At 47.1% G+C, this 288,358-nt stretch overlaps 2 protein-coding genes across 5 annotated transcripts; one reads left to right on the top strand and one right to left on the bottom strand.

The window, feature by feature from the left end:
- Positions 1-126,440: 126,440 nt before the first annotated feature.
- On the bottom strand, positions 126,441-146,763 carry HSP90B1 (heat shock protein 90 beta family member 1). Its single transcript, XM_075344724.1, has 18 exons — positions 146,604-146,763; positions 142,507-142,615; positions 142,202-142,343; positions 142,004-142,120; positions 140,170-140,501; positions 139,355-139,466; positions 132,327-132,449; positions 131,846-131,962; positions 131,604-131,741; positions 131,442-131,519; positions 131,125-131,190; positions 130,638-130,907; positions 130,312-130,557; positions 130,068-130,204; positions 129,798-129,876; positions 129,487-129,642; positions 128,036-128,164; positions 126,441-126,967 (listed from the first exon to the last, which is right to left on the bottom strand). The coding sequence occupies exons 1-18, from the start codon at positions 146,650-146,652 to the stop codon at positions 126,938-126,940; spliced, it is 2,430 nt and encodes an 809-aa protein (XP_075200839.1). The 5' UTR covers positions 146,653-146,763; the 3' UTR covers positions 126,441-126,937.
- Positions 146,764-146,995: 232 nt separating this feature from the next.
- On the top strand, positions 146,996-265,555 carry LOC142303401 (putative tetratricopeptide repeat protein 41). 4 transcript variants are annotated; one of them, XM_075344720.1, is made up of 16 exons: positions 146,996-147,186; positions 164,166-165,038; positions 178,409-178,592; positions 190,568-190,773; positions 197,188-197,351; positions 207,456-207,906; positions 209,758-209,988; positions 215,350-215,548; positions 217,583-217,719; positions 222,729-222,865; positions 230,873-231,056; positions 238,305-238,455; positions 243,254-243,403; positions 247,600-247,733; positions 250,825-250,948; positions 264,660-265,555. In XM_075344720.1, exons 2-16 carry the CDS (start codon positions 164,255-164,257, stop codon positions 265,225-265,227), a joined length of 3,804 nt encoding a protein of 1,267 aa, XP_075200835.1. In that variant the 5' UTR covers positions 146,996-147,186; positions 164,166-164,254; the 3' UTR covers positions 265,228-265,555. The 4 variants fall into 4 exon arrangements, with proteins under 4 accessions (XP_075200835.1, XP_075200836.1, XP_075200837.1 ...); XM_075344721.1 differs by having other exon boundaries at positions 146,996-147,249; positions 222,747-222,865; XM_075344722.1 differs by having other exon boundaries at positions 146,996-147,249; positions 250,852-250,948.
- The last annotated feature ends 22,803 nt before the right edge of the window (positions 265,556-288,358 follow it).

Below are 288,358 nucleotides of genomic sequence, written 5' to 3'. Positions count from 1 at the left end.
TATTTTCTTCCAAATTTGGTCCTTTTTGTCACACACCCTCCATACATTAAATAGCCCTCTGTACCTGCACTTATCCTGGCTTGTGACCGGTTCATGCAGCGATATGTGCCCTACTTATTTATTATATCAATGGCACTTTTTACCATTCACCTTTTGTGCTGCCCCTTTTTCCTTACAGAGTGTAAGCTTGTGAGCAGGACCCTCACTCCTCTTGGTTTCAGTTGAATTGAGTTATTCTGTAATGTTTGATATTATCTGTACATGTCCTCTTCGAATCGTAAAGTGCTGCGGAATATGTTGGCACTATATGAATAAAAATTATTTTTCAACAGTGAAGTGATTTTCCAGTAGGAGCACTCAGAAAGACGCCCAGGCATCTTATGAGCCTTACAATTAACTTGTATTGTAAACTACAGAGCATCTTCAGAACAGAAACGCCTGAAGAATAATCACATCACTTCCTTTAACCACTTGGTGTCTTTGTTAGCAAAGTGACAAACCCTTAAAGGGAACCAAACATCAGGATTTTCGTGTATAAGCTGCAGCCAGTGCAGTGCTGGCACTATCAGGCACATTGTGTACATACCATCAGGGGGCAGCTCGGGTGTTTAGTCAGTGAAATCCAACTTTATAAAGTTTGAAAATTCGTGCACTTTTTGATTGACGTGTGCACCTCTCTCCTAATGTCCATGCGTGTTATGGACGTTTATCCCCGCCCTCTCCCCCCGCCTGTTCCTCCCTCTGACTGGCCGTATGTAAATTTCTCTCTTCAGAAACATGGCGCCGGAGTTGGCACTTGCGCATAGCGCTTATCTCCGGCGCCATGTTTCTGAAGCCCGCTGTACTTAGTATTTTGTAGGAGAGGGCGGCGCATGCACCCTCGCTTCTTCAGATCCTGTTGTGACCGCGGGAGCGCGCGTGGTCACAACAGGACTGCAGAACAGCTGATGAGAGGACGCGATTACCTGCAGTAATCTACAGACATGCGCAGTAGCGTCATGTCCGGGGAACACGGGATATCATCTCCCAGGTAACTGGGATGCGATCCGGTGATTGGCCGCCGGGGACGCATCACAGACATGCGCAATAGCGTCCCCTCCGGGGATCATCCTGTTAGTAACGGCGACGCAATCGGCTGATTGATGTTTCAGCCCTAGCGACCAGAGACATGCGCAGCAACGTCCTGCAGGAGTTTTGAGCGCTCTAGTGTTGGAAATGAATTGACATGCGTAGTAACAACTTGGGGACTGTAGCCTGCATTGTTTGTCCACTATGATGGACTTCTAGATCTTGGTCTGGCTTATTTAAACCATAGATTCAATGGCGCCGGCCACTACCACACATGATGATGCTGGAATCTTCCTTCTGCTATCAATCCCCTTGGGCTTCCTGATGATCCGATGACGGGCGGGGAAACGCGTCGAGGCCATATACATAGCATCAACCTGAGGGAAGTACATCTATCCTCATTTGCTCTTTGATTGACATACTGTGAGATTACTGTGGCAGCAGATGTCATTTGTTCTGTACCTGGATTACTGACATAGAGGTATTAATCCTCCAAGTAAAAATAGAATATGATGTATCATACTGTGTTGTAATCAAGTGTAACAGGTACAGAAGTTATCATTATATTGGTAGGGCTCTTTAGGGAGAGTGAGGGTCAGCCGTCGAGGAACGGGGGCGCACAGCTACGTTAGGGCGTCATACCCTCCGTTGATAGGCAGAGCCAGACATAGTGACATATTAGGGTCACTGGAGTGCAGAGAGGCTTATTTTGGCTTGCCATCTAATTATGGTCATATCTGCCTATATAACGTGAAAATTTTGGGCTGTACCTGATTTATAGTAGCTCCCCTTTTTATCAAATAAGTATTTGAGCTATCTTTTGAGTTTTTGGCTTAATTCACCTGGGCAATTTTAAAATTATTTAATAAAGATTGATTTTTAAAGGGATTGTCTTTTATTTTTCAGTCAATATGGTCATGTGAGGGCTTGTTTTTTGCGGAATGATCTGTACTTTTAAATGAAACCATACGTTTTACCATATAGTGTACTGGAAAACGGCAAAAAATTCCAAATGCAGAAAAATTGCAAAAATAGTGCGATAGCACTATTGTTTTTGAGATATTTTATTCACTGTGTTCACTATATGGTAAAATTGATGTGTGGGTGTGATGCCTCAGTTCGTAGACACCAAACATGTATAGGTTTACTTTTATATAAGGGGTTAAAAAAATTGGAAGTTTGTCCAAAAAACGTGGCGCACGTTTTACGCCATATTCCGTGACCCGTAGCGCTCTAATTTTTCGTGATCTATGGCTCAGTGACGGCTTGTTTTTTGCATCTCGAGCTGACGTTTTTAACGGTACCACTTTTGCGCAGAGGCTACGTTTTGATCGCCTGTTATTGCATTTTGCGCAAAATTTGTGGTGAACAAAAAACGTAATTTTGGCGTTTGAAATTTTTTTCCCGCTACGCCATTTACTGATCAGATTAATTGATTTTATATTTTGATAGATCGGGCGTTTCTGAACTCGGCGATACCAAATGTGTTTATATTTTTTATTTTTTTTAACTCTTTCATTTTCAATGGGGCGAAAGGGGGGTGATTTGAACTTTTAGGGTTTTTTTAAAACTTTTTTTTTACATTTTTTTTTTTTACTAGTCCCCCTAGGGGGCTATATAGAATAACAATCCGATCACTCTGCACTATCTGCTGATCACAGCTATACAACTGTAAACAGCAGATATGCTCACTTTCTGCTTCATTCGGCTCCGGGCCGGGGGAAATTGAAAAGTAGTTCATGAGCAGTACAGGAGTCATCACATGACCCTGTGCTACCATGACAACCACCGGAAGTCACATGATCACGTCACGTGACTTCCGGTATCGGACGGTAAGTAAATGTATACCGCAGATGTCGTTTTAATGGCGCTGTCACATATTGACAGCGCCATTTCAGGGGTTAATCGGCACGAGCACATAGCGATTCTGCTCGTGCCTGTCAGGCACACATCTCAGCTGTGAAAATCAGCTGAGATGTGCACCGATCGCGGCATGCTGCCGGCGGCAGACCGCGGGCAGTAATACTATGACCACTAGGACATAATATTACTACCCGCGGTCGTTAAGGGGTTAATAGAAACAATTCATAGTGTAATCACAAATATGAAAATTGCAATAAGTTAGGTACTCCGACATACATTATATCAAAAGACTAAGATATCAAACCATGTCATCCTGCCATTCTACCCTTCCTTGAGGTGAAATAAAGTGCAAATTTGTCCCTCATTCTTGAAACTGCCACAGGACTTCGAAAACTAATATTTTGATAATCATACAAGGAGGTTTGTACAAAATTGTCATCCATGGCAATCTGTTCCTTGCATATCAGGAAATTATGCAGGACCACACAAGCTTTCACCATCATATCCACAGTGTGATTCGTCAGGTTAATAGTGGTCAAGAAAACTTGCCATTTGGATGTGAGAATGCCAAAAGCACACTCAACCATTCTTTGCGCTCGTGATAAGCGATAATTAAACACTTTTTCATTGGTGTCAAGCCACTAATTGCGTATGGCTTGAGCAGGTGTTGAGAAGGTTGGAACGCTTCATCCCCAACACATGCAAACGGCATTGGTGGCCTAGAGGTTTCAGGAAGCAGTCTTGGTGGTGAATATTGGAAGCTGTTTCCATAAAAATGACGCCCCATTGCAGACAATTTAAATACTTGAAAGTCATTGGAGCAGCCAAAGGCACCAATATCGACCGCTATGAACTTGTATTGTGCGTCTGCAATGGCCATAAGCACGATGGAGAAATATTTCTTATAATTAAAATATTCAGAGCCAGATGCAGCTGGTTTGACGATCTGAATATGTTTACCATCCACTGCACCCAAGCAATTGGGAAACTGACAAATCTTTTGAAAGTTTTCAGCAATGTCCAGCTAACTCTCCGTTGTAGGATGTGGGATATATTCCTCATGTAAATCCCCGATATGGTGGAAATCCGAGTCGGAATTGGAAGTGAAGTGAGGAAAGGGATTTGTCAGTTGTAAGGAATCTGTTAAGGCAAGACAATAATTGCTACAAACTACCAGCAACAACATTACAGTTACGTCTGCTTTAACAGGAGGAGATACAATAAAAATGACTTACTGAAGAGTGAAGGCCCTGTCACACACAGACATAAATCTTTGGCAGATCTGTGGTTGCAGTGAAATCATGGACATATTGCTCCATTTGTACACAGCCACACACCTGGCACTGATTGTCCACAATTTCACTGCAACCACAGATCTGCTGCAGATTTATCTCTGTGTGTGACAGGGCCTTAACCATCAAACGCTCCGCCAGTGAAATTGAGAAGCGGCAATAGGTGTCATTTCTACGGATGATGTCTCCAACACGTGCAACCAAAATATCAAAGTTTTCCCACTTTCATCTGAACATACTGTAGCTAAAACAAAATTCTTAGGGGTTCCTCTCAACTCCATATATGACACAGAATACACCCCACGTGTCATTCTCAGTGCTGTGATTGGGTGGATCCAAAAACGACGCCAGCGCAAATTTATAAGGCGCTGTCTTTCTCGCTCCTTTACAAGAACGATCGCTTCCAAACAATTCGCCTCAAAAGTAAAATCCACATAGATCTTCACAATGTTCGCAATCACACCTTCCATTTTTGCCACTTGCTCTACAACCTGTCAAAGATGGGGTGTAAAAACACTGTATATATAGGTTTTCAGTAGCCCCCAACGTTTGGGAGCCTCCCATTGGGCGTTTTAAAAATGAATCCGTCTAAAAATGGAAGAAACGCATGAACAAACGGATGCGACGGATCCCTTTTTTCACCGGATCCGCTAGTCGGATCCATCAAAAAACGCATCCGTCGCATCAGTTTTTCCACAATCTGCGACGGATCCGTCGATTAGTTGAGCCAATGGATTGTGACTGATGGCAAAAAACTGATGTGTGAAAGGGGCCTAAGGCCCTGTGCCCACACTGCGGATTTTGACGCAGATTTTCAGAAATCTTCAGCAAAATCTGCATGTCCATTGTGAAGCCAGCAAAGTGTATGAGAATTCAGAAGTGCTGTGCCCACGTTTGAGTATTTTTTCCTTGCGTATTGTCAGGGCCGGGCGGTCGGGCAGACCCAGGAGGTGGATCCACTGGACCGAACTCTAAGATGGTGGTAGGGAGTCCGGTAGCTGAAGCACTGATGGGCAGCAGAACAGTCCGTGCAAGTGAAGGTAGCGAAGGAGTCCCTGGGACCACGGAGTCACAGATGGTAGTCCGGGTGACGTAGCTCAGGTTCGGAGGCCGAGATGATGTCAGGCGGGGTCCGGAACCTTGGGAGCGAGATGACAGGTCACCGCAGGGATCCAAGATGGTACGGACTGTCAGATGGCAGACGGACAGCGTGCGGGGCTCGGGATTCAGCAGGACTGGATGGCGAGGCGGGATCAGCTCTAGAAGAGAGATACGTAAGTATGGCAGGAAAACACAAGGAGACCTGACTCCTAGCTCAGAAAACACGAAGATCAGGCCCCGCCCCCTTGGACAAGAACCCCCTTTATACCCCGTACCTGTCTAACCTCATTTCCTGTTAATGGGCGCTGGCCCTTTAAGAAAGGGTCAGTGACCGCGCGCGCGCGCCCTAATGCGCGTGCGCGCGGCCCGGGTGCCAGAAGCCAGGGAAGGAGGCTGAGAGGAGGACGCAGGGGAGCCGAGCAGGGCCTGGGAGGCCGTCGGGCGCCGGGATCGGCGGCCAGGAAGCCCAGGAAGGACGGGCACAAGGGACTGGGACGCGGGGAGCGTGGCAGGTGAGCCGGGGAGCGGGGCAGGGGACCCGGGAAGGGGAGCCGAGGACCCGGGGAGCGTGACAGTACCCCCCCCCCCACGCCCCCCTCCCCGCAACCGAGACATGAAGGCACGGATCAGAGGAGTGCCCACATTCTCCCTGGGTTCCCAGGATCTATCCTCAGGACCATACCCCTCCCAGTCCACCAGGAAGAACTGCCGGCCACGAACAGTCTTCATGGCCACGATATCTCTTACCGCGTAGATGTCGTCCTCAGCAATAGGAGGAGGAGCCGGGCTGGCAGCAGCGGAGAAGGGACCAAGGAACACCGGCTTGAGGAGAGAGACGTGGAAGGAGTTGGGTATTCTCATCGTGGCCGGAAGCTTCAGTTTGTAGGAGACCTCATTGATCTTGCTGAGGACCTTAAACGGCCCGATGTAGCGAGGACCCAGCTTGTAGGAAGGAATCTTCAGTCGGATGTACTGGGAAGCAAGCCAGACCAGGTCACCAGGAGAGAAACACGGAGGGTCTAGACGCCTTTTGTCAGCGTGTTTCTTCATCCGCTGGGAAGCGCGCCCAAGGGACGCCTTGACAGAGTCCCAAATGGTAGCGAAGTCACGGGCTACAGTATCAGCAGCAGGGACATCCGAAGAAGGGGATATAGGCAACGGGACGGAAGGCTGTAGTCCGTAAACGACATGGAAGGGAGATTTGGAGGACGACTCACTGACGTGGTGGTTATGGGAGAACTCAGCCCAAGGCAGAAGCGTGGACCAGTCGTCGTGATGGGCGTTGACATAGTGACGTAAGAAGGATGTCAAGATTTGATTGACCCTCTCCACTTGGCCATTAGACTGAGGATGGTAAGCGGAAGAAAAGTCCAGAGTCACTCCCAGATGTTTGCAGAGAGCCCTCCAGAAGCGGGAGGTGAACTGAGTTCCTCTGTCGGACACGATGTGGGAAGGAAAGCCATGTAAGCGAAAGATGTGTTGTATATAGGCTTCCGCGAGTTCCTGAGCAGAGGGCAGTCCGGGCATAGGGACGAAGTGAGCCATTTTGGAGAACCGATCCACCACGACCCATATGACTGTGTGTCCGGAGGATACTGGCAAGTCCGTAATAAAGTCCATCGCTATGTGTTGCCATGGAACTGAGGGTATCGGCAGAGGCAGAAGACGGCCATAGGGCAGGTGTTTGGGCGTCTTGTTCCTGGCACAAGAGGGGCAGGCAGAGACAAAGGCGGCAACGTCCGTGCGAAGGGATGGCCACCAGTAATGGCGTACAATCGCACCCCATGTTCTCTTCTGGCCTGCATGGCCGGCTGTTTTCGAGGCATGACCCCAGTGTAACACTTTTTCCCTGTCGGTCTCAGAGACATAGGTCTTCCCGGGTGGTATCTGGGCCAGAGTGACAGGAGCCACCGGAACAATCTTGTTAGGAGAGATGATAGGTTGGATAGTCTCTTCCTCCTGCTCCAGGGGCATGAGAGACCTAGACAAGGCATCAGCGCGTATATTCTTGTCCGCGGGTCGGAAATGAAGCTGGAAGTCAAACCTGGCAAAGAATAAGGACCACCTGGCTTGCCGTGGGTTCAGTCGCTGAGCGGACCGCAGGTATTCCAGGTTCTTGTGGTCCGTGTAGATAATCACGGGGTACACTGCTCCTTCCAGGAGGTAGCGCCACTCCTCCAGAGCCAGTTTGACCGCTAATAGCTCTCGGTCACCGATGGTGTAATTACGTTCAGGTGCTGAGAAGCTTTTAGAGAAGAAACCGCAAGTCACCATCTTCCCGGAGGAGGATTTTTGCATGAGCACTGCTCCGGCTCCTGAGGAGGAAGCATCCACCTCTAAGGTGAACTGGCGGTTTAACTCTGGTCGGTGGAGTACAGGAGAGGAGGCGAATGCTCGCTTCAGGGAGCAAAATGCGGCGTCGGCCGCAGGTGACCAGTCCTTTGGATTAGCCTCCTTTTTGGTCAGAGCGGAGAGAGGAGCAGTCAGGGCGGAGAAGTGAGGAATAAACTGGCGGTAGTAGTTGGCAAATCCCAGGAACCGTTGGATTGCCTTCAGTCCAGAAGGGGGAGGCCAGTTGAGAATGGCGGAGACCTTCTTGGGATCCATCTGCAGCCCAGTCCCCGAGATGATGTATCCCAGGAAAGGAAGAGAAGACTGCTCAAAGACGCACTTCTCATATTTGGCGTAGAGACGATTCTCTCTCAGTCTTTGTAGAACCAGCTTTACGTTCTCTCTGTGGGTCTGGAGGTCCGGAGAGAAAACAAGAATGTCATCCAGATAAACTACTACACATACGTAGAGGAGGTCCCGGAAAATGTCGTTCACCAGTTCTTGGAATACGGCAGGAGCGTTACACAGACCGAAGGGCATCACACAGTATTCATAGTGCCCATCGCGAGTATTAAACGCGGTCTTCCATTCGTCCCCAGAGCGGATACGAACTAGGTTGTAGGCACCCCGAAGATCCAGTTTGGTGAACACACGGGCTCCTCTGAGCCGATCGAACAGTTCGGGGATGAGCGGTAGGGGGTACTTGTTTTTTATAGTAATCTGATTCAAGCCCCGGTAGTCAATGCATGGGCGAAGGTCACCCTCTTTCTTCTTAACGAAGAAGAAGCCTGCTCCCGCAGGAGAGGAGGATCTCCGGATGAATCCCTTTGCCAGGCTTTCCATGATGTAGGTGGACATGGCCCTGGTTTCGGCTGGAGACAACGGATATATCCGTCCTCGAGGTGGTGTTGTTCCTGGGAGCAGGTCGATGGCGCAATCGTAGGGACGGTGTGGCGGAAGTACCTCAGACTCCTTCTTGTCAAAAACGTCCGTGAAGGACCAATAGGCCGAGGGCAGACCCGGTAGGTTCTCAGGAACCGGAGGTCGTCGGACTGGTTGTATAGACTTTAGACATCTCTCATGACAGGCAGAGCCCCAACGGGTGATTTCGCCAGTACCCCAGTTGACTGAGGGTTCGTGTGTTCGCAACCAAGGAAGTCCCAGCAGGACTTGGTGGGACATGTGTGGAAGGACGTAGAGAGCGATGTTCTCGGTGTGCAGAGCACCGATACGCAGTTCCACCGGCTTCGTGATCCAGGAGATGGTATCAGAGAGGGGTCTCCCATCCACCGAGGCAATCAGTAGGGGCTTCTCGAGTAGAGTAACAGGCAGCTGGTATTTGTCCACCGTGGCCTGCTGGATAAAATTGCCTGCTGCTCCGGAGTCGAGGTATGCCTCAGCCGTGAAGCGCGTCTCTCCTGTTGATACTTGTACCGTCCACATAACTGGGTCGGAGAGAGTCCCAGCACCTAGGGTGGCCTCTCCTACCAACCCTAGGCTTTGGAGTTTCCCGGCCTTTCCGGACAGGAGCGTAGGAGATGTGTGTCCCCTCCGCAGTAAAAGCAGAGGCCCTTGGCGAGCCGCTCTGCTCGACGTTGGTCAGACTGTCGTACTCGATCAACCTGCATGGGTTCGTGGACAGGAATCCCAGCTGTAGATGACTGTGGCACAGAGGACTTCTGTGGCGGAGAGGAGTGCCGTACCGCACGTCGCTCACGAACCAGCTCTTTGGAGCGCTCCTGAAAACGAATGTCCACTCGCGTGGCTAGGGCAATCAGGGCATCTAGGGTGGAGGGCATGTCACGACCCGCCAACTCATCTTTCATGCGACTTGACAGTCCTTCCCAGAAGGCGGCTGTCAGGGCCTCATTATTCCACCCGAGTTCAGAAGCCAAAGTGCGGAAACGGATGGCGTATTGGCCCACCGTCAGTGTTCCTTGACGTAGGCGGAGAAGTGATGAAGCAGACGCAGAGGCGCGTCCCGGCTCGTCAAAGGTACTGCGAAAGGCCTGCAGGAACTCTTGAAGATCCTTGGTCATGGGGTCCTCCTTCTCCCACAAGGGGTTCATCCACGCCAGTGCCTCGCCCTCCAGGTGAGACATTATAAAGGCGACCTTGGCTTGGTCGGAGGCGAACAGATGGGGCAGCTGCGTGAAGTGAAGGGAGCATTGGTTTATGAAGCCCCTGCAGGTCTTGGGATCTCCAGCATAACGAGGAGGTGACGCCAAACGGAGTCGGGAAGCATCCGACGCGGCTGCCACTGGTGCGGGAGCCGTGGATTGCCTAGTGGGAGACCTGGGTGCTGCAGGCGTCATTGATGCTTGTAATGTGTACAGGCGAGTGTCCACGGAGGTCATAAATTGCAGCATGCGGGTCTGGACTTCACGCTGGCGTTGGAGTTCCTCTTGCAGGGCCAATAGTGCTGCAGCGGGATCCATGGCCTGATCTTACTGTCAGGGCCGGGCGGTCGGGCAGACCCAGGAGGTGGATCCACTGGACCGAACTCTAAGATGGTGGTAGGGAGTCCGGTAGCTGAAGCACTGATGGGCAGCAGAACAGTCCGTGCAAGTGAAGGTAGCGAAGGAGTCCCTGGGACCACGGAGTCACAGATGGTAGTCCGGGTGACGTAGCTCAGGTTCGGAGGCCGAGATGATGTCAGGCGGGGTCCGGAACCTTGGGAGCGAGATGACAGGTCACCGCAGGGATCCGAGATGGTACGGACTGTCAGATGGCAGACGGACAGCGTGCGGGGCTCGGGATTCAGCAGGACTGGATGGCGAGGCGGGATCAGCTCTAGAAGAGAGATACGTAAGTATGGCAGGAAAACACAAGGAGACCTGACTCCTAGCTCAGAAAACACGAAGATCAGGCCCCGCCCCCTTGGACAAGAACCCCCTTTATACCCCGTACCTGTCTAACCTCATTTCCTGTTAATGGGCGCTGGCCCTTTAAGAAAGGGTCAGTGACCGCGCGCGCGCGCCCTAATGCGCGTGCGCGCGGCCCGGGTGCCAGAAGCCAGGGAAGGAGGCTGAGAGGAGGACGCAGGGGAGCCGAGCAGGGCCTGGGAGGCCGTCGGGCGCCGGGATCGGCGGCCAGGAAGCCCAGGAAGGACGGGCACAAGGGACTGGGACGCGGGGAGCGTGGCAGGTGAGCCGGGGAGCGGGGCAGGGGACCCGGGAAGGGGAGCCGAGGACCCGGGGAGCGTGACACGTATTTGGTGCATTTTTCTTTTTTTCTGCACCAAATACACAAGGGAAAAATAAGCAACGTGGGTACAGCACTTCTGAATTCTCATAGACTTTGCTGATTTTACAATGGACATGCAGATTTTGCTGCAGATTTCTGAAAATACACGTCAAAACTACAGCGTGGGCACTGGGCCTAATACTTATAAAGACCAGGTGTACACTGCCCGGGACCGAGTACCCCATAGCCCTGAGCGACACACAGGCTGGTTAACAGTGAGCTCTTTGAAAGTCTACAGATTATATCAGTGTTTTGATGCCACTTAGAGGCAGCAAAAGAAATTGCAGTTGACTACTATAAAGGTATGTAATCATCTTTACTCATCTCCCACAACTAAATTAGGAGGTAGTCTAAGAATAAGAGATGAACTGAGAACTCCTCATATCTGGCAACCCAGCATGCTTAGAACCAACCCTGCACTAGATCCGATGGGGAACAAGATTACAGGGAGAAAAGCTGGTTCCATACAGTCTTCATCAACTGGCTTTAAGACATTTGACAGTTTCTTTCTGAGCCCTGATGCCCCTCAAAAAGGAGATCTGTTCGCTCGAAGATGCACATCCTCAAGGACTACCCTGTCTATCTGTAAGGGTATCGCCCTTACGATATGGTTGAAGGTACTACTACATAGGGCTTAGAAAGATTCAGCTAGTTTTTAATCACGTGTCATAGGCCTTATGGAAAATAGAAGAATTAACTGGATAGAAGGGCTAAATGAGAAATTGTAAGTACACAGTGCTATATAATATAACTGCAATATATAAAAAGAAGATAAAAATTTAGATGGGAGTGCTTCTTTAACATCCCCATCCATAAGGCTATAAGAGTGGTGGACTGTTTCTGTCGCATTCCTGCCCCTGAAGACATCATGTTGTGTATTGTAATCTGAACAATGTCCTGTATCTTTTCTAAATAATAGGTAATGTGAACTGTGATAAGGTGTATTGTATTGTATTGTAATATGTGATGATAATGATATGTATTGTGATATGTTCCTGTCTAATGTATAGCAGTGGATGTTTGGTAGTGTAACATGTTATAATTTATGATGTTGTGCATTGTTCTATTGGGCTGAGTTCTGCCCAGCTACAGACAGTGTAAAAAGCAGTTAAGTGTTTGGAGTAGCCCTCAATGGGAGGGGTTATTTGATAGAGAAAGAGACAGTTCCTTCTAGAACATTAGTGAAGATCCACTGTTGGGTCTTCACTAATGTTCACTATACATCCGAGATGGATGTATAGTCTGCAGACTGTCGAAGCCGTATGCAGGGGGTGACTTGTGGCAGGAGGAGGAAGGAGACCAGAACGGAGATAGTGCGATCCTGGAGTGTTGGCTGGAACATCGAGTAGAAACACAGTGAGGCTAGAGATCGACCCTCGAACGGAGCGGCCCAAGACTGAAGATGTGAAAGGACAGGACTACAGTGGCAAGGCTCCTAACTATCAAGGTAACAGGTTAATCCCAACTGGTGTTTGAGTGTAGTCAATTTACCCTGGCAAAATCTCCCTCAAGTGTCTGAAGAGCCTAGTTCCTGCTCCGCCATAGTGGCAAAACCCCCTCTCTCACTCCTCTACAAGTAGAAGAGACTTGGAGTCGTAAAAAAGGGAAGAAACTATCGTGAACGCTACTGTTGTGGTGGACTTTGTTGTGCTGGGACTTACAGGAACAGTAGGAATGGAAGCAACATAGTGGAACCTGAGACTGTGTTTGAGAGTGCTTGATACTGAAGAAACAATCTGGAAGTTATGTTCCCACTATCTTATGTGTGAATTTGTTGCTGAGGAACTGTTAAGTAAAGAGTTGTTTAAAATTAACTAGTGGTCTCCTGAGTCGTTATCTAGTCTTGTCCACCCGAAATCAGTGACAGCATGCTGCTTACATGGGCTAACAGCACACACAACACAAGTCCATACACCCAGCCAGGACCTTATATGTCATGTAGCGTTACAGTACGTCCGGACTCAATCCTACGCCCACAAATATCCCCTTATGACATCCTACAAGGCCATAGCTTTTTATGAAATGCCTCACTGTTAGTGGTGGGGAAAGAAAACCTTTAGTCAGTCTGGGATAATAGAAAGCATGAGACTGAGTAAGACTGGGATGATACAGTGGTGGAGGCACTGTTGGGCAAGGGTGATAAAGACGTAGGGGGCTAAGTTAGTGAAATGTGATACAGAGGGAGACGGCTTAGTCCGTCATGACATATGAGGGCCAGACTGTGACAGAGGGGTGTTAAGGGTGTGTAGTACATGGGGTTTCAGTGTGTTTGAGAGAGGGGTAATTTGGGGTACAGCCAGTCTGTCTGAGATATGCAGGGCATGAGGGTGCAGGGTGTGTGTGATTTGGGGGTGCAGGGTGTATGTGATTTGGGAGGTGCTGGGTGTGTGTGATTTGGGGGTGCAGGGTGTGTGCACCAGTCCCTGCTGCATGACATGAGTGAAGTCCAAACAGTAACCATATATCAGTAGGGATTAAGGAAAGAGGGATAGCAGCAGTCAGAGCATGGGATGGAATTGGGAAAGCTGGGTGCTGAGCTGAGAGAGGGAGGCTCTTTTCCTAATCACCCAGCCTTTCCATGTTCTAATATCTATCTTGTCCCTAGTTCCCAGCTTTCCCACTCTCTGATATCATGGAAACGCTGGGTGCTGGGCTAAGAGAAAGAGGCTCCCTTCCTCATCACCGAGCTTTTCTATGTTCTGATATCCATCTTGTCCTACGCTCCCCAGCTTTCCCATTCTCTGATATCATGGGAAAGCTGGATGCTGAAGACAAGATGGCTATCAGAACATAGAAAAGCTGGGTGGTGAGGAAAAATAACGAGAGTAATTATCCTGTACCCCAAGAGTCTTATCCTTTACCAAGAATCAAGCGTCAGTATCCTGTACCCCCAGTGTCAGTGTCATTATCATGTGCCCCGAGTGTCAGTGTCATTATCCTGTACCCCATTGTTAGTGTCATTATCCTGTACCCCAAGTGTCAGCATCATTATCCTGTGCCCCAGTGTCAGTGTCATTATCCTGTACCCCCAGTGTCAGCGTCATTATCCTGTACCTCCAGTGTCAGTGTCATTATCCTGTACCCCCAGTGTCATTATCCTGTACCCCCAGTGTCATTATCCTGTACCCCAGTGTCATTATCCTGTACCCCCAGAGTCAGCATCATTATCCTATACCCCAGTGTCAGTGTCATTATCCTGTACCCCCAGTGTCATTATCCTATACCCCCAGTGTCAGCGTCATTATCCTGTACCCCCAGTGTCAGCGTCATTATCCTGTACCCCCAGTGTCAGTGTCATTATCCTGTACCCCCAGTGTCATTATCTTGTACCCCTAGTGTCAGTGTCATTATCCTGTACCCCCAGTGTCAGTATCCTGTACCCGCAGTGTCAGTGTAATTATCCTGTACCCCCAGTGTCAGTGTCATTATCCTGTACCCCTAGTGTCATTATCCTGTACCCCCAGTGTCATTATCCTGTACCCCCAGTGTCATTATCCTGTACCCCCAATGTCAGTGTCATTATCCTGTACCCCCAGTGTCATTATCCTGTACCCCCAGTGTCATTATCTTGTACCCCTAGTGTCAGTGTCATTATCCTGTACCCCCAGTGTCAGTGTCATTATCCTGTACCTCCAGTGTCATTATCCTGTACCCCCAGTGTCATTATCCTGTACCCCCAGTGTCATTATCCTGTACCCCCAGTGTCAGTGTCATTATCCTGTACCTCCAGTGTCATTATCTTGTACCCCTAGTGTCAGTGTCATTATCTTGTACCCCTAGTGTCAGTGTCATTATCCTGTACCCCCAGTGTCAGTGTCATTATCCTGTACCCCCAGTGTCATTATCCTGTACCCCCAGTGTCATTATCCTGTACCCCCAGTGTCATTATCCTGTACCCCCAGTGTCAGTGTCATTATCCTGTACCTCCAGTGTCATTATCCTGTACCTCCAGTGTCATTATCCTGTACCCCCAGTGTCATTATCCTGTACCCCCAGTGTCATTATCCTGTACCCCCAGTGTCAGTGTCATTATCCTGTACCCCCAGTGTCAGTATCCTGTATGACCAATGTCAGTGTCCTGTACCCCCAGTTTCAGTGCTATTATCTTAGGCTATATGTAATTACTCTTCAGGGGGCCTCTATATGTGATGATAGTACAGGGGGGCCTTAGTATAAATACTGTATAGGTAAAAAAAAAAGAAAGCAAAAAAAAAAAAGCATGTTCTGCCCATAGAGCAGTATTGTCAGAATACACAGGATTGGTAAAGGGTGTATCCAACATGTAAAACTAATTTGGAAACCATAGTGAAGACAAATATTCACCAAACTCTCCAAATGGAAAAGTGTATTGGGTGATTATGCTTCACACCTCCACATACTGACTTTTTTTTTTTTTGTTTTAAAATATTTTTATTAGGGATTATATAACATATATGGGAATCATGTAAAAACATCATATTAATTTGTAATAAGTCAAATGATTTCTTACAAGTAATAAACAATTGTTGATGGATAGGGAAGGAGGAAGAAAAGGGGAAGTTAGGATGAAGGATTGCAAAAGTTTAATAGGGAAACAGGCTAAAAAAAAAAAAAAAAAGGGGGGGTGAAGGGGAATGGGGAGGAACAAGGGAGTAGGAGAACCATATATCATGAATCCTTAAAAAGAAAGGAAAATATCATAGCTATTTATAAAGAATACAATTACACACTAAAAAAAAACACAACTATGTACAAAATTTCTGAAACCACTTTGGCAAATAAAGACCAAAAGTTTGAAGCAATCAAATGAAGGAGGAGATTTCTTTCAGGCATGGGGAGCAAGCTGACCAAAATACATGAAAAACAAACTGGTAAGAAATTACGATAGACCTTGCTGGTAGCTGTTCCAAAGATGCCATTGTTTGTGGTATCTAGAAAACGACTTATTGAAAGTAGCATATCTTTCTTCAAATTTATTATGTAAGTTTAATGAGTTAGTTAAAATGGTAAGGGTTGGGGGTAGGGGATTCTTCCATGAGGCCGCTATCAAAGATTTAGCGGTTAGGAAAATATGGATAACCAAGTGCCTATAAACTGGGTCCAAAGAATCAGAATCCAGAGAAAGAAGGACCAATTGTGGAGTTAATATTAGATTTGAATGGGTGACATTATTAACCAAGTTAGAGACCTCTTTCCAAAAATTCTGCAGCTCCGGACAGTCCCAAAAAATATGTAATAAAGTGCATGGACTACCACAGTTCCTCCAACACAAAGAAGAACTATTGTGATTGAATTGATGAATTCTACAGGGAGTGAAATACCATCTGGATAATAACTTAATATGTGTTTCCAAAAGCGAGGCGCAAATAGAGGATGCATTAGTTGCTTTTATGGAGGTCTGCCAATTGTCTTCTGGAAACTGTTGCTGAAGGTCATTCTCCCAATCTATCATGTATTTTAATTTTTCAATGTTATAATCATCAATCAAATGACGGTATATGTTTTTTGTACTCCAAAGTACTGCACAATCGGGAGAGCAAAGCAAAGGATTAGTAAGCTCATGTATGGGATTTCTTGACATCAAAAGCTTCCGAAGCATAGTTCTTAAAGTCATAAGAGTTCTAAAATCTGAGTCAGGGATTTTGTGAAGAATCTTAATGTCGAGAAAGGATATAAAATCTTTGCCGTTATGGATGTTACTTATTGTTTTTAAGTTTGTGGAATGCCAGTTACTAGGAAGATCAACATCAGCCAATAATGCTAAAAATTTTAACGAAAAGTTTTTTATTTGAGAAAATTTATCATTTTTGGGACAGTGATTTGACAGAGATTTCCAGGCCTTAATGGTAGCTAGAAGGGTAGGAGCTTCGGGTAAAGAGGGAGAGGGATCACCTAAATGGGCAAGTAGAAGGTTTTTGAAAGAAATATATTTGTTTGCATATAACTTAAGATCTATCCATGGAAGATTGTGACAATTTTTGAACCAATGTTGGCTACCTTTAATTATGCAGGTCGTATAATATTTGGTAAGATCAGGAACACTTAAGCCCCCCTGTTTTTTATGTTTTGTTAATATAAACTTGGATACCCTAGCCCTCTTAGAATTCCAAATATAGCTGTACATAAGCTTTTGAAGTTTTAATAAAAGCCTCATAGGGGCCAGTAAAGGAACTGATTGAAAAATATAAATAATTTTAGGCAAGGTCATCATTTTAAAAGCAATAAGCCTTCCCATCCATGACAATTCTATGTTTGAGAACCGTAAAATGTCTTTTTTGGTTTTATTAGTCAGTTGTTCTAAATTGATCTCCATCATTTTAGAAAGATCTTTTGTTAAGGAAATACCTAGATAAGATATAAAAACTGGTTCCTCTGAAAAAGAGGTCAAAGCTTTGATTATGTCAATAGAGTTAGTATCGAGATTAAAGGACAAGAATTTAGACTTACGTGGATTCAATTTATAATAGGATGCGTTTGAAATTTTTTCGAGGGATATAAGTAATTCCGGGATGGAAATCAAGGGATTGGAGAGTGAAAGAATTATGTCATCTGCGTAAAGACCAATCTTGTGTTGTTTAATGCGAGTTGGAATACCTGTAATGTTTATATTGGACCTAATATATTCTGCTAAAGGTTCAATGGTTAAATTAAAAAGAAGGGGGGAAAGTGGGCAACCTTGTCTAGTACTATTGGTTATGTTGAAGGAAGATGAAAGATGATTATTTGCATATACTCTCGCAGAAGGCATAGAATATAATGCCATAATCGTTTTTGATAAAACTGTCATTAAAGCCGAATTTTGACAGAGTCGCCCTCAGATATTGCCAGTTTACTCGGTCAAAAGCTTTTTCGGCGTCCAATGCTAGCAATACGGATGGTGTCTTACTTTTGCCCATCTGATGAACAAGGTTAATTGCTCTCCTTGTACCATCAGAGGTCTTCCTCCCTTCAACAAAACCAAGTTGATCTATGTTAATGATATTGGGGATAATTTTTTTCAGCCTGTTTGCTAATAATTTAGAATAAATTTTGGTGTCGGTATTTATTAATGAAATGGGTCTATAATTTTCAACTCTTTCCTTATCCCCATCTGGTTTGGGGATTAAAGATATAGTTGCATTAAGCATTTCTGCAGGAAAAGAATCACTTATGGAAATTTCATTAAATGATCTGGTTAAGGAGGGAACTAAGAGGGGACAAAATAATTTATAATATTCACTGGTATAACCATCCGGGCCTGGAGATTTGCCAGATTTTAGTGAGTTGATAGTTGCTGTAACTTCTAATTCTGTAAAGGGAAGATTGAGAGATGACAAATTATCTGGGGATAGTGTACGGAGGTTTAAGTTAGATAAAAAATTATTAATCAAAGTTGGAGAAGGTTGGGAGGTAGATGGATCGTTTTTAAGATTATAAAGTTTTTCATAGTAGCTCGCAAAAGTGTCAACAATTTCTTTTGGGTGGTGTAAAATATTACCGTTTGGGGATCGAATTGAAATAATTCTCCTTCTTCTTATTCTTACATTTTTAACTTTTCGGGCCATTAATCTAGTCGGTTTGTTGATGGAAGAATAAAAGGTTCTTTTCCAGTAAAAATTAAACTTTTCGTAATCCTCAAGAAGAGCTGATCGTAGTTGAGCTCTGAGAGCAAGCAAATCCCTATGTATATCAGGTGATGGAGTGAGAAGGCTTTGCTGCAGTTTCTCAGCATCATTGATTTTAGTCTGAATGTTCTCAACTTTTTCTCTTTTTGATTTTTTATAATGTGCTGAAATTCCAAAAAGTTCCCCTCTTACCACTGCTTTGTGGGCATTCCAGATCGTTGTTGTACAGACCAAATCATTATTATTGTCTTTAAAATAATTTTTGATTACTTGTTCTAATTGGGGCTTGTAAAGGGGGAGAATTAATCAAAAAGGGGCTGCATTTCCATAGAAGATTTCTCTGGGCATGAGAGTTCAAAATAAATTCACCTAAAACTGGGGAGTGATCTGAAAAAGTTTTTGGAAGAATAGAAATTTGTTTAAATTTAGAAATAGATAGAGAAGTGGAAAGAATTAAAACAATACGAGAAAAGGTATGGTATACGTCTGAATAAAAAGTAAATTCTTTGGAAAGGGCATTAAAACATCTAAAAGGTGTCTAAAAACTCATTTTTAATCAACCAATTTTTAAGAGAGGGGGAACAATTCCTTGTATAAGAAGTTGAGTCAAGGGTGCAGTATGGTACTAAGTTAAAGTCTCCTACAATTAAAACATCACCCAGTTTAATTTCGTTAAGCATATCTAAAACCTTATTTAAGAAACCAATTTGGCCTTGGCTAGGGGCGTAAATATTGACAATTGTACAAGGACTGTTGTTGATTCTACATGACATCATATGAATTCTTCCTTGGTCATCATGAATTTCATTAATCAATTCAAAAGAGACGGTATTTCTGATCAATGTACAAATGCCCGCTTTCTTTTTTTCATGTAGGGAATAAAAAATATGAGAAAAATTTTTGTTTTGAAATTTAGGGTGCTTATCTCTTCCAAATTTTATTTCCTGAAGGCAAACTATATCAGCAGAGGCATGTTGAACATCTCTCCAAACCTGAAATCTCTTCCGGGGACTGTTTAGGCCTTTCACATTATAAGACAATATCTTCGTGGTCATTACTAAAACTAGATAACAAACAAGAAAAGCAACAATACAACAATATACAAACTATATAAGTAAATGATAGTATTATATATATTCAAAGTAAGAGAGAAGAAAAAAAAAAACAAAAAAACACCTGAACTCCTACAGGGATTTTCACCTACCCAAAATCCCTGGAGAGGATAAGTTCACAGGACAAGAGAAGATGACTCTTAAAAGAAAAAAAAGAGTCTCCACTCTTGAAAAGCAATGACGAGATAAAAATCAGGAACTAAGAAAAGAAAAATAAAGAAAAGCCAAATGCCATCTTCAATTTGATCAATAACTAAATTGAAAAAGTAACTTGAATTCCATTTTCGGTCAAAAGTTATGTTCAATCTATTTTTATTGGAAGTTATCAGGATTACAAAAAAAACCAACATAAAGTCATATAACAAGTTATGCAATGAAAACAATCTGCAGAGAGCAGCCTGCCGGTGTCCCGTACATTCGGTCAAAAGTTACAGTAAAATTTAGAATGTATTTTATATGTTGGAGTTTCAGGTAGGATCTCGATGAGTTGTATAGTTGAGGTCTTTACGTGTAGCTAAGGAAGCAAGAAAGTCAAGACCATCCTCAGGTGTTAATAAGGGAGTTATTTTTCCATTGATCCAGAGTAGCAATTTAGTTGGAAAACCCCATCGATATTGGATCCCTTTTTCTCGCAAGATTTTGGTAGTAGCTGAAAAGGATCTCCTCAGATCCATTGTCTCTTTAGATAGATCAGCGAATACCTGAATGTGATGAAAGGGGTCAGGTAATGATCTATTGTCTTTGATGTATTTTAAAAAATTTTCTTTAGGGTTAAAGAAATGAAGACGCAGTATGACATTCCTTGGAACATCCGATCCAACTGACCTTGGTTTAGGAAGTCTATGTATTCTGTCTATTTCGACATCCAATTTCGAAAGTGATGGTAATATTTTTCGAATAAGGCGTTTAGCATACCCCTCTAAGTCAGATTTAGAAACAGATTCAGGTACACCACGAAATTTTAAATTATTGCGCCTGGATCTGTCCTCAATGTCAGCTACCTTACTTCTGAGGAAGCGAATTTGAGAGCGCAATTCATCATGGCTTTTACTAAGATCTTCCGTCTTTTCTTCTATTTTGGAGATTTTTTTCTCCATAAATGTCAAGTCTGTTATTAATGGCAGATAAGTCTTCTTTTAAAGTCTTTGTTTGACTAGCCAGAGCAACATTAATGTTGGTGTTTAAGGATGATATCAAGCCAATCATAAGAGATTCCAAATTCACATTAGTAGGATTTTGAATATTTTTCAAGTGAGACAAGTCTAATGTAGGAATCTGTATTGAATCACAGGAATATTGGTCGAGTCTAGGTCTTTGTTTGTCAGGTGATTTAGAATTAGACTGATCGCTAGAATCTGTGAGTACAGTGGTGTTATAGGATCTATATTTTTCAAAAGACTCATCCATTTCTTTCCTTTTATTGCTAGCAGCAAATAAGTCCATGCTTTCATGTATTGTAGAAGATGACCTGTTGCTCTCATATAGATCAAAAGACGAGGGTGGTATATAATTGATTTGTCCTCCTGGAGTAGGATGGTTGTCTCCTAATGAATTTTTGTCAATATGATCATCTTTGTTTAGGCATCCTTTATGAAAAGAATCAGGCAATTTAAAACTTTCCTTTGTATTGTTGGTTGTTAGAGGTGTTTGTTTATCTTTGTCCTTTCGTATTTTAGAGTCTTTAATTTTATTATTTTTGCTAAAAGCGTTTGAGTTTTAGAGAGTAAATTTGCCTGTTGTTGAAGGAGTTATAATAACTTTCGGGACCGCTCCTTTATTCATCTCTGAATTAATTTTATGTGTGATGCAATTATTTAGGTAGATCTGATAAAACGGTATATTTATTGCACCGTTAAGAGAAAAACGTCCCAGAACACAGCTTTAAATCTGTAGAGTAGATGTTGCAGACTATAATCCAAAGATTGTGGTTTAACCCTTTAAGAGCGTGATACTCCACACAGGACCAATGACAACAAATCCCTTTAATTTATGAAGTTATGAGCTGAAAAAATATTGTGAACTATTAATGAAGGACAGGAAATTCCACAAAAATAAAAAAATTTATGCCAGTTTTATTAGGGACACTTCCCCTTTAGAGATTGTCATGTAATTAATGCTGCAACTCTGCACTGAGTATTGCTCGCGCCCCCTAGTAACCGTTACTAGGGAGTACAGATTATATATGATGTTAGTGTAGATCTGTAGATTCATGCAGTTTATATCCAGACTTGATCCTGTTTTATTAATAGTGCGAGGATAAAGCGTTTTTAATAGACAAGCAGCTGACTAAAGCTGGACAAGGTGTTAGTGATTTATATACAACAGTAGTGACGTTATCATGGCTCCCAAAATGGCCGCTGCGCAAGACAAAACAGTTTATAGAGGAGGAAGCTGAGGTAAAAAAGTTGAATGGCTGTATGTACTGACTTTTAGTTACCAAACTGACATAGTAAAGAATCTTTTAATAAGGATTGAGGATGTGCACAAGCTGGATAAGCCGCTATTAATTTATATGCAGCAGCGATGATTCAATTACAGCACTTAAAATGGCGGCAGCACATGCACGTTATTTTGACAGGATTTAGGCTGCCAAAATATGAGTTGTGAGTAGCTGTAGAAGCTTATCTCATGAGGTTATGATGATGAAAGGATGTATAGAAAAAAAAAAATTATCCAAGGAGGATATAAGTATTCACAGAGCAGAGCGCAGATTTGATGTATCTATGAGTGACTTCAGTTACTCACTGTTATGGCGTTTCTTTCTGTTTTAATTAATAACTTCACGGTGCCTTCATCAAATTTCTCGGGAAATGTCTCAAAACATTCTAGAGACCTTCCTAAATATAATTCCAGAGGTTATTGACCGAAAAATTTCCTCAAAATTTCTGAAATTAGTTGCTTTATCCTATGGCAGTAGGAGCCCTCCTCAGAGTGTTATGACGTCATTGCTAGCCCCGCCCACTCTCCCACATACTGACTTTTAAGGCCCCGTTAAATGCAACGACGTATCTAATGATATTTCGCCGGGGTCACGGATTCCGTGACGCACATCCGGCATCGATAGCGACGTCGTTGCGTGTGACACCAACGAGCGGCCGTTAACAATGGAAAATACTCACCAAATTGTTAATCATTGACAAGTCGTTCATTTTCAAAAATTGTTGATTGTTGAGGACGCAGGTTGTTCGTCGTTCCCGAGGCAGCACACATCGCTACGTGTGACACCTCGGGAACGATGAACTACAGCTTACCTGCGGCTGTCGGCAATGAGGAAGGAAAGAGGTGGGCGGGATGTTACGGCCGCTCATCTCCGCCCCTCCGCTTCTATTAGGCGGCCACTTAGTGACGCAGCTGTGACGCCGCACAAACCGCCCCCTTAGAAAGGAGGCGGTCCTCCGGCCACAGCGACGTTGCTAGGCAGGTAAGTCCGTGTGACGGCCCCTAACGATATTGTATGCCACGGGCAGCAATTTGCCCGTAACGCACAAACGACGGGGGCGGGTACGCTCGCTAGCGATATCGCTGCGTGTAAAGCCCCCTTTAGGGTATGTGCCCACGATCAGGACTCACTGTGTCCTGGATGCAGCGGATTCAGACCTACGGGGCCGTGAGTCTCCTCTGCAGGAGACGGCAGCTGCCTGTGCCCACGATCAGGGTTCAGTGTGCTGTGATCTCCTGCTTGTGTTCTCCCTATGGAGGAACATGTGATTACACAGAAAATAATTGACATGCTGCGGTCTGGAAAGACGCACCGCAGGTCAGTGTTTGCTGCACGGAATTTCTAGAAATCCGTCCACTGTGCTTGTACTTACAACGCAGCGTTTTGGACGCAGCTGAATAATGCTACATCCAATATGCTGCAAATACTTGACATCTCTATGAGGGATACTTCTGTCTTCATAAATTATACCCACTTAATCACTATATCTATAAATAATGACAAGACAACTTCCATTGGACGAATGGCCACAGCTTTATTTAGGTGTGAGAGGTATTAACGTTCCATCGTGAAATACCCCTCCCCCGAACCTGCAGGACCTACGCCCACAAGTTCCCAATTTCTTACGAAGCCACTACCCCTGAGTGACTTCGTTCCACCAACCAAGTATCGGTACTCCCAGCCTCTGACAACGGACCTATCCCCCCGCCACCGACCGGCCACGTGACCCCTTACATAGCCCGGGCCCTCCACACCCCCACTGCGTGCTCCAAACCTTCCCGCAAACCGAGCATCCACAGATCCAAACCAATATCAGTGAGATGAACTCCATTCTGCTGCAAATATTGATCCGACGACTCCTCTAAGGCTGTGTGCACACGTTGCGTTTTTTACCGCGGAAACGCTGCGTTTAGAACCGCAGCGTTTCAGTGGCAAATTGCATGCGTTCAGCTTTCCCAGCAAAGTGTATGAGAAAGCCGAAAAATCAGTGCACACGCTGCGTTTCTAAACGCAGCGTTTTGGATGCCAAAAATCGGTGCGGAGAGAAAAGCAGCATGTCACTACTTTTGTGCGGTGTAGCTGCGTTCTCTCCCCCATTGAATCAATGATGCGGGTCAGAACGCAGCTACACCGCAGGGAGCTGCTTTTTTGTTGCGGTCCGCGGGCTTTATCGGCATGCCAGAACGCAGGCATTTACCTGGAAGTGAGGTCAAGAGGTTTCCTGTTGACCTCACTTCCTGGCAAAGTCCAGTAAAGCCCCCGGTGTCTCCAAAGTGCCCGCCCCGACCCCCCCCCCCCCCCTCCCGAAAATCCAACATGGCCGCGCGCACAGTAGCGCACCGGCCGCCCTGCTCCTATGATTTCTGTCGCATGTGCAATAACACATGCGACAGAAAAATGCCCCCCAGGCCCTGCTATTCCCCCCGGTATTCCCCCTCACCTGTCCGGTTGCAGCGCTGATCCCCCGCGGCCCCCTCCTCCTTCACAGCAGACGCCGGCCGGTCACATGAGCAGAGCAGCTGACAGCCAGCACAGTGTTCAGAGAGCTGTGCTGGCTGCTCGCACTCTGCAGCTGTGACCCGGGGAAAGTGGGTGCAGATTTTTGGCACCCACTCTCCTCAAATGGAGGGTCTGCCCTCCTAGAAAATGGGGGGTACGTTCCCTGAACGTGCCCCCATATTCTAGAAGGTCCAGAGGCGACGTGGGACATCCATATGGATTTCTGCTGACCCATTTTTTTCAAATTTTTTGATTAAATTGGAGAACAAGGGAATGATTTGGGGAGTGTTTTTTCTAATAAAAAATTTTTTGTCTTTTTTTTTGCTTTTGTTTACTGTCAATTAGTTATGTCGGGTATCTAATAGACGCCGTGACATCACTAATTGCTGGGCTTGATGCCAGGTGACATTACACATCTGGTATCAACCCCATTTATTACCCCGTTTGCCAACGCACCAGGGCGCGGGATGAGTTGGGGCGAAGCGCCAGGATTGGCGCATCTAATGGATGCGCCACTTCTGGGGCGGCTGCGGCCTGCTATTTTTAGGCTGGGAAGAGTCCAATAACCATGGCTCTTCCCACCCTGAGAATACCAGACCCCAGCTGTCAGCTTCACCTTGGCTGGTGATCTAATTTGGGGGGACCCCACGTTATTTTTTTTTTAATTCTTTATTTATAAATAAAAAAAAAAAAACATGGGGAGCCCTCCAAATTGATCACCAGCCAAGATGAAGCTGCCAGCTGTGGTTTGCAGGCTACAGCTGCCTGCTTTACCCTGACTGGCTATCAAAAATAGGGGGGACCCCACGCCATTTTTTTCATTTTTTTTTTTCCTTATTGGATAAATACTAAGCTAGGCACCCTTTAGTGCCACATGAAAGGTACTAAAGGTGCCAGCTTAGAATATGCAGGCGGGGGTGGGACGTTATATATATTTGACATCCATTCATCCATTGACGCTTTTTAGGTTGTGTGCCCACAATCAGGGTTTGCAGCGTTATGGGCGCTGAGTGTTTTCCCTGCATCCATAACGCTGCGTTGTGCAGTAGAAGCACAGTGGAAGGATTTTTGGAGATCCCATGCCCACTGTGCTTCTTTTCTCCGCAGCATAAACTGACCGGTGGCGCAGCTTCCCGAGCCTCAGCATGTCAATTTATGCTGCGGAGACGAGAGTGTTCTCTGCAGGTAGCATAGAGCTCCACAGCAGCCTGAACCCAAATCGTGGGCATGGGCAGCTGCAGGAAGGCTGGCACTCTGTACTAGACGCCGTGTCGCTGGATTATGGCCACATAGCCTTAGGCCCCTTTCACACGTCAGTGATTCTGGTACGTTTGTGCTTTTTTTTAAACGTACCAGAATCACTGACATACGCAGACCCATTGTAATGAATGGGTCTGCTCACACGTCAGAGATTTTTCACTGCACGTGTCTCCGTGTGTGTGATTGCCGCACGGAGACATGTCCATTTTTTTCTGGCATCACTGATGTCCCACGGACCACGCCGTGGTGTGGTCCGTGAAACACGTGCCAGAAAAAAACGTGCTTTTAAAATAAAAATCATTTTAACTCACCCGGCGTCCAGCGATGTCCTCTGCAGCCCGTTCTCCCTGCTGCTTCTGAGCCGGCTCATTATTGTCGCGCATATTCATGATGCACGACACAGCCGACCCGGAAGCAGCTGCTGCGGGGGTCAGCGCCGGCCGGATGCTGCACCGCGGGAGCGATCAGCACCATGGAGAGCGGGAGCGGGCACAGGTGAGTTAATCTCTAAGTGCAATCACGGGCCACGGAGAACGGAGCCCGGATTGCACTTAGACAACCCATGTGTGCCGTGATTCACGTCAGTGTTTTTCACTGACGTGTGAAACGGGCCTAAAAGTGAGAATATTGTTGCTACAGCAACATTTTGGGTGAAGTAGCTGTGGATTCAAAATGCTTAATATACTCCTGAATAAAATCCTTGAGGGGTGCAGATTCCAAAATGGGGTCACTTGCGGGGGTTTTCTGACGTATAGGTACCTAAGGGGCTCGGTGCGCGAAGTTTATTTCAACTTTTCCAAAATTCAAATGGTGCTCCTTCCATTCCAAGCCCTCCCATTTATCCAAACAGAATGTGGAGAAGGAAATGACATCACAGGTTTTTTTTTTCCAAAGGTCTGTGTTCAACCAACTTTATTAACACTGACAAGTCTTAAAAAACGCACCTAAAAAACGCATGAAAAACGCATGAAAAACGCATGAAAAACGCATGCGTTTTCGATGCGTTGTTTCTCAAAAAGCATTGTTTACAATTCTCCCCTCTGCCAGAGGGTGCGCTTTTTTCCGCGCGGAAACAAAAGCAACGTGTGCACATACCCTAAGTCCCTGTGCCGCACGACAAAGCCTCCATTCCACACCACAAACTGGCCACTCGCCCTGTTCAACTTGCTACGTGGCCTGTTAATCCGCTAGACTGACCTGGCAAAACGCCAACTCATCCGAGCCACGATATCTGATCAGACGATAACGATACCCAGAAACTCTCACCACACTAGCCAAAGGTCCAACTTAATTTTCCGCTTCAAATCTCTGGCTGCCCGCACTCCCAAATCATTTCCTCCCGCATGTAAATTAAAACATTAGGATCCTGGTCAACCCTAGCATAATATGCCACCTCAGCGCATACTCTCCCCCACATCAAACCACGAATCCCAATCTATTTTACTCGCGCCTCCTCTCTCGCCATTCCGAGTTGTCGACCGTCCGTATGCACGTCCGCCCGCAACGCCCCCCAGTACGCGTAGGAGTGCCCGAGTACACAGACAAGACACACACCTATAAGCTTATAAACACCATTAAGAACAGAAAAAACCCACATGCCGCACAGCCATTAAACATCCCCTATTAACTTCCAAACTGAATCGATCGCCCTCACTCGATTCTTTGGCACTGCTCCCACCCGTGCCAAACAAGACTTCAATATTGCTACAAATTGAAATTTGAACAACGATGACCCGTCCTCATGCCTCAGGAAGGAGCCAGGGTAACCCCCGCGCATCCTTAAAACCTGCCACCTGTCCAACCGGACACCAGTGGTGTCCTGGAATGCCATACAACACCGTGAAATGTCCACGACCCATCTGATCCGTTTTGGAACGGTGAAAAGTACATTCAACTCGACCGTCCCCCAGCCCCACATCCCCTATTAAAAGGCCTCCTGCCACCTGCTTTGCAGGACTAATCAATTCACTAATGCAAAAAGCACCAAAAAATGACAAAACAAACGCCACCGCAAACAATGCCTGCTCATACTGTGAACTGTGATGAACACACCTCGCCCAAACAACGCACCATAAGTGCCAACAAGTGAATAGAAATTGGTCTTCTTGTGTCCCGAGCCCTCGGCCCTTTCCTAAAGCCTTCCATGGCTTGCCGCACCAGAAAATCTTTTGTAGCATCTGTAACCACGTGCAATTTAGACAAAAACGCTATTGTCGCCAACCTGTGTCCCATCACCGACACTGATCGGCCCGCCAAAAATTCTCAGCTAACAAACGTCAAAACCCCCAACACCCGTCCATTGTAACCAGGCCCCATTAAACCCTCTCGTTCCAATTCTTCCCATTTCTTCCACACCGACTGATATCGGCACCAAGTGACCTCGGTCACCAATCTCCTAATCCGTTCGAAAGGGACACCGATGCCAGATCACACAGCCAGCCTGGACATTGTTCTCCATCCTCGTCCACCCCCGGCACCAGTCTCCTGAACCTGCGACACTGAAATCATAACAGTGTGTCAGCCACCCCAATTTTGTACCCCCAGCACATGCCTTGCCACCACACAAATGTTGAAATCCAAGCAACGCAGCACCAAATGCCTTAAATACCCCACTACTGGGGGTGATTTTGCTGACAAAGTGTTAATAGCATGCACCACCGCCATATTATCGCAGTGCAAGCAAACCTTTTTTTTCCCAACAAATTCTGAACCCCACAACTTGATTGCCACTACAATCGGAAAGGGTTCGAGCAACGCCAGATTTTTTACCAACCCCTTCTCCTTCCACAGCCGTGGCCACTCCCCAACACCCCATTGAGTCTGAAAATCGCTCCAAAACCCACCGCTCCTGCCGCATCCGTAAACAGTTCCAGCTGACTATAGGACATTGTTATACTCATCCACAACGTCTTCCCATTGTACTTGTCAAAAAAGGAGTCCCAAACCAGCAAGTCCCCTTTCATCACCTTTTCCACTCTAACAAAGTGATTTGGCGATACGACACCTGAGGTCGCACTTGCCCATCTTCTATTGAATATCCGCCCCATCGGCATAATGCGACATGCGAAATTCAATTTACTGAACACCGGTTGCAAAACCCTCAACCTTACCTTTCTTGCCTGATACAACGCTCTAACAGACGCTTTAAATCCACCAACTTCTCTTCTGGCAGCCGGCACTCCATGGCAACCGTATCGATTTCGATGCCCCAGAAACATAAAAACCGTCGCTGGTCCTTCCGTTTTTTTCTTTGCCAACGACATACCAAAACTCAGCGCAATCCGCTCCAAAGTAAACAATAACAAGGAACAAACCGAGGAACCCGCCGACCCAACGCACAAAAAATCATCCAGATAGTAAATTACTGAATGAACCCCTGCCACGTCCCGCCCCACCCATTCCAGAAAGGAACTAAATGCTTCAAAATAAGCACATGAAATAGAACAACCCATGGATAGGCAGAGATCACCTAATAGTCTCCATTCCACATGCACCGCAACAAATGATGGCTATCTGGATTGACCGGAAGCAAGCGAAAAGCCGCTTCCACATCTGATTTTGCCATCAACACCCCCTGTCCTGCCGCTCGCACTAATTCAAACGCCCTAGCAAATAAAATGCAAGAAACTGCGGACAGATCCGGTGAGATCCCATCATTAATCGACAACCCGGCCGGGTAAGATTACTGATGTAAGAGCCTGAATTTCATCGGCTCTTTCTTGGGCACAACCCCCCAATGGCGAAATCCTGAGGTTAGGGAATGGAGGGTCCTTACACGGACCCGCCATCCGACCTAGCTCCACCTCCTTAGTTAGCTTGTCCCTCCCAACTTCCGGGTGTTCCGTTGCAGACCTCAAATTACCTGGGCGAAAAACTTGGGCCCTAGAAACAAACGGGAACCTGCAACCGTCAACCAAAACCGTGCCGCAATAACCCTGCCGCCTGCACATCCGTATACCTATTTAGATAGGGAAGCATCTCTCTACTTTCACTGGCATCCTCCCTCTTTCCAGCCTCTTCCCCTGACTTCCCCTTTTCTTTTTAAAACACCTGACCAACGGGTGGGCACCTCAGCAACCGGAACTCTCGTGCTTGAACCGACACGAGGCCCCAAACTTGCAGTGCCCCTCATTACACTGTCAATATGCCCCCTTTCTTTTGCCAGCCGGCGACCCGTTGCTCATACCCGGGATCCCGGCACCCCCACGAAAGGGCTGAGCCGGAGCCGTCATCAACCGCATCCACAAGGATATATCCTTGTGGTTCCATCTAAGGCCAGGACGCAGAGCCTTCCATTGCCGGAACTGCTCATCATATCTTAACCACCCCAAACCTCCGTACACTCGATATGCCTCCCCACTGGAATCCATATAGCCTAAAAGGGGCAGAGCAATGCTCCGGCTCCCTCTCCCTGATGATACTAGCTAGTATGGCAAACGTTTTCAGCCAATTAGTAAAGGTTCTGGGGATGAACCTATATCTCCTCTTCTCTTCATCCTCTTTTTCCTTCTTTGAATCGCTTAGTTTAACTTTAATCGAGACTAAACTTCTCCAGGGGGAGCAGGGAAAATATTTCCCCATACTCCCCCTTCCAAATTGTTTCCCTCACCTCCTTCAAATGGACCCCCAGCGGACTCTCAAAGCACACATACACTTCGCTCCGCGCCCTGTCACCTAAACGAACTACCTCATCCTCTTTCTCCTTGTCTGCATCCTTCTCCTTCGCCGTCTCAACCCCAGCCGCAACCCCGGCCACTTGTGCTACCACCGCAACCGCAACTCCAGCTCCCTGCACCCCTTCCTCCTGTACCGCTGCAACCGATTGCCCAGCCCCAGTGGGGCCCACTCATGCACCCGCCAGAAACACGGACCCGCTTGCTCCCGATCACTTTGCCACCAACCCCTGAAACATGTACTTACAGCCGCAACCGACCCCCCACCCCCAGAACCCACAACATTATGCACAATCGATGATCTCTCACCGGGCTGCCTCTGGTCCGATCCTGGAGCAGCCGTGACAAGATATTCCTGCTGTCGCTCCTCTCCTCCAGATGCGTCCATTCGACGTTCCTCATCGGCGGAATCCGTGGTGCTGCTGGCGTCCTCAGGGGGGACCCTCGGAGGGAGAAACCGCTCCCGGCGGCCATCAACCCCCCACGGTCATCGCCCCTGCTCCGCCAACTGTCTCCTGCTGGTCGTCCGCCTTTTTAACGGATGCGGCGTCCTGCCGCCATCAGCCCTCGCCGGATCACTGCCCATCTGTGAAGCCACCGCTCCATCGGCCGTCCTCAGGAAGACTGTATCCAGTCCGCCGTCTGCCGGGTCCGCCCTCCAGCCAGATCCCCGCTGGAGGGGACCGTCACCATTGATCGCAGTCTGTGGCCCTGCCGACTGCAGGAGCCACATCCCCTCCTCCCTGGCTGCCGTCCTCTGGCTTCTCGCTCTCTCCAGCCCGCTGCCGATTCCGCCGCGGCGGCTCCCCTGCGGCCTGCAGGGAGTCTCCACTGCTGCCACCTCAAGCTGGGCCCTGCCCCCCGGCCCGCACATCACCGGGGGCTGCCGTACGGCTGGTCCGGGTCCTTGCAGGCCGCGAACCGGAAGTAGGCCTCAGTGTAGCTCCGCACACTTCCGGCTCGCGGTGTCACAGACGTGGATTCCTCCCGGTGACCGGAGGGGAACCAGGGAACATCCGCGGGCTCCCCTGTCCCGGAGGGTCCCCGAGGAGGCTCTGTAACTGTATTCTAATTCCCCCAGCCGGGGAGTAGCGCTCCGGTGGCCGCGAGCCTGAGCGCGCAGCTCAGGCCGAGGTGAAGGATCAGGCACCGCCGGACCGGCAGCGCACACTGCAGCCAGCTGCTCACGCAGTGCCTCGACTCCCAGCACTCCAGAGGCTCCCCGGACCATCTCCATCAGGGGCTCCAAGTCAGAAATCCTACAGCTCTCCCGATGATGATGATGATGACCACTAGCACTTCCAGCAGCATGTGGCCACGCTGATCTTCCTGCAGCAAGAGGAGGTAACCACTGCCTCACCCCACCTATATACCCCCCTGACCAGCCAGCCTCCTACCCTATCCCCCAATCACAACTGCCCCCCTTTCCACCAATCCCATAACCCCATAGAATGCACACTTCTGCATTCCAAACATTACCCCTTCAGACCCTAGCCCCCTCCAGATTGTCATGGGCTTATTTGCCCTTATAGGGCTCACTTGCCCTCTGATCGTGGGCACACAGCCTTATAGGGGATTTCCCTATATGGTGGATAGATGGTGGCAGAGGTGGATTAATGTTAGTAATCTTTTCCATCTGAAGATGCTGGATAACATTCTGCTTCTCTTTGATTATTGTTTGGCTGATGGACTCGGACAAGGAATGTCCGTGTGTAAGAAAAACTGAGACTGACTGTAATAACAGATTCCATTATTAACAACAATAAATAAGATACTACAAGAAATCCTGCGCTATCTGCAGGGTACAATACATGTCTCTTCAGCGCACTGTAGAGTTTCCTAAGAGGGCTCAGGTTATACTGAGAGAAGCCGAAAATGATCAAGTAATAAAAACGTTTGATACCTATAGTGCGGGCCCCTAGAGGCAATTTCCCTGGTAGGCCCCTCACACCCAGTCCGACCCTGGTCATAGGTGATACAGGGGGAGGGGGCTCAGTCATGTGAAAAGGGGTACACATAATAGGGACAAGTATATAATCAAACAATACAAGGCACAGACAGGTACAGCAGGTGAGAGGACCCTGCGCACAAGGGCTCACAGTCTACAAGATACAGGGGAGGAGGTTTAAATCAGTCAGGGATGATTTCATGAGGGGGCTCAGTCAGTTGGGAGATACAAGCAAGGAGCTCTGTCATTTTACACTCATTCACTGTTAGGGTTGGCAGAGGGCACTCAGTTAGCTACAGTACATACTTTACCTCCTCTGGCATATTACAGAGAGTACGTGTCATTGGTAAACATGTGGGGTGAGTGGCACTTACTTTACTTGCTGGCCGCAATATTCCGCTTCCATCCATCTTGGGGAGTCTGTAAATAAAAAAATCAGGTGATAACACGCTGCTTTATAAAATGGAACTTTTACTTGATAATGCTTTTTTATTCACTGATCACACTTTACAACAGGCACATTCACTTCTATGGGCCTACTTATGACTGTTGTACTTCAATGCTGATCTTTCCTTCTTCCTAGATTGCCGCAGAGTTTACTGCTTTCTTCAGTTCCCAGGGTCCTCCAATCTAGGGTACCAGTATCTGAAGAGTTTTTGCTCTCTCAGTCCCGCAGCCAAACATTTGTGATGTCCTCACTTGCACTCCTCAGCCTTCACTCACTTCCCACTTTCTGTCTCCGGAATCTCACTTCTCTAACTGCTCCTGTAGCTAGACTTGTGCTTCACTCCTGGTGCCCCATACTATGCTGCAGACTGAGCTACCCAGACAAGCATCCTACATAACAGTATTTTCTTATCCTATTTACATAACATAACGGACTCTGCTACATCTATATCTAATTAGCACTTCTACCTTATTACTATACAGCAAGACTTCATGTAGCACCCCTGAAACCATTAGGGTGCTACAAGGTTCTGCATCCCCACAAGGATGCAGGGCTTACCCCCTAGGGCCCCGGGAGACCAATGCCGGTAACACTGGAAAACCCAGGTAATCCCAGTTTTTCCCCAACAATCCCCCATACAATGGTGCCAAGCTAGGGTCGGACCAATGGATGGCTGCCTAGAGGTGGAGCCAGTCCAGTCCACTAGTTGACAGGTGGGAGGAGCAGACTGTGGAGTAGTCAGTCAGAGTAAGAGAGTGAAGGTGGACGTGAAGGGACGTGCTGACTCAGGTTAACGGTAACCTGGTACCCAGGAGAGTAGTTGCTGGTGGAGTATGGTGAAATTCTTTCGGAACTACGCACCGACGGGGTACAGGACCCTAGGACAGGAAAGTGCTCCAAGCCGACCTGTTAACACCTGCACAGCGAGGGAACCATCAAGGACCTCGCTGACCCTAAAAATCCGAAGACTCAGTAGCAAAGGGAGAACCAGGGAAGGACCGAGAATCTCCAACCCCACAGTGTTCACGCTACCGTCAGGTGGACAGAAGTGGACAAACCACCGGACGGGGACCCCAGTTGCTCTACGCCACTAGTTGCACTAAACCTCTGTGGACTACCTTCTTGCGACGCCGGTCACATCACCCATCCTCTGGGGCCCGGCCCTGCTTGCTGAGGGCCTACCATCCAGGCTGCAATTAACATCAGCCCCAGTAGTGACATTCTGCAGCGGCGGCTCCACATATATAGCCACAACATCGTAAGTGGCGTCACGTATGAACACTAACCTAAATTCCCTGTAAATACACCCCATTACAAAAAGGGCCCAAGGCACGGAACCGGGCAACGGCCAACACAGTGACATTCTCAAGATACATACTGCCTGGGACTGAGTACCCCATATCCCTGGGCATTTACATTACATGTTACATAATGACATTACATTTAGACTATATACCATATTTTACATTTTATAAGACGCACCGGATTATAAGACGCACCCCAAATTTAGAGATAAAAAAAAGGTAAAAAAAAAAATGGGGTCTGTCTTATACTCTGGTGTTGTATTACCGGAGGGGGGCGGCAGTGGTGGTTGAGTGGGGACACAGGAGGCAGAGGCTGTGCTTGCAGCGGCCACGGGTCAGTGGCGGCAGGTCAGTGGTGGCAGCAGCAGGTCCATGGTGGCAGCGGCGGGTCAGTGGTGGCAGCGGCAGATCAGTGGTGGCAGCCGCGGGTCAGTGGTGGCAGCGGCAGATCAGTGGTGGCAGCGGCGGGTCAGTGGTGGCAGCGGAAGCTGCAGTGGTTGTGTGGTGGAGCAGGTCGGTGCGGTGAGTGTCCTAGTCTGTCCATGGTCTGAGCTTCAAAGACATGGCGCCCGGAAGGGTGTACGCACAGATTGAGCTCTCATCCAACCCGCACAGAGAGGCAGCCGGCCGCCAAGACAGAGAGGCAGCCGGACGCCGGCACGCACTGCTACACAGACAGCCCCCTGCCAGTTCACCTCCCGGTAAGCTATATTCGGATTTTAAGACACACGTCTCATTTTCCTCCCAAATTTTTCAGAGCAAAGGTGCGTCTTATAATACGAAAAATACTGTAATCGACGTCTTCAGGGGTAGGAGTTCCCGAGGACTGAAAACCCTCTTATATGACAACAATGAATTCTAATAACGAACTATTTGTTAATTTCTAGTTATAATGTATAAGATTTATCACAGCGGCTCGTGCTATTTGATAAATCTGGTGCATCTTACTACTGTCAGGTGTAAGATTGGACCTCTTATTTGGTAGCTTATTTTGTGTAAAAAATGTGAACTAAAATGTTGCACTTTAGGCAATGCTCCTTCCCAATAAACCATGGCCATCTAATAGCTATATCAACTGAAACATTTATTGTCAAAATAGCTATGTTACTTATTATTGAAGTACAGTTTATATCTATGCTTATTGTCTCATAATCTCAGAAGTGACATTGAGCAGTGTGGAGGGATAGAAACACGTGCGCGGATTTTCTGTTACCCTCAGAAATATTTGAATGGTGAAAAGAAGCATTGGAGAACGAATACGAGAGGAACCGCGTCACATAAGGGAAGAGATCGGGAAGACTGGCGTGCGTCATCACAAGTGGAAGAGGAGATGAGCCGATGGGAGGCTGAAGGGTAAGTTATGTTATTTATAGTTTGGATTCTGGAATTATCTGCTATAATTTATTTCAATGCTCCAAATATTATATAGTACAGTATATCACATTCTGGTTATAATATACTTTTCTTCAACATTTACCTGGAACATTACAGAGCTTTTCCCAGTAATATATATTGATGCCCTATCCATCAATGGGTGGTCAGTGGTTGTCTGATCTACAGAACCCTATCTGATCAGCAGAACAGAAAAAAGAATTGCAGTACTAAGCGCAGACGCTGTTTAAGGATAAAAAGGTGAAAAATATTATAAATGATGTCCGTTACAGTCGCCATTTCATCTTAGTAAAAAAAATATAACACATGGCAATTTGGTAGCCAGTTCAGAGCACAAGCAGTTTGGGGCCGTACATATAACACAGATATCTTGTGAGTGGCGATCATCTCACGTCACACGTCTGGTTATATTGAGACAGGAGCAAAATTTAAGGAAGGACACATCTGTATTTTCAGTGGGGCAGACACTCAGTTTGGGACCCGGTGCACGAAATGTGTTGGGCCCCTCTCCTTTTATAGCGACAAATATGTGTATATATTTTTCAAGTATTACATAGTCTACACTTATAGTGTCCTCTCTTGTTAGATATAAACTAAAATGATGGAAACATGGTAAAACATTTTTTTACTGGATGAGGCTGGTAGGTGGTCTTCTAGTCAAATAATGTTACATCAGCAGCCCTTTTATTTTATATCTAACAAGAAAGGATGCTATGTAATAAATAAAGGGTGCAATAAATAACAAAAATAATAGTCTGTGTAAGTGATGGTGTTATAACAAGAGATGATACTATGTAAAAAAGGGATAGCACTATACTATATATACAATATATACATTACATTATACAATAAGGGCTGGCACCATACATAACTAGAGAGGATGCTGTGTAATAAGGGACAGTTTTATATATCACAAAAGATGATATTATGTAATAAAGGGAGGGCACTATACATAATATCAAAGGACGTTATATAATAAGAATAATAAGAATATAATATTTATTCACTTATATAGCGCTATTAATTCCACAGCATTTTACATGCATTGACAGATAAGCACAAAATCCTTAATATAGCAAATTTCAGAATAGCCTATAAACTCAATTACGTGGAATAACACACATAGAAACCTAGATATTTCGCTAAAAATAATTTTTATTAGAAAAAACTAAAAATAGTGTTCAATACAAAAAGCTGCTGATAAAAAGCCATGATCTGGTGGGAATTATTCAAATAGATTACATATTTATATTTTAGACACCATCCAGTATATATAAAGTACAGTACTGGTGTAGAAAAATATACATATATAATTTAGTTTCAATTCCTAAAAAGTAATTATATATAAATACATAATAAATATATAAGTAAAAATTGCAGTGAAAAATCAAAGCTTAAAGTGCAAAGTGCAAATTAATCTTGGGAAGAAAAATAACCAGTGCTACATTAATGGTAATTGAAACCAATTCAAAAGTGCATAGTGCATGCTTGAAATGAAACAAAGTAACACTTAAGGGTACTTTACACGCTGCGACATCGCTACTGATATATCGTCGGGGTCACGTCGTTAGTGACGCACATCCGGCGCCGGTAGCGACATCGCAGCGTGTAACACTAATGAGCGACAATCAACGATCACAAAATCGTTCCAAAACGGTGATCATTGACACGTCGTTCCTTTCCTTAATATCGCTGTTGCCACTGGTACGATGTTGTTCGTCGTTCCTGCGGCATCTCACATCGCTATGTGTGACACCACGGGAGCGACGAACATCTCCTTACCTGCGTCCACCGGCAATGCAGAAGGAAGGAGGTGGGCGGGATGTTGGCCGGCTGCTTCATGACGTCGCAGTGACATCACTATGACACCGAACGCACCTCCCCCTTGAGGGAGGTATTGTTCGGCGGTCATAGCGACGTCGCTGACAAGGTATGTGCGTGTGACACTGCCGTAGCGCTAATGTTCGCTACGGCAGCGAGCACCAAATGTTGCACGAGCGACGGGGGTGGGAGCTATCGCGCTCGACATCGCTAGCAATCGCTAGCGATGTCGCAGCGTGTAAAGCCCCCTTTACTTCATAGGAATAAACTGACCACCAGACCCGGCCACCCCAACATATGTTTCAAAAGCGTCTTCTTCAAGAGTGGTGTCTTACAAAAGTGCGGGATACTCTTAAATATATGTAAAGGGCTAATCATGTGTCTGGGTTTACTCACATGTCATGCATTAGAATATATGATCCAATCATTATATACTTTCTTAACGTGCGTTCCAGATGTAGGAAGGTGATAATCATATGAAGCGCACGATTTGCATAAACAGGAAGCGACACGCGCGACACACTGCCCAATGATAACAGTTACAAAGTTGTCCGTTCAAAAGTTACGGCACAGTGAACCGCACACGTCACTTCCGATCAAGAAATCTCCCGGTCAGATAAGATCACGTGCTGGCGTAGCCGCAATGGATTGTGTTCCATAGTAACGGGAAGTGCAACGATCCAGACGTAGAAGTAACAGCGTCGCCCGTCGCTAGGCGATGAAGGGGCGTGCACCTCAGTATTGCCGGAGCGTTAACACTTCATGGATAACAAGCAAGAGGGATGCGCACCAGATCAATCCGAATGGGGATATATTTAGACAGATATCCACCCAGTTTCTATGAATTATAAAGTGAGAAAATTAAAAATAAATATTAAATACATAATGTAGATGTGCATTATGATTAATTAATGAGATCTAAAGAAATTTGTAATAATTAATTATATAAATAAATTGCATAATATATACAGGTAAATACATCTCTAATAAACATAAACATATAAAAAAATATATATGGTGAGTACGAAAAATATGTGTAAAACTAATTATTAATAGATGTGTAAATAAAGAATAATAATAATGATAATAAAAAAATAAAAAAAATACAGGAAATACAAAAAAAGGGAGAGGAAAAAGAGGACCAATAATATTAGTGAAAGACAAAACAAGGTATCATGCCAAAAAGCAATATAATATATTCTGGAACAAATAAATGTTGATAGAAGCATCTAGCGGAAAAATTCTTGCGGTAAGAGTCGCATTAAAAAAACCCAGGTATTCAGATCAATGGAGAAACACTATATAAAATTAAAAAGAAAAACAATTAATACCCAAAATAAGATTAAAACAGATTAAAATCCCAAATATTAAAACCAAATGGAAGCCAAAAAAATATACACATATACATATGTGGACTAAAGAAAAGAAGCAAAGCAAAAATTTTCATTTAGCCCTTTAGGGCTAACAGTATCCAATCTATATATCCAACAGCTTTCTTCCTGTGACAATGCTTTAAATATATCGCCCCCTCTAATTCCCAAGGAGACCTGATCAATAGCTCTTACTTTAAGTTTTCTAGAGTCAGTCATGATACACCTTGAAGTGTTTTGCGAGGGTTTTTAATTGTTCAAGGGTATCCGCTGTTTTAGCTCTGTCAATGTCTTGTACATGTTCATTTACTCTTAATTTGAGCTCTCGAGTAGTCATGACCACATAAATTTTCTCGCAAGGGAAAACTGTATAGTAAACCACTCCTATTGATGTACAAGTCAGATGCTGCAAAATTCGATAAGTACGAGTAGAGTCAGAAGTAGTAAAATCTTTACTTTTTATCAAATTTTCGCAAGCCTTACAAGTTTTACAGGGAAAGAAACCCTGATTTAATGTTGGGATTGGTTTGGTAGAAGTAGCTTGATAATCTGGCTTCCGACCCCATCATTCCACTGAAACTGCCCTAACCAAAGTCACTAACTACCGACTAACCGCAAAAGCCAAGCGACACTACTCTGTCCTCCTCCTCTGCCTTTGACACAGTAGACCACTCCCTTCTACTACAAATTCTCTCGTCTCTGGGCATCACAGACTTGGCGCTATCTTGGATCTCCTCATACTTAACCAACCGAACTTTCAGAGTCTCCCACTCGCACACCACTTCCTCATTTCACCCCCTATCTGTCGGTGTCCCCCAAGGTTCAGTTCTTGGACCCCTGCTGTTCTCCATCTACACCTTCAGCCTGGGACAGCTCACAGTCCCATACCTTTCAGTATCATCTCTACGCTGATGATACGCAGATCTACCTTTCTGGACCTGACATCACCTTCCTACTAACCAGAATCCCACAATGTCTGTCTGCTATTTCATCCTTTTTCTCTGCTCGATTCCTAAAACTGAACATGGGCAAAACAGAATTCATCATCTTTCCTCCTCCTCACTCAACCCCCCCCCCCACCTGACATATCCATCAATGTCAATGGCTGCTCACTTTCCCCAGTCCCACGTGCTCGCTGCCTGGGAGTAACTATAGACTCTAATCTCTCTTTCAAGCCACACATCCAAGCCCTCTTCACCTCCTGCCGCCGCCAACTCAAAAATATTTCCCAGATTCATACAGTCCTTTCCCAAGAAGCTGCAAAAACCCTAGTACAAGCCCTTATTATCTCACGCCTAGATTATTGCAACCTCCTGCTCTGTGGCCTCCCTTCTAACAGTCTCGCACCCCTACAATGTATTCTAAACTATGCTGCCCGGCTAATCCACTTGTCCCCCCGCTACTCCCCGACCTTTCCTTTCTGCCAATCCCTTCACTAGCTTCCCATTGCCCAACAACTTTAGTTCAAAACCCTAACCGTGACATACAAAGCCATTCACAACCTGTCTCCTCCCTAGATCTGTGACCTAGTCTCCCGGTACTTACCTGCACGTAACTGTCGATCCTCACACGATCTCCTTTTCTGTTCCCCTCTCATCTCCTCTTCCCACCATTGCATCGAAGATTTCTCCCGTGCATCCCCCCATACTATGGAATGCTCTGCCACAACATATCAGACTCTCGCCAACCTTGACAAGCTTCAAAAGGAACCTGAAGACCCACCTCTCCCGACAAGCCTACAACCTGACGTAACCCTCAGTCTGATATAACTCCGCACAACCAGCTCTACCCTAACCTACTGTATCCTCACCTATACCTTGTTGACTGTGAACCCTCGCGGTCAGGGACCTCTATCCTCCTGTACCAGTCTGTGCCTTGTATTGTTTAGGATTATTGTACTTGTCTCTATTATGTATACCCCTTTCACATGTAAAGCGCCATGGAATAAATCATTCATGTTACCATATAACAGTCATGGCGAACCTTTTACAGGCCGAGTGCCCAAACTGTAGTCCTAAACCCAATTTTTTTTCCGAAGTGCCAACCAATCCTATTATATAAAGAATTGATTTTAATCTTACCTTTGCCGTCTTCTCTTCAGCAGGGGGCATCACGCTCATTCATGCTTACCACACATTGGAGCTGAGCCCCTGCCCTTTCCAGACACAGCAGTTGGATTGATCTTTCTGGAAAAAAATTGCAGCATATTAGACAGAGATTTTAGCATGGAATGCAATCAGATGTCACCCTGTAATCCACATCTACATTTCAAAGTCTGAACATCTTGAAATCCCATAAAGACGTACGAGTGGCTCCCCTCCCCTTTCATTGTGTAGTTCTGTCCCCCTTCCTGGCCACTTCCTGGTAAACATGTCCCCCATCCTGATATATATTTCCTACATTCTGGTATATTTGTCCCCATCACGGCCCCATCCTGGTAAATGTCCTCCATCCTGGTAAATGTTACCCATTCTGGCATGTTCCCCCGTGCTGGTAAATGTACCCCATGCTGACATATTGCCCATCCTTGTAAATGTTCCCCCATCCCGGCATGTACCCCATTCCTGGTAAATGTTCCCAATCCTGGTTAATTTACCCCATCCAGGTAAATGTACCCCATCCAGGTAAATGTACCCCTTCCTGGTAAATGTACCCTATCGTGGCATGTTTCCTCCATCCTGGCATGCATGTTTCCTCCATCCTGGCATGCATGTTTCCTCCATCCTGGCATGCATGTTTCCTCCATCCTGGCATGTATGTTTTCCCTATCCTGGGATGCATGTTTCCCCATCCTGCCATGTATGTTTCCTCCATCCTGGCATGTATGTTTCCCCCATCCTGGCATGTATGTTTCCCCCATCCTGGCATGTATGTTTCCCCCATCCTGGCATGTATGTTTCCCCCATCCTGGCATGTATGTTTCCCCCATCCTGGCATGCATGTTTCCCCCATCCTGGCATGCATGTTTCCCCCATCCTGGCATGTATGTTTCCCCCATCCTGGCATGCATGTTTCCTCCATCCTGGCATGCATGTTTCCTCCATCCTGGCATGCATTTTTCCCCATCCTGCCATGCATGTTTCCCCATCCTGCCATGCATGTTTCCTCCATCCTGCCTTGCATGTTTCCCCATCCTGCCATGCATGTTTCCCCATCCTGCCATGCATGTTTCCCCCCCATCCTGGCATGCATGTTCCCCCCCCCACGCTGGCATGTGCGTTCTCCCACCCCATGCTGGCATGTGCGTTCCCCCACCCCACGCTGGCATGTGCGTTCCCCCACCCCACGCTGGCATGTGCGCTCCCCCACCCCACGCTGCCATGTGCGTTCCCCCACCCCACGCTGCCTTGTGCGTTCCCCCACCCCACGCTGCCATGTGCGTTCCCCCACCCCACGCTGCCATGTGCGTTCCCCCACCCCACGCTGCCATGTGCGTTCCCCCACCCCACGCTGCCATGTGCGTTCCCCCACCCCACCCCACGCTGCCATGTGCGTTCCCCCAACCCCACCCCACGCTGCCATGTGCGTTCCCCCACCCCACGATGCCATGTGCGTTCCCCCACCCCACGCTGCCATGTGCGTTCCCCCTCTCCCACCCCACGCTGCCATGTGCGTTTCCCCACCCCAAGCTGCCATGTGCATTCTCCCACCCCACGCTGCCATGTGCGTTCCCTCACCCCCACCCCACGCTGTCATGTGCGTTCCTCCACCTCCACCCCACGCTGCCATGTGCGTTCCCCCACCCCCACCCCACGCTGCCATGTGCGTTCCCCCACCCCCACCCCACGCTGCCATGTGCGTTCCCCCTCTCCCACCCCACGCTGCCATGTGCGTTCCCCCTCTCCCACCCCACGCTGCCATGTGCGTTCCCCCTTTCCCACCCTGCCATGTGCGTTCCCCCTCTCCCACCCCACGCTGCCATGTGTGTTCCCCCACCCCCACCCCACGCTGCCATGTGCGTTCCCCCTCTCCCACCCCACGCTGCCATGTGCGTTCCCCCACCCCCACCCCACGCTGCCATGTGCGTTCCCCCTCTCCCACCCCACGCTGCCATGTGCGTTCCCCCTCTCCCACCCCACGCTGCCATGTGCGTTCCCCCTCTCCCACCCCACGCTGCCATGTGCGTTCCCCCTCTCCCACCCCACGCTGCCATGTGCGTTCCCCCTCTCCCACCCCACGCTGCCATGTGCGTTCCCCCTCTCCCACCCCACGCTGCCATGTGCGTTCCCCCTCTCCCACCCCACGCTGCCATGTGCGTTCCCCCACCCCACGCTGCCATGTGCGTTCCCCCACCCCACGCTGCCATGTGCGTTCCCCCTCTCCCACCCCACGCTGCCATGTGCGTTCCCACTCTCCCACCCCACGCTGCCATGTGCGTTCCCCCACCCCACGCTGCCATGTGCGTTCCCCCACCCCACGCTGCCATGTGCATTCCCCCACCCCACGCTGCCATGTGCGTTCCCCCTCTCCCACCCCACACTGCCATGTGCGTTCCCCCACCCCACGCTGCCATGTGCATTCCCCCATCCCACGCTGCCATGTGCGTTCCCCCTCCCCCACCCCACGCTGCCATGTGCGTTCCCCCACCCCACGCTGCCATGTGCGTTCCCCCACCCCACGCTGCCATGTGCGTTCCCCCACCCCCACCCCACGCTGCCATGTGCGTTCCCCCTCTCCCACCCCACGCTGCCATGTGCGTTCCCCCTCTCCCACCCCACGCTGCCATGTGCGTTCCCCCTCTCCCACCCCACGCTGCCATGTGCGTTCCCCCTCTCCCACCCCACGCTGCCATGTGCGTTCCCCCTCTCCCACCCCACGCTGCCATGTGCGTTCCCACTCTCCCACCCCACGCTGCCATGTGCGTTCCCCCACCCCATGCTGGCGCTGCCGCACACGAGTTATATATATATATATATAAAAAAAAAAAAAAAAAGCAACACACAACTTACCTTCCTGCACCCGCTCCACCGCTGCACGCTGCTCAGTTCCCACGCGGCCAGCAGACGGCGCTGGCGCCGCTCTCTGACGCTCCTCCGTCTCCTAGGCAACACACCTGCAGCCTGGGGGAGGAGGAGTGTCAGAGCGGAGGAGAAATGTCTCCTCCGCTCCAACACAGATTTGATCTGCCGGCGCGACTGCACTAGCAGACCAAAACTGCAGGATCAGGCGACAGCACGCGTGCCAACAGAATGGGCTCAGTGTGCCCCTGGTGGCACGCGTGCCATAGGTTCGCCATCACTGCCATATAATGTACCGAAAAATGGGAAACAATTCCAAGTAAGGTGAAATTGCAAAAAAAATAAAACACAATTCCAGATTTTTTTTTGGGCATCCCAGGGGTCCACACTGGCTATTAAGGACGGGTTCACTTCTGATCTTGTACTCAGCACATACATCATTATTAAGTATAGATTACCAAAGTAAAAGGTGGGGGTAAACGTCTGCGGAACTCAAGGGTCCTGTTGTGGTTGAACGCCATTATTATTTCAGATCCTGGTCCCAGTGGAGGGTCCTGTGCTCTCTGGTGGTCTGGTCAGCTACGTATTCTGATCTGATCCCTTATGTGTAGTCTTATTAGCTCTCTACACTCCATGTTTATAGACCCCTCTCTAGTATGGACCTGCACACTGACATGTCTGATGTGAACTGTATAAAAATAATTTTCTCTCTTCCATATTTCTGTACAGATAATTTTCCATGTGATGGTGAGGAAAGTTATGCTGCAGAGCATAGGTGAGTTATTCTGGACACATCTATCTCTATATAGTAAGAAACGTTTCCTTCGGATTTATAGATGATTCCTTTTCTTTCCAGGACACCGCTGTGTAACATCCCCTGCTGCTTCCTGGAGGATATTATATCTCATAATTCCATCTACGTTACTGACTTTGAGGTAACACGGGAAGAGCTGGTGGAGCGGCTATACCACCATTATAACAGCACCGTCTTCGGTTATCAGGTATCTTATTTATATATGGGGGATATATGACTTCTCCATTATCTCCATCTCCAGACAATCATGGGCCCCTTAGCACAATGTCACTGTTCTGAAATGTAGTTATTGATTATCTCAGGTAAAACTCGTTTATTTTGGCAAATACTTGATATCTGGACATTTTAGAATAAGTTTATTTGTGTTCTCACTTTTCAGAAGACCTCACGCCCCATGTAATGAGCCCAGTAGTGTAAATCACACATGAGAGTGGGGTACTTTGTTACATTGGGGTGACAGAATTTCCAATACTTAATGTATTTGTTTCCTCTAGCTCCCTAAGAAAATGGATTTCATGTGGAACAAGAGGCTAAAGACAACATCTGCCGAATGACTCCACAAGATGAAGGATAACTAACGTTTATCAGTAAGGCTCCTTTCACATTGCGTTTTACCTTCCGCTCACAGGTCCCGTCGGAGCATCCGTCCGAATCGCCCCTCCCCCACTCTGCCAAGCGTGTTCCAGATGCATGCGTCCGGCAGGGCCATTCACTGTTATAGAGCGCACTGTGTTAGCGTGTGCTCTGTTTTGTGCCATTTTGTGCACATATACGTTTCTGCATATACGTTTCTGCAGACGGACACCCGAACGTAGGTGGACTACGTTCGGGTGTCCGTCTGCAGAAACATATATGTGCACAAAATGGCACAAAACAGAGCACAGTGAATGGCCCTGCCGGGCGCATGCGTCTGGAACACGCTTGGCAGAGTGGGGGAGGGGCGATTCGGACGGATGCTCCGACGGGACCTGTGAGCGGAAGGTAAAACGCAATGTGAAAGGGGCCTAATTCAGCTATCCAATAGAGTTCTGGATTCTGCCGGTAGGTGACACATCACTTCCATCCTGCAGCTTCATAAGAGACCCTGTATACAGGGCAGAAGCTGCTACTTAGGATGTAACACATCTTATATACTCATCCTACATACTATTCTAAGAAAAACTGAGTACACCCTCTTTGAATTTTAAAGTTTTACATGTCAATATAAAATAAAATCGCATCAGGTCCTTAGAAGGTCTGAAAAGTAGGGAATGCAATCTCAGAAAAAAACATGGCAGCAAATACCGTGTCATTATTTATTTAACAAAAAGTAGGGCGAAACGCAAGAACAGTTTGTAAAAAAGTAAGTACACCCCTGCTGCTTCTTCAAGTTATTGCTGGTAAAGATTATACTAAAAGCTAGTTGGGTGTACTTAATTTTTCACTCATTGCCTCTGAATTTTGGAGTAGTTTTTTGGTAAATAAATAATGACATGTTGTGACTTGCCATATGTTGTTCATCTCAGGATGTTTTTACTTAATTTGAAGACCTCTTAAGGAACATATATTTTAGATTATGCCATGATATGTAAAGAGTTCCAGTAGGGTGTACTTAGATTTCTCATCATGTATAATCTCTTTTATTTTAGAGTGACTACGATCCACAGTCGCACACGAAATGTGTCACGCGGCTTGTTGGATCATCGATATTGAAGAGCGTGACAACCATGGCCCACTATGGCAGGAGTATGCAAAAAGGATAAATGAGATCGATGATGAGCTGCCAGAGGTGACAAGATGTCACAATTACACCATAAACTATGACTACAACTACCAATGTACTCTATGTGATAACAAGTAAATAGATTTTTTGCTTCTTGAGACAATCACTGTGGAGAGACGTCAGTGCGGTCCTGTTGGTATAACGCTTTTATACTTATATCAGAGCGGACTGACATCTGGTAGCTGTAGGGTTAAGGATGCTGCACATTATATTTTCTGTACTGGGACCAGTTCTTAATGGTTTTCAATTTGTTCTTTTACATATAATCCTTGGTACTAACCAACATTAATTCTAGTCTGATAACCAATATTTCTTCTCTCTTTGCAGATTTGGACGTTACCAAAAAATAGCGGAGTCTAAATGCTATTGCTGCCGCTGTGGAGGACGATTGCTCCATCTGTCCTCCAGCGAAACACGTAATGTGTAATTTGTTGTGCCAGGAATAAATACAAACATTAAAATTGATGTTATATATTGTTGTCTATGCTTTCTCTGTGTAGATACCTATATAATCTCCCATTACCACCTACCAGAAATCTCATGTCTTCACAAGATCTCCTCTCTTGCCCTCCTCTTGTCTGCCCCTAACACTTCATCTTCAAGATGGTACAAAGAGTCAGGCCCTATAGACTTGGTGACAGGAATGATCATTTCTCCTTGTATGGTTCACTCATATAGTGTTGGGCTGTCCGCCTGTTGGAATAGTATGGATGTAACTAATAGACTGTAATCTGGCATGGTGTACTACACGTATCTGTGTGACCGGCTCCATTCACTAAAGTGGTAAATCTTGCTGCTAATATATACAGTTAGGTCCAGAAATATTTGGACAGTGACACAATTTTCGCGAGTTGGGCTCTGCATGCCACCACATTGGATTTGAAATGAAACCTCTACAACAGAATTCAAGTGCAGATTGTAACGTTTAATTTGAAGGTTTGAACAAAAATATCTGATAGAAATTGTAGGAATTGTACACATTTCTTTACAAACACTCCACATTTTAGGAGGTCAAAAGTAATTGGACAAATAAACCAAACCCAAACAAAATATTTTTATTTTCAATATTTTGTTGCGAATCCTTTGGAGGCAATCACTGCCTTAAGTCTGGAACCCATGAACATCACCAAACGTTGGGTTTCCTCCTTCTTAATGCTTTGCCAGGCCTTTACAGCCGCAGCTTTCAGGTCTTGCTTGTTTGTGGGTCTTTCCGTCTTAAGTCTGGATTTGAGCAAGTGAAATGCATGCTCAATTGGGTTAAGATCTGGTGATTGACTTGGCCATTGCAGAATGTTCCACTTTTTTGCACTCATGAACTCCTGGGTAGCTATGCTTGGGGTCATTGTCCATCTGTACTATGAAGTGCCGTCCGATCAATTTTGCGGCATTTGGCTGAATCTGGGCTGAAAGTATATCCCGGTACACTTCAGAATTCATCCGGCTACTCTTGTCTGCTGTTATGTCATCAATAAACACAAGTGACCCAGTGCCATTGAAAGCCATGCATGCCCATGCCATCACGTTGCCTCCACCATGTTTTAGAGAGGATGTGGTGTGCCTTGGATCATGTGCCGTTCCCTTTCTTCTCCAAACTTTTTTCTTCCCATCATTCTGGTACAGGTTGATCTTTGTCTCATCTGTCCATAGAATACTTTTCCAGAACTGAGCTGGCTTCATGAGGTGTTTTTCAGCAAATTTAACTCTGGCCTGTCTATTTTTGGAATTGATGAATGGTTTGCATCTAGATGTGAACCCTTTGTATTTACTTTCCTGGAGTCTTCTCTTTACTGTTGACTTAGAGACAGATACACCTACTTCACTGAGAGTGTTCTGGACTTCAGTTGATGTTGTGAACGGGTTCTTCTTCACCAAAGAAAGTATGCGGCGATCATCTAGCACTGTTGTCATCCGTGGACGCCCAGGCCTTTTTGAGTTCCCAAGCTCACCAGTCAATTCCTTTTTTCTCAGAATGTACCCGACTGTTGATTTTGCTACTCCAAGCATGTCTGCTATCTCTCTGATGGATTTTGTCTTTTTTTTCAGCCTCAGGATGTTCTGCTTCACCTCAATTGAGAGTTCCTTAGACCGCATGTTGTCTGGTCACAGCAACAGCTTCCAAATGCAAAACCACACACCTGTAATCAACCCCAGACCTTTTAACTACTTCATTGATTACAGGTTAACGAGGGAGACGCCTTCAGAGTTAATTGCAGCCCTTAGAGTCCCTTGTCCAATTACTTTTGGTCCCTTGAAAAAGAGGAGGCTATGCATTACAGAGCTATGATTCCTAAACCCTTTCTCCGATTTGGATGTGAAAACTCTCATATTGCAGCTGGGAGTGTGCACTTTCAGCCCATATTATATATAATTGTATTTCTGAACATGTTTTTGTAAACAGCTAAAATAACAAAACTTGTGTCACTGTCCAAATATTTCTGGACCTAACTGTATTTTACTAAAGATGTTGGAGGGACATCTTTAGTACATCACAAATGGTTTAAGCAACCATTAATCATTATCTTCTGTACATCACCCTGTTCACATCCATCCGGTCTGATCCATTTGTCTATGAGCTTTTATTTCTTTGGTTGTTTTGTATTTTTGTGTTCATTGAATTTTGGTAGCTTATTGGATCATATATAGGCCCCTTTACACACTGAGACTTTCAGCGATCCCACCAGCGATCCCAACCTGGCCGGGATCACTACAAAGTCTCTGGTGAGTCTCTGGTGAGCTGTCAAACAGGCAAACCTGGCCAACGACGCAACAGCGATCCGGACCTGCAGAACGACCTAGCTAGTCAAACACTGGAAACGAGTGGTGTCACAATATCTGTCAATCACTATTCTCTGTCAGTCGGTCTCTCCCTCTCGGTCTCTATTCTCTCTCTGTCAGTCCGTCACTATCTCTGTCCCTCTCTCACAGTCTGTCGGTCATTTTCCCCTCCTCTCTCATACTCACCGATCCGCAATCTCCGGCGCGGCACTGCACGGCATTCACACTGCTGCGGCGGCTTTTACTATTTTGAGGCCGCTCATTAAACAATTTCGTATTCCCTACTTTCCCCGCCCACAGGCGGGGAAAAATGATTGGTTGCAGTGAGACACGCCCCCACGCTGAGTGACAGATGTCTCACTGCACCCAATCACAGCAGCCGGTGGGTGTGTCTATACTGTGCAGTGAAATAAATAATTAAAAAAACCGGCGTGCGGTCCCCCCCCCAATTTTAATACCAGCCAGATAAAGCCATACGGCTGAAGGCTGGTATTCTCAGGATGGGGAGCCCCCCAGCCTAACAATATCAGTCAGCAGCCGCCCAGAATTGCCGCATACATTATATGCGACAGTTCTGGGACTGTACCCGGCTCTTCCCGATTTGCCCTGGTGCGTTGGCAAATCGGGGTAATAAGGAGTTATTGGCAGCCCATAGCCAGCGGGTAACCTCAGTGACAGCTCAGCTGATCGCGCTACTCACCTCATTTGCTGCGTGGAGGTGACAGGAGCGGCGATGTCTTCTGCTGCTCCTGTCACCTCCATGCAGCACAGCTGGAAGCGACGCTGGAGGTCCGTGGATTACGCCGGACATGGAGGGCTTTTTGGGGCTGATTAAATTGGTGATGAGGGAATTTGTTTGTGTTTTTTATTTCTAATAAAGGATTTTTTCAGGTGTGTGTGTTTATTTACTGTAATTTACAGATTAATCATGGAAGGTTTCTCAGGGAGACGCCTGCCTTGATTAATCTAGGACTTATTGGCAGCTATGGGCTGCCAATAACTCCTTATTACCCCGATTTACCAACGCACCAGGGCAAATCGGGAAGAGCCGGGTACAGTCCCAGAACTGTCGCATATAATGTATGCGGCAATTCTGGGCGGCTGCTGGCTGATATTGTTAGGCTGGGGGGCTCCCCATAACGTGGGGCTCCCCATCCTGAGAATACCAGCCTTCAGCCGTATGGCTGTATCTGGCTGGTATTAAATTGGGAGGGACCGCACGCCGTTTTTTTTAATTATTTAATTATTTATTTCACTGCACAGTATAGACCCGCCCACCGGCTGCTGTGATTGGGTGCAGTGAGACACCTGTCACTCAGCGTGGGGGCGTGTCTCACTGCAACCAATCATAGGCGCCTGTGGGCGGGGAAAGTAGGGAATACGAAATTGTTTAATGAGCGGACGGCTTTTTCAAAATAGTAAAAGCCGCAATGTGAATGCCGTGCAGTGCCGCGCCGGGGATCGGGGATCGGTGAGTATGAGAGAGGAGGGGAAAATGACCGACAGACTGTGAGAGAGGGACAGAGATAGTGACGGACCGACAGAGAGAGAATAGAGACCGAGAGGGAGAGACCGACTGACAGAGAATAGTGATTGACAGATATTGTGACACATCACTCATTTCCAGTGTTTTAAGTCCTCTTTACACACTGAGACTTTGCTGCACAGCGGGAAACAAAGGACCAAAGAATGGTCCTGAACGATTTGTAGCGATCAGCAACTTCACAGCAGGGGCCAGGTTGCTGATGTGTTTCACACACTGCAATGTCCCTGGGGAGGTCTCTATTACGTCACAAAACCGGTGACGTTACAGCGATGTCATTTGCGATGTTGCAGTGTGTAAAGCCACCTTATAGTGTCCTATTGTTTCTGTCCTTGTCTGTTGTGAGGAACTGACTTAATCCAATTAGCGTGTTTTCTGTGGAATAGGGCATCTCCCACCTTTAGGACAATCAAATATATCAGCATTGAGTCATCCTTCCTTAAAGGGTATGCTATAATCCTTTATTTTGGCATTTGTGAATTATTGTTATTTGTGATTTAGAACACCCCCTACAATGGCTGAGTATATGAGATATGGGCAATTTGTCATCTCAGCAGTGGAGGCCTGTTTAAACTGTTGCCTTATGATAATTGCGTCTAGGATCAAACTGGATCGCAGGCTTGCTTTCCATAAGATATCGCAATAACAGAATCTAATTAGCGATGCCTTTTGTAGTCGGTCTGCGATCTGTAACAGAGTCTAATTAGCGATGCCCTTTTAGTTCCGTCCGGGATGTGCAATCTGGAGCTCAGACTTGGACTCTGATGTAACTTCCTGTTACATAATTGTTTACCCTCCCCTTATCACATGATCGCTCCGAGCCTCCTCGGGTTTGTTGCATGGAGAGCGGTCACCTGACTTGGGAGTGATGTCACAGTTGGCAGAGCCTATATCAGCCCTCATGACATTTAAGGGCGGCAAATTCAAAACCCCATGCGCTATGTTATGCCCGGACATACTATGGTGGAGGTCCGTACTACTCTGAAGGTAGGATTTGGCTCTTTACATGCTGAGTTTGTGCATGCTTTGCTAAATTAATTTGATAGAAAATACCTTGACCATGTTGCTCTTCTTGCAGCTTTCGCTTTCTTGGCCAGTATCCCCTGATGAGTAAGCTATTTACGAAACGCGTCGGGAGTCCCAGGAGCTTATAAGGTCACATTGTTGCCTTTGAGGGGTATTGTGAGGCTGTTGTTTCCCCCCCCCCCTCTACTAGACAACACCTCTTATTTTGATTTGTAGTACCTCAGTGCTTTATGACGATATGCATGTCTTGATGACATTTCCCAACACTATTAGGTGTTTTAACAGTGTGTCCCTCCCCACCTTTTCTCATGGTGTAATAGTCTGTCTCTCCTTGACTGTCCTGTATGTACTACTGGTGGGGGATTGTTTGTTCTTCTCAGCATGGGACTTCTCCAATCCACAACTTGGTAAACAAGAAAGAGCCAGGACTTCTAAAGTCCATTCAAGTATCAAGTGTCCAGGCGGAGTTAGACTCTTCTGCCCACCTAAGGGGCTGATCCCAGGAGAGAAGAACAATGAGACCCATGTTAGTTGAGTAAAGGCCCAGTCACACTAAACAACTTACCAGCGATCCCAACAACGATCAAACCTGATAGGGATCGCTAGTAAGTTGCTAGGAGGTTGCTGGTGAGATGTCACACTGCGACGCTCCAGCGATCCCACCAGCAACCTGACCTGGCAGGGATCGCTGGAGCGTGGCTACACGAGTTGCTGGTGAGCTCACCAGCAACCAGTGTCCCAGCCCCCAGCCAGCAGCGCCTCGTGGAAGATGCTGCGCTTGGTAACTAAGGTAAATATCGGGTAACCAACCCGATATTTACCTTGGTTACCAGCGCACGCAGCTACAAGTGCAGAGAGCAGGGAGCAGCGCACACCACTTAGCGCTGGCTCCCTGCTCTCCTAGTTACAGCACACATCGGGTTAATTACCCGATGTGTGCTGCAGCTACATGTGCACAGAGCAGGGAGCAGCGCACAATGCTTAGCGCTGGCTCCCTGCTCTCCTAGTTACAGCACACATCGGGTTAATTACCCGATGTGTGCTGTAGCTACATGTGCAAGAAGCAGGAGCCGGCACTAGCAGCAAGAGCGGAGGAGGCTGGTAACGAAGATAAATATCGGGTAACCAAGGACAGGGCTTCTTGGTTACCTGATGTTTACCGTGGTTACCAGTGTCTGCAGAAGCCGGCTCCTGCTGCCTGCACATTTAGTTGTTGCTGTCTCGCTGTCACACACAGCGATCTGTGCTTCACAGCGGGACAGCAACAACTAAAAAATGGCCCAGGACATTCAGCAACAACCAACAACCTCACAGCAGGGGCCGGGTTGTTGCTGGATGTCACACTAAGCAACATCACTAGCAACATTGCTGCTACGTCACAAAAGTTGTTTGTTAGCAGCGATGTTGCTAGCGATGTTGCTTAGTGTGACGGGGCCTTTAGTTAGATCTCGGCTGGAGAAGGACTAGGATCTATAGCGGAGGCTGGATCCTAGGGCCTGTGTATGGACTATTACAGACTGGAGGTCAGTGGCCACGTGGGATTGTGTTTTGTTGTTCACCCTGTTGGACTTAAGAAACTCATATAAGGACCATTGCCATATTTTCCCTGGCGTTGGAATACCGGGAGAGGCCCCTGGATCTTTTGTTTTGTTGTGGACTCCTTGCAGACTTTAAGGATCTATATTTATGTTTGGTGCTTTATCTTTGTGGTTCCAATAAAGCCCTTTGGATTGTTCTTTGGCCTGGCGTCCCTTACTGCTCTGCCGCATACCCCGTCACAGGTTTGTAAGTTTATGATTATCACTCATAGACATCGGTTGGATACAATTGAGGTTATGTTGGGTAAATCATACTTGTGTACACAGTGAGAGAATTCTTTGGCACCAGGTTTTCTTAGGCTATGTGCGCACTAGGCGTTTTTGCCGCGTTTTTAGCGGCGTTTTTTACCGCGTTTTTGTGCTGAAAACGCAGTGACATTGCTTCCCCAGCAATGTCAATGGGTTTTCATAAGTGCTGTCCTCACACAGCGTTTTTTTTTAGCTGCGTTTTTGTGGTGACCACAAAAACGCAGCATGTCAATTATTTCTGCGTTTTCCACTGCGTTTTTCACTCATTGAATTCAATGAGATGTTAAAAACGCAATGAATAACGCATATAGCCGCGTTTCTATGACTAAAAACGCAGCTATAAACGCAAGGGGTGGGTACTACAGTGACGTGTACAGGAAGAGGATTCCTTCTGTTGGTAAACACAGAAGCATGAATCCTCCCGGTACCGTCACTGCTGCTTCCACCTCCCGTCCTGTGCATGTCAGCTCCGTGCGGCGCCATGTCTGGGCGGGAGGTGGAGGCAGCGGCGAAAACCAAAGTGAACAGTAGAAAAAAAAAAATGTCATATACTCACCTGTCCGCAGGGTCCCGGTGCCATGCCCGCTCCCATCTCCTCCCGGTACCGCCGCTCTGGCTGTGTGCAGTCTCCCCGGGGCAGGACCTTGCTTGCAGGACCTGGCGGTGGATCACCTGATGCAGTCACCTGACGCATCAGCTGATCGCGGTGTCGCCGGCTTTTTCGCGCCCGGCCGGCTATCAGCTGATCCTGCCGTCAGGGGACTTCATCAGCTGATTACCGGCAGCTCCGGCAGCGATCGTATAGGATCAGACTCCTGTCCAATCGATCGCTCCAGGAGCTGCCGGTAATCACCACAGCACATAAGTGAGTATTATTTTTTTTTTTTTTTTTTCTACTGATGCATCAGCTGATTGTATAATCGGCTTTTATACAATCAGCTGATGTGTGATGTGATTCACGTAGTTTAACCTGACACATCATCTGATCGCTTTGCCTTCCAGCAAACCGATCAGATGATATTGGATCCTGATTGGACGGCGCGGGACCCTAACCCAGGATTACTGCGGAGGGGGGTTTATTTCAATAAAGATGGAGTCACTAATTGTGTTGTGTTTTATTTCTAATAAAAATATTTTTCTCTGTGTTGTGTTTTTTTTTTATCATTACTAGAAATTCATGGTGGCCATGTCTAATATTGGCGTGACACCATGAATTTCGGGCTTAGGGCCAGCTATACAGCTAGCCCTAACCCCATTATTACCTAGCTAGCCACCCGGCTTCAGGGCAGCTGGAAGAGTTGGATACAGCGCCAGAAGATGGCGCTTCTATGAAAGCGCCATTTTCTGGGGTGGCTGCGGACTGCAATTCGCAGTGGGGGTGCCCAGAAAGCATGGGCACCCTGCACTGTGGATTCCAATCCCCAGCTGCCTAGTTGTACCCGGCTGGACTCAAAAATTAGGCGAAGCCCACGTCATTTTTTTTTTTAATTATTTCATGAAATAATTAAAAAAAAGGGCTTCTCTATATTTTTGGTTCCCAGCCGGGTACAAATAGGCAGCTGGGGGTTGGGGGCAGCCCGTACCTGCCTGCTGTACCCGGCTAGCATACAAAAATATGGCGAAGCCCACGTCATTTTTTTTTCTTTTTGGGCAAAAAACTGCATACAGTCCTGGATGGAGGATGCTGAGACTTGTAGTTCTGCAGCTGCTGTCTGCTCTCCTGCATACACTAGTGAATGGAGGATGCTGAGACTTGTAGTTCTGCAGCTGCTGTCTGCTCTCCTGCATACACTAGTGAATGGAGGATGCTGAGACTTGTAGTTCTGCAGCTGCTGTCTGCTCTCCTGCATACACTAGTGAATGGAGGATGCTGAGACTTGTAGTTCTGCAGCTGCTGTCTGCTCTCCTGCATACACTAGTGAATGGAGGATGCTGAGACTTGTAGTTCTGCAGCTGCTGTCTGCTCTCCTCCATACACTAGTGAATGGAGGATGCTCTGACTTGTAGTTCTGCAGCTGCTGTCTGCTCTCCTGCATACACTAGTGAATGGAGGATGCTGAGACTTGTAGTTCTGCAGCTGCTGTCTGCTCTCCTGCATACACTAGTGAATGGAGGATGCTGAGACTTGTAGTTCTGCAGCTGCTGTCTGCTCTCCTCCATACACTAGTGAATGGAGGATGCTGAGACTTGTAGTTCTGCAGCTGCTGTCTGCTCTCCTGCATACACTAGTTCTGCAGCTGTTTGCTCTCCTGCATACAATGAACATTTTGAAGAAGGAAATGACATCAGACCTTTTTTTTTCATCAACAATCTTTAATGGCATTGTGCACTGATTAAAAACGCAGTGAGCAAAAACGCAGCAAAAAACGCACCAAATCGCGGCAAAAACGCATGCGTTTTGCCGCGTTTTTTTAGCCGCGGGTGCGTTTTTTAGACAAAAACGCACATAAAAACGCAGCGTGAAAAAAACGCCTAGTGCGCACATACCCTTACTGTTATTGTCCTCTGTGTATACAGTGGGAGCTTTGCATGACATCAGCTCCTTGTGCTGTAATTATTGGTTGGTTTTACAACCATTTATGTCGTGTGTGTAAAATATTTTAATCAGTGATTATTAAAAGTTATATTTTATTATTTATCTTTACACATTTTGGTTACACCACTTGCTTGGCTTTTTTCATATGACCGTGGTGAGCAACAACACACGATTTCTAATATATATTTTATTTGGATCTGGCATTAAATGGAAAGACAGTTATTGGCCAACATTTCCACCAATAGATGTTCTTTATTAAGGACCTCTGTGCTGATTACAGCCGGACATGGGGAAGGTGGAGCATAAGAGAGGGGCTTTATGTCATTAGGCTCCTCACCTATACACCATCTTCCTCATATTCTGGACTAAATATATATTTGCAGCAAGATTTACCGTATTTTTTTTCTTCATTGCTGATGTCTTCCATACAGTATTATAGGACTATGGTCCCTTCCTCAAGCACGACTACCTCCATAGCGGTGTTTCCAGTTATTCTCTACTTGGCACCTAATACTAGCCTTACCCATGTACATGCAGCCATACCCCACCTTACTGTTCATCAGTATTTCTCACCTGTGCGGCCCCAGTCTTTCATCATGGGGGTCTGCTGCATCCTGCAGTGCATTGGTAATGTGACTAGGTATTAGTAAGTATGGCTGTTTTTTTTTCTGTGTACACAATTCTTCTTAGTATTAAGCAATACATTTAATATTAAAAGGGGTGGTCCACTCATTTTGTATCTTTTCCTACCAATTTAGCTTGCTATTTCAATTCTCTTTTTAATTACCTTGGGTTTTCAGTTGTGGCACTGAGCGGCGCTATCCCCCCCACTCAATATTGATCATATGATCCCGGGTGCTGTGGCCGCTGGCATCCGCTGATGTCACGTCAACTTCCGGGCTCTGAAAGTTGATGTTACCTCAGCAGCTCCAGCGGCCACTCATCCTGAGTGACTGAGCTGTGGGCGGTTTCACCGCACGTCACAGCCCAGTATCAAGAGGATGGTTCACTTACCCATCCTGCAGCTGTGTGCGGTGCGGGCCTACGCCAGAGAGGAGAAGGATGAGCCTAGAATGCATGGGCTCCTTCCAGGTAAGTGGGCGTGACCAGCTGGCTGGAAACGGGCTGCATTCAGAACATGCCCTTATCATGTGATAGAGGTGTGTTGAAATGATGTCATATCTGGAAGTAGCCCATACACTCTAGCATCTACCGAGAAGAGGGTTTCTTCGGCTAAAGTCGGGTGAATATCGGATTGCGCTGCCTGACAGGAGAGAAATCTGCCATTCCGTCCAGTGCAGTCCGGCACCACAGGGGAATTCGGAGCACACGCAACACAAGGCCAAGCAGCGGAACGTGGGGCTGGTCAGAGTGACACAGGCAGGGCCGGACTGGGACTAAAATTCAGCCCTGGCATTTGGAGGTGCACAGGCCGACTTGTCACATGGTGAATGTGTAATATCTTTCTACACTTGTAGGTTGTGTAACACGACCATATAACACAGTCACGGCTGCGTCCAGTATTACTGCTCAGTCCTATTTATTGCTCTTAGTTCCAGGACCTGGTGAAACCGCTATTTTCCCTACAGAGCTGGGTCTCATAAATAATGCAGAGAATGCTGCGCTCTACTTACTCGTCATATAGCTGATTGGCAGGGATGCAAAATCAGATCCCCCTGAACTAATATTGATGACATATTCAACAGATAGGTGATTGGGGAAGCTGTTGTCACTGGTGATAATTTGGATACATGCCACTTAGGGTATATGCAATGACATTTTTGGGGGCAGATCCCACCATGGAAACTACTATATAAAATACTCAAATGACCATATGCATCTCTTCGTTGTGCTCAGGTTCAGGCTTTTGAGAATCTTTCAACCACTTCAGGTTTCTAAAACCACCAAGAGGTTAAGAGAAGTGACCGCTCTATTCTTCCGGTATTGTCCACTCAGAAAACGCTCTGTATTTTACAATGCAGATCAATGGGAAGGCTCGGAAAATGCCCAGAATCTACAACTCCCAGCTTATCCTTAACAATGGTAAGGAGATGCTCGGAGTTGTTGTTATCAGACTCTGGACCATACAGGAACCACAATACTGATAAGACGCAGGCAATATCACAAATAATCATTTACATCCAGGTAACTTATAGATGACATCTTCTGAGTTGTTCCCGTCCCTTTTCCTTTTGTCTCCGCCACGCAGTACAGACGCCATGATAAGATTTCATGCCCACTGCTCGTCTCTGAAGCCCTCCCTCTTTATTCTTCAGCAGCACTTCCCCACACAGCACCTTTACAAATAACAGTATCATTATTCTGATCTATGAAAATAACTATCTCCCATGCTACGCCCCCACATCTTCTCTTCATAATGTCCCCTCCACACTGCTCTCTTTATACCATACCCCCATGCTGCCTCTTTCTATAATATCCTCCCTATATTATTATTATTATTATTTATTATTATAGCGCCATTTATTCCATGGCGCTTTACAAGTGAAAGAGGGTATACGTACAACAATCATTAACAGTACAAGACTGACTGGTACAGGAGGAGAGAGGACCCTGCCCGCGAGGGCTCACAGTCTACAGGGAATGGGTGATGGTACAATAGGTGAGGACAGAGCTGGTTGTGCAGTGGTCTACTGGACTGAGGGCTATTGTAGGTTGTAGGCTTGTTGGAAGAGGTGGGTCTTGAGGTTCCTCTTGAAGCTTTCCATGGTAGTGGAGAGTCTGATGTGCTGAGGTAGAGCGTTCCAGAGTATGGGGGATGCGCGGGAGAAATCTTGTACACGATTGTGGGAAGAGGAGATAAGAGAGGAGCAGAGAAGGAGATCTTGTGAGGATCTAAGGTTGCGTGCAGGTAGGTACCGGGAGACTAGGTCACAGATGTAGGGAGGAGACAGGTTGTGCATGGCTTTGTATGTCATGGTTAATGTTTTAAACTGGAGTCGTTGGGCGATGGGAAGCCAGTGAAGGGATTGGCAGAGTGGCAAGGCTGGGGAGTAGCGAGGGGAGAGGTGGATTAAGATATTGCCCCTTTCCAAAATATTCCCCCCAAACTGCTGTTTTATAACCACACACACTGCCCCTCGGAATAAAGTACTCCCCCACTGTGTCACAATGCTTTGTTTCTGTCACAAATGTTCCCCCATTATATGCCCTTGTTAGGGCCAGGTGGACGGGCAGACCCAGGAGGTGGATCCACTGGGCCGAACTCCTTGATGAAGGCAAGGGGTCCGGTAGCCGGAGCACTACGGGTAGCAGGACAGTCCGTGTACAAGAGTAGAACGGTGAAGTCCCTGGGACCACGGAGTCAGAGATGGTAGTCCGGGTGACGGAGCTCAGGTTCGGAGGCCGAGATGTTGTCAGGCGGAGTCCGGAACCGATGGAGCGAGAGGACGGGTCACCGCAGGGATCAGAGGTGGTACGGACTGACAGGATGGCAGATAATCAGCGTTCGGGGTTCTGGATTCGGCAGGACTGGATGGCGAGGCAGGAACGGCTCTAGAAGAGAGAGAGGTGAGTATCTCACAGGAACACAAGGAGACCTGACTCCTAGCTTGGGAAACACGAAGAACAGGCCCCGCCCACTTGGACACTAATCCCCTTTATACCCTGTACCTGTGTGCTTAATTTCCTGTCAGTGGACGCTGGCCCTTTAAGAAAGGGTCAATGACCGCGCGCGCGCCCTAATGCGCATGCGCGCGGCCCGGGTGCCAGAAGCCAGGGCAGGGAGCGGTGAGAAAGAAGCAGGAGAGCCGAGCTGGGGCTGTGTAACCGACGAACGCCGGGAGCGGGGACCGGGGCGCCTGGAGACCGCGGGCAATGGAGGCTGGAGACCGGGGAGAGAAGCAGAGACGCCGGGGAGCGTGGCAGGTGAGCCGGGGAGCAGGGCAGGGGACCCGGGGAGCGTGACAGCCCTCAGCCCCTCCTACACATCCACAGTGATTAAACCTTTAATCCTCAGTTCCTCCATGGGCTTAGACTTAGAAAGAGAGAAAGAGAAAGAAAAAGAAAGAGAAAGAAAGGGAAAGAAAGAGAAAGAAAGAGAAACACTTTTTTCAGCCCAACAGTGATTTTACACCCCATCTAAGCATGCTCAGTTAAAAAAAAATGATCCGAATACAACGAATCCTGCGCTTATAGGCTTCCATTCTACCAAACGACGGACGGCGACTAATCCTTCGCTGCCCGTTTTTTCGACGTACACAAAAAAACGTTAAATTGGACGTAGTCTCCGTCGACGGATCCATAAAACGACGGATGACACGTGAGGCCATCCGTCACAATCCGTCACTAAGGGTATGTGCGCACGTTGCTTTTTACCTGCTTTTTACCTGCTTTTTTGCTGCTTTTTCTTCTGCGCTGTTTAATGCCAAAATGGATGTGTTCTTCTATTCAAGCAAAGTCTATGGGAATTTGGGTTTCTTGTTCACACTATGTTGTTCAAAATGCTGCCTTTTTGAGGCAGAACTTTGGTCAAAAACTCAGCTTTTCAAAGAAGCAACATGTCAATTGTTTTTGCCATTTGGGTTTTGCACTGCAAAGCTGAGTTTTTGACCAAAGTTCTGCCACAAAAAGGCAGCATTTTGAACAACATAGTGTGAACAAGAAACCCAAATTCCCATAGACTTTGCTTGAATAGAAGAACACATCCATTTTGGCATTAAACAGCGCAGAAGAAAAAGCAGCAAAAAAGCAGGTAAAAAGCAGGTAAAAAGCAACGTGCGCACATACCCTAATACAAATCAATAAGAAAAAAACAGATCCAGCGGCATCGGTCGCTATATCTGTTTTTTTTCAAAATTTGACGGATTGTGACTGATGGCAAAAAAAACTCATGTGTGAAAGGGGCTTTACCGCTGCCCAATGTGTCTCTGTAGTGCCAGGCGCAAGGTGCCGACCTCATCATGTTGCTGCACATCGGGGGCGGGCCCCAGTCCCGGCGCTACACTGTTCAAATGTATTTACGTCTGAGAGACGCAAACACATTTGAATAGGAAGGGGGAAGCTGCGGTCACCGCCACGCTCCTCAGCAGTGTGCATACCAGGCACACAATCACACAGCAGCGTCAAGATGGCACAGTGCAGTGCAGCGCAGCGCCTCCTGGTCCTGCTGACTTCAGCAGTGCAAGTGTGCGCAAGGCAAATTAATACTGCCAGGCCTGCACACTTCAGCTGTCCACTACATGCCCTTTTGGCATTTGCCAGAATTCCCCTATGGCCAGTCCGGGCCTGGACACAGGGCAGAGTGACACAGGACAGTCACATTGTCCCCATACGCATAGAAAATGGAAATTGTTTTAACCTGACTGAACAGAGAAAAACATTATATAAACTGCTAGAACCCAAGCTCACTTCGTAGTATTGTAAACCTCTGACACCAGACAAGAAAAATTATTTTCGAATGTTTTTAGAATCCTAGTTACAAGATAAGAGGGTGAGAATCTAAGCAGAAAGAAGAAAGCTAGCGTCTCTATGGCAGCCATGTTGGTGAAGTCATTTGCAATATTGTATTGACTGTAGACTCCGGGAAAATGGCGGGTACAGTAAATCTCATACCTTATGTGCGGAGACAGTGTGCCGTGTAGCTCTAGTGACCGAGTCCTTCCGTGCTAGGCAGACGTCCTCACCGTGTATGAGCCTGACTACAGACAAGGTGAGGAGAAATGGAGGCGTGTGAGACGTGATTCCTGCCCTGTGTGTGAGGGCGGTGTGGCGGTACAGCCTGTGGAAGGACATGTGTTTATGCATTTTCCTGGGTTAGATATTCTCATTGAGCCAATGCATGTGTTGCTTGTTAGTTGCTGTGATTGGACAATAAAGTTGCATTATAAGTTTGCAGTGCACCATGTTCGCTATGGAGTTCATGGCAGCCATAGTGACCACATCCCCGTGCTCCAGCTCTGCTGGTCTTTATCAGTCCCAGAAACTTTGCATATGTGACCAGTCTCTATTTAACCCCTTCCCACACTGCCCGGGATAAACATCCTGGGTACAGGCTTTCAAGTGTGAATGGCGCTCTGGAGCTGAACCTGCACCACATGCGGTTGATGTTACATAGTGGGCACCTGAGCCTAGCAGTCGGGGCTGATCTATGACAATGGCTGTAGGCTATGTCCGCACACTGCGTTCTTGGTGTAACAAAAAAACTGCACCCTCTGGCAGACCTGACTACTGTAAACACTGCGTTTGCAAAAAAGGCAGTGAAAACGCATGCGTTATAGATGTGTTTTTGTCAGTGGGTTTTTTAAAGGAGATCTAAAATATAAGATAATTGATAGAATAGAACATGTAGAATAGATAATAAGAAAGGACAGGTAGAATAGATAGAAATAACAGAATAGCTTGATAGAGGGATAGCTAGCTTGGACAGCTGTTTTTTTTTATTGTTTTGAGGTAAACAAAATGATGTGGGGTCCCCCGTTTTTCATATCCAGTACAGGAACAGCAGCTGAAACCATTAGCTGTCTGCTGTACCTTGGCTGGTTATCAAAAATAGAGGGGATCCCACACTTTTTTTTTTAAATTTAAATGATTTATTTAAAAAAAAAAAAATAATTATATATATATATATGATGTGGGGTCCCCCCATTTTTCTAAAGCCATCCAAGGTGCAGCAGACAACGGGGGGGGGGGCTGATGTTATTAGGGTGGGAAGGGCCATTGTTATTTGGCCCTTTCCAGCCTAACAATAGCAGGCCACAGCCGCCCCAGAAGTGGCGCATCCATAAGATGCGCCAATTCTGGAGCTGGACCCAGATCTTCCCGTTACCCTGGTACGGTGGCAATTGGGGTAATAAGGAGTTGATGGCAGCCCACAGCAGCCACTGAGTCCTAGATTAGTGATGTCAGTCATCTATGAGACCCTGTCCCCAACACTAATCTGTAAGTGAAAGTAAATAAACATATACTCCCCCAAAATCCTTTATTTGAAATAAAATACAAAAAGCCCCCTCTTTCACCACTTTATTAACCCCAACACACCCTGCAGGTCCGAAGTAATCCACATGAGGTCCCACGACAATTCAGCTCTCCTACATCCCTGTCCTGTCACAGCGTGCGCCATAGAGCATGACTGCCCGCGACACAGAGCTGCGCGATGAGAATGAACTCAGGCAGCAGTGCGGGGCTCACAGTTGTGACGTCAGAGGTTTACCCAAGTTCATTCTTATCGCTCAGCTCTGTCTATGTGTCGCGGCCTGATTTGGGGTCACAGATGATGGACTCCAGCTGGAAATCGGAAATCACCTGAGTGACACGGTACAGCTGATCGCGCTTCTCACTTCAGCCACTCGGGTGATTTGCTGTCACAGGTGGAGGACTCCAGCTGTGGCTGCGGCTAACCTGAGTGAAGTCACTGCTGATAGCGCGACTCACTTCAGTTGCTGTGTGGAGCTCCAAGCGGGCCGTCTTATTCTATGGTGCTCTCTGTGAGTGAAGGTCGCTTTTTTGTCTTTTTCTTCAAATTAAAAGATTTTTTGGTGTTCATGTTTATTTACTTTAACTTACAGATTAGTCATGAGGGGGTGTCTCTTAAGGCTACTTTACACACTGCGATATCGGTCCCGATATTGCTAGTGTGGGTACCCGCCCCCATCTGTTGCGCGACACGGGCAAATCGCTGCCCATGCCGCACAACAGCCGTCACACATACTTACCTGTCCGGCGACGTCGCTGTGACGGGCAAACCGCCTCCTTTCTGAGGGGGCGGTCCGTGCGGCGTCACAGCGACGTCACTGAAGCGTCACTGAACCGCCGCCCAATAGCAGCGGAGGGGCGGAGATGAGCGGGACGTAACATCCCGCCCACCTCCTTCCTTCTGCATAGCAGCCGGGAGGCAGGTAAGGGGAGCTTCCTCGTTCCTGCGGCGTCACACGCAGCGATGTGTGCTGCCGCAGGAACGAGGAACAACTTCGTTACTGCTGCAGTAACGATTTTTAAGAATGGACCCCCATGTCGCCGATTAGCGATTTTGCACGTTTTTGCAACAATGCAAAATCGCTTATCGGTGTCACACGCAACGGCATCGCTAATGCGGCCGGATGTGCGTCACAAAATCCGTGACCCCAACGACTCCGCATTAGCGATGTCGCAGCGTGTAAAGCCCGCTTTAGACACCTGCCATCACTAAGCTGGGAGATAGTGACAGCTATGGGCTCCCATTAACTCCTTATTATCCCGATTGCCACCGCACCGGGGCAATCAGGATGAGGCAGGTAAAGTCCCGGGTCTGTTGCATCTAATGGATGAGCGGCTGTTGGCTGATATTTTTAGGCTGGGGGGCTCCTAATAACGTGGATCTCCACATCTTGAAAATACCAGCCCTCAGCTGAGGCTTTATCTTGGCTGAGTATCAAAATTGAAGGGGACCGCACGCCTTTTTTTTTAAATTATTTATTTATTTTACTGTATAATATAAATCCGCCCACCGGCAGCTGTGATTGGTTGCAGTCAGACAGCTGTCACTCAGCCTGGGGGCGGGTCTGACTGCAGCCAATCATAGGTGTCGGTGGGCGGAGGAAGCAGTAAATATGAAATGAGCCTAGTGTGCGGGTGCAGTGAATATGAAATGAGCCTAATAAGCAGCCAGCACTTCCAATTGCACATGAATGGTTGTGGAGATGGCACCTACTATAAGGGAAGGCGCTGCAGGTCATGCCGTGCCACAGGGAGTACTCTGCCCAGCTTCAGGAGCTACCCCTTCTATGAGGTTACCACCAGTGATGACTGAGCACTACCATGCTCGGGTGCTCGGTACTCGTAAAGAGCAGTTGGACACTCGGATAGGAGCGACTCACGTACCGACTATAATGGAAGTCAATGAGGAACTTGAGCATTATTCTGGAAGATTTCCTGGAAAAATTCTCAAGTTCCCCATTGACTTCCATTATAGTCCGTACTCGAGTTGCTCCTATCTGAGCATCCAACTGCTAGTGGTAGTGCCAGGCCCGGACTGACAGGCGGGAGGGGCGGGACTTCTCCCGGTGGGCTGGCCGGTGGAGGGGTGGGGGGGGCCGCCCCCGCCTCTCCCGCACTGCCTGCTGTTTAAAATTATTTTGTGGCTGCCGCCACCCGCCGGCCGCCACTATAGCGGCGGGGTCCGGTGAGCGGCCCCCGCCGCCAATTTTCAATGCTGCTGGCCGCCGCCGGTATTATGGTAGAGTCTAGATCCCAGTGGCCAGAAGGACCTCTGCTGACGTCACACCCATGTGACCGGCCTCTTGTGTGGGAGGAGCCTGTAGTTCCCGGCAGTCAGTGCACAGTTTGCCGTACAAGCAGCAGGATGTTTCCCCTCTTCCCTGTTTCTGCTGTTTTTCTACCCCGACGTTTGTGATATAACAGGAGGTAATATCTGATGGAGCTTATCATATATGAGCCTCAGGGGGAAATAAAAATGGATTGTAGGTCACCGTCTCTGGGTGCAATAGTGTGCAGCAGTAAGTGCGATGCTCTGACCGTGGGGAGAGAGGGTGCGATGCTCTGCCTGTGGGAAGGGGGAGAGAGAGGGTGCGATGCTCTGCCTGTGGGAAGGGGGAGAGAGAGAGAGGGTGTGATGCTCTGCCTGTGGGAAGGGGGAGAGAGAGGCTGCGATGCTCTGCCTGTGGGAAGGGGGAGAGAGAGGCTGCGATGCTCTGCCTGTGGGAAGGGGGAGAGAGAGGGTGCGATGCTCTGCCTGTGGGAAGGGGGAGAGAGAGGCTACGATGCTCTGCCTGTGGGAAGGGGGAGAGAGAGGGTGCGATGCTCTGCCTGTGGGAAGGGGGAGAGAGAGGGTGCGATGCTCTGCCTGTGGGGAGGGAGAGGGTGCGATGCGCTGCCTGTGGGGAGGGAGAGGGTGCGATGCGCTGCCTGTGGGAAGGGGGGGAGAGAGGGTGCGATGCTCTGCCTGGGGGAAGGGGGGGGGAGAGAGAGGGTGCGATGCTCTGCCTGGGGGAAGGGAGAGAGAGAGAGGGTGCGATGCTCTGCCTGGGGTAAGGGGGGGAGAGAGAGTGAGGGTGCGATGCTCTGCCTGGGGGAAGGGGGGGAGAGAGAGTGAGGGTGCGATGCTCTGCCTGGGGGAAGGGGGGGAGAGAGAGAGAGAGAGAGAGAGAGGGTGCGATGCTCTGCCTGGGGGAAGGGGGGGAGAGAGAGAGAGGGTGTGATGCTCTGCCTGGGGGAAGGGGGGTGAGAGAGAGAGAGGGTGCGATGCTCTGCCTGGGGGAAGGGGGGGGAGAGAGAGAGGGTGCGATGCTCTGCCTGGGGGAAGGGGGGGGAGAGAGAGAAAGGGTGCGATGCTCTGCCTGGGGGAAGGGGGGGGAGAGAGAGAAAGGGTGCGATGCTCTGCCTGGGGGAAGGGGGGGAGAGAGAGAGGGTGCGATGCTCTGCCTGGGGGAAGGGGGGGGAGAGAGAGAAAGGGTGCGATGCTCTGCCTGGGGGAAGGGGGGGAGAGAGAGAGGGTGCGATGCTCTGCCTGGGGGAAGGGGGGGAGAGAGAGGGTGCGATGCTCTGCCTGGGGGAAGGGGGGGAGAGAGAGAGAGGGTGCGATGCTCTGCCTGGGGGAAGGGGGGGGAGAGAGAGGGTGCGATGCTCTGCCTGGGGGAAGGGGGGGAGAGAGAGAGGGTGCGATGCTCTGCCTGGGGGAAGGGGGGGGAGAGAGAGGGTGCGATGCTCTGCCTGGGGGAAGGGGGGGAGAGAGAGAGGGTGCGATGCTCTGCCTGGGGGAAGGGGGGGGGAGAGGGTGCGATGCTCTGCCTGGGGGAAGGGGGGGGAGAGAGAGAGGGTGCGATGCTCTGCCTGGGGGAAGGGGGGGGGGGAGAGAGAGAGGGTGCGATGCTCTGCCTGGGGGAAGGGGGGGGAGAGAGAGAGGGTGCGATGCTCTGCCTGGGGGAAGGGGGGGAGAGAGAGAGAGAGAGAGGGTGCCATGTATTAAAACACTTATTAGGACCTGGTCCTTTAGCCCACTAGGATTTAGATTTCTCGTAGAGAACAGGCTAAATCCCAGTGGGCAGAAGGACCTGGTCCCTCTGCTCACTGGGAAATAGCCGGCTCTGGATAGAGAAAGCTAAATCCCAGTGGAAGGAGGGACCAGGTCCTTTAGCCCACTGGGATTTAGCCTGTTCTACATAAGAAAGCTCAATCCTAGTGGGCTAAAGGACCAGGTCCTTCTAGCCACTGGGATTTAGCCACGACCCCGGTATTATACCGCCAGTGCGCCACCACTGACGTCACTGGTCGCAGTCGCACAACATCACTCACACAGTCTCTCACTCTCTCAGACCTGCTGCTGCGCTGCGGCCCGGCTGTGACGAAATCAGCCGGCGCCCAGCGCGTTCTTTGTAGGCGGAGAGTGAGAGCAGCTGCAGCACACACATCTCTCTCTCTCCCTCCCACGAACCGGCAAAACGCGGGCTTTCCAGGTATTACGGTGTATAAAATTGCAAATCAGTCATAGAATACTGATGCAATTAATCAGTGTTTGGAGATGTTATTTATTTTTGCTTCATAAATAATTTGACTACATACATAAGCTTGAGTGTTTCGATGACTTGGAAGCATTGCACTTTTGTTTTTAAAGGGGCTATCTACTATACAGACAATGCCTTCTCAATTACTATGTTGCCCCTTCTAAATGACAGACTGTTACCAACTCTGGTGGGGCACCTTTCCAGCTACATCGGCGCTGGGTCTCCTAGGGCTTGCATGACATGTCACATGAGCCCTGCAGCCAATCAGCAGCTGCTAATGGACTGCTGAACTCTTATCCAGAGAAAGAGCAGCAGCAGCACATTTGCTTATCAGTTTCCATGGTGGGTGTGAAGCAGCCCATTGGCAACCACTTGTTAGCTGCAGGGCTGATGCAATATATTGTCATTCAAACCCCAGGTTACTCCATACCAAATTTGCTGAAACAGGGCCATCAGCAGAGGCGAGTATAGGTGAATATTATTTTACATGGGGTAATATATTAAGTGAGAATGGGATGTCTTGAGTAGTGGACAATCCTTGTATATTGCACATTTTTATGTCAATTTTTTTCTTTATGACATGCTGCACATATTTAATTGTTTTATTTTGAGAAGGATGATGTTAGTATATTCTATACGTTTAATAAAAAATATTTAAAACCATGACTCTTTTCTGTTATGGTAATTACACATATCTTTATGGCAAGTTCCAGCTACAGTACTGGTGCTGCATGCGTACAAGTATGTATTGCAGTACTAAATTTACCACAATGCTAATGCAAATGGTTATTTCTTCGGCGCTCCATTGGGAGACCCAGACGATTGGGTGTATAGCTACTGCCTCCGGAGGCCACACAAAGCATTACACTAAAAAGTGTAAGGCCCCTCCCCTTCTGGCTATACACCCCCCGTGGGATCACGGACTGCTCAGTTTTCAAGCTTTGTGCGAAGGAGGTCAGACATCCACGCATAGCTCCACTGTTTTAGTCAGCAGTAGTTGCTGACTATATCGGATGGAAGAAAGGAGGGCCCATATAGGGCTCCCAGCATGCTCCCTTCTCACCCCATTCCTTTTGGCGGTGTTTGTTAAGGTTGAGGTACCCATTGTGGGTACGGAGGCTGGAGCCCACATGCTGCTTTCCTTCCCCATCCCCCTGAGGGGCTCTGAGGAAGTGGGATCTTACCGGCCCCCAAGCCCTGAGGCCGGGCTCCATCCACAGACCCATAGAACCTGCTGGATACGGAGCTGGGTACCGTTCAGGGACAAGGCCCTGCAACATTCAGGTACTCTGTGTCCCCGTTCAGACAGGCACAGGCACACTCCAGACTTGCTGGGTGTGCTAGTGCGCCGGGGACAGTAGCGCTGGGGTCATGTCACTGCAGCTTAACTGAGTGACTTTATGGTTGGGAACTACCGCGCCGACCGCCCCTAGAGCGGCGGCGCGGCTGAGACTTGTGGTGCGCCGGGGACTTTTTACGACGGCGGCGCTTATAAATTTAGAGGGGAGAGACGCTGTGCAATAGGCAGCGCCGAGGGCTGGAGCCTTATTTACATGCTCCAGCCCTCTCACTGGGCACAGTGGGACGCATGTTTCCCGCACTTTGTCTGTATACGCCCAGGGCCCGCCCCTCTCCACAGGACGCCGGCAGCCATTCCTGCATGCAGTCTGGCTGGAGAACGGACACAGGCTCTGGGAGACCCAGACAAGGGATTTTGGCGACCACACACCCGCTTTTCAGCGGGCGGTAAGCGGCACATATGTGCTGGCCCCACTAGTGCCACAGTGTTGTTATTGGTGTACTTTTACTGTGCCATATATATATATACATATTGCACTGCGGTCGCTTCTTGGCTTATACCCTATACTGCTCTAAGGAGACAGCAACATGTCATCCGCAAAACGCAAGGGTGCCAAGGCACGGGCTGTATACGAGGCGTGTACCGCATGTGGGGCTGATCTACCGGCAGGTTCCAAGGACCCCCATTGTGTGCAATGTTCGATCCCTGTGCCGCTTCGGCAGCCGGAGTCTATGATAGTAGTGACCCAGGCAGAGACACCGGTGAACCCTGCCCCGGTGACGGGGACAGAGTTTGCAGTTTTCGCTGATAAGATGTCTGTGACTATGACAAAGATACTGGAAACCTTGCAGTCCAGGCCAGTTACCCAGACCATGGACACTGCTGAGTCAATGCTCCCTGGTCCCCCTCAGTTGGAACTTATCCGTGCTCCAAGGGGGTCCCTGGCATCACAGGCTGATGGCTCTGACTCGGATGACAGTCCCAGGCAGCCTAAGCGAGCTCGCTGGGAGAGACCCTCCACGTCATCACGCTGGTCAGGGTCTCAGCGAGAAGAGTCTCTGTATGATGAGACAGAGGGGGGTGATCAGGAATCCAATCCTGAGACCGCACTCAATCTGGATACGCCTGATGGTGACGCCATGGTAAATGACCTTATAGCGGCCATCAATAGGCTGTTGGATATTTCTCCCCCAGCCCCTTCAGCAGAGGAGGCAGCTGCACAGCAGGAGAAATTCCATTTCAGATATCCAAAGCGTAAATTGAGTACTTTTCTGGACCACTCTGACTTCAGAGAATCAGTGCAGAAACACCATACTTATCCAGACAAGCGTTTCTCCAAACGTCTTAAGGATACACGTTATCCCTTTCCCCCTGACGTGGTCAAACGCTGGACCCAGTGTCCAAAGGTGGATCCCCCAATCTCCAGGCTTGCGGCTAGATCCATAGTTGCAGTGGAAGATGGGGCTTCACATAAAGATCCCAATGACAGACAGATGGACCTTTGGTTGAAATCTGTCTATGAAGCTATCGGCGCGTCGTTTGCTCCTGCATTCGCGGCCGTGTGGGCACTCCAAGCTATTTCAGCTGGTCTGGCACAGGTGGACTCTATCTTACGTCCAGCAGTGCCGCAAGTGGTGTCCTTGACGACGCAAATGTCTGCGTTTGCGACCTACGCTATCAATGCAGTCCTGGACTCTACGAGCCGGACCTCAATGGCGTCCGCCAACTCTGTAGTTTTGCGCAGAGCCTTGTGGTTAAAGGAATGGAAAGCAGATTCTGCTTCCAAAAAATGTTTAACCAGCTTGCCATTATCTGGAGACAGACTGTTTGGTGAGCAATTGGCTGAGATCATTAAACAGTCCAAGGGTAAGGACTCTTCCTTACCCCAGCCCAGATCAAGCAAACCTCAACAGAGGAGGGGACAGTCGAGGTTTCGGTCCTTTCGAGGCTCGGGCAGGGCCCAATTCTCCTCGTCCAAAGGGACTCAGAAGGACCAAAGGAACTCAGATTCCTGGCGGGCTCAATCACGCCCAAAGAAAGCAACCGGAGGAACCGCTTCCAAGGCGGCTGCCTCATGACTTTCGGCCTCCTCTCTCCGCATCCTCGGTCGGGGGCAGGCTCTCCCGCTTTTGCGACATTTGGCTGCCACAGGTCAAGGACCGGTGGGTAACAGACATTTTGTCTCACGGGTACAGGATAGAGTTCAGTTCTCGTCCTCCGCCTCGGTTCTTCAGAACTTCCCCACATCCCGACCGAGCAGATGCCCTTCTGCAGGCGGTGGGCTCACTAAGAGCAGAAGGAGTGGTGGTCCCTGTTCCTCTTCAGGAACAAGGGCAAGGTTTTTACTCCAATCTCTTCGTGGTTCCAAAAAAGGACGGCTCTTTCCGTCCTGTTCTGGACCTAAAACTGCTCAACAAGCATGTGAAAACCAGGCGGTTCCGGATGGAATCCCTCCGCTCCGTCATTGCCTCAATGTCCCAAGGAGATTTCCTAGCATCAATAGACATCAAAGATGCTTATCTCCACGTGCCGATTGCTCCAGAGCACCAGCGTTTTCTACGCTTCGTGATAGGAGACGACCATCTTCAGTTCGTAGCGCTGCCATTTGGTCTAGCGACAACCCCACGGGTTTTCACCAAGGTCATGGCGGCACTGGTAGCAGTCTTGCACTCTCAGGGACACTCGGTGATCCCGTACTTAGACGATCTTCTGGTCAAGGCACCTTCTCAAGAGGCATGCCAACTCAGCCTGACTGTTGCGCTGGAGACTCTCCAGACTTTCGGGTGGATCATCAACTTTTCAAAGTCAAATCTGTCACCGACCCAATCACTAACGTATCTTGGCATGGAGTTTCATACTCTCTCAGCGATAGTGAAGCTTCCGCTGGACAAGCAGCGTTCACTACAGACAGGGGTGCAGTCTCTCCTTCACGGTCAGTCGCACTCCTTAAGACGCCTCATGCACTTCCTAGGGAAGATGGTGGCGGCAATGGAGGCAGTCCCGTTTGCACAGTTTCATCTGCGCCCACTTCAATGGGACATTCTCCGCCAATGGGACGGGAAGTCAACGTCCCTGGACAGGAAAGTCTCTCTTTCCCAGTCGGCCAAGGATTCCCTGCAGTGGTGGCTTCTTCCCACCTCATTATCACAGGGAAGGTCCTTCCTACCCCCATCCTGGGCAGTGGTCACGACAGACGCGAGCCTGTCAGGGTGGGGAGCAGTTTTTCTCCACCACAGAGCTCAGGGTACGTGGACTCAGCAGGAGTCCACCCTTCAGATCAATGTTCTGGAAATCAGGGCAGTGTATCTTGCCCTACTAGCCTTCCAGCAGTGGCTGGAAGGAAAGCAGATCCGAATTCAGTCGGACAATTCCACAGCGGTGGCATACATCAACCACCAAGGAGGGACACGCAGTCGCCAAGCCTTCCAGGAAGTCCGGCGGATTCTGATGTGGGTGGAGGAAAGAGCATCCACCATATCCGCAGTTCACATCCCGGGCGTAGAAAACTGGGAAGCAGACTTCCTCAGTCGCCAGGGCATGGACGCAGGGGAATGGTCCCTTCACCCGGACGTGTTTCAGGAAATCTGTCGCCGCTGGGGGGTGCCGGACGTCGACCTAATGGCGTCTCGGCACAACAACAAAGTTCCGGCCTTCATGGCGCGGTCTCGCGATCAAAGAGCTCTAGCGGCAGACGCCCTAGTGCAAGATTGGTCGCAGTTCCGGCTCCCTTATGTGTTTCCACCTCTGGCACTCTTGCCCAGAGTGCTACGCAAGATAAGATCCGATTGCAGCCGCGTCATACTCGTCGCCCCAGACTGGCCGAGGAGGTCGTGGTACCCGGATCTGTGGCATCTCACGGTCGGCCGACCGTGGGCACTACCAGACCGGCCAGACCTACTGTCCCAAGGGCCGTTTTTCCATCTGAATTCTGCGGCCCTGAACCTGACTGTGTGGCCATTGAGTCCTGGATCCTAGCGTCTTCAGGATTATCTCAAGGGGTTGTTGCCACCATGAGACAGGCTAGGAAGCCCACGTCTGCTAAGATCTACCACAGAACGTGGAAGATATTCTTATCCTGGTGTTCGGCTCAGGGAGTGTCTCCCTGGCCATTTGCATTGCCTACTTTTCTTTCTTTCCTGCAATCTGGGTTAGAAAAGGGCTTGTCGCTCGTCTCCCTGAAAGGGCAAGTCTCGGCGCTATCCGTGTTTTTTCAGAAGCGTCTAGCACAACTTCCTAAGGTGCGCACGTTCCTGCAGGGGGTTTGTCATATCGCTCCCCCGTACAAGCGGCCGTTAGATCCATGGGATCTCAACAGGGTACTAGTTGCTCTCCAGAAGCCGCCCTTCGAGCCTCTGAGGGATGTTTCACTTTCTCGACTATCACAGAAAGTGGCCTTTCTGGTAGCGATCACGTCTCTTCGGAGAGTGTCTGAGCTAGCAGCGCTGTCATCTAAGGCTCCCTTCCTGGTATTCCACCAGGACAAGGTAGTGCTGCGCCCCATTCAGGAGTTTCTCCCTAAGGTGGTATCCTCGTTTCATCTTAATCAGGATATCTTCTTACCATCCTTTTGTCCTCATCCGGTTCATCGGTATGAAAGGGATTTACATTTGTTGGATCTGGTGAGAGCACTCAGAATCTACATTTCCCGCACGGCGCCTCTGCGCCGCTCGGATGCACTCTTTGTCCTTGTCGCTGGTAAGCGCAAAGGGTCGCAGGCTTCCAAATCCACCCTGGCTCGATGGATCAAAGAACCAATTCTTGAAGCCTACCGTTCTGCTGGGCTTCCGGTTCCATCAGGGCTGAAGGCCCATTCTACCAGAGCCGTGGGTGCGTCCTGGGCATTACGACACCAGGCCACGGCTCAACAGGTGTGCCAGGCAGCTACCTGGTCGAGTTTGCACACTTTCACCAAACATTATCAGGTGCATACCTATGCTTCGGCGGACGCCAGCCTAGGTAGAAGAGTCCTGCAGGCGGCAGTTGCCTCCCCGTAGGGGAGGGCTGTCTTTGCAGCTCTAACATGAGGTATTTCTTTACCTACCCAGGGACTGCTTTTGGACGTCCCAATCGTCTGGGTCTCCCAATGGAGCGCCGAAGAAGAAGGGAATTTTGTTACTTACCGTAAATTCCTTTTCTTCTAGCTCCTATTGGGAGACCCAGCACCCGCCCTGTTTCCTTCGGGATTTTTGGTTTTTTCGGGTACACATGTTGTTCATGTTGAACGGTTTTCAGTTCTCCGATGTTACTTCGGAGTGAATTTGTTTAAACCAGTTATTGGCTTTCCTCCTTCTTGCTTTAGCACTAAAACTGAGCAGCCCGTGATCCCACGGGGGGTGTATAGCCAGAAGGGGAGGGGCCTTACACTTTTTAGTGTAATGCTTTGTGTGGCCTCCGGAGGCAGTAGCTATACACCCAATCGTCTGGGTCTCCCAATAGGAGCTAGAAGAAAAGGAATTTACGGTAAGTAACAAAATTCCCTTCTTTTTTGGAAAGCGATTTTTGCATGTGGGCTGCTTTGGTTTGAGTTCCAGGGCTAAATTTCAGTCCCAGTCCGGCCCTGGGTAGTGCTCACTCATCACTATAGATTATTAGCCACAGTGGTCGATGACGACATCTGAAAAATATTATAGAAGCAACAGAAATGAAAAGAAGCCAACATTTGAGATTTGGAAGAGGTAGAGGGCATCAATAAGGCCAGAAGGGATTGTCTGACAACCGGGCAGTGTTGCCTCCAGGAGTGTAACACAAAGATGTTGATTTGGTGGGATTCTCCCCCCAAATATGCATTAGCTTTTCTACACGGTCACTGGGGGCTTCAATGATGCAGAGCCCTTATTCTAGAGAAGTTTAACATTTTAGTGAACAGGGCATATTTAATTTTTCCACTTTAGTTTTTCCTCACCTTTTTCATAGAGCTGGTATTTTTTTGTTTGTTTTTTCAGAAAACGATATTCTATCTATCTACAGTGCCTACAAGTAGTATTCAACCCCCTGCAGATTTAGCAGGTTTACACATTCGGAATTAACTTGGCATTGTGACAGTTGGACTGTAGATCAGCCTGGAAGTGTGAAATGCACTGCAGCAAAAAAGAATGTTATTTCTTTTTTTATTTTTTTTTTAAATTGTGAAAAGTTTATTCAGAGGGTCATTTATTATTCAACCCCTCAAACCACCAGAATTCTGTTTGGTTCCCCTAAAGCAGGGGTGGGGAACCTTTTTAATGCCGAGGGCCATTTGGAATTTTCTACCAACCTTCGGGGGCCGCACAAAACTATCAACTTAAAATTACCCTGCTATACTTAGTCAAACAATTAACTCATCGTGGCGGCTGAAGCTTCTTGTTTTTGGTGCGGCTATATTATTCAATATTGATCTTATTGCTTCTCACAACTGTTTTTCCACGTTTGTGTCAGCTGGGACTGCTGTAAATACATCACAGGAGGTGCTGAGGGCATATACATCACAGGAGATGCTGAGGGCATATACATCACAGGAGATGCTGAGGGCATATACATCACAGGAGATGCTGAGGGCATATACATCACAGGAGATGCTGAGGGCATATACATCACAGGAGATGCTGAGGGCATATACATCACAGGAGATGCTGAGGGCATATACATCACAGGAGATGCTGAGGGCATATACATTGCTGGGAGAACTAGACATCACTGGGGAGGGCTGGGAGGACTAGACATCACTGGGGAGGGCTGGGAGGACTAGACATCACTGGGGAGGGCTGGGAGGACTAGACATCACTGGGGAGGGCTGGGAGGACTAGACATCACTGGGGAGGGCTGGGAGGACTAGACATCACTGGGGAGTGCTGGGAGGACTAGACATCACTGGGGAGGGCTGGGAGGACTAGACATCACTGGGGAGGGCTGGGAGGACTAGACATCACTGGGGAAGGCTGGGAGGACTAGACATCACTGGGGAGGGCTGGGAGGACTAGACATCACTGGGGAGGGCTGGGAGGACTGGACATCACTGGGGAGGGCTGGGAGGACTGGACATCACTGGGGAGGGCTGGGAGGACTGGACATCACTGGGGAGGGCTGGGAGGACTGGACATCACTGGGGAGGGCTGGGAGGACTGGACATCACTGGGGAGGGCTGGGAGGACTGGACATCACTGGGGAGGGCTGGGAGGACTAGACATCACTGGGGAGGGCTGGGAGAACTAGACATCACTGGGGAGGGCTGGGAGGACTAGACATCACTGGGGAGGGCTGGGAGGACTAGACATCACTGGGGAGGGCTGGGAGGACTAGACATCACTGGGGAGGGCTGGGAGGACTAGACATCACTGGGGAGGGCTGGGAGGACTAGACATCACTGGGGAGGGCTGGGAGGACTAGACATCACTGGGGAGGGCTGGGAGGACTAGACATCACTGGGGAGGGCTGGGAGGACTAGACATCACTGGGGAGGGCTGGGAGGACTGGACATCACTGGGGAGGGCTGGGAGGACTGGACATCACTGGGGAGGGCTGGGAGGACTGGACATCACTGGGGAGGGCTGGGAGGACTAGACATCACTGGGGAGGGCTGGGAGGACTGGACATCACTGGGGAGGGCTGGGAGGACTAGACATCACTGGGGAGGGCTGGGAGGACTAGACATCACTGGGGAGGGCTGGGAGAACTAGACATCACTGGGGAGGGCTGGGAGAACTAGACATCACTGGGGAGGGCTGGGAGAACTAGACATCACTGGGGAGGGCTGGGAGGACTAGACATCACTGGGGAGGGCTGGGAGGACTAGACATCACTGGGGAGGGCTGGGAGGACTAGACATCACTGGGGAGGGCTGGGAGGACTAGACATCACTGGGGAGGGCTGGGAGGACTAGACATCACTAGGGAGGATTATATATCACTTGGGAGGGCTGGGAGAAATTTAAGGACATTGCTAGGGGTTCTGACATACCAGGGGGGCACAGGCAGCAGTGTGAAGGCCGCAGGGGCATAGGCAGCAGTGTGGAGGCCACAGGGGCACAGGCTGCCGTGGGGAGGCCACAGGGGCACAGGCTGCCGTGGGGAGGCCACAGGGGCACAGGCTGCCGTGGGGAGGCCACAGGGGCACAGGCTGCCGTGGGGAGGCCACAGGGGCACAGGCTGCCGTGGGGAGGCCACAGGGGCACAGGCTGCCGTGGGGAGGCCACAGGGGCACAGGCTGCCGTGGGGAGGCCACAGGGGCACAGACTGCCGTGGGGAGGCCACAGGGGCACAGGCTGCCGTGGGGGAGAGTGAGGAGCACAGGCTGCCGTGGGGGAGAGTGAGGAGCACAGGCTGCCGTGGGGGAGAGTGAGGAGCACAGGCTGCCGTGGGGGAGAGTGAGGAGCACAGGCTGCCGTGGGGGAGAGTTAGGAGCACAGGCTGCCGTGGGGGAGAGTGAGGAGCACAGGCTGCCGTGGGGGAGAGTGAGGAGCACAGGCTGCCGTGGGGGAGAGTGAGGAGCACAGGCTGCCGTGGGGGAGAGTGAGGAGCACAGGCTGCCGTGGGGGAGAGTGAGGAGCACAGGCTGCCGTGGGGGAGAGTGAGGAGCACAGGCTGCCGTGGGGGAGAGTGAGGAGGACGGGACACTGCACGGAGAACAGGCTGCAGTGGGAATGCGCAAGGTGGATGGGACGCTGCACGGAGCACAGGCTGCAGTGGGGATGTGCAGGGGCACACACAGGCATGGGAGCACAAACACACCTGTCGGACGCTGAGGTAGTAGCTTCTCTTCTGTGGAAAAAGAGCGAGTTGAGCGCTAACTCCACCCACAAAGTACGTCCTCACGCTAGCATGAGGACGTAAGCCATACAGGGTTTAAAGGGCCAGCAGCAAGCAAGACGCTGCTGCCTCCCGAGCTCTGTGGACTGTGCAATGTGCCCGGGGGCCGCAGAAAAGGTCATGGCGGGCCGCATACGGCCCGCGGGCCGGAGGTTCCCCACCCCTGCCCTAAAGTATTAAGAAGTATTTCAGGCACAAAGAACAATGAGCTTCACATGTTTGGATTAATTATCTCTTTTTCCAGCCTTTTCTGACTAATTAAGACCCTCCCCAAACTTGTGAACAGCACTCATACATGGTCAACATGGGAAAGACAAAGGAGCATTCCAAGGCCATCAGAGACAAGATCGTGGAGGGTCACAAGGCTGGCAAGGGGTACAAAACCCTTTCCAAGGAGTTGGGCCTACCTGTCTCCACTGTTGGGAGCATCATCCGGAAGTGGAAGGCTTATGGAACTACTGTTAGCCTTCCACGGCCTGGACAGCCTTTGAAAGTTTCCACCCGTGCCGAGGCCAGGCTTGTCCGAAGAGTCAAGGCTAACCCAAGGACAACAAGGAAGGAGCTCCGGGAAGATCTCATGGCAGTGGGGACATTGGTTTCAGTCAATACCATAAGTAACGTACTCCACCGCAATGGTCTCCGTTCCAGACGAGCCCGTAAGGTACCTTTTACTTTCAAAGCGTCATGTCAAGGCTCGTCTACAGTTTTCTCATGATCACTTGGAGGACTCTGAGACAGACTGGTTCAAGGTTCTCTGGTCTGATGAGACCAAGATTGAGATCTTTGGTGCCAACCACACACGTGACGTTTGGAGACTGGATGGCACTGCATACGACCCCAAGAATACCATCCCTACAGTCAAGCATGGTGGTGGCAGCATCATGCTGTGGGGCTGTTTCTCAGCCAAAGGGCCTGGCCATCTGGTCCGCATCCATGGGAAGATGGATAGCACGGCCTACCTGGAGATTTTGGCCAAGAACCTCCGCTCCTCCATCAAGGATCTTAAGATGGGTCATCATTTCATCTTCCAACAAAACAACGACCCAAAGCACACAGCCAAGAAAACCAAAGCCTGGTTCAAGAGGGAAAAAATCAAGGTGTTGCAGTGGCCTAGTCAGTCTCCTCACCTTAACCCAATTGAAAACTTGTGGAAGGAGCTCAAGATTAAAGTCCACATGAGACACCCAAAGAACCTAGATAACTTGGAGAAGATCTGCATGGAGGAGTGGGCCAAGATAACTCCAGAGACCTGTGCCGGCCTGATCAGGTCTTATAAAAGACGATTATTAGCTGTAATTGCAAACAAGGGTTATTCCACAAAATATTAAACCTAGGGGTTGAATAATAATTGACCCACACTTTTATGTTGAAAATGTATTAAAATTTAACTGAGCAACATAACTTGTTGGTTTGTAAGATTTATGCATCTGTTAATAAATCCTGCTCTTGTTTGAAGTTTGCAGGCTCTAACTTATTTGCATCTTATCAAACCTGCTAAATCTGCAGGGGGTTGAATACTACTTGTAGGCATTGTGTCTATCTATCTATCTATCTATCTATCTATCTATCTATCTATCTATCTATCCCTTTTATCTATCTATCTATTATCTATGCCTCTATCTATCCCTCTATCTATCCCTCTATCTATCCCTCTATCTATCCCTCTATCTATCCCTCTATCTATCCCTCTATCTATCCCTCTATCTATCCCTCTATCTATCCCTCTATCTATCCCTCTATCCATCTAAGAAGAAGGAAATGACAACTTTTTTTTTTGTTGTTTTCAACGTGCTTTATTGCATTGAAGGCATAAAAAACATAGGTACCAACCCGCGGAAAAGCCGTAACAAAACCGAGAGTGTATTTTTGCCGCGGGTGTCGAATTCTGCCAGAGGATGCGGATTTTTCTTAAGAAAAATACATTTTCCAGTGCGCACAGGGCCTCAGGCACATATAAATTCCTTTCTCCCATTTCCTAGGGAGATCTCCAGTATTTCCTGGAGGTATAAGGCTATGTGCACACGTTGCTTTTTTTTCAGCGCGGAAAAAAACGCACCCTCTGGCAGAGGGGAGAATTGTAAACAATGCTTTTTGAGAAAAACGCATCGAAAACGCATGCGTTTTTCATGCGGTTTTCATGCGTTTTTCATGCGTTTTTTTAGGTGCGTTTTTTTAAGACTTGTCAGTGTTAATAAAGTTGGTTGAACACAGACCTTTGGAAAAAAAAACCTGTGATGTCATTTCCTTCTCCACTTTGTGTTTGGATAAATGGGAGGGCTTGGAATGGAAGGAGCACCATTTGAATTTTGGAAAAGTTGAAATAAACTTCGCGCACCATGTCACATTAGCAGGGCCCCTTGGGTACCTATACGTCAGAAAACCCCCACAAGTGACCCCATTTTGGAATCTGCACCCCTCAAGGATTTTATTCAGGAGTATATTAAGCATTTTGAATCCACAGCTACTTCCCCCAAAATGTTGCTGTAGCAACAATATTCTCACTTTTAGGCCCGTTTCACACGTCAGTGTAAAACACGCACATGTCCCTCCGTGTGCCGCGAATCACGGCACACGTGGGTTGTCTAAGTGCAATCCGGGCTCCGTTCTCCGTGGCCCGTGATTGCACTCAGTAATCATCTCACCTGCGCCCGCTCCCGCTCTCCATGGTGCTGATCGCTCCCGCGGTGCAGCATCCGGCTGTTGCTGACCCCCGCAGCAGCTGGTTCCGGGTCGGCTGTGTCGTGCATCCTGAATATGCGCGACAATAATGAGCCGGGTCAGAAGCAGCAAGCTGCACGGGCTGCAGAGGACATCACTGGACGCCGGGTGAGTTAAAATGATTTTTATTTTAAAAGCACGTTTTTTCTGGCACGTGTTTCACGGACCACACCACTGCGTGGTCCGTGGGACATCAGTGATGCCAGAAAACAATGGACATGTCTCCGTGCGGCAATCAAGCACACGCGGGTACGCCGCACGGAGACACGTGCAGTGAAAAATCACTGACGTGTGAGCAGACCCATTCATTATAATGGGTCTGCGTATGTCAGTGATTCTGGTACATTTAAAAAAAAGCACAAACGTACCAGAATCACTGATGTGTGAAAGAGGCCTAAGGCTATGTGGCCATGATCCAGCGACACAGCGTCTAGTACACAGTGTCAGCCTTCCTGCAGCTGCCCATGCCCACGATTTGGGTTCAGGCTGCTGTGGAGCTCTATGCTACCTGCAGAGAACACTCACCTCCGCAGCATAAATTGACATGCTGAGGCTCGGGAAGCCACGGTCAGTTTATGCTGCGGAGAAAAGAAGCACAGTGGACATGGGATCTCCAAAAATCCTTCCACTGTGCTTCTACTGCACAACGCAGCGTTATGGACGCAGGGAAAACACTCAGCGCCCATAACGCTGCAAACCCTGATTGTGGGCACACAGCCTAAAAAGCGTCAATGGATGAATGGATGTCAAATATATATAACGTCCCACCCCCGCCTGCATATTCTAAGCTGGCACCTTTAGTACCTTTTATGTGGCACTAAAGGGTGCCTAGCTTAGTATTTATCCAAAAAAAAAAAAACAACAATGAAAAAAATGTCGTGGGGTCCCCCCTATTTTTGATAGCCAGTCAGGGTAAAGTAGACAGCTGTAGCCTGCAAACCACAGCTGGCAGCTTCATCTTGGCTGGTGATCAATTTGGAGGGCTCCCCAGGCTTTTTTTATTTATTTATAAATAAAGAATTAAAAAAAAAATAACGTGGGGTCCCCCCAAATTAGATCACCAGCCAAGGTGAAGCTGACAGCTGGGGTCTGGTATTCTCAGGGTGGGAAGAGCCATGGTTATTGGACTCTTCCCAGCCTAAAAATAGCAGGCCGCAGCCGCCCCAGAAGTGGCGCATCCATTAGATGCGCCAATCCTGGCGCTTCGCCCCAACTCATCCCGCGCCCTGGTGCGTTGGCAAACGGGGTAATAAATGGGGTTGATACCAGATGTGTAATGTCACCTGGCATCAAGCCCAGCAATTAGTGATGTCACGGCGTCTATCAGATACCAGACATAACTAATTGACAGTAAACAAAAGCAAAAAAAAATGACAAAAATTTTTTTATTAGAAAAAACACTCCCCAAATCATTCCCTTGTTCTCCAATTTAATAAAAAAATTTGAAAAAAATGGGTCCGCAGAAATCCATTTAGACGTCCCACGTCGCCTCTGGACCTTCTAGAATATGGGGGCACGTTCAGGGAACGTATCCCCCATTTTCTAGGAGGGCAGACCCTCCATTTGAGGAGAGTGGGTGCCAAAAATCTGCACCCACTCTCCCCGGGTCACAGCTGCAGAGTGCGAGCAGCCAGCACAGCTCTCTGAACACAGGAAACTGTCAGCTGCTCTGCTCATGTGATCGCACTGACCGGCGTCTGCTGTGAAGGAGGAGGGGGCCGCGGGGGATCAGCGCTGCGACCGGACAGGTAAGGGGGAATACCGGGGGAATAGGGGGTGACCTGGCAGGGCCTGGGGGGCATTTTTCTGTCGCATGTCTCAAGGCACATGCGACAGAAATCATAGGAGCAGGGCGGCCGGTGCGCTACTGTGCGCGCGGCCATGTTGGATTTTCGGGAGGGGGGTCGGGGATCGGGGCGGGCACTTTGGCGACATCGGGGGCTTTCCAGGACTTTGCCAGGAAGTGAGGTCAACAGGAAACCTCTTGACCTCACTTCCAGGTAAATGCCTGCGTTCTGGCATGCCGACAAAGCCCGCGGACCGCAACAAAAAAGCAGCTCACTGCGGTGTAGCTGCGTTCTGACCCACATCATTGATTCAATGGGGGAGAGAACGCAGCCACAACGCACAAAAGAAGTGACATGCTGCTTTTCTTTCCGCACCGATTTTTGGCATCCAAAACGCTGCGTTTAGAAACGCAGCGTGTGCACTGATTTTTCGGCTTTCTCATACACTTTGCTGGGAAAGCTGAACGCATGCAATTTGCCACTGAAACGCTGCGGTTCTAAACGCAGCGTTTCCACGGTAAAAAACGCAACGTGTGCACACAGCCCAACACCGTGACAGCTTCTCTTTATAGAGACAAGACCTCATGGGCGAGGTTGTCCATTTATTTATACGTTTCAAAGCTAGCTTGAAATATGAAAAAAGAACTGAATTTTGATAAATGTCAGTGTAGAGGTTTTATCATCTTTATTCAGCTTCATACAATGTGCTGTGATATGACTGAGCAGTGCCTCAGATCAAGTATAACTCCCCATTCTGTTATAATTTACTCTGAATCTGAGCCCCTCCTGGCTGTCAGGAGAGTATTAGAATTGCATTGTTGTGCATTCTTATTGCAAGGTATGACAAAGGCATGATGCAATAAAATGCTGCCTATTACCAAAAGGATGTGCAGATGGGCCGGAGAGGAAAAGCACAATGTACGGAAAACAGGTGCTGGAAAAAGAGGCAACTAGTCTAAACCCGAGATGTGCACAGCACTAGAGTTGAGCAAAAAGACTTGTCCGGTGTTCAGTCCGGCCCTCCGTAGACACTTTTTCTGCCACCATCCTCTTGCTGGGTTCCTTGATGTTCTGACGTCACATGATGCCTGGTTACTAGGCCTAATGCGACCTGATGATGTATGTCGGACCATGACTTTGCTATTAAGGCTGCTTTCACACTACGTTTTTTTAACGTGTCATGAACATTTTTAGAACGCAAAAACGGATCCAGTGCAAATGCGTTTTCATTTCAATGCAGTTGCAATGGACTCGCGTCAACATGCGTTCACCTGCGTTTGTGTGTGTTATAGTGAGGATCCAGCGACTTGCAGTTTTTTAACTTTTTTCAAAAACGTTACTTGTAGCGTTTTTGAGCTGCGTCCAAATACTGCAAATTGCTGGATCCTGACTAAACAGCACGCAAACGCATGTGAACGCTGGCATGCTGATAGACAGGATCCTGCTTGCTCTACTGAGCATGCCCAGAAACCAGCCTGGCATGATCATTCTCTCCCCCTCTCCCCCTCTCTCCCGCCTGAGAGCAGAGGACGCTCGTAACCAAGGTAAATATCGGGTAACCGCGGGCTTAGTTACCCGATGTTTATCTTGGTTACGCGTGCAGGGAGCAGGCAGCCCTGCTCCTAGCAGCTGCAGATGCTCGTAACCAATGTAAATATTGGGTATCTAAGCAAGTTACCCGATGTTTACCTTGGTTACGAGCCTCCGCAGCCGTCATATGTCGGCTCCCAGTCTTTCACATTCAGTTCCCCTCACTCCCGATCACATTACTCCAATGCCCGCCCATAAACTTAAAGTGATAGGATCCTGCAAAATAACACATGCGTTTTTCTTTGCAAAAACAGGATCTGCTTTTGCAGCAAAAAAACGTTCATGATGCATGCTAAAAAAACGTAGTGTGAAAGCAGCCTAAGCAGAAGAGGAGCCTAGGATGTCGGACGCATAAACCAAGAGCCTTCTCGGTGTAACTACAAACTTAGGACTGAGTTGTACTACGGACAGAGCCCAACAGGGCCGCTAGAGACAAAAGGTACTAGATCTAGACAATGATGGAGGTGCTGGGTTGATATGACAATAAATAAAAGGAGCCTTCTTTCCAGATACAGCAACCCTTAGGCTGCTTTCACACCTCCGGTTTCTGCAATGCGGCACAATCCGGCACTTTGCAGGAAAATCGCAACCGTTTTTTTTTGCTGCCGGTTGCGTTTTTTCTGCATAGACTTTAATTAGTGCCGCATTGTGCCGCAAAGCCTTGCGTTCCATCCGTTTTTTGCCTCATGCGGCAGATTTAGCCGATGCGGCGGCCGGATGGAACGTTGCCTGGCACTTTTTTTCGTGCAGCAAAAAAACCCGCATCGCGCCGCATTCGGCCGATGCGGCGCATTTTTCAATGCATGCCTATGGCGGCCGGATGCGGCGCGATGCGGCAATAACCGCATCCGGCCGCCGCATGCGGTTTTTGCCACTGCGCATGCTCAGTAGCATGCCACAAGCGGAAAAAACCGGACTGGCCGCAAAGGAAAAACTTATGCAAAGGATGCGGTGTGTTCACCGCATCCGTTGCATAGGTTTCACAGCCGGATTGAGCCGCAGAGCTCAAGCCGGATGTGTGAAAGCACCCTTACCTATGGCATTTCCCTAACAGACCCTCCATCCGAATATATTAAAACCTTCTTAATCACTCAATCCTTGGCTGTTCTGAATTCTCCACCATCAGATCATATTGATCTCTTAGGACATTGAAACCTTGCAGTTGGTAAAATCCACTAACACGCTTTTGTATTTCTTTTTAAGGAAGCGCCCTATCACTATGCCTGCGGGAGTAACCTGGCCCCAGTACATGAAGATGCTGAGTGCTACCTTTTTATCTATGTTTGCAGGGGCAGAAGTTGTGCACAGATACTACAGGCCAGATCTGGTAAGAGTGCAGCTTCTCTCCGTAATATAGTTCAGTTCATTGCAGTTGATTTCAAAGCAGTTGCATCAGATTTCCTAGGTTGATCTTAAATAGGTGTAAGAGCAATCATTTTAGCATGAAGCTGTTACAATAGCACAACTGACCAGACTGGTGTATGTGTAGCACGTTCTGTGCATATGTTTGGTTGTTTTACATCAAGGGTTTCTGAATAGTCCAGCACTACGCTATACAAGATCTGAAAAAGCAACAGAAAACCTTCATTAAGGGCTCATTCAGACGACCGTTCCGTCTGTCCTGTTCAGTTCCTGTTTTTTTGCGGACCTACTGACAGGACCATCTTTTCAATGTCTTTTGTGTAGGATTGGATGGCACATGGAAGCACTTCTGTGTGCCATCAGTTCCTACAAAAAAAACACATCGGATGCTTCATGTGTGTTCCCTTATTATGGAACATGTCTTGTTCTGTTCAGTAATAACGGACTGTGACTCAATACAAGTCAATGGGTCTGCAAAAGCACTTCTGTGTGACTTCCGTCGGGTGCCCCTGCAGTCTGTGTCCCGCTCCCGCAGCTGCTTACACTGCAGTGTGTCAGTATCTGCCCGCACTGCAGTGTGTCAGCATCTGCCCGCACTGCACACTGTGTTGGGGAGTGTTTTTTCAAATAAAAATTTGTTTGTCTATTTTTTTTTTTTTAAATTACTGACTGGGTTTGTGATGTAGGGTATTTGATAGACACCAATAACCTCTGGGCTTGATGCTAGGGGATATTACACATCTGGTATCAACCCCCTATATTACCCAGTGTGCCACCGCACCAGGGCAACGGGATGAGCCGGGTAAAGTCCCGGGACTATCGCATCTAATGGATGCGGAAATTCCGGCCGACTGCTGGCTGATATTTTTAGGCTGGGGGGGCTCCCAATGACGTGGGTCTCTCCAGTCTGAGAATACCAGCCAGCAGCTTTGAGGCTTTATCTTGGCTGGTATCAAAATTGGGGGGACAGCATGCTGTTTTTTTTAATTATTTATTTTTTGTACTGTACGATATAGACCCACCCACCGGCGGCTGTGATTGGTTGCAGTCAGACAGCTGTCATTCAGCGTGGGGGCGCGTCTGACTGTAACCAATCACAGATGGGGGAAGGAGTGAATATGTATGAGTCTAATGAGCGGCCGACTTGGGAAGAACAAAGAGCTGCAGCAGGAGCAGTGTGGCAGCCGTGCTGGTGATCAGTGAGTATGTAGCACTTGCTCCTACCCCTTTGCCTTAAATTCTGTTCCCCATAGACTGTATATGTGGACCAGCATCTGGCCAGACACCCTGGACTGCATGTAACTCTCCTTCTGTTTTTTTTACGGTCCGCAAAAAAAACGGAAGTCACATGGACCGTATACGGAATGGGACAGATGCGGTTGTGACACAGATGCCACACGGATGCATCCGTGAAAAAAACAGGATCATTTTTTGAAGACCGCAAAAACGGAACGGTCGTGTGAATGTAGCCTAATGTGAACAGAGTCTGCCCTATAAGATAATAGGAAGCAGTAGTTGTTTGCATTTTGCTTACCACTCCTGTAATAGTACATTTCTTTGTCGCTCCATTGGGAGACCCAGACAATTGGGTGTATAGCTTCTGCCTCCGGGGGCCACACAAAGTATTACACTTTAAAAAGTGTAACCCCTCCCCTCTGCCTATACACCGTCCCGTGCATCACGGGCCCATCAGTTTTTATGCTTTGTGTTGAAGGAGGCACACATTCACGCAAGCTCCACATTTTAGTCAGCAGCAGCTGCTGACTTTATCGGATGGAAGAAAAGAGGGCCCCTTACAGGGCCCCCGGCATGCTCCCTTCTCACCCCACTCTGGTCGGCGGTGCTGTTAAGGATGAGGTACCCATTGCGGGTACAAAGGCTGGAGCCACATGCTGATTATCCTTCCCCATCCCTTAGGGGCTCTGGGTGAAGTGGGATCCTATCCGGTCACCAGGCACTGGGACCGGGCTCCCTCCGCAGCCCCTGGGGGAATCTGACGGACAGGAGACCGGGTATCGTCAGGGACAGGCCCTGCTCCTCTGAGGTACTCTGTGTCCCCTTGGGGACGGCGCATAGAGTGCCTGTGTAACGGACGCTGCAGCAGCTGCTGGGTGTTTTGTGTCGCCGGGACTACCGCGCCGACCGCGCTTGTTTGCCGGCCGCGTTAATAAATTTAGTCCCCGGCTTTTGCGGCCTAGTACCGCATACTCCCGCCCCCGGGCCTGCCAGTCAGGGGTAAGGGCGGGACGCTAGACTGGACGTCAGCGGTGAGGGCTGGAGCATACTAAGGTATCCTCCTCCCCCCTCACTGAGCACTGCGGGGCACCAGATTACCGCACTTTCTGAGGCACGCCCACGGCTCCCTCCTCCTCTCAGAACGCTGGCAGCCATTGCTATCAGCACTTCTGCCGCTGGAGAACTTCAGACCGAGCTCCACAGCTCTGGGAGGCCCAGGCAGGGAATCTGGTGGTCACACAACCGCTGAGGGCGGTCGGTAAGCAGCACCTGTTACTAGGTGCTGGCCCCCCTGGGTGCCGAAGTGTATATTTATATACTTATATTGTATACATTTACTCTGTTCGGCCGTACTATTTGCTTTTGGCTATATACCCTCACTGATTGCTCTAAGAGGAGACAACAGCATGTCGTCCGCAAAAAGCAAGGGTACCAAGGCACAGGCTTATTTTGCAACCTGTACCTCTTGTGCGGCTATGTTACCTGCAGGTTCCATCTACCCTCATTGTGTGCAATGCTCGGCCCCTGTGACACTCACTCAGCCGGAGCCTCAGCCACTGGTGGGACCCTCGGCCCAGGTAGAACCACCGGCTACCACTGTCCAGGTGGCAGGGACAGAGTTTGCAGTGTTGGCTGATAAACTTTCTGAGTCACTTTCTCAATCCATGGCTCAGTCTATGGATAGATGGTCTGCTAAGATACTTGAAGCTTTGCAGTCCAGACCGGTAACACAGGCCCCGGGCACTGTTGAATCATTGCCCCCAGACCCGCCTCGGTCGGCGCAGGAAAGTGCTCCTGGGGTGACTCCTAGGTCCCACGGTGAAGACTCCGACACGGACCGCAGTCCCAGACCGGCTAAGCGGGCTCGCTGGGAGCTTCCCTCGACTTCATCCCACTGCTCAGGGTCTCAGCATGAGGACTCTCTGGAGGATGAAGCGGAGGTGGCAGATCAGGGCTCTGATCCTGACGCCGCTCTCAATCTTGATACACCTGAAGGGGACGCCATAGTAAATGACCTTATAGCGTCCATCAATCAGGTGTTAGAACTTTCTCCTCCAACTCCTCCGATTGAGGAGTCAGCTGCTCAGCAGGAGAAATTCCAATTTAGGTTTCCCAAACGTACACGGAGTGCGTTTCTTGATCACTCCAACTTCAGAGATACAGTCCAGAAACACCGAGCTTTTCCGGACAAGCGCTTTACTAAGCGCCTTAATGACACACGTTACCCCTTCCCCACTGACGTAGTTAAGGGTTGGGCTCAGTGTCCTAAGGTGGATCCTCCAGTCTCTAGACTGGCGGCTAGATCCATAGTAGCAGTGGCAGATGGTTCATCGCTCAAGGATGCCACTGACAGGCAAATAGAGCTCCTGATGAAATCCATCTATGAAGCCATAGGCGCGTCTTTTGCTCCGGCATTTGCAGCCGTATGGGCACTCCAAGCTATCTCAGCTTGTCAGTCTGAGATTAATGCAGTCACACGTGCCTCTACTCCGCAGGTTGCGTCTTTAACCTCTCAGGCGTCGGCTTTTGCGTCCTACGCCATGAATGCCGTCCTGGACTCTGCGAGCCGCACAGCGGTAGCATCCGCCAATTCAGTGGCAGTCCGCAGGGCCATGTGGCTACGCGAATGGAAGGCAGACTCTGCTTCCAAGAAGTTCTTAACCGGTTTGCCATTTTCTGGCGACCGTCTGTTTGGCGAGCAATTGGATGAAATCATTAAACAATCCAAGGGAAAGGACTCGTCCTTACCCCAGTCCAAACCAAACAGACCTCAGCAACGGAAGATACAATCGAGGTTTCGGTCCTTTCGGCCCTCAGCCAGGTCTCAATTCTCCACGTCTAACAGGCCACAGAAGGGCCAGAGGAACTCTGATTCATGGCGGTCTAAGTCACGTCCTAAAAAGACCGCCGGAGGAACCGCCCCCAAAGCGGCCTCCTCATGACTTTCGGCCTCCCCAAACCGCATCCTCGGTCGGTGGCAGGCTCTCCCGCTTTTGCGACGCCTGGTTGCCACATGTCCAAGACCGATGGGTGAGAGACATTCTGTCTCACGGTTACAGGATAGAGCTCAGCTCTCGTCCTCCGACTCGTTTCTTCAGAACATCTCCGCCCCCCGAGCGAGCCGATGCTCTTTTTCAGGCGGTGAGCACTCTGAAGGCAGAAGGAGTGGTGATCCCTGTTCCCCTTCAAGAATGGGGTCGCGGTTTTTACTCCAACTTGTTCGTGGTGCCAAAAAAGGACGGATCATTCCGTCCCGTTTTGGACCTCAAACTGCTCAACAAACACGTGAAAACCAGACGGTTCCGGATGGAATCTCTCCGCTCCGTCATCGCCTCGATGTCCCAAGGAGACTTCCTAGCATCAATCGACATCAGGGATGCTTATCTCCACGTGCCGATTGCACCAGAGCATCAGCGCTTCCTGCGTTTCGCCATCGGAGACGAACACCTTCAGTTCGTGGCACTGCCTTTCGGCCTGGCGACAGCCCCACGGGTCTTCACCAAGGTCATGGCAACAGTGGTGGCAGTCCTACACTCTCAGGGACACTCGGTGATCCCTTACTTAGACGATCTTCTAGTCAAGGCACCCTCCCGGGTGGCATGCCAACACAGCCTGAACACTGCTCTGGAGACTCTCCAGAGGTTCGGGTGGATCATCAATTTCCCAAAGTCAAAATTGACACCGACCCAATCACTGACTTACCTCGGGATGGAGTTTCATACTCTCTCAGCGATAGTGAAGCTTCCGCTGGACAAACAGCGTTCACTACAGACAGGGGTGCAATCTCTCCTTCGAGCCCAGTCACACCCCTTGAGGCGCCTCATGCACTTCCTAGGGAAGATGGTGGCAGCAATGGAGGCAGTTCCATTTGCGCAGTTTCATCTGCGTCTACTCCAATGGGACATTCTCTGCAAATGGGACAGGAGGTCGACGTCCCTCGACAGGAACGTCTCCCTTTCTCAGGCAACCAAGGCCTCCCTTCAGTGGTGGCTTCTTCCCACTTCTTTGTCGAAGGGAAAATCCTTCCTGCCCCCATCCTGGGCTGTGGTCACGACGGACGCGAGTCTGTCAGGGTGGGGAGCGGTCTTCCTCCACCACAGGGCTCAGGGAACCTGGACTCCGACAGAGTCATCCCTTCAGATCAATGTTCTGGAGATAAGGGCAGTGTATCTAGCCCTAAAGGCGTTCCAGCCGTGGCTGGAAGGCAAGCAGATCCGAATTCAGTCGGACAACGCCACGGCGGTGGCGTACATCAACCACCAAGGCGGCACACGCAGTCGTCAAGCCTTCCAAGAAGTTCGGTGGATTCTGCTGTGGGTGGAAGCCACAGCCTCCACCATCTCCGCAGTTCACATCCCGGGCGTAGAAAACTGGGAAGCAGACTTTCTCAGTCGCCAGGGCATGGACGCAGGGGAATGGTCTCTTCACCCGGACGTGTTCCAAGAGATCTGTTGCCGCTGGGGAACGCCGGACGTCGACCTAATGGCGTCCCGGCACAACAACAAGGTCCCGGCATTCGTGGCACGGTCTCAAGATCACAGAGCTCTGGCGGCAGACGCATTAGTTCAGGATTGGTCGCAGTTTCGGCTGCCTTATGTATTTCCTCCTCTGGCACTGCTGCCCAGAGTGTTACGCAAAATCAGGTCCGACTGCCGCCGCGCCATCCTCATCGCCCCAGACTGGCCGAGGAGGTCGTGGTACCCGGATCTGTGGCATCTCATGGTGGGTCAACCGTGGGCACTACCAGACCGACCAGACTTGCTGTCTCAAGGGCCATTTTTCCATCTGAATTCTGCGGCCCTCAACCTGACTGTGTGGCCATTGAGTCCTGGATCCTAGCGTCTTCAGGGTTATCTCAAGAGGTCATTGCCACTATGAGACAGGCCAGGAAACCAACGTCCGCCAAGATCTACCACAGGACGTGGAGGATCTTCTTATCCTGGTGCTCTGATCAGGGTTTTACTCCCTGGCCGTTTGCCTTGCCCACTTTTCTGTCCTTCCTTCAATCCGGAATGGAAAAGGGTTTGTCTCTCGGCTCTCTCAAGGGACAAGTCTCGGCGCTTTCCGTGTTTTTTCAAAAGCGCCTAGCCAGGCTTCCGCAGGTACGCACGTTCCTGCAGGGGGTTTGCCACATAGTCCCACCTTACAAGCGTCCGCTAGAACCCTGGGATCTTAACAGGGTGCTAACGGCTCTTCAGAAACCACCTTTCGAGCCGATGAGGGATGTTTCTCTTTCACGCCTTTCGCAGAAGGTGGTCTTCCTAGTGGCAGTCACATCACTTCGGAGAGTGTCTGAGCTAGCTGCACTGTCATGCAAAGCCCCCTTCCTGGTGTTTCACCAGGATAAGGTGGTTCTGCGTCCGGTTCCGGAATTTCTCCCTAAGGTGGTATCCCCTTTTCATCTCAATCAGGATATCTCCTTACCTTCTTTTTGTCCTAATCCAGTTCACCAATGTGAAAAGGATTTGCACTTGTTAGATCTGGTGAGAGCACTCAGACTCTACATTTCTCGTACGGCGCCCCTGCGCCGTTCAGATGCTCTCTTTGTCCTTGTCGCTGGCCAGCGTAAGGGGTCGCAGGCTTCCAAGTCAACCTTGGCTCGGTGGATCAAGGAACCGATTCTTGAAGCCTACCGTTCTTCTGGGCTTCTGGTCCCTTCAGGGCTGAAAGCCCATTCTACCAGAGCCGTGGGTGCGTCCTGGGCATTGCGGCACCAGGCTACGGCTCAGCAGGTGTGTCAGGCGGCTACCTGGTCGAGTCTGCACACTTTCACGAAACACTATCAGGTGCATACCTATGCTTCGGCAGATGCCAGCCTAGGTAGGCGAGTCCTTCAGGCGGCGGTTGCCCACCTGTAGGAAGGGGCCGTTTTACGGCTCTTTTTATCGAGGTATTCTTTTACCCACCCAGGGACTGCTTTTGGATGTCCCACTTGTCTGGGTCTCCCAATGGAGCGACAAAGAAGAAGGGAATTTTGTTTACTTACCGTAAATTCCTTTTCTTCTAGCTCCTATTGGGAGACCCAGCACCCGCCCCTGTTCCCTTCGGGCTGTTGTTCTTTTGTGTACACATGTTGTTCATGTTGAATTGTTCTTTTGGTTCATGGTTCAGTTCTCCGAACATCCTTCGGATTGAATTTACCTTAGACCAATTTATAAGTTTCCTCCTTCCTGCTTTGGCACCAAAACTGATGGGCCCGTGATGCATGGGAGGGTGTATAGGCAGAGGGGAGGGGTTACACTTTTTAAAGTGTAATACTTTGTGTGGCCTCCGGAGGCAGAAGCTATACACCCAATTGTCTGGGTCTCCCAATAGGAGCTAGAAGAAAAGGAATTTACGGTAAGTAAACAAAATTCCCTTCTTCTCTGCTGAAGGTCATTAAAGGGGTTTTGCCATTATCAAATTTAATTTTAAAGTGCATTTTAATCAACAGATCTTGGCATAATAATAATTTCCACAATTGGATGTGTTTTAAAAAAATCTTCCTGTGCTGAGATAATCTTATATATGTGTCCCTGCTATGTACTGTGTAATGGCCGTGTCTGACCGTACAGGGACATGGTCTTTGTTTATGGGAAAACCCCTTTAACAAATTATTCATTTAGAGCATATGTGTTCATGGTGAGGATGGCCAGAGAAAGTACAGTCACTTTCATATAGAGGGTGCAGGTACCACGGCTCCCAAACCTGATCGGGACTCCCTCTGCTGTCATACTATGCTCCATTGGATCACGTATGGGACATGCTTAAAGCTTTTTCCTGATAGATTTCTGCAGAAATCATCAGAAAAGCCACTACCTTATGCTTACATATAAATTCAGAGGCACACTAAAGGCTATGTAAACTTCTATCGGTGCCCAATTAAAGCTGGGCACCAAATGGTGCAATGACATATGTCATCCGTGTGCTGGCCATGATGTTCATGTACCCATAGACTCGTATTGGTAATTTTTATTTATGAATAATAAAGACAGGGGGCACCTTTCCCCTCCTTGGGATCTCCAACAGCAACAAGGAACAACATACAAATGTAAGCGGAAAGAATTGCTGTATAATAGGGATCAACCAAGCAACTCCGTGTATATAGACAAAAAATATAGATTTTATTGGTTCAATAATAAACATACATAAATAGAGGTCACATGAAGAGAAAAAAAGTGAAATATTAAAAACATTTAAAAAAAACGTCACAGATTGACCGTTAACAAACACCCCAGATCTAGTACTATAATAAAATACTATTGTGCTGATAATAAATGGCAAATATGATACAAAAGGCAAACATGCAAGAACGTGCACAATTAAACCTGCATGAATATAACCCATACCATATTAATAGACCACTTTATCTGACACCACCAGCCCTGTCTCAGTGTAGAATAAGCAGTGAGCCTGGGTGGAGTACACTTAAGGGTGCTTTACATGCTGCGACATCACTAGCTTTTGCTAGCGATGTCGAGCGCGATAGCACCCGCCCCCGTCGTACATGCGACATTTGGTGATCGCTGCCATAGCGAACATTATCGCTACGGCAGCGTCACCCGCACATAGCTTGTAAGCAACGTCGCTGTCACCGCCGAACAATCCCTCCCCCAAGGGGGAAGTTCGTTCGGCGTCATAGCGACGCCACTGCTGCGTCACTAAGCGGCCGGCCAATAGAAGCGGAGGGGCGGAGATCAGCAGGTCATAACATCCAACCCACCTCCTTCCTTCCGCATTGCCGGTGGATGCAGGTAAGGAGATGTTTGTTGCTCCTGCAGTGTCACACATAGCGATGTGTACTGCCGCAAGAACGACGAACAACATCGTAGCTGCAGCAGCAACGATATTAAGGAAAGGAGCGACGTGTCAACGATCACCGTTTTTGAACGATTTTGCGATTGTTGATCGTCGCTCCTTGGTGTCACACGCTGCGATGTCGCTACCGGCTCCAGATGTGCGTCACTAACGACGTGACCCCCGACGATATATTGGTAGCGATGTCTCAGCATGTAAAGTACCCTATAGAGTAAAGAACTATGGTGAAAACACCATCGGTATAAATCAGTAAGTCAGAGCAAATAATTCCACCCTAGGTCCAGACCAAAAAAAAAGGCAATTTGTTCTATAATTTAACTACCCACTGCCATGCAGGGAGAGCGGTGCGTGTGGCACACTTTACTTTTGGCCCTTGAAGAAGTCACATCTCTAGTGATGGAACGCAGGTGGAACAAATTGCCATTTTTTTTTTTGTCTGGACCTAGGGTGGAATTATTTGCTCTCACTTACTAATTTATAGCGATGGTGTTTTCATCATAGTTCTTTAGTCTAAGGGTGGCTTTACACGCTGCAACATCGCTAGCCGATGCTAGCGATGGTGAGCGTGATAGCACATGCCCCTATCGTTATGACGATATGTGAAGATCGCTGCCGTAGCGAACATTATCGCTACGACAGCGTTACACGTAATTACCTGCTCGGCGACGTCGCTGTGACCGGCGAACCGCCTCCTTTCTAAGGGGGCGGTTCGCTCGGCGTCACAGCGACGTCACTAAGCGGCCGCCCAATCAAAGCGGAGGGGCGGAGATGAGCGGGACGAACATCCCGCCCACCTTCATCCTTCCTCATTGCTGGTGTGTGGCAGGTAAGGAGAGGTTCCTCGTTCCTGCGGCGTCACACGTAGCGATGTGTGCTGCCGCAGGGACGAGGATGAACTTTGCCCCCGCGACAGCAGCGATAATTGGGAGAGGACCCCCATGTCAACGAGGAGCGATTTTGGACGTTTTTGCAACAATCCAAAATCGCTCCTAGAAGTCACACACAACGAGATCGCTACAGCTGCCGGATGTGCGTCACAAAATCCGTGACCCCAACGAGATCGCTGTAGCGAAATCGTAGCGTGTAAAGCCCGCTTAAGTGTACTCCACTCAGGCTCACTACTTATCCTACACTGAGACAGGGCTGGTGGTGTCAGATAAAGTGGTCTATTAATATGGCATGGGTTATATTCATGCAGGTTTAATTGTGCACGTTCTTGCATGTTTGCCTTTTGTATCAAATTTGCCATTTATTATCAGCACACTAGTATCTTATTATAGTACTAGATCTGGGGTGTTTGTTAACGGTCAATCTGTGACGTTTTTTAAATGTTTTTCATATTGCACTTTTTTCTCTTCATGTGACCTCTATTTATGTATGTTTATTTTTGAACCAATAAAATCTATATTTTTTGTCTATATACACGGAGTTGCTTGATCCCTATTATACAGCAATTCTTTCCTCTTACATTTGTCTGTTAATTTTTATTTATGACGCAGGTGAAACATGGACGTGTCCAGGATGTTGGTTCACAAAAAAAATGGACATTTGAAGAGTTCCTCAGATCATAGCAAATATGTGTTCTGTCCATCAAAACCACGAATAGAACACGTGTGAAAAATGGACGTCTGAATGAGTCCTTAAGGGTGCTTTACACGCAACGATATGTCGTCAGGGTCACGGAATTCGTGATGCACATCTGGTGGGGGCGGGTGCTTTCGCTAGCGATGTCACTGCGAGTAAAGCAGCCTTTAGGCTGCAAATACCTTGCTCTGTTGTGAAATAGCAGTTTCCTTGCAAAATTCAGGGGAGCAGGTAAAACACTGCTGTGATATTAGCCTTTGTGTGAACACAGGCAAGCAATTTTGGAAATGTAATGCAGTGATAACTGCCCCAAAGCACAACATATGGCATTCACCAGGAAGATAAGGTGCTGCACAAAACATTACTACAGCACCAGCTACCTTTATTTGAGAATAACACATACATAGACAATTACAGAAACTTTCAACTTACGCTATACCCCAGCATATCAGACTCTCGTCTACTGTGGAAAGCTTCAAGAGGAACCTCAAGACCCACCTCGTCCAACAAGCCTACAACCTACAATAACCCTCAGTCCAGTACACCACTGCACAACCTGCTCTGTCCTCACCTATTGTACCATCACCCATTCCCTGTAGACTGTGAGCCCTCGCGGGCAGGGTCCTCTCTCCTCCTGTCCCAGTCTGTTTTGTACTGTTAATGATTGTTGTACGTATACCCTCTTTCACTTGTAAAGCGCCATGGAATAAATGGTGCTATAATAATAAATAACTTCATGAAAACCTGGTACAAATACTAGATGCTAAGCAAGTCTAGAATCCAGGCTTTCTAGATGTTATCTGACATCTTCCAGTGTACCAACATATACATACACTGTACGTCAGCACACTGCGATTTAATGAATACATGAACACTATCCCTGAAAACGTAAATTGTGAAATACTTAGTTAAAATTTTTTTATGAAAAAGCCATCCTATTTTGTTGGATGCTCCCTATCTCCTTGTGGCAAGCCAGGCCTCATCTGAACTGGGAATACAAAAAAACAGTTTGCACTCTGATAATGCTAAAGTATGGAAACCATGAATATGTGAACATGGACCTGCATTACTGCTAAGGAAAATCTGAGAAAAATAAGATATTTAGCATATATAAATGGCCATTTGTATATCTGCCCAGTTGCCCCTTCACGGCATATCTTGTAACTGGGTCCCTGACGCTATGCTGAAGCCTCTCTCTAGGTTAAAAACCTCCTGTGTATGGGCAAGTAGGAACCTGCTATATAGGATAAGATTACCTGTGGCAACTGGGGGAAGGGTGCACGGTCAGAAGGTATGACCCTCTTCATATAGACAAAAAAGACTGACTGCACTCCTCGACCTGACGTGTGAACAGGTGCATAACTGAACATGACATAAAATACAAAAAAAACAGTTTGCACTCTGATAATGCTAAAGTATGGAAACCATGAATATGTGAACATGGACCTGCATTACTGCTAAGGAAAATCTGAGAAAAATGAGATATTTAGCATATATAAATGGCCATTTGTATATCTGCCCAGTTGCCCCTTCACGGCATATCTCGTAACTGGGTCCCTGACGCTATGCTGAAGCCTCTATCTAGGTTAAAAACCTCCTGTGTATGGGCAAGTAGGAACCTGCTATATAGGATAAGATTACCTGTGGCAACTGGGGGAAGGGTGCACGGTCAGAAGGACCGTATTTTGTATTTTATGTCATGTTCAGTTATGCACCTGTTCACACGTCAGGTCGAGGAGTGCAGTCAGTCTTTTTTGTTCATCTGAACTGGGAAACTGACAGGCTACGTTGCCAATATACAATTAGTCATGACTACGTCTGGTTTCCTATCGTTCATAATGTATAAAATGTGTGCTGGCCTTTTTTGTGTCTATCTTCACAATAATAAGTTCTTATTGCATAATAATCAGATTGTCTTGTGTTGCAGAGTGTACCTGAGGTTCCCCCAAAACCTGGAGAGCTAAGGACAGAACTACTTGGATTACAGACAAAGAAAGAAAATAACCAGACGAGTTAGCCCTCACGTGCGATTCCTGTCATTTTATAAATGATAATTGTTTATTGTATGTACATCCAGTGAGACTAATTTCACTATGTATAAAGATTGCCCTGACTCATTACATGGACTCAAAATTCCAAAAATAGCTATATGTATAATCTTACTACATAGACGGAGTAATCCTGCCCAAGTACACAATGAGTACTCGAAAATAAGCCAACAAGGTGGCTTTATACTCGCGCACATACAGACTACACAACACTGTATATATGGTATATGTTAATTCTTTGTGAAGCAGGAGGCCCTAATTTGTAGTAATTGGGATAGTCGGGGAAAATATATAAATAAACAGTGTATGGATATTTAGTACAGGGGTGATACTGGTTTCCTTTGTTGGACTCTGTTTTATTCTATGACAAGACATATGCACTGAATGTGAAAATGTTTGTGTAAAGCTGTGCAAGAATTACGACTAGTGATGAGCAAGCACTACCATTCTCGGTTGTTTGTAACAAGCAGTTGGATGCTCGGATGGGCGTCACTCGAGTACCCAAGTATAATGAAAGCCACAGGGGAACTCAAGCAATTTTCTTGGCTTGGGAACTCTTCCAGAAAGATTTTGCGAGTTCCCAATTGACTTCCATTATACTTGGTGCTCAAGTCTCACCCACCCAAGTTTCCAACTGCTCATTATGAGCACTCGAGCATTTTATTGATTGATGATCACTAATTGCAACTTTTAGCATTTTCATGCCCTTTTTTGTCCAACAAAGTGGGCAGAGCTTGGTCATGACGACCCCTACTCATCAAATCGATGACGAGCGATAGTCCACCTTACACCAATAAAATTTATGATGAGGCGCACACCTAAGCACCCGCCAGATTCATTAACAGATGTGTGCCTCTTGATGAATCAGGAGCCTTGGACCCCACCCCACCCATTATTCAAAACAAGAGTGAAAAACAACGGTCTTGATAAATCAGGGCTTTGGTGCATTTTATGACAAATTCAGACCAGCAGAAATTCCATGTGCTAATGTACCGCCCCTGCAGCGGTCGAACCGGGGGTGGTTACTCGTGGCTCGAGGGTCTCCGGACCCGGGGGCTAGGGGCCACTCTCAAATGAAGAAGTGCGCTATTTACAGGGGAATTATAGTTCGTGACACCACCCGTGGTGTGCGGTAACGGGCACTACCTCCTCTGCCGTTGAGAATGCCAGGGCGGAGATGGAAGGGGGCAGCTAGGTGACGTTACCATCCACGGGTAGGGTAGGCCCCGGGATTCTAAATGGTGATGTGCAGGGGAGCGCAGACTTTCTAGAAGCAGGGGATGACCAGGTACTCACTCAGACAGCGTTTGTGATAAAAGCAGACTCTGACAACAAGGTAAACCAAGTCGCTGGGTGCCGCTGTACACTTGGGGGAGCCCGTCCGGGTATCCGTCCCCTGCAGTACTGCCTGATGGTTTGGAACCTGCCTCTGTGAACAATTATATAAGTGTCCAAGTGGCCCGTAAGCATAAAGCTGTCTGGGCTCCGCTCCCTACTATTGATAGAAGAGGAGCTTGCTCTTAAGGACTCACGCTTGGGATTTCAGTGGGCTGCTTAAATTGGAAAGCCCTATTCCCCTCGTTGCGCTAGTGCCCCTGATCTCTGAGCTTCGTGGGGACAGTCCATAAAGTCACTATCCTCCGCAGGTTAATTGCCGGGTTGCCTGAAGCTACTTCCCGACCTAGGGTCCAGTACCCCGCCGTGTTTTCGGTCCCGGACCAGCTATTGTACTCAAGCTGCTGACTGTCCTACAAGACTAGGTCCAGGCACCCAGTCCCAATATCCCGCGACCGGGTCTTCGACTCCTCCGGGCCCAGACCACCGTCTGCAACCCAACCCCTTTACTCCTCGGGAGCCACACGCTCCTCACTGTTCGAGGGCTACTTCTGTCCTCTTTGCTGCCCTGGAGCCGACTACTCTGTCCCCTCCCACCAGTCTGCCTGACCCCCTAGGTGGGCAGCTCTATTCCAGCTCATCTTTTCCATTAGTTTTCAGAAATTGGGCCAATTTTTTTTTCCAATGAAACCACAGTATACCATTCTAGTAGTTTACCTACATGTTACAAACATTTTAGCAGGGATGATGCAAATTTTATTTTAGCAGAAGCCCTGGTAAACGTGGCGTTTGAAATTTGCATTTTAGTAGTACTGAGAAAATCCCCTTCACCCCTGGGGACTTGTAACAGATGGAACAAATTGTAGGCGACTAGGGAAATTCTGCATATGTGCAGTACAACCCTGTGCACTGCAAAACAGAAATTACTGGCTACATTGTGATGGAGAGTCTTACAGTAGACATTTGCATGGTTTATGTCTGACCTTTTATTCACGGGGAAAAAAAAAAAAATATATATCTCTCTCAAGATACTACAGTAAATCAACAGGTCTTTATTTCATCTTGCCTATCGATAACTGCTTTATAAATAAGTGTGTCCATGCAGAGTGGTGGACTACTGCCGAAATCTCAACCTGAAAGGTCAGATCAAACATTTGCTAGAATGCCCTATTTAGTAAAGTGATCCATATGTAGCTACCAAATTTTTCTTTATCGTTCCTTTGGGAGACCCAGACCATGGTGTTTAGCTTCTGCCTCCGGAGGACACACAAAGTACTACACTTAAAAGTGTAGCTCCTCCCTCTGAGCTTATACACCCCCTGGTGAGCAGACCCAGCCAGTTTATCGCTTTGTGTTCAGGAGGCATACATCCACACATGCATTCTCATATGATTTTTTTCCTTTTGGAATGAGTTTGAAGAACTGCGGGTCCACGTCTGGACCCCCGGCATGTCCCTTCTCACCCCACTGTGTCGGCGGTGTTGTAAGGTTGATTCCAAGGCTGGAGCCTTACATGCCGTGCTCCTTCACCATCCCTCCTGGGCTCTGGCTTGAAGTGGGAGCCAGCACGGTCTCCATGCCTGGCAGGAGACCGGTCTCCATCCGCAGCCCTTCAGGACCCTGCTGGACCGGAGCACTCATCCCCAGGACCTGGCCATGCGTCTCAGCAGCTAAGTACCTGAGGCGTTTATATTTGGGGGTCCCTGTGCTGTATTGTTTGGGGAGAGTGTGCTTGTTGTATTTACTGACATTTCCGGCGGGTTCTCTAGCTATTGCCCGAGAACCGCGCCGATGGTGCCTGCTCGTCGGCCTCGCCGCTCAAATTTAGGCCCCGGCTTCGCCGGAGGCCTAGTTTCGTTTTCACTACCCTCACATGTCACTCATGCAGAGGGACAGCGCGGCTCCTCCCGGCGGCCGTTCTGCACAAGGGAGGGACACTCCCCACTGCTGTGCGTGTCTCCTCCCTTGTAGGTCTCTATGGCCCTCCAGATCCCGCTCTTCATGCAAGTCCCGCCCCCTCTCTTCGCTCCGGCGGCCATTTTCTCAGCGTTCACTCAGCGCTGGTCTCTGCATCCCTGCTGAGGTGCTGTGTTTGGGGTCCGGGCTTCAGGATCTGGAGGGCACACAACACCGCTCTGCACAGCACAGCGGTCTGGTAAGCCACAACCGGTTCTGGTTGTGGACCTCTGATATACTCTCTGGGGTTCATTCTCTGGCAGAGCCCTCACTTCAGCAGCATGTCTCACACGAGGAGCAAGGCTCCAAAGCTTTACTCTGTATGCGCTGCATGTAAGCTCCTGCTGCCTGAACCGAGCACCTATCCACATTGTGATGCCTGCTCTACCTTGGCGGTGCCACAGCCTGGAGTCTCACCCCCAGTGGTCTCTCAGGCTGTTCCTGCTCCTGTGGCTGAACCCCCGGCTTGGGTAGAATCCTTTTCTAGGTCTATCTCCCAGTCTTTTGCTGAGTCCATGGGACTTCTGTCCAGGACTTTGCTGAATCTGCATCAGCCCCCCTCACAGGGTGCCTCTGCTGCTAGGTCTCTCTCAGGACCGGAGCTCACAGAGGATTCATCCTCAGGTCCCAGACCCCATCCTCCTGAGAAGAGACTTAGGGTTCCCTCTCCCTCCTCCTCCCGCGGCTCTGATTCAAGAGCGGACTCGCAGGATGAGGAGGATGCCTTTACAGGGGGTTCGGAGGCTAACTCCATGTACCCCATTGATCTGTCCGAAAGTGACTCAGATCTTAGTGACTTGATTGCTTCCATTAACTCTGTACTGGATCTCAATCCGCCAGTATCAGAGGAGCAACCCTCTCTGGCAGAAAAGCACCAGTTTACCTCGCCTAAGAGAGTAAAGAGTGTGTTCTTTAACCACTCCAGTTTTCAGGCCGCTGTGTCCAAGCCCAGGGCCTGTCCTGACAAACGCTTCCCAAAGCATGGTTCTGATGACCGTTTTCCCTTTCCACCTGAGGTGGTCAAGGAGTGGGCTCAGTCCCCAAAGGTAGACCCCCCGGTGTCTAGGCTCTCAGCCCGGACCGTTGTGTCGGTGGCTGATGGCACCTCCCTTAAGGATTCCACTGACCGCCAGATTGACCTTCTGGCCAAATCCGTATATGAAGCGGCGGGGGCCTCCTTTTCCCCGACTTTTGCAGCAGTGTGGGCTCTCAAAGCCATCTCTGGTTCTCTGGAGGAGATGCATTCCCTCACCAGGGAATCTATGCCCGAAATGGTTGCCTTGACTTCCCAAGCTTCAGCTTTTTCATCCTATGCCATGTCTGCCATGCTGGAGGCTTCTCACCGCACTGCGGTGGCTTCGGCTAATTCCCTTGCTATCCGCAGGATCTTGTGGCTTCGAGAGTGGAAGGCAGATGCTTCTTCAAAGAAGTACCTTGCTGGGCTCCCTTTTGCTGGGTCCCGGCTGTTCGGAGAATAGCTGGATGAAATTATTAAGGAAGCTACTGGCGGGAAGAGTACTTCCATGCCACAAACCAAAGCCAGGAAACCTGCCCAGGGTAGGAATCAGTCGAGGTTTCGCTCCTTTCGTTCCTCCAACTGGTTGTCCTCTAAGCCCTCGGCCTCGTCCACTAACTCAGCCAAGGACCAGAAATCCAACTGGCGCCCAAAAGCGCGTCCACAGAAGACCGCAGGAGGTGCTGCCACTAAGGCAGCCTCCTCGTGACTATCTGCCCGCCCCAGCAACGTCCTTAGTCGGTGGCAGGCTCTCCCACTTTGGCGACGCTTGGTTTCAACACGTCTCCGATCAGTGGGTGAGAGATATCTTCTCCCACGGCTACAGGATAGAATTCTCTTCCAGACCGCCAAACAGATTTTTTCTCTCAACTCCCCCCTGCTCCAAGGCCGCTGCCTTCTCACAGGACATGGCATCCTTGCAGGCCAACGGAGTAATTGTACCAGTTCCTGCCCGGGAACGGTTCAGAGGTTTCTACTCAAATCTCTTCCTAGTCCCCAAAAAGGACGGTACATTCCGACCTATCCTGGATCTCAAGCTTCTCAACAAGCATGTTCAGGTGCGGCATTTTCGCATGGAGTCTCTGCGATCAGTCATTGCCTCAATGACCCAAGGGGATTTCCTAGCGTCCATCGACATCAGAGATGCCTATCTGCATGTGCCAATTGCAGTTTCACACCAGCGTTGGCTACGTTTTGCAATCGGAGAAGATCATTTCCAATTTATGGCTCTCCCCTTCGGGTTGGCCACAGCCCCTCGGGTATTCACCAAGGTCATGGCAGCAGTGATTGCGGTTCTGCACGTACAGGGGTTGGCAGTGATTCCTTACCTGGACGACCTTCTAGTCAAGGCTTCATCCAGCGCAGACTGTCAGCGGAGTGTCTCGCTCACTCTCGCCACTCTAGCCCAATTCGGGTGGCTGGTCAATCTACCCAAATCCACTCTGACTCCGACCCAGAGTCTCACGTACCTAGGGATGCAGTTCGAGACTTTACCGGCACTTGTGAAGTTGCCCTTAGTCAAACAGCAGTCCCTCCAACTGGCAGTGCGCTCTCTGCTGAGGCCCCGCCGTTCTTCCCTCAGGCGTCTGATGCAGGTGCTGGGTCAAATGGTGGCGTCAATGGAAGCTGTCCAATTTGCCCAGTTCCATCTGCGTCCCCTGCAGCTGGATATTCTCCGCTGTTGGGACAACCGGCCTTCCTCCTTACACAGGTTAGTGGCTCTGTCGCCACAGACCAGGAGCTCTCTTCAGTGGTGGCTTCGGCCCCTCTCTCTGTCCCAGGGGCGCTCCTTCCTGGCCCCGTCCTGGGTGATCCTCACCACGGATGCCAGTCTATCCGGCTGGGGAGCGGTATGTCTCCACCACAGAGCGCAGGGCACTTGGACTCCGTCCGAGTCAGCCCTTTCAATCAATGTGCTGGAAACCCGAGCTGTGCTTCTAGCTCTCCTAGCTTTTCACCACCTGTTGGCGGGCAGGCACATTCGAGTCCAGTCAGACAACGCGACAGCGGTTGCCTACATCAATCACCAAGGCGGGACACGCAGCCGCCTGGCAATGTTGGAGGTACAACGCATCCTTCAATGGGTGGAGGACTCGGGGTCCACCATATCCGCAGTCCACATCCCAGGCGTGGAAAACTGGGAGGCAGATTATCTCAGCCGTCAAACCGTGGACGGTGGCGAGTGGTCCCTGCACCCGGTAGTGTTTCAGTCAATCTGCCGCAAATGGGGCACTCCGGACGTGGACCTAATGGCATCCCATCACAACAACAAGGTTCCTGTTTACGTGGCTCGCTCCCACGATCCTCAGGCATTCGCCGCGGACGCTCTGGTTCAAGACTGGTCCCAGTTTCGTCTGTCCTACGTGTTTCCCCCTCTAGCGCTCTTGCCCAGAGTCCTGCGCAAGATCAGAATGGAGGGCCGTCGAGTCATCCTCATTGCACCGGACTGGCCCAGGCGAGCTTGGTATCCAGACCTGCTCCATCTGTCCGTAGAGATGCCGTGGCGTCTCCCGGACCGTCCAGACCTTCTCTCGCAAGGTCCGTTTTTCCGTCTGAATTCTGCGGCTCTCAAATTGACGGCGTGGCTCTTGAGTCCTGGATTTTGACGGCTTCTGGTATTCCTCCTGAAGTCATCTCCACTATGACTCGGGCCCGTAAGTCTTCCTCCGCTAAGATCTATCACAGGACTTGGAGAATTTTCCTGTCCTGGTGTCGCTCTACCGACCATCCTCCTTGGCCTTTCTCCTTGCCGACCCTTCTGTCTTTTCTACAGTCCGGTCTGCAGCTGGGACTGTCCCTCAACTCTCTCAAGGGACAAGTCTCAGCTCTGTCAGTCCTGTTCCACCGACGTCTCGCTCGGCTGGCTCAGGTCCGCACCTTCATGCAGGGCGCGTCTCACATCACTCCGCCCTACCGGCGGCCCTTGGATCCCTGGAACCTTAATTTGGTTCTCACGGTTTTGCAGAAACCCCCCTTTGAGCCTCTTAGGGAGGTTTCCTTGTATCGTCTTTCACAGAAAGTGGCCTTTCTGGTGGCCATAACTTCCCTCAGGAGAGTCTCTGATTTGGCTGCGCTCTCTTCGGAGTCACCTTTTTTGGTTTTTCATCAAGACAAGGTGGTTCTCCGTCCGACTCCGGACTTTCTTCCTAAGGTGGTCTCTCCTTTCCACCTTAACCAGGACATTACCCTACCTTCCTTTTGTCCGGCTCCTGTTCATCGCTTTGAAAAAGCGCTGCATACTCTGGATCTGGTGCGTGCTCTCCGGATCTATGTGTCTCGCACCGCTGCACTTAGGCGGTGCGCTTCTCTTTTTGTGCTGACCACAGGTCGGCGCAAGGGCCTCTCTGCTTCTAAGCCGACCTTAGCCCGTTGGATTAGATCGACCATTTCGGACGCCTACCAGAGTACTCAGGTGCCTCCCCCGCCGGGGATCAAGGCACATTCGACCAGAGCTGTCGGTGCCTCTTGGGCTTTTAGGCACCAGACTACGGCTCAACAAGTCTGTCAGGCTGCCACTTGGACTAGCCTACATACCTTTTCGAAGCACTACCAAGTGCATGCTCATGCTTCGGCAGATGCGAGCATGGGCAGACGCATCCTTCAGGCGGCTGTCGCCCATTTGTGAAGTTAGGTTCTGCCTACTTCTTAGTTTATACTGTTTCTTTCCCACCCAGGGACTGCTTTGGAACGTCCCATGGTCTGGGCCTCCCAAAGGAACGATCAAGAAAAAGAGAATTTTGTTTACTTACCGTAAATTCATTTTCTTATAGTTCCGTATTGTGAGACCCAGCACCCTCCCTGTTGCCTGTTGGCAATTTTCTTGTTCCGCGTGTTCTCACCGGCTGTTGTCATGGACAGTCTCCGGTTGTTCTGGCTCTTGCTCTGTTCTACTTGTGGGTGGCTATTCTCCTTCAGCTTTTGCACTAAACTGGCTGGGTCTGCTCACCAGGGGGTGTATAAGCTCAGAGGGAGGAGCTACACTTTGAAGTGCAGTACTTTGTGTGTCCTCCGGAGGCAGAAGCTAAACACCATGGTCTGGGTCTCCCAATACGGAACTATAAGAAAAAGAATTTACAGTAAGTAAACAAAATTCTCTTTTTTTATATATATATATATATATATATATATATATATATATATATATATATATATACTAGAAGGTGGCCCGATTCTACGCATCGGGTATTCTAGAATTTACGTATTGTGTAGTTCATGTATGATTTTTGTTATATATATATATATATATATGTTGTGTGTAGTTACCAAGTGTTTGTGTAGGCGCTGTACGTGTTCTGGGTGTTGTCTGGGTGTGACGGGGGTGAGAGCGGTGTTGTATGTGTGTTGCGTTGTTTGTGGAGCGCTGTGTGTCTGTAGCGTTGTGTGTTGCGCGGTTTGTGTGTGTGTGGTGTGTTTTGGGGGGAGGTATGGTTTGTGCAATGTGTGTATTGTGCGGTATGTGCGTATATTTGTGTGTGCCGCGGTGTTTGTGTGTTGGGTGTTGTGTGTGTGCAGCGTTGTCTGTGTGTGTAGGTGTCTGTGTAGGGCAGTTGTTTGTGGTTCCCAGTGTGTGTGTGTGTGTGTGTGTGTGTGTGGTGTGTTGTGCACTTCCCATTGTGCTCCATCCCCCATGCAGCGCACTCCCCATCGTGCTCCATCCGCCATGCTGCGCACTCCCAAACGTGCACCATCCGCCATGCTGCGCACTCCCAAAACGTGCACCATCCGCCATGCTACGCACTCCCAAACGTGCTCCATCCGCCAGGCTGCGCACTCCCAAACGTGCTCCATCCGCCATGCTGCGCACTCCCAAACGTGCTCCATCCGCCAGGCTGCGCACTCCCAAACGTGCTCCATCCGCCATGCTGCGCACTCCCAAACGTGCTCCATCCGCCATGCTGCGCACTCCCAAACGTGCTCCATCCGCCATGCTGCGCACTCCCAAACGTGCTCCATCCGCCATGCTGCGGACTCCCAAACGTGCTCCATCCGCCATGCTGCGCACTCCCAAACGTGCTCCATCCGCCATGCTGCGCACTCCCAAACGTGCTCCATCCGCCATGCTGCGCACTCCCAAACGTGCTCCATCCGCCATGCTGCGCACTCCCAAACGTGCTCCATCCGCCATGCTGCGCACTCCCAAACGTGCTCCATCCGCCATGCTGCGCACTCCCAAACGTGCTCCATCCGCCATGCTGCGCACTCCCAAACGTGCTCCATTCCCCATGCTGCGCACTCCCAAACGTGCTCCATCCCCCATGCTGCGCACCCCCCATTGTAATCCATCCCCCATGCTGCACCAGCATCAACCTCTCTACCCGCAGCATCAGCCTTCTGTCCCCAGCCTCAGCCCCTCTCTGTCCCCAGCCTCAGCCCCTCTCTGTCCCCAGCCTCAGCCCGTCTCTGTCCCCAGCCTCAGCCCGTCTCTGTCCCCAGCCTCAGCCCGTCTCTGTCCCCAGCCTCAGCCCGTCTCTGTCCCCAGCCTCAGCCCCTCTCTGTCCCCAGCCTCAGCCCCTCTCTGTCCCCAGCCTCAGCCCCTCTCTGTCCCCAGCCTCAGCCCCTCGCATCCACTCACACACACCCGATCGCATCCACTCACACACACCCGATCGCATCCACTCACAGACACTGACGATATCGCACATACGCGCTGATACTCACAACATCCGGACATACCACATGCCTCTGGCCATGTGATCCTCCGTCAGGTCCTGGAAGATCACAACAGCACAGTATCGAGGCCGAGAAGCAAGCGATATCGCCGGATGCTGTGAGTATGTGGATGCGATGTGTGTGTGAGGTGTTTGTGAGAGTGAGTGCGATCTGATGTGTGTGTGTATGCGTGTGTGTGTGCTGTTATGTTTGTGCGTGTGGAAGTCGCGCCGCTGCAGGACCTTGATTTACTGGTAACTATGCAAGCATGGTTACCAGCGCAACACGTCCCCCGCTCACACGGGAGCCCACACCAGCATACGGCGGCAGCATACGGCGGCGGCGTACGCTGATGTGGGCTCCCGTTGGGGAGGGGGGAAAGGGGGGGGGGGGAAGTACAGTACTCACCTGGGATTCGTGGCTCCGTGACCGTGTCAGTTCGGGCAATGCGGGGGGGGGGGGGCGAGAGCTAACGTCTATTGCGTGAGGGGGGCGGGGCGTGGCGTGGGCGAGTTGCCAATGCCTGCAGGGTGCCGGGGCGAGAGGCCAATCTGTGGGGGGGGGCAGAGCCTGGGCGAGCGGCTGGCCAATCCGTGTGGGGGCGCAGCCGGGGCGAGAGGCCAATCCGTGTGGGGGGGCGGGGCCATGGCGAACCCAGCGGCCAATCAGCTTTGTGTCACCGTAAGGACATGTCACGGTGACACTGTCACCGTGACACAATTTTGGAGCATGACAGACAGACAGACAGAATAAGGCAATTATATATATAGATATATACCGGTATATAAAGCTCAGTGTATGTCCGCTAAAGGAATCCGCACAGTCGCATTTACAATCACGAAATTTTGCACAGACACTCCATGTGACTCAGGGAACGTCATAGAGTATGTTTGGCCGGGAAAATGTAACCCCGTGCTTTCCAGTTACGCTACAAAATCCTACAGCCATTAAACTGAATGGAGCTGGGAGCCATAGGCTATAAATAACTGTCAGTGGTTGCTATAGGAACAAAATAAACTGTTAGGATAGACGGATAGAGAGACAGAAAAAGACAGATGCCCGGCAAAAGAGACAGCCCGGCAAAAGAGAGAGAGAGAGACACAGACAGATACAGAGATTGAGACAGATAGACTGATGCAAATACAGAAAGATAGAAACAGACAGACAAGGAAAAAGACAGACAGTGACACACAGACAGAGACTGGGAGAGAGACAGTTACTATCCCGGCAACGCCCAGGTACTACAGCTAGTATATATAATTTAAAAAAAACAAACCAAAAACAGTAAGCTCACAATAGGAGAGAAGTACTCGTCCTACTGCACCACATGAAAGTGTAAGACATCTGCTCAAGACAAACACTGAGTGAGGGCAGCATACACTACATATTTTGCAAGTTTTCCCACCTACAAAGAATAGAGAGGTCTGTAATTGTCATCATATGTATAGTTCAACTGTGACAGGCCCAACAAAATAAAAAAAATATCACATTGTATGATTTTTAAATATTTCCTGCAATAATATGCAAATTAATGATTTGATGACCTACCAGCTATCAAGAATTCTGCCGCTCACAAACCTGTTTCTTTTTCTATAAGAAACCCTCCAGCGCTGCACTCGTTATGTGTATTAATTGCACCAATTTCAATTTGTTAACTATATAAAAGAACCTGTCCACACACTCAATCATACTCCAACCTTTCCACCATGGCCAAGACCAAAAAGCTGTTGAATGACACCAGGAATAAAATTATAGGCCTGCACAAGGCTGGGATGGGCTATAGGACAATAGGCAAGCCGTTTGGTGAGATGGAAACAACTATTGGCACAATTATTAGAAAATGGAAGAAACACATGATGATTGTCAATCTTACTTGATCTGGGGTTCCATGCAAGATCTTGTTGTGTGGGGTAAGGATGATTCTGACAACAGTTGGAAATCAGCACAGAACTATATGGGAGGACCTGGACAATGATCTGAATAGAGCTGGGAATCACAGTATCAAAGATTACTAGTTGGTAACTACACCGTCGTGGATTAATATACTACAGAGAACACCAGTTCCCTTGCTTATAACCAGCACATGTCCAGAACTGTGACGTTCACCAATGACCATCTGGATGATCCAGAGGGGAGACAAGCAAGAAAGTCATGGGGTCAAATGAGACCAAAAGTAGAACTTTTTGGTATCAACTCCACTCGCCCTGTTTGGACAAAGAAAGGACAAGTACAACCCCAAGGACCCCAGCCAAACTGAAGTATGGGTACTTTGAGGTGCTTTTCTGCAAAAGGGAACAGGACAACTGCACCGTATTGAAGAGAGGACAGATGGGGTCATGTATAGCAAGATTTTAGCCAACCTCTTTCCCTTAGGCCCCTTTCACACGTCAGTGATTCTGGTACGTTTGTGCTTTTTTTTTTTAAACGTACCAGAATCACTGACATACGCAGATCCATTATAATCAATGGGTCTGCTCACACGTCAGCACCGCGTGTGCGTGTTTGCCGCACGGAGACATGTCCATTTTTTTTCTGGCATCACTGATGTCCCACGGACCACGCAGTGGTGTGGTCCGTGAAACACGTGCCAGAAAAAAACGTGCTTTTAAAATAAAAAACCTTTTAACTCACCCGGAGTCCAGCGATGTCCTCTGCAGCCCATGCAGCCTGCTGCTTCTGAGCCGGCTCATTATTGTCGCGCATATTCATTATGCGCGACACAGCCGACCCGGAAGCAGCTGCTGCGGGGGTCACCGCCGGCCGGATGCTGCACCGCGGGAGCGATCAGCACCATGGACAGCGGGAGCGCGCACAGGTGAGTAGTTTTCTAAGTGCAATCACGGGCCACGGAGAACGGAGCCCGGATTGCACTTAGACAACCCACGTGTGCAGTGAATCACGGCACACGCAGGGACATGTGCGTGTTTTACACGCCAGTGAAAAACGTCACTGTTTTTCACTGACGTGTGAAACGGGCCTTAGTAAAAGCATTGAAGGTGGGTTGTGGCTGAGTCTTCCAGCATGACAATAACCTGACACACAGCCAGGGCAACTAAGGCATTGTTCTATAAGAAGCATTTTATAAGGTCCTGGAGTGGCTTGGCCAGTCTCCAAACCTGAACCCAATAGAAAATCTTCAGAGGGAGCTGAAACTCATTGTTGCCCAGCAACAGCCCCAAAATGTGAATGATCTGGATAAGATCTGTATGGCCTAAAACACACTTCCACAAAAAAAACGTACGTGTCTTACAGTCCGTTTTTCGGGTCCGTGTTCCGTTTTTTAAGGGCGTTTCTCTGGTACGTATGGCATCCGTGTGATGGCGTATGCGAGCCGTGTGTGCGTGTGGAATGTCCGTATTGACCTAAAATACGTACGTGTGCTGTCCGTTTTTAAAGGCCCGCATTCTTACCCAATTAACGTTTTTAATCATTCATCATGAGATCCTGGTGTTGTTGTTTGCTTTCAATTGACCTGATAGATTGGAAACAAGTGTTTCAGATTTTGTGATGAAAAACGGACACGGATGATACGTGCTGAACACGGACATACTCCGTGTGCGGTCCGTGCAGGCACGGACCCATAGACTAAAGCGGGTCCGTGCTGCCGGCCAAAAACGGACATGTCATCCGTGTAGAAAAGCACACACATTTACTTACTACACGGACACACGTTCCGTGTGATTTTACATGTGTGTGCCATCTATCATTGAATAACATGGGTCTGTGTCTCCGGTACATGCAAATACGTACCGCACACGTACAAAAAAAACGGATGTGTGTTGCGGGTCTATGGAGGAGTGGGCCAAAATCCCTGCTGCAGTGTGTACAAACTTTGTTAGGAATGACAGGAAACATCTGCCCTCTTAAAACAAAAGGTTTCTGTACCAAATATGTTGTGTTTTACTATTACAGCAAATACTTATTTCATCCAATAAAATGCCATTTCAAAATCATGCAATAATTTTCTGGGGGGGGTTTTGTCTGTCAAAGTTGAAGTGTACCTACAATAAAAGAAGGGAATTTTGTTTACTTACCGTAAATTCCTTTTCTTCTAGCTCCAATTGGGAGACCCAGACAGTGGGTGTATAGCTACTGCCTCTGGAGTCCGCACAAAGAACTACACTTAAAAGTGTAAGGCCCCTCCCCTTCTGGCTATACACCCTCCCGTAGGAGTACGGATTCCTCAGTTTTAGTACCAAAGCAAGAAGGAGGAAAGCCAATAACAGTTTCAAAAACAAATTCAATCCGATGACAAGATCGGAGAACTTAAGAAACAACATGAACAACATGTGCACCCGAAAAACGAAACCCTAAGAACAAATAGGGCGGGTGCTGGGTCTCCCAATTGGAGCTAGAAGAAAAGGAATTTACGGTAAGTAAACAAAATTCCCTTCTTCTTTTTCGCTCCTAATTGGGAGACCCAGACAGTGGGACGTCCAAAAGCAGTCCCTGGGTGGGTAAAAAGATACCACATGAACGGGCTGTCAGACAGCCCTTTCCTACAGGTGGGCCACCGCCGCCTGAAGGACCTGTCTACCTAGGCTGGCATCTGCCGAAGCGTAGGTATGCACTTGATAGTGTTTGGTAAACGTGTGCAGACTCGACCAGGTAGCCGCCTGGCACACCTGCTGAGCCGTAGCCTGATGCCGCAATGCCCAGGACGCACCCACGGCTCTGGTAGAATGGGCCTTCAGTCCAGATGGAATCGGAAGCCCAGCAGAACGGTATGTGTGAAGAATTGGTTCCTTGATCCACCGCGCCAGGGTGGATTTGGAAGCTTGCGATCCCTTATGCTGACCAGCGACTAGGACAAAGAGCGCATCAGAACGGCGTAGAGACGCCGTGCGAGAAATGTAAATCCTGAGTGCTCTCACCAGGTCCAACAGATGTAAACCTTTTTCAAATTGGTGAACTGGATGCGGACACAAAGATGGCAAAGTGATATCCTGATTGAGATGAAAGGAAGAAACCACCTTGGGAGAAAACTCTGGAATTGGACGCAGTACTACCTTGTCTTGGTGAAACACCAGGAAGGGAGATTTGCAAGATAACGCCGCTAGCTCGGACACTCTTCGAAGAGACGTGACCGCCACAAGAAAAACTACTTTTTGTGAAAGCCGAGAAAGGGAAACCTCTTTCAAAGGCTCGAAAGGCGGCTTCTGGAGAGCAATGAGAACCTTGTTTAGATCCCAGGGTTCCAATGGCCGTCTGTAAGGAGGAACGATATGACAAACTCCTTGGAGAAACGTGCGTACTTTAGAAAGCCGTGCCAAGCGCTTCTGAAAGAATACGGATAGCGCGGAGACTTGACCCTTAAGAGAGCTAAGCGACAAACCTTTTTCCAACCCAGACTGCAGGAAGGAAAGAAAAATTGGCAATGCAAATGGCCAGGGAGAAAACCCTTGAGCCAAGCACCAAGCTAAGAATATCTTCCACGTCCTGTGATAGATCTTAGCCGAGGATGGTTTTCTAGCCTGTCTCATTGTGGCAACAACTTCATGAGATAAACCTGAGGCCGCTAGGATCCAGGACTCAATGGCCACACAGTCAGGTTCAGGGCCGCAGAATTCAGATGGAAAAACGGCCCTTGAGACAGCAAATCTGGACGGTCTGGTAGTGCCCACGGTTGGCCTACCGTGAGATGCCACAGATCCGGGTACCACGACCTTCTTGGCCAGTCTGGAGCGACGAGAATGGCTCGATGGCAGTCGGACCTGATTTTCCGGAGAACTCTGGGTAACAATGCTAGAGGTGGGAACACATAGGGGAGTCGGAATTGCGACCAATCCTGAACCAAGGCGTCTGCCGCCAGCGCTCGGTGATCGTGAGACCGTGCCATGAAAACTGGGACCTTGTTGTTGTGCCGTGACGCCATCAGATCGACGTCCGGCGTCCCCCAGCGGCAACAGATCTGCTGAAACACGTCCGGGTGAAGGGACCATTCTCCTGCGTCCATGCCCTGGCGACTGAGAAAGTCTGCTTCCCAGTTTTCCACGCCTGGGATGTGAACTGCGGATATGGTGGACGCTTTGCTTTCCACCCACGTCAAAATCCGCCGGACTTCCTGAAAGGCTTGGCGACTGCGTGTTCCCCCTTGGTGGTTGATGTACGCCACCGCCGTGGAATTGTCCGACTGAATCCGAATCTGCTTGCCTTCCAGCCATTGTTGGAAGGCTCGCAGAGCAAGATAGATTGCTCTGATTTCCAGAACATTGATCTGCAGGGTGGACTCTTCCTGAGTCCACGTCCCCTGAGCCCTGTGGTGGAGAAACACCGCTCCCCACCCTGATAGGCTCGCATCCGTCGTGACCACTGCCCAGGACGGGGGAAGGAACGACTTTCCCTGTGACAATGAGGTGGGGAGAAGCCACCAACGCAGAGAGTCCTTGGCAGTCTGAGAGAGGGAGACAGTCCTGTCGAGGGACGTCGATTTCCCATCCCATTGGCGTAGAATGTCCCATTGTAGAGGGCGCAGATGAAACTGCGCGAACGGGACCGCCTCCATTGCTGCTACCATCTTTCCTAGGAAATGCATGAGGCGCCTCAGTGAGTGCGACTGGCTCTGAAGGAGAGATTGCACTCCTGTCCGTAGCGAACACTGCTTGTCCAGTGGAAGCTTCACTATCGCTGAGAGAGTATGAAACTCCATGCCAAGATAAGTCAGAGATTGGGTCGGGGTTAGATGAGACTTTGGAAAGTTGATAATCCACCCGAAACTCTGGAGAGTGTCTAGTGCCACCTTCAGACTGTGTTGGCATGCCTCTTGAGAGGGTGCCTTTATAAGCAGGTCGTCTAGATACGGGATGACCGAGTGACCTTGCGAGTGCAGAACAGCTACTACTGCTGCCATGACCTTGGTGAAGACCCGGGGGGCTGTTGCCAGACCGAAAGGTAACGCTACGAACTGCAGGTGTTCGTCGTGTATGACGAAGCGTAGGAAACGCTGATGCTCTGGCGCAATCGGCACGTGGAGATACGCATCTTTGATATCTATTGATGCTAGAAAATCTCCTTGAGACATTGAGGCTATGACGGAGCGTAGGGATTCCATCCGGAACCTCCTGACTTTTACGTGTCTGTTGAGCAACTTTAGATCCAGGACGGGTCGATACGATCCGTCCTTTTTTGGGACCACAAACAGATTGGAGTAAAAACCGTGACCTTGTTCCTGAAGAGGGACGGAGGTCACCACTCCTTCCGCCTTTAGAGCGGCCACCGCCTGCAACAGAGCATCGGCTCGGTCTGGTGGTGGAGAAGTTCTGAAGAAACGAGTTGGCGGACGAGAACTGAACTCTATCCTGTACCCGTGAGACAGAATATCCCTCACCCAACGGTCTTTGACGCGTGACAGCCAAATGTCGCCAAAGTGGGAAAGCCTCCCACCGACCGAGGGTGTGGGAATCGGAGACTGCAAGTCAGGAGGACGCCGTCTTGGCAACGGTTCCTCCGGCTGTCCTTTTTGGGCGTGACTGAGACCTCCAAGAATCTGAGCGTCTCTGGTCTTTTTGAGTCTTTTTTGACGAGGCGAATTGGGACCTGCCCGGTCCTCGAAAGGACCGATAACCAGACTGACCCTTCCTCTGTTGGGGTTTGTTTTGTCTGTGTTGCGGTAAGGATGAGTCCTTACCCTTGGAGTGTTTGATGATTTCATCCAAACGCTCTCCAAACAATCGGTCACGAGAAAAAGGCAAATTGGTTAAGCACTTCTTGGAATGAGAATCTGCCTTCCAATGTCTCAACCACAGGGCCCTACGCAAAACAACGGAGTTGGCTGACGCCACTGCCGTGCGGCTTGTAGCGTCAAGAACAGCATTAATTGCGTACGACGCGAATGCCGCCATTTGCGAGGTCAATGGTGCTACCTGCGGGGCAAATGCACGTGTGACTGAGTCGACTTGCACAAGCCCGGCTGAGATAGCTTGGAGTGCCCATACGGCAGCAAAAGATGGCGCTAACGACGCTCCAATCGCTTCATAGATGGATTTCAGCCAGAGCTCCATCTGCCTGTCAGTGGCATCTTTAAGTGCCGCTCCATCTTCAACTGCAACCAAGGATCTAGCTGCAAGCCTGGAAATTGGAGGATCCACTTTTGGACACTGGGTCCAACCCTTGACCACCTCAGGGGGAAAAGGATAGCGTGTATCTTTAAGCCGTTTAGAAAAACGCCTTTCCGGATAAGCGTGGGGTTTCTGGATTGCGTCTCTAAAGTCAGCGTGGTCCAGAAAAGTGCTTAATGTACGCTTAGGATATCTGAAATGGATTCTCTCGTGCTGCGAAGCTGACTCCTCTACAAGAGGAGCTGGTGGGGAAATATTTAACATCTTATTGATGGACGCTATAAGATCATTAACTATGGCGTCACCATCTGGTGTATCTAGATTGAGAGCGGTCCCAGGATCAGAATCCTGATCAGTTACGTCCGCCTCATCACCCATAGATTCATCTCGCTGGGATCCTGACCATTGAGATGAATGTGAAGGCCCCTCATAGCGAGCCCGCTTAGGTTGCCTGGGGCCATCGTCCGAGTCAGAGTCTTCACCCTGAGGTGTATGTGCCCGTCCCGGAGCTTGGAGGTAATTCAGCTGAGGGGGACCAGGGGGCAATGATTGCACAGTGTCCGTGGCCTGAAGTACAGGCCTAGCTCGCAATGTGTCAAGAATTTGTGACATAGTGAGAGACATTCTGTCAGCAAAAGCTGTAAACTCAGTTCCTGTCACCTGGACAGCATTCACAGGTGGTACACCCTGGGTCACGTCCAGCAGAGGTCCCGACTGTGCAAGTGCCGCAGGGGCCGAGCACTGCACACAATGGGGGTCAGTGGAGCCTGCCGGTAGAAAAGTCCCACATGCGGTACAGGAAGCATATAATGTCTGTGCCTTGGCACCCTTGCGTTTTGTGGACGACATGCTGTTGGCTCTCTGCAATGTGAGAGAGTCTATAGCCAAAGGGCGACCAGCGCTATGCAGTACAAAGTATTTGCAGGAACAAAATACTAAGATTACTACTGGCACAAGAGGGGGTGAGCCCTGAGGGCTGCTTACCGCCCGCTGAATAGCGGGTAAGAGGCGCAGAATTCCTTGTCTGGGTCTCCCCGGCTCCCCTCTGCAGCTCAGCGTGTCAGCAGGAATGGCTGCCGGCGTCTGTGGAGAGGGGCGGTCCGTGGGAGTTCCCAAACAAAAGTGCGGGAAACAGTGTCCCCTCTGTGCCTATTGTGAGGGCTGGAGTATGTAAAAACGACTCCAGCCCTCAGCGCTGATGCACTGACCAGCGTCCCGCCCCTCTCCTGACTGGCAGGTCTGGGGGCGGGAACGAACGGAACTAGGCCGCAAAAGCCGGGGACTCGAGTTATCAGCGCGGCCGCCGTAAAAGCGCGGCCCGCGCTGAAGTCCCCGGCGCACCACAAGTGCCAGCCGCGCCGCAGTCCCAGCGGCCGGCGCGACCGTTTCCCAAAAGTGTGCCTGCTTCAGCGAAGCTGAATGAGGCCATGGCACAAGCGCCGCAGCGCTGATGTCCCCGGCGCACTACAACACCCAGCATGCTGCGGTGTGAGCGCCAAATGCACGGGGACACAGAGTACCTTGAGGAAGCAGGGCCATGTCCCTGATGTACTCCGCTCCATCCAGCATCTTCTCCAGGGGCTGTAGATGGAGCACGGTCTCAGTGCCTGGAGACCAGTAAATCCCACTTCACCCAGAGCCCTGTAAAAAGGGATGGGGAAGGAATCAGCATGTGGGCTCCAGCCGCCGTACCCGCAATGGGTACCTCAACCTTACAAACACCTCCGACATACAGTGGGGTGAGAAGGGAGCATGCTGGGAGCCCTGTATGGGCCCTCTTTTCTTCCATCCGACAGTCAGCAGCTGCTGCTGACTAAAAACAATGGAGCTATGCGTGCGTGTCTGACCTCCTTCGCACAAAGCTAAAACTGAGGAATCCGTACTCCTACGGGAGGGTGTATAGCCAGAAGGGGAGGGGCCTTACACTTTTAAGTGTAGTTCTTTGTGCGGCCTCCAGAGGCAGTAGCTATACACCCACTGTCTGGGTCTCCCAATTAGGAGCGAAAAAGAAATTACACATTTCTCCATTTTTTGTAGGTGGGAAACTTGCAAAAATCAGCACATACTTATTTTCTCATTGTATATCCTATATATCTCACACAAGCATTTATATTTATTCTAACAGTGTCATACATTCTTAAATCCTTCAAAAAAAAATAATTAAACATTTAAATGTTTCTGTAATAAAACAAAAAGCATAAAAGTGTATGACAATGTTAAAATAAATCAGATAAGACTCACTTTTCCTCCAAAAATTTGGGAGGAAAATGAGGGGTGCATCTTAAAAGCCGAATGTAGCCTACCAGGAGGTGGAAAATTGGCACTGTGCTGGCTGCTGTGGAGCAGGGCAGCGCGGAGGGTGTCCCAGATGCTCTGTTGGCTTCAGAACACGGAGTCAGCACATGTGCAGATGAGGTCTTGCGCAGAGAGCGCTCCATCTACACGTGTCGCCTCTGGCCCATTGATCTCCCAGCAGCAGACCGGAGGAAAATGGCACCCGGAGGTGGTATGTGCGCAGATGACATCTCAGCTTGTCATTGAGCAGAGAGCTCAATCTGCACACACGCCGACTACTGGCACCACTTTGAAGCCCACACCGCCGATAGAACATCTGGGACACCAGTCCTACTCCACACAGCCCCCTGTAACCCCGCTCCACCACTGCTTACCATTTTCATCTCTAAATTTGGTGTGAGTCTTATAAAGATGAAATATGATGTGCAAAATAAATATATATATACATACGATTATTGAGAGCACATATACTATACATTCAGGGTACTGAGTGGATCCTGTCAGATTTCCTGGTAGAGAAATGCCAGCCAGTTGGAGACTGCAACAACTATAGAGTACTTTTTGGCTACATTTTTGCCAAATTGGGTTTCGTAAACGTTTCTAAATATACTATTATTACATTTCTCAGAGTAACCCTTTAACATAATCCAGTTTTTGCATAGAGCATATATGCTAGTGTTATCCCAGCAGAACATGTTGAATTAATTCACTAATGAGTCCCAAAAGGCAGCAAATTAGAACGAGCGAAAACCTTCTTTGCCCCATGGAGCAAGAATCAGTGATAGTAATTTGTCTGTAAAATAATAAGATTCTGCAAATAGAGAAATCCACTGTGTAAATTTAGGCAAAACCCAGACACTACTGATGACATGTAAAGTTCTAGCTTCCACAATACATTTGTCCCTTCCATAAGGACATCCAGCATGAATTAGGCAGCAGCACAGGTCTCCCTTGTGTTTACAGGCCGCACATAGTGGGATCTCCCAGCTCAGAAACGGGAAAGGACAATTTGAAAATCTAGAAAGACTTCTGTCTCGCTTTCATAAAAGACCACAGCTATTACTTAGACTACGCCATCTCCAACTACAATCTGTTTTAAGAGCAAGCCCTTAATTTGATATCTTTGGTGCAGGAATCCAATTTATGGTTCTTTAATCAGCTCATGAAGTTTCTAATATTTGTGCCTCAAGGCAGGGCAGGACTAGGGTTTTCTTTTGCTCCTCCGCTTGCCTCCTGTGTCTACAGGTCACTGAATACAGTGGTTTGCCTCCTTTTTGAAGTCTTGCCCTGCAGTCATTGGCATGACCAGTGCAGTTTGATTCCACCACCAGTCTTCTGGTCTTCAATAAAATAGAGGTGGTGCATGCCAGATCGAAATCTCAGCTTAATGAGATCTTCCATCAAGCAGATCTCACTCCTCATATGTGCAACCTCCATTTTATTAAAGACCAGCCATGGAATCACACTGCCCAAGCCAATGATGGCAGCGCAAAATTTTAAGAAGAAGCAGGTCACTAAATAATCTGTTACCTGTCATAAACAGACAGGAGGCAGGTGAAGGAGTAGAATACCGACAGACCCACCCTGATGCACAGAAATATCATTAAAGAAGTTGTCCAGTTACCAAAACTGATTTTTTTTTTTCTGATAAATCTTGCTAATATGTGCCCCTCAACACATCTATTATGTTTTTTCAGCAAAGTTACCTTTCATTGTGCACTAGCAGCACATGCTCTGATGGGGTTACTCTCTCCTCTGACTTCCTGTGTTCAGTTCCTACAAGTCCCAGAATTCTTTGTGGCTCTAGGGCGGTGTCTAGCTTATCTAACACACCCATTGTGTCTAAAGGCCCCGTCACACTAAGCAACATCGCTAGCAACATCGCTGCTAACGAACAACTTTTGTGACGTTGCTAGCGATGTTGCTGTGTGTGACATCCAGCAACAACCTGGCCCCTGCTGTGAGGTCGTTGGTTGTTGCTGAATGTCCTGGGCCATTTTTTAGTTGTTGCTGTCCTGCTGTGAAGCACAGATCGCTGTGTGTGACAGCGAGACAGCAACAACTAAATGTGCAGGCACCAGGAGCCGGCTTCTGCGGAGGCTGGTAACCACAGTAAACATCGGGTAACCAAGAAGCCCTGTCCTTGGTTACCCGATATTTACCTTTGTTACCAGCCTCCTCCGCTCTCACTGTCAGTGCCTGCTCTGTGCACATGTAGCTGCAGCACACATCGGGTTAATTAACCCGATGTGTGCTGTAACTAGGAGAGCAAGGAGCCAGCGCTAAGCATTGTGCGCTGCTCCCTGCTCTGTGCACATTTAGCTGCAGCACACATCGGGTTAATTAACCCGATGTGTGCTGTAACTAGGAGAGCAAGGAGCCAGCGCTCAGTGTGCGCTGCTCCCTGCTCTCTGCACGTGTAGCTCCATGCGGTGGTAACCAAGGTAAATATCGGGTTGGTTACCCGATATTTACCTTAGTTACCAAGCAGCATCTTCCACGCGGCGCTGGGTGCTTGTCACTGGTTGCTGGTGACAGCTCACCAGCAACTTGTGTAGCCACGCTCCAGCGATCCCTGCCAGGTCAGGTTGCTGGTGGGATCGCTGGAGCGTCGCAGTGTGACATCTCACCAGCAACCTCCTAGCAACTTACCAGCGATCCCTATCGTTGTTGGGATCGCTGGTAAGTTGCTTAGTGTGACTGGACCTTAATACACCCACTCTGCTCTCCGACCAAACCCTCCTCCCTGCCTCTTCCCAGTGGATGCACTGAGATCAATTACACAGAGACAGCAGCAGCTCTACACAGCCAGGGGAAGAAAGTGTGTGTGCGCGTATATACAGTGTATGTGTATGTGTGCGCGTATATACAGTGTATGTGTATGTGTGCGCGTATATACAGTGTATGTGTATGTGTGCGCGTATATACAGTGTATGTGTACGCGTATATACAGTGTGTGTATATACAGTGTGTGCGCGTATATACAGTGTATGTGTGCGCGTATATACAGTGTATGTGTATGTGTGCGCGTATATACAGTGTGTGTGTGCGCGTATATACAGTGTGTGTGTGCGCGTATATACAGTGTGTGTGTACGCGTATATACAGTGTGTGTGTATATACAGTGTGTGCGCGTATATACAGTGTATGTGTGCGCGTATATACAGTGTGTATATATACAGTGTGTGCGCGTATATACAGTGTGTGTATACAGAGTGTGTGTGTGAGTGTGTATGTCATACTCACCTGTCTGCAGGGTCCCGGTGCCATGCCTGCTTCCAGCCCCTGTCTCGGTCCCGCCGCTTCGGCTGTGTGCAGTCTCCCCGGGGCACGCACAAAGCTTGCAGGACCTGGCCGTGGATCACCTGACGCTTCAGCTGATCGTAGTCTCGCCGGCTTTTTCGCGCCCGGTCGGCTATCAGCTGATCCTGCCGTCAGGGGACTTTATCAACTGATTACCGGCAGCTCCTGCAGTGATGGGCCAGGATCAGACTCCGCTGCAGGAGCTGCCGGTAATCAGCACAGACGTGAGTATTTATTTATTTTTTTTTTTTGCACTGATGCATCAGCTGATTGTATAATCGTCTTTTATACAATCAGCTGCTGTGTCATGTGATTCACGTAGTTTAACCTGACACATCATCTGATCGCTTTGCCTTCCAGCAAACCGATCAGATGATATTGGATCCGGATTGGACGGCGCGGGACCCTAACCCAGGATTACTGCGGAGGGGGGTTTATTTCAATAAAGATGGAGTCACTAATTGTGTTGTGTTTTATTTCTAATAAAAATATTTTTCTGTGTGTTTTTTTTTTTTTTTTTTATCATTACTAGAAATTCATGGTGGCCATGTCTAATATTGGCGTGACACCATGAATTTCGGGCTTAGGGCTAGCTGATAATATACAGCTAGCCCCAACTCCATTATTACCCGGCTAGCCACCCGGCATCAGGGCAGCTGGAAGAGTTGGATACAGCGCCAGAAGATGGCGCTTCCATGAAAGCGCCATTTTCTGGGGTGGCTGCGGACTGCAATTCGCAGTGGGAGTGCCCAGAAAGCTTGGGCACCCTTCACTGTGGATTCCAATCCCCAGCTGCCTAGTTGTACCCGGCTGGACACCAAAATTAGGCGAAGCTCACGTCATTTTTTTTTTTTTTAATTATTTCATGAAATAATTAAAAAAAAAAAGGGCTTCTCTATATTTTTGGTTCCCAGCCGGGTACAAATAGGCAGCTGGGGGTTGGGGGCAGCCCGTACCTGCCTGCTGTACCCGGCTAGCATACAAAAATATGGCGAAGCCCATGTCATTTTTTTTCTTTTTGGGTAAAAAACTGCATACAGTCCTGGATGGAAGATGCTGAGCCTTGTAGTTCTGCAGCTTCTGTCTGCTCTCCTGCATACACTAGTGGATGGAGGATGCTGAGCCTTGTAGTCCTGCAGCTGCTGTCTGCTCTCCTGCATACACTAGTGAATGGAGGATGCTGAGCCTTGTAGTCCTGCAGCTGCTGTCTGCTCTCCTGCATACACTAGTGAATGGAGGATGCTGAGCCTTGTAGTCCTGCAGCTGTTGTCTGCTCTCCTGCATACACTAGTGAATGGAGGATGCTGAGCCTTGTAGTCCTGCAGCTGCTGTCTGCTCTCCTCCATTCACTAGTGTATGCAGGAGAGCAGACAGCAGCTGCAGAACTACAAGGCTCGGCATCCTCCATTCACTAGTGTAAGCAGGAGAGAAGACAGCAGCTGCAGAACTACAAGGCTCAGCATACTCCATCCCGGACTGTATGCAGTTTGCCAAAAAAGAAAAAAAATGACGTGGGCTTCGCCATATTTTTGTATGCTAGCCGGGTACAGCAGGCAGGTATGGGCTGCCCCCAACCCCCAGCTGCCTATTTGTACCCGGCTGGGAACCAAAAATATAGAGGAGCCCTTTTTTTTTTTAATTATTTCATGAATTTCATGAAATAATTAAAAAAAAAAATGACGTGAGCTTCGCCTAATTTTGGTGTCCAGCCGGGTACAACTAGGCAGCTGGGGATTGGAATCCACAGTGAAGGGTGCCCAAGCTTTCTAGCTCCCAATAGGAGCTAGAAGAAAAGGAATTTACAGTAAGTAAACAAAATTCCCTTCTTTTTTTCTACTGTTCACTTTGGTTTTCGCCGCTGCCTCCACCTCCCGCCCAGACATGGCGCCGCACGGAGCTGACATGGCACCGGGCGGGTTGTGGACGCAGCTGTGACGGTACCGGGAGGATTCATGCTTCTGTGTTTACCAACAGAAGGAATCCTCTTCCTGTACACGTCACTGTAGTACCCACCCCTTGCGTTTATAGCTGCGTTTTTTGTCATAGAAACGCAGCTATATGTGTTTTTCATTGCGTTGTATAACATCTCATTGAACTCAATGGGTGAAAAACGCAGAAATAATTGACATGCTGCATTTTTGTGGTCAACACAAAAACGCAGCTACAAAAAAACGCTGTCTGCGGACAGCACTTCTGAAAACCCATAGACATTGCTGGGGAAGCAATGTCACTGCGTTTTCAGCACAAAAATGTGGTAAAAAACGCCGCAAAAAACGCCTAGTGCGCACAATGGCATAGACTTTACTCAGGAAGCAAAGTCATGCAGTTTTCTGAGTAAAAACGCACCAGAAAAACTGTGTGAACTTACCCTTAGTTGGTGACATGCAGCATCGCAGGTGACAGAGCAGAGCAAGTTGGTGACATGCTCTGCTCTGACACATAGTGTGCTGCATGTCACTGTATCCACTCTGGGACTTGTTGTGCAGGTGACCGGATGCTACATGTCACTAACTGTCTCCACTGTGGTACTTGTTGTGCAGGTGAGAGTGTATACAGTTGGTACTATGCAGCAGAAATCACAGAGTGGAGACAGATAGTGACATGTAGCATCCGGTCACCTGCACAACAAATCCCAGAGTGGATACAGTTAGTGACATGTAGCATCCGGTCACCTGCACAACAAGTCCCAGAATGGAGACAGTGACATGCAGCACACTATGTGTCAGAGCAGAGCATGTCACTGTCTCCACTCTGGGACTTGTTGTGCAGGTGACAGAGTGGAGCAGATTGGTCCCATGCAGCGTCCGGTCACCTGTGCTGCTGGTGGGAGTATATGATCACACTGCCGACACCGCCCGCTCTCCTGACAACTGAGCACAGCGGGCAGGTGGACAGTGTGATCACATACTTGCGTGACAGGGGGGGATTTCAGTGGAGGAAACCCCCCTGTACTCCACACTGGAGCCCGTACCTCCCACAGCTGAATGCTGGTAAGCGCGCTCTCTGCCTTCACCGCTCCACACTGGCGTCCTCCGGATCCTCCCCTCGATGCTGGGCTGTGACGTCAGGTAGTCACCGCCCACAGCCCAGTCAATCACTGTGAGTGGCGCCGGCATCCTGTGACGTACCCGTCTTGTTTGAGAGCCCGGAAATGCCGGGACGTCAGAGGATGCAGGCGGCCACAGCTCCAGGGGGTCATGTGACTGGCACTGAGCGTGCAGCATAGCGCCGCTCAGTGCCAGAAATGGAAACAGAAGCCAATGCAGAAGATGCAGACAATGGTAAGTGAGAATCATTGGGGGAAGAAAAAAAAAAAAAAAAAATGGGTGAACCACCCTTTTAAAAAAGAAAACTTCAGGCTCAGATTAAAGAATTGCAGATCAGTTTCCTTCAAATGTAACAATCAGTATAAGGCCGGTTTCACACATCCGGCTTTTTGCAGTTTTGCCGGATCTGGCGCGCTCCTGTACAGTTAATACAGTACAATGACAGCGCTGTAACTTCCGGGTCACATGCGCCGGTCACATGACAGCATGTAACTGGCGCTTGTTGCGCTGGCATTGTACTGTATTAACCGTACGGGAGAGCGCCGGATCCAGCAAAAAGCCGGATGTGTGAAACCGGCCTAAGTGAAGTTACCTTATATTGCCAAATCCTGCTGACAAGTTCTCCAAGTTTATGCAACAGGGAGGAGTAACCTGCAGGGTCAATGTAGGCAGCCTCTGGCAGATTCCTGGGTGTCAGCAGTGCTTTGGCCACCAGCCTCATTTTTCTGTCAGTCGGCAGTTAATTTTTCTTTAGGGCGCACACATGCAGCTTTCACTAAACACAATATTTGATTACACTACAATAGCCAGTGCCAGGATATTCTATGGGTGAAGTTAGCAGTGTGGCCCATGTGATGTGTAAACAGCAGACCACCAACCGCTTGAGTTCTATAAACATGCTGTAAGCAATAAGGACTACCATTAACCTCTTCACAACACATGAGGTACTGGGTACGTCCTGGATTGTCAGGTTAATACCTGTCAGCTGCTGCAGGCAGCTGGCAGAGATCTTCGCACGTCAGCTGATTTGAACAGCTGACATGTGCAGCTATCAGACACGAGTGGATCCAGGACCCACTCTTGCCTGTTAACGCCTTGCATCTCGCTGTTAAAAATGTGACAGTGTGATGAAACTGCTTATCGCAGCATGCTGTCACTTACCCGGTGCCAATCAAAGTCAAGTGATGTGATCACGTGGATGCGATAGTTGTCATGGTAGCACAGGGTCATGTGATGACTGCGGTCGCTATCGTGAATCAGTTTGTCTTAGTTGGCAGAGGGCCATGTGAGGAGAGCTGCTTTTCTGCAGATTAGAGCAATGCTGCTCTGATTTACAGAAAGGAATAAGTGATCAGACTGCTAATCCTTATAGTCCACTAAAGGGACTAGATATAAAAAAAAAAAAAAAATATATATATAAATAATCCTAAATAGTTCAAATTACCCCCTCATTGAAAATTGAAGGGTAACAAACAAAACTACACATTTGATATTGCCGTGTTCAGAAATGCCCAATGACAATATATCAATTAATCTGATCAGTAAAACGCCAAAATTACGATTTTTTTTTGTCCGTCAACTTTGCCATATAAGGGCTTATTTTTTGCGGTATGAGTTGTACTTTTGAATGAAACCATTAGTTTTACCATGTAGTGTACTGGAAAACGGCAAAAAAAATTACAAGTGTGAAAAGTGCGACTGCCCGATTGTTTTTGGAATATTGTATTCAGTGTTCAATATATGGTAAAACTGATGTGTCGGTATGATGCCTCAGGTTGGTACGAGTTCATAGACACCAAATATGTACAAGGTTTACTTTTATCAAAAATCAGCCAGGGCTGAAGGGATTAAAGTATGCATTTGTTTGTCGCAGATTACCCTTTGCAATGGCAAGTTATCTGGGCTAACACAAATCTGGAAAAGTATTTGCAAGTATAACCATCATCAATACCACCTAACATCACAATTCTCCAAAGGAAAGTGGTATCCTGCCATCATATTATAACTCTCACTTGTTTGATCAAATATGGCAGGATCATTCTAGTTGAAAATTTTGTAAGCCCCCCACACTGCCTGTTACAGTAATGAGTACACTGACCACTCAGCCCCCAAACAGTTGAATTACAAAGTCACATACAACTTTATTTTTGAAAGGCAAGATTGTTGTGGAAATTGACGGTGACATTGTGACAACAGGTAACTGGAAAAGTGTCTTGGCCTGGAAATTTGGGCTTCTTTTCCCCCCGAATGAAACATTAACAATTTACACACAATTTGTTTTGAACTGTTACGCTGTAAGTTTCACATTTGTTCCGAAGTCCAGTCCTTCAATCAGCATGGTGACCGCAGTGATTAAATATCCAGTCCATATCTGGCAAGTGCAGGTCGTATGAGATATCCCTCCAACATCCAAATAAAGTTATTCCGAGCAGTGCTTTGAGAGTTAGACGGAATTGCCTGAATCTTGTGTTTGAAAGATGTTACAACAGTACACTCATAAATAGTACAAATTTACATTCATGAGGAATGTGGTTTAAAAAAAACAAAACTAAAAAACCCTCCCAACACTGTCAAAAAAACAAAAACCCACCCTAAACAGCTGCAAGATGGCATTTAGAATTCATCTTTTATATGTGTAGATTCCTGAAAAGCAAGAAAAAAAAATAAAAATTAGAACTGATGCAAAATTTCTTAAAAAAATAAAAATAAATAAATTTAAAAGTTTTTTTTATGCCCACCAACATTCACCTGTTGTCAAAATTCTCTGCTAACCAGCCCTGTATAAATTGGCATTTACTAAAATCAATGTTTAAAAAAAAAAAAAAAAAAAATAAAAATTAAAAACTGCTGTTTATATGCCAATAAGGCCTTTGACCAGTCAAGCAGCATTGTTTCCCTGAGACTAGTTGGCCCTCTTTCCATGCCATCACACCTCTGTGGGCATAACATGATCCCCACGAGCCGGTGTCATTACGGCTTCTGGAATTCTTGAGCATACTGCTCATTTTGTCAGTGTGCCTCATAAGCCAGCTCATGGAAATAATGCTATCCCCACAGGAACAACATGCTATAAAATGTTTATATAACTGATTTTACAGGGCTGGTTATGCAGGGAATTTTGGCACATGAATGGTGAGTTGGAGGGCATAAAGGACCTGACAGGTTCCCTTTAAATCATTTATGGTTTACATTGGTACATACACAAACCATTGCTGAGGTCTCCATTTACTGCTAATGTAGCATGAGCAAGAACACAGGAGAAACCACTACTGTCTTGTCCCAAGTGTCCCTCTGCAACTTTACTAACAGCCAAATACAGGTAAACCCGCTTCAGAGCAAGCTGTCCATCATGGTGAAGCGGGAGCGATAACAGCTTGTTCATTGTGTAGCGAGCAGTGACCACTAAGAGCCCCCTGCAATGTCTTAATGGCTGGAAGCAAGCAGCTGCAGGGAGAATAACTTCATTTTCTCTCTGTAATCATTGTTACAGTTAAACATACAATTGAATGCCATTTACCTGCAGATTAGCACTAATTTTGACAGGTTTCTTCAATATTGTGATTTTTAGTCAGTGGTTTTTGGAGCAGACTATCCAGATGAATGTGAGTTTCTCACTGATCATACTCCTAGTATGTGAGATTCTGTTCCTGAGGAACATATGAATGAATCTTAACACTTCCTATGATGAGGTTCTGGAACACAAGCACTTACTGGTTTATCTGTCTGATCCTCCACATCTGGCTTTTCCGTATCTTCCTCTGCATCAACTTCTTCAATGTCTTCTGAATCTTCCTGTTCCGTTTCATCTGCCGTTTCTTCTTCCTCTGGCTCCTCTTCCACCTATTGCAAAGCATACTCATTAAATTACAATGAACAGTATGCATAACCACCAAAGCCCCTAAGCAGTGATACAAGGCTATGCACCAAAGCATAACTGGATACATTAGTAAAGGAAACCTGTCACCAGATTTGGGGCCTATAAGCTGCGGCCAACACTGGTCTTTTGTATACAGCATTCTAACATGCTGTATATAAGATCCCAGGCCACTGTAACACGTAAACACTTTATAATACTCACCTAGAAGGTCGCCCCGATGTAGACTGGTCAGATTGGAGTCTCCATTCTCCGGGACCGGCACCTCCTTTCAGCCATCTTTGTCTTCCTTCTTCTGAAGTCGGTGTGCATGACGTGTCCCATGTCATACACTCAGGCCGGTATTTAGGTCCTGAGCAGGGGCACTTCAATACTTTGATCTGCCCTGAGCAGGGAAGATCAAAGTACGCCTGCACAGGACCTCAGTGCCGGCGAGTGTATATGACGTAGGATGCGTCATGCATGCCAGCTTCAGAAAAAGGAAGACCCAAGATGGCCGAATGAGATAGTGCCGTCCCAGAGAATGAAGGCACCCATCTGACCAGTCTGCACCAGAGCGACCTTCTAGGTGAGTATTATAAAGTGTTTGTGCTACACAGCAGCCTGGGCTCTTATATACAGCATGTTAAAATTCTGTATACAAGAGACCAGTGGTGGTGGCCGCAGCTTATAGGCCCCAAATCTGGTGACCGGTTTCCTTTAATTACTGCAGTTAAATTGGAAATATAATTAATACTTTGCAACATCTTAAGTTCAGTATCATTTTGCCTGTGAAGCCATACTCCATTGTTCCCTTGGTTAGTCTTCACCACATTTGGATACCATCCATGAAGTGCTCGTAGGACAAGGTCATATAAGCTTTTATTCACACTTTAATGTGATTTGGTTTTTTTTTTTGTTTTCTTTTATGTGTCAGAGAGCTGGGTAAATTTGCTTTGGGCACCAAAACACCTTGTCCTGCCCCACTGTTATCCAATGATACTAATCCGCAGAATTTCCATTTGAAAAAAGTGCTATGATACTTATTTTCATGGCATCACCAAATACCTTCTAGGAAAGTTTCTGCGTGTGAACAGTGCTAATAAATTCACATGCATGGACTAGAGTCAGATTTCATCTGTAGTTTATGCAGAATCCATCCTTAAATAGTAGTCACGCCAATATGTGAATGGGATTTTTAGTACTGGGATGAATAATCCCCTCTTCCCCCTTACAAGAACTGATAGTCAAGTCACTATGGTATATAAAATTTCTATAAAAACATTCATGCAAATTCCAGAGCCATTACCTGTGCATCAAGGTTAATATTTAAGCTTAGCCGCAACATCCTTTCAATTCTGTCTCCGTATGCTTTGGTGTCTGGTAATTGATATCCAGATCGCAACGTAGCAGTCTCAAGTAATACAACTGCAAGGTCAGCCACAGTTTGGTCGTCTTCATTCTCCTGTAATTGAAGTACCAGATTTAGTTCCATCATTTCAAACATGAAACTGCCATATAAATGTAATCGCACAATTTTTAGAATGTCTAATCATTCCCCTGTATTCTAAAGGAAAGACCGTCTGAGACAAGAAATGGCTGTTCTAGTGTATTGCTTACCTTTACTCTTCTCAGCATATCTTTAATAAGTGGATGCCTTGGATTAACCTCAAGAGTCTTCTTCTGGCTGGAGTAATAGCTGAAATGAAGATTACATAATTGAGGCAATGGCCAGACAACACCTTCAATGGGCTCGGGTCTGGAAGCTGAAAGGGGCTACTACTGCTATAACATGGATATGCCTTTTAAATATCACATTTGGCAAGTTGTTACATCTAGTCAAAATATGCCCTGCTCAGGAGGCAGAAGGATGAAGAAACCGGGACTAACCTAGTGGAAATGTCTTTTCCAGTCTGATATGCTTGAGCCTTCATTATCCTCTCCATATTGCCAGACCAGCCATACTGACTTGCCACAAGGGCACAGGGAGATTGTGTCAAACGCTGAGATAAGATGGCCTTTTCAATCTTATGGGAATAAAAAAAAAAAAAAAAAAAATATAAAAAAAATTATAAATCTTAGGTTTCCTCCCACAAAGATTAATAAAATGGATGTGCAAAAGTATTAAATCTACCTGATCTTTAAGAGATTTTTCCTTCATCCATGTTAACAGAGGCTCATATTCCTTCTCCAAAGCTTCACGGGCTTCTTTTGCCTTTTCACTCTCATCAAACTTCAGCCCTTCCTTGGCAACATTCTGGAACCTCTTGCCATCAAACTCTGGCAATGCCTGTATGCAGTACTCATCTACAGGCTCAATAAGGAACACCACTTCATAACCCTTCTTCAGAAGACGCTCAACAAATGGAGAAGTCTCCACCTAAGAAATATAACCAGAGTGAGCTCTTACATCCATCCTACAAGGCAATATGAAGGGAAATGCAGAGCTGCACAAGTCACCTCCTTCCTGCTGGTCCCTGCCATAAAGTAGATTTTATCTTGCTTCTCCTTCATTCTTTCCACATAGCTCTCCAAGCTGGTCAACTCTGTCTTGTGGTTAGAAGACTGGAATCTGAGAAGCTTGGCCAACCGGGTTCGGTTAGAATGGTCTTCAATCACGCCAAGTTTAACATTGGTACCAAATTCCTTCCAGAATTTATCATTGAATTTGTCATCTGCGATTTTCTTGATCATGTCTAGGGTTTTACGCACCAGTTTCTTTCGTATAACCTTGAAAAAAGATAAAATTAGAAGAGAGTGTGGATATGCGAAAATTGTCACCAACTTACAAAATGGTACCCCCCCCACAAGTTTAGTGCAAATGTATGCAATGTCTGTAAGGTCACTTTCCCACACTGAATGCAGAGTTACTAAATTACCTAAATATGATTTTCCTTCCTTCCTTAAGCATACATAACGGTAGAGATCTAATGCTATCAATACACACCTTTAGTAGTTTGTGCTGCTGTAGTGTTTCTCTGGATACATTAAGAGGCAAGTCATCAGAATCAACCTGCAGGATTAAAAAAAAAAAAAAAAAATCAGATTTTATTTTAGGAGGCAACAGGAAAAGGGGCGTCCAGTTTCCCACATCCATGAAACATTGATATTGCTCGGATCCGAAGACCCAGCCTGACCGCTAGGTCTCCTTACCTGAGCCAACTGCTTCACCTATGCCAATGAGACAGTTCACTCAGGTCAAGAGATATGGCAGAGTAGCTAAACCAGTCTTTGAGGAGAAATAAAGTAAAAAGGCCAACTTACCACTCCCTTGACAAAGTTCAAGTACTTGGGCATCATGTCATGGAAGTCATCAGTTATAAAGACTCGTCTGACATAAAGCTGGAACAAGAATTTGCCATTTAGAAAACATACCATCTCTTCATGGTGTAAATAAGTGGCACCACTTTAAAAGTGTAAATCTACCTTAATAAAGTCACTCTTTTTAGAGCCATATTCATCAAACAGTCCTCGTGGGGCACTTGAGGGGATAAACAAGATTGACTTGAAAGTGACTTCTCCTTCTGCAGTGAAGTGGATGTGAGCCAAGGGTTCATCACTTTCCTGGAAGAGAAATAGAAATGTTGTATTTCCTTTCAATATTAGGCGTTGAAACACTAAGGCTGAAATTCAAGAGCTGCCAATTTTAACCTGAGAATGTAGCTCACCTTGGAGAATGATTTGTAGAAGGCTTTGTATTCATCCTCCTCAACTTCCTTTGACGGCCTTTGCCAGATTGGCTTGATGTCATTCATGAGCTCCCAGTCCCAGATGGTTTTCTCAACCTGGGTGGAAATACTCATGTTAGATCTTTAGTAAAAAAGTTTTTTGCCCAGCTCACCTGTGCAATGGAAGCCAAAATTCCTGGGCTGTGCACGGAGAAAAGGTTTGGAGAGCCAGTCCATATACATAGAAAGTAACTCTAACATGGGCTTAACCACTATAGCATGGACTTTTTAATGACAAGAAATAAAGAAGTTTTATTTTAAAGAACAAGATGCCTGGAGTTTTGTGCTGGTGAAATCCCTCAATCACTTTCATGTTAGATCTTGTATGCTATGCCAGATTCAGGAAGACATGACTGACATTACTGAATCCCCTGCATATAATAGAAGGTTAAAGGGATATATTGTCTGTGCTAGAGCTGACCTTTTTAGTCTTGGGCTTCTTTTCTTCATCCTCCTCCTCAACAGCAGCTTCTTCATCAGTCTCTTCTTCCTTTTCCTCCTTTGCTGCTTCATCTTCATCAAGTGGCTCTTCGACAGTCTCAGTCTAGAAAAGATCACAAGAAGCACATTGAGTCTTGTATTTTTCAGATAAACAGAATTTTTGCTTCCAAAAAGTTGGTAGGAAAGAAGGGAATTTTGTTTACTTACCGTAAATTCCTTTTCTTCTAGCTCCTATTGGGAGACCCAGACAATTGGGTGTATAGCTTCTGCCTCCGGAGGCCACACAAAGTATTACACTTTAAAAAGTGTAACCCCTCCCCTCTGCCTATACACCCTCCCGTGCATCACGGGCTCCTCAGTTTTGGTGCAAAAGCAGGAAGGAGGAAACTTATAAATTGGTCTAAGGTAAATTCAATCCGAAGGATGTTCGGAGAACTGAAAACCATGAACCAAAAGAACAATTCAACATGAACAACATGTGTACACAAAAGAACAACCAGCCCGAAGGGAACAGGGGCGGGTGCTGGGTCTCCCAATAGGAGCTAGAAGAAAAGGAATTTACGGTAAGTAAACAAAATTCCCTTCTTTGTCGCTCCATTGGGAGACCCAGACAATTGGGACGTCCAAAAGCAGTCCCTGGGTGGGTAAAAGAATACCTCGATAAAAAGAGCCGAAAAACGGCCCCCTCTTACAGGTGGGCAACCGCCGCCTGAAGGACTCGCCTACCTAGGCTGGCATCTGCCGAAGCATAGGCATGCACCTGATAGGGTTTCGTGAAAGTGTGCAGACTAGACCAGGTAGCCGCCTGACACCTGCTGAGCCGTAGCCCTGTGCCGCAATGCCCAGGATGCACCCACGGCTCTGGTAGAATGGGCTTTCAGCCCTGAAGGAATCGGAAGCCCAGAAGAACGGTAGGCTTCAAGAATCGGTTCCTTGATCCACCGAGCCAAGGTTGACTTGGAAGCCTGCGACCCCTTACGCTGGCCAGCGACAAGGACAAAGAGCGCATCAGAACGGCACAGGGGCGCCGTGCGAGACACGTAGAGCCGGAGTGCTCTCACGAGATCTAACAAGTGCAAATCCTTTTCACATTGGTGAACTGGATGAGGGCAAAAAGGTAAGGAGATATCCTGATTGAGATGAAAAGGGGATACCACCTTAGGGAGAAATTCCGGGACCGGACGCAGAACCACCTTATCCTGGTGAAACACCAGGAAGGGGGCTTTGCATGACAGCGCTGCTAGCTCAGACACTCTCCGAAGTGATGTGACTGCCACTAGGAAGGCCACCTTCTGCGAAAGACGTGATAAAGAGACATCCCGCAGCGGCTCGAAAGGTGGTTTCTGAAGAGCCGTTAGCACCCTGTTAAGATCCCAGGGTTCCAGCGGACGCTTGTAAGGTGGGACTATGTGGCAAACTCCCTGCAGGAACGTGCGGACCTGCGGAAGCCTGGCTAGAAGCTTTTGAAAAAACACGGAAAGCGCCGATACTTGGCCCTTGAGAGAGCCGAGAGACAAACCCTTGTCCATTCCGGATTGAAGGAAAGAAAAGTGGGTAAGGCAAACGGCCAGGGGGTAAAACCCCGATCAGCGCACCAGGATAAGAAGATCCTCCAAGCCCTGTGATAGATTTTGGCGGACGTTGGTTTCCTGGCCTGTCTCATAGTGGCAATGACATCTTGAGAAAACCCTGAGGACGCTAGGAGCCAGGACTCAATGGCCACAGTCAGGTTGAGGACTGCAGAATTCAGATGGAAAAATGGCCCTTGAGACAGCAAGTCTGGTCGGTCTGGAAGTGCCCACGGTTGACCCACCGTGAGGTGCCACAGATCCGGGTACCACGACCTCCTCGGCCAGTCTGGAGCGACGAGGATGGCGCGGCGGCAGTCAGACCTGATCTTGCGTAACACTCTGGGCAGCAGTGCCAGAGGAGGAAATACATAGGGCAGTCGAAACTGCGACCAATTCTGAACTAATGCGTCCGCCGCCAGAGCTCTGTGATCTTGAGACCGTGCCATGAATGCCGGGACTTTGTTGTTGTGCAGAGACGCCATGAGGTCGATGTCCGGCGTTCCCCAGCGGCAACAGATCTCTTGGAACACGTCCGGGTGAAGAGACCATTCCCCTGCGTCCATGCCCTGGCGACTGAGAAAGTCTGCTTCCCAGTTTTCTACGCCCGGGATGTGAAATGCGGAGATGGTGGAGGCTGTGGCCTCCGCCCACAGCAGAATCCGCCGAACTTCTTGGAAGGCTTGACGACTGCGTGTGCCGCCCTGGTGGTTGATGTACGCGACCGCTGCGGCGTTGTCCGACTGTATGCGGATCTGCCTGCCCTCCAGCCACCGATGGAACGCCTTTAGGGCTAGATACACTGCCCTTATCTCCAGAACATTGATCTGAAGGGAGGACTCTGGCTGAGTCCAGGTTCCCTGAGCCCTGTGGTGGAGAAAGACCGCTCCCCACCCTGACAGACTCGCGTCCGTCGTGACCACAGCCCAGGATGGGGGCAGGAAGGATTTTCCCTTCGACAAAGAAGTGGGAAGAAGCCACCACTGAAGAGAGGTTTTGGCTGCCAGTGAAAGAGACGTTCCTGTCTAGGGATGTCGACCTCCTGTCCCATTTGCGGAGAATGTCCCATTGAAGTGGACGCAGATGAAACTGCGCAAAGGGAACTGCCTCCATTGCTGCCACCATCTTCCCTAGGAAGTGCATGAGGCGCCTCAAGGGGTGTGACTGGGCCCGAAGAAGAGAGTGCACCCCTGTCTGCAGCGAACGCTGTTTGTCCAGCGGAAGCTTGACTATCGCTGAGAGAGTATGAAACTCCATCCCGAGGTAAGTCAGTGATTGGGTCGGTGTCAATTTTGACTTTGGGAAATTGATGATCCACCCGAACCTCTGGAGAGAGTCTCCAGAGCAATGGTCAGGCTGTGTTGACATGCCACCCAGGAGGGTGCCTTGACTAGGAGATCGTCTAAGTAAGGGATCACCGAGTGGCCCTGAGAGTGTAGGACCGCCACCACTGATGCCATGACCTTGGTGAAGACCCGTGGGGCTGTCGCCAGGCCGAAAGGCAGTGCCACAAACTGAAGGTGTTCGTCCCCGATGGCGAAACGCAGGAAGCGATGGTCTGGTGCAATCGGCACATGGAGATAAGCATCCCTGATGTCGATTGATGCTAGGAAGTCTCCTTGGGACATCGAAGCGATGACAGAGCGGAGAGATTCCATCCGAAACCGTCTGGTTCTCACGTGTCTGTTGAGCAGTTTGAGGTCCAGAACGGGACGGAATGATCCGTCCTTTTTTGGCACCACGAACAAGTTGGAGTAAAAACCGCGACCACGTTCTTGAAGGGGAACGGGGGTCACAACTCCTTCTGCCTTCAGAGTGTTCAGCGCCTGAAAAAGTGCATCAGCTCGCTCGGGGGGAGGAGATGTTCTGAAGAAACGAGTCGGAGGACGAGAGCTGAGCTCTATCCTGTAACCGTGAGACAGAATGTCTCTCACCCATCGGTCTTGGACATGTGGCCACCAGGCGTCGCAAAAGCGGGAGAGCCTGCCACCGACCGAGGATGCGGTTTGGGGAGGCCGAAAGTCATGAGGAGGCCGCCTTGGAGACGGTTCCTCCGGCGGTCTTTGGAGGACGTGACTTAGACCGCCATGCATAAGAGTTCCTCTGGCCCTTCTCTGGCCTGTTGGACGTGGAGGATTGGGACCTGGCTGAGGGCCGAAAGGACCGAAACCTCGATTGAATTTTTCGTTGCTGAGCTAAGGACGAGTCCTTTCCCTTGGATTGTTTAATAATTTCATCCAATCGCTCGCCAAACAAACGGTCGCCAGAAAATGGCAAACCGGTTAAGAACTTCTTGGAAGCAGAGTCTGCCTTCCATTCGCGTAGCCACATGGCCCTGCGGACTGCCACCGAATTGGCGGACGCTACCGCTGTACGGCTCGCAGAGTCCAGGACGGCATTCATGGCGTAGGATGAAAATACCGACGCCTGCGAAGTCAAAGACGCAACTTGCGGAGCAGAGGTACGTGTGACCGCATTAATCTCAGACAGACAAGCTGAGATAGCTTGGAGTGCCCACACGGCTGCAAAGGCCGGGGCAAAAGACGCGCCTATGGCTTCATAGATGGATTTCATCAGGAGCTCTATTTGCCTGTCAGTGGCATCCTTGAGCGATGAACCATCTGCCACTGATACTACGGATCTAGCTGCCAGTCTAGAGACTGGAGGATCCACCTTGGGACACTGAGCCCAACCCTTAACTACGTCAGGGGGGGAAGGGGTAACGTGTGTCATTAAGGCGCTTAGTAAAGCGCTTGTCCGGAAATGCTCTGTGCTTCTGGACAGCATCTCTGAAGTTAGAGTGATCGAAAAACGCACTCCGTGTACGTTTGGGAAACCTAAACTGGTGTTTCTCCTGCTGCGAAGCCGACTCCTCTATAGGTGGAGTTGGGGGAGAAAGATCTAGCACCTGGTTGATGGACACTATAAGGTCATTTACTATGGCATCCCCTTCAGGTGTATCAAGATTGAGAGCAATGTCAGGATCAGAGCCCTGAGCTGCGACCTCCGCTTCATCCTCCAGAGAGTCCTCAAGCTGAGACCCCGAAAAGCGTGATGAAGTCGGGGAAGGTTCCCAGCGAGCCCGCTTAGCCGGTCTGGGACTGCAGTCCGTGTCGGAGTCCTCCCCGTGGGACCTAGGTGTCACCCCAGGAGCACTCTGCTGCGCAGACCGAGAGGGGCCTGGGGGCGATGAACTCACAGTGCCCGGGGCCTGTGTAAGTACCGATCTGGACTGCAAGGCTTCTAGTATCTTAGCAGACCATCTGTCCATAGACTGAGCCATGGATTGTGAAAGCGACTCAGAGTTTCTCAGCCAAAACTGCAAACTCTGTCCCTGCCACCTGGACAGTGGAAGCCGGCGGTTCTACCTGAGCCGAGGGTCCCACCAGTGCCCGAGGCTCCGGCTGAGTGAGTGCCACAGGGGCCGAGCATTGCTGTGAGCAGTGAGGGTAGGTGGAACCTGCAGGTAAGATAGCCGCACAAGAGGTACAGGTTGCAAAATAACCCTGTGTCTTGGCACCCTTGCTCTTTGCGGACGACATGCTGTTGTCTCCTCTGAGAGTGATCACTGAGGGTATATAACCAAAAGCAAAACAATGCTGCCGAACAGAGAAAATTACATATATTATATACACACACTCACACACACACACACACACACACACACATTCACACATTATACACACACATTCACACATTATACACACACATTCACACATTATACTCACACATACACACATTATACACACATTATACACACATTATACACACATTATACACACATTATACACACATTATACACACATTATACACACATTATACACACATTATACACACATTATACACACATTATACACACATTATACACACATTATACACACACACATTCACACACACACACACACATTCACACACACACACACACATTCACATTCACACACACACATTCACACACACTTCAGCACCCTAGGGGGGCCAGCACCAGGTAACCGGTGTGGCTTACCAACCGCCCAAAGCGGTGTGTGTCCACCAGATTCCCTGCCTGGGCCTCCCAGAGCTGCAGAGCTCGTTCTGAAATCCTCCACCGGCAGAAGTGATTGTAAAAATGGCTGCCGGAGCTCTCAGGGGAGGAGGGAGCCGTAGCCGGTGACTAATAAAGTGCGGGAATCTGGTGCCCCACAGTGATCAGTGAGGGGGGAGGAGGACACCTAAGTATGCTCCAGCCCTCACTGCCGACATCCAGTCCACCGTCCCACCCTTACCCCTGACTGGCAGGCCCGGGGGCGGGAGTTATGGTACTAGGCCGCATGAAGCCGGGGACTAAATTTAATAACGCGGCCGGCAAACAAGCACGGTCGGCGCGGTAGTCATGGTCGTCACAAACAGCAGCCGCTGCAGCGTCTGACACAGGCGCTCCATGCACCGTCCCCAAGGGGACAGAGTACCTTTTAGATGCAGGGCCTGTCCCTGATGATACCCAGTCTCCTGTCCGGCAGATTCCCCCAGGGGCTGCGGAGGGAGCCCGGTCCCAGTGAATGGTGACCGGTTAGGATCCCACTTCTCCCAGAGCCTCTAAGGGATGGTGAAGGAAAAACGGCATGTGGCTCCAGCCTTTGTACCCGCAATGGGTACCTCAACCTTAACAGCACCGCCGACTTAGAGGGGTGAGAAGGGAGCATGCCGGGGGCCCTGTTGGGGGCCCTCTTTTCTTCCATCCGATACAATCAGCAGCTGCTGCTGACTAAAATGGGAGCTTGAGTGAATGTGTGCCTCCTTCAACACAAAGCATAAAACTGATGAGCCCGTGATGCACGGGAGGGTGTATAGGCAGAGGGGAGGGGTTACACTTTTTAAAGTGTAATACTTTGTGTGGCCTCCGGAGGCAGAAGCTATACACCCAATTGTCTGGGTCTCCCAATGGAGCGACAAAGAAATGAGGAGTGTGTCTTATAATTCGATTGTAACTTATCGGGAGGTGGTCATAGGAGGCAGGGGCAGAGTAGTGCGGTGCTGCAAGGCAGGAGCCATCCAGAAGGGGTCAGCGGTGTTTGCTTCAAAGAAATGGCACCCAGAATCAGCACAACACATATTTAGCTCTCAGCTCAATGACAGCCGAGAACGCAATCTGTGCACGTGCCGACTATGTGCCATTTCCTTGACGCCCACAAAGCCGACATTTTCTGGATGGCCGAGGCAACTGCCACACCACCCAAAGCATTACCCTTCACCACCACCTCTGCCTCCTGTGACCTCATTCCACCACCGCTGTTGCCCCAGATGGTAAGACACCACTATATTATAAGATTGACCCCATTTTCAACCCCTTTGTTTGGCTCTCTAAATTTGGGGTGCATCTTATAATCCGGTGAATCTTATAAAACAAAATACGGTATTTAGGGGTATACCCACACAAGTCAAGATGCACTAAACAGGTCCTTACCTTACTGCTCCAGACATATATGGGGAAGTTGATAAACTGGGAATATTTCCTCACAAGAGATTTAATTGTTTCCAGTTCAAGATAATCAGTTGCTTCTTCCTTCAAGACCAAGCTAATAAAAGAGGAATTTTTTCATTAGTATTGAGAAGGCAATAGTCTTCATTCATTTCACGTTTGCCAGAACTAATCTATATCCAAGTTAGTGGCTTTGTTGACCAAGAAATAGCCAGCTTTTTTTCTAAAGTGTGTACATGAAGTTTAAAAAGGGGGAGGTTGGGGGTGGGGGGGTGTCCACTACTAGGATAACCCCTTTTGATTCCATGTTTCACCCAGGTAAAACTAATACTATATACTCACCTCCTGTAACAGCACCCTTCCAGCAGTATCCAGGATCGCATTACCGGGGCTCTCCCCAAGGCAGGGAGAAGGAAGCCAGCGCTGATTGGAAGCAGGACTTGATGTCACAACCCCATGTGAGCCCAGCAAAGCAATTCTGGACACTGCTGGATGATTGAAACAAGTATGGGAGGAGAGTATAATAGTTAGTTTTACCTGGGGGAAACATGAAATCTATAGGGGTTATCCTGGTATCAAACAACCTCTTTAAGAGTGTAATCGGAAATAGATTGTGGTTTCCACTCCTACAAACGCAGGATGGATAAAGCCAATCTTTAGTCAGCTGGAAACACTAAGCAGATATCTTACAAAATGGTGATGAATGAAAACATTGTCTTACAAAAACAAAATCCTTGTATAGTGATTAGGCTTTATATTCAGAAAGCCCATCATGTTCCTCAAACATCCATCCAACTTACGTGATAGTTGTGCCTCTGCCCAGTGTGTCACCGCGAGGATCATCTGTCACAAAGAACTCATTGGAGTCAGACTCCCAAATGTGTTGTGTATCGTTATTATGTTTTGATGTTACGATCACACGATCTGCAACTAAGAAAGCAGAATAGAAGCCAACACCAAACTGGCCGATGAGCTCCGATGTAGACTGCCCTTCCTCTTGGGCTTCTGTGAACTTATTCAAAAATTCACTAGTGCCGGATTTAGCAATTGTTCCCAAATTCCTTACAAGCTCATCCTTTGTCATGCCAATGCCAGTATCTGTAATATGCAGCATATTCTTTTCTTTATCACACTAAGGGAAAGATGCAAAGAGATTAGCTAAATGTAAGATTACAGACTCAAAAAACAATATGCAACACCAATAACATTGCTCAACATAACCACATTGTACACTATTTGTGACCACTTCATCAAAAGCAGAAAGGGAATGTCACCAGGTTTTTCCTCACCAAATCTGAGAGGCATGATGTATAGACAGAGACCCAGATTCCAGTAATGCATCACTTTCTGGGATGCTTGCTATCGTTTTGATTACAAAGTTTTATTAGCGGGAGATAACCACTAGAGGACTAGTAAACTTGCTACCATCTAGTACTCCATATTCATGAGCTCTGGAAAACCCTGCCTACACCACTGATTGGGAATTTTCCGTGTACACTGTGCAGAGGCAGAAAGTTACTGATCAGTGGAGTTAACGGGATTATACAGAGCTAAGCATTCAGAGAACTGGTAGATCTATTGCAAATAATCATTTTACCTCTACACGACAGGATGTATTGGGTACATCATGGATCGTGTCAGGCTAATGAGTGCCAGCTGCCACTGGCAGCGATCGCTGCACATATCAGCTGATTTGAACAGTAGACATGTGCGGCTTAGTTTTAAAATAAAACCTTAAAGTTCAAGTCACCCCCCATTGAAAATGAAAGGGTTAAAAAAAATAAATACACACATTTGGTATCGCCGCATTCAGAAACACCCGATCTATCAAAGTAGAAAATAAATTAATTTGATTGGTTAACTGTGTAGCGGCAAAAAAATTCCAAACGCCAAAATTAAGTTTTGTCGCTGTGAATTTTGCACAAAATGCAACAACAGCCGATCAAAACGGCACTTCTGTGCAAAAGTGGTACCATTAAAAACGTCAGTTTGAGACGCAAAAATAAGCCATCACTGAGCCATAGATCCCGAAAAAATGAGAACACTACGGGTCACAAAAAAAAAAAAGTGCAAAAAGTGCGCCTTTTTGGACAAACTTGTTAATTTTTTTTAACCCCTTAGATAGAAGTAAACCTATACTTGTTTGGTGTCTACAAACTCGTACCGACCTGAGGCATCACACTGAGACATCAGGTTTACCATATAGTGAACACTGAATAAAATATCCCAAAAACAATCATGCAATTGCACTTGGAATTTTTTTTTTTTGCAGTTTTCCAGTACACTATATGGTAAAACTTCTGGTTTCATTTAAGAGTAGAACTCGTCCCGCAAAAAAACATAAGCTCTCATATGGCAAGGTTGACAGAAAAAAAAAAAAAAAAAAAAAAAAGTTACGGCTCTAGGAAGAAGGGGAGTGGGGAAAAAAATAAATAAATAAATAAATAAATAAAAAAGACTGCTTGGGGGTGAAGGGGTTAATCCAACATTGCAGCAAGCACCCCAGTAAGTAATATCAATGGAATCTGTCTGCCCCTAAATGTTAACTGCTTATATGGGGTAGCAAAAACCTGGTGACAGATTAGCTTTAAATAGCTCCGCACTAGGTAAGCATCTAACACAATGATAGTGTACCTTTATTTTAATAGTCAATTCTTCATTAGCAGCAAGGGCATTGTCATCAGTCAAAGACATGAGACGGATCTTGTCAAGCGCATCCGAAGCATTGGAGATCAACTCCCTAAGGAAAATCTGGGGGGGAATAATTGTAATGAGTATAGTTGCTATTATCAGCGCTTGAAGTGATGCACAGCAGCATAATATGACTGTTACCTCTTTGTTCTTGTACAGAGAGTTAATGATCAGTTTCATCATCCTGTTCACTTCTGCCTGAAATGCAAACTTTTCAGATTTCTCTCGGATCTCCTTAATCTGCGCAGCATTGAGCCCATCTAGTTGGATGGCTTCCTCCTCTCTATATAAAGGAAGTGGACAGCAATTATTAGATGCTCAGCCAAGCTTGTGTGTGATCTAGTGACACGAGATGCAGTAACCATTTTCTTACATTAGATTTGCCTATGAACACATCAGCTGTGAGATTTGCATTATGTAATGTTAGCACAACTCATGAGACAGACCTGCTTACTACTTCATCATCTGTCCGTGACCCGTCTCGGCTTTTTCCCAGGTCATCTTCCACAGTTCCATCGATGTCTACATCATCATCCTCCTCCGCTCTGACAGACACTGCAAGACATTTTTATAGGAAACAATAGTTTAGTGGTTTGTCCTTGAAAATGTTCAGTTAAAAAGGCAGAAACTGCATGAACATTGCATTCAGTATGCTGGAGGGTGATGTGCCAGGTTATGTATACCTTTGTGAAGCAGAAGACTACCAGCGGCTCCTGGACTGCTGTGTAAGGCCGCATTTCATGGTGCGTATATGGACTACAATGCCTGGACTAGACGTCTCAGGTTGCAAGGTCATGTCAAGAGACCCGCAGTTAGTCCAGGCATTGGGGCCCCTATATAGGTCATGACATGTGCTAGTGTGAACGTGGCATACGATGTCCCAGCATGCCAAACAAGCTGACAATGAGCACGGTATTTTTTTCTCTACAAAGTTTTGGGCCACAGATGTATGGCATCTCTTGTATGGTTTAGTTTTTATTTTATATTCCTTTATGAAGTTATAAATGAATCCTAGGAAGACTCAACACTTCCAGTTAAATGGGCCAGTAGGAAAGAATATCATTTAAAATAAAAGAACCTGTCATGTTGTACAGTACGATCTGTGGACAAGATGATATATAGGATTGTGGAAGTATATTTAGTATAATTGTATTTTATTCATCAAAATCCTGGTGTTTATAAACATAGGCGTCCAGTGGGCGGTCCTAATAGTGATTGACAGTCTTCCCTTTTACCTGTCCATGGATAGATAGCAATCAATCACTGAAAAGCACTGCCCACTGGACTCAGGTCTAGAAACACCAAAGATTTCAATGAAGAAAAGCAAGTTTTACCTTAACTTTTCTCAGAGAAATGTCTATCAATCTGACCAACTCCTCCTGCTTCCTAACATGGTTCCAGGTGATCAGATACCTTCCATTTTTAACATGACAGATTTCCCTTAAGAAGAACATGTTTCACCTGGTCATCAATTTATATACAGTCAGAAGGAATAACCAGAGGACTGGAACAAGAGAGTTCCTAGAAAATGCCTCTCAAATTGGGATTGAGCATTTAATAAACAAGATGTCAGAAACTTACAGTAGCCAGGACATTGGGGCAATTCACATCCGAATTAAGTACGACTCACTGATTTCTATTACTATTATATTACAAACAAGTGTAGATGCTTTAAAGCGCACCAATCACTAGGATTTTCCTATATAACCTAAAGCCAGTGCTATACTGGCACCATCAGGCTGATTCTATACATATCTGTAGTGGTGAGCTCAGATGTATAGGTTTTGAAACCCAAGCAAGTAAAGGTTGGAAAATGAGCATCGGAGTGGCAGCAGCTGAGGATCAGCTGATAGCTGGGGTGGGTATTTATAGTGATTCCTGATCCCTGCCTGTGTGTCCTCCCCATTATTTATGCTAATTCTATTATAGAATTGTTTTATTAACTGCTAGAAGAACCTGTGCTGATGTCATGCCCATGTGACCTGAAGGGGCGGGGTCTCACCCAACATAGCGGATACCAGGAAGCAACATTTTCTGTTGGCTGAGGGCCCGACCCTTCTGGTCACATGGGTATGACATCAGCACAGGTCCTTCTAGCCACTTAGCATAAATAACAGATTGGGAAAGGAACAAGAGGCAGGGGGTTAGGAATCACCATGAATACCCACTCCAGCTATTAGCTGATCAGCAGCTGCGGTCATTCAAAAAGCTGCTCATTTTACAAAGTTTGCTTGTGTTTCAAAACCTATATATCCGAGCTGACCACTAATGGTATGTATAGAATCAGCATGATAGTGCCAGTACAGCACTGGCTTTAGGTTATTTAGGAAAATTCTGGTGAATAGTGTACTTTAAAGAGTTATTCCCAAAATATTAAGCTATCCCCATCAATAGGACGAGAATAACTTACCGATTACTAGCGGTTTGATCTGCTGGGACCCTCTACGATTATGATAACAGGGCTTGGCACCCAGGCTAAGCAGAGCCCCATGTAGAATGAATTTAAAGTGCACATGCTCAACCATGGTTCCTTTCATTGTCTATGGGACTGCAATGTACAGTGCTTGGCTACTTCACACAGTCACAGTCAATGAAGGCAGTAGAAGTCGGCCATGTGCATCTCAGCATGTATGCAATATAGCAATAGTCCACATAAAAATAAGCAACTCTAATATATCTCAGATCAGACAAATCTTTCTCTGTCAGAATTGATCAATCATCAAAATTCTGAATTCGGAGGTAAAATCTGTATTCAGTGAAGCCTTTCCCATTACTGAGATGGCAGATTGTGCTGATGAGATTCTATGCAGAGAAGAGGCGGAGCTCTGCCTCTAGCTCCTCCCATCATAGAATCTCATCAGCACCATCTCCTATCTCAGTAATGGGAAAGGCTTCACTGAATACGGATTTTACTGCAGAACTGAGAATTTTGATAATAACTGATCAATACTGGCAATAAAAAAAAACCCCAAACATTTGTCTGATAAGATGTATTACAAAGCTGCTTATTTTCATGTGTAATATTGATCAATAAAAGAAATGAAAAGAAAGGTTACAATTTAATATTTTAATCCTTTTATCTAAGGATGGATACAGAACATGCAAGGTGAAATATTTGAGCAACCTCTTCCCTTCTGGAAGTCCAGCTACCTAGAGATCTTCAGAATACAGAACTCTAAACACTCAGTTCCAACAGCTTGCTGTAAGGAGAGCCAGTCAGAGGCAGTATTGGAGGATGGGGATAGCAGTCAGGTGGAGAGGCACTTTAACATAAGCCATCAGGTGACAGACTAATGAGATCCAGCTATGGTCACTTTGTAATAAGGCATTGACCCCTGAAAACAAAGGGGACAACAAGTGGCTGCTAAGCTATGGAGCCCAGCGCATGAATGCCCCAGCCAGGCACAGAGGGCATGGCAGCTCAGCTATGGAGCCCAGCGCATGAATGCCCCAGCCAGGCACAGAGGGCATGGCAGCTCAGCTATGGAGCCCAGCGCATGAATGCCCCAGCCAGGCACAGAGGGCATGGCAGCTCAGCTATGGAGCCCAGCGCATGAATGCCCCAGCCAGGCACAGAGGGCATGGCAGCTCAGCTATGGGGCCCAGCGCATGAATCCCCAGCCCGGCACAGAGGGCATGGTAGCTATGGAGCCCAGTGCATGAATCCCCAGCCTGGCACAGAGGGCATGGCAGCTATGGAGCCCAGTGCATGAATCCCCAGCCTGGCACAGAGGGCATGGCAGCTATGGAGCCCAGTGCATGAATCCCCAGCCTGGCACAGAGGGCATGGCAGCTATGGAGCCCAGTGCATGAATCCCCAGCCAGGCACAGAGGGCATGGCAGCTCAGCTATGGAGCCCAGCGCATGAATCCCCAGCCTGGCACAGGAGATATGGCAGCTCAGCTATGGAGCCCAGCACATGAATCCCCAGCCTGGCACAGAGGGCATGGCAGCTATGGAGCCCAGTGCATGAATCCCCAGCCTGGCACAGAGGGCATGGCAGCTATGGAGCCCAGTGCATGAATCCCCAGCCTGGCAGAGGGCATGGCAGCTATGGAGCCCAGTGCATGAATCCCCAGCCTGGCACAGAGGGCATGGCAGCTATGGAGCCCAGTGCATGAATCCCCAGCCTGGCACAGAGGGCATGGCAGCTATGGAGCCCAGTGCATGAATCCCCAGCCTGGCACAGAGGGCATGGCAGCTATGGAGCCCAGCGCATGAATCCCCAGCCTGGCACAGGAGATATGGCAGCTCAGCTATGGAGCCCAGCACATGAATCCCCAGCCTGGCACAGAGGGCATGGCAGCTCAGCTATGGAGCCCAGTGCAGATACAGGAGCCCTGCCATGAGGGGTGAGGCGGCTATGACTGTCATACAAGCAGCTCCATTGTACCCGCACCCCAATAACAGGGCGCTGAGGGGATGGCATGCACTCAGATGAAGACACTTCCAGATCCTCCTCCTACTGATGGAAGCCGGACAGGAAGCTTCTAGAAAGCGCCCTGCACGGACTGCCCCAGCACTTCCCTCACACTGCACTCACCACATGCCAGGAGCACGACGCACAGGCCAATAGCCCACAGCTTCCTCATGGTGACAGCTCCGGGCGCACACTCCAGGCCTCCTTGTTCTTTACCGACAACTGCAGCTCCCGGACCGCCTCTAAGCTTTAATATCTCCCCCTGACAGGCACCGGGCGGACTCCAAGCGTCCTCCAATGGTAGCTGACCACGCACAATAACCAGCCAATGCGCTCCCTCCTCGCACAGCGTGTCGCTGTCACTGCTGGCCAATCCGCTCCTTCCATGTACGGCGCCGAGCGCTAGGAGCGTGGCTGGCTGTGATTGGCTGACGTGCCCGGCGTTCTCCTCACAATGGGTGAACGCGGATTTCAGGGACTGGTTTAAAAAAAATAAAAAGGGACGGGAAGCGAGTGGTGGGAGGAGCCACTGTGCAAGGCATAGGGGGAGTGTCGGCCAGAAGCATTTCCGGGGCAGCAGTAGTGGCGTTTACCATAGTTACATGGCTGCCATGGTTGCTATGGGGATAGGGCGCTTGCCCGTGTGTGACTGGAGCCACAAGTGGCAGAAGAGGGACGAAGCAGCCGTGAGCTATGCAATACGCCGGTAATGCTGCATAGACATGACAGTGTATGAGGGGCCCTAATACAGTACTGAGGGGCCACCATGGTAAGCGGTGTTTATCTGCCACTGCCGGCACGAAATGTAGCTTGTATGGTGTGATGTGCCCCTGAGCGTCCAATCATTAGCCCCAGATGCCCCGCAGTGATCCCCAGATGCCCCGCAGTGATCCCCAGCCAGATGCCCCGCAGTGGTCCCCAGATGCCCCGCAGTGGTCCCCAGATGCCCCGCAGTGATCCCCAGCCAGATGCCCTGCAGTGGTCCCCAGATGCCCAGCAGTGATCCCCAGCCAGATGCCCCGCAGTGATCCCCAGATGCCCCGCAGTGGTCCCCAGATGCCCCGCAGTGGTCCCCAGATGCCCCGCAGTGGTCCCCAGATGCCCCGCAGTGATCCCCAGCCAGATGCCCCGCAGTGGTCCCCAGATGCCCCGCAGTGGTCCCCAGATGCCCCTCAGTGGTCCCCAGCCAGATGCCCTGCAATCGTCCCCGGCCGGATGCCCCTCAGTGGTCCCCGGCCAGATGCCCCCCAGTGATTCCCAGATGTCCCCCAGTGGTCCCCAGATGCCCCGCAGTGGTCCCCAGATGCCCCGCAGTGGTCCCCAGATGCCCCGCAGTGGTCCCCAGATGCCCCGCAGTGGTACTCAGATGCCTAGCTCTCGGTAATTCCCAGATGCCCCGCAGCGGTCCCCAGATGCCCCACAGTGGTACTCAGATGCCTCGCTCGCAGATATTCCCAGATGCCCCACAGTGGTCAGCTCCCATTATATAGCGAGCAGAGGCAGTAACAACACCCCCGACACCAGGGCTGTATTTTGCCTTCATGCTGCCCTAGGCACTTTAAGTGGTCGCGCCCCTTAGTGACAACGTAACACTATGAGTTTTCGCACACGAGATCTGTTTAAGGCAGATCTACTCTGTAAAACACTTGAAAAAGTATCAATGAGAAACGAAGGGCACTACCCCCCCCCCACCAATGGGGATCACCACGGGCACATAAAAACATAGCACGAGTATAAAATATTCCCACCACACCGTCCCCACTTATATACTGTGACTGTGACACTGCCCCAAATAAACTACACACTGCCCTCCCTTATAAATTATACCCACCACACCTTCCTCAATTATGAAATATGATCTGCACATTGACATCACATCATGCTGCCCCCTCCTCACAATGTCCCATGCATGCTGCCCCCTCCTCACAATGTCCCATGCATGCTGCCCCCTCCTCACAGTGTCCATGCATGCTGCCCCCTCCTCACAATGTCTCATGCATGCTGCCCCCTCCTCACAATGTCCCATGCATGCTGCCCCCTCCTCACAATGTCCCATGCATGCTGCCCCTCCTCCCAATGTCCCATGCATGCTGCCCCCTCCTCACAATGTCCCATGCATGCTGCCCCCTCCTCACAATGTCCCATGCATGCTGCCCCCTCCTCACAGTGTCCATGCATGCTGCCCCCTCCTCACAATGTCTCATGCATGCTGCCCCCTCCTCACAGTGTCCATGCATGCTGCCCCCTCCTCACAGTGTCCATGCATGCTGCCCACTCCTCACAATGTCCCATGCATGTTGCCCCCTCCTCTCAATGTCCCATGCATGCTGCCCCCTCCTCACAGTGTCTCATGCATGCTGCCCCCTCCTCACAGTGTCCCATGCATGCTGCCCCCTCCTCACAATGTCCCATGCATGCTGCCCCCTCCTCACAATGTCCCATGCATGCTGCCCCCTCCTCACAGTGTCCCATGCATGCTGCCCCCTCCTCACAATGTCCCATGCATGCTGCCCCCTCCTCACAATGTCCCATGCATGCTGCCCCCTCCTCTCATTGTCCCATGCATGCTGCCCCCTCCTCACAATGTCCCATGCATGCTTCCCCCTCCTCACAGTGTCCCATGCATGCTGCCCCCTCCTCACAATGTCCCATGCATGCTGCCCCCTCCTCACAATGTCCCATGCATGCTGCCCCCTCCTCTCATTGTCCCATGCATGCTGCCCCCTCCTCACAATGTCCCATGCATGCTGCCCCCTCCTCACAACGTCCCATGCATGCTGCCCCCTCCCCCCAATGTCCCATGCATGCTGCCCCTTCCTCACAGTGTCCCATGCATGCTGCCCCCTCCTCACAATGTCCCATGCATGCTGCCCCCTCCTCACAGTGTCCCATGCATGCTGCCCCCTCCTCACAATGTCCCATGCATGCTGCCCCCTCCTCACAATGTCCCATGCATGCTGCCTCCTCCTCACAATGTCCCATGCATTCTGCCCCCTCCTCCCAATGTCCCATGCATGCTGCCCCCTCCTCACAGTGTCCCATGCATGCTGCCCCCTCCTCACAGTGTCCCATGCATGCTGCCCCCTCCTCACAGTGTCCCATGCATGCTGCCCCCTCCTCACAGTGTCCCATGCATGCTGCTCCCTCCTCACAATGTCCCATGCATGCTGTCCCCCCTCACAATGTCCCATGCATGCTGCCCCTCCTCCCAATGTCCCATGCATGCTGCTCCCTCCTCACAATGTCCCATGCGTGCTGCCTCCTCCTCACAATGTCCCATGCATGCTGTCCCCTCCTCACAATGTCCCATGCATGCTGCCCCCTCCTCACAGTGTCCCATGCATGCTGCCCCCTCCTCACAGTGTCCCATGCATGCTGCCCCCTCCTCACAATGTCCCATGCATGCTGCCCCCTCCTCACAATGTCCCATGCATGCTGCCCCCTCCTCACAATGTCCCATGCATGCTGCCCCCTCCTCTCATTGTCCCATGCATGCTGCCCCCTCCTCACAATGTCCCATGCATGCTGCCCCCTCCTCACAACGTCCCATGCATGCTGCCCCCTCCCCCCAATGTCCCATGCATGCTGCCCCTTCCTCACAGTGTCCCATGCATGCTGCCCCCTCCTCACAACGTCCCATGCATGCTGCCCCCTCCCCCCAATGTCCCATGCATGCTGCCCCTTCCTCACAGTGTCCCATGCATGCTGCCCCCTCCTCACAATGTCCCATGCATGCTGCCCCCTCCTCACAGTGTCCCATGCATGCTGCCCCCTCCTCACAATGTCCCATGCATGCTGCCCCTCCTCACAATGTCCCATGCATGCTGCCTCCTCCTCACAACGTCCCATGCATGCTGCCCCCTCCCCCCAATGTCCCATGCATGCTGCCCCTCCTCCCAATGTCCCATGCATGCTGCTCCCTCCTCACAATGTCCCATGCGTGCTGCCTCCTCCTCACAATGTCCCATGCATGCTGTCCCCTCCTCACAATGTCCCATGCATGCTGTCCCCTCCTCACAATGTCCCATGCATGCTGCCCCCTCCTCACAGTGTCCCATGCATGCTGCCCCCTCCTCACAATGTCCCATGCATGCTGCCCCCTCCTCACAATGTCCCATGCATGCTGCCCCCTCCTCACAATGTCCCATGCATGCTGCCCCCTCCTCTCATTGTCCCATGCATGCTGCCCCCTCCTCACAATGTCCCATGCATGCTTCCCCCTCCTCACAACGTCCCATGCATGCTGCCCCCTCCCCCCAATGTCCCATGCATGCTGCCCCTTCCTCACAGTGTCCCATGCATGCTGCCCCCTCCTCACAACGTCCCATGCATGCTGCCCCCTCCCCCCAATGTCCCATGCATGCTGCCCCTTCCTCACAGTGTCCCATGCATGCTGCCCCCTCCTCACAGTGTCCCATGCATGCTGCCCCCTCCTCACAGTGTCCCATGCATGCTGCCCCCTCCTCACAGTGTCCCATGCATGCTGCTCCCTCCTCACAATGTCCCATGCATGCTGTCCCCCCTCACAATGTCCCATGCATGCTGCCCCTCCTCCCAATGTCCCATGCATGCTGCTCCCTCCTCACAATGTCCCATGCGTGCTGCCTCCTCCTCACAATGTCCCATGCATGCTGTTCCCTCCTCACAACGTCCCATGCATGCTGTCCCCTCCTCACAAGGTCCCATGCATGCTGCCCCCTCCTCACAGTGTCCCATGCATGCTGCCCCCTCCTCACAATGTCCCATGCATGCTGCCCCCTCCTCACAATGTCCCATGCATGCTGCCCCCTCCTCACAATGTCCCATGCATGCTGCCCCCTCCTCTCATTGTCCCATGCATGCTGCCCCCTCCTCACAATGTCCCATGCATGCTGCCCCCTCCTCACAACGTCCCATGCATGCTGCCCCCTCCGCCCAATGTCCCATGCATGCTGCCCCTCCTCCCAATGTCCCATGCATGCTGCCCCCTCCCCCCAATGTCCCATGCATGCTGCCCCTTCCTCACAATGTCCCATGCATGCTGCCCCCTCCTCACAGTGTCCCATGCATGCTGCCCCCTCCTCACAATGTCCCATGCATGCTGCCCCCTCCTCACAATGTCCCATGCATGCTGCCTCCTCCTCACAACGTCCCATGCATGCTGCCCCCTCCCCCCAATGTCCCATGCATGCTGCCCCTTCCTCACAGTGTCCCATGCATGCTGCCCCCTCCTCACAATGTCCCATGCATGCTGCCCCCTCCTCACAGTGTCCCATGCATGCTGCCCCCTCCTCACAGTGTCCCATGCATGCTGCCCCCTCCTCACAATGTCCCATGCATGCTGCCCCCTCCTCCCAATGTCCCATGCATGCTGCCCCCTCCTCACAGTGTCCCATGCATGCTGCCCCCTCCTCTCATTGTCCCATGCATGCTGCCCCCTCCTCACAATGTCCCATGCATGCTGCCCCCTCCTCACAACGTCCCATGCATGCTGCCCCCTCCCCCCAATGTCCCATGCATGCTGCCCCTTCCTCACAGTGTCCCATGCATGCTGCCCCCTCCTCACAATGTCCCATGCATGCTGCCCCCTCCTCACAGTGTCCCATGCATGCTGCCCCCTCCTCACAATGTCCCATGCATGCTGCCCCCTCCTCACAATGTCCCATGCATGCTGCCTCCTCCTCACAATGTCCCATGCATTCTGCCCCCTCCCCCCAATGTCCCATGCATGCTGCCCCCTCCTCACAGTGTCCCATGCATGCTGCCCCTCCTCACAATGTCCCATGCATGCTGCCCCCTCCTCCCAATGTCCCATGCATGCTGCCCCCTCCTCACAGTGTCCCATGCATGCTGCCCCCTCCTCACAGTGTCCCATGCATGCTGCCCCCTCCTCACAGTGTCCCATGCATGCTGCCCCCTCCTCACAGTGTCCCATGCATGCTGCTCCCTCCTCACAATGTCCCATGCATGCTGTCCCCCCTCACAATGTCCCATGCATGCTGCCCCTCCTCCCAATGTCCCATGCATGCTGCTCCCTCCTCACAATGTCCCATGCGTGCTGCCTCCTCCTCACAATGTCCCATGCATGCTGTCCCCTCCTCACAAGGTCCCATGCATGCTGCCCCCTCCTCACAGTGTCCCATGCATGCTGCCCCCTCCTCACAATGTCCCATGCATGCTGCCCCCTCCTCACAATGTCCCATGCATGCTGCCCCCTCCTCACAATGTCCCATGCATGCTGCCCCCTCCTCTCATTGTCCCATGCATGCTGCCCCCTCCTCACAATGTCCCATGCATGCTGCCCCCTCCTCTCAACGTCCCATGCATGCTGCCCCCTCCTCACAACGTCCCATGCATGCTGCCCCCTCCTCACAACGTCCCATGCATGCTGCCCCCTCCCCCCAATGTCCCATGCATGCTGCCCCTCCTCCCAATGTCCCATGCATGCTGCCCCTCCTCCCAATGTCCCATGCATGCTGCCCCCTCCTCACAATGTCCCATGCATGCTGCCCCCTCCTCACAGTGTCCCATGCATGCTGCCCCCTCCTCACAGTGTCCCATGCATGCTGCTCCCTCCTCACAGTGTCCCATGCATGCTGCCCCCTCCTCACAGTGTCCCATGCATGCTGCTCCCCCCTCACAATGTCCCATGCATGCTGTCCCCCCTCACAATGTCCCATGCATGCTGTCCCCCCTCAAAATGTCCCATGCATGCTGCCCCTCCTCACAATGTCCCATGCATGCTGCTCCCTCCTCACAATGTCCCATGCGTGCTGCCTCCTCCTCACAATGTCCCATGCGTGCTGCCCCCTCGTCACAATGTCCCATGCATGCTGCCCCCTCCTCACAATGTCCCATGCGTGCTTCCTCCTCCTCACAATGTCCCATGCATGCTGCCCCCTCCTCACAATCTTCCATGCATGCTGCCCCCTCCTCACAATGTCCCATGCATGCTGCCCCCTCCTCACAATGTCCCATACATCCATGCATGCTGCCCCCTCCTCACAGTGTCCCATGCATGCTGCCCCCTCCTCAAAATGTCCCATGCATGCTGCCCCCTCCTCACAATGTCCCATGCATGCTGCCCCCTCCTCACAGTGTCTCATGCATGCTGCCCCCTCCTCAAAATGTCCCATGCATGCTGCCCCCACCTCACAGTGTCCCATGCATGCTGCCCCCTCCTCAAAATGTCCCATGCATGCTGCCCCCTCCTCACAGTGTCCCATGCATGCTGCCCCCTCCTCAAAATGTCCCATGCATGCTGCCCCCTCCTCACAATGTCCCATGCATGCTTCCCCCTCCTCACACTGTCCCATGCATGCTTCCCCCTCCTCACAGTGTCCCATGCATGCTGCTCCCTCCTCACAATGTCCCATGCATGCTGCTCCCTCCTCACAATGTCCCATGCATGCTGCCCCTCTTCACAATGTCCCATGCATGCTGCCCCTCCTCACAATGTCCCATGCATGCTGCCCCTCCTCACAATGTCCCATGCATGCTGCTCCCTCCTCACAGTTTCCCATGCATGCTGTTCCCTCCTCACAATGTCCCATGCATGCTGCTCCCTCCTCACAATGTCCCATACATCCATGCATGCTGCCCCCTCCTCACAGTGTCCCATGCATGCTGCCCCCTCCTCAAAATGTCCCATGCATGCTGCCCCCTCCTCAAAATGTCCCATACATGCTGCCCCCTCCTCACAATGTCCCATGCATGATGCCCCCTACTCACAGTGTCCCATGCATGCTGCCCCCTCCTCAAAATGTCCCATGCATGCTGCCCCCTCCTCACAGTGTCCCATGCATGCTGCCCCCTCCTCAAAATGTCCCATGCATGCTGCCCCCTCCTCACAATGTCCCATGCATGCTTCCCCCTCCTCACACTGTCCCATGCATGCTTCCCCCTCCTCACAGTGTCCCATGCATGCTGCTCCCTCCTCACAATGTCCCATGCATGCTGCCCCTCCTCACAATGTCCCATGCATGCTGCCCCTCCTCACAATGTCCCATGCATGCTGCTCCCTCCTCACAGTTTCCCATGCATGCTGTTTCCTCCTCACAATGTCCCATGCATGCTGCTCCCTCCTCACAATGTCCCATACATCCATGCATGCTGCCCCCTCCTCACAGTGTCCCATGCATGCTGCCCCCTCCTCAAAATGTCCCATGCATGCTGCCCCCTCCTCACAATGTCCCATGCATGCTGCCCCCTACTCACAGTGTCCCATGCATGCTGCCCCCTCCTCAAAATGTCCCATGCATGCTGCCCCCTCCTCACAGTGTCCCATGCATGCTGCCCCCTCCTCAAAATGTCCCATGCATGCTGCCCCCTCCTCACAGTGTCCCATGCATGCTGCCCCCTCCTCAAAATGTCCCATGCATGCTGCCCCCTCCTCACAATGTCCCATGCATGCTTCCCCCTCCTCACACTGTCCCATGCATGCTTCCCCCTCCTCACACTGTCCCATGCATGCTTCCCCCTCCTCACAGTGTCCCATGCATGCTTCCCCCTCCTCACAGTGTCCCATGCATGCTGCTCCCTCCTCACAATGTCCCATGCATGCTGCCCCTCCTCACAATGTCCCATGCATGCTGCTCCCTCCTCACAATGTCCCATGCATGCTGTCCCCCCTCACAATGTCCCATGCATGCTGCTCCCTCCTCACAATGTCCCATGCATGCTGTCCCCCCTCACAATGTCCCATGCATGCTGCTCCCTCCTCACAGTTTCCCATGCATGCTGCCCCCTCCTGACAATGTCCCATGCATGCTGCCCCCTCCTCACAATCTTCCATGCATGCTGCCCCCTCCTCACAATGTCCCATGCATGCTGCCCCCTCCTCACAATGTCCCATACATCCATGCATGCTGCCCCCTTCTCACAGTGTCCCATGCATGCTGCCCCCTCCTCACAATGTCCCATGCATGCTGCCCCCTACTCACAGTGTCCCATGCATGCTGCCCCCTCCTCAAAATGTCCCATGCATGCTTCCCCCTCCTCACACTGTCCCATGCATGCTTCCCCCTCCTCACAGTGTCCCATGCATGCTGCTCCCTCCTCACAGTGTCCCATGCATGCTGCTCCCTCCTCACAATGTCCCATGCATGCTGCCCCTCCTCACAATGTCCCATGCATGCTGCTCCCTCCTCACAGTTTCCCATGCATGCTGTTCCCTCCTCACAATGTCCCATGCATGCTGCTCCCTCCTCACAATGTCCCATGCATGCTGCCCCTCTCCATGAGCTCCTAATGCTGCCTTCCTCTTTTCCATAATGGAACCTCCATGCTGCCCCATTCATCATACTAAGACCACCACACTAACGCTTATGCTGAGACACCCCACTCCCACACACACACTACCCCACTCTTGATATTGTCTCCCCTACATTGCTCCACTCCATACTGAGCCCACACATGCTGCCCCTTCTCCATAATGAGCTCCCAATGCTGCCCCCCTCTCATTCTGAGTCCTTACATTCCCCCCCCCCCCCATCGATTTTGTCATTGCACTATCCCTCAACCCTTGTCCTCTGTCTCTTGGATTGGTTCCTCTCTCCCATTCCCCCAGCAGCAGCCGCTCTCCCCCACCTTCACCAGCAGCCTCTCCCCCAGCATCAGCCTCTATCCCCCCAGCCCCCCCAGCATCAGCCTCTCTCCCCCCAGCCTCCCCCAGCACCAGCCTCCCCCAGCATCAGCCTCTCTCCTCCCAGCCTCCCCCAGCATCAGCCTCCCCCAGCATCAGCCTCCCCCCTCCTAGCCGCCCCCAGCATCAGCCTCTCTCCTCCCAGCCTCTACCAGCATCAGCCTCCCTCAGCATCAGCCTCTCTCTCCGAGCCTCCCGCAGCATCAGCCTCTCCCAGCATCAGCCTCCCTCAGCATCAGCCTCTTTCCTCCCAGCCTCCCCCAGCATCAGCCTCCCTCCTCCCAGCCTCTCCCAGCATCAGCCTCTCTCCTCCCAGCCTCCCCCAGCATCAGCCTCCCTCCTCCCAGCCTCCCCCAGCACCAGCCTCCCCCAGCATTAGCCTCTCTCCTCCCAGCATCCCCCAGCATCAGCCTCTCTCCTCCCAAACTCTCCCAGCATCAGCCTCCCTCAGCATCAGCCTCTCTCCTCCCAGCCTCCCCCAGCATCAGCCTCCCTCAGCATCAGCCTCCCTCCTCCCAGCCTCCCCCAGCATCAGCCTCCCTCCTCCCAGCCTCCCCCAGCACCAGCCTCCCTCCTCCCAGCCTCCCCCAGCATCAGCCTCCCCCAGCATCAGCCTCTCGCCTCCCAGCCTCCCCCAGCATCAACCTTCCTCCTCCCAGCCTCCCCCAGCGTCAGCCTCCCCCCTCCCAGCCTTCCGCAACATCAGCCTCCCCCCTCCCAGCCTCCCCCAGCATCAGACTCTCTCCTCCCACCCCATACGCAGATCTCCAGTCTGCATTAGAGACACCCCCACGCTCCTTATGAATCATTGGACACAGCACAGAGGAAGAAGCTGATTGGCACGCCTGTGACCCCGGAAGTGCAGGCGCCGGCAGTTCTGGGGTCAATCAGCTCTCTGTGCCTGGCCGCCCCAGTTTGTCTGCATTCGCGTCTCAATTGACGCGGATACAAATAAATAAAGGTGCGCCTCTCCCCCCTCCCCCCTCCGAAAATACAGCGGATTTAATGAATGTGTAAAAAAAAATAATTTTTTTTTTTACTGCTAGAAGGTGCCGCCCCCCTGCATCCTGCCGCCCCAGGCACAGGCTACGGGTGCCTAATGGTAAATACGGGCCTGCCCGACACTGACTAATAGTGGGCTCATCACTCATGCATTGTTGAACCAGCTGTCAGTCAGTGCAGGTTGTATGGTTAAGCCATCACTCACTATATACTGAACAGTGACTGAAGCTGCACCTCTATGACTGAAAGCCTGAGGCTGCTAGGAGCAATAAAGAGAATTTCTTCCCAGTAGCAAGGCCTTCAGTGCAACTGCTGCATGCATTATTTTATTTTTGCATACAAAAATCTCTACATACAGAACTAACAGCAGCAACACACTGATGTGTATTTGGAAGATGACCCTGAAAGCGGCCAGGTTCACTTTCCTTGTTTCTGTGCTGCAGCCCTCCTGTTACCAATGACAGATTCTTCATATTATCTAGCAGCTACGTACTCGAGACTCCAGAATACAATGGAAAACTATCCACACTTTTTAAACTTTTGGCTTTTTTTTCCATATTACAATCTTTATTATAAATGACAAATGGAAATCTTGCAATTTTTATACTGGCCACTGGGTCTTCTTTAGACTTTACCTTCCTGTTGTTTTAGGAAACAACACATGTACATAGCCACAATGAACAGACTGACCATATTTTTGTATTGGAGTGTCTATTGAGTCTGCACATAGGTCATTGTGAAGGTGGGGGAGCAGGGTCAGCTGTGACATTGTGAAGGTGGGGGAGCAGGGTCAGCTGTGACATTGTGAAGGTGGAGGAGCAGGGTCAGCTGTGACATTGTGAAGGTGGAGGAGCAGGGTCAGCTGTGACATTGTGAAGGTGGAGGAGCAGGGTCAGCTGTGACATTGTGAAGGTGGAGGAGCAGGGTCAGCTGTGACATTGTGAAGGTGGGGGAGCAGGGTCAGCTGTGACATTGTGAAGGTGGGGGAGCAGGGTCAGCTGTGACATTGTGAAGGTGGGGGAGCAGGGTCAGCTGTGACATTGTGAAGGTGGAGGAGCAGGGTCAGCTGTGACATTGTGAAGGTGGAGGAGCAGGGTCAGCTGTGACATTGTGAAGGTGGAGGAGCAGGGTCAGCTGTGACATTGTGAAGGTGGAGGAGCAGGGTCAGCTGTGACATTGTGAAGGTGGAGGAGCAGGGTCAGCTGTGACATTGTGAAGGTGAGGGAGCAGGGTCAGCTGTGACATTGTGAAGGTGGGGGAGCAGGGTCAGCTGTGACATTGTGAAGGTGGGGGAGCAGGGTCAGCTGTGACATTGTGAAGGTGGAGGAGCAGGGTCAGCTGTGACTTTGTGAAGGTGGGGGAGCAGGGTCAGCTGTGACATTGTGAAGGTGGAGGAGCAGGGTCAGCTGTGACATTGTGAAGATGGAGGAGCAGGGTCAGCTGTGACATTGTGAAGGTGGGGGAGCAGGGTCAGCTGTGACATTGTGAAGGTGGAGGAGCAGGGTCAGCTGTGACATTGTGAAGGTGGGGAAGCAGGGTCAGCTGTGACATTGTGAAGGTGGAGGGAGCAGGGTCAGCTGTGACATTGTGAAGGTGGAGGAGCAGGGTCAGCTGTGACATTGTGAAGGTGGAGGGAGCAGGGTCAGTTGTGACATTGTGAAGGTGGAGGAGCAGGGTCAGCTGTGACATTGTGAAGGTGGAGGGAGCAGGGTCAGTTGTGACATTGTGAAGGTGGGGGAGCAGGGTCAGCTGTGACATTGTGAAGGTGGGGGAGCAGGGTCAGCTGTGACATTGTGAAGGTGGGGGAGCAGGGTCAGCTGTGACATTATGAAGGTGGGGGAGCAGGGTCAGCTGTGACATTGTGAAGGTGGAGGAGCAGGGTCAGCTGTGACATTGTGAAGGTGGAGGAGCAGGGTCAGCTGTGACATTGTGAAGGTGGAGGAGCAGGGTCAGCTGTGACATTGTGAAGGTGGAGGAGCAGGGTCAGCTGTGACATTGTGAAGGTGGAGGAGCAGGGTCAGCTGTGACATTGTGAAGGTGGAGGAGCAGGGTCAGCTGTGACATTGTGAAGGTGAGGGAGCAGGGTCAGCTGTGACATTGTGAAGGTGGGGGAGCAGGGTCAGCTGTGACATTGTGAAGGTGGGGGAGCAGGGTCAGCTGTGACATTGTGAAGGTGGAGGAGCAGGGTCAGCTGTGACATTGTGAAGGTGGAGGAGCAGGGTCAGCTGTGACTTTGTGAAGGTGGAGGAGCAGGGTCAGCTGTGACTTTGTGAAGGTGGGGGAGCAGGGTCAGCTGTGACATTGTGAAGGTGGAGGAGCAGGGTCAGCTGGAGGAGCAGGGTCAGCTGTGACATTGTGAAGATGGAGGAGCAGGGTCAGCTGTGACATTGTGAAGGTGGGGGAGCAGGGTCAGCTGTGACATTGTGAAGGTGGAGGAGCAGGGTCAGCTGTGACATTGTGAAGGTGGAGGAGCAGGGTCAGCTGTGACATTGTGAAGGTGGGGAAGCAGGGTCAGCTGTGACATTGTGAAGGTGGAGGGAGCAGGGTCAGCTGTGACATTGTGAAGGTGGAGGGAGCAGGGTCAGCTGTGACATTGTGAAGGTGGAGGAGCAGGGTCAGCTGTGACATTGTGAAGGTGGAGGGAGCAGGGTCAGTTGTGACATTGTGAAGGTGGAGGAGCAGGGTCAGCTGTGACATTGTGAAGGTGGAGGGAGCAGGGTCAGTTGTGACATTGTGAAGGTGGGGGAGCAGGGTCAGCTGTGACATTGTGAAGGTAGGGGAGCAGGGTCAGCTGTGACATTGTGAATGTTGGATCCTGTTATCAGTTGTGTATAGTGTCTTACCTGTTCTTATAATTCTAATTACTAATTGTATAAAAGCAGGGATTCCATGTAAAGTATACCAAGCTGTCCAGTAAGGGATGCTTCCCAGAAATCAGACTTTTCTGTCCTATATTATGCTGCTCTCAGATTACATAGCATAATGCTGCAGACAGATTCCTTTTAAAATGCTGATTTCTCAGGAATGTAGCAACCAATAGAAGACATTAAAGGGAACCTGTCACCACTTTTTTGGCGTATAAGCTGTGGCCACCACCATCGGGCTCTTGTATACAGCATTCTAACATGCTGTATATAAGAGCCCAGGCCAGGAGTATAATATAAAAAACACTATATAATACTTACCCAACGGTCGCTCGGTGGGCTATATGGGTGTCTCCGTTCTCCGGTGCTGGCACCGCCTCTTTCGGCCATCTTCGTCCTTCTTGTGAAGCCTGTGTGCATGATGCGTGTACGTCATACACACTCGCCGGTCCTGCGCAGGCACACTACAATACTTTGATTTGCCCTGCAGGACCTGAATGCCGGCGAGTGTGGATGACCTCGGACGCGTCATGCACTGCGGCTAGAGCGGGAGAACAAAGATGGCCAAAAGAAGCAGTATCGGACAACGAAGACGCCCATATGGCCAACCGCGCGACCGTTAGGTAAGTATTATAAAGTGTTTTTTATGGTATACCTCCGGCCTAGACTCTTATATATAGCATGTTAGAATGCTGTATATAAGAGCCCGGTGGTGGTCACCGCAACTTATAGGCCAAAATAGTGGTGATAGGTTCCCTTTCAGGTGTTGGTGGATTTAGCTTTGAAAAACCTGTATATATGTTGTTTAGGGTGCTGATTTTACTGACGGATTCCCTCTAAGGCCGGTTTCAGATGCCCATGCTTAATCAGGTACAAGGCACACGCATGGTTATGGACATACTTGTGTCACGCGTATGTCACACGTGTGACATCTGTGTTTGTATACGTGTGACACGTACCAGAGAAAACATGAGTCTTTTAAATAAAAAGATTTTCTATATTCTGTATCCAGCGCTGTTTTGTTTGGTTTGTTCGGCTCTGCTGCCTCCCGCTCCTGACCCCCACTCATTATATTCATTGATTATTCACTGCACTGAGGAGCTGGAAGCCAGAGCATCGCGGGGACAGCGCCGGTACAGCCGAGGACAGCACCACAGGGACAGGTGAGTATGCAGCAAGCAGTGTGTGTGCAGTGACGTCCAGGAGGTCATTGGAGTTCCCAATGAACTCTGATGACAGAGATGACAGCGGGTATCAGGATGGTGACTTCACGGGTTCATCAGAGTTCATTGGGACGTTACTGCACACACACTGCTTGCTGAATGCTCACTTGTCACCGCCGATGGCGATGTTGTCCCCGGTGCTGGCCCCAACGATGTGTCCCCACCACATATACACTGCTGGATACTCATCTGCCCCCACGATGCGGTCCCCGACACTGATGTCACCGCGAAGCTCCGGCTTCCGGGTCCTCAGTGCAGTGAATAATCAATAAATATAATGAGCGGTGGTTGGGAGCAGGAGGCAGCAGAGCCGAAGAAAACCGCGCTGGATATAGAATATAGAAATTCTTTTTACTTCAGAGACACGTGTATTCTCTGCTATGTGTCACACTGATGTCACACGGAGCACATCAGTGTGCGATCCTTGTGACACCTGTGCTGCCGGAGAAAAAACAGACATGTCTGCATGTGTGCGTGCATTGTCATGAGAGGTCACACGGTCCATATGAAAACATGGCCGTGTGAGTAACCATATAGAATAACATGGGTACGTGTGGCATCCGTGTTAAAAACAGATGTTACATATACCTGAAACACGGACGTCTGAAACTGGCCTAAAGGGGGCTTTACACGCTACGATATCGTTAATGTTTGATCGTCGGGGTCACATTGTTAGCGACGCACATCCGGTGTCATTAACAATATCGCAGCGTGTGATACTTACCAGCGACCTTAAGCGACCTCAAAAATGGTGAAAATCGTTCACCATGGAGAGGTCGTCCCAAACTCAAAAATCGGTAAGGGTTGTTTAGCGTCGTGGTTCATCGCTCATGTGGCAGCACACATCGCTATGTGTGTCACCGCATGAGCGAGGAACGTCTCCTTACCTGCCGCCGGCCCCAATGCGGAAGGAAGAGGTGGGCGGGATGTTTACATCACGCTTAGCTCCGCCCCTCCGCTTTGATTGGCCGGCCGCTGTGTGACGTTGCGGTGACGTCGCTGTGATGCCGAACGTCCCTCCCCCTTGAGGGAGGGATTGTTCGGCAGTCACAACGACGACGCCGACCAGGTAAGTACATGTGACGCTACCGTAGCGATAATGTTCGCTACGGCAGCGATCACAAGCAATCGCATGCGCGACGGGGCGGGTACTTACACGCTCGCTATCGCTACAAATTGCTAGTGATATTGGGACAACTTACCCGAAACTGTGTAGCAAAATGACATTGCTGTGTAATCTGTATGATAAATTATTATACAGGGTGGTCCAAAAGTAGGTGGACAGTATGTGTAATAGGGTTATCAAACATGGTGTAACGTGAAACTGACTAAAGGCCGCTTTACACACTACGACATCGCTAAAGCAATGTCGTTGGGGTCACGGAATTTGTGACGCACATCCGGCCGCGTTAGCGATGTTGTTGCGTGTGACACCTATTAGCGATTTTGAATCGTTGCAAAAACGTTCAAAATCACTAATCGGTGACATCCCCCCCCTAATCTCAATTATCGTTGCTGCTGCTTCTACGATGTAGTTTGTCGTTCCTGCGGCAGCACACATCGCTTTGTGTGACACCGCAGGAAAGAGGAACCTCTCCTTACCTGCGTCCCACCAGCAATGAGGAAGGAAGGAGGTGGGTGGGATGTTCGTCCCACTCATCTCCGCCCCTCCGCTTTGATTGGGCGGCCGCTTAGTGACATCGCTGTGACGCCGAATGAACCGCCCCCTTAGAAAGGAGGCGGTTCGCCGGTCACAGCGATGTCTCTATGCAGGTAAGTCTGTGTGATGTGTCCGCGCGATGTTGTTAGCCACGGGCAGCGATATGCCTGTGACGCACAAACGATGGGCTGGGTACGCATGCAAGCGATATCGGTAACGATATCGCAGCGTGTAAAGTACCCCTTAGTTGTCCTCAGCAACCAATAAGATTCCACCTTTCCTTTTCCAAAGAGTCTGTGAAGAATGAAAAGTGGAATCTGATTGGTTGCTAAGGGCGACTGAGTCAGTTTCACTTTACACCATGTTTGATATCCCTATTACACATACTGTCCACCTACTTTTGGACCACCCTGTATAATGCTGCTTTTTTCTTGTGTATCACATGTAGGCTCCTCCAGGCATAGGGTCTATGTTGTCTGTTCTGCACCTCCTACATCTACTCCACTGACCCAAAGGCAGAGTAATGCGGGTGTCACATGGTACGATCTATTGTGCAATCGCACGAGCGATTGTACCCGCCCCCGTCGTTTGTGCGTCACGGGCAATTAGTTACCCGTGGCGCACAAAGTCATTAAACCCCCGTCACACACACCTGCTGAGTGACCTCGCTGTGGGCGGCGAACATCCACTTCCTGAAGGGGGAGGGACGTTCGGCGTCACAGCGACGTCACACAGCGCCCGCCCAATAGAAGCGGAGGGGCGGAGATAAGCGGGACACACATCCTGCCCTACTCCTTACTTCACCATAGCTGGCGGGAGCCGCGGGCCGCAGGTAAGCTGTGTTCATCGTTCCCGGGGTGTCATACGGAGCAATGTGTGCTGCCCCGGGTACGGTGAACAGCCAGCGCAAAGAAAAATATGCGATTTTTTTAAAAATGAGCGACGTGTCAAAGATAAACAATTTGCACACAAGATTTGCAAACGTTTTGCGTCACTCGTAGGTGTCACACGGGACGATGTCGGAAATGATGCCGGATGTGCGTCACAAAAACCGTGACCCCCGGCGATGCATCGCCCGATAGATCGTCTCGTGTGACGCCCGCATTAGGCTGGAAAACAATTGCAGACCATATCAAATTTGTCATTTTATTCCACCTTCTATTTTTTATTATTTACAGAAGATGTTTAGCTCATCCCCCACCAAATGTGCAGTAGGTAGCAGAAGATGGCAATAGTCCTTTGGAAACGCCTTATATCTGTTCCCCACAGTATGAATGTTAAGCCTTATTTTTATTTTTTTTACTGTTTTTTTAGGCAATGAAGAAAGAAGAATATGAAACATTGTTTCCAAAGCCACAGTTACCGTACATTTGAATCAATCATCTCCGTCATAAGCACATACAATGCCATCACATACTGCAAAGAACGATCATCGGTACTATTTCACCAGCCGGCCACCCATCCGTCCATATGTGTGCTCAACACCAAGAGATTTTATAGAGGAGAGAACTTATTTGGCTGAAACCATATTCCCAGAGCTTGATCACTTCTGTTTTACCCGAGGGACTTCATTTAAACCTGTGGATCTCAAGTGGCAAACAGAAAAAAGATCTGAAAATGTAGATTTCGCGTCTCACGTACATCATCATATAACACAGCAACAATTAAAGTTGAGTTTGGATTATATTAATAGTTCTTCCCCCTTTCTTATATGCATACTTGGTCATACCTATGGAGAATTTGTACAAGAGAGCCAGATCGGAGCATCCACTGGTTCTGCTGGTCTATCGGAAGTAGAGAAGAACCTTCTTGTGGCAGCTAATGGGGGCTACCCATGGGTAGTAGAGGGAACTAACAAGACATGCAGTGTTACAGAACTAGAGGTTATTCAAGCTTTACTTTTACAAGACCATAAGTCTCAATACTTTTACTTCAGAGACTATCAGTATGTAGAAGACAAGTTACAGCAGGCTAATGAGAATGACAAGGCCAGGATTTTATCGTCTTTTTCAAGTGAAAACGAAGAGGAAGAATTAAGAATATGGGAACTTAAAGCCAGCATTGTGGACAGAGGATTACCTGTAAGGTTTTTTAAGACAAAAGAAGAATTTGGGACTTTGGTTCTTAAAGATTGGGGTGATGTAATTGAGAAACTATATCCCCTCAGCACCACACCTGTAAATATAGGTCAGTCCAATTCATATTTCATATGCAAGATATGTAAAATAATATTTTACTCTTGTTTCATAAGTAGTGACGTGTCAAACGTTTTGATCTGTGGGTGTCTGGGTGTAGAGACTCCTACCGATCACTAAAATGAAGGAGCAGAAGCTCCCCTTCATCTATGAGTTCACGGTGGTAAACCAGAATAGCTATAGCCAGGCTTATAGAAGTCTGTTAACATTGCAACAGTAAGGATTTCAAGAAGTGTAGAAAATCCAGCAACCGACCTTTTTTTTTTTAAAATGTATATAAATCTTTATTCAAAAATATTCCATAAAAATATTTGGCAGCACAGAAAATCCAGAGAAAAAAAGGCGGGGGGGGGGGGGGGGGGGGACAGAAACAAACGCGTTTAGGATGCTATTCCAAACAATGAATAAGGAAGAGCATCTGAAATGCGTTTGTTTCTGTCCCTCCCTTCCCCCCCCTTTTTTTCCTCTGGATTTCTTATGCTATTAAATATTTTTATGGAATTTTTTGAATACAGATTTAGTTACATTTTTAAAGAAGGTCAGTTGCTGGATTTTCTACACTTCTTGAAATTCTTACTGTTGGCAATACGGTGTCCGTGCGGTGGTCTTTTGGTGGGAAAGGTGAGCTGAATTTTCTCCCTTCTGTTAACATTGCAGTGATAGCGATAGTAACCCCGAGCACAGGAAAGTGACAAGAAACTAAAGAGCTGACTAACTAAGCTGAACTAAGTGGCTTCTAATTAGGTAGAGTTAAACAACAAGAGTTGAAAGCAAGTTGGGGGTGCAGCCCTCCTAGTACTGAGACTGAACAGCTGATTGCGTCTCACTTTGCTGTGTATTTTATCTGGGACACAGCTAACCACTTGCCACCATCCATATTGGAGTTCTGACATGACACAAGTCAGGTATTGATAATGTTTTTAACTTCAGTAGGTTAGGGACTGTCTCAGATGGGTACACCGTGACGAGGTGAGACAGCTTTTTACCTTTTTGCAAAAATGTATACACTAAGTACCCTGTTATTAAGCACTTGCAATTTATTTATTTATATTCAGGGTATTTTTCATACAATTTTTCTCCTTGGTTTTTTCTAGTCTTAAGGCTGCAATTCACATGCTTAATGTTGCATGTTTACTGAACATTGTTTCAGCTCAGGTTTTTTTTTTTTTGTGTTAAGAGTTGAAAGCAGTAGTAAAGTCCCATAAGTACTCATAGAATCATAGAACGGTAGAGATGGAATGGACCTCCTGGGTCATCTAGTCCAACCCCTGCTCAAAGCAGGATTCATTAAATCATCCCAGACAGATGTCCATCCAACCTCTTTTTAAAGACTTCCATTGAAGGAGAACTCACCACCTCTCGTGGCAGCCTGTTCCACTCGTTGATCACTCTTACTGTCAAAAAGTTTTTTCTAATATCTAATCTGTGTCTCCTCCCCATTAGTTTCATCCCATTGCTTCTAGTCTTTCCTTGTGAAAATGAGAATAAAACTGATCCCTCTACAGTGTGATAGACTTTAAGATATTTGTAGACAGCTATTAGGTCTCCTCTAAGGGGTACTTTGCATGCTGCGACATCGCTAGCAGAAGATAGCGATGCCGAGCGTGATAGTACCCGCCCCCTTCGCACATGCGATATCTTGTGATAGCTGCCGTAGCGAACATTATCGCTACGGCAGCTTCACACGCACTTACCTGCCCTACGACGTCGCTCTGGCCGGCGACCCGCCTCCTTCCTAAGGGGGGGTCGTATGGCGTCACAGCGACGTCACACGGCAGGCGGCCAATAGAAGCGGAGGGACAGAGATGAGCGGGACGTAACATCCCGCCCACCTCCTTCTTCCGCATTGGCGGTGGAGGCAGGTAAGGAGAAGTTCCTCGCTCCTGCGGCTTCATACACACCGATGTATGCTGCCGCAGGAACGAGGAACAACATCGTGTCTCCTATTGGTGCGACATTATAGAAATGTCCGACACCACACAGATCACCGATTTACGACACTTTTGCGATCGTTTATCGGTGCATCTAGGCTTTACACATTGCGACGTCGTTACCGGCACCGGATGTGCGTCACTTTCGATTTGACCCCGACGATATCGCAGTAGAGATGTCGCAACGTGCAAAGTACCCCTTAGTCTTCTCTTTTGCAAGCTAAACAATCCTAAATCCTGTAACCGTTCCTCATAGGACATGGCTTACTCTATTTCTCTCTAATTTTTATGATTCTTTGCTGTTTTATGTCAATTAGATAATGGATCGCAAAATTAGGGGGATTAAAATAAAAAGGGTTGCTAGAAAAAGAAGGCCACTCCTGGTTCTGTGAATCCAATGAAAATTGCCACGTTGCGTGATGATGCAAGGGAGTCTGTCTCAGAAATGACAACTCTACTCATCCTAACAGCCTAAGAACAGTTCATGTAGTAGCCGTTAGGATGGTAATGTAGGTAGGAGAAGACAGTTAGTGGTTCTAGAAGATTTTATAATTTGGAATGTGAATAGAATAGTTTGTTGCCAAGACCAACTCTTGCAAATAGTGTGCTGTCTTGCTGATTTAAGGATTCAGCATGTGGAAGATCGGGAAGATAAATTACTTGGATGGGGTTGTTGGTGATGATCCACCTTTCTTGGTCACTGGGGACAACAGACAGAATAAGTGGTAAGGGGACAATCTTTAGGAATAATTTTAGAGTATTAGGCTGCAAACTAAAGGGAAGGACCACCAAAGTAGTATTCTCTAGAATACTGCCTCTTCCATGCACATCTGAGGAAAGACAGCGAGAGCTTAGGGAGCTATGATATTGATGGCCTATCCTTATTTGTATGAAATCCTCATTAACACTGTTTTACTCAAAGAATTCATTTAAAACTTTTTGATCTCAAGTGACAAACCGAAAGGGTGGATTTCTGTCATTGACGTCTTCCCATATTAGGAGATTTGTGACAGGTTTTTGCCCTGAGTCTCACATAGCCTTGTGAGACTCTGGAGATTAAATGTGTTTTCCTTTCTTTTGGTGTATTAATGGTTATTGTCAGTTTTGTTGCCTGCAGCTTTTGGCAGTCTGTCAGGTGTGATCACGCCTACCACCTTCAAATAGTGGCAATACCCATCAACCTTTGCTGTTGATAGAATCCACTCTGTCTTGGCTGCCTAGGTGGAAGGAGCTGCTGGAGTTTTGACTTGAGCCCATCCATCTGTAGATTCTGAGTCTGGCTGCAGCCGTGGAGTTTGTGTTGGTATCCTTTTTCCCCCTGTTTGTCTTCCTACCCTTCATGCTATATTAGTGCAGTGGTGGGACTAGTGTTCCTAATCGGCCAGCTCACTAGCCAGGGTTAACTGCAGGGCTTGCTAGGGTTCAAGGTATCCTGCTCGCCGACAGGTTAAAAGAACCTGTATAGGGCTGTATAAGAAGTGTAGAATACAGCTGCAGGTGAGTGCAGGAGGTGTCCCTTCTTCCCTCTCCTTAGTACCAGGGCCCACCGTTGTTAAAGTGTCCCCCCTTTGTATGTGGTGTTTTTGTAGTGCGCCAGACGTCCGTAGGTCTGGTCGCAACTGTCACGCCGTGTAATTGGAGTTCTCCCACTCCGAGCATGACAAATTCAGTATTCTTGTACATCATCATATAACACAGCAATACAGTTAAGTTTGGATTACATTAAAGGGATTATCCAGGACTGTTTTTGCGTACAGGGCTATGAATTAAGAGGCAGGAAGTTGCCTGTTGTCTACCTTGTTGACTGTTTCTGCCATCTCAGACCAGTCACTCACCGCTCCTTCTGACAATTCCCCTGATTCTGACGTCACTGACAGAACAGCATCTTCTCTTCCACTCTACTCTGTTGATGTCATGTTCATGTGGATTGATAGCTGGCTCCCTGCTACCTATCAGCTTGATGTCAGCAGGGACACACCATCAACAAAGCAGTCCTAAAGAGAAGGTGCTGCTCTGTTGTGATATGAAGCAGAGGAATCGCCATCAGCGATTATCCCGAGCAGAACAGGCTGGTAGTTAGCAACTTTCTGCTTGTTAGTTCTTAGCTCCATACACAAAAATAACGCCTTAAAAACCCATTACGTCAACAGATAGAAGGAAATTGTGCCGATGGGAACAGCAGAGCTCCATCACATGGCTCAGTGGCCTCTCACAGGTACTGCACATCAGCCTCTATTCATTTCAGGAGGCAATGAGAACTATTCACCATGAGAACTATTAACTTGTGGACAGTCTACCTGGTCATAGTAGGAACTGTCGGAGGTTTAAAAAGGCTTAAATACATTTATAGAAGAAAATAGCATAAATAATTATTTAAATGTATAAAATGATTGTTCTGATTATTGATCCAGTCCATCAATAGGCTGGAAAACGGAACTTTTAGAGTAGATTGTTTCATGCATTATGTCTTTTCCTATACCCCGTCCCTTTATTGACTCCTCTCCCTTGGTTGATCTTGATGTACATGTTTTTTTTTCAGTTGTATTATGTAATTGCTAGCAGTGGTCATGGTGAATCAGAAAAAGAAAGTCCGTGCTAATACCAATAATAAGCTTAGGAGTAAAAGGCAAACTGGGATTGGCAGCTGCTCGCCACGGTGCACTTCGTATATATGATAATTGAAGGGTCCATGCAGATACATTGACATCACATTCACAGATGTAATTAGGGTGAAGAGCTAATAACCCTAAAGGGATTTTCTGGTTTTCTACACAAACATATTAGAAATTATGTGATAATCAATATGACACTGACAACTTCCACAAGTTCGTTCTTCAACGTTTTTGTGAAAATTTAACTAGTTTTTCCTCTAGTACGAATGAATATACACTGTGTGCAGAATTATTAGGCAAATGAGTATTTTGATCCCATGATACTTTTTATACATGTTGTCCTACTCCAAGCTGTATAGGTTTGAGAGCCAACTATCAATTAAGTAAATCAGGTGATGTACATGTCTGTAATGAGGAGGGGTGTGGTATAATGACATCAACACAACACCCTATATAAGATGTGCTGAATTATTAGGCAACTTCCTTTCCTTTAGCAAAATGGGTCAGAAGACAGATTTGACGGGCTCTGAAAAGCCCAAAATTGTGAGATGTCTTGCAGAGGGATGCAGCAGTCTTGAAATTTGCCAAACTGTTGAAGCGTGATCACCGAACAATCAAGCGTTTCATGGCAAATAGCCAACAGGGTCGCAAGAAGCGTGTTGGGCAAAAAAGGTGCAAAATAACTGCCCATGAATTGAGGAAAATCAAGCGTGAAGCTGCCAAGATGCCATTTGCCAGCAGTTTGGCCATATTTCAGAGCTGCAACGTTACTGGAGTAACAAAAAGCACAAGGTGTGCCATACTCAGGGACATGGCCGAGGTAAGGAAGGCTGAAAAACGACCACCTTTGAACAAGAAACATACAGTCATATGAAAAAGTTTGGGCACCCCTATTAATGTTAACCTTTTTTCTTTATAACAATTTGGATTTTTGCAACAGCTATTTCAGTTTCATATATCTAATATCTGATGTACTGAGTAATATTTCTGGATTGAAATGAGGTTTATTGTACTAACAGAAAATGTGCAATCCGCATTTAAACAAAATTTGACCGGTGCAAAAGTATGGGCACCCTTATCAATTTCTTGATTTGAACACTCCTAACTACTTTTTACTGACTTACTAAAGCACTAATTTGGTTTTGTAACCTCATTGAGCTTTGAACTTCATAGGCAGGTATATCCAATCATGAGAAAAGGTATTTAAGGTGGCCACTTGCAAGTTGTTCTCCTATTTGAATCTCCTATGAAGAGTGGCATCATGGGCTCCTCAAAACAACTCTCAAATGATCTGAAAACAAAGATTATTCAACATAGTTGTTCAGGGGAAGGAGACAAAAAGTTGTCTTAGAGATTTAAACTGTCAGTTTCCACTGTGAGGAACATAGTAAGGAAATGGAAGAACACAGGTACAGTTCTTGTTAAGCCCAGAAGTGGCAGGCCAAGAAAAATATCAGAAAGGCAGAAAAGAAGAATGGTGAGAACAGTCAAGGACAATCCACAGACCACCTCCAAAGACCTGTAGCATCATCTTGCTGCAGATGGTGTCAATGTGCATTGGTCAACAATACAGCGCAGTTTGCACAAGGAGAAGCTGTATGGGAGAGTGATGCGAAAGAAGCCGTTTCTGCAAGCACGCCACAAACAGAGTCGCCTGAGGTATACAAAAGCACATTCGGACAAGCCAGTTACATTTTGGAAGAAGGTCCTCTGGACTGATGAAACAAAGATTGAGTTGTTTGGTCATACAAAAAGGCGTTATGCATGGAGGCAAAAAAACACGGCATTCCAAGAAAAGCACTTGCTACCCACAGTAAAATTTGGTGGAGGTTCCATCATGCTTTGGGGCTGTGTGGCCAATGCCTGCATCGGGAATCTTGTTAAAGTTGAGGGTCACATGGATTCAACTCAGTATCAGCAGATTCTTGACAATAAGGTGCAAGAATCAGTGACGAAGTTGAAGTTACGCAGGGGATGGATATTTCAGCAAGACAATGATCCAAAACACTGCTCCAAATCTACTCAGGCATTCATGCAGAGGAACAATTACAATGTTCTGGAATGGCCATCCCAGTCTCCAGACCTGAATATCATTGAACATCTGTGGGATGATTTGAAGCGTGCTGTCCATGCTCGGCGACCATCAAACCTAACTGAACTGGAATTGTTTTGTAAACAGGAATGGTCAAATATACCTTCATCCAGGATCCAGGAACTCATTAAAAGCTACAGGAAGTGCCTAGAGGCTGTTACCGTGTTTCCCCGAAAGTAAGACAGTGTCTTACTTTCTTTTACCCCCAAAAATGCCACTATGTCTTACTTTCGGGGTATGTCTTATATTGGAAAAAATCCCACAGCAATCGCAGCAAGTCTCCATGCAATGTACCGTATGGGGACTTGCCGCAATTGCGCCCTAAGTGTACCGCAAGTTAAGGAAACTTAACCACCAGCGGCTGCACATGAGGGCACTGAGGCTGCGTGATTTTGTATGTTGTCCATGGTCCTGATGGACCACGGACAACATTACTGCAACATTTCAACATTTCTCGGTAGCCGAGCGTTCAGCTGAGCGCCCGACCGCCGGCATGTGTCAGCTCTCAGCTGAGCGCTTTGCCGCCGGCATGTCAGGGCGCTCAGCTGAGCTCTTTGCCGCCGGCATGTCAGGGCGCTCAGCTGAGCGCTTTGCCGCCGGCATGTCAGGGCGCTCAGCTGAGCGCTTTGCCGCCGGCATGTCAGGGCGCTCAGCTGAGCGCTTTGCCGCCGGCATGTCAGGGCGCTCAGCTGAGCGCTTTGCCGCCGGCATGTCAGGGCGCTCAGCTGAGCGCTTTGCCGCCGGCATGTCGGGGCTCTCAGCTGAGAGCTGTCACATGCCGGCGGCATGTCAGGGCGCTCAGCTGAGCGCTCAGCCGCCGGCATGTTAGGGTGCTCAGCTGAGCGCTTTGCCGCCGGCATGTCAGGGCGCTCAGCTGAGCGCTTTGCCGCCGGCATGTTGGGGCTCTCAGCTGAGAGCTGTCACATGCCGGCGGCATGTCAGGGCGCTCAGCTGAGCGCTCGGCCGCCGGCATGTTAGGGCGCTCAGCTGAGCGCTTTGCCGCCAGCATGTCAGGGCTCTCAGCTGAGAGCTGTCACATGCCGGCGGCATGTCAGGGCTCTCAGCTGAGCGCTCGGCCGCTGTAACTGTACTGTAAAGAAAAAAAATAAATAAATAAATTTTTACTACGTCTTACTTTCGGGGTACGTCTTACATTAGCCGACCCCCCCAAAACCCCCACTACGTCTTACTATCGGGGGTGTCTTACTATCGGGGAAACACGGTATTTTTGCAAAAGGAGGATCTACAAAATATTAATGTCACTTTTATGTTGAGGTGCCCATACTTTTGCACCGGTCATATTTGGTTTAAATGTGGATTGCACATTATCTGTTAGTACAATAAACCTCATTTCAATCCAGAAATATTACTGAGTCCATCAGTTATTAGATATATGAAACTGAAATAGCTGTTGCAAAAACCCAAATTGTTATAAAGAAAAAAGGTTAACATTAATAGGGGTGCCCAAACTTTTTCATATGACTGTCAGATAAAACGTCAAGACTAAATATCTTAAGACTGATTTTTCAAAAGTTTTATGGACTGATGAAATGAGAGTGACTCTTGATGGGCCAGAGGCTGGATCAGTAAAGGGCAGAGAGCTCCACTCCGACTCAGACGCCAGCAAGGTGGAGGTAGGGTACTGGTATGGACCTCCTATCATCAAAGATGAACTTGTGGGACCTTTTCAGGTTGAAGATGGAGTGAAGATCAACTCCCAGACCTACTGCCAATTTCTGGAAGACAACTTCTTCAAGCAGTGGTACAGGAAGAAGTTGGTATAGTTCAAGAAAAACATGATTTTCATGCAGGACAATGCTCCATCACATGCATCCATCTACTCCACAGCGTGGCTGGCTAGTAAAGGTCTAAAAGATGAAAAAATAATGACATGGCCCCCTTGTTCACCTGATCTGAACACCATAGAGAACCTGTGGTCCCTCATAAAATGTGAGATCTACAGGGAGGGAAAACAGTAACCTCTCGGAACAGTGTCTGGGAGGCTGTGGTGGCACACAATGTTGATCGTAAACCGATCAAGCAACTGACAGAATCTATGGATGGTAGGCTGCTGAGTGTCATCATAAAGAAAGGTGGCTATATCGGTCACTCATTTTTTTGGGGTTTGTTTTTGCATGTCAGAAATGTTTATTTCTAAATTTTGTGCAGTTATATTGGTTTGCCTGGTGGAAATAAACAAGTGAGATGGGAATATATTTGGTTTTTATTAAGTTGCCTAATAAGTCTGCACAGTAATAGTTACCTGCACAAACAGATATCCTCCTAACATAGCCAAATCAAAAAAGATGCACTCCAACTTCCAAAAATATTAAGCTTTGATATTTATGAGTCTTTTGGGTTGATTGAGAACATAGTTGTTGATCAATAATAAAAAAAATCCTCTAAAATAAAACTTGCCTAATAATTCTGCACACGGTGTACATCACTGCTTCACTGTGACAATTTGCCATGCCATCTTCTGTAACAGCTGTTATGGGGGGGACATTGGTTGTCACCGGAATACCACTATAAAACATATCTGTTGCCAGACTTCACAATACAATCTGCACACATTTTACTATAGAAATCTTTGAGCCGATGAGGCTAGAAAACTCAGAAATGTAATTGTCATGATTTCTCCTGTGTTACTTGGTTGCAGTAGGTGACTGTTTGCTGCACTATAGGTTGTGGGAGTGCTTAGCTGTCGGTATACTGATTGACAGTTTAGTAATCCTATCTAGTTTAGGGGAATGCTGATTGACAGTTTAGTAATCCAGTCTAGTGCAGGGGCTTGCTGAGGTGTTGATGTGTTCATTGACAGCTCAGCCGTCCAATCTGAGACTCCGGACTGTGACCTGACTATGCCTCTGCCTATCCCCTTAATCTTGTTGAGATCACCTGGTACCTGACCCCCCCGGAACATCTGACTTTCCTGCCTCGTGACTGGCCTGTGTAGTGACATCATATTAAGACTGACCCTCATATTTACCACTTGAACCTCACCTTTCTTTTGTAATTCTGGTTTTCATCCTCAGTTTTGTTAATTTTCTTCGATGAATTCTGTGAGTTTTGGAGTAGAGGAGGCCATACAGAAACTTGGTGATGTCTGGAGGGAGGTTCAAAAGAATATTGAGGTGGCTCAACTTCCTCAAAAATGGAAAGCCAATAGGAAGCATTCAGAAGGTCCTGTCTTTAAGTAGGAAATAAGGTTTGGGTATCTTTTAAAATTATTAAGCAAAACGTACCATGGACAAAGATGGGTCTGACATTTTTTGGCCCGTATGAGACTTTGGAGGTAGTTAACCTGGTGATCTGTAGACTAAAACTTCCTCCTTCTTTTAGCATCCCAAATGTGTTCAATAAATCACTGCTGAAGTAGTTTGTACCTTCAACTTTGTCTTCCTCTTCACCCACCTCCTCCAGTTTAGAGTACGAGGTAAAAAGCATTGTTGAGTCTTGGAAAGTCCATAATTCCTTCCAATGTCTCATTCATTGGAAGGGATACAAACGTGAGGATAGATCCCGGCTTCCAGCTCATTTGGTGTAGGCTGATCGTTTGGTCAAGGCCTTACATCAAAGATTTCGTGGGAAACCAGGGGGTCCTGTGCCCCCCCCCCCCCTAAAAAAGAGGGTACTGTTATGATTCCTCGTGTGCATCTTGGATCCAATAGGTGACTGCTGCACTATAGATTCCTGGAGAGCTGTGGTGTTGACATGCTGATTGACAGCTAATTCTTCCAATGTAGTGCAGGGGCATGCTGTGCTGTTCATATGTTCAGTGACAACTCAGTCATCCTCCAATCTGAGACTGGGTGGTTCTAGGTTTTTCAGGTGTGCCCTGTTTGGTTTGATTGCCCAGCTATTTAGCTATGCAGTTAGTCCCAGAAAACTGCCAATCTTAAGCGGGCTTTACACGCAACGACATCGCTAACGAGATGTCGGGGTCACAGAATTCGTGACGCACATCCGGCCTCATTAGCGACGTCGTTGCGTGTGACACCGCAGGAACGACTGTTAACGATCAAAAATACTCACCATATCGTTGATCATTGTCTAGTCGTTCCTATCCCGATTATCGCTGCTGTTGCAGGTACGATGTTCGTCGTTCCTGCGGCAGCACACATCGCTACATGTGACACCGCAGGAACAACATCGTACCTGCGGCCACACGCAATGAGGAAGAAAGGAGGTGGGCGGGATGTTTGTCCCGCTCATCTCCGCCCCTCCGCTTCTATTGGGCGGCCGCTTAGTGACACCGCTGTGATGCCGCACGAACCGCCCCCTTAGAAAAGAGGGTGTTCGCCGGCCACAGCGACGTCGCTAGGCAGGTAAGTATGTGTGACGGGGACTAACGATGTTGTGCGGCTCGGGCAGCGATTTGCCCGTGACGCACAACTGACAGGGGTGGGTGCTTTCACCAGCGACATCGCTAGCGATGCCGCTGCGTGTAAAGCCCGCTTTAGTCTTCGGCTCAGTTGTGGTAGAGTTGTGGTAGTTGGCTCCTTGTTTCTGTGCTTTGGGAATTGATCTTTTGGTGCCTGACCAATGGCTTTGTTTGACTTTTGCCTTGTTCTTCTGCTCTGATCCACTACCCTCCAGATATTCTGACTCCAGACCGTGATCTTATTACTCCTCTACCCATCCCTTTAATCTTGGCGAGATCTCCTGATACATGACAAGAGACCGTTTAACTATCCTGCCTGAAAACTTGACTTTAACAACAAAACCCAATTGGATCAAAAGCTATTACACAGGTATACAAACATGGGAAATAACTGTAAGGACACCCGAGGAACAATTGCAAATCCACAAAAAACAACTGAAAAACAGGAGAAGTATGTGGAGTATAATGCAGAGTACAAAAGTTTTTATTAACATATAGCAGACATACAATATGAAAAATCTTTAAACTATTGCGGTTTAACAAATGACAGACACCATAACACAGGTACATTTATATATACAGTAGCTCAACATCAAAGAAGGAAAGCTTGTCACTCACTGAGCATGTTACTTAGGATTGGTGATGAATAAGATCTTAGTAAATTACATTAGATATATAGTCCTCATCATCAAATTAGTGCAGCAAACGATTTGCGATGATCACATTACTACATGAGATGTGTATAATAACATGAAGTGATATGCATATTGAACAAATAACACATAAGGTAGGCAGGTGAAAAATATGTACCAATGATACTGGAGTTTGGGATCCCCTAGAGATCATGACGCGCGTTTCGCGTGACACCTACACGCTTTGTCAGACTGGAGACAAGTGGAATCACGACTTGACTGTGTAGTGACTAGCGTCATAATAATCTTTTGTAAATGTGTAATCTCCATCTCTGTCCACCTTCTCAGTACAAGCTGCAGCTGTCGTTGGGTGAGTGGAGACTAAATACACCTGGACTTGTTAGTTTGCTCACTCTTTAGGTAGGACATTTTTTATAAAAGAATTATATTTCTGCAACCAAATCACTGTACTCACAGTTTTCCAGAAATCCTGCCTCTGTATTTTTTATCCCTATGTGTTTTGTTGTACAGTACATTTTTAGAAATGTGTTTCTGCTCTGTTCCTCTGTGTCTGATACTTTTTTCTCTATGGCGCCACTAAAGGCCGCTTTACACGCTGCGATATCGCTAGCCGATGCTAGCGATAGCGAGCGTGATAGCACCCGCCCCTATCGTTATGCCGATATTTTGTGATCGCTGCCGCAGCGAACATTATTGCTACTGCAACATCACACACACTTACCTGGTCGGCGTCGGCGCTGTGACTGCCGAACAATCCCTACCTCAAGGGGGAGGGACGTTCGGCATCACAGCGACGTCACCGTGACGTCACTAAGCGGCCGGCCAATCAAAGCGGAGGGGCGGAGATGAGCGGGACGAACATCCTGCCCATCTTCTTCCTTCCTCATTGCTGGCGTGTGGCAGGTAAGGTGAGTTCCTCGCTCCTGCAACGTCACACGTAGCGATGTGTGCTGCCGCAGGAACGAGGAACAACTTCGCCCACGCAACAGCAGCGATATTTGAGAATGGACCCCCATGTCAACGAGGAGCGATTTTGGACGTTTTTGCAACGATCCAAAATCGCTCCTAGGAGTCACACACAACGAGATCGCTACAGCGGCCGGATGTGCGTCACAAAATCCGTGACCCCAACGAGATCGCTGTAGCGATCTTGTAGCGTGTAAAGCCCGCTTAACAGAGAAGCTTGGTGGTGCATGCCCAGTGCACCAGTCAGTAGCTCAAAGAACTAGTGGGGCTTCTGACCACTCACAACATCCAGTTGACCGGCCAATAAGGAGACGCGGTCATCACACCAATAAAAGGGGAAGTTCGGGGTTAATCGAGGCTCTCTCTGCCCCATTTAACTTCCTGAAAGCTTGTAAGGTTTGCTTCTTTACTCTGCTTGCGCCAATGGCCCTGTAAGCACGACCAACCTGGGGGCCATAAAGGATGAAAAGCAGGGGGTCCTTATACTAGACAGAGTGGTCAGCGCCAAGATTGATTGTGAGAAACTGCTTTGAGAGGACGGATCGATACAGGTATAAAATGTAATAATTTTAGACGTTTTACATTACAGTTCAGCTCAAGAAAGGAAATGTTGGTCTTTTCATTAATCAGAAAGTAGCGTTTACAAGTTCTGATAAGATTTTCCATACCGTAGGTTGTTTATCTAACCGTGAGATAATGGTTCTTAATATATTGTGTATTTAAGGTCATGAACACAACCTTGCTCAAGCATACCACCAAGCGTACGCTGACAGGCTTTGTAAAGATTTTGTGGCCTCACAGCGGTTGAACGAGCTCTTTGCAATAATGGATACATTTGCTTGTGGACACCTGAGGAATGAGAAGTCAGACAACCCCAATGCGGAGTATCCTAAAGCAGTGTCTTCAAGGTATAATACCTATCACTGGAAAAAAATCCTTCATCTCACTGATTTGTCATCTGTCTATATGTTTTCTCTCCATCCTTAGGATCTCTAGTATTTGTGTTGATCATTATGTGTCTGAAACTCCCCAAGACCCCAAAATGCACAGTAGAAAGGTTACAATAACCAAACTTTTCGGCTGGAGTTAGGTAATGGATTGACAAAGTACCGTATTTCTCAATTTGCCAATCCATCTGCTCCAGAATCCACGTTAGTTTCCAAGTGGGATCATTAAATTATTTTAGTTTGTAATGTACCCATTGTCATTAAATTTTTATTTGTGGATCCCACCAAATTCCCCAGGATCTTCCAACAATCCAGTGTAGTTAATGAAAGCGCCTCTAACATCTTCAGCCTGGAGAAACAAAGATTGTTGGGATAACTGATGGTATTTGCCAATAAAGAAAAATGGAGGCAGCGCACTTTAAAATTAAAGATCCACAAAACGGGTGCAAACAGTAAAGTATCCCAATCCAATGACACCGCTAGATCCAAGGAAAACAAATGTGCAGCACTCCAACTTCATTCAATATGTTTATTCACCAGGCATGATATCCTTTTTTTCTGTTATGGTATTTGCCAGTAGAAAAAAAGCTTATATAGCACCAAAATATCCTGTACAATCACCCTGTATATGTGTGTGTGTGTGTGTGTGTGTGTGTGTGTGCCCCAAGTCTCCCAAATTGTCACCGTACATGAGATGTGTATATGCGCAACACTCCAACACTGAAGAGATGAGGAGGACAGTAAGTAAGACGACTACAGGACCTGAGCCCAGCACTGAAGAAATGATAGGTACAGTCATGGAGATGGAAAATCACACCGAGGGGGACATGATTACAGGATCTAGGACCAGCACTGAAGAGATAAGGGAGTCAGTGAGTAAGATGTCAATGACACCACGATTACAAGATCTGAGCGCAGCAGTAAAGAGATGGGTAGCACGGTGGCTCAGTGGTTACCACTACAGTCTTGCAGCGCTGGGGTCCTGGGTTCAAATCCGACCAAGGACACCATCTGCAAGGAGTTTGTATGTTCTCCCCGTGTTTGCGTGGGTTTCCTCCGGGTTCTACAGTTTCCTTACACACTCCAGAAACATACTGATAGGGAACCTAGATTGTGAGCCCCAATGGGGACAATGATGCCATTGTATGTAAGCGCTGTGGGATTAATAGTGCTATATAAATGAATAAATATTATATTATTATGTCAGGGCAGTGAGGATCATGTCAATCACACAGAGGGGAACATAATTTCCTCATCTGAGGTTGACACTGAAGAAATTATCGGAACAGTGAGGAAGACTACAATCACACCGATGGAGGCATGAATATGAGATCGGACTAGTGTAAGGGGTACTTCTCACATATCGCTGCTGAGTCACAGGTTTTGTGACATACCAGTGACCTCATCAGCGATTTCGCTGTGTGTGACACTAAGCAGCGACCTGGCCCCTGCTGTGAAATCGCTGATCGTTACACACTGTTCTGGTTCATTTTTTGCTCGTTGGTCTCCCGCTGTGCAGTACATATCGGCGTGTTTGACGCCGGGAGACCAACGACCACCGACTCTGTGTAAGCAGCGTATGCTGGTAACTAAGGTAAATATCGGGTAACCAAGCAAAGCGCTTTACTTAGTTACCCGATATTTACCCTCGTTACCAGCGTACACCGCTTAACACTGGCTCCCTGCACACGTAACCAGGGTACATATCGGGTTACTAAGCAAAGTGCTTTGCTTAGTTACCCGATATTTACCCTGGCTACGTGTGCAGGGAGCCAGCGCTAAGCGGTGTACGCTGGTAACCATGGTAAATATCGGGTAACTAAGCAAAGCGCTTTGCTTAGTAACCCGATGTGTACCCTGGTTACGTGTGCAGGGAGCCAGCGCGTGTACGCTGGTAACCAAGGTAAATATCGGGTAACCAATCAAAGCGCTTTGCTTAGTTACCCGATATTTACCCTGGTTACCAAGAGTCACTGGTGGCTGGTCGCTGGTGAGATCTGCCTGATTGACAGCTCACCAGCGACCATGTAGCGACGCAACAGCGATCCTGCTACGTTGTTTAGTGAGACGGTACCCTAAGGCAAATTGCGTCCCTTGGCCTAGTCCTCGTTAATTAGCATATGGAGAGAGAAGCAACAGTTATCTGAGAACGTTTATTAAGGCCACTGTTAGAATGTATGAATTGGCCTATTTAATCTAATGGTGGAGGCTTCGTTGACCAGATAAGTTAAATATGTTTTTGTAGACTGGAAATCGGAGAACCAAGAAAAAACCCACAGAAACACAGGGTGACTATACAATCTCAATGCAGATGTTACCTTTGTTTAAAAGGGAACTGTTATTTCCAGAAACATTTTTTACCTGCATAGATAGAGTTAATCTGCAGGCAAATACCATTTAAACCCTACATAGAACCAAACATTTCAGCCATTCGAGGAGATATCAATAAAGGAAATAAATCATCAAAAAATATTTAACACGTGTGTATAAGTAAAGGTAATCTTTATTAAAAGTAGTGATATAACACTCTGGCCCATAGTTAACTTTGACTGACAAACCGATAAAAAAGGACAGTGGCCAAAAAATATAGTAATAACATCATATTTTTTTTTTTGACAAATAGCATAAGAAAGTTAAAATAAACAGTAGAGTAATGAGTGCACTAATGGATCTACTTTGTTTATTCTATTTGTCAATAAATCTGAATTTTATTATTATACTTTTTTGACCATAGTCTTTTGTGTATCGGTTTCGCATTCAAACACTGTTTATTCTTACTTGAGCTGCGGCTACAGGGAGAAAATGATGGTATATTCTCACTGTAGGGCTAGGTTCGCACACTGCGTCTTTTTGACGCTGCGTTTTTGTGCGTTTTTGGCCGCTAAAAACGCACCTGCGTCGAAAAAACGCATCAAAAAACGCATGCGTTTTTGCCGCGATTTGGTGCGTTTTTGGCTGCGTTTTGCTGCGTTTTTGATCTCTGCGTTTTGCTGCGTTTTTCAAATGCATTGCATGGGCGGAAAACGCAGAAAAACGCAGGAAAGAACTGACATGTCCATTTTTTTTTTTTAACTCAAAAACGCAGGTAAAAAAAAGATGTGTGCGGACAGCAAAAATGAAAACTCATAGACTTTGCTGGGGAAGCAAAGTCCTGCAGTTTTGAGGCCAAAAACGCACCCGAAAAACGCGCAAAAACGCCGCGAAAAACGCACTGTGCGCACATAGCCTAGCTGTTCGCTTCTTATCAGGGTGGTGCAAGGCGTGGTTACAGTCACTATTTATTTCACAGTGAGCATGCTGTATTCACTCCCCGTCATATTGATTGACAGCTTGCTCTGCACACATGTTTCAAAGCAGTCTGTCGATCAAAGCTTTAGGGAGTTAGAACTGTCCTCACTGTGTAGTGAGTGATGACTATTACCGTAGTTCCCTGCACCACTCCGATGACTGAAAGTGAGTGAGTGCAAAGAGAATATAACTTAATTTTCTCTCTGTTCTTGCTCCAGTAAGCCGGATACACAGGATTTAAACAGTGTTTACCTACAGATTACCCATGTATATTCAGGTAAATAGTGTTTCTGGATGTGATAGGTTGCTTCTTTTAAATGTTAATCTATGACTCCAGGGCAACAATGGACAAGGCTATTTAGTGAGTCCCATGCTGTCCCATAGAGGTATTATATAATAATTCAGACAGGACAGAGGAATATATTACGGAATATGCGCACAGGCACAATAAACAACATTTTAATACAAACATTTACAGACGTTTTCACTCATTACAGGGATTATTTACTCTTAGGCAACATTCACAAGACCGTCCCGTTTTTGCGGTCCGCAAAAAACAGTCCTGCATCCATGTAACATCCGTTCCGTTCAAGGGCTGTGTGTCATCCGACTGTCATTCGTGTGCCTTCCGTTTTTTTTGCAGACTACAAAAAAATGGAAGCAGCTTGATAAATAAATAGATAGATAGACGTAGATAGAGGGATAGATAGAGGGACAGAGGGATAAATAGGGAGATAGAGGAATGAATGAATAGAAGGATAGCTAGAGGGATAGATCGAGAATAGATGAGAAAGACATATAGAATATCCCACTCCCCTGCATTTTGTAATCTTGCACCCATTAGTGCCTTTCATGTGACATTAAAGGGTGCTTAGCCTTGTATTTAACCCAAAAAAAAAATAATAATTAAAAAAAAACGACGTGGGGTCCCCCCTATCTTTTGTAGCCAGCTTGGGTAAAGCAGACAGCTGCAGCCTGCTGACCACAGCTGTCCACTTCACCTTGGCTGGTAATCCAAAACAGAGGGCACCCCACGCTGTTATTTTAAATTAAATAAATAATTTAAAACAAAAAATGTGGGGTACCCCTCAAATTGGATCACCAGCCAAGGTAAAGTGGACAGCTGTGGTCTGGTATTCTCAGACTAGGGAGGTCCGTGGTTCTTGGACCCTCTCCAGCCTAAAAATAGCAGACTGCAGCCACTCCAGAAATGGCGCATCCATTAGATGTGCCAATCCGGTTGTTTTTCCTCAGCTCATCCCGATGCCCTAGTGCGGTGGCAAACGGGGTAATATCTGGGGTTGACACCAGATGTGTAATGTCACCTGGCATCAAGCCCTGTGGTTAGTGATGTCATGGCGTCTATCAGATACCTGACATCACAACCCAGTCGGTAATTAAAAAAAAAAAATAGACAACAAACAAATTTATAATTGAAAAAACATTCCCTCTTTCACTAATTTATTGGAAAGAAAAAAACAAATCCGGGTCTTGTGTAATCCAATAAGGGGGTTCCACGACGATCCATACACACTGTCCCAGTCAATGAAGAACAGAAATTTCCCCATTGACTGGGGACTAAGATGATAGTGATGAACATACAGTTAGGTCCAGAAATATTTGGACAGTGACACAAGTTTTGTTATTTTAGCTGTTTACAAAAACATGTTCAGAAATACAATTATCTATATAATATGGGCTGAAAGTGCACACTCTCAGCTGCAATATGAGAGTTTTCACATCCAAATCGGAGAAAGGGTTTAGGAATCATAGCTATGTAATGCATAGCCTCCTCTTTTTCAAGGGACCAAAAGTAATTGGACAAGGGACTCTAAGGGCTGCAATTAACTCTGAAGGCGTCTCCCTCGTTAATCTGTAATCAATGAAGTAGTTAAAAGGTCTGGGGTTGATTACAGGTGTGTGGTTTTGCATTTGGAAGCTGTTGCTGTGACCACACAACATGCGGTCTAAGGAACTCTCAATTGAGGTGAAGCAGAACATCCTGAGGCTGAAAAAAAAGAAAAAATCCATCAGCGAGATAGCAGACATGCTTGGAGTAGCAAAATCAACAGTCGGGTACATTCTGAGAAAAAAGGAATTGACTGGTGAGTTTGGGAACTCAAAAAGGCCTGGGCGTCCACGGATGACAACAGTGGTGGATGATCGCCGCATACTTTCTTTTGTGAAGAAGAACCCGTTCACAACATCAACTGAAGTCCAGAACACTCTCAGTGAAGTAGGTGTATCTGTCTCTAAGTCAACAGTAAAGAGAAGACTCCATGAAAGTAAATACAAAGGGTTCACATCTAGATGCAAACCATTCATCAATTCCAAAAATAGACAGGCCAGAGTTAAATTTGCTGAAAAACACCTCATGAAGCCAGCTCAGTTCTGGAAAAGTATTCTATGGACAGATGAGACCAAGATCAACCTGTACCAGAATGATGGGAAGAAAAAAGTTTGGAGAAGAAAGGGAATGGCACATGATCCAAGGCACACCACATCCTCTGTAAAACATGGTGGAGGCAACGTGATGGCATGGGCATGCATAGCTTTCAATGGCACTGGGTCACTTGTGTTTATTGATGACATAACAGCAGACAAGAGTAGCCGGATGAATTCTGAAGTGTACCGGGATATACTTTCAGCCCAGATTCAGCCAAATGCCGCAAAGTTGATCGGACGGCGCTTCATAGTACAGATGGACAATGACCCCAAGCATACAGCCAAAGCTACCCAGGAGTTCATGAGTGAAAAAAAGTGGAACATTCTGCAATGGCCAAGTCAATCACCAGATCTTAACCTAATTGAGCATGCATTTCACTTGCTCAAATCCAGACTTAAGACGGAAAGACCCACAAACAAGCAAGACCTGAAGGCTGCGGCTGTAAAGGCCTGGCAAAGCATTAAGAAGGAGGAAACCCAGCGTTTGGTGATGTCCATGGGTTCCAGACTTAAGGCAGTGATTGACTCCAAAGGATTCGCAACAAAATATTGAAAATAAAAAATTTGTTTTGGGTTTGGTTTATTTGTCCAATTACTTTTGACCTCCTAAAATGTGGAGTGTTTGTAAAGAAATGTGTACAATTCCTACAATTTCTATCAGATATTTTTGTTCAAACCTTCAAATTAAACGTTACAATCTGCACTTGAATTCTGTCGTAGAGGTTTCATTTCAAATCCAATGTGGTGGCATGCAGAGCCCAACTCGCGAAAATTGTGTCACTGTCCAAATATTTCTGGACCTAACTGTATATTATTGCGAATGGCAGCTGAGAGAGGTTATACCAGCCGTATAGGACAACACACAGCAAGGGGGGAAGGAATGCCTTATAGCTAGGGAAAGGGGGAAGTGGTGACCCCTGACAATAACCTGCAGCCCACCCTCACTGCCCTCACCGACCCTATACAGGTTCCGCATCTGTCGCCGGGCTGGATACCTGGAGCCCTGTCTTACCCTGGGAAATGGGACCTAAGTATGGATGGTGGGTGTGAGCGCTAGTCAACACCACGAATACTAGAGGAAAACACAAGGAAACAATACAGGGGAATCATGACTGGCATCGCCAGAGCCCTGGTAGATAGCAAAAGACAAACTCTTATCTGAGGAGCAGCAACCATAGAAGTCGCTGGAGCAAGAGGAGACGACCTCTCTAGACCTTAGCAAGGAGCCAACTATAACCGAACGTAAACCACCCCAGGTTGAGGTTAATAAAGGAAGTCAGAGGATAGCAACTGAGAGGCAGGATGTCAGTTCTCCAGGGTCATAGTGTCCACCTGCTGCAGAAACTGGGAACTGTCAGATAACAACATGTGCTGTCAATCTCTGTGATCTTCTAGCACTCGCTGCCACTGGATTGTCAGTCGGCTGTGATACCTCCGTGACAGGCCATGACACATATGTGACATTTTTTATCCTCCATTCCACGAAGTTGTGTAATAAATCATTTTGAAGCTTGCCAGTACATTGCCCAAAATTAATATGACCCCCCCCCCCCTTTTACTCTCACATTGCAATTGGAACAGCAAAGTTCCCATGTCTTAACTTGTTTAGAGAATTTACATCATAGTATATTTGGAGTTTTTGATTTTCAGGACAAATAAATATGTTTCCTAATTTACAACATGATTTATCAGATTTATCAGTCCTGTTATAAAAGGTTTTTCCATGAATAACTTTCAATTCCCACAGGCTTTCCAAGGTTCAAAATACCAAAATGAGCTTTACTCACCCACTGGGCGAGAACTGCCTCTCTTTGGCTTTCATTGACAGGCTGCAGCAGTGACCACACAATTACAGCATGGGACCACTGCAGCCAATCACTGGATTGAGCAATGATGCCAATGTCGTCTGCACAAGACCACTGAGCACGGTGATTGGCTGCAGCAGTCGTGCTGTAATTGAGATATCCCTTCTACAGCCTATCATCAGAGATTAATGGCAGGGGGTAGAGAGTTACATATTTTGGATACATTTTGAGCATTTACCTTTTAAGTAAAATCAACAACATCTGCAAAAAAAATTACTGGCAAGTTGCGCTGAAGATTGGGGACATTTTACATGTTTACCTTGTACACTTTGTGCAGACTTATTAGGCAAATGAGTATTTTGATCACGTGATAATTTTTATACATGTTGTCCTACTCCACGCTGTATAGGCTTGAGAGCCAACTACCAATTAAATAAATAAGGTGATGTGCATCTCTGTAATGAAAAGGGGTGTGGTGTAATGACATCAAAACCCTATATAAGGTGTGCTTAATTATTAGGCAACTTCCTTTCCTTTGGCAAAATGGGTCAGAAGAGAGATTTGACGGGCTCTGAAAAGTCCAAAATTGTGAGAAGTCTTGCAGAGGGATGCAGCAGTCTTGAAATTTGCCAAACTGTTGAAGCATGATCACCGAACAATCAAACGTTTCATGACAAATAGCCAACAGGGTCGTAAGAAGCATGTTGGACAAAAAAGGCGCAAAATAACTGCCCATGAATTGAGGAAAATCAAGCGTGAAGCTGCCAGGATGCCATTTGCCACCAGTTTGGCCATATTTCAGAGCTGCAACGTTACTGGAGTATCAAAAAGCATAAGGTGTGCCATACTCAGGGACATGGCCGAGGTAAGGAAGGCTGAAAAACGACCACCTTTGAACAAGAAACATAAGATAAAACGTCAGGAAAATCAAGCGTGAAGCTGCCAAGATTCCATTTTCCAGCAGTTTGGCCATATTTCAGAGCTGCAACGTTACTTGAGAGACTTTGTTGGGGTACGGCCCATGATCACCTTCCGTAAGAGTAAGTCCCTGAAAGATAGGCTAGTGCATAGTTTTTATCAGGCCCCCCAAAAAGAAAGGACATGGTTAGAAAGGAAAATTGATGGAGTTTACAGATGTGGACACTGTAAGTTTTGTAGGTGGATCTGTCCTGGAAAAAAGGTGGTTTCCGCCAGCACGGACCGGGAGTACCTAATTTGAGATTTTGCCAATTGTGGTACTGAGGGGGTTATTTACGTGGCGAGTTGCACTTGCCCCCTGAACTACATTGGAAAGACAAAAAGGGAATTGAGAAAGCGGATAGGGGAACACCTGGGAGACATTCGGAATGAGAGGGACACCTCGATCTCACGACATATTAGACAGGTCCATGGGGGAGACCTAAATTCCATCGGTTTTAAAATCATTGAAGTTGTCCCAGAGCCGATCAGAAAGGGCAATTGGAACAAAATCCTCCTACAAAGGGAGAGTAGGTGGATATATCGATTTGATTGTGTACATCCTAAGGGCTTGAATGAGCAGCTAACGTTTGGATGTTTCCTGTAGGGGGTGTCTGTCCTAGAATGGAGACCTTTGCTGGTTCTGCATCAAAATAAATTCTGATTTGTAACCGCCTGGCTAGTATAATTCCGTAAAGGAATAGGCCATATTTGGAGTGGTGAAATTATCTTCACCTCCATGGGATTCTTTTAATTAGATCTTTATTATCTTCAATTGACCCCATTTTTTGAACCCATGTAATGTGCTGTGCTGATTAAATCCCCCCCCCTCTCCCCCCCCCCCCTTTTTTTCTGTAGGGTTATGCCTTATGTGGCTATGGGAGAATGCGCTCATTATTGTTTTGGGAGAGTATTTGCTCCCCAGGCGACTGTGCCGATTTCCCTCTACCAGTCTCGGATCCCCTGCTTTAAAGTGAATGATGCAGAGAGGGGGACGGAGTTTTTCTCCATAGCCGGGAGTCTGCAAACTATAGCCTGGTGAGGATGCGCTTACTGGAGGTAATGGGAGTGTGTTTGCTATATAGGCGATCGTGCCGTTTTCCTCCTATTAGTCCTGGATCCCTTGCTTGTGAATGAATGATGCGGAGGGGGGCCGAGCCTTGCTCCGTACCTGGGATGATGTAAATTGGGTGGTCATGTGCCTTTGATGATTTACGCCCATTCAGACGTTGTCAGCTGGAAGGCTTATCTGCTGCACGTCATTTCTGGACCTTGCACGCTGGGCGTGCATATGGTAATAAGGTGACGTGGCTTATGCGATCATGTGACTTTGATAGGTCACATGGGTTTATTTACATCCGGCGCGGGCCGTGATTTCCCGGTCTGATGATTGGCTTATCATGACAAACTTCCAGGGTTTCCATGGAGATGTAGGCGTGGTTGGGGTTAATCATCTAACCAATTAGCTTTACATGGGGGGCATTTAACTGTGAGCAGCTGCAGAGCAGGTCGTCCATGCGATACATCTGCATGGAGAGGTGCGTGCTGCAGAACAAGTAGCCCCCTGAAAACTCTCTGGTATGTTAACTGCTGCTTTTTCCAATATCTTATAGACATTTCATGTGGTTTGGATTTGGGGTTATTTTGATATATATTTATTCCACAGGCGATTGGGCCCCTTATTAAATATCGTCTCCTGATGAACCCCAGTGGATGTAATGGGGAGAAACGCGTCGAGACTTTGTGATTTTATGGTATTGGGTTGAGGACCATGAAAGCCGGGACACCTTCACCTCAAGGGAGAAATAAACGCTAACGAATTTTTGACCTGAATTATCTCAGATAAGTGTATACTATTTTCTATATTCCCTCACTATTTGATGGTATAGCCCCTCAGACTACCCGATAAGAAGGGAGTATAGGGATATCATAGGAGGGAAAGCCGCCGAGGAATGGGGGCACCTTTTTACCGTTAGGGTGCGTGTAACTTTGGTTATATCTCCATTGGCAGGTAGAGGAAAGAGAGAAGGAGGGTCATTTAGAGATCTTTCTAACTTTTGAATCCCATAAGAGTGATATAAAATTGGAACAACCGTTGTGTTCCGGAGGTGAATACCATTGAGGCTGTATCATGGTCCTGGGATTTTTTGTGTGTGTCACATTTCACAGGTGGAATTCTAAATTGTTTTAATCTATTTCATTAAAAATTGGTTTTAGATATACTAATTGAGGTAGCCTTGGGTGTAACTAATTGATATACTACCTGTAAACTGTTTTTCTAAGTGTAAAATTCAACGTTACTGGAGTATCAAAAAGCACAAGGTGAGCCATACTCAGGGAAATGGCCAAGGTAAGGAAGGCTGAAAAACGACCACCTTTGAACAAGAAACATAAGATAAAACGTCAAGACTGGGCCAAGAAATATCTTAAGACTGATTTTTCAAAGGTTTTATGGACTGATGAAATGAGAGTGACCCTTGATGGGCCAGATGGATGGGCCAGAGGCTGGATCAGTAAAGGGCAGAGAGCTCCACTCCGACTCAGACGCCAGCAAGGTGGAGGTGGGGTACTGGTATGGGCTGGTATCATCAAAGATGAACTTGTGGGATCTTTTTGGGTTAAGGATGGAGTGAAGCTCAACTCCCAGACCTACTGCCAGTTTCTGGAAGACAACTTCTTCAAGCACAGGAAGAAGTCGGTATCGTTCAAGAAAAACATGATTTTCATGCAGGACAATGCTCCATCACATGCATCCAACTACTCCACAGCGTGGCTGGCCAGTATAAGTCTAAAAGATCAAAAAATAATGACATGGCTCCCTTGTTCACCTGATCTGAACCCCATAGAGAACCTGTGGTCCCTCATAAAATGTAAGATCTACAGGAAGGGAAAACAGTACACCTCTCGGAACAGTGTCTGGGAGGCTGTGGTGGCTGCTGCACGCAATGTTGATCGTAAACAGATCAAGCAACTGACAGAATCTATGGATGATAGGCTGTTGAGTGCCATCATAAAGAAAGGTGGCTATATCGGTCACTAATTTTTTGGGGTTTTGTTTTTGCATGTCAGAAATGTTTATTTCAAAATTTTGTGCAGTTATATTGGTTTACCTGGTGAAAATAAACAAGTGAGATGGGAATATATTTGTTTTTTATTAAGTTGCCTAATAAGTCTGCACAGTAATAGTTACCTGCACAGACAGATATCCTCCTAAGATAGCTAAATCTAAAAAAAACCCACTCCAACTTCCAAAAATATTAAGCTTTGATGTTTATGAGTCTTTTGGGTTGATTGAGAACATAGTTGTTGATCAATAATAAAAAAATCCTCTAAAATACAACTTGCCTAATAATTCTGCACACGGTGTAGTTTCATATTTATTTATAACTGTATACGACAAAGAAAATTCTAATCTCTGTCCTGCTTTTTTTGTTACCCCAGGTTGGAGACGGAGAAGTCCATTCTGTTATTACATGGAGTGAGTGGAAGTGGAAAGTCAACAACGCTTGCAAAATGGCTGCACTCACGTAAAGGCTTAATCCCCAATGTTGCCGTAATCTCCTATTTTGTGAGAAGTAGTGGACGTAGTGATGACATCATGTGCTTCATGCGACATTGCATCATTTTGCTTCAGTGTGATTACTTTGGTAAATAATATTCTCATTTATTGTAACTAAGTCATTGAATACTCAATATTAAAGATGAGCCACCCCCCTAGAGTTCGAGTTCGGTTCGTCGAACGGAGGACAAGTTCGTCGAACGTTCGACGAACCAACTTGAACCCCATTGAAAACAATGGCAGGCATACACAAACGCATAAAAACACATTACACATGTACACATACAGTTAATAAACATTGCCATTACACTTACATGTCCCCGCGACGCGTCCTGCACTCTGTCTTCCACCGCTTTTCCTTCCGATAATCGCTGCTTCATCCCGGTAACCAGCACTGCTAATAGGACCTTCTGTGACGTCAAAATAGCATGTGACCAGTCACGTGTGTATCATCTCATTGGCTACAGACTGGTCACATGGCTAGACGTCATCCTAGGTCCTGTCAGTGCATCTCTCCGGTACGCGGTGCTCATTTGTGCATCTCCGTTTACCGGCGAGATGCTCTGGCACATGGTCGGCTTCCCCGTTCCTGCATGTAGGCACTGTTTACAGAGTCAGCCCACATGCAAGGACTGGCTGCCACAGCTGGTGAATTGCGGCACCGGGAATCACGTAATCGGAGCACCGTTGCTATAGTAACCGCCTGTCAGCGGTGATGTCACCGCTTACAACCCGCAGCCTCTGCTCACTCTCACTGAGTGATTAGACTGCATGGGAAGCAGCAGTGTCTGCCTCCCATGCAGTGCTGTCTGATATAGCAGAGCTGCATGGCTTGAAGGAGAAAGAAGACAGAAAACCCGGATCGTGGTGGGGTGACAAGGAGTAATAAACATGGAGTCTCTAAATGTGTCTGTGTATTTATTTCTATTAAAGTATTTTTTCTATGTGTCGTGTCTTTTTTTTAACCCTTTGGAGATTCTTAATGGCCGGGTCAAACTTGCCTGACATTAAGAATCTCTGGGTTAATACTAGCTAGTAAAACAAAGCTAGTATTAACTCATTATTACCCAGCAAGCCACCCGGCTTCAGGGCTGCTGAAGAGTTGGATACAGCGCCAGATGATGGCGATTCTATGAAAGCGCCATTTTCTGGGGCAGCTGCGGACTGCAATTCACAGCAGAAGGGCCCAGAAAGCTCGGGCCAACCTGTGCTGCGGATTCCAATCCCCAGCTTCCTAGTTGTACCTGGCTGGACACAAAAATGGGGCGAAGCCCATGTCGATTTTTTTTTTTTTTTTTTTTTTTAATTCATGAAATTCATGAAATAATTAAAATAAGGGCCTCCCTATTTTTTTAGTTCCCAGCCGGGTACCAATAGGCAGCTGGGGGTTGGGGGCAGCCTTACCTGCCTGCTGTACCTGGCTAGCATACAAAAATATGGCGAAGCCCACGTAATTTTTTGGGGGTCAAAAAAATCCTGCATACAGTCCTGGATGGAGTATGCTGAATCTTGTAGTTCTGCAGCTGCTGTCTGCTCTTCTGCATACACTAGTGAATGGAGCATGCTGCCTTGTAGTTCTGCAGCTGCTGTCTGCTCTACTCCATTTAGACAGACAGCAGCTGCAGAACTACAAGGCTCAGCATACTCCATCCAGGACTGCAGCAAAAAGAAAAAAATATCCAGCAGCAATGTCTTCATAGGGAAAATGTTTTTCTTAAAATTCCATTTTATTGAAAACTAATTAAAAAACATAGTGCAGCAAGTTATAAACACGCGGTTTACCCATTTCAGAAGTTAGACTTCCTTAATAATAACCATAGCAACAATGGTTATGATTAAGGAAGTCTAACTTCTGAAACGCGCCAACCGCGTGTTTATAACTTGCTGCACTATGTTTTTTAATTAGTTTTCAATAAAATGGAATTTTAAGAAAAATATTTTACTCATGAAGATGTTGCTGCTCGATATTTTTTTCTTTTTGCTGCAATCTCGTTTGAGCCTCCCTTATTCCATGCACCGTCTGACCTTCTCTACAACATGAATTTACCAGCATAATATCATACGGTGAGCTATATTTTTTCTTTTTTTAGTGTCCATCCAGGGCTGTATGCAGGAGTTTTTTGCCTCCCAAAAAAATTACGTGGGCTTCGCCATGTTTTTGTATGCTAACCAGGTACAGCAGGCAGCTGTGGGCTGCCCCCAACCCCCAGCTGCCTATTTGTACCCAGCAGGGAACCAAAAATAAAGGGAAGCCCTTTTTTTGTTTTTTAATTATTTCATGAATTTCATGAAATAATTAAAAAAAAAATGACGTGGGCTTCGCCCAACTTTTGTGTCCAGCCAGGTACAACTAGGCAGCTGGGGATTGAAATCCTCAGTGCAGGGTGCCCAAGCTTTCTGGGCACCCCTGCTGCGAATTGCAGTCCGCAGCCGCCCCAGAATATGACGCTTTCATAGAAGCGCCATCTTCTGGCGCTGTATCCAACTCTTCCAGCTGCCCTGGTGACGGGTGGCTCGCTGGGTAATAATGGGGTTAGGGCTAGCTGTATATTATCAACTGACCCTAAGACCGAAATTCATGGTGTCACGCCAATATTAGACATGGCCACCATGAATTTCTAGTATAGATAAAAAAAATCACAACACACAGAAAAATATTTTTATTAGAAATAAAACACAACACAATTAGTGACTCCATCTTTACTGAAATAAAGAACCCCCCTCCGCAGTAATCCTGAGTCAAGGGTCCCGCGCCGTCCAATCCGGATCCAATATCATCTGATCGGTTTGCTGGAAGGCAAAGCGATCAGATGATGTGTCAGGCTCAAGGGCCTGAATCACATGACACAGCAGCTGATTCCATAAACGGCTTTTATACAATCAGCTGATGCATCAGTGCAAGAAAAACAAACTAAACACTTCTGGGCAGACTCCTGTCCGACAGCATCAGCTTATAGTTTAACCGGCTGGGCGGTAAAAAGCCGGCCTCACCGCTCGACTTTTAGTGTCAGCTGATTCCGTCAGGTGACCGCATCAGCTGATCATCGCCAGGTCTGAGAGAGAGAAAAGAGAGAGAGAAGAGGAGAGAAGAAGAGACAGGGGAGAGAGAAGAGAGAGGGGAGAGAGAGAACAAGAGAGAGAAAAGAGAGGAGAGAGAGAGAAAAGAGAAGAGTGAGGGAGAGAGAAGAGGAGAGAAGAGAAAGAGAGAGAGAGGAGAGAGAAGAGAGAGAGCGAGAAAGAGAGAACAAGAGAGAGAGAGGAGAGCGCAATGCAGCCTCATTCAGTGAACTGCTCTGATTTTTTTAGATTAAATTCTTTACCGAGGCGGCCAGGACTTGAACTCGTGAAGTAATGCTTCTTAGGCCGGAGTCACACTTGCGAGTGCCTCGCGTGAGTCTCTCATTGCATCACCCGTCACGGCCGCACACTCTCCGGACAGGAGCGGGTCGGTTGCATGTATCTCTATGCAGCTAAGACGCTCCTGTCCGGAGAGTGTGCGGCCGTGACGGGTGATGCATTGAGAGACTCGCGCGAGAAACACGCGAGGCACTCGCAAGTGTGACTCCGGCCTTAGGCAGTAGCTCTATCCATTGAGCCACTGGCTCTAATGAGAAGCATAGGAAGATTTGGTTATCTTGACCTCTACATTATTATTATTATTATTTATTATTATAGCGCCATTTATTCCATGGCGCTTTACAAGTGAAAGGGTATACGTACAACAATCATTAACAGTGCATAATAGACTGGGACAGGAGGAGAGAGGACCCTGCCCACGAGGGCTCACAGTCTACAGGGAATGGGTGATGGTACGATAGGTGAGGACAGAGCTGGTTGCGCAGTGGTCTACTGGACTGAGGGCTATTGTAGGTTGTAGGCTTGTTGGAAGAGGTGGGTCTTGAGGTTCCTCTTGAAGCTTTCCACGGTAGGGGAGAGTCTGATGTGCTGAGGTAGAGCATTCCAGAGTATGGGGGATACACGGGAGAAATCTTGTATGCGATTGTGGGAAGAGGAGATAAGGGAGGAGCAGAGAAGGAGATCTTGTGAGGATCTGAGGTTGCGTGCAGGTAGGTACCGGGAGACTAGGTCACAGATGTAGGGAGGAGACAGGTTGTGCATGGCTTTGTATGTCATGGTTAGTGTTTTGAACTGGAGTCATTGGGTGATGGGAAGCCAGTGAAGGGATTGGCAGAGTGGCGAGGCTGGGGAGTAGCGAGGGGAGAGGTGGATTAAGCAGGCCGCAGAGTTTAGGATAGATTGGAGGGTTGCAAGAGTGTTGGAAGGGAGGCCAGAGAGCAGGAGGTTGCAGTAGTCGAGGCGGGAGATGATGAGGGCATGCACTAATGTTTTTGCTGATTCTTGGTTAAGGAAAGCACGGATCCGGGAGATGTTTTTGAGTTGTAATCGGCATGAGGTGAAGAGGGCTTGGATGTGTGGCTTGAAGGATAGAGCAGAGTCGAGGGTCACTCCAAGGCAACGAGCTTGTGAGACTGGGGAGAGTGAGCAACCATCAAGTTTGATGGAAAGGCTTGTTGGAGGAGATGAGTGAGGAGGAGGAAAGACAATGAATTCTGTTTTGTCCATGTTGAGTTTTAGGAATCGCGCAGAGAATTGCAGAGTGAAGTCTCCAGTGACAGCGCGGCTCACTTCAGGTGCTACGTGGAGAGGACACAGAACGCTCGTGTTCTACGGGGCTTCCTGTCATCTTCATGTAGCAGAGCTGACAGTGTCGTGTGGATTCGGACCTGGATTGTTGTTTGGGGATTAATAAAGAGGTAAATGAGGTTTTTTTTTATCTTTTATTCCAAATAAAGGATTTTTCGCTGTGTGTTTCTTTACTTTCACTTACAGGTTAATCATGGAAGGTGTCTCGGGGAGACACTTGTCATGATTAACCCCGTTATTACCCCGATTGCCACCGCACTAGGGCAATTCGGGATAAGCTGGGTAGAGTCCCGGGACTGCCGCATCTAATGGATGTGGCAATTCCGGGCGGCTGTTGGGTGATATTGTTAGGGTGGTGGGCTCCCCATAACGTGGCGCTCCCCATCCTTACAATACGAGCCTCCAGCCGTGTGGCTTTATCCTGGCTGGTATCAAAATTGGGGGGAACCGCATTTTTTTTTTAATTATTTATTTATTTTACTGCACGATATAGACCCGCACGCCGGCGGCTGTGATTGGTTGCAGTGAGACTGCTGTCACTCATCGTGGTGGCGTGTCTGACTGCAACCAATCATGGGCGCCGGTGGGCGGGGAAGGCACGGAATACCTGATGGAATAATGAAGCGGCAGCCATTTTCAAAAGTGGAAAAGCCGCCGGAGATTTGTGACAGCCGTGCAGCGAGGTGCCCGTGATCGGTGAGTAGGAAAGAGAGAGGGATTGTGCTGGGGACGCAGGACGCATGCAGATAGCAACATGTGCACATAGCCTTACTGTGAAAAGCCATGCTTTTGGTGATCGAACCGTTCTCGAACGTAACTCGAACTGCCAAACTTTTAGCAAATCGTTCGAGTTCGTCAAACGACTCGAACACCCCCCAAAATCACTGGAACATGAAATTGGCGAACCTCGAACATTGCTCATCTCTACTCATATATATTTGGCTTTACGTTATTTTGTATTTTTCTGGCATGTAAAACCTATTTATCCTGTATTCTTGAAGACCACAATTTTCTCTGGAGCCTTTGCTTGCCACATCTTGTCAACAACCATTCATGAGGAATTAGATCATATTATAACATGGTATACCCTCCCATATACCAAGGTGCACAGCCACTCCATAAAGTGGCTTCTACCGTGGTGGCCCATTCATCGGCGTGACCATACAACGCTTCCTTTAGACATTACAGTTTGTAAGGGGTTAAGGCCCGGATACACATGAGATAAAATTTCACCTAATCGGGCATCCATGTAAGTGTACAGGGTCTCCCAACTCGATTCCAACCTCATGTAGAAGGATGTCAGGGGGAAAAAAAGAATCCGGCTACTGAATTTAAATGGCTAATCTATTTGTTCTCCTCACTTACGCTACATCAATGGGAGTCTGGCAGCGGCTCTTATAGAAACTATAGGAACAAACCAAGCATTCCTGTTTATTGGGGAGTTGGGCGAGATAAACGATCTATTTTGGATGGCCAGCTTTGGAGGAGCCAGTCTTCCAGTTTTGAGTAGGTCACCAGAGTGCTCTTCTTTTAAGAAGTGGTTTTCTAGATAAAACTTCCCCTTTTAAGGTAGGATTTTTTGAGAATAGCTAGATCATCTTTTGTGTAATTTCTATTCTAGATCCCTTTATCCAGAATATCTCTCCTATATATTTCCACTTCCCACTGCAAAATCAATGCTATAATCGGACATTCTGATAACCTTTCCTGTTCTGACTTTCATCCCTGTACCTCTCTGCCCTCCTGGCTTTGTCACAAGTGAAGAGGCATTAAGGAGTTAATACTTTAAAGTAAATGATCAGGAATATATATTCATTCTGGGACTCTTTATTTGCAGGTATCCAGACAGATGATTTTTATTCCAGTGAGAACATTAATGACCTGTGGGACTTTGCACTACTTGTGGAAGCTTTCCTGGCATCTGTTGCTCTAAAACCGTGTATCCTTGTTCTAGATGGCGTGGATGAGCTAACAGGGATTCAGGGTCTAAATGCACAGCAGGTATAGGTATTTATATCTTTATCTAAGTCAGATAAATATATGTTACACTGATGTATGCTGCATTCAGAATTTTGCAGACTACTGAGCTCTTTTTTCCCAGCTTCGCTTTTTGTGCAGTTTCTATGTGGAGCATATTATGGTGATTTTTGGATAGGGTAGTCTTTACTGCTGATGCCATAGAGCAGTGGGCTCCAACTTTTTTTACTGTGATGCTATAGAGCAGTGGGCTCCAACTTTTTTTACTGTGAGAGCCACATTCAGCTCTGAGAGATGGCCGCAAGCCACATTCAGCTCTGAGAGATGGCCGCAAGCCACAGTCAGGTACCCATTCCTCATAGTGACACCTGTGACATGATATAAATAGCCAAAGTTCCCACAAAAAGCACACCGAGACCTTGTGCCCCTCTTTTTTGGCCAGTAAAACCAATTTACCCCCATTCAGTATTTTTACATTAAAGGGAACCAAACATCAGCATTTTCCTATATAAGGTGCAGCCAGTGCAGTACTGGCACTATCATGCACATTGTGTACATACCATTAGTGGGCAGCTCGGGTGTTTAGGCTGTGAAATTCAACTTTATAAAGTTTAAAAATTCCTGCACTTTTTAATTGACGTGTGCACCTCTCTGCTAATGTCCGGGCGGGTTATGCACGTGGATCCCCGCCAACTCCCCGCTGCCTGTTACTCCCTCCCTCTGGCCGTATGTAAATTTCTAATCTTCAGTTACACGGCGTCGGATTTAGCGCCTGCGCATAGCGCTCATCTCCGGTGCCGTGTTTCTGATTCTGAAGCCCACAGTATTATGGTGCATGAGAGGGCGGCGCATGCGCCCTCGCTTCTTCAGATCTGTTGTGACCGCGGGAGTGCGCGCGGTCACAACAGGACTGGAAAACAGCTGATCTTACCGATCAGCTGCAGCAGACGATATCGTAGCAAATGTTTGCTGCAGCTAATCAGGGTAAGATCAGCTGTGCTCCAGTCCTGTTGTGACTGCGCGCGCTCCCGCGGTCACAACAGATCTGAAGAAGCGAGGGTGCATGCGCTGCCCTCTCATGCACCGCCCTCTCATGCAACATAATACTGTGGGCTTCAGAAATATGGCGCCGGAGATGAGCGCTATGCGCAGGCGCTAACTCCGATGCCGTGTAACTGAAGATTAGAAATTTACATACGGCCAGAGGGAAGGGGGAACAGGTGGCGGGGGAGGGCAGGGATACACGTGCATAACCCGCCCGGACATTAGCAGCGAGGTGCACAACAAAAAGTACATGAATTTTCAAACTTTATAAAGTTGAATTTCACAGCCTAAACACCCGAGCTGCACCCTAATGGTATGTACACACTGTGCCTGATAGTGCCAGTACAGCACTGCCTGCACCTTATATAGGAAAATGCTGATGTTTGGTTCCCTTTAAATATATATACTCACCACACTGTTCCATCATATACCAAACTAAGTGGCGATATCATCCTATCTCCCCCCATCCAGTATATTGCATTCAGATCTGCTGTTCTGTACGGGCTTGTCACAAAAGTCACCCTGTGGGTACCTGCTCTTCATACCTGTTTGCTAGACCTCATGCTACTGCACCAAGCTGGCAGACAGCGAGGAGCCACACATCACAGGCCTACGAACCACACGTGGCTCTTGAGCTGCAGGTTGGGGACTCCTGCTGTACAGTAATTTGATATAGGAGAATTCTAACATCAGGCAAAATAGTGATCGATTGAGCTTCGTTTTAAAGGGAACCTGTCAGCTGATTCTTACGTCCCAATCTGCGAACAGCATGACTCAGAGCTTGGCTTCATGATTCCGTCCCTATGTACACTCAAGGGAGAGACCTATCAATCACCTGCTGCGGTGTTGGGACAGGATCTTTAAAGTATATGTGTACAGTATATCTTCTCTGAAATACCAATGTGTTTCAGGCAATAATAAAATTGTGCTGAATTCATATAGACATGCTCTTATTCATGCTGATGTGGTTTGGACAACAGGAATCAGGTGAAAGGGAGCATTTAAAGCAGTTATTGGGTTCTGTCTATTTTAAAGGGTTTTTCCCATCTTCACAAATGGGTATTGTCGGATAGGTCTTGAAAGTACAAGCAATTTAGCAATCTCCTGCTTTTTAAAATTTTCAGCCATTCTTGAGATATCAACACTTTTCTTTTGTTTAAAGTTTGTTGCTTTGGAGACAAGCAATCACTGGTAACCAACACTAAAAATGCACAGTGCTTACAAGCTCCTTTCTATTGAACTTCTAAGCATTCTTTTGATGCTAACCAGAACTGATGGAGCGTGTTTTGATCTTCTAATCCTAGCCAGCGTCAAAGCAGTGCTTACAAGCTAGGCTAGACAACAGCGGTGGTCAGTCTCTTAGGGTAATGAGTTGTAAATAGTGCTGGGCGGAGTCGCAGATAACTGGGATCGGCGGACCTAACCGGAATTAAAAAAAAAAAAAATGTGGGTCTAGCCTGGAATTGATCCCGGATGGGGATCAGAATCCAGCGCTTAAAAATGGTGGTAGAAGTGATAGGGGAGTTGGAGCAAGCGCTTCATATTTACTGAGTCTCTGGTGCAGCTGTAACTGCTTCCAAGCCGCTCATTGTTCTTTCGGGGCCACTCATTATTGCTCATCCATATTCACTTTTTCCACCGCCCACTGTCCATCCTGCCGTCTGTGATTGGTTCTAGACATACGTGCCCCCAGCCTGTGTGACAGCGTGTGACTACAACCAATCATAGGCACTGTCTGTGGGTCACTGTAGATTGGAGTAAAAATAAGTTAAATAATTGGTGCAGGGTCCCACCATATTATGATACCCAGTACAGATAACGCATACGGCTACAGGCTGCAGCCCCCAGCCATGCACTTATCTTAGCTGGGTATCAAAATAAGAGAAACCTCATGTGGGTTTTTTCGTTGTGATTTTATTATGATTTTATTATGATTATTTAAAAAGAGCAAAAAAAAAAAAGCGTGCGGTCCCCCCAGTTTTGTTACCCAGCCATGATAAATCCTGACGGCTGGTGGCACTTTACCTGGCTCTTCCTGATTGCCTTGGTGCGATGGAAATCAGGGTAATAAGGGGTTAATAAAAGTTCACTGCTGCCACTAAGCTCTAGATTAGTAATAGGAGGTGTCTATGAGACCCCCCATTAGTAATCTGTAAGTGAAAAGAAATAAACACAAACACCCAAATAATCCTTTATTTGAAATAAAAGACAAAAAAGCACCCCCTTTCACCACTTTATTAACCACAAAAACACCTTTGCAGGTCCAAAGTAATCCACAGTAGGTTCGACGACGATTCCAACTCTGCTACATCTGAAGCTCACAGCGTGCAGCCATAGAATAATGACAGCCCACTGTGAGCTTCAGGCAGAGACTGAGTGAGCCGTTCAATCAGCGGTGACGTCACTCAGGCTATTTGCGGTCACAGGTGGTGGACCGCCAGAACAACTTTCATACATATACAGTACAGACCAAAAGATTGGACACACCTTCTTATTCAAATAGGTTTTTTTTATTTTCATGACTCTGAAAAGTGTAGATTCACATTGAAGGCATCAAAACTATGAATTAACACATGTGGAATGAAATACTTAACAAAAAATTGTGAAACAACTGAAAATATGTCTTATATTCTAGGTTCTTCAAAGTAGCCACCTTTTGCTTTGATTACTGCTTTGCACACTCTTGGCATTCTCTTGATGAGCTTCAAGAGGTAGTTACCGAAAATGGTTTTCACTTCACAGGTGTGCCCTGTCAGGTTTAATAAGTGGGATTTCTTGCCTTATAAATGGGGTTGGGACCATCAGTTGTGTTGTGCAGAAGTCTGGTGGATACACAGCTGATAGTCCTACTGAATAGACTGTTAGCTGCTTTTTTCTTGCCATAATACAAATTCTAAGTAAAAAAAATGAGTGGCCATCATTACTTTAAGAAATGAAGGTCAGTGAGTCCAAAAAATTGGGAAAAGTTTGAAAGTGTCCCCAAGTGCAGTGGCAAAAACCATCAAACGCTACAAAGAAACTGTCTCACATGAGGACCGCCCCAGGAAAGGAAGACCAAGAGTCACCTCTGCTGCGGAGGATAAGTTTATAAGTCACCAGCCTCAGAAATCGCAGGTTAACAGCAGCTCAGATTAGAGACCAGGTCAATGCCACACAGATGTCTAGCAGCAGACACATCTCTAGAACAACTGTTAAGAGGAGACTTTGTGCAGAAGGCCTTCATGGTAAAATAGCTGCTAGGAAACCACTGCTAAGGACAGGCAGCAAGGAGAAGAGACTTGTTTGGTCTAAAGAACACAAGGAATGGACATTAGACCAGTGGAAATCTGTGCTTTGGTCTGATGAGTCCAAATTTGAGATCTTGGAGCCAACCACCGTGTCTTTGTGCAACGCAGAAAAGATGAACGGATGGACTCTACATGCCTAGTTCCCACCGTGAAGCATGGAGCAGGAGGTGTGATGGTGTGGGGGTGCTTTGCTGGTGACACTGTTGTTGGGGATTTATTCAAAATTGAAGGCATACTGAACCAGCATGGCTACCACAGCATCTTGCAGCGGCGTGCTATTCCATCCGGTTTGCGTTTAGTTGGACCATCATTTATTTTTCAACAGGACAATGACCCCGAACACACCTCCAGGCTGTGTGAGGGCTATTTGACTAAGAAGGAGAGTGATGGGGTGCTACGCCAGATGACCTGGCCTACACAGTCACCAGACCTGAACCCAATCGAGATGGTTTGGGGTGAGCTGGACATAAGAGTGAAGGCAAAAGGGCCAAGAAGTGCTAAGCATCTCTGGGAACTTCTTCAAGACTGTTGGAAGACCATTTCCGGTGACTACCTCTTGAAGCTCATCAAGAGAATGCCAAGAGCATGTGCAAATTAGTAATGAAAGCAAAAAGTGGGTTTGTTTGTTTCATTGTTTCACAATTTTTTGTTAAGTATTTCATTCCACATGTGTTAATTCATAGTTTTGATGCCTGCAATGTGAATCTACAGTTTTCAGAGTCATGAAAATAAAGAAAACTCTTTGATTGAAAAGGTGTGTCCAAACTTTTAGTCTGTACTGTATATATATATAATATATATATATATATATATATATATATATATATATATATATATATATATATGTATATATAATTGCCTTATTCTGTCTGTCTGTCTGTCTGTCTGTCTGTCTTGCTCCAAAATTGTGTCCTTACGGTGACACAAAGCTGATTGGCCGCTGGGCTCGCCATGGCCCTGCCCCCCCGCACGGATTGGCCGCTCGCCCAGGCTCCGCCCGCACACGGATTGGCCGGCCGCTCGCCCAGGCTCCGCCCCCCACACGGATTGGCCTCTCGCCCCGGCACCCTGCACGCATTGGCAACTCGGCCACTCCCCGCCCCCTCACGCAATGCACGCTCACTCTGGCCCCGCCCCCCGCACGCATTCCCCGAACCGACACGGAGCCACGACTCCCAGTACTGTACCCCTGGGAGCCCACATCAGCGTACGCCGCCAACCCAGCCGACACATACCCTCGCATTGCTGGGGTTGCCGCCGTATGCTGGTGTGGGCTCCCGTGCGAGCGGGGGACGGGATACGCTGGTAACCATGGTAGCATAGTTGCCAGCGCATCAAGGTCCTGCAGCGGCGGAACATACACACGCACACACATAACAAAACACACACACACACACATCAGATCACACTCACTCTCACACACACATCACATCGCATCCACACACTCACAACATCCTGGGATATCGCTTGCTTGTCGGCGGCGATACTGTGGAGTGACCTTCCAGGACCTGCCGGAGGATCACATGGCCAGAAGCATGTGGTATCTCCGGATGTTGTGAGTGTGAGCGCGTATGTGCGATATCGTCAGTGTGTGTGTGAGTGTATGCGATCGGATGTGTGCGAGTGTGTTCTGATGTGTGAGTGTGTGTGTGTGAGTGTATGCGATCGGATCTGTGAGTGTCGGCAGAGGAGCACGGCGTGCTGGGGGAGGCTGGGAGGAGAGAGGCTGATCCTGGGGAAGGCTGGGAGGGGGAGGCTGATGCTGGGGGAGGCTGGGAGGAGAGAGGCTGATGCTGGGGTAGGCTGATGCTGGGGTAGGCTGATGCTGGGGGAGGCTGGGAGGGTGTAGGCTGATGCTGGGGTAGGCTGATGCTGGGGTAGGCTGATGCTGGGGGAGGCTGGGAGGGTGTAGGCTGATGCTGGGGGAGGCTGAGAGGAGAGAGGCTGATGCTGGGGGAGGCTGGGAGGAGAGAGGCTGATGCTGGGGGAGGCTGGGAGGGGGAGGCTGATGCTGGGGGAGGCTGGGAGGAGGGAGGCTGGGAGTAGAGAGGCTGATCCTGGGGAAGGCTGGGAGGGGGAGGCTGATGCTGGGGGAGGCTGGGAAGAGAGAGGCTGATGCTAGAGGAGGCTGGGAGGAGAGAGGCTGATGCTGGGGGAGGCTGGGAGGAGAGAGGCTGATGCTGGGGGAGGCTGGGAGGCGAGAGGCTGATGCTGGGGGAGGCTGGGAGGGGGAGGCTGATGCTGGGGGAGGCTGGGAGGGGGAGGCTGATGCTGGGGGAGGCTGGGAGGAGGGAGGCTGGGAGGGGGGAGGCTGATGCTGGGGGAGGCTGAGGCTGGGAGGAGAGAGGCTGATGCTGGGGACAGAGAGGCTGATGCTGGGGACAGAGAGGCTGATGCTGGGAGGAGAGAGGCTCATGTTGGGAGGAGAGAGGCTCATGCTGGGAGGAGAGAGGCTGATGCTGGGAGGAGAGAGGCTGATGCTGGGAGGAGAGAGGCTGATGCTGGGGGCAGAGAGGCTGATGCTGGTGCAGCATGGATGGAGCACGATGGGGGGTGCGCAGCATGGGGGATGGAGCATGATGAGGAGTACGCAGCATGGGGGATGGAGCACGTTTGGGAGTGCGCAGCATGGCGGATGGACCACGTTTGGGAGTGCGCAGCATGGCGGATGGAGCACGTTTGGGAGTGCGCTGTATGGCGGATGGAGCACGATGGGGGTGCGCAGCATGGGGGATGGAGCACGATGGGAGGTGCACACCTCCCCCCAACACACACACACACACTGGGAACCACAAACACCGCCCTACACAGACACCCACACACACAGACAACGCTGCACACACACAACACCCAACACACAAACACCGCGGCATACATAAATATACGCACATACCACGCAACACACACACATTGCACAAAACATACCTCCCCCCAAAACACACCGCACCCACACAAACCGCGCAACACACACACACAACGCTACAAACACACAGCGCTCCACAAACAACGCAACACACGCAACACACATACAACACCGCTCTCCCCCCCACCACACCCAGACAACACCCAGAACATGTACAGCGCTCTACACAAACACTTGGTAACTACAGACAACAACATCTATATATATATATATACAGTTAGGTCCAGAAATATTTGGACAGTGACACAAGTTTTGTTATTTTAGCTGTTTACAAAAACATGTTCAGAAATACAATTATATATATAATATGGGCTGAAAGTGCACACTCCCAGCTACAATATGAGAGTTTTCACATCCAAATCGGAGAAAGGGTTTAGGAATCATAGCTCTGTAATGCATAGCCTCCTCTTTTTTAAGGGACCAAAAGTAATTGGACAAGGGACTCTAAGGGCTGCAATTAACTCTGAAGGCGTCTCCCTCGTTAACCTGTAATCAATGAAGTAGTTAAAAGGTCTGAGGTTGATTACAGGTGTGTGGTTTTGCATTTGGAAGCTGTTGCTGTGACCAGACAACATGCGGTCTAAGGAACTCTCAATTGAGGTGAAGCAGAACATCCTGAGGCTGAAAAAAAAGAAAAAATCCATCAGAGAGATAGCAGACATGCTTGGAGTAGCAAAATCAACAGTCGGGTACATTCTGAGAAAAAAGGAATTAACTGGTGAGTTTGGGAACTCAAAAAGGCCTGGGCTTTCAGCCCAGATTCAGCCAAATGCCGCAAAGTTGATCGGACGGCGCTTCATACAGATGGACAATGACCCCAAGCATACAGGCAAAGCTACCCAGGAGTTCATGAGTGCAAAAAAGTGGAACATTCTGCAATGGCCAAGTCAATCACCAGATCTTAACCCAATTGAGCATGCATTTCACTTGCTCAAATCCAGACTTAAGACGGAAAGATCCACAAACAAGCAAGACCTGAAGGCTGCGGCTGTAAAGGCCTGGCAAAGCATTAAGAAGGAGGAAACCCAGCGTTTGGTGATGTCCGTGGGTTCCAGACTTAAGGCAGTGATTGCCACCAAAGGATTCGCAACAAAATATTGAAAATAAAAATATTTTGTTTGGGTTTGGTTTATTTGTCCAATTACTTTTGACCTCCTAAAATGTGGAGTGTTTGTAAAGAAATGTGTACAATTCCTACAATTTCTATCAGATATTTTTGTTCAAACCTTCAAATTAAACGTTACAATCTGCACTTGAATTATGTTGCAGAGGTTTCATTTCAAATCCAATGTGGTGGCATGCAGAGCCCAACTCGCGAAAATTGTGTCACTGTCCAAATATTTCTGGACCTAACTGTATATATATATAACAAAAATCATACATTAACTACACTACGTAAATTCTAGAATGCCCGATGCGTAGAATCGGGCCACCTTCTAGTATATATATATATATATATATATATATATATATATATATATACATTTGAACTAATCGGAGATTCTGACACTATGCCTTGCTTTGTTTTTCATTCTTGTGTAAATCATAAATACCAGTTCCATCCATCCTTACATCTATGCATACATATTTGCCTATATTTAATCCAGTTAGGATGTACTGTAGATATTGATGTAAGTGAAGAATTAAGCCTGCACAAATACACAGAACACTTCAAAACTTTTACTATTAAAATACAATCCCATTTGTATTTTTTATATGTGGTTCTCAAGGTAAAGCATGCTTTATCAGTGTAGATTGGGCTCTGTCATTGCTAAAAATGTTTAGTGTAAAATCCCCCACAATCTTCGGAGGGGTCGGCATCATAAAGTAGTGCCTGACATGCTATTTTCAGTAGCCTTGCAAGTGGAAGTGTGTTTATAAAGGTATACTGTACACTCACCTCTGCTGGCTGATTGCTGCAACACTTCCATCCAGCTTAGATGGCTAATCAGGTATAGAATATGGAGGTATGTGGTGATAGCAATCACAGAGAGCGCTGTCAACGTCGGTAGAGGATTAATTCTAAGATGCTGGTAAGTCTCAATGGACTACTTTATTGAGATAAAATGCAGATGCACAAACCAGTTTTTTTTACTCCGGACCAGGGCCTTTTTCAGGTGAATATCCTCACCTAATGAAGACTTAGCAGTGACTTTGAGTTAATCCTCCACTGATGTTAACAGCGCACTACTTGATTCCTATCACTGCACTCCTCAATTTTCACTAGCCTTGTCACATATGTGTTAATGTGCTGCAGTATATGAAGACGTATATTTACTTTTTGAATTTTGCTGCCAATGCTCTAATAACATTGCAGGGACTCTGTCAGTACAGAATGACTGTTCAAACCAAGTACAGGCAATGGCAGCAACATTGCGGGGCTAACCACTTAACTGCATCTTCCCACCTGCTGGCTTTCCATCCATATCCATCCTTCTTTGGCTCTATGAAGCCACATCTGTCAATCAAAGAAGAGCAGGGGTGGAGATAGAGGGTGAAAACAAGCAGGTGGGAAGGTGCACTTAAATGATTCGCCCCAAACTGCCATGAAGCATAAGTGCCCATACTTGGTTTGAACAGTCATTCTATGCTGACAGACTCCTTTTAAACTTTAATGGCATGCAAACTCCTGCCACTTTTAAGCTGATAGATTTCTCCTTATTAACTTACCTGGGGCATATTTTGAATGAAATTTACTTTGCATTTTACTACCTTTCATTGAAAGTGGTAAAATTCACATTGAATATCCATAGTAGTAATTAACATAACCCCACTTACTCTATGATATAAAGAAAAGCACAAATTTAAGGTACTATGGCATTTAGTCTAGTATAGCTTGCATTCTATTCTAACACCATTTTATTTTAATCCTAGGCAAAAGGTTTCGATTGGCTACCAGCCATATTACCCCATCATTGCAAAATCATCATGACGACCAGGAATTCCCACCTATCGTACAAGTGTCTGATATCACGATCAGATATCCAGATAGAAGAGTTGGAGATTAAGCTCGATATAGCTGAACGCTTGTGCATATTCCATAAGCACTTAGCAATGCCAAGCAGAAAAGTGCCACCGTGTTTGTTGGAGAGCTTTGAAAATAAGAAAAATAAAATCAGCCCTCTTCAGCTTGCCATTCTGGCCAGTGAGCTCCGTATCTGCCCAGACATGGCCTACTGCATTGATGGCCCCCTAGAAATACTGTCCACAGAACAGCTTTGGTCATTACTCATAAGGCATTGGGTTAAGCACTACAGCTGGCCTTGTGAAGAGAGGAAGAGGAAAACTCTCAAGACAGCTTTTGGCAGTGACATTCATAATTCAGGTAAATTGGTGAATGTAAACCATAATATTAAATTATTTGATTCTTGCCCCAATGTATGTAAAGCTGTGTGTAGACAAAAGGTAACCTGACCAGATGTTTATGACTAGTAGAGTTTGGCAAAAATGACCGTTTAGGCTAGTCTCACACATCCAGCTTTTCGCCGGAGTGGCGGATCAAACGCACTCCAGTACAGTTTACACAGTACAATGGCAGCGCGGGTCACATGCTCCGGTCACATGACAGCATGTGACCGTAGATTGTCGCGCTGCCACTGTACTGTATACACTGTACTGGAGTGCGCCGGATGTGTGAAACTTGCCTTACCCTTACATTAGTCTAATTAGGCCTATAGTGAATGACCACCCTTGGCATGCCTTTTTTTATTAAATAGATTGATAATTCAGTGCAGATTTATTTGTATATCTTTAGAGGTTTAGGGCTCCATTTTTGTGTACAGCACTTACATATACAATTCTGTATGCTTACAGCTACCCCTAGGGGGGAGACTACTGAAAAAATTGAAGGTAGTAATTAAAGTGAATCTATCACTACATTTCATAATACAAACTGCAAAAATGAATAAATAGATGTCTTCGACCTGATAAGAAGACTGTATTTACTGTGAAAATCCATGTCAGAATGGCTGTATAATTCTTTATGATTGATGTATAAATCAGTCTTCTTTCAACTTCTCAGTGTCCCTCCTGCTGCTGAGATCTCACACTGCTCAGTACAAGCTGCAGGTATTAGGCACGCTAGGTGAGCAAAAATTACATACACTTGGGGGTACTTTGCACGTTGCAACATCGCTACTGCGATATCGTCAGGGTCAAATCGAAACTGACGCACATCCGGTGCCGGTAACGACGTCGCAAAGTGTAAAGTTTAGATGCGCCGATAAACGATCGCAAAAGCGTCGTAAATCGGTGATCTGTGTAGCGTCGGACATTTTCATAATGTCGCACCAATAGGAGATATGATGTTGTTCTTCGTTCCTGTGGCAGCACACATTGCTATGTGTGACACCGCAGGAGCGAGGAACATCTTACCTACCTCCACCGGCAATGAGGGAGGAAGGAGGTGGGCAGGATGTTTACGTTCCGCTCATCTCCGCCCCTCCGCTTCTATTGGCCTCCTGCAGTGTGACAGCGCTGTGACGCCGCACGACCCGCCCCCTTAGGAAGGAGGTGGGTCACCGTCCAGAGCGATGTCTCAGGGCAGGTAAGTGTGTGTGAAGCTGCCGTAGCGATAATGTTCTCTACGGCAGCTATCACAAGATATCGCATGTGCGACGGGGGCGGGGACTATCGCGCTTGGCATCGCTATCATCGGCTAGCGATGTCGCAGTGTGCAAAGTACCCTTTAGACTTAGGAGATATTTCATACAATAGCTTAACTATAAAAAGAAAAACAAAAATAGAACAGTTAATAACAACCCCCTTTTTCCCAAACAAACTGTAACTAGCAGAATGTTAAAAAATTAACATAGTAGGTATTGTTGGACATGTTGTTTCCCGGACTAGTAAAATATAGATATAATGGCTTTTGTACGAAATATTAAATACATTTCAGTAAGTGTATTCAATATTTTTTTCCCTGTAATTTCTCATTATTACACATAACCTAATTTATGGACCTCTATGGTTTGATCGTTTTGCCTGTCTCAATTGGATGGGTTGTTAGCGACATCTGTTGAGAAATTTCATATCTATATATATTTACTTAGAAAATTGGTGATGTGTTTAATACTTAGTTCAACAGCTGTATATTTTTTTCTAATTTTTTATTATACATGGAGTTAAAATCTTGTACTTTGAAGTGACCTGATTGTGTTTCTGCCCTGATTTGTAGGGTGGGTGGTAGATGTCTTGAGCTTACTTACCACCTCACACTGTGGTTTGCATGACGATGACATTCTTCAGCTGCTGAAAAAACTAGGATACAAAAACCAGTATGAAGTGTCTCCTCTACACTGGGCTGCCTTCCGACTGGCCATTTCAAAATGGGTTTGGGAAAAACCAGATGGGTTATTGCAGATTTACCACCAATCTTTCCATGATGCCATTGCCTATGGAATATTCGGTAAGAAAGATCTCTTTATTAAAGGTCAATATTATTACTGGATTCAATGTTTCATATGGCTTCGGGCGAGATTAAAAAAAAACATTGTCTTCATGGGTTCTGCATTGATCACATTCATTATTATAAAGGTTTATATATATACTAGAAGGTGGCCCGATTCTACGCATCGGGTATTCTAGAATTTACGTATTGTGTAGTTCATGTATGATTTTTGTTATATATATATATATATATATAGATGTTGTTGTGTGTAGTTACCAAGTGTTTGTGTAGGGCGCTGTACATGTTCTGGGTGTTGTCTGGGTGTGATGGGGGGTGAGAGCAGTGTTGTTTGTGTGTTGCGTTGTTTGTGGAGCGCTGTGTGTGTAGCGTTGTGTGTGTGTGTTGCGCGGTTTGTGTGTGTGTGGTGTGTTTTGGGGGGAGGTATGTTTTGTGCAATGTGTGTTGTGCGGTATGTGCGTATATTTGTGTGTGCAGCGTTGTCTGTGTGTGGGTGTCTGTGTAGGGCAGTTGTTTGTGGTTCCCAGTGTGTGTGTGTGGTGTGTTGTGCAGTGCGCGCGCGCGCGTGTGTGTGTGTTGGGGGGAGGTGTGCACTTCCCATCGTGCTCCATCCCCCATGCAGCGCACTCCCCATCGTGCTCCATCCCCCATGCAGCGCACTCCCTATCGTGCTCCATCTCCCATCCTGCGCACTCCCAAACGTGCTCCATCCGCCATGCTGCGCACTCCGAAACGTGCTCCATCCACCATGCTGCGCACTCCCAAACGTGCTCCATCCGCCATGCTGTGCACTCCCCATCGTGCTCCATCCCCCATGCTGCGCACTCCCAAACGTGCTCCATCCGCCATGCTGCGCACTCCGAAACGTGCTCCATCCGCCATGCTGCGCACTCCCAAACGTGCTCCATCCGCCATGCTGCGCACTCCCCATCGTGCTCCATCCCCCATGCTGCGCACTCCCAAACGTGCTCCATCCGCCATGCTGCGCACTCCCCATCGTGCTCCATCTCCCATGCTGCGCACTCCCAAACGTGCTCCATCCGCCATGCTGCGCACTCCCAAACGTGCTCCATCCGCCATGCTGCGCACTCCCAAACGTGCTCCATCCGCCATGCTGCGCACTTCCAAACGTGCTCCATCCGCCATGCTGCGCACTCCTCATCGTGCTCCATCCGCCATGCTGCGCCAGCATCAGCCTCTCTACCCGCAGCATCAGCCTCTCTGCCCGCAGCATCAGCCTCTCTGTCCCCAGCATCAGCCTCTCTGTCCCCAGCATCAGCCTCTCTGTCCCCAGCATCAGCCTCTCTGTCCCCAGCATCAGCCTCTCTTCTCCCAGCATCAGCCTCTCTCATCCCAGCATCAGCCTCTCTCATCCCAGCATCAGCCTCTCTGTCCCCAGCATCAGCCTCTCTGTCCCCAGCATCAGCCTCTCTGTCCCCAGCATCAGCCTCTCTGTCCCCAGCATCAGCCTCTCTGTCCCCAGCATCAGCCTCTCCTCTCTGTCCCCAGCATCAGCCTCTCTCCTCCCAGCCTTCCCCAGCATCAGCCTCTCTCCTCCCAGCCTCCCCCAGCATCAGCCTCCCCCAGCATCAGCCTCTCTTCTTCCAGCCTCCCCCAGCATCAGCCTCTCTCCTTCCAGCCTCCCCCAGCATCAGCCTCCCTCTCCCAGCCGTCCCCAGGATCAGCCTCTCTCCTCCCAGCCTCCGTCCTCCCAGCCTTCCCCAGCATCAGCTTTCCCCTCCCAGCCTCCCTCAGCATCAGCCTTCCCCAGCATCAGCCTCTCTCCTCCCAGCCTCAGCCTCTCTCCTTCCAGCCTCCCCCAGCATCAGCCTCTCTCCTTCCAGCCTCCCTCAGCATCAGCCTCCCCTTCCCAGCCTTCCCCAGGATCAGCCTCTCTCCTCCCAGCCTCCTTCCTCCCAGCCTCCTCCTCCCAGCCTCCTTCAGCATCAGCCTTCCCCTCCCAGTCTCCCCCAGCATCAGCCTCCCCCTCCCAGCCTTCCCCAAGATTTAGCCTCTCTGCTCCCAGCCTCCTCCAGCACGCCGTGCTCCTCTGCCGACACTCACACACACGATCGCATACACTCACACACACTCGATCCCGACACTCACACACACCCGATCACATACACTCACACACACCCGATCGCATACACTCACACACACAGACACTGACGATATCGCACATACGCGCTCACAGTCACAACATCCGGAGATACCACATGCCTCTGGCCATGTGATCCTCCGTCAGGTCCTGGAAGGTCACAACAGCACAGTATCGAGGCCGAGAAGCAAGCGATATCGCCGGATGCTGTGAGTGTGTGGATGCGATGTGAAGTGTGTGTGAGGTGTGTGTGAGGTGTGTGTGAGAGTGAGTGTGATCTGATGTGTGTGCATGTGTGTGTGTGTGCTGTTATGTGTGTGTGTGTGGATCTTCCGCGCGCTGCAGGACCTTGATGCGCTTGTAACCATGCCAACGAATCCCGTCCCCCGCTCGCACGGGAGCCCACACCACTCCCGTGCGAGCGGGGAATGGGGGACGGGGGGGGGGGGGAGTACAGTACTCACCTCCGTGACAGCCGTGTCAGTTCGGGGAATGCGCGGGGGGGGGGGGGGGGGGAGTACAGTACTCACCTCCGTGACAGCCGTGTCAGTTCGGGGAATGCGCGGGGGGGGAGAGGGGGGGGGAGTACAGTACTCACCTCCGTGACAGCCGTGTCAGTTCGGGGAATGCGCGGGGGGAGGTGGGCGGGGCCAGAGCTAACGTGCGTTGCGTGAGGGGGGCGGGGCGGGGCGTGGCCGAATTGCCAATGCCTGCAGGGTGCCGGGGCGAGAGGCCAATCTGTGGGGGGGGCGGAGCCTGGGCGAGCGGCTGGCCAATCCGTGTGGGGGCGCAGCCTGGGCGAGCGGCCAATCGGTGTGGGGGGGCGGGGCCATGGCGAGCCCAGCGGCCAATCAGCTTTGTGTCACCGTAAGGACACAATGTCACCGGAAGGACACAATTTTGAAGCATGACAGACAGACAGACAGACAGACAGAATAAGGCAATTATATATATATATATATATATATATATATATATATATATATATATGCCACAGGCACTGTACTTACTGCATAATGCACCAGTCCGGCTACCCCATCTTTCATAAAATTAATAGTATTTTCGGAGAATTAATTTGGAAAAGGGGAATTGCGCGGATAAACTTGCAAACACTGCAAAAGCCTAAAGCCTGCTTTACACGAGTCGATCTATTGTACAATAGCACGAGCGATCGTACCCGCCCCCGTCGTTTTTGCGTCACGAGCAAATCGCTGCCTTCCGGACGAGCTCGCTGTGGGCGACGAACGTCTACTTTTTGAAGTGGGAGGGACGTTCGGCGTCACAGCGACGTCACACGGCAGCCAGCCAATAAAAGCGGAGGGGCGGAGATGAGCGGGATGTAAACCTCCCGCCCACCTCCTTCCTTCCATTAAGCCGGCGGGTGCCGTGGGACGCAGGTACGCTGTGTTCATCGTTCCCGTGGTGTCACACGGAGCAACGTGTGATGCCACGGAAACGATGAACAACCTGCACCCATGAAAATATACGATATTATGAAAGTTAACGAAGAGTACACGACTCACGATTTGTGAGCGATACTGCGTCGCTTGGAGGTGTCACACGAGACGACATCGTGCGCTATGCCGGATGTGCGTCACGAAAACCGTGACCCCGACAACATATCGCACAATATATCGTCTCGTGTAAAGCCCGCATAAGATGGGGAGGGGGGTTGGCGGTTCCGCACCCATTTCTTTATTATTTGGCAGCACACCTGCAGCACTTCAAGAATTGGGAGGAAAAAGGTGTGGGAACTTCACCGTCAATAGTGGCAATGCTGGATCATGCTCTGGGGAAAAGGGACTTGCCTGCGAAATTAGATTCAGGGGTCTTTTCTGAGAATATCTACCCCGAGTATCATGCCTTAAGGGAGATGGGGAGGACTTGGGAAAAAGTAAAAGGCATATTGAAGGTGGGAGTAGTCACCAAATACTCATGGGGAAACCCGAATCTCCCTGAACTTGACAAACTATGTGGGTTTAAGTTATGGCAGTGGGATCAAGAAGGTTAAGCAACTGTTTGAAGAGGGGTGGGTTAAGACGTTTGAAATGCTTAAGAGGGAATTTGATATCCCGAATAACAGGTTCTTCCAATATCTTCAAGTTCGGCATGCTTGTGAAGTACAGTGGGTATCTGTGAGTTTGTCACCGGTGGACCGGACGCCACTATTGGATATCTCAGTGGCGGCTGGGGACACTAAGGGTGCAATCTCCTGGTACTAAATGTACTTCCAAGATGCCAAATTCAGGGTGGTGACCTGCGGTCTTAGGGATTAGTGGCAGAGAGACCTAGGGACTAATTCTGAGGAGGTGTGGGAAGAGGTACTGAAATATATCCCGCTATTGTCTGTTAGTGAATCACAGAGGTTGTCACAACTATTTTTAGTACATAGGGTATATAGGACCCCGGCATTATTATTCAAAATAGGCGCTAGCCCTTACTCGTGCTGCTGGAAATGTGGAGTCCCAGACGATGATTTGATTAATCTTATGTGGAACTGTTCGTGTTTGAGAAGATACTGGACGGGAGTGCTTGACCTTATTGACTCTGTGTATGATTGCCGTATGGATTGCGGACCTCTGACATGTATTCTTAGATACCCTGCGGAACTCCCTATCCAGGAGAGCCATAAGATTGCTATCGCGCATATACTATATCAGGCACGGAAGGTCATAGCATTGTACTGGAATAATAGTAAGGTCTCTGATACTAAAGAGCTAGTTGACAAGGTAAACCATACCCTCAGGCTCGAGAAATATGTCTATCAGAAGGGTGGGTAATAAATTTGAGGATCTGTGGGCCCCGTGGCTTGACACTTCAAATTTGGCTCCGATGACGTTGACTTGGGCTAGAGCCCTGATGGCGAATCTGTTTTAGCTTGACTACCTGAGAATGGGTCAAAGTGTCAGGTCGGGTTGCAGGTGTTTCAGTCTGTTACTTTATTAGTTGCTGATTGATTGCTGAGCTATGCCTAACTACGTTTTTGAATGTAATTGAACAGATGAATATATTGTCGAATAAGGGACTTTGTTTGAGGGATGGTAGGGGGATTGGTTTGCATATTTGCATGTATGTGTAGTTTTTCTTTTCTTTTGTTAAACTTTAATAAATATTATCTGATTTAAAAAAATAAATAAATAAATAAAATATAGGTTTATTTATTATTTTAATGTTTTCCACCTCTTCCCACTGGTGATTATATGGCTATATCAGTACCAGTGATCTGCCTTGTATGTCTTACCCAGTCCTTTTACCTGCAGGTGCTGCTATGCCAGTTGGTGAAAGTCTGGATTATACTTTTCAGACCACAGGTAGTCGTAAAAGAAAACATTTTCATCACCTTCTTCTCAAGTACTTTCAGAAAATGAAACTTTCTCGACAGGTGTATGAAGAAGTGCCATGGCACCTGAAGATGACTGGCATGCTTCATGATTTGCATAGGTTTCTATTAAACCAAAGGTAAATAATCCATCAATGTTCTGTACAATATTGAAACTCCTGACTATGTCTACTCAGCCTGGATGCTGTGCACCTCCACCCACCCAATGACTTAGGGTAACAGTTTTTCTCTGGAGGCACAATGACTGATCATATAGCTTAGCTCTAAACACCATTGTTATTATTAATCAGTTTCCTGCAAGAGCATGGGGTCAGAGTAGTAGTCAGTTTGCTGATGTCGCCTTCCCTTTACACCTGTTTCACACATCCGTACGAAACATGAACGTTTTGCACTGTGGTGAAGGTGTGTATGTGTGTGCATGTGTTCATGTGTGTGTTCTACATGATGCTGTCCCTGTACTATCCGTGTGACATCCTGAAGCACATGGATAGCATGAACTTACATTAACTTACCTGTCTCCCGTGCTGCTATTACTTCCGGGTCTGTGGTGAGGGCAGTGAATATTCATGAGCACAATGAGCAGGCCCGGAAACAACAGCAGAGGCAGAAACAGCAGTGCTGGAGACAGGTAAGTATAAAAATTCATTATTTTTATGTCACCTCTGTTTTCTCTGGTACGTGTCACAGTGATGTCACAGAGATCACATCTGTGTGTGGTCCGTGTGAGACCCGTGCTGCCAACAGAAAACGGACGTGTGATCGTATGGAGCACACTGACACATGGTCTGTGTGAAAACACGGAAATGCGCAAACCCAATGAATTTAATGGGTCTACATGTGTCCAGTACGTGTGAAAACGGACGTCACACGTACCGGAAACATGGATGTATGAAAGAGGACTTAGACTCTCTCTATTAGTCCTAAATGACTGTTCAAACAAATCACAGGTGCTCGGTCCCAATTGGCAAAGCTGATCAGTCTAATGGACCCTATTTACTTGTTTTGCATTTATCTGTGCCCCGTCTTCCTTAATTGACAGCTCTGGCTTTACTGGAGTCAGTAGAGCATGAAGTCTGATGGAAAACAAGTAGGTGGGAAAGTACATGGAACTACTCAGTAGGGATGAGTGAACCCGAACTGTAACGTTCGGGGTTTGTACTGAACATAGACTTTAAAAAAAAAAAATCAGTGTCACAGTTCGAAGTTTGGATGCTGTACGTATGCAAACTACTTGCTCAAGCATCGGAATGCTCAGGTACGCTCGGTGCTGGGCCTACTGCCAGCCACTTCCAGTCTCTGAATGGCTCTCACTGGGGGTAAAGACAATGATTTTGGATGTATTGTCTCTGAACCCCTTTCCCCCCTCAAAAAAAATAAATAAAAATCCGCTCTCCCTTACCCAGAAACGCTCTGTTTGCTTCTGGCTGTATGTGGGAGGATAGACAACCTGCTCTATCATTGACTTCCAATGGAATTCGGGCTCCGGGATCAAGTTCAAGTCAAGTTTGGGTCCCGAACTGAACATTATCTAAAGTCCGGCTAATCCCAGCAAACCCGAACTTCAACGGGTCTGCTCATCTCTACTGCTCAGCCATTGCAAGGGTGCACTGAATGCCTGCGCTTACTTTAATCAGTCATTTTGAGCTAATAAATTCCCTTTAAGAGAATATGTCAGCAGGTTTTTGCTATGGAATTTGGGAAAAGCATAATGTAGTGGCAGACAGCCTGATTTCAGCTCTGAATCCTTTCTTTCTCTGTTGTAGATGTAACAGAGCTAAGACTTCTGGGCTCTGTATAACCCCTCCCACACCCCTGACTTGCAGCTTCTCTGGTACAGTGTGAATTATCAGTAATCTGTCAATCGGTGGTGAGGGTGGCATTACACTGATTGGCTGTTCTGAAATGCATGTGAGATTTAGCCCTGTAATGATAATCTCCTGCTGATAAAACATTGTTCGTATTGTAACTATAGCACACAGCCTAATATGTGACACATCCCTAGAATCAGTCTCTCAATACCTATGCGTATACTGCTCTCAGATTACATATAACAAAACTTATGACAGATTCCCTTTAAATTGTTATAACTGTTGGATGTCTATTTTTCCACATATACAGTATGTCTTATCTTTCTTTCTTTTTTTATATATCAGTATATTTGACTTGATCTGTAGAAATATGAAACATGGCTGTCAAATGAAAATGGAACTGCTTAACTATTGGCAAATGCTGTTATGTTCAGGAAAGGATCCAGCAGTGGAGTGTCAGGCATTGTTACAGAATCTAGCAGGTAAGTTACCATTACCTACAACATGCTATTTTATAAAGATATGGCACCTCCAGTAGAACGCAAAATGTTGTAAGGGGTAATAGGGTAATGAACTAATGTGGATATAAGATCAGGATTATGACCTATATTGAGCTATGCTATTGTAAAATCTTTTCACTGGGAGTAATTGTAGTGCCAGTGTCCTTGTCCTTACACTCTCGGTTCCTTGTCTCCCTGCACGGCCATCCTCTTGCTGCGCGGTCATCTGGTCACCTGCAAGACCACCCACATGTCACGTGGTCCTCTGAACTCCCTCATGTCCACCCATGTGTCGCATAGGCCTCTGCACTCCCGTATGGCCATCTTCGTGCTGCATTGTCCTCTGTGCTGCTGTCCACGTTTAGTACTGTCTCCGGCTCCCTTCCTCTGTGGAAGCCTATGTGTGTGTCAATCTCCAGCTTCTGCTAGGCCCCAGTTCCTGTGCATGCCGCGCAGGGCGTTCGCTTCCTGTACCTTTTTTAAGAGGGAGTGTGAGCACCTTGTTTAGGTGTCCCCAGCCTATTGCTGGTAGGCACCAGGTATTTAAAGCTCCCTCCCCCTGATGGGTGTGGCCAGAGCAAGACATTAGGATTTGATCCGACCACTTGTGTGTTGATCTGGTCTGTTTGCTCTGGTTTGCAAGGTTCCAGAACCAGTCCTGCATGTAACCAGCTCTGAGTGTGCTGTGTCTACCCTGTCTGTGTCCCTGGTCTTGTCCTGGCTGTGTCTGTCTGTACCCTGGTAACAGCATGTATCCTGCACCTGTGTTCGTACCCTCCTGCACCTGTCGTCTTGTCTGCTTCAGCCGTTTCTGGCTGCACCTGCCTGATGACCTGTTACTTGATGTCCGATGTCCTGTGCCTTGTGATCCGTGCCTGATGATCTTTTCCTGATATACGGTGTCCCTCCTGATGGCTTGTGCCTGATGTCCTGTACCTGTAACCCGATGCCTGATATCCCGTGCCTGGTGATCCGTGTCTGCTGACCTGATGTCCTGTGCCGGATGTCCTGTGCCGGATGTCCTGTGCCGGATGTCCTGTGCCTGATGGCCTGTGCCTGATGGCCTGTGCCTGATGACCTGATGTCCGGAGTTCCTCCTGATGTCCTGTGCTGGATGGCCTGTGCCTGATGGCCTATGCCTGATGGCCTGATGTCCGGAGTTCCCCCTGATGTTCTGTGCCGGATGGCCTGTGCCTGATGACCCATGCCGAACATTTTGTACCTGTCTGTATCTGTGCTCCTGTTCCCTTCCAGTCTGTAACCCTGTTTCTGCTCTGTTTGTCCTGCCAGTACCCATCCTGTCCTTGACCTGACCTCAATCCTGCCATCACCCAGTTCTGAGAGTGGCACCTGGTGTCTGCTTTGGTAGACGCTTACTTAAGCATCCTTCCGCGTATGGGTAAGCCTGGGTCCCCCCTATTGTCCAGTGGGCCCACTCCCGCTAGCTTCCTCATCACCGGTGAGCATTACAGTGATAAAGAAGACCATATGCAGCATGTACTTTCAGAAAACTAATGTAAATTATACTTAGATTGGATACACTGATATCTTCAGTGTGTGGAGATGCCATGTTTTGAACCATTTTCTGAAAGTTCTTATTGGGTCCAATATATTGCAAGCAGTATAGACTGTGAATATATAGTGGCCAGCACACTTTACTTTGAATGCCGTATTGTACATACTATTGCACAGATAAGATGGCTATTGACATGACCTTTAGTTAGAAATAATGATTCATATAATATTTTTATGGTTCGCCCAGCATCTTATTGCAGTGTGAAATAAAAGAAATAATAAATTGTAGTAATGGAATCTGTTTTGTACGAGTCATGGCCTGACAGGTCCGACAATTAGAGGGACAACTCTGAATGGAGATTAACTGTTATCCCTATGTAGGTAGCTGCAGAGTACTATATTCTAAAGGGTACTTTACACGCTGCGATATCGATATCGCTAGCGAGTGTACCTGCCCCCATCGGTTGTGCAAATCGGTGCCCGTGCCGCACAAACTCGTTAGTCCCCGTCACACGGACTTGGCTGCCCTGCGACATCGCTCTGGCCGGCGAACTGCCTCCTTTCAAAGGGGGCGGTTCGTGCAGCTTCACAGCGACGTTACACGGCAGCTGTCCAATAGAAGCGGAGGGGCTGAGATGAGCGGGACGTAACATGCCACCCACCTCCTTACTTCCGCATTGCCGGTGGAGGCAGGTAAGGAGATGTTCGTCACTCCTGCGGTGTCACACATAGCGATGCGTGCTGCTGCAGGAACGAGGAACAACATCGTAACGGCAGCAGCAACGATATTAAGGAAATGAGCGACGTGTCAACGAGCAACGATTTTTCACGTTTTTGTGCTCGTTAATCGTTGCTCATTGGTGTCACACGCTGCGATGTCTGTAACAGCGTCGGGTGTGCGTCACTAACGACGTGACCCTGACGATATATCGTTACCGATATCGCAGCGTGTAAAGCAACCTTAACGCACCTATGCAATTAAATAGGACCTTTCACTACTTTTTACAACCTAATTGAAGCTCTGAATAAAACAATTTTTTTTTATTTATCATCACTGTCGTATATTTATTAGCTTGTAACGTTTACATGCCATTTTCTCCTTCACCCAAAGGGGGTTTTACTTCTCCGTGGGAATTTACTTTTTCCCCTGCAGAACATTAACCAATCATAGACAGGAGGTGTCATGCAAGGAGAAAAAAACACACCCTCATAAAAGCTTTGAACTGTCTTTTTCAGTATAATAATGTGTCTGACATCTCACTGCCTGCACCTACTGTGATTACAAAGAAAGAGAAGGAGATGAGAGCTGTGTATCATTACAAACACTGTTCTGTATCTGTTCCAGACATTGGGGAAAAAGGCCCTGGTACTTGGAATAGATGCAGAATGTTGTATGTGACAGGTTGCTTGCACTCTGCAGCTCTCCTCTACCTGCACTGTGATGACATTACATTATGAATTACATAAGAAGTATGTACATAATTACATGTAATGTAAGAAGAGGGCTTAAGAGTGCAAGCAGCCTATTACATACAATGCTCGTCATCTATCTAAATTACCTGGGCATTATTACCATATGACTGGGATAGATGCAGAGTGTTGTATGTAATGACACACACCGCTGCTCTCCTCCTCTTGCATTTCTATTTACATTAAGGGTACCGTCACACTTTAGGGACGCTCCAGCGATCCCACCAGCAAGCTGACCTGGTCAGGATCGCTGGTGCTTCGCTACATGGTCGCTGGTGAGCTGTCAATCAGGCAGATCTCACCAGCGACCAGTGACCAGCCACCAGTGACGCGTGGAAGCGATGCTGCGCTTGGTAACTAAGGTAAATATCGGGTAACCAAGCGCTTGCTTACCCAATATTTACCTTGGTTACCAGCGCACACTGCTTAGCGCTGGCTCCTTGCACTCCTAGCCAGGGTACACATCGGGTTAATAAGCAAACCGCTTTGCTTATTTACCCGATATGTACTCTGGCTACGTGTGCAGGGAGCAGGGAGCCGGCACTGGCAGCCGGAGAGCGGTGGCCGCTAGTAACCAAGGTAAATATCGGGTAACCAAGCAAAGCCCTTCGCTTGGTTACCCTATATTTACCTTGGTTACAGCTTACCGCAGGCTGCCAGACGCTGGCTCCCTGCTCCCTGCACATTCAGATCGTTGCTCTCTCGCTGTCAAACACAGCGATGTGTGCTTCACAGCGGGAGAGCAACGTCCAAAAAATGAACCAGAGCAGTGTGTAATGAGCAGCGATTTCACAGCAGGGGCCAGATTACTGCTCAGTGTCACACACAGTGAGATCGCTAATGAGGTCACTGGTGCGTCACAAAAACCGTGACTCAGCAGCGATGTCGCTAGCGATCTAGCTATGTGAGAAGTACCCCTAAGCGATGGCAGTGAGATCTCAGTGTGACCTTGCTAGACATATCAGTATTGCTAACTGACACTGAGTAAAGCGGGCTTTACACGCTACGACATCACTAAAGTGATCTCGTTGGAGTCACGGAATTTGTGACGCACATCCGGTCGCTTTAGCGATGCAGTTGCGTGTGACACCTATGAGCGATTTTGCATCGTCGCAAAAACGTGCAAAATCACTCATCGGTGACATGGGGGTCCATTCTCAAATATCGTTACTGCAGCAGTAACGAAGTTGTTCCTCGTTCCTGCGGCAGCACACATCGCTCCATGTGACACCGCTGGAACGAGGAAGCTCTCCTTACCTGCCTCCCGCCCGCAATGTGGAAGGAAGGAGGTGGGCGGGATGTTTGTCCCGCTCATCTCCGCCCCTCCGCTGCTATTGGGCGGCGGTTCAGTGACGCTGCTGTGACGTCGCTGTGACGCTGAACGAACCGCCCCCTTAGAAAGGAGGCGGTTCGCCGGTCACAGCGACGTCGCAGGGAAGGTAAGTAGTGTGACGGGTCCGGGCGATGTTGTGCGACACGGGGAGAGATTTGCCCGTGTCGCACAACCGATGGGGGCAGGTACGCACGATGGCGATATCGGTACCGATATCGCAGTGTGTAAAGCGGCCTTAAGTCAGTTATAGTATATTCTTCTGAGGTAATTTTCATTTATTCCCCTGTATGTTGTTGCCTGTAAAGTAAACGCCCCTAGAAAAGAATCTCTTCAAATGCCCACTTGGTTGAAGTTGAAATTAGCATATAAAATTTGCAAGCCAATGTCTCTGCAAAATAGATGAGAAATCAAAAAATAAAAATATGGTTTGTTTTTTTTGTTTTTTAGATCTTCAGCCCCGCTATCATAATGTAGCCAATTTCGCATATAGTAAGTGGTGAAAGGACCACTTTAAAACGATGACAACATAATGTAGTGGCTCGCATTGTGATATTGGGAGTCCATTTCCCTATGACATACACAGGGTATAAAGATGAGAGAAACCACTTTAGTAATGTAGGAAAAATAAATGAATAAAAAGGTCAAAGATTGTTCTATTTTGGTTATGATGTAGGTTCATTGGTTGTTACAGAGAATGCCACTGCTGTGACTCCTCAGTGCAGCGTGATATTATTTGCTGCACAGTGCCTTAAAGATATTGGTAGGACCATAGAAGCTGGCTCTATCCTCTCCTCCATTGAACATTATCTGGTGAGTACTGATTAAAAAGTCTACATTGAGAAAGTTACATTGAGTAAGTGACCCTTAGCACTATATGCAACTATTTCCCAAGTAACAGGTCTTCATGACCTAGCACTTTAGTTCACTGATGGTGCAGACAAAGTGATCAGGCAGGTGCTGATGAATGACATTATCTGCCTGAATGTAGAGGCGACCGTGGTTGTGTCAGAGTTTAGTTAGCTAAATAGTGTCTCTTAAGATGGTATTAGATTACTAGTTTTCCCCATGGAGTATAATGGATATACATACATATACAGTGCCTACAAGTAGTATTCAACCCCCTGCAGATTTAGCAGGTTTGATAAGATGCAAATAAGTTAGAGCCTGCAAACTTCAAACAAGAGCAGGATTTATTAACAGATGCATAAATCTTACAAACCAACAAGTTATGTTGCTCAGTTAAATTTTAATACATTTTCAACATAAAAGTGTGGGTCAATAATTATTCAACCCCTAGGTTTAATATTTTGTGGAATAACCCTTGTTTGCAATTACAGCTAATAATCGTCTTTTATAAGACCTGATCAGGCCGGCACAGGTCTCTGGAGTTATCTTAGCCCACTCCTCCATGCATATCTTCTCTAAGTTATCTAGGTTCTTTGGGTGTCTCATGTGGACTTTAATCTTGAGCTCCTTCCACAAGTTTTCAATTAGGTTAAGGTCAGGAGACTGACTAGGCCACTGCAACACCTTGATTTTTTCCCTCTTGAACCAGGCCTTGGTTTTCTTGGCTGTGTGCTTTGGGTCGTTGTCTTGTTGGAAGATGAAATGACGACCCATCTTAAGATCCTTGATGGAGGAGCGGAGGTTCTTGGCCAAAATCTCCAGGTAGGCCGTGCTATCCATCTTCCCATGGATGCGGACCAGATGGCCAGGCCCCTTGGCTGAGAAACAGCCCCACAGCATGATGCTGCCACCACCATGCTTGACTGTAGGGATGGTATTCTTGGGGTCGTATGCAGTGCCATCCAGTCTCCAAACGTCACGTGTGTGGTTGGCACCAAAGATCTCGATCTTGGTCTCATCAGACCAGAGAACCTTGAATCAGTCTGTCTCAGAGTCCTCCAAGTGATCATGAGCAAACTGTAGACGAGCCTTGACATGACGCTTTGAAAGTAAAGGTACCTTACGGGCTCGTCTGGAACGGAGACCATTGCGGTGGAATACGTTACTTATGGTATTGACTGAAACCAATGTCCCCACTGCCATGAAATCTTCCCGGAGCTCCTTCCTTGTTGTCCTTGGGTTAGCCTTGACTCTTCGGACAAGCCTGGCCTCGGCACGGGTGGAAACTTTCAAAGGCTGTCCAGGCCGTGGAAGTCTAACAGTAGTTCCATAAGCCTGCCACTTCCGGATGATGCTCCCAACAGTGGAGACAGGTAGGCCCAACTCCTTGGAAAGGGTTTTGTACCCCTTGCCAACCTTGTGACCCTCCACGATCTTGTCTCTGATGGCCTTGGAATGCTCCTTTGTCTTTCCCATGTTGACCAAGTATGAGTGCTGTTCACAAGTTTGGGGAGGGTCTTAATTAGTCAGAAAAGGCTTCAAAAAGAGATAATTAATCCAAACATGTGAAGCTCATTGTTCTTTGTGCCTGAAATACTTCTTAATACTTTAGGGGAACCAAACAGAATTCTTGTGGATTGAGGGGTTGAATAATAAATGACCCTCTGAATAAACTTTTCACAATTTAAAAAAAAAAAAAAAAAAAAAATAACATTCTTTTTTGCTGCAGTGCATTTCACACTTCCAGGCTGATCTACAGTCCAAATGTCACAATGCCAAGTTAATTCCGAATGTGTAAACCTGCTAAATCTGCAGGGGGTTGAATACTACTTGTAGGCACTGTATATATATGTATATATGTATGTATATATATATATATATATATATATATATATATATATATGTGTGTGCGTGAGCGTGTGTGAGTATACATATGTATATGTGTGTGTGTGTATATATATATATATATATATATATATATATATATATAATATATAGTGTATGTATATACGTTGTGTGTGTGTGTATATATATATATATATACATATATATACACACACACACATAATATACACACAATATACACAGACACACAAACAAACACACACACATATTAATATTTCACTTCTAGCAGAATTAGTCAAAAGAAAGACTCTATGTATTACTATGCCGATGTGAATTCTTCTTATTTCTTAGTGACACTATATATCCTGTAGGTGGCGCTGATCTGTTAGGATCCAGGATACTGCTGCATGTATTCTATCTAGTATGTAGTGTTATCTGGTGGAAACCAGATAATGTCAGCCTCCTGCTCATAGTCCCAGTTTAAATGGTGGAATATAACCCTCATATAACACATCAGGCAGAAATTGGTTGCGAGCTGTAGATCGTGGAGCAGTCGTTCATCTATTAAACTATTGTTCCACGTTAGATATTTTATTTGATGCTGTCTGTTGCAATTGATCGCAGCTGCCATAGATATTCATTTGAGATAAGAAGTAAGTGACGTATACGGTAGTTTGATTCCAACAACATTTTTATATTATGCCCTGGGTTTGTTTGTATCATCCTACACCTATTCACCTATTTTCTCTTTTTAAATGGTTTTAATATGCATATCCTTTTGAACTGATGTACCAATAAAGGATTTTTACATTAATCATTGGAGAAGAGAGTCTTTCTGTAAGATCAATAGAAATAGATAATAGACAGACAGAGTGCGAGAGACCTTCAGAGCACGAAAGAGAGTGAAACAGACAGAGCGGCAGATATATAAAAAAAATGCACCCTGTGGAGCCTATTGGATAGTTTTTTATGGTTAAATAAATGAAAAAAAACATTGTGGGGTCCCCCATATTTGTAATAACCAGCAAGGATAAAGCAGACAGCTGCTGGCTGATATTAGCAGACTTGGAAGGTCCATGGTTATTGGGCCATTCCCAGTCTAAAAATGCCACTTTTTTATTTTTTCCTATTTTTATTTTTTAGCTTATACTTGCTATTCCACAATATCACAGTATACAGCTGTGGCAAAAATGAAGAGACCACTGCACAGTTTTATAAAAGTCAGGTTCTGTACATGTCTGACAGCCATTCCATTCCAGTGTCAGTTGAATTCCAACCAGAGTACACGTCATTCTACTTAATGTGCTTCTGATTTGGTGATCACCTGAACCAAATCTTATTTAACAAGGAAAAGTATAAAAAAACACTGCTGTGGTCTTCACAGTCCTCTTGCAATGGGACAAGCTGGATGGCAAAACAAGTGCTAGTAATATCCCAAAAGTAATAGGAATGAAAACATAACTTGTAACCATTCCAAAGGAGTTGAAAAGAAAAGTCTTGAGTGAGGAAAATAAGGGCTCTATTCTGGCTTTACTAGCAGAGTGATAAAGTGCATCATGTTGTTTCCATCCTTAAAATTTCTAAGACGGCAGTCCATTACAACAAGGTCAAGCACCAGACATTGGGGACAACAAAGCTACAGACCGGCAGAGGGCGAAAGCGACTCTCCACTGACCTGTATGACTGTTATCATATTTGAATGTCACTCAGCAACCACAGGATGACATCAAGTGACCTACAAAGGGAATGGCAAATGGCAGCTGGGGTGAAGTGCACAGCAAGAACAGTTCGTAACAGGCTCCTAGAGGCAGGGCTCTAGTGAAGTAAAGCTAGGAAAAAGCCTTTCATTAATGAGAAGCAAAGGAGAGCCAGGCTGAAGTTTGCCAAAGACCATAAGGATTGGACCATAGAGGACTGTAGTAAGATAATCTTCTCTGATAAATCTAATTTGCAGCTTTGCCTCACACCTGGTCATCTATGGGTTAGACGGAGACCTGGAGAGGCGTACAAGCCACAGTGTCTTGCACCAACTGTGAAATTTCGTGGAGGATCGGTGATGATCTAGGAATGCTTCAGCAAGGCTCGAATTGGGCAGATTAAATTTTGTGAAGGACGTATGAATCAAGCTGTGTACAAGGTTATCAAGGAAAATCAGTTGCTTCCTTCTGCTCAGGCAATGTTCTCCAACTCTGAGGACTGTTTTTTTCCAGCAGGACAATGCGCCATGCCACACAGCTCAATCAATATGTGGATGAAGGAACACCACATCAAAACCATGTCATGGCCAGCCCAATCTCCAGACCTGAACCCCATTGAAAACCTCTGGAATGCAGTCAAGTTAAATCACAAGCCATCAAACAAAGAAGAACTGCTTAAATTTTTGCACTAGGAGTGGCATAAGGTCACCTAAAAGCAGTGTGAAAGACTGGTGGAAAGCATGCCAAGACACATGAAAGCTGGGATTAAATATCATGGTTATTCCACAAAATCTTGATTTCTGAAGTCTTCCTGAGTTAAAACAGTAGTATTGTGGTTTCTAAATGATTATGAACTTATTTTCTTTGCATTATTTGAGGTCTGAAAGCAATGCATTGTTTTATTTTGACCATTTCTCATTTTCAGAAAATAAATACAAACTTTATTGCTTAGAAATTCGGAGATATGTTGTCAGTAGTTTATAGAATAAAAAAGCAATTTACATTGTACTCAAAAATATACCTAGAGAAAAATCCGAAAAACTGAAAATTTTGCAGTGGTCTCTTAATTTTTGCTAGAGCTGTATACAGTCGCATGCAAACAATTGAGCACCTCTGGTCAAAATTACTGTTATTGTCAACAGTTAATCAAGTTGAAGATAAAATGATCTCTAAAAGGCATAAATTAAAAGATGACACATTTATTTTGTATTTTAGGCAAAAAAAAAAATATTTTCTTCCGTTACATTTTTAAATTAAGAAAAAAGGAAAATGGGACGATGCAAAAGTTTGGGCACTGCATGGTTACTACCGAGTAGCTTCCCCTTTTGCAAGTATCACAGCTTGTAATTGATTTTTGTAGCAGCCAAGGGTCTTTCAATTCTTGTTTGAGGGATTTTCAACCATTCTTCCTTGAAAAGTCTTCCAGTTCTGTGAGATTCCTGGGTCATCTTACATGCACTGCTCTTTTGAGCTCTAGCTACAGATTTTCATTGATTTTCAGGTCAGGGCACTGTGAGGGCCATTGTAAAAGCTTCAGCTTGCGCCTTTTGATGTAATCTATTGTGGATTTTGATTTTTGTTTAGGATAATTATCCATTTGTAAAAGCCATCCTCTTTTCAACTTCAGCTTTTTTACAGATGATGTTATGTTTGCATCAATAATTTGTTGAAATTTCATAGAATACATTCTTTCCTCTACCCATGAAATATTAACTGTGCCGTTGGCTGCAACACAAGCCTAAAGCATGATTGATCCAACCCCATGCTTAATGGTTAGCGATATGTTCTTTTCATGAAATTCTGTGCACTTTTTTCTCCACACATATCTTTTGATAATTGTGGCCAAAGAGTTCTATTGTAACCGAATAGGTCCACAGGGCTTGTTTCCAAAATGCATTAGGCTTGTTTAGATGTTCTTTTGCATACTTCTGATGCTGAATTTTAAGGTGAGGACATAGGAGACGTTTTGTTCTGATGACTCTTCCATGAAGGCCATAGTTGTGCTGGTGTCTATGAACAGTAGAACATTGTACCACAACTCCAGAGTCTCCTAAAGGTCTTTTGCAGTCAGTGGGTGTTCTGATTTAGCTCTCTAGCAATCCTACCACCAGCTCTCACAGTTTTGCTTGGTCTTCCAGACCTTATCTTGACCTCTGCTGTTCCTGTTAACTGCCATTTCTTAATTACATTTCGACCTGAGGAAATGGCAACTTGAAAATGCTTTGCTGTCTTCTTATAGGTTTCCCCTGCTTTGTGACTGCTTAGAAGAACCCAAGGCTGCTGTTTTTGACACAAGGTTAGAGGAGGTTGGGATTTTATAAATCTGCACCACCTGACCTTTCCTAACAGGCTAATTGAGGTCTGAAATCTTGGTCAAAGTTATCTGAGCATATAAGTCTCCAAGGGTGCAAAAAACATTTGCATTGGCCCATTTTCTTTTATGTAATTTTTAAAATGTAAAAGATAAAGATATACAGTGTGTATATATATAATTATTTTGTTGTTTTTTTTGCCTAAAATACAAAGGAATTGTGTCATCATCTTTACCTTTATGCCTCTTAGAGATCATTTCATCTTCTACTTACTTACCTGTACATAATAACAGTAATTTTGACCAGAGGTGCCCAAACCTTTACATATCACTGTAGCAGATAGCACATAGTTTATGTTATAACTGAGCTTTTAAAGGTGTACCAAGATGCTTGCAACAGGCACCTTCAGCAGGCCTCTGGCTGCAAAGGTAACCCATCAAGTTCCCCATAAGCACATAGTGGGGCCGCCAGGCACTGGTGAGCGCGTACATACTGGAGCTTGCTCTATTTAAATGCTGCTGCCAGTGACTGACTGCAGCACTTAAAAGGAACCTGTCACCAGATTTTTCCCTATGAAACTAAAAGAATCACCTTCTGCAGCTCCTGGGCTGCATTCTAGGGAGGTGCACCTTGGCCCTGACTCCCCTTTTAGACCCCAAAAATAACATTATAAAACTTGGCCCTTAGGTATGCTAATTACCTTGGTGGGCCACAGGGGCTGGCTCATTTTCTGCTCCGTTCCCCCCATCTGGCGCTGATCGCTGGCCTCCTTCCTCGATTGATGTGATGACGCCCTCTGTCATCCTCCTCGTCGCATTTTCAAATCTCGCGCCTTAGGTCTGCTTGCGCAGGCGCAGTTCACTCTGCCATATCTCGGGCAGAGCGCCGGTGAGCTAAATACGCAGGCTCAAGATTATGGACTGGTACTAGGATGATGCTGGGGAGGTGTTTGCTGTGCATTTGAAAATGCGACGAGGAGGATGACGGAGGGCGTCATCACATCAATCAAGGAAGGAGGCTGGTGATCGGCGTCATCACATCAATCAATCAAGGAAGGAGGCTGGTGATCAGAGGCGGGAGGGGGGAAACGGAGCAGAAAATGAGCCAGCCCCTGTGGCCCACCAAGGTAATTAGCATACCTAAGGGCCAAGTTTTATAAAGTTATTTTTGGGGTCTAAAAGGGGAGTCAGGACCAAGGTGCGCCTTCCTAGAATGCAGCCCAGGAGCTGCAGAAGGTGATTCTTTTAGTTTCATAGGGAAAAATCTGGTGACCGGTTCCCTTTAAAGGGAATCTGTCAGCTGATACATGCTGCCCAAACCGTGTATTATCCCAGCAAGGTATGTTTGACTCCGAAAAGCTGTGGAATTTCAGACAAAAACATACTTTAAAAGCCAGTGGAGACCAAGCCGCACTGTACTCTAGTCAGACAGGTGGATCCCTGGCGGCTTCTCCCTGAACTGACAGTGTGCGTATAGGCAGATACCTTTCAGTCTTTGTCAGCTTTTCAGTCAGATGTACCTGGCTGGGATAATATAGCCAGTAGTTGATACATGCTGCCTAAGCCGTGGACATCATGTATCAGCTGATAGGTTCCCTTTAATAGCAACGATCGTGACTGCCCCGATTGATGCTGTTATAGGAAGATGACGGCTATGCATTACAGCCGGCATCTGCCGTGTATGGAGGGGGAAGAGTTCCTGAGCCACTTTATACATGCGCACCCAGGTCGTGAAATAAATTTACAGCAGGGTGCATGAAGGGTTTAAACCCATAGCAAAAAAATTGAGGAGAAAGAAAGTGGACCCTGCAGCAGGCATTGTTCCAGATCTAGTGATAGTAACAGGAGTTTGTTCCAAAAATATTTATTCATAAACAGAAGTAGAGTGTGTGACAAAAAAATCACTAATCAATAATGAAGTAAAAAAAATAAAATCACTGTCAAAAGACAAGGTATGAAAAGATGCTACTGGTAATATGCATCTAAATTAGTATAGTCACAAAATCTGGAGCAAGTGAAATCCAGCCCAAATATGAGAATTGTGTGGAATGATCACAAACTCCAAATAAACATTTTCATATATCGATTTATTTTGCCTCTATTTTCTGTATTCTTTAGGAATCTGCAGAAAACCGAAACAATAAAGCCTTGTTGTGGTCACAAAAAATGTCTGGAGATCTATATCGAGACATTGGCTCCTGGCAAGAAGCAATTATTTATTATGAGAAGGCGCTAGATAACCTTCAGTGTCTTTTTAACAAGAAAAAACAAGCAAATAATTACAATCTGCTGAGACTTAGAGGTAGGCTTTGTTTCAATATGTATTACATTTAATTTACCCTTTAACGACCAATGTCATGCATGTATATGAGATGGCCATTAAAAAGGATCTAGTGGCTCCATAGCTGAATAAAATGAAAGTTGTTTTTTTTTCTTTTAATTAATTTCTCATCTCTGTTGCAGAGATATAGGCTTATGAAGTTCAGATTCTAATTTATGGTAAGACCAAAGGGGTATTAGTAGAAATTCATCTCTCAGGAATTTACTTTTTTAATCAATCATAAGCTGGAGGTATCAAGTAGGGGAAAACAAAAGAACATGCTGAGGCAAATCCAGCTTTTTCCTGTGAGGTATTTAATGACACAAAGCCCTGCTCTTCTCTGTGATCTCACTGCTAGCATCTACTGCATAAAGTAAAGCAGAGCTGTGAGTCATTACAAACACCTCTGGCAGCTGTCATTTAATAGCAGTTAGTGTGAGGGCTCATTAACATGGAAGACTACATGGCAGCAGGTTTACTAATGTCCTGCTGATAAATCAGTGATTTTATCAAAACTATACTAACCAGCCCATTAAGTGACACATCACTGGAATCAGAGTATTTGTCACTATGTAATGCTGCTCTCAGATTAGGTAGCAACAACCTGGTGACAGATTCCCTTTAAGACAACCTCTGTTCAGTCTCTAGATGATGTATAGAGGAGATTCTCATCTAAAGCCAAAACATAAAAAGGATCGTTCGCAGTGATGCAGTCCCTTTAAGACAAAGGAAAATGTTTGCTAAATATTGGTCAGATTTGCGTAAAAATAAGCAATGATGCTCCCCTTTTTACAATTGGTTGTTCCCTCGCTGGTCCTTCTCAATACACAGGTGTTAACTGCAGGGCTGTGGAGTCGGTAAACCAAACCTTCGACTCCGACTCCGACTCCTCAATTTCTCTTGCACCGACTCCGACTCCGACTCCTACATATATTGCTTATAGTTAGTGAAAAATTTATTGTAATACATGAACATGTGTATGTGAACATCAGACATTTAATAATTTTTATGATACAATAATCAAGATATTTGGATAGAACATAAAATATATTTATTGGAATATAACTTTAGAACACAAACTGTAATAAATTGTAAATATGTAACACACTATGTAATATACAGTAGATTACATATATATCTTGTGTGTGTATATATATATATATATATATATAAATATATATATATATATATATATATATATATATATATATATATATTACATATTTACAATTTATTAGTTTTTTGTGTTCTAAAGTTGTATTCCAATAAATATATTTTATGTTCTATCTAAATATCTTGATTATTGCATCATAAAAATAATTAAATGTCTAATGTTCACACTGTACTACAATACATTTTTCACTTAAATATAAGCAATATACTAAATGTTATTATTTAGTAAAATATTCAGCACAAGCCCATGATAGTTTATCGTTCAGACTATCGATGAATGCTATTTGATGCAACATGGTTTTTTGTTCTTCTCATGTATGTTTTTTGAAAATTCAATAAAATTTTAAATTAGAAAAAAAAAAAAATATTCAGCACATTCTGCATTGCACTACTGTCCCCAATTTATTATATATTGTCGGAGTCGGTGCATTTTATACCGACTCCGACTCCACCAAAATGAGCTCCGACTCAGACTCCACGACTCCGACTCCACAGCCCTGGTTAACTGATCAGACAAGTAATGGCTGTAGCTGCACCTATCTCCAGTAGTGATGTCCCTGTTTTGGGGCACCATTGCTGTAGCTGGAAGTGGAAACTATGAGACCAGGAGCATTGGGATCGGTGAGATATCTTCTTTTTTTTTATATCATGATGACCATTTCTTCATCGTTCCTATGGGAGACCCAGACCATGGGTGTATAGCTTCTGCCTTCGGAGGACACACAAAGTACTACACTAAAAAGTGTAGCTCCTCCCTCCGAGCATATACACCCCCTGGATAACCAAATATAGCCAGTTCAATGCTTTGTGTTCAGGAGGCACACATCCACACATGCATTCTCATCTGATTTTTGATTTTAAAGAGTTTGAAGAAAAGCGGGTCCAAGCTGGACCCCCGGCATGTCCCTTCTCACCCCACTGTGTCGGCGGTGTTGTTAAGGTTGATTTCAAGGCTGGAGCCTTACATGCCGCGCTCCTTCACGATCCCTCGGGCTCTGGCTTGAAGTGGGAGCCAGCACGGTTCTCACTGCTTTGCAGGAGACCGGTCTCCATCCGCAGCCCTTTCAGGACCCTGCCGGACGGAGCACTCATCCCTCAGGGACCTGGCCCTGCGTCTCACAAGCTAAGTATTTGAGACGTTATTGTCAGGGGGTCCCTTGCATCTTTATTGTTGGGGAGAGTGTGTCAGTTTACTTTGGTGACATTTCCGGCCGGTTCTCTGGTTTTCACCTGAGAACCGCGCCGAGGGTGCCTGCGCGCCGGCCGCATTGTAAAATTTAGGCCCCGGCTTCGGCTGCGGCCTACTTTCGTTTTCACTGCCCCTGCATGTCAGTCATGCAGAGGGACAGTGCGGCGCCGCCCACCGGCCGTTCGGCACAGGGGAGGACACTCCTCTCTGAAGAGATGTTTCCCTCCCCTGTATATCTCCTTGGCCCTCCGATTCCCGCTCTTGGACTAGGCCCTGCCCCCCCTCCTCGCTTTGGCGCCATTTTATCAGCGTTCTCACACTGATCGGCGCTGGCTGCTGCATCTCTGCAACCTGTCTGGGGGTCCGAGCTGTGGGATCCGGAGGGCACACAAAACGGTCTGGTAAGCCACAACCTCTGGTTGTGGACCTTCTTATACACTCTCTGGAGGTCATTCTGAAGGAGTGTGTTCTTTACTGCAGAGCCCCCACCTCAGCAGCATGTCTCACACTAGGAGCAAGGCTGTAAGGCTGTACTCAATATGCACTGCATGTAAGCTCGTACTGCCTGAACCGAGCACATATCCACATTGTGATGCCTGCTCTAACATGGTGGTGCCTCAGCCTGGAGTCTCCCCAGTGGTCCCTCCGGCTGCTCCGGCCCCGGTGGCTGAACCCCCGGCTTGGGTAGAATTGTTTTCTAAGTCTATATCCCAGTCCTTTGCCGATTCCATGGGAGAGTTGTCCCGGACTCTGCTGAGCATGCATCAGCCCCCTTCTCAGGATGCCTCTGCTGCTTCGGCTCGCTCTGCAGAGCTCACAGAGGATTCTTCATCTGCTCCCAGACCCCGTCCTCCTAAAAGGAGATGCAGGGTCCCCTCTCCTTCCTCGTCCCGCGGCTCCGATTCACGAGCCGACTCGCAGGACGAGGAGGATGTCTTTACTGGGGGCTCGGACGCTACCTCCATGTGCCCCATTGATCTGACCGAGGGTGATGCAGATGTTAGTGATTTGATTGCGTCCATTAATTCTGTACTGGACCTCAATCCGCCAGTATCAGAGGAGCAACCCTCTCTGGCAGAAAAGCACCAGTTTACCTCGCCTAAGAGAACAAGGAGTGTGTTCTTTAATCACTCCAGTTTTCAGGCCACTGTGTCCAAGCCCAGAGCCTGTCCTGACAAACGCTTCCCAAAGCGTGGTTCTGATGACCGTTTTCCTTTTCCACCAGAGGTGGTCAAGGAGTGGGCTCACTCACCAAAGTTAGACCCTCCGGTGTCTAGACTCTCAGCCCGGACAGTTGTATCTGTGGCTGATGGCACCTCACTTAAGGATCCCACTGACCGCCAGGTTGACCTCCTGGCCAAGTCTGTCTATGAGGCGGCAGGGGCCTCGTTCTCCCCATGCAGGCCAACGGAGTAATTGTACCGGTTCCCGCCAGGGAACGGTTCAGAGGTTTCTACTCAAATCTCTTCCTAGTCCCCAAAAAGGACGGTTCCTTCCGGCCCATCCTGGATCTCAAGCTTCTCAAAAAGCATGTTCAGGTGCGGCATTTTCGCATGGAGTCTCTGCGATCAGTCATTGCCTCAATGACCCAAGGAGATTTCCTGGCATCCATCGACATCAGAGATGCCTATCTGCATGTGCCAATTGCAGTTTCACACCAGCGTTGGCTACGTTTTGCAATCGGAGAGGAACATTTCCAATTCGTGGCTCTCCCCTTCGGGTTAGCCACGGCCCCTCGAGTATTCACCAAGGTCATGGCAGCAGTGGTTGCGGTTCTGCACCTCCAGGGGTTGGCAGTGATTCCTTACCTGGACGACCTTGTTGTCAAGGCTTCATCCAGTGCAGACTGTCAGCGGAGTGTCTCGCTCACTCTCGCCACTCTTGTTCAATTCGGGTGGCTTGTCAATCTGCCCAAGTCCACTCTGACCCCGACCCAAAAACTCACGTACCTAGGGATGCAATTCGAGACTCTGCCGGCACTTGTCAAGCTGCCCTTAGTCAAACAGCAGTCCCTCCATTTGGCGGTGCGCTCTCTGTTGAGGCCCCGCCGTCATTCCATCAGGCACCTCATGCAGGTGCTGGGTCAGATGGTGGCGTCAATGGAAGCGGTTCCCTTTGCCCAGTTCCATCTGCGTCCTCTGCAGCTGGACATTCTCCGCTGTTGGGACAAGCGGACTTCTTCCTTGCACAGGTTGGTGGCTCTGTCGCCACAGACCAGGAGCTCTCTTCAGTGGTGGCTTCGGCCCCTCTCTCTGTCTCAGGGACGCTCCTTCCTGACCCCGTCCTGGGTGATCCTCACCACGGATGCCAGTCTATCCGGCTGGGGAGCAGTATTTCTCCACCACCGAGCACAGGGCACTTGGACTCCGTCCGAATCAGCCCTCTCGATCAATGTGCTGGAAATTAGAGCTGTGCTCCTAGCTCTCGTAGCCTTTCACCACCTGTTGGCGGGCAAGCACATTCGAGTCCAGTCAGACAACGCGACAGCAGTTGCCTACATCAATCACCAGGGCGGGACTCGCAGCCGCCTGGCAATGTTGGAGGTTCAACGCATCCTTCAGTGGACGGAGGACTCCAAGTCCACCATATCCGCAGTCCACATCCCAGGCGTAGAAAACTGGGAGGCAGATTATCTCAGCCGTCAAACCGTGGACAGCGGCGAGTGGGCTCTGCATCTGGCAGTGTTCCGGTCGATCTGCCGCAAGTGGGGCACTCCGGAAGTGGATCTAATGGCATCCCGGCACAACAACAAGGTCCCGGTTTACGTGGCTTGCTCCCACGATCCTCAGGCCTTTGCAGCGGACGCGCTGGTTCAGGATTGGTCCCAGTTCCGTCTGTCTTACGTGTTTCCCCCTCTAGCTCTCTTGCCCAGAGTCCTGCGCAAGATCAGAATGGAGGGCCGTCGGGTCATACTCATTGCTCCAGACTGGCCCAGGCGAGCTTGGTACCCAGACCTGCTCCGTCTGTCCGTAGAGGTGCCGTGGCATCTCCCGGACCGCCCAGACCTTCTCTCACAAGGTCCGTTTTTCCGCCTGAATTCTGCAGCTCTCAGATTGACGGCGTGGCTCTTGAGTCCTGGATCCTGACGGCTTCCGGCATTCCTCCCGAAGTCATCTCCACTATGACTCAGGCTCGGAAGTCTTCCTCGGCCAAAATTTACCACAGGACTTGGAGAATTTTCCTGTCCTGGTGTCGTTCTTCCGGCCATGCCCCTTGGCCTTTTTCCTTGCCGACCATCCTGTCCTTTCTACAGTCCGGTCTGCAGCTAGGACTATCCCTCAATTCCCTTAAGGGACAGGTCTCGGCTCTGTCAGTGTTTTTCCAGCAGCGTATCGCCCGACTGGCTCAGGTGCGCACCTTCATGCAGGGCGCATCTCACATCATTCCACCTTACCGGCGGCCTTTGGATCCCTGGGACCTTAATCTGGTCCTCACGGCCTTACAGAAACCCCCCTTTGAGCCTCTTAGGGAGGTTTCTTTGTTTCGACTTTCACAGAAAGTCGTCTTTCTGGTGGCCATAACTTCTCTCAGGAGAGTCTCTGATTTGGCTGCGCTCTCTTCGGAGTCACCTTTTTTGTTTTTTCATCAAGACAAGGTGGTTCTCCGTCCGACTCCGGACTTTCTCCCTAAGGTGGTGTCTCCTTTCCACCTTAACCAGGACATTTCATTGCCTTCCTTTTGTCCGGCTCCTGTTCATCGCTTTGAGAAAGCGTTGCATACTTTAGATCTGGTGCGGGCGCTCCGGATCTATGTGTCACGCACCCCTGTTCTTAGGCGGTGCACCTCTCTTTTTGTGCTGACCACAGGTCAGCGCAAGGGTCTCTCGGCTTCTAAACCGACCCTAGCTCGTTGGATTAGGTTGGCCATATCCGATGCCTACCAGTGTACTCAGGTGCCTCCCCCGCCGGGGATCAAGGCACACTCGACCAGAGCTGTCGGTGCCTCTTGGGCTTTCAGGCACCAGGCTACGGCTCAGCAGGTCTGTCAGGCTGCCACTTGGTCTAGTCTGCACACCTTTTCGAAGCACTACCAAGTGCATGCTCATGCTTCGGCAGATGCTAGCTTGGGCAGACGCATCCTTCAGGCGGCTGTCGCCCATTTGTGAAGTTAGGTTTTGCCTACTTCTCAGTTTTCTGTTTATTTCCCACCCATGGACTGCTTTGAGACGTCCCATGGTCTGGGTCTCCCATAGGAACGATGAAGAAAAAGAGAGTTTTGTTTACTTACCGTAAATTCTTTTTCTTATAGTTCCGTAATGGGAGACCCAGCACCCTCCCTGTTGCCTGTTGGCAGTTTCTTGTTCCGCGTGTTATCACTGGCTGTTGTTGTAGACAGAGGCTCCGGTTGTTCCGTTTTTTTGCTCTATCTCTACTTGTGGGTGGCTATTCTCCTTCAGCTTTTGCACTAAACTGGCTATATTTGGTTATCCAGGGGGTGTATATGCTCGGAGGGAGGAGCTACACTTTTTAGTGTAGTACTTTGTGTGTCCTCCGGAGGCAGAAGCTATGCGCCCATGGTCTGGGTCTCCCATTACGGAACTATAAGAAAAAGAATTTACGGTAAGTAAACAAAACTCTCTTTTTTTCAGAAATGAATTGGACAACCCTTCAAATGGTAGTGTGATATGGGTGTCCAGTTGTCAACTTGAAAATGCCATTATTAGTAAATGTGTTTGTATTGAATAATTTTATTATGTTATACCAAAACGTAAGACTTGTAAAAAAAGTACAAAAATATCTAATGTACATACCAGATACAATGAAAAGAACTGGAATGAATCAATTAATCACTAATTACTCATAAGATTCTCTTTCGCATGTAATGACATAAATTAGAGTTGTGTTGAGTTCCTGTGTTTCACTCTTTAGGTAAGCTGCTGTGTTTAAAAGCAACACTGGAAGCCCAACTATGCTACGAACAGCGAAGTAAGATGCCTAAGAATCCTACAGAACAGCTCCAGCCCCACACAACGGGGCCTTATGAACAAGCTGCACTAAAACTTTGTCAAGGTCTTTACAAGTAAGCTTATTTTCCTAATAAGATTATACCTTAACTGAGGAGACAATAAAACCTTACACCATAATAAGTGCTACAGAATATTAAGTACAATGCCTTCTTTTCTTACTATAACGTGATTCTAGCAGCCTGAAGAAATCAGACCATGTCTTATGCATTTGTTAAAGTGAACCTGTCAGGTGCAATATGCACCCAGAACCACGAGCAGTTCTGGGTGCATATTGCTATCCCTGCCTAATTGTCCCTGTATACACTAGCTTAGATAAAGGGATCTTTAGAAAAAGTATTTCTAAAGATCTTTTATCGTATGCTAATGAGAAAGGGGACTAGTCCCAAGGGTGTTGCTTCCTTTGCTAGTTATCCCCAATAGCATGTTAGCATGTCCCTGTGGGCGTGCTATCATGCTAATAAATGTGCAGTGTCAGAGGATGATATCACTCACCTCGCCATCGCCACACAACACTGGATTTCGGCTCAGTGCGCATGACCCTGGAGTTTTGGTCATGCGCACTATGAAGCCGGGTGTACGCGTCCTGGCTTCAAACTGAAGTAGTGCGCATGACCGAACCTCCGGGGTCATGCGCACTGAGCCGAAATCCAGCATCAAGCGGCGATGGCAGTGGAGAGGTGAGTTAGATCATCCTCTGACGCTGCACATCCATTAGCATGTTAGCACACCCACAGGGGTGTACTAATATGCTAAACGGGGCAACTAGCAAGGGAAGCAATGCCCTTGGGGCTACTGCCCTCGCTCATTAGCATACAATATAAGATCTTTAGAAATAGTTTTTCTATAGATCTCTTTATCTATGCTAGTGTATACAGGAACAGTTAGGCAAGGATTAGCAAAATACACCCAGGACTGCTCGTGGTTCTGGGTGCATATTGGACCTGACAGGTTCCCTTTAAGTAGAGATGTCATTGCTCAGTGGTGATGTAACTACTATAAAATGGGCTACATTTCATCACATGTTTCTTATGTTTCATAGGACAGTCACAAAAAGCAATTCCTATAGCATGCTTACAGTTGTGCTTTGCCTTTGCATTATGCACAAAAACTGCATTTAAGGGGGATGTAAAGCGCAAGGCTTGTCAATTTAAAAGACCCTATTAAAGAAATTAATTCAAACTGCCAGCCTAAACTAAACAAGTAGCCTTGTATGGAATGTATTACCAATAAAAAATTAGGCTATGTGCACGCACTGCAGATTTGGTGCAGATGTTTTCTGCACCAGATCTGCACGCTGTGGCAAAAAAAGTGTCAAAACCGGATACGGTTTTGGTGCGTTGTTTTGGGCAATCAAGAAAGTCAATGGATTGAAGTCAATTGGTGAAAAAAACCACTGCTGAACCTGACCAATAATTGACATACTCTAGATTTTTTTCTGCATCAAAATCTGCATCAAAAGCGCAGAAAAAAGCTGCACCGTGTGCACAGAAAATCTAAAATCCCATAGACTTTGCTGGCTTCAGGAGAGGCATGCAGATTTAAAAATACTGCGTCAAAACCCACAGTGTGTGCTCAGGGCCTAAAGCGGGCTTTACACGCTACGACATCGCTCAAGTGATCTCGTTGGGGTCACGGAATTTGTGACGCACATCCGGTCGCTTTAGCGATGTTGTTGCGTGTGACACCTATGAGCGATTTTGCATCGTCGCAAAAACTTGCAAAATCACTCATCGGTGACATGGGGGTCCATTCTCAAATATCGTTACTGCAGCAGTAACGAAGTTGTTCCTCGTTCCTGCGGCAGCACACATCGCTGCGTGTGACACCGCAGGAACGAGGAAGCTCTCCTTACCTGCCTCCCGGCCACAATGCGGAAGGAAGGAGGTGGGCGGGATGTTTGTCCCGCTCATCTCCGCCCCTCTGCTTCTATTGGGCGGCGGTTCAGTGACGCTGCTGTGACGTCGCTGTGACACTGAACAAACCGCCCCCTTAGAAAGGAGGCGGTTCGCTGGTCACAGCGACGTCGCAGGGAAGGTAAGTCCGTGTGACTGGTCCGGGCGATCTTGTGTGACACGGGCAGAGATTTGCACGTGTCGCACAACCGATGGGGGCGGGTACGCACGCTGGCGATATCGGTACCGATATCGCTGTGTGTAAAGCGGCCTTAAGTGTTCTAATTGCTGCCAGTTTGATCAAACATGCTAATTTCGGTGCTCACTGCACTCATTGCTTTAATAAGAGGCTCAGTACACCACCGTTCCTCCCATAGGTTTTGCATGTGTTTCTCTCCCTCCCTAGTGATTTACAGGACTCGATTGCCTGGAGTGAGCTCTGTCTGCAGAGAAAGCTTGGACCAGCCCTGTCAATCACCAGTGAAGGAGGCAGATGCATGTAAGGGCTCATGCGCACGTAACTGCTGAATATTCTGCAGCAATTTGACAGCACATGTGCGCTTCAAATCGCTGCAGAAACACTGCATAATGGATGCAGTATTTTTGTTAAAAAAAAGCCGATTTCATGCGCTCGGGATGCTGCCCCCACCGTAGACAGAGTGGGAGCTGCATCCATAGCGCGCGGAATAATTGACATGCTGCTTTTATGAACGCACGGATTTGGGTCAAAATTTTAGCACCCAAATCGCTGCGTTAAAAAAGCATCGTACGCACGTATTATGCACAATCTTCATAGATTGTGCAGGGGACGCAGGACGCATGCATTTACACTGCAGTGCTATACGCAGCGTAAATGCATGCAATTACGCAACGTGCGCACGAGCCCTAAAAGGGAGGATTGGTGCACTAAGTCTCTTGCCCAGGCCAAGGGAGCACCGAGCACCTAATTACCATATTTGATCAAACTATATTTTCTGAGAACAGAGGCAGCAATTATAAAATTAAGGTTGGGGTCACACTAGCATATAGCATCCGATGATGCTCTCATGCCAGAGAATCGGATGTGATATTTTAATGACACTAGACTCAAACTCTGCTGTGAGTGTGAGGCGAGTGTCGTTATATCGTACCCCGATTCTCTCACATGTGAGAATTGGAGCACAGGTGCAGAGCAGATGGAGAGATTAATGTCTCCATCCTCTCCAATGCCTGTATTGGCGTATATTGTACTGCACTCTATTATCTGAGTGCAGTCCGATGTTTCACACGCATCCATAGATTTGTATGTGTGCGTATGACCTAATTTGCGCAGGCACACCCAGCATGCTGCGATCGTTTTCTCATGCCGATTTGGCATGAGAAGACAATCACAGATCTGCACTGCCCATATTATAACAGTCATCTGAGTGCTATCCGATAATACAATGGAAAGCACTCGGCCATGTTATACATTCGCCACCAACAGAAAATAAGCCCTCACACAACTTCACGGGGTCTCAGAAAATGGCGATTAAAGTTGAGCAAATAAATTCTCAACACGGTGGTCAAGCAGCTATGTTGGTAGTCTGTGCTAGCGAGATCAAAGCCGCTGGCACCCACGGCGTCTCATCTAATTAGTAAACCCAGCACAGTGGCATGATTTAGGCGTGATGCATACATGACGAAACATAGGAGTGCTAATCAGAAGAAGCCGGTAGATAAGAGGAGGTTCGCAGGGCTCTGTTCTGAGCTACCAACTATATGATAGTTAAGTGAATCTTTTTGCTTTGGTTAGGAAACACTGGGTTAATGGGATTGTCTGGGGGTGAAAAGAAGCTTTTTGGTGATAGCCTGTTGATTGGGTGGGGTAAAACTGCTGGGACCTGCATGGATCGGGAGAACTGGGTACTTTGATCCCCATTAGCCTGAAGCGCCAGAACGCATGCTCAATTGCTGCTTCAGTCATATCTTATGGACCTACAGATTGTTGCTGGTGCCAGTAGTGGAACCACCGCTGATCAGTAAATTATCATCTATCCTGAGGATAGGTGATAATTTGTTTTAACTGGACAAACCTTTTAAGTTTAAGTAAATGTGGGATAACTAATAAAATACTCCTATGGTTTGTTTTGTGTTTGAAAATCTAATACTAGTTTGTTCAGACATCTATTGATGTCTGGTACATGGTATATTCAATATTTATTTATATATTGTATTTAAAATATTAATGAGATAATTTAAAAAAAATAATCACCTGTTTCTTGTTTTTTTATGATTGGATAGAAATCCCATTGAATATTTATGGCACCAAAGCTGTGTGTCAGCTTCAAGCTTTGGGATCTTCTAATTTATAACATGCACTTAGAGAAATCTGTATGAAAACAAAGACAACCTGGAGCTCCTGCCAGTAGAAACACAGTCATAGCACTTTTTTTTTCTAATTTGCCTTAAAAAAATGTAAAGATGTTATCTGATGGGAAAAAAAGAGAATAGAGGCCAGAAATATATGTCAGCAGTACAGGCTCTAGAACAATTGGACCCAAAATATCCAATTGGGATTTTAAAAAGGTTAAATAAAACTGTGTGGTATACAACGTATATTTTTCAAAGAGTTATTCGTCCCAAAAAGGTATCTACAGGAGGTCCAACTGCCAGGTTCTCCAGCAATACCAACAACGAAGCTCTGAAACCCCGAAACAGGGTTATGCAGCGCCATCTTGAATGAACTTTGCTTGGCTATTTCCAGCTGTCCCATAGTCAATAAATGGAGAAGAGGCTTAGCTTAGTATGCACACTCCCACCTCCATTTGAGACTGGGCTATGCAGAGCCTCCTTTATTCCAGAGCCAAAATCATGGAATCGCTAGGGGTCCTACCTCTGAATAGGGGATAACTTGTTATTTTGAGGAATAACGCTTTAATGTTTTGCATCAGAAACCTGTTTTTTGTTTTTTTTTTACACTCAGACATTTATATTTTAGGTTTTGTATTGGGGACATTTCTGAATCAGAAAAATATCTGGTTGATTGTTTGGAGCTCCGACGCAAACGGTACGGCAAGAATCACATCTTGAGTGGAGAAATCCAGGAGTACATAGCAGACGTACAGATTCATTTAGGATCCAGTAACTAGTAAGATATTGGTGTTTGGTATGTGGAGCTGTGTACGTGAAAGAAACCTTTTTAGACCATGTTCACATCTGCATCCGAAGCAATAATAGGAACCTCAATAGCAGATTCCACAGTTTTTAAGGAAAATATAACCCTGTATTGCATAGAAACGTTTATTTTCTTTTGAGGTATTCCTATAAAAAAAAATTTTACTAAACCAATGCTGCAGCTCTTTGTTCTCAAAATGAGAGGGGAGGGGTTCTGGCGCAAATCAGTAGTGAGTGTAATGCAACATTTACTATACCTTAAAGTGGTATCAATAAAAATGGCAACTTGCCCCGCAAAAAACAACACTTCGCACAGCTCAACCAACAGAATGAATAAACAGTTACGGGTCACACAGAATGGTGACTGACAGGAAACAGCAAGGGGATCCCGTAGATATCCCGTTGCTGCCACCAGTTTGTCAGGGAACAGCTAGGGGATCCCCGTGATATCCCTCTGTTGCCACCAATTTGTCATAAACAGCACTCTGCTGTCTTCAGTTGTCAGGACAATATGCAAGTGACTGACGATTGATGGATGAGGTGACGGTTGTTTTTGCTATTAGTCCGATCATTGGATGCTTTCACAGTGAACATATAATATATACACACCCAATTCCCACACAAGGGTAATATATACTTCGGTATGGTCACAGATAAGTTCCACAATAACCAAAGAAAAACTAGCTTCTACCACCAATCATTTATACAGACCATTTGGACACGCATTACTGGTAATGTTTGGCCTAACAAGGCTTCAGGGATGCATTTATAGAGCAAAAGGAACAAAGCTATTAAATTTTATAAATTTAATTAGAAAAATAGGCAGTATTTCTAAAAATATACAAAAGATATTACAAAGGTTACAAACAATACAGTATGTACGATCACAAAATGGCTAAAAAAAAAAAAGTATTAAATCTTTGGGTGCAGGAATGGCGTTGATGTTTACCGAGCGAGCTGTATCTCCCAGCATTTAACGATGATTGAAGATAACCAATGACTTTTAGCAGGTACAAGCTACACCCACATACCTCCCCATGGTGACCTCAGCAGGAGGGCAGGTACATGAGATGCGGCTGAGGAACCAAAAATTAGGAGATTCCTGGAGCGAGTAGGGGACAGTTGGGAAGTGAGGCGAACCTTATAAGGGCAACCCTGAAGATCTGGGATATAGAGGTCAGAAGAGGGGGACTCTCCTCGGGTAGGGGACCGTTGACTCCTCTTTTTGACAATTTTGACAACTCGGAGTTTCCTCCTGGTCTCACTTCGGAACGTTTAGTGGGGTGGAGTAGGGGAGAGGAACCTCGATTCTATCACATTCTTCGGGGAAACATGTTGCCTCCTTGGGAGATACTTGGGGGTGAGAGGGGGGAGGTGTCTTGCATGGAATATTCGCAGTTGAGATCGTTTCTTTCCTCTGGGGGTAGAGAAAAAATATTTGCTACCTACTCACTGCATTTCACTCCTCCATAAATACATGAATCAGAGAGATGACGCTGGTGGCATTAAATTCACCGCAAGATGGAGGGAGGAGCTGGGGGTAGACGTGACGGAGGAGGAATGGAAGCGGGCCTTTTTTTTGACCCACAGGTTGTCAATGGCTTGCTCAGCACAAGAAAAAATTACAAAGTCCTCACCCGATGGTACCGTTGCCCGGAGACCCTACATAAGGTCTTCCCCCGGGTGTCAGATAGGTGCTGGAGGTGTGGTGTGGATAGAGGCTTCATGTTACATATTTGGAGGAGATGCCCTAAAATTCAGCCTTTCTGGGAGTCAATATTCTATGTGTACAGGAAGAGAAGTGGGAACCAGGTACGTTGCTCTCCACAGGTGGCTCTTCTTTCTGTTCTTCCGTGCTCTATCAAATCCCAGAAGGGCGACTTGTTGAGATTTTGTTTAACTGCAGCTCAGATGGTTATTCCAAGATTATGGAAGTCCACAAGGAGCCCCTCCTTGACGGATTGGGTGGGGGAGATGGTCAGCCTTCAGAGGATGGAGGACCTTACTGTGGAGAGGGACGGAACAGGTGATAAATTTGCTCGGATTTGGGGACCATGGATTGTGTATCTAGACTCCTCAGAGTTCCAGGGAATACTTGAAGGGGTGTGAGTTGGAGAGGAGACTTTTATTCCCTCCCCCCCCCCTTTTTTTTTATCTTTTTCTTCTTCTCTCTTTCTTCGCTTCCTCATCCTCTTTCCCTTTTCTTTATCTATTTTCATCTCTTCAATCAGACTCTCCCCCTTTTTTTTCCTTCTCTATTCTGTTATTTTATTTTTAATCAAGTGTTTTTAGTTTACCTCGGGAACTACTGAAATGGTAGAGGATAAGTTGCTAACATCTGGGTTTTTGTTTTTTTTTTCTTATTTGTATTCAAGGTTTTTTAGTTACCTTGGGAACTACCGAAACGGTAGAGGATAAGTTGTTAATTTTTGGTATTTTATCCTTATCCAAGGTTTTTTAGTTACCTTGGGAATTATTGAAATGGTAGAGGATAAGTTGCTAATCAAGCACAATTATACAGAATGGTTCTCATAATAATTTTGTTGTTTTATTTTTTCTTTTTCTTCTTTTCTGTACTCCTTGGAAAAATGTATATGCATCTTGTATCTGATATCCCTTTGTACGATATTGTTCAATAAACACAGTTTAAACAAAAATTAGGATATTCCTGATCTTAAGGCCTTGGTTCTACTTTCGCATAGCTTCTGATGCGAGAGCATTGGAAGTGGAGTGTGAGCCGAGGGTCATGTGACTATGATCCGATCTTGCGATCATATCACAGCTGCAGAGGAGAGCGTGAAGGAGCACTTTCTCCCTCTCCTCCACTGTCTCTGCGTATATCGCACTGCACATGGATGACATGCGAGTGCAGTGCGATGTTTCACACGCACCCATAGACTTGTATGGGTGTGTGTGAGCCAAGACTTGCTGGCAAATGCAGCATGCTGTGATTCATTTCTCATGCCTCTATGGCATGAGAAATGAATCACAGATGGACACTGCCCCATAGTTTAGCATTGATGCGAGTGCAATCTGATGTTTAACGGATTGCACTCGGCTATGTTAATCACAAGTGGATCTGAGGCCTAAAGGGTGCATTACACGACGTTAGTGACGCACATCCGGCGCCGGTAGCAACATCGCAGCGTGTGACACCAAGGAGCAACGATCGCAAAATCGTTCAAAAACGGTGATCGTTGACATGTCGCTCCTTTCCTTAATATCGCTGCTACCACAGATACGATGTTGTTCTTTGTTCCCGCGGCACCACACATCGCTATGTGTGACACTGCAGGAGCGACAAACATCTCCTTACCTGCGTCCACCGGCAATGCAGAAGGAAAGAGGTGGGCGGGATGCTATGTCCCGCTCATCTCCGCCCCTCCGCTTCTATTGGCCGGCCACTTAGTGACGCCGCAGTGACATCGCTATGACGCCGAACGCACCTCCCCCTTGAGGGAGGGATTGTTCGGCAGTCACAGCAACGTCGTTGACAAGGTATGTACGTGTGACGCTGCCGTAGCGATAATGTTTGCTACGGCAGCGAGCACCAAATGTCGCACGAACGACGGGGTCGGGTGCTATCGCGCTCAACAACGCTAGCAATGTCGCAGCGTTTAAAGCACCCTTTAGAGTTTTTGCACCCTAAAGCTTGTAGATGGGAGACATTAATCTCATAGTTGTTATTATGATTTTAGCTGTTAATAGATAGGATCTGTGGCTTAGCCAATTTTGTCCATCTGGCTGATGCACAGACCGCACAGTGATGTAAGTAAATGCGTTATCTTCACTACAACACTGAAAATATGTCTCCCGTAACTATAGGACTGGTCAAGTTTAGTATCACCGTGATCGTACTGACCGGTAAAATCATGATCCTGGGTCATTTTTACAATACAATGAAAATCAAACCATCCCCCCCCAAAAAAAAAATTGTCACAATTGCATTTTTCCCCATATTTCAGTATATTTTATATTAAAATGAATGATGTCATGCAAAACAACTCATCCTCAAATTCTCATATGGCTGTATGGTCGGAAAAATAAAAATTATAAGGAAAGGAATACATGAATATGCAAAAATGAAAAAATTGTCTGTCAGGAAAAGGTAAAATCAGCCCCAATGACTAATAATAATTTTGTAAAGTGATTAATTTCCTATATTTTCAGCTCCCAAAGGCAACATGCAATCAAAAACTACAGGAATGTTATCAAAATCAAAGAAGAGACTGAAAAACGTTCTTTATCCCCAGATATAAGGCGCAATCTCAGGTTCGGTCTTATCAATACATTAGTGAAGTCAGGTAATATGGAGCATGGAGTTTATGTAAGTGCTGTATATTTCACTTATGCTTTTCTTGATGAGGATTTATTTGCTGTCCAGGAAGAAATAAAAACCTTTTTCCTAAAGGCCAGTTTATAGAACACAATGTTCCCGAAATGTTAGTGTAATTTTATGTTGGAATTCTTGTCTGCGGGACATATATCTTAAGAAAGCCCTGCACAGTACACAAGCTGTGATGGATTTGGGTTAATCATTCCTGAAGAATGCGACTTGAGTTATACTTGTTAAGAAATGAATTACTACCTGTTTAACATACCAGACGTATGACAGATCTTTATATCAAGTGATTTGCCTAACAGACGAACAATAAGTAATAGAGATTTTCATCTGGTGGCCTTTTTTTATTATTTATTAACTCTAATGAGACACAACATTGTAATATGCACATGTCTATATCTAAAAATGCAGTAAAAATATTCTTCTGAGGTTTAGGTCTCTTGAAGTAGGGGGCCAGTATACATATGGCCCCAAGTTGCTTTCTTTTTGAGCCCAATGGTGGTTTGTCAGGTGGTGAACAAATAGCCACAGATTACGTGTTGATATTCTCATCTTATAAAATGATGGCATTTTGTTAGGAAATGCAATTGTTTTCTGATCTGTGGAGGTCCTACTTCAGGAACTTCTAAGAATAAAAACCTAATTGCTCCCACTTACATTAGACTACCCTCAGATCAATCCGCCGATATCAATGGGTTCAGCTGAAAGACTAATGTGTATGGGGTTCCATAAAAAATGATGGTCAGGCCTTTTGTCCTTTAAGGCACCACATTTTTTAGAACAAAAAATTCTAAGAAAAACTGATTTGGTCAAAAAATAACAAATTTTATTAATGATTAAAAATGAATGCCGACTGGCAGAATAACTAGAACAGGGGCATCACGTGTATAAATATTAAAAAGTCAAGAACAGGTGTCACTGCATAGGTATTACAAATACTATAACTGTTAAATTATTTTGCTATAAAAAAATATAGGATAAGTGAGGATATAAAATACCATAAAGATTAGACTCAAGTGTTCACAGGTATAGTATACCTATATACTAATAATATAATAATAATAATAATAATAATAATAATAATAATAATAATAATAATATATATATATAGTATATAGTATACAATGATGTGATAACAAAAGCCAGGATATGTAGTGTTTGAAAAAAAAAATAAAAATAAATAAATAAATATATATAGTATATATACACACAGTATATATATATATATATATATATGTATATATATATATAGAGCTGACTATTGATATTATCAAGGGTCAAAACTATATATAATGTTAATAGCACTTACATAGATATGTACAGTGGTAATAGCTGTAATATACATTGTGAATATATAGTGAAAAAATGTTATGAAAAAATGTATCATTACAGCAAAAGGTATCACTTGTATGGTTTGTTATACATAGATATCCAGAGCAAGTATATAAAGAAACTGCACCAAATGGAGACATGATAGATAGGAAGTATTTACCTGTGCAGGAGAAGACCTGTGTACACATATGACGCCAGCCCCGACGCGCACGTTTCAGCGTCACCTTCATCAGGGTGACAAAGGTGACGCCGAAACGTGCGCGTCGGGGCTGGCGTCACATGTGTACACAGGAAGAATTTACCTGTGCAGGAGAAGACCTGTGTACACATGTGAAGCCAGCCCCGACGCGCACGTTTCGGCGTCACCTTCGTCACCCTGACGAAGGTGACGCCGAAACGTGTGTGTCGGGGTTGGCGTCACATGTGTACACAGGTCTTCTCCTGCACAGGTAAATACTTCCTATCTATCATGTCTCCATTCGACGCGGTTATCTTTATATACTTGCTCTGGATATCTATGTATAACAAACCATACAAGTGATACCTTTTGCTGTAATGATACATTTTTTCACTATATAGTCACAACGTATATTACAGCTATTACCATTGTACATATCCATGTAAGTGTTATTAACAGTATATATATATATATATATATATATATATATATATATATATATATATTGACCCTTGATAATATCAGTAGTCAGGTCTATATATATATGTATACATATATATATATGTGTGTATATATATATATATATATATATATATATATATATATCTTTCAAACACTACATATCCTGGCTTTTGTTATCACATGATTGCTATATATACTATACCTGTGAACACTTCAGTCTAATCTTTATGGTATTTTATATCCTCGCTTATCCTATATTTTTTTTATAGCAAAATAATTTAACAGCTATAGTATTTGTAATAACTATGCAGTGACACCTGTTCTTGACTTTTTAATATTTATACACGTGATGCCCCTGTTCTAGTTATTCTGCCAGTCGGCATTCATTTTTATTCATTAATAAAATTTGTTATTTTTTGACCAAATCAGTTTTTCTTAAGAATTTTTTTGTTCTAAAAATTTGGTGCCTTTTATTATCCTCGTAGGTCGGCTACATCCATGTGACCCATACACTATTTGAATATATATATTTGTTATTTCATATCATAAAATTTATAGTGTTGTGCATGGTCGTGTTTTTCTTTGATCAATTTCTGTATGTACTTTTGTCCTTTAAGGCCGGTGTCCCACTTGCGATTGCCTCCCATGTATCTTGCGTGAGTTTCGTGGTGCATCACCCGTCACAGAAACACACTCTGCTCACAGGAGTGGGTCAGCTGCATTGAAATGCATGCAACCGACCCGCTCCTGTGAGCAGAGTGTGAGTCCGTGACGGGTGATGCACCACGAAACTCACGCAAGATACATGCAAGGCAATCGCAAGTGGGATACCGGCCTAAGAAACATTCCACTGCTAGAGCACTCTTTTGAGTCAGGCGAAGTAGCTGCTAGCCGAACAATTGGCCGAATCCATCATTTGGCTAGCGGATATCTAAAGTGTATGGGGGCTGAAACATTCCTGGACCAGTGGTACTCTTGGCATTAAACTGAAAAACTCTTTTTACATAGTTATATAAAATGTTTTCAGACAATTATTTTTATTAATTGTTTATTATTACTTATTTGTTATCAATTCCAATAGGAAAGCTACTTTTAAATGATCATTTAGGAAACCGGAAAGAGTCGATTGAAATGCTCCAGAGATCCCTGGACCTCAGAACTAGCATTTTTGGCACAGATCACCCTTTGACTTCTGAAGTTCAGCTGTAAGTTCCATTTTTGAGTTTTCTAAATCAGTGCTGTGAGGTTATGCAATGTGTTTTGTGCAAATGTTCTACTTTATAAGTAATAATTTTCTATATGGAAACTGTATTGTGGGCTTGAAAGGTGAACATATCAGTTAAACGTGTCCGCTTGGTGGGAACATGTAAGGCTCATTGTTTGTTTGTTTTTGTTTAAAAAAGGTTGTCGGGTTGGCACAACATCTTTAATCCTTAAAGGAGCTTTTTGGGAATAAAATAAAAAAAATAATAAACATATAAAATATTGTCATAGATAAATTCCTAAATATGTTTAATTTGAAAATCACACTCATTGTGACTGAGGAGGTAATCATTATTTTACATTGAAATGGCCACCGTACGTCTGTCCATGAAGAATAAAAAAGTTGTGGCTCTTGGAATAAGGGGAGCAAAACACAAAAGTGCAAATATGGAAAGTCGGTCGAGTGTGGGCTAAATGGTTAATGTTCTGCAGACAAGTGTAATTTGCTAATCAAAGTTTTTTAGAATTTTTTTTCATAATGGCATTTTTTTTTGTTTTCTGTTCCAAAAGAACCACTTTTTAAGGCACATTATCTAACAATCTGTAAACTTTGTGCAGAATTATTAGGCAATTTCTATTTTTGTTGACTAATTTTATTATTGCACAACTGTAGTGCTGTCGACCAATCCAAAAGGTTAATCTACCTGAATTTACTGTATAAGAAAATAAAAATAAGGTTTTGTCTTCCTTAGGAGAATATCTGCGTGTGCATAATTATTGAGCAATTACAGGTGCATCTCAATAAATTAGAATATCATCAAAAAGTTAATTTATTTCAGTAATTCAATACAAAAAGGGAAACGCATATATTATATAGAGTCATTACACACACAGAGGGATCTATTTCAAGTGTTTATTTCTGTTAATGTTGATGATTATGGCTTACAACCAATGAAAACCCAAAAAACATTATCTCAGAAAATTAGAATATTATATAAAACCAACTGAAAATATGATTTTAAATGCAGAAATGTTGGAGCCTGCTGAAATGTATGTACAGTAAATGCACTCAATACTTGGTTGGGCCTCCGTTTGCATGAATTACTGCATCAATGTGGTATGGCATGGAGGTGATCAGCCTGTGGCACTACTGAGGTGTTATAGAAGCTCAGGTTGCTTTGATAGCAGCCTTCAGCTTGTCTGCATTGTTGGGTCTGATGTCTCTCATCTTCCTCTTCACAATACCCCATAGATTTTCTATGGGGTTTTGGTCAGGCGAGTTTGCTAGCCAATCAAACACCGTCATACTGTGGTTATTAAACCAGGTATTGGTACTTTTGGCAGTGTGGACAGGTGCCAAGTCCTGCTGGATAATGACATTTCCATCTCCACAAAGCTTGTCGGCAGAGGGAAACATGAAGTGCTCTAAAATTTCCTGGTAGACGGCTATGCTGACTTTGGTCTTGATAAAACACAGTGGACCTACACCAGCAGATGACATGGCTCCCCAAAACGTCACTGATTGTGCAAACTTCACACTAGACCTCAAGCAGCTTGGATTGTGTCCTCTCTACTCTTCCTCCAGACTCTGGGACCTTGATTTCCAAATTAAATGCAAATTTTACTTTCATCTGAAAACCACATCTTGGACCACTGAGCAATAGTCAAGTTCCTTTTCTCCTTGTCCCAGGTAAGATGCTTCTGGCGTTGTTTGTTGGTTATGAGTGGCTTGACACAAGGAATGCGACACTTGTACTCGTAGCCCATGTCCTGGATACGTCTGCGTGTGGTGGCTCTTGAAGCACTGACTCCAGCAGCAGTCCACTCCTTGTGACTCTCCCCCAAATTATTGAATGGCCTTTTCTTAACAATCCTTTCAAGACTGCTGTTACCCCGGTTACTTGTGCACCTATTTCTACCACACTTTTTCCTTCCACTGAACTTTACATTAATATTCTTGGATACAGCATTCAGTTGAACAGCCAGCTTTTTTTAGCAATGACCTTGTGTGGCTTACCCCCTTGTGGAGTGTGTCAATGACTGCCTTCTGGACATCTGTTAAGTCAGCAGTCTTCCTCATGATTGTGTAGACTACTAAAACAGACTAAGGAACCATTTTAAACACTTAAGAAGCCTTTGCAGATGTTTTGTGGTAATTATTCCAATTTTCTGAGATAATGATTTTTGGGTTTTTATTGGCTGTAAGCCATAATCATCAACACTAACAGAAATATACACGTGAAATAGATCACTCTGTGTGTAATGACTCTATATAATATATGCGTTTCCCTTTTTGTATTGAATTACTGAAATAAATTAACTTTTTGATGATATTCTAATTTATTGAGATGCACTTGTATTAATGTGTAGAATTATTATGCAATCATATGGAAAACATATTTTCCCATCTCAATTGTAATTGTTTCTTTACATCTGTGAGAATAATAACCAAAATGTACAAAAATACATTTCTTACATTTAGAAAAAAAATAAATTGAAACAAATCTGTGACCAATATAATCACCTTTTCTTTTCTAAAACAGTCAGAAGCCTTCCATGGAGTCAGTTTCTTAATCTGTTGATTAAAAGGGTATTCCCATCTCTAAGATCCTATCCCAATATGTAGTAGGTGTATTAATAATAATATTAGCAAATGCCTCCAATTAGAAATATAGTATAGTTCTTCTAATATGTCTCTTATCTCATGTGCAGGGCATTGCAGCACCTTAGGTATCCATGGTTACATCCACTCATATAGTGACAGTTAGTTAGTTGCTCGTGGTGTAACCATGGATACCTAAGCTGCAATGCCCTGCACATGAGGCAAGAGACATGGCTATATCAGGTGAGCTATACTACATTTCTAATTGGAGGTATTTGCTAATATTATTCTTACATCAACTACATATTGGGATAGGGTCTGGGAGATGGGAATACCCTTATACACTTTTTGGGCAGCACTAGCCCCAGCCTTCCAGACACTGTTCAGAGACGGGAATGTTTTGTTGTAAGATATGCCTAATTCATTAAGAAGTGTGCACCTCTTAATGAACTAGGCACATCTTATTCCAGAGGTGCCTTCATTAACATTGGTGTACAAGACACCAGTCTTAATAAGTCAAGATCCAAATGTTCCTCAGGTTTCCTGTGGTCATTTTTCCATTGCGTTAGTCTTTACAGATAAAACCCATACGATATTAATTTAATGTGTAATACTTACTACTAAATGCATGACTGACTATGAATGACTCCGTGACACATGGAGCATTATATGGTGGAGCTGAAATAAAGCTGGATTACACATTCACACAGTGTTGTACCTTCACTTTTAGCAAATCTTTTCTAGGAAACTGAGTGGGCTTTTTTTGGAATTCTGCCTTTTTTGATTTCCTTCTTGATATAATCCATACTAAGTAAGTTATCCATAATTATATGTATCCTATCTTAGCACTTTATGTTTTGTCTGGCAAGAATAAAGCTTCAGTTATGCTATAGTGCAATTTCAAACAAAGCTTTTTTGTAGCGTTTTTATGTGAACTGCTTAAAAATGTTTTTGCATTGTTTCTTATTGTCTCCAGTGGAGAAAACTGCAATAAACAGGACTGGGCAACAATTTTAGGCATGCGCAGAAAAGTGCTGCAAAGCAAGAATGCTTTAAAAACTAAAAGGGTCAATAGTTTTTTTCAGAGAGTGAACAAGAAATTTAAATCAAATCAATATTTGGTTGACCACTATTACCTATAAAACAGCATTAGTTCTTCTAGGTCCACTTTTTCAGGGTCCATCAGTTCTTCTAGGTCCACTTCTTCAGGGTCCATCAGTTCTTCTAGGTCCACTTCTTCAGGGTCCATAAGTTCTTCTAGATCCACTTCTTCAGGGTCTATAAGTTCTTCTAGGTCCACTTCTTCAGGGTCCATAAGTTCTTCTAGATCCACTTCTTCAGGGTCTATAAGTTCTTCTAGGTCCACTTCTTCAGGGTCAATCAGTTCTTCTGGATCCACTTCTTCAGGGTCCATCAGTTCTTCTAGATCCACTTCTTCAAGGTCCATCAGTTCTTCTAGGTCCACTTCTTCAGGGTCCATGAGTTCTTCTAGGTCCACTTCTTCAGTGTCCATCAGTTCTTCTAGGTCCACTTCTTCAGGGTCCATAAGTTTTTCTAGGTCCACTTGCAACACAGTGTTTAAAGGAACTCACCAGTGAGGTTGTGTCACACGGTGACTACCGGGGTTCTGGCAGGTACACAGGAACCCCCAACGAGTGCTGCAATACACTGGGGGCACAATACAACGGTGGGCCCTAGCACTAGGGAAAGGGGAGCAGGGTCACCTCCTAAAAGAACCTGAGGCTGATCCCTGCACTTCCTAACGTCCCTATATGGGTTCTTTCATCCCGTCGCCAATCACGTACCTATCCTTGTCTTTCCCTTGGCTACACCTTGTCTAGTGAGCAGGGCAGCGGAAATGCTAATCACACTCTAGGTTAAAGACACATAGAGGATTAGACAGACGGGTAAAATAAACAGAAATCATACAAAGCACTCCAAACGACAGGAGCAAGTAATGAGGAATGGACCGGTGAGGAAAACCAAAAAAGAAATAAGGTAGGGAAAAACACCACTCCTATTTCAAACAACCAACTCCAGAAACATATCTCAAATGACTTCCTGGTCCACAGGTCACATGTTTCCTCTGGAGGCAAGCTAATCAGAAGCAACTACCAGCACTTACCTAGGCTGGAAAAGGTGTCTTTATAGCAGAGGTGATTACCAACACAGAAGAGCTGGCTATAGCTTAAGGCCACGTCATGCTAAGCAACATCGCTAGCAACATCACTACTGAGGCACGACTTTTGTGACGTAACAGCGATGTTGCTAGTGATGTCACTGTGTGTGACATCCAGCAACAACCTGGCCCCTGCTGTGAGGTCGCTGGTTGTTGCTGAATGTCCTGGTCCCTTTTTTAGTTGCTGCTCTCCTGCTGTGAAGCACACATCGCTGTGTGTGACAGTGACAGAGCAACAACTGAATGTGCAGTGAGCAGGGAGCTGGCCTCTGCGGACTCTGGTAACCAATGTAAATATCGGGTAAACAAGAAGCCCTTTCCTTAGTTACCCGATATTTACCTTCGTTACCAGCGTCCGCCGCTCTCACGCTGTCAGTGCCGGCTCCTGCTCTCTGCACACGTAGCCGGAGTACACATCGGGTAATTAACCGATTAATTCTGCACATCTGAATGGGGATAGCTCTCCCATTCTCCTGTCTTCATTTGTTCAGTAAATATCCAGGATATGATGTGCCACTTGTCAGTGTGATAACACCAGGCCTCATGTTGTTATTGCTGCTGTGAGCAACCTACGGGTCCTAAACATGGTATCATGAGCTGCACCATCTTCGGATTTGTCTCCCATGGAGCAAATCTGAAACATCATTAGTAAGCACTTGCAAAGGTTGCTGCCAGCAGCAGATCTTGATGATTTGTACTCTCAAGTGCATTCAGAATGGTAGAACATTTTTCGTTCAGCCATGTGTAAGCTCACTGATAGCATGCTAAGGTGTGTAAGTGCATGTATTTCTGCTTTTGGCGCTCGTACTCCATACTGAATAAATCAAGTTTTTTCTTCATTTAAGGTCATGATTTTTCCTTCTTGGCTTTGCAGTTTTATTAGTGAGGAGTGTGCTTAGATACATGTAAAATTAACATTGAGTAATCAGTGTCATTCTGTATGTGTGTAATTTGCACATGTAAGGGCTATAATAGTGTCAGAATTGTGCATCTAATGATTATATCAATGGGGTCACATTGCATACCTCGATTGACCAAGGCTGTGATGCGACCATTGCAAATAATCCAACTCTTTTTGATGGCAGAAAACTTTGTGACTTGTATGTGACCTGCCTATACTTTGGATAATTGTTAGTGCTAAATCACAGTACTAAAATTGTTGTGTAACAGCAAATCGAACAAATGTTTTTGATTGCCTTGTAGTTAGTGTTGAGCGGACCCGAACTTGAAAAGTCCGGTTCCGCGCGGTTTGAGCGTCCGATCCGGGTCCGACCGGGACCCGGGAATCCGGCTGCACGATCCGGGTTCGGGTTTTCTTTTTTTTTTTTTTCTCTCTCTCTCTCTCTCTCTCTCTCACTCTCTCACTCTCTCACTCTCTCTCTCCCCGGACCCGGATTATTAGCAATCCGCTCAACTCTACTTGTAGTCAAAGCCTTAAGAACTGAAGGAGGGTAGCTCGTCAATTCAATTAAAATGGAAAACGACACATAATACATATGAATAAACAGAGCTGATTTCTTTTAGACCACAGTCACATTGTTTCAAGGTTTCATTCTCCTACCTTTAGTGTTGTGAAAAAAAAACAGGAAGGTAAAACATTTTCATACGAAAAGTATGGGAATGGTTCACCTTTCCTATATGATTTCAATCTGAATGTAACGGTCTTGTGTGACGCATGTGACGGATGCGTTGTAAATAGTGTGATACAAAGGCAACGGATTCCTGTGAAATAACACGTTGCGTTAAGCCAAGAGAGAGAGAGAGAGCCCCCATCATCACTGCACACACCCCGGCACTACCGCTCCCATCATCACCACACACACCGCCAGCACTAACGCTCCCATCATCACCGCACACACCGCCGGCACTACCACCCCCATCATCACTGCACACACCCCCGCACTACCGCCCTCATAATCACCGCACACACCACCGGCACTACCGTTCTCATCATCACCGCACACACCACCGACACTACTGCTCCCATCATCACCGCCCACACTACCACCCCCATCATCACTGAACACACACAAGCACTACCGCTCCCATCATCATCACTGCACACACCCCGGCACTACCGCACTCATAATCACCGCACACACCGCCGGCACTACCGCTCCCATCATCACCGCACACACCGCCGGCACTACCACCCCCATCATCACTGCACACACCGCCGGCACTACCACCCCCATCATCACTGCGCACACACAAGCACTACCGCTCCCATCATCATCACTGCACTCAGCCCGACACTACCGCATCCATCATCTCCGCACATACACCGGCACAACCGCACCCATCATCATTACTGCACACACCCCGGCACTACCGCACTCATCATCACTGCACACACCGGCACTACCGCCCCCATCATCACCGCACACACGCAGGCACTACCACACTCATCACCGCATACACACCGGCACTACTGCACCCATCATCACCGCACATGCAGGCACTACCTCACTTATCATCACCACACACACACAGGCATTACCTCAGTGACGTACCTGCTGACAGCACGACTCACTTCAGTTGCTGCCTGGAGCTGACAGAGAGCGGCGGTGTTCTACGGCCGCTCCTGTCAGCTTCAGGTAGCAGAGCTGAGTGCGTCGCGGGACCTCGTGTGGATTACGCTGGACCTGGAGGGGTATTTGGGGATTACAAAAGTGGTGAAAGAGGGTGTTTTTTTTATCATTTATTCCAAATAAAGTATTTTTTCGGGTGTATGTGTTTATTTACTTTCACTTACAGGTTAATCATTGTGGATTTCTCATAGACGCCTGCCGTGATTAACCTAGGATTTAGTGGCAGCTATGGGCTGCCGTTTACTCCTTATTACCTCGATTGCCACCACACCAGGGCAATTCGGGATGAGCCGGGTAGAGTCCTGGTACTGTCGCATCTAAAGGATGCGGCAATCCCGGGCGGCTGCTGGCTGATAGTTTTAGTCTGGGGGCTCCCCATCCTGAGAATACCAGCCTTCAGCCGTGTGGCTTTACCTTGGCTGGTATCAAAATTAGGGGGGACCGCACGCCGATTTTTTAAATTATTTATTTATTTATTGTACTGCACGATATAGACCCGCCCACTGATGGCTGTGATTGGTTGCAGTGAGACAGCTGTCACTCAGCGTGGGGTCAGGTCTGACTACAACCAATCATAGGCACCAGTGGGCAGGGGAAGCAGTGAATACTAGATGGAATAATGAGCGGCCGGCATTTTCAAAAGAGGAGAAGCCGCCGGAGCTTTGTGACAACTGTGCAGCATCGCGCCCGTGATCGGTGACTATGACAGAGGGGGTGAGAGGGGCGAGAGAGACCAAGAGTGATTTTAAATGATTTAGATCGTTCTGCTGGACATGCTGAGCTTAGCGCATAGCGGCGGAATCCGCCACCATAGACAATCATTAGACACCTTGCACCCGAACCTGTATCAAAATAACGACGCAGCGTCGTCCAGCGGATGGAACGCAGACACTTGCGTTACAGTGCGTCGTCAATACAAGTCTATGGAGAATAGCACAGTGCGTTAACGGACTGCGCTATTCTCTATAGCGGCAGATTGCGCTGAACGCAGGTGTGAAAGCGGCCTAATATTCACTACCAGAGATAGTTTTGTATTCCTACTTTTGGTTCCCCCTCTGTTCTGAATAGTGATCCTTGTGTTTTGACCTCTGCCTGTTCTCTGACTATCCTTCTGCCTGCCGTTTTTGTGCCTTGCTGCCAGATCTGGAATTGACCTCTGCCTGGTTTCCTGACTACGTCCTTGTCTGTCGATTTTGTCCCTGTTCTGCATCTCCTGGTTTGACCCTGCCTGACAACTACGCTTCTCTAGACTGCAGTCTTCCGCAGGTAGTGATCTCCGGGGCCCTGTGTAATTCCAAATCCTTGTATAGGGGTTAAAGGGTTTTGGGGTTCTCGGGGTCCTGCTTTGTGAAGGCTGTCCTGCAGCCTGTCCGTGACAGACGCCAGTCTGTGGTTCCAGGCAGGCGTTACAAATGGTGAGGGTGTTGTGCTGAAAGTGTGAGGCTAGGTGTCACTCAGGAAGATCTGATACTGCGACAGCTGGCCCCAGGGGTACAGACACTGACAGTCTGTACAATCACAGATGCAGCCAGGAAGGCTGACCAGTACGGATAGTTGCAGCGGCAACCAGATACAGCTGGTACGACATTTGCAGTCAGTGCACGAAATAACAATACCAATTGGGAATTCCTATACATTTATGTGTTTTGTGTCCGTTTTTAATGTATATCAATAAATGTGTTTTTTTATATTAGGTTAGGGGGATTAGTTTATGTGAGCTTATACGACTAGTTGAAGCAGCGAGTTCGGCAGATACGGCTGGTATGGATAGTTGCAGCAGCGGGTTCGGCAGATACAGCTGGTACAGATAATTGCAGCAGCGGTTACATCAGGTACTGAAACTTAGATGGGTATGAGTAATGCGCTTCACAGCAATATAGCAGCAGCAGCGGCACAAGGACCTGACAACTAGCAACATATAGACCACGTTACCCAGACACCTGCCATAAGGGGAGGGTGCTTTAAATACTTAGTGGCTATTAGCCATAGAAAAAACCCTAAACATACCCCAAAGTATTACTCAATTATATTCTAGAAGCTGTAGTAGGAGAGAAAAGGCGCAATAGGGTCTTACCCGATTTACAGGGCAGAGGGAAAAAGGGTTAAAACACACTCACCTGGCTGCGTTGTGCCAGTCACAACCCCTTAGAGAACGTGGATGAGTGCTTTAGTGGTTCAGCAGCGGCCCCGTGTCTGAGCAAAGGATATCAAAGTGTAGACTGGAGGAAAAACGGGTTTAAAAACCGCGCTAGGAAACCACGAGCAAGGATGTAAATGAATATTTTTCTTTTATTTAGATAATTCCAACGCGTTTCGGAGACCCATCTGTCTCCTTCCTCAGGGAAAAAACGCGTTGGAATTATCTAAATAAAAGAAAAATATTCATTTACATCCTTGCTCGTGGTTTCCTAGCGCGGTTTTTAAACCCGTTTTTCCTCCAGTCTACACTTTGATATCAATTATATTCTAATTATATACTACAGTGGGAATAATTTTATAATGCAAGGTTATTGACATATAAAGGACACATTTTAAAATGCAAAGGAGCATGTTTATAAACAGTAAATGCAGAGCAGTGTGGTCATATACAATGATAACATAAATTTCAGAGACTAATGGAAGACAAAAAACGCTGAGGTATACCAAGTTACAATAGACAAAATACCTCATATATGGTACGTAGTGAGGTGTGCCCCACAACAGCATCAATAGACCATTATTAATAATCAATGGGGACATAATGCATAACCATATTGTAAGTAACCTGGTTCTTTCACAAGGTGCATCTCAAAACCCAGACATAATAGATATAATAAGGTGCTTGTGCAGAAAAATAATTCATAGGTCTATAGATAAAAAATTCAGAACCAAGATCCAAGACATACAGTTAGGTCCAGAAATATTTGGACAGTGACACAAGTTTTGTTATTTTAGCTGTTTACAAAAACATGTTCAGAAATACAATTATATATATAATATGGGCTGAAAGTGCACACTCCCAGCTGCAATATGAGAGTTTTCACATCCAAATCGGAGAAAGGGTTTAGGAATCATAGCTCTGTAATGCATAGCCTCCTCTTTTTCAAGGGACCAAAAGTAATTGGACAAGGGACTCTAAGGGCTGCAATTAACTCTGAAGGCGTCTCCCTCGTTAACCTGTAATCAATGAAGTAGTTAAAAGGTCTGGGGTTGATTACAGGTGTGTGGTTTTGCATTTGGAAGCTGTTGCTGTGACCAGACAACATGCGGTCTAAGGAACTCTCAATTGAGGTGAAGCAGAACATCCTGAGGCTGAAAAAAAAGAAAAAATCCATCAGAGAGATAGCAGACATGCTTGGAGTAGCAAAATCAACAGTCGGGTACATTCTGAGAAAAAAGGAATTGACTGGTGAGCTTGGGAACTGAAAAAGGCCTGGGCGTCCACGGATGACAACAGTGGTGGATGATCGCCGCATACTTTCTTTGGTGAAGAAGAACCCGTTCACAACATCAACTGAAGTCCAGAACACTCTCAGTGAAGTTGGTGTATCTGTCTCTAAGTCAACAGTAAAGAGAAGACTCCATGAAAGTAAATACAAAGGGTTCACATCTAGATTCAAACCATTCATCAATTCCAAAAATAGACAGGCCAGAGTTAAATTTGCTGAAAAACACCTCATGAAGCCAGCTCAGTTCTGGAAAAGTATTCTATGGACAGATGAGACAAAGATCAACCTGTACCAGAATGATGGGAAGAAAAAAGTTTGGAGAAGAAAGGGAACGGCACATGATCCAAGGCATACCACATCCTCTGTAAAACATGGTGGAGGCAACGTGATGGCATGGGCATGCATGGCTTTCAATGGCACTGGGTCACTTGCGTTTATTGATGACATAACAGCAGACAAGAGTAGCCGGATGAATTCTGAAGTGTACCGGGATATACTTTCAGCCCAGATTCAGCCAAATGCCGCAAAGTTGATCGGACGGCGCTTCATAGTACAGATGGACAATGACCCCAAGCATACAGCCAAAGCTACCCAGGAGTTCATGAGTGCAAAAAAGTGGAACATTCTGCAATGGCCAAGTCAATCAGCAGATCTTAACCCAATTGAGCATGCATTTCACTTGCTCAAATCCAGACTTAAGACGGAAAGACCCACAAACAAGCAAGACCTGAAGGCTGCGGCTGTAAAGGCCTGGCAAAGCATTAAGAAGGAGGAAACCCAGCGTTTGGTGATGTCCATGGGTTCCAGACTTAAGGCAGTGATTGCCTCCAAAGGATTCGCAACAAAATATTGAAAATAAAAATATTTTGTTTGGGTTTGGTTTATTTGTCCAATTACTTTTGACCTCCTAAAATGTGGAGTGTTTGTAAAGAAATGTGTACAATTCCTACAATTTCTATCAGATATTTTTGTTCAAACCTTCAAATTAAACGTTATAATCTGCACTTGAATTCTGTTGTAGAGGTTTAATTTCAAATCCAATGTGGTGGCATGCAGAGCCCAACTCGCGAAAATTGTGTCACTGTCCAAATATTTCTGGACCTAACTGTACTAACATGAAGGAACCACCAGGTGGAGAACCAATATACTGGCAAAATTGCAGATCCACCTCTGGAGGCCATGCAGACCACACTGCCTTTCACCTCAACGCGTTTCGCATCAGCTTCATTGGGAAGTGCCATAAGCTAAGAGGCACTTTCGGATAAGGGCGTACTGGTCCTTTAAGAAAAGGTGCACGTGCACCCTAGGAGAGCTCCCAAGAGGCTTGTGCGGTGTGTGCAGGCTTCGGGAGTCAGGAGTGGGATCCGGGGATGGAGCAGCCCCCGCTGAGCGACCAGGAAGGTGAGAGTATCGGCATCCCTGCTGGGGGAAGGGGGCAGGACAGTGCGGGGATGCCAGAGCCTGTATTACACTGAGACAGATCTGTAGAATATCATTGTTAATTCAGTCTTAGCTACAATATGGCAAACCTTTAGGACAGAAATTGTTTTGTTTTCATTGTCTAAAAGAGAAGTGAAGCTAATCTAAAACCGATGTGCAGCGCAGTATTATGTGCTAAATCTATATCTCAAAGTGTTCCTGAACTTGAGATGTGCTTCTGTTATGAAGCGGGCTTTACACGCTGTGATCTTGCTAGCGAGATCGCTAGCGTGCGTGCCCGCCCCCATCGTTTGTGCGACACGGGCATATTGCTGCCCCTCGCGCACAAAATCGCGCATCCCCGTCACACATACTGACCTGCATAGCGACGTCGCTCTGGCCGGCAATCCGCCTCCTTTCTAAGGGGGCGGTTCGTTTGGCGTCAGAGCGACGTCACTAAGCGGCCGCCCAATCAAAGCGGAGGGGCGGATATGAGTGGGACGAACATCCCGCCCACCTCCTTCCTCATTGCTGGCGGGACGCAGGTAAGGTGAGGTTCCTCGTTCCACCGGTGTCACACGAAGGAATGTGTGCTGCCGCAGGAACGACGAACTACATCGCCCAAGCATCAGCAACGAGAATTGGGAAGGGACCCCCATGTCACCGATGAGCGATTTTGAACGTTTTTGCGACAATTCAAAATCGCTCATAGGAGTCACACAACGAGATTGCTCGGCCGGATGTGCGTCACAAATTCCGTGACCCCAACGAGATCGCTGTAGCGAAATCGTAGCGTGTAAAGCCACCTTAAGCCCCTTTTTCTGGTCACCGAAATTGGGAAAAAGGTTACAAACTTTTATAGGAAAAAAGGTGTGGGCCAACATTTTTTACTTTTTACTTCATAAAAGTTACGTAAAGCTCTTGGTAATTTTCCCCCTAAGTGTTAAAAATGTTATAGCTGTTTACATTATACAATGATTATACTTTACAAGAAATGGCCCTATAAATTTATTATGATATGTTATAGATGCATGCAGCGTCGGACTGGCTACCGGAGGAACCTCCAGTAATACCAGGCCTGGATTCAGTTTCCTGGATTAAACTCCGGAGCTCTCACCTTAGCTCCAGAGTGCAGCCTGGACTGAACTCAGGGTTTGCAGGACTGAACTGCAAGCGCTGACTGATTCCCCTGCAATCGCGGTTCAGTTCATTGCAGCTGTGGCAGGCCGAGTTGAACTCTGAAGCTGTCACCTGAGCTCCAGAGTTTAACCCAGGTAACCGCAGCCAGGCCTGGTATTACTGGAGGTTCCTCCGGTAGCCAGTCTGATTCTGGATGCATGGTACCAGAAATCTTATGGGATTTATCGTCTCTATTTCAGTTAATAATAATGCATTATAAATTATTGATGATTATTGATAAGATACTAGTAGTTGGTTAATCGTTATGTATATTACAGGATTGTATCAATAACTAACTTTTATTTTATTGTTTAGCTGCCTGAAAGAATTACATTGCAGACCCCAATGGCTCAACAAAGTGACTGCATTGGTGGAAGATGATAATGAACTTCCAAATAAAAGTGCAGTAACACAGAGGAAATCATATAGTGCCCAATCAAAAAGACTCCACCTTACCTCTGAATATGGCGGAAAGTCCCTAGAAGTCTTACATTTCTCTTTTGAAAGTCAATCAGACGACTTTTCAATAAGGGGAAATAACCGTAAGCCGAAGTGTAATCAAGAAGAAGAAATATGTGAGCAAGTCAACTATTCGGGAGCAGTGTCTGTGTTTCCATTATTAAAATCCTTTGGAAAAAGGCCTGCATCAGTAACAAGCTGCCTGACACAGAGCCTATGTTCTCGTCCAGAGAGTGCTCGTCAGGCGTCTGTGTCAGGTCCCCATAGTGATATTCTGTCTTTAGTTTTTCTTAACAGGTCATCATCGAAATCCGAGCATTGTAAGTTAGTTCATAAATCTGCTTGGTACCATGTTCCTGGACGTTATCCAACACTGCAGACTCCTTTTCCACCCAAGAGACATCAAAGCCGTAAAGCCACCTAACTCTGCCGTGGAGTTTTTCAAGTGTCACAGAAATTTCATTCACATGTTATATAGCCCGTTATAGGTATCTGATCTCTATAAAGCTATATCTCGTTAAGCAAAATATTATTTGGCAGAGGAAACCATGGGCAATTGTTATTGCATTTATTTGACCCCACTGTTAAAAGTTTACTTTTCACAACATGTCAGAATGTTAACACTGTACTAAACCAAATTCCTTCCAAATTGATATACCAAATCTCATTGTGTAAGTGACTAATCACATCTCTTTAATGTTTTTCTTTCTGTACTTTAATACTCTGAAAATCAATAAAAATCTATTGAATAAAAAAAAAAGTTTACTTTTCATTAACCTATTGCGTACCAATTTATATTGAAACATTGACTTTTATAAAAGAAGTTATATAGTGATGGCCGAAATTATTGGCACCCTTGAAATTGTTACAGAAAATGAAGTATTTCTCCCAAAAAATTATTGTAATTACTCGTTTTGTTATACACATTGGATCAACACAAAAAAAGAGGACAAAAGGCAAATTGGACATAATTAAATACAAAACCCCCAAAATTGGCAGGACAAAATTGTTAGCACCCTCAATTTAACATTTGGTGCACACCCCTTGGAATAAATAACTGCAATCATTAACTTTCTATAACCATCAACAAGCTTCTTATGTCTCTCAACTGGAATTCTGGACTCTTCGATGCAAACTGCTCAGGTCTCTCATATGTGAGGGCTGCCTTCTCCCAACCGCAATTTTAAGATCTCTCCACAGGTCTTTATTCTTGCTTTAATTATTGTATCTTCTATAACTGTTACTTATGTTTGTTTGTATATGAACTTCTGAATTTTAAAGCGTTGCGGAATATGTTGGCGCTATAGAAATAAAACAAATTATTATTATTACAGGTGTTCAATGGGATTCAGACCCTAACCCATTGCTGGTCTCTTCAGAACTCTCCAGAACTGTTTCCATCCATTTCTCAGGGCTACTTAAAGTATGTTTTGGGTCTTTGTCTTGCTGGAAGACCTATGACCTATTATGCAATCAAAGTTTACTGACAGTGGTAACTACATTGCAGCCCAAAATCCTTTGGTAGTCTTCAGATTTCGTGATGCCTTGCTCACAGTCAATTAATGCAATGATAAAAAGAAATGAAGCAGCATCACTCACCATTTGGGTCTACGATTCTTTATTTTAAATCCATAAGATCACCAAGTTGCTGGGTGCAGGGAAGGGGGTGTGGGGAACATTAGGACAACGGCTTTTTCGCGCGTGTCAAGCCACCCTTCAACAGATCCTATCAGGTTCCCCGCTCCCCCTTCCCTGCACCACGCAACTTGGTGATCTTATGGATTTAAAATAAAGAATCGTGGACACAAATGGTGAGTGCTGCTGCTTCATTTCTTTTTATTATTGCATTGTCGTGAGTTTTCACTCTGTGCAGCCCGCCACCTATAGTCCATCTTTTTATTATCAGTAACATTGTTGCCAAGTGGAGCTAGTGGGCAAGTGGTTAGTGCAGGACCTCCACATTGTCACAGTCAGTCAATGCCCCCAGTGCCAGAGGCAGTAAACATATGTATAACAAAATGTGTAATTGTAATATTTTTTTGGGAAAAATACTTCATTTTTTGGAACAATTGAAAGGATGCCAACACTTTCGCCCATCACTGTCTTTTTAGTCAATTGAACCATTTATTACTCTATTTCTTTTGTGCTTTTGTAATCCAAAAACTTAACGTTTAATAAGACTAGATAAAACACAAACCAAAATGTGCTTGTGAATAAAAACACTGTCAGTTTGCAGTATGTCTTAGGGCCGCTTTATACACTGCGATCTCACTAGCAAGATCGCTAGCGTGCGTACCCGCCCCCATTGTTTGTGCGCCACGAGCATATCGCTGCCCGTGGCGCATAAAATCGCGCAAACCCGTCACACTACTTACCTGCATAGCGACGTTGCTGTAAATGGCGTACCGCCTCCTTTCTAAGGGGCGGTTCGTTCGGTATCACAGTGACGTCACTAAGCGGCTGCACAATAGAAGCGGAGGGGCGGAGATGAGCGGGACGTAACATCCCGCCCACCTCCTTCCTTCCTCATTGCCGGCGGCCGCAGGTAAGGTGAGGTTCCTCGTTCCTGCGGTGTCACCCATAGCGATGTGTGCTGCCGCAGGAACGACGAACAACATCGTACCAGCAGTAGCAACGATAATTGGGAATGGACCCCCATGTCACCGATAAGCGTTTTTGCACGTTTTTGCGACGATTCAAAATCGCTAATAGGTGTCACACGCAACAACATCGCTAACGTGGCCGGATGTGCGTCACAAATTCTGTAACCCCAACGAGATCGCTTTAGCAATGTCGTAGCGTGTAAAGCGGCCTTAAGGTGACCCATAAACAAAGCAATGCATTCTCAGGTAACACCTATTTTCCTACCTGGTGGGGAATGGAAATCACATAAATAGGGACCAGTACCAAAAATTAATTAAGGGCAGGAAAGACCTGGAACAGAGATCACATCAACCCCACAATTCAAACAAAGGATTGATCTCACCCAGTTCAGTTGTCAATGTCCATCCTGCTAGCGTACCGTCCACTCCGGTCAGAAGAAAAATGGGTCAGGAGCAGGCCCCTCAACAATATAGCTCCCGCCCTAACAAGGGCAGTCCACAGCTGACCCTGCACTGTGGCGTCCCCCAGTTGGTCCTGGTGCCTCCCAACTTGTTTCGCCGCATCTGGCTCTTCAGGTGATATGCGTGTACCATTTAATCCTCCAACATGACATAAACCATCCCTAACTGATCCCAGCTAGGTATATTAAATGACTTAAGGGGGGGGAGCTATATTGTTGAGGGCCAGTGCATTACTGTGAAGCAAGGCACTGCTCCTGACCCATTTTTCTTCTGACCGGAGTGGACAGTACGCTGGCAGGATGGACATTTACGACTGAATTGGGTGATATCAACCCTTTGTTTGAATTGTGTGGCTGATGTGATCTATGTTCCAGGTCTATCCTGCGCTTAATTCATTTTTGGTACCGGTCTCTATTTATGTGATTTCCATTCCCCGCTGGGTAGGAAAATAGGTGTTACCCGAGAATACATTGTTTTGTTTATGGGTCACCTAAGACACACTGCAAACTGACTGTTTTTATTCACGAGCACATTTTGGTTTGTGTTTTAGTCTCATTAAAGGTTAAGTTTTAATCACCTCATTGCTATATTCACTACATTTGTAAGGTACTCATTCTACCTAGGTGATTCTCACATTGGATTCTTTTTGTGCTTTTGTAATCCAAAAAATGTTAATGAAAACATTTAAAAAAAATAAAAGAAAATAAATATAGATTATATACTGTATAGTTCCTCTCCTTTTATTTAAAATATATATTTATTGTCATAAACACAGACACACACATACAAGTGCATCTCAATTAATTAGAATATCATGAAAAAGTTTATTTATTTCAGTAATTCAATACAAAAAGGGAAATATATATATTATATAGAGTCATTACACACAGAGTGATCTATTTCAAGTGTTTATTTCTGTTAATGTTGATGATTGTGGCTTACAGCCAATGAAAACCCAAAAGTCATTATCTTAGAAAATTAGAATATTATATAAGACCAACTGAAAAAATGATTTTAAACTCAAAAATGTTAGCGCTTACTGAAAAGTCTGTACAGTAAATGCACTCAATACTTTTTTCGGGGCTCCTTTTGCATGAATTACTGCATCAATGCGGTGTGGCATGGAGGTGATCAGCCTGTAGCACTGCTGAGGGTTTATGGAAGCCCAGGTTGCTTTGATAGCAGCCTTCAGCTCATCTGCATTGTTGGGTCTGGTGTTTCTTATCTTCCTCGTGACAATACCCCATAGATTGTGTATAAGGTTTAGGTCAGGCGAGTTTGCTGACCATTCAAACACAGTGATGCTGTGGTTATTAAACCAGGTATTGGTACTTTTGGCACTGTGGACAGGTGCCAAGTCCTGCTGGAAAATGAAATTTTCATCTCCAAAAAGCTTGTTGTCAGAGGGAAGCATGAAGTGCTCTAGAATTTCCTGGTAGACGTATGCGCTCACTTTGGTCTTGATAAAACACAGTGGACCTACACCAGCAGATGACATGGCTCCCCAAACCATAACTGATTGTGGAGACTTCACACTAAACCTCAAGCAGCTTGGATTGTGGCCTCTCCACTCTTCCTCCAAACTTTGGGACCTTGATTTCCACATGAAATGCAAAATTTACTTTCATCTGAAAACAACACCTTGGACCACTGAGCAACAGTCCAATTATTTTTCTCCTTAGCCCAGGTAAGACGCTTCTGGCGTTGTCTATTGATCATGAGTGGCTTGACACAAGGAATACGACACTTGTAGCCCATGTTCTGGATACATCTGTATGGGGTGGCTCTTGAAGCACTGACTCCAGTAGCAGTTCACTCCTTGTGAATCTCCCCCAAATTTTTGAATGGCCTTTTCTTAACAATCCTGTCAAGGCTGCAGTTATCCCGGTTGCTTGTGCACCTTTTTCTACCGCACTTTTTACTTCCGCTCAACTTTCCATTAACATGATTGGATACAGCACTCTGTGAACAGCCAGCTTCTTTAACAATGACCTCTTGTGGCTTACCCTCCTTGTGGAGTGTGTCAGTGACTGCCTTGTGGACATTTGTCAAGTTAGCAGTGTTCCCCATGATTCTATAGCCTACTGAACCAGACTAAGGGAACATTTTAAACACTTAGAAAGCCTTTGCAGGTGTTTTGTGGTAAGTATTATAATTTTCTGAGATAATGACTTTTGGGTTTTCATTGGCTGTAAGTCATAATCATCAACACTAACAGACATAAACACTTGAAATAGATCCCTCTGTGTGTAATGACTCTATATAATACAGTGGAACCTTGGTTTAAGAGTAACTTGGTTTGAGAGCGTTTTGCAAGACAAGCAAAGCTTTTTATAAATTTGTAACTTGGTTTAAGAGCAAAGGTTTGCAAGAAGAGCAAATACTCACCGTGCACACGTCTGGTTCTGTCCTTTCACTGCGCTCTGACCCGCTCTGGAGGTACCTTTTTGTGCATATGTACTGTATACTGTACACAGTAAACCATTGTACAGTACAGTATATACTATACAGCATTGTCTATCAGTTTACATTTGTGGATACAGTACTGTACTTTCTTTCTGCTAACCAGTACAGCACATTGCTTATACTGTACCTCCCGCACACCAATAATTTTATTGTAAGCTAAAGTGCAGTTTAATTTGTTTTTATGTTTTTTACTGTACTGTGCGGTATTTTGTATTAGTGTATTGTAATAATTTTATATGAATACAGGACATTATTTTGTATTACTGTAATAAGTTTGTATAAATGCAGTAAATATTTTTGGGTTGTGGAACGCATTGTCTGTGCTTCAATTTTTTCCTATGGCAAAATTCGCTTTGATATAAGAGTAACTTGGTTTAAGAGCACAGTCCCAGAACCAATTATGCTCGTAATCCAAGGTTCCACTGTATATGCGTTTCTCTTTTTGTATTTTATCTGTGCCTATTGCCTATGTCTACCTTTGCAAGCATTTTGTTACATTCCTCCAATGCATAAAAAATTAAATATACATCCAACTACTGTGTTTGCAGCTCCTAATCACCTCTGTCTCCAAGGCTATTGAAACTGATACTGCAGTAATACTGATGGTTCTGCAAACCCATCACACCCATCAAACATCCTATAACTGTCAAGTGACCTCTCTGCCAGCCTACGGCTAACTTTCTCACCTTCCCCATACATTTGAATGCTCGGCTCAGGTCTTTAATGCTCTGTTCACGTTTTAATTTTTTTACAGCAACGTATGCATCTGTCTTCTGCCACTCTGATGCCAAAAATTGTGAATAAAAACTATCCGCTCCTACCAATTAATGTGATAGAAGGTATTTAGAATATTAAAATATTTCCCTTCATATGGGTTGATCAGGGTTGTCTTACTAAGAAATCATATTGCTGCTTTTAATTCTGAGATCTCAAAACCTGAACCCAAAAGTCCTCATAGATGTAGTTACCGTGGATCCGATTAAAAGGAGGTTGTGATAGTTCACTTACTTCATGTGATAGGGGTCACTCACTTGGCTGCGTCTTAGAGGTAGCACACAGGAACACACTTATGAAACGTTTAACTGGTTTATTACATATCACATAAACCGCACTCTCGGTACACTCCACCCATGAGTTTCAAGTCCGTAAGTCTCGCAGTTCACCCGCACAGGTTCAGATTCACTTTCCTAGTATCTTAGTGGAGTTAACATCCGGCCAGTATTCGTACACGGATTTCAAGTCCGTACCTTCCAAGCATTGCAGCCCTTCCATACACTGACCCCGGTCAACGCGAAGCAAATCCTCTCTTCTCCCTCAGGTAGGCTTCAGTACCTCTGTCCACGGTCGCAGTTAGATGAATCCCTTTTCCCGCAGCAGAATCTTTCCAGGGGCTTTACACACAGCCTCCTTACAATACAGTACAAGCATGAACTGCAATGCTCGAACTGGCCAGGGGCTATAAGAGAGCTGTCCCTGGGTAGTAGAGCTATATAAAAATTGACCCGAGTAGTAGGGCTGTAGAACAGCTGTCCCGGGGTAGTAGGGCTGTATGAGAGTTGCTTCTGTTTGATGAGGCTATAAAAAAGCTGTCTCTGGGTAGTAGACCTATAAGACTGCTGTCCCTGGGTAGTAAGGCTATAAGAGCTGTCGCTGGGTAGTAGGACTATAAAAGAGCTGTCCTTGGATACTAGGGCCTTATAACAGCTGTCCCTTGGTAGTAGGGCTATAATAGAGCTTTCCCTGGATAATATGGCTATAAGAGTGCTGTCCCTGGTTAGTAGGGTTATAAGAGAGCGGTCTTTGAGTATTAAGGCTATGCAACAGCTGTCCCTGTTTAGTAGGGCTATAAGAGAGCTATTGCGGGTAGTAGGGCTATAAGAGAGCTGTCCTTGAGTAGTAAGGCTATAAAAGAGCTGTCCCTGGTAGCACTGAGAGCAAAGTATGCTAAGTATTGGCTGCATCTACTCTAAAGTCCGCTTTACACGCTGCAACATCGCTAGCATCGGCTAGCGATGTCGCGTGCGATAGCACCCGCCCCCGTCGGTGGCATGATATGTGGTGATTGCTGCCGTAGCGAACATTATCGCTACGGCAGCGTCACACGCACATACCTGTGCAGCGACGTTGCTGTGACCGGCGAACCGCCTCCTTTCTAAGGGGGCGGTTTGTTCAGCGTCACAGCAGCGTCACTGAACCGCCGCCCAATAGAAAAGGTGGGGTGGAGATGAGCGACCGGAACATGCCGCCCACTTCCTTCCTTCCTCCTTTTCCGGTGGACGCAGGTAAGGAGATGTTTGTCGTTGCAGCGGCGTCACACATAGTGATGTGTGCTGCCGCAGGAACGACAAACAACATCGTTACTGCAGCAGCAACGATAATTGGGAAGAGGAGGGCATGTCACCGATGAGCGATTTTGAACGTTTTGCGACGATTCAAAATCGCTCATAGGTGTTACACACAACGACAGCGCTAAAGTGGCTGGATGTGCGTCACAAATTCCGTGACCCCAACGAGATCGCTTTAGCGATCTCGTAGCGTGTAAAGCCACCTTTTAACCAAAGATGGAACCTGCTCCCTTTTGCTGGTCTCCATGCTAAGTACTGTCTACCTCTGCACTGATATAAAGATTCAAAGGTGGAACCTGCTCCTTATGCTTATGGCACCTCTTTGTTAAGTGCCTGTTAACTGCGTCCCCTTGATTTAAAAGACGGCACCCGCTTGTGTTCGCGTTGTGCCTTTTACTAAGCACTGACTATGGCTGCTAGATACCAAGATGGCAGTAGCTCCCTTTTGCTGGCTCCTCCTCTCTTTTAAGTGCTGGCTGTGTTGATGTAAAATGCAACCAGAACATATTAGAGGAATGTCATACTTATTTAAAATTTGCACTGGTGCCGTCCTAGCTGCAGGAGGAACTTGCACAGATTGATCTCCTGGCAGTCTTCACAAAAATGCCACAGGCGGCTGAAACTGTGCAGATTGTTCAGTGCCACTGGCACCATTTTACTAAAGTCCACCATGAGATCAATCTGCACAAGTGCCGCCTGTGGCTAGCATGACACAAGCGTGAAATTTAAATCCATCTTTGTCTTTACGTTGCAGGCTGTATATAATGATGTGGCGGCCCTGATTTGGCCGCAGACCTTAAGTTTGGTACCCCCTGCTGTACAAGGGATTATGGTCATTATGAAAATGTGGTACTCTCCAAAGAGTACTCTTCCGGTGCTAAGGAAGAGACTCTCAGTAGAATACCAGGCCCTTCACCATCAGTTTGGTACTGGACTTTTTAATAAAATTAAAGAGTTTGTCTTCTACTTTAACATCGATGGCCTATCCTTAGGATAAGTCATCAATGATCGGCCATGGTATGACCTCTGGCACCCCCGTCATTCACCTTTTCTCGAAGATGTCATCCAGATAAACAACCACATATTGACCACTGATATCTCAGAATATGACTAACAAAATTTAGAAAAATCTCTGATGAGTTACAATACCTGACATAACCCCAACGAGCTGTTCTCAATGCCGGCGACGGTCAGAAAAGCTCAGTTCTGGAGCTGCCCAGTCAATTGATAGCAGCTGAAGCCAGGTACTGCACATTCTCCTCCTATAGATTTGATAGGAGACGGATGTGCAGTACGTGGCCACTATCAGAAGATAGAAAACAAGAACGCCGCGGAGACACCATCACATGTTTCTCAACGCTGGCAGGAAACTAGCCAGGTCTTTCACCGGGAAGGAACAACCACGGGAAGGGCAGTCTCCAGTCAAGGAGACCACCTATGCCAAACATGGTTGCCATCCACAGACAGCTGTTTAGGGGTATTTGCCCCTCATCAGTGTGGAGTAGGAAACTGGCTAGTGGGAGCAATGCCTAGTAGAAGACTGCATAAGTAAGGATGGTTGACCTCAGGGAGATCAACATCCAACACCGCGGATCACACAGGATCACGTGTTTCTCAACGCAGTGACGCTAGAACAAGGCCCCCTGGGAAAACATGCAAAACAAGAACGCCGCGGAGACACCATCACATCCATGTTTGGCATAGGTGGTCTCCTTGACTGGAGACTGCCCTTCCCGTGGTTGTTCCTTCCTGGTGAAAGACCTGGCTAGTTTCCTGCCAGCGTTGAGAAACATGTGATGGTGTCTACGCGGCATTCTTGTTTTGCATGTTTTCCCAGGGGGCCTTTTTCTAGTGTCACTGCGTTGAGAAACAGCCCCGCTCTCACAGCAGCTATGTATCCCGCAGCGCAGTGATAAGCAGCTGACACGCCCCCCACTCTGCCATGCCCCCTCTTGCTGCCAGTCATGCCATCTCTGGATGCTGGTCAAAGTCTCTGGATGCCTTCCATGGCTTCTATGCTGCTAGTCACGCCCCTTTTGCTGTCATCCACGCCCCCTCTCAATGCTGGAAACACACGCTCCTCGGATGCCTTCCTTGTCCCCTCCTGCTGCTCTCTTGATCCTGGCCACGCCCCCTTTGCCTGCCCCTTCTACCCAGGATCCTCGCATTTGACCAGCTCATCTCCACAGCGGCCACTTCAAAAATGTCTGTTCTGCAACTGAGGTAATGTGCACCTGTAGAAGCAGGGAGAGTGCAGTGTGCCTGCAGGAGGGGAGAGCAGGGGAGCAGCACTTGTGTCTTGTGTCTTCTCAGGTCCCCCCTGTGCCTGCAATAGAAGAAGCAAACACACAGGGGACTCTGCTGCTGCAGTGCGACCAGCCTGTGTGCTCAGCGTCTTCAGGGCCAGTATGTATGCCCCAAAGGCCACCATTGTCAGTATGCCCCACAGGCCACCAGGGTCAGTATGTATGCCCCACAGGCCACCAGGGCCAGTATGTATGCCCCACAGGTCACCACTGTCAGTATGTCTGCCCCACAGGCCACCAGGGCCATTATGTATGCTCCACAGGGCCCAGTAATGTGTATGCCCCCTACTGACCCCAGTAATGTCTATGCCACTTACTGACCTCAACAATGTGTATGCCCTCCACTGACCCCAGTAATGTGTATGCCCCCCACTGACCCCAGTAATGTGTATGCCCCCCACTGACGCCAGTAATGTCTATGCCCCCCTGACCTCCATATTTTCAATGAATCTTTGTATTATTTAACTTACTATTTGTTTATGAAGGGAGAGTACAGTATTGGGTAGAAATGAGTTAATTATATTAGTCCGGCCCTCTAAAACCATCCCAATTTCTCATGCAGCTCCTTGGGAAAATGAATTGCCCACCCCTGCTTTAGAGACTGGGGTTGGTGAAATGTTATCACAAGACTCTTACCCCACTCCAATCATATGCCTACTTTTCATGAGTTTTCTTCTGTCAAAATAAACTACGATATCAATAATCATGAATTACTGGAAATCAAGTGGGCCTTCACGGAATGGTGTTATTTCCTACAAGGCCCCTTGATCCTGATAGTCGGAGAGACATGTGCAAGCATGGACAGAGTCAATCATTTTTAAAAACTTGCAGCTATATCTGTAACATTTTTATATAACAGACTATTGATATTTTATGCTATTTTTATTTTTAGTAGTCTAACTGCATGCTGTCATTTATGAGATGTGCTGTCAGCGGTACAGATTCAGGAAAATGGCACTAAACTTGTTTTCACTGCACATCACTTTTATCACCTACCCACAGAATCTTACTGATTGTGAAGGACCCACACTGATCGGTAGAACGGGTAAATTGTATCCCGCATGGGACACTTATCTCCATTACAAAATGGAAAGACCAGTTGGATGCCCACCTGCTGCTCCATTCATTTTCTATGTAACTGCCAGGAAAAGCTAAGGGAATGAGTAAAACAGTGGTAGAACATGAACACTACCACTCCATTCTAATGGGGATAAAAGTCCCCAATCTGCTGATAGACTCGGGTTCCAACAACCAGACCCCCGCAGATCAAAAATGATCATCTATCACTTTAATATCAATAATATAATTGTACTTATGTGTCCATTTCCTGGCATATTTTTCACCAGAGCTTATGTTGCATCATTATTACTGGTATGTGGATCACCATACTACGGTACCAGGACATAATTCAAATTACCGGTATATGGATCACCATACCACGGTACTAGGACATAATTCATTATTACTGGTATGTGGACCACCATACTACGGTACGGGGACATACCGTAATTCATTATTACCAGTATGTGGATCACCATATTACGGTACCAAGACATAATTCATTATTACCGGTATGTGAATCATCATACCATGGTACCGGGACATAATTCATTTTTCCGGTATGTGAATCATCATATCATGGTACTGGGACATAATTCATTATTACAAGTGTGTAGCTCACCATATTACAGTACCAAGACATAATTCATTTTCACCGGTATGTGGATCACCATACTACAGTACCACGACATAATTCATTATCACCGGTGTGTGGATCACCATACTATGGTACCAGGACTTAATTCATTATCACCAAATATGTGGATTACCATACTATGGTACGAGGATATAATTCATTATTACCGGTATGTGGATCACCATTCTATAGTACCAGAACATAATGCCCCCTTATGTAAATAGTGCTGTCATTGCATACCAAATAATATAGTGGTTGTAACATGCTGTATGTCCTGGATGATACAAAAGTTACTTGTTTTGAAAGACTAACGTCAGACACGCTTCTTGTTGCTTAGCAACATGATACTTTAGGAAGGAACCACGTTATTGCAGAGAGGAATCTCAGGTTACCTGGCAAATACTTAGCACTGGGAAATACCAGATACTTAATATAGCTGTTCAGTTGCACAGATATAGGTCGTCCATTCATATCTTATGACAGCAGTACATTTAGTTTGGTGTGGGTCTTATGATAAACATGACACATGAGACTCCTAAAATCAGAAAAGTTCACAGCCAGCAGCAATTGATATTTGAGAATGCTGAGAAGTTCCAGATAAAAGAGTATGACCAAAATTGAGATATCCATTTTTCACATAAAAGGTTCTTCCTATCCTGTAGAGTACACGTATGCTCCGTGGCAATATACACGAGGATGTGAAAAATAGGCTGGATGGAGAGCATTGGAATTTACTACGGGTAAGTCGTCTGCGCCCAGCACCTTAAATGTACAGGGTGAGGATGGCTCAGCCGCCGAGCCTGCACTGTCAGCAATGGGTGTCACTTGTGACATACAGCTGACAACCTGCTGCAGAGCCTGACCTGAGCTTTGACCCACTGTTTAACCCTTTAAATACGATGGTGACAACTGCAACTAATAAGATTTACAAATGGAAGGACTCACTATAATTCCATCAGAGGCAAACAGGATTACGAAGTGTTAATAAATTGTCTTGGCAGCATAGGGCCTAACAAAAGCCTTTCATGAACCTGAGATGAAATTCAAGACATGGGGATCTCCTGCTCACTTCAATGTAGGCAACACCAATGAATTCTGAGGAGCATCGGGCTTCTTGCTGGCTTGCAAGTAATGTATCCATAAAGAAAAATGCACCATTCTTTCATAAAAATATTAAATGGAACAAGGCACACCTGAAAAGATGGCACTCAAGTAGGGTTCTACCCCTGATGCAGAATTGTAACAACTTGGCACTAAAAGATGCAAACTCAAATATTTATTGGTTAGTAATTTGAACATTTCAGGCGAGAGTCTGACCTTCATCATTAATCATTGTGTGAAGAAATCAAAATAATGATAAAAAAGTGTGCCATCAAATGTAGCAATAACACCATACATACGTCAGTCATTGAAAATCAGAGCTACAGTGCTCAGTATAAATGAGTACACCCCAACAGATTTGTCACAAAACCTTTAGGGTAACTGCCCACGATCAGGACTCACTGTGTTCAGAACGCGGCAGGTCCTGACCTGCGGGGACACGAGTGTCCTCCGCAGGAGACCACAGCTGCTTGTGCCCATGATTAGGGTGCATTGCGCTGTGGTCTCTCGCTTGTGTTCTCCCTACGGAGGACACATGCGAATCCACAGCAAACAATTAACATGCTGCAGTCTAGAAAAACACACCACAGGTCAGTGTTTGCTGTGGAAAAAACTAGTAGAGTGGGCACCGCATTTCTAGAAATCCCATCCACTGTGCTTGTACTGTACAATGCAGCATTTTGGACGTAGCTGAAGCATGCTGCGTCCAAAACGCTGCAAACACTGATCGTGGGCACACACCCTAAAGGCCGCTTTACACGCTGCGATATCGGTACCGATATCGCTTTAGTGCGTACCCGCCTCCGTCGTTTGTGCGACACAGGCAAATCGCTGGCCGTTGTGTACAAAATCGCGCGGACCTGTCACACTACTTACCTGCCTAGCGACGTCGCTGTGACCGGCGTACCGCCTCCTTTCTAAAGGGGCGGTCCGTTCTGCGTCACAGCGACGTCACTAAGCGGCCACCCAATCAAAGCGGAGGGGCGGAGATGAGCGGGACGTAACATCCCGCCCACCTCCTTCCTTCCGCATTGGCGGCGGCCGCAGGTAAGGTGAGGTTCCTCGTTCCTGCGGTGTCACACATAGCAATGTGTGCTGCCGCAGGAGCGACGAACAACATCGTCCAAGCAGCAGCAACGATAATCAAGATTAGGGGGGGATGTCACCGATGAGCGATTTTGAATGTTTTTGCGACGATTCAAAATCGCTCATAGGTGTCACACACATCAACATCGCTAAAGCGGCCGGATGTGCGTCACCAATTCCGTGACCCCAATGAGATCGCTTTAGCGATGTCGTAGCATGTAAAGCGGCCTTTAGTCTTCTTTCAGAATTAATCTTCTCTATGGAATACCATACTAGAATATTCTCCCACAAATGTAAGCCATTGATTGCAAAAAATAAAATTTTATTTTGCATATCCAAAAAAAGTAATTTTCACAACAAATTAATTCAAGACCGTGTTGCAAAAATTAGTACGCTCCAATGAAAGTCTTAGGAACAAAGCTCATGGTGGTGGCAGTGTCCTTATGTCGGGCTGCATGAGTGTTGCTGGTGTCGGGGAGCTACATTTCATTGATAGTAGAATGAATTCACCGATGTACCGCGCTATACTCAAAGTGAGGATGCTGCCATCACACCGTGCCTTTGGCAGACGTTCAGTTTTCCATCATGACAATTATCCAAAATGCCCATCTGTTGCATTTCTGAAAAACAGGGTGAAAGTGATTAATTGTCGAAGTATATCTCCTGATAGAACTCAATCAAAACATCTATGGGGAATTCTAAAGAGACAAGTTGAACGTCACTCTGCATCCAGCATCCAGGCTCTAAAAGAGATCGTTATTGAAGAATGGAAATAGATAGATGTTGCAATATGTCGCTAACTTGTACATTCCATGTCTAGAAGACTGGGTGCTGTCTTTAAATATCATGGAGGTCATACAAAATGCTAAATGTAGTAGCTTTTTATGTGGGGTGTATTCATTTTTGCATCAACTTATTTGAATAAAACTGAAGATTTTGTGTTCAAAGTTATAATATTAACCTTACTTTTTTGTTATAAGTAACAAAAATGTTCTATGAAACTCAGTCGTGTCAAAATTTTGGAAATTGTTCTTGTGTTTAGTGAAATATTGATTAAAGCTTACTTTTCAAAGTGGGTGTACTCATTTATGCTAAGCACTGTACAGTATATCACAAAAATGAGTGCACCCCTTACATTTTTGTAAATATTTTATTACACTGACAATCAGGAGGGTAACAATCTTTTGAACTTTTGACTTTCAGGCTACATATCTCACCATCCACTACAGAGTGGAGTGTGAGACTACCTTCAGTTTATAGATCATCATCTTGGCTATCTCATACAGAAATTTGACTTGCAACTATTTAGCATTTGATTAGTTATGCAGATTCCTGTAATGTAACTACATTGTTACAGTTTGGCCACGATAAAGCTAACAGCTGGGAGCTTTTATTTTCAGGCTGGGGAGGCTCATCTTTATTAGGCCCACAACCTAAAAATAGCAGCCTGCAGCTGCCCAGGATTGTCACATCCATTAGATGCGACAATCACAGAACTTTACCCGGCTTATACCGATTGCCCTGGTGCGTTTCAATCAGGGTAATACGAGATTAATAATATCTCACAGCTGCCACTAAGCCTTAGATTAGTAATAGGAGGTGTCTATGAGACCCCCATTAGTAATCTATAAGTGAAAATAAACACAAACACTGAAAACATCCTTTATTTGAAATTAAATACAAAAAAGCCCACCCTCTTTCACCCCTTTATTAACCCCCAAAACACCCAGGTCCAACATAATGCACAAGGTCCCACGATGATTCCAGCTCTGCTACATCTGAAGTGACAGCACGCGACAAGAACATGACCACCCGCTGTAAGTTTTAGGCAAAGAATAACTGAACCACAGCGATGACCAGTGACGTCACTCAGGTTATTTGCGGTCACAGCAGGAGGTTCCCACATGTAGTCGCAGGTAGCCTGACCTCAGGTGAGGTTACCTGCAATCACTGGTGGAAGACCATGGGAACCTCCAGCTGTGACCGCAAGTAACCTGAGTGACATCACCACTCATCGTGCGGCTCATTCTCTGCCTGAAGCTCACAGCGGGTTGTCATGTTCTGTGGTCATATGCTGTCACTTCAGGTGCAGCAGAGCCAGAATCGTTGTGGGATTTCATGTGGATTACGTCAGACCTGACGTTTTGGGGGTTAATAAAGGTGTAAAAGAGGTTTTTTTTTTGTATTTTATTTGAAATAAAGGATTTTTCCGGTATTTCTGTTTATTTCTTTTCACTTAAAGATTAGTAATGGGAAGGGGGGTGTCGCATACTTGCTTCCCATTACTAATCTAGGGTTTAGTGGTAGCGGTGAGCTCTTATTAAACTCTTATTACCCTGATTGCCACCGCACCAGGGCAATGAGGATGAGCCAGTTAATGTTCCCAGGATTGTCGCATCTAATAGATGCGTCAATCTTGGGCGGCTGCAGGCTGCTATTTTCAGGCGGGGGGGCCCAATAAGCATGGTTTTCCCCAGCCTGAGAATACCAGCTTTCGGCTTTATCATGGCTGGGTATCACGCCATTGTTTTTAAATTATTTAAATAATTACAAAAAAAAGTTGCATGCGGTTCCTCTTATTTTCATACACATCCAAGATAAGCAAACAGCTGAGGGCTGCAGTCTGTAGCCGTATGCTTTATCTGTGCTGGATATCATAATATTAATTAATATAAACAATTTTTTTAATTAATTTATTTTTACAGCAATAGAGAAGCTCTCACAGCGCCTTTGATTGGTTGCACTCAGAGATGGGGCTGAGTTTAACCCTGAGTTTAACCCTGAGTGTAACCCTGGGGTTACACACAGGGTGGGGCACGACTGACTGCCAGGAATTAGGGATGCAGGGAATATGTATGAAGGATAATGAGTGGCCCCAGAAGTAGCGCTAGAGTCGCGCATAGACTCGGTAAGTATAACGCGCCTGCTCCAATCCCCCTGTCGATTCTACCACCATTTTATAGAGCCGTATTCTGGTCCCCATAGATTTATATGGGGACTGACGTACAGACAGATGTCTGTATCAATTCCAGGCCTGGACTAGGTTTTTTCTTTTATCTGATTGGACCCAACGATTCCAGTTCTGGTACATCTGAATTCACACCAAGTGGCCATAGAATATGACCGCTAGCTGTGAAGTTCAGGCAGAGATTGAGAGAGCTGCACGATCAGTGGTGACATCACTCAGGTGATTTGGAGTCACTGCTGGAGATTGCTACGGCCCTCCACCTGTGACCACAAATCCCCTGAGTAACACCACCGCTGATTGCTCGGCTCACTCAGTCTCTTCCTCAACTTCACACCTGGCGGTCATGTTCTACGGCTGCTTGGTGTGAATTCAGATGTAGGAGAGTTAGAATCATCGTGGGATCTCATGTGGATTTCATAGGACCTGAAGTGTTGTTTTTGGGGTTAATAAATTGGTGAAAGATTTGCTTTTTTTGTCTTTTATTCCAAATAAAGGATTTTTTCGGTGTTTTTCTTTATTTTTTTCACTTACAGATTAGTAATGGGGGGGTCTCATAGCTGCCTCCCATTACTAATCTAGGGCTTAGTGGCAGCTGTGGACTGCCATTAACCCCTTATTACCCCGATTGCCACCGCACCAGAGCGATCGGAAAGAGACGGGTAAAGTGCCGGCATTGTCGCATCTAATGGATGCAGGCTACTATTTTTAGGCTTGGGAGTGCCCAATAAGCATGGCTATCCCCAGCCTGAGAATACCAGGCTCCAGCTGTTGGCATTTATCATGGCTGGGTATCAAAATTGGAGGGACCGCACACTGTTTTTTCAATGATTTATTTAAATAATATAAAAAAAAACAGTAAATAGCAGGTGGGGTCGTATAACAAGAGATACAAAAACTCCTAAAACATAACATTTATTTCATATGCATTAAAAAGTGGACTGCCACCATAAAAGAGTAAAAAGTGTTATCATGGGCTGAAAAATAGAAGAAAGCAGCCTCAGACAGAAACACTCAGGCACACAATGCGGGAGGTAAAACCAAAAAGAAAAATACTCCTAAAAACAATATTTATTAGGGTAAAATATTAAAAATGCTCGGAGATACAGAGCATAATAACTCTTATATTAAAGAAAGTCTTTTATTGGTCACGTGAAGTGAGTGGGAGGACAAGAAGTGTTCAAACCAGCTAGTGAGGGAAGGGGCTATTGTAATCTCAGCGTTTATAGGTGAGCCCTAGGTAGCATGGCTCCAGATCTTTCTAAAGATAAATTGATAGCCTATTATCCTTAGGGATATATCGGATTGGTCTCTCCCTCCCTTTTAGCTACCTACCAGTGGAGGTGCACCTTTGGCTTTGCATCTCAGTACACCTGGGTCATTGTACCTGGAGGATGAACTGGGAATACCTGCCAGACGACTTGCCTTTCATCTTTGGCCACTGATGTCGGTCTGTTTATATTACGAAAGCCAAATTTACTAAGATACAAAAACTTATGGATATCATGAAATCCTTGGTTCTTCTTCCCCTGATGAACCCCTAAGATAAGATTTTTAGGGGGGAAACGCGTCGGGATTTTGGATTATTACCAGTGACCTCAGCAGATAAGTTCCCTGCTGGGATTATATGTTGTATTTCTATGCATCATTGGTACATTAGTATCTTAATATCATCCTATTGGGATTTTTGATTGCTACCAGTTACCCCAGCAGACTAATTCCCTGCTGGGTTTACATGTTGTTATCATTATACATCACTGGTACGTTGGTATCTCAACATTATCTTGTTTAACTGTGCTTGAAAATATATATATGTACAGTGAAAATTGGCTATTATAGCATTTAAGAGCATAGGAAAAAACTGTGTATGGATTCCCATTTTTTGAGGCAATAACATACTATATAGTAGTTCGTATTGCCTTTTCTTTCCTTATTTAAGGATAAGTTGTATTATGGTTACCAATTCTTCTTGGTGACCAATTTTTGACAATGACCTATTGACTACTGTGCACCTTTATTCTTGGTGGTGGGTCTCATGCGACTTGCGGGTCAAAGGGACAGCTTAGGGAAAGCCGACAAGGAGCGGGGGGTACCCAATACCTTTAGGTGCACCTCCGCTGGTAGGTAGCTAAAAGGGAGGGAGAGACCAATCCGATATATCCCTAAGGATAATAGGCTATCAATTTATCTTTAGAAAGATCTGGAGCCATGCTACCTAGGGCTCACCTATAAACGCTAAGATTACAATAGCCCCTTCCCTCACTAGCTGGTTTGAACACTTCTTGTCCTCCCACTCACTTCACGTGACCAATAAAAGACTTTCTTTAATATAAGAGTTATTATGCTCTGTATCTCCGAGCATTTTTAATATTTTACCCTAATAAATATTGTTTTTAGGAGTATTTTTCTTTTTGGTTTTTCCTCATGAACACTCCTTGTATTTATAATTTTTTTTTTGGTTGTAAACACAATGCGGGAGGTATGAAAAGACAAGTCACACACATACCTGCATTATTTATCACAGCAAAGATAGTTGCCACGTCGGAACAGTATGTACCAAATACCGACTGCAACCATACAAATAAGGAAGAAAACGGTCTTACCGTATTTCCAAGGGCATAGGCTGATAGAGCTCAGACAAAGGTGACCTCACACAGGTCCTACAAAGATACCTTTCGTTGGCTCAAACCATACAGTGTACCTCCCGACGCGTTTCAAAAAGTAATCATCAGGGGAGTCTTCATAGGGTACTAGTCGTCATACCAGCAATAGTAACAGGACTGATAGACAATATAATTGCCCCATGGACGGACTGTAAGGCAAAAACCACAAATTACAGCCCATCCATATTAACAAAAGTAGAGAACAGCATCCAAGAACCCAGCTGCTTACCCGATATATGTCCAGCAAGGAAGAACGCCAAGCTGCATGTGCCGCGCCGGTTAGTTGAAAACCGCGCTTTTTTATAGGGACCGCGCATGCGCGGTAAGTCCACCTCGGTGTCATGACGTCACTCCCAGCATGCACCATGCCGGAAACCGCGACGTCACAACGATAGCACGTCGGCCGCATCAACAAGTATGCGCCGCCGACGTCATCAACGGGAGCCTGGAACGCAAGCCGATATACAAAGCAAAACCGGAAGTACAAGGTAATGAAATAGCATTTAACCAGGCTATGTCCGCATCACGTTACCGCATCAAGGTATAAACCCTTGTGTTGGTAAAGGTACAAAGGGGCCTACACAATCGCAGGATCATCCAGGATACTAGGATACTAATCAAAACAGTCCAGCCAGGTATCCTCACAGACCAGACTCCAACCCACAAGATAAAGAACACCCAAAGCAACACAGTATACATATAGCATGAGCGAGAGGACAAACAGTACCGGAGGGTTACTAGGAAAACAAAAATGGCTCAAAAAAGGCTCAAAGAAGCACAGACTCAAAATAATAAAGGGGTCCCATAAAAAGGAGGGGACGTGGGAGCCGCAGTGCCTCCCTCAGAGAGAACAGCCATACAGAGAAAGAAGACAAAAAGAAAATAACTAAGTGCACACTATAAAACCCTAGTCTGTCATGCTGTCCCTACCTAGCCTGTGGAGGTCGGCACCCTAAACACACCACGCCAATGGTGCTCCCACTCACCGTAGTCTATCCCTCCTACGATGCACCCTACACTAAGGTGCATCTAAGAAAGGGAGGAAAGACAGCTGTTCATTGAGTCCATTCGGTACTTCGGTCTTTAGGGTATAAATCCAAAAACACTCCTTCCGCAACAGTAGTCTGTCCCAGTTGCCTCCTCTCACTGGGGGTCTGATATGATCAATGCCCATCACTTTAATGGCATCCTCCCTCCCGTCATGACAGCTGTTAACATGTCTGGCTATGGGTGTGTCACTTTTATTCCTAATGTCATTTTTGTGTTCACCCACCCTCCTGCGTAACTCACGAATAGTTTTGCCCACGTATTGCTTCCCGCAACAGCAGAGGATCCTATAGATTACTCCCTTGGTTCTGCAGGTAATAAGGGACCTAATTTCAAAGGTCTTGACATTCCCTACACTGCTGAAAACCTTTCCTTCCTCAATTAATTTGCAATTAACACAATTCCGACATTTAAAGCATCCCCTGACACTGCTGTCAAGCCAAGTAGATTGCTTATCACAAAAATGACTGTGCACCAGCCTGTCTTTGAGTGATCTTGCTTTACGAAAAGTAACAGAAGGATAGTCAGAAAGTTGTTTGTCAAGCACAGGATCCATTTTTAAAATGGGCCAAAACTTAGTCAAAGTTCGCCTCAACTCGGTTGCACCATTAGAAAAGGTCGTAATGAACCTTGGGGTGCCTGTTCTGTCCTCCCGCTCATGCCTAGGGTTCAACACAGCAGCTCGATCAATCTTTGCCACAGAATCAAAGGCGTTCTTAATCACCTTTTTGGGATAGCCTCTTTCGTTGAGTCTCTCCATGAGGTCAAGGGACTGTGCCCTAAAGCCAAATTCATCCGAACAATTGCGTCGCATTCTAACAAACTGGCTCTTAGGAATACCCTTCTTCGGGGATTTGGGATTATTACGACTATAAAAAAAACCACATGCGGTTCCTTTTATTTTCATGCTCAGCCAAGACAAGCACTGGCTGGGAGCTGCAGCATGTAGCCATATGCTTTATCTGTGCTGGATATCATAATATGGGGGGAACCTATGCCCATTTATTTATTTTTATACCACAATAAACACTCATAGCATCTGTGATTGGTTATATTCAGCTGACACGCTGTCACTCAGAGTTTGGGGCATGTCTGACTGCAACCAAACACAGACATTGGTGGGTGGGGAAAGCAGTGCCTATGCAATCAAGGAAATGAGCGGCCTTGGAAGTGAATGAGCGGCCACAGAAGCAGTTACAGATGCGCCAGAGCCTCTGTAAGTATAGAGGGCTTGCTCCTATCCCCCTATCCCTTTTATCACTATTTTTAATTGCTGGATTCTGGTCCCCATAGACTTATATGGGGACCAGCATCTGGCCAGATAACCGGGATCAATTCCGGGCCAGAACAGGGTATTTTTTTTTAACCTGGTTAAACCTGCCGGTCCCGGTTATCTGTGAGTTCGACCATCACTACTTACAAATACTGAGGTAACAATCTCACCAAATCCTTAATGTGTGCATGTGGCCTTATAGTTCTGAAAAGATCAAAAACAGGCACAAAGTTCAGTCCCTTTGCCAGGGTCTCTATTAGTGCCACTGAAAGTGATGGTGACAATATAACACCGTCCAATAAGTAACTCAGATTATTACATTTCATGCTCCATGATTAAAATCTCTTGGTCCCTTGTTGATTACCTTCTCTTCTTCCTGCTTCATTATTTGACAATCTGTAACTGCACTGGCGGACATATAGCCGGTGCAGCATGTGCAGCCGCACAGGGGCCAGAGGGGAGGGGGGCCCATTACAAACAGGGTCTGACTGGCCTGGCTAAAGATCGTGGGCTCCGGGTCCTCGGCGGGCCCCCAGTGCTTGATATAGAGGGGGCCCGCAGCCGGTAACCACGGTTGTTGGAATGGTCCCATGGGCCATCAAACGTCACTGATATGTGCCGACCACTGACGTCACCATGCAGCGGATAGCAGTGATGTTTTATGGCCGCCAGTCTATCAAAGGTCACACATATTAGTGAGCGGCCTCTGATAGGCCTCTGATAGGCCGATGGCCATTAAACGTCACTGCTATGCGCTGCATGGTGATGTTAGTGGTTGGGGCATAGCAGTGATGTTTGATGGCCCATGGGCCAGTTCTAACAACCGTGGTTACCGGCTTCGGGCCCCCTCTTTATCAAGCACAGGGGGCCCGCCGAGGTCGTGCTATGTGCCTGGAACTGCCATCAGTGCGCAATGCACAGCAGAGATGTTTAATGACCATCACTGCTTACTGCTGTGCCGCGGAGGCTGCAGTGACTCGGTGTCAGACTACAGAGACTGTGAGTACACACTGAGGGACAATGTGAGAGAGAGCAGTAAGGGGTGAGTGGACCACATGGAAAATGGGGGGCACAGCATTTAAAAGTGAAGAAACAATATGAAGAAGGGGGGAACTGTATAGAGAGGTAAGAATTTGAATTTGAAGTCATAGTATTTATAAGTGAGACCATGGGGGGCAGTATAGATAAGTAGCATCATAGGGGGGCATTATGGATAAGTGGGAGTATGGGGGGCAGTATGGATAAGTTGGAGCATAGGGGGGACAGGATGGATAAGTGGGAGCGTATGGGGGACAGTATGGATAAGTGGGAGCATAGGGAGAAAAGTATGAATAAGTGGGAGCATGGGGGGGCAGTATAGATACATGGCAGCATAGGGTTCATTATGGATAAATGGGAATATAGGGGGCAGTATGGATAAGTGGGAGCATAGGTGGAACAGAATGGATAAGTGGCAGCATATGAAGTATTATGGATAAGTGAGAGAATAGGGGGGTAGTATTGATAAGTGGGAGCTTAGGAGGCCAGTATGGATAAGTGGTA

The sequence above is a fragment of the Anomaloglossus baeobatrachus genome, chromosome 4, assembly GCF_048569485.1.
Source record: "Anomaloglossus baeobatrachus isolate aAnoBae1 chromosome 4, aAnoBae1.hap1, whole genome shotgun sequence".
Lineage (NCBI taxonomy): Eukaryota > Metazoa > Chordata > Amphibia > Anura > Aromobatidae > Anomaloglossus > Anomaloglossus baeobatrachus.
The sequence above is the reverse complement of the archived record's forward strand: the minus strand, read 5'-3'. Positions and strand labels throughout refer to the sequence as shown.

What these genes read in the sequence shown, in the direction of transcription:
- HSP90B1 (XM_075344724.1), bottom strand. Translation starts at nt 146,652, where the DNA reads ATGAGGAAGCTGTGGGCTATTGGCCTGTGCGTCGTGCTCCTGGCATGT. An exon ending in TGAACTTTGTCAAGGGAGTG is followed by an intron (nt 131,191 to 131,441) that starts GTAAGTTGGCCT and finishes TTAATCCTGCAG; the next exon opens with GTTGATTCTGATGACTTGCC. An exon ending in GGAAAAGACATTTCCACTAG is followed by an intron (nt 129,877 to 130,067) that starts GTTAGTCCCGGT and finishes TCTTCATTTCAG; the next exon opens with CTATTACTCCAGCCAGAAGA.
- LOC142303401 (XM_075344720.1), top strand. Translation starts at nt 164,255, where the DNA reads ATGCCATCACATACTGCAAAGAACGATCATCGGTACTATTTCACCAGC. An exon ending in CTTTGTCAAGGTCTTTACAA is followed by an intron (nt 238,456 to 243,253) that starts GTAAGCTTATTT and finishes TTTATATTTTAG; the next exon opens with GTTTTGTATTGGGGACATTT. An exon ending in CAATACATTAGTGAAGTCAG is followed by an intron (nt 247,734 to 250,824) that starts GTAATATGGAGC and finishes CAATTCCAATAG; the next exon opens with GAAAGCTACTTTTAAATGAT.